The sequence below is a fragment of the Phasianus colchicus genome, chromosome 35 (assembly GCF_987193195.1).
Source record: "Phasianus colchicus chromosome 35, bPhaCol1.hap1.1, whole genome shotgun sequence".
NCBI lineage: Eukaryota > Metazoa > Chordata > Aves > Galliformes > Phasianidae > Phasianus > Phasianus colchicus.
The window spans coordinates 2029107-2235529 of record NC_143470.1 but is presented as its reverse complement, the minus strand read 5'-3'; the positions used below and the strand labels follow the sequence as shown (position 1 = coordinate 2235529).

Below are 206423 nucleotides of genomic sequence, written 5' to 3'. Positions count from 1 at the left end.
CACTGGGAGGCACTGGGGGTCTCAGTGTGTGGTCAATGGGGGAAACTGGGGGGCATTGGGGGGCACTGGGGGATACTGGAGTCCCAGTGTTTGGTTAATGGGGGTCACTGGGGGGCACTGGGAGACACTGGGGGGGCACTGGGGTCCCAATGTTTGGTCAGTGGGGGACACTGGGGCTGGGGGCACTGGGGGGCACTGGGGGTCCCAGTGTGTGGTTAATGAGGGTCACTGGGGGGCACTGGGAGGCACTGGGTGTCCCAATATTTGGTGAGTGGGGGATAGTGGGGGGCACTGGGGGGCACTGGGGGATACTGGGGTCCCAATGTTTGGTGAATGGGAGGCACTGGGGGGTACTGGGGGCACTGGGGGTCCCAATGTTTGGTTAATGGGGGTCACTGGGGGGCACTGGGGTCCCAATGTGTGGTCAATAGGGGGCACTGGGAGGCACTGGGAGGCACTGGGAGGCACTGGGAGGTACTGGGGATCCCAATGTTTGGTCTGTGGGGGGCACTGGGAAATACTGGGGGATACTGGGGATCCCAGTGTGTGGTTAATGGGGGTCACTGGGAGACACTGGGAGGCACTGGGAGGCACTGGGGGTCCCAATAGTTGGTCAATAGGGGGCACTGGGGGGCACTGGGAGACACTGGGGGGCACTGGGAGTCCAAGTGTTTGGTTAATGGGAGGCACTGGGGGGCACTGGGGGGCACTGGGGGTCCCAATGTTTGGTCAGTGGGGGAAACTGGGGGGCATTGGGAGGCACTGGGAGGCACTGGGAGGCACTGGGAGGCACTGGGGTCCCAATGTTTGGTTAATGGGGGTCACTGGGGGGCACTGGGAGACCCTGGGAGGATACTGGGGGTCCCAGTGTTTGGTTAATGGGAGGCACTGGGGGGCACTGGGAGGCACTGGGAGACACTTGGTGTCCCAGTGTTTGGTCAGTGGGGGATACTGGGGGGCACTGGGGGGCACTGGGGGATACTGGAGTCCCAGTGTTTGGTTAATGGGAGGCACTGGGGGGTACTGGGGGGTCCTGGGGGTCCCAATGTTTGGTCAGTGGGGGGCACTGGGAAATACCGGGGGATACTGGGAATCCCAGTGTGTGGTCAATGGGGGGCACTGGGGGGCACTGGGAAATACTGGGGGGAGGGGATGGGCAATGGGAACAGTGGGGACATCGTGGTGTCCCACAAACCCCCCTGACCCCCCTCATCCCCTCCCCTCCCCCAGCATGACGGAGCCGCGCCCCCCCAAACCGGACCCCCCACCCGAACCCCCCACACCCCCCCACCCCGATGACCCCAACCCACCCGGAATCCCTGTGGCCCCGTGGCCCCCCCTGCCCGAATGGGACGAGGATGGGGACAGTGGGGACAAGGACAAGGATGGGGACAAACCTCCCCCCGATGCTGGGGGACATGGGGGGACATCGGGGACACTCAGCGGACGCTGACCCCAAAAGAGCCACCACAGACCCCATAGATGTCCCCAAGAAGATCCACCACCGTTCTGATCCCAATGACCCCATAGATGTCCCCAAGAAGATCCATCAAAATCCCAGTCCCAATGTCCCCATGGATGTCCCCAAGAAGATCCACCACCATTCTGATCCCAATGACCCCATAGATGTCCCCAAGAAGATCCACCACCATTTTGATCCCAATGACCCCATGGATGTCCCCAAGAAGATCCATCAAAATCCCGGTCCCAATGACCCCATAGATGTCCCCAAGAAGATCCACCACCGTTCTGATCCCAATGACCCCATAGATGTCCCCAAGAAGATCCATCAAAATCCCAGTCCCAATGTCCCCATAGATGTCCCCAAGAAGATCCACCACCATTCTGACCCCAATGACCCCATAGATGTCCCCAAGAAGATCCACCACCATTCTGACCCCAATGACCCCATGGATGTCCCCAAGAAGATCCACCACCATTCTGACCCCAATGACCCCATAGATGTCCCAAGAAGATCCACCACCATTCTCATCCCAAAGACCCCATAGATGTCCCCAAGAAGATCCACCACCATTCTGACCCCAAAGACCCCATGGATGTCTCCAAGAAGATCCACCTCCATTCTGATCCCAGTGACCCCATAGATGTCCCCAAGAAGATCCACCACCATTCTGACCCCAATGACCCCATAGATGTCCCCAAGAAGATCCATCACCATTCTGATCCCAATGACCCCATGGATGTTCCCGAGAAGATCCACCACCATTCTGACCCCAATGACCCCATAGATGTCCCCAAGAAGATCCACCACCATTCTGACCCCAATGACCCCATAGATGTCCCCAAATAAAGGCTTTCCCCACCTCCTTCTCTTGTGGCACGGTGAGGTGGGGACAGAAAGTGACGCTGCTTCCAATTTAATGGGGACATGGGGACAGCGGTGGGGACGTGGGGTGGGGACATGGAGGTGGGGACATGGAGATGGATGGGGACACGGGGACGTGGAGGTGGGGACATGGAGATGGATGGGGACACGGAGATGGGGACATGGGGACATGGAGATGGATGGGGACAGGGGACATGGAGGTGGGGACATGGAGATGGATGGGGACACGGGGACATGGAGGTGGGGACATGGAGATGGATGGGGACACGGGGACATGGAGGTGGGGACGTGGAGGTGGGGACATGGAGATGGATGGGGACATGGAGATGGGGACATGGGGACATGGAGGTGGGGACATGGAGATGGATGGGGACATGGAGGTGGGGACATGGAGATGGATGGGGACACGGGGACATGGAGGTGGGGACATGGAGGTGGGGACATGGAGGTGGATGGGGACATGGGGACATGGAGGTGGGGACACGGAGATGGATGGGGACATGGGGACATGGAGGTGGGGACATGGAGATGGATGGGGACATGGAGGTGGGGACATGGAGATGGATGGGGACACGGGGACATGGAGGTGGGGACGTGGAGGTGGGGACGTGGAGATGGATGGGGACACGGAGATGGGGACATGGGGACATGGAGGTGGGGACATGGAGATGGATGGGGACACGGAGATGGGGACGCGATGATGTGATGGATCCCAGCACTACGGTTCCTCCTCCGATTGTCACCAACCTGGAGAGAGGGGACACAATGAGGGACAGCCCCACGTGCCACGTCCCCCCACTGCCCCCCCATCGCCCCCCATCGGCCCCCATCGCCCCCCATCGCCCCCCATCGCCCCCCATACCCTGTTGGCTGCTGTCCTTCTCATCACCATCATCCTCCGAGCTCGAGCTCTCGTCCCTTCCCCGCGGACGCTTCCTCATCTCACGGAGGTGGCCTTCAGTCGACGTCCCTTCACCTCGTTGTCCCACCTTTTGTCCCCTTTCTCCTGACCCATCTCCTCGGGGTGGTGACATCCCCAACCCGTGGTGTCCCCTCTCTTGCTCTCGGGTCTCACATCCTCCAAGTTTTGTCCCCAACCCACGGTGACCCGTCCTTTGTCCCCGCATCCCTTGCCCTCCTTGACCCAACCATGGACTCGGGTGCAAAATCTCACACCTTCCGTGTCTCAAGCTTTGGTGAGCTCCTCCTTGGCCGCAGGGCAACGTCCCATGTTGACACCGTAGGTATCTCCATGGAGATCCACCACCACCTTCACCTCCTGACCGACGTCTTTCTTCAACTTTCCCATGCCCTCCTTCACTTGGCCGATGTCCTCCTTGATGTCCTGGTTGTCTTCCTGAAGATCCACCATCTTCATTGTCTTTCCCATGCCCTCCTTCACTTGGTCGATGCCCTCCTTGACGTCCTGCTTTTCTTCCTGAAGATCCACCATCTTCACCCTTTTTCCCACGTCCTCTTTGACCTTGCTCAGGTTCTTCATCTGAACTACGTCCTCCTTGACCTCCTGCTTTTCTTCCTGAAGATCCACCATCTTCACCCTTTTTCCCACGTCCTCTTTGACCTTGCTCAAGTTCTTCATCTGAACTACGTCCTCCTTGACCTCCTGCTTTTTTCCCTGAAGATCCACCATCTGCACCGTCTTTTCCACGTTCTTTTTGACCTTGCTCAGGTTCTACATCTGGACTATGTCCTCCTTGACCTCCTGCTTTTTTCCCTGAAGATCCACCATCTGCACCGTCTTTTCCACGTTCTTTTTGACCTTGCTCAGGTTCTACATCTGGACTATGTCCTCCTTGACCTCCTGCTTTTCTTCCTGAAGATCCACCATCTTCACCCTTTTTCCCATGTCCTCTTTGACCTTGCTCAAGTTCATCTGGACTATGTTCTCCTTGACGTCCTGGTTGTGTTCCTGAAGATCCACCATCTTCACGGTCTTTTCCATGTCCTTCTTGACCTCGCTCAGGTTCTACATCTGGACTATGTTCTCCTTGACCTCCTGCTTTTTTCCCTGAAGATCCACCATCTGCACTGTCTTTTCCACGTTCTTTTTGACCTTGCTCAAGTTCTTCGTCTTTTCCATGTCCTCCTTGACCTCCTGCTTTTTTCCCTGAAGATCCACCATCTTCATGGCCTTTTCCACGTCCTTCCTGACCTTGCTCAGGTTCTACATCTGGACTACGTCCTTCTTGATCTCCTGTTTTTTTCCCTGAAGATCCACCATCTTCACTGTCTTTTCCACGTCCTCCTTGACCTCCTGCTTTTTTCCCCGAAGATCCACCATCTTCATGGCCTTTTCCACGTCCTTCTTGACCTTGCTCAGGTTCTACATCTGGACTATGTTCTCCTTGACCTCCTGCTTTTTTCCCTGAAGATCCACCATCTGCACTGTCTTTTCCACGTTCTTTTTGACCTTGCTCAAGTTCTTCGTCTTTTCCATGTCCTCCTTGACCTCCTGCTTTTTTCCCTGAAGATCCACCATCTTCACCGTCTTTTCCACGTCCTTCTTGACCTCGCTCAGGTTCTACATCTGGACTATGTTCTCCTTGACCTCCTGCTTTTTTCCCTGAAGATCCACCATCTTCACCCTTTTTCCCATGTTCTCCTTGATGTCCTGGTTGTGTTCCTGAAGATCCACCATCTTCACGGTCTTTTCCATGTCCTCCTTGACCTCCTGCTTTTTTCCCTGAAGACCCACCATCTTCACGGCCTTTTCCACGTCCTTCTTGACCTTGCTCAGGTTCTACATCTGGACTATGTCCTTCTTGATCTCCTGTTTTTTTCCCTGAAGATCCACCATCTTCACCCTTTTTTCCATGTCCTTCTTGACCTCGCTCAGGTTCTCCATCTGGACTATGTTCTCCTTGACCTCCTGCTTTTTTCCCCGAAGATCCACCATCTTCATGGCCTTTTCCACGTCCTTCTTGACCTCGCTCAGGTTCTCCATCTGGACTATGTCCTTCTTGATCTCCTGTTTTTTTCCCTGAAGATCCACCATCTTCACGGTCTTTTCCATGTCCTTCTTGACCTTGCTCAGGTTCTACATCTGGACTACGTCCTTCTTGACCTCCTGTTTTTTTCCCTGAAGATCCACCATCTTCACCGTCTTTTCCACGTTCTTTTTGACCTTGCTCAAGTTCTTCGCCTTTTCCACGTCCTCCTTGACCTCCTGTTTTTTTCCCTGAAGATCCACCATCTTCACCCTTTTTTCCATGTCCTCGACCTTGCTCAGGTTCTACATCTGGACTACGTCCTTCTTGATCTCCTGTTTTTTTCCCTGAAGATCCACCATCTTCACCCTTTTTCCCATGTTCTCCTTGATGTCCTGGTTGTCTTCCTGAAGATCCACCATCTTCACCGTCTTTTCCACGTCCTCCTTGACCTGTCCCCAACTCCTCATGACCTGTCCCTTGTCCAAGTCCTCCTTGACCCGTCCCCAACTCCTCGTCACCTGTCCCTTGTCCAAGTCCTCCTTGACCCGTCCCCAACTCCTCGTCACCTGTCCCTTGTCCATGTCCTCCTTGACCCGTCCCCAACTCCTCATGACCTGTCCCCTGTCCATGTCCTCCTTGACTTGTCCCCAACTCCTGGTGACCCATCCCCAACCCCTGGTGACCTGTCCCTTGTCCATGTCCTCCTTGACCCGTCCCCAACTCCTCGTCACCTGTCCCCTGTCCATGTCCTCGGTGACCCGTCCCCAACTCCTCATGACCCATCCCTTGTTCCCACTGCCCCATCCCCACCCCATAATGCCACTTCTCCTCTCCCTCTGCTTGTCCTCCCCCATATCCTTCAGGCCACAACCCAGATTCTTGAGGTTTATCCTTCTCTTCTTCGGGAGCCGTCATCGATCCGGGTCTTGTCCCCATTTTTGCTGGTGTCCCCAACCCTGTGGATGTCACCGACCCATGGGGTTTCCCCAATTTGGGGTCCTCTTTTGCTGTCCCCGTGGTGTTGTGGGGGTTCATTAAATGATTGAGGAGGGGGCCAAAGAAGTTCATCCAGGACTTCTCGTGGGTGGAGATGGGTGCAGGGGACGCTGTGGGGAGGTGACAATGACAACGGGAGGGGGAGGACACGGGGACAGGACCCCACATCCCACTGTGCTCACACACCATCCCAAAAGACCCCACGTCCTCCATACACCCCCATGTCCCTCTCTGTCCTCCCCACGTCCCCCAATGTCCCCAAATGTTCCCCCAATGTCCCCAACGTCCCCCATTGTCCCCCAGTGTCCACAAATGTTCCCCCAATGTCCCCCAATGTCCCCCAATGTCCCCAAATGTTCCCCCAATGTCCCCAACGTCCCCCATTGTCCCCCAGTGTCCACAAATGTTCCCCCAATGTCCCCCAATGTCCCCAAGTGTCCACAAATGTTCTCCCAATGTCCCCATTGTCCCCAAGTGTCCACAAATGTTCCCCCAATGTCCCCCATTGTCCCCAATGTTCCTAATGTCCCCAAGTGTCCCCCAATGTCTCCAATGTCCCCCCATTGTCCCCAAGTGTCCCCAAATGTTCCCCCAATGTCCCCAATGTCCTCCCCACATCCCCCATTGTCCCCAAATGTCCCCCCATGCCCCCCGAATGTCCCCATATCGCCCCACATCCTCATGTCCCCATATGTCCCCAAATGTCCCCCCCAAATCCCCTTGCCCCCAATGTCCCCCCATGTCCCCCTAGTGTCCCCATATGTCCCCAATGTCCCCAAATGTCCCCCCACTATCCCCCAATGTCCCCATATCCCCCCACATCCCCACATCCCCAAATGTCCCCAAATGTCCCCCCCAAATCCCCTTGCCCCCAATGTCCCCCCCATGCCCCCCAATGTCCCCATATCCCCGATGTCCCCAAATGTCCCCCCATGCCCCCCAATGTCCCCATATCCCCCCACATCCCCACGTCCCCAAATGTCCCCCCAAATCCCCTTGCCCCCATTGTCCCCTCCATGTCTCCCCAATGTCCCCAAGTGTCCCCCCCAAGACCCCTTGCCCCCAATGTCCCTCCCATGCCCCCCCAATGTCCCCAAATGTCCCCCCATGCCCCCCCAAATGTCCCCATATCGCCCCACATCCTCACGCCCCCTTAATGTCCCCAAATGTCCCCCAATTGTCCCCCCCACGCCCCCAACAACATCACCCCAAATATCCCCACGTTCCCCCCGTGTCCCCTCACCCCCCAGCAGCAGCAGTGTCCCCACTGTCACCACGAGTGTCACCTCCATGGCTCTGCCTGGATTTCACCCCCCCCCTACCCCACCCTCGTTGTCCCCACTTATAGGCAGGGCTTGGGGACGTCCCCTGGGAGGGGACACGGCTGTGCCATGGGGTGGGGACGTGGCACCCTGGTGACGGTGGCTGTGTCCCCATTGTCCCCATATCCCCCAATGTCCCCCAGTGCTCCCCATTGTCCCCCAATGTCCCCATATCCCCCAATTTCCCAGTGTCCCCAATGTCCCCATTATCCCCCATTATTCCCCATTGTCCTCAATGTCCCCCAAAGTCCCCTAATGTCCCCATATCCTCCAATGTCCCCAGTGTCCCCATTGTCCCCCAATGTCCCCAATTGTCCCCCAATGTCCCCCAATGTCGCCTAATGTCCCCAGTGACCCCGTATCCCCAATGGCCCCCAATGCCCCCTAATATCCCCCAATGTCTCCCAATGTCCCCCATTGTCACCCAATGTTCCCATATCCCCCAATTTCCCAGTGTCCCAATGTCCCCCAATGTCCCCAATGTCCCCCAATGTCCCCATATCCCCCAATGTTCCCACTGTCTCCAATGTCTCCAATGTCCTCAATGTCCTAGGTGTCCCCCAATGCCCCCCATATCCCCAATGTCCCCCAATGTTGTAAGTGTCCCCAATGTCCCCTAATGTCCCCCAATGTCCTAAGTGTCCCCAATGTCCTCCAATGTCCCCAATGTCCCTATATCCCCCACTCCCCCCCCACGTCCCTATATCCTTCCACTGTCCCCAATGTCCCCCATTATCCCCCATGTCCCCATATCCCCCCACTGCCCTCAGTGTCCCCAATGTCCCCATAATTCCCCATTGCCCCCCCATGTCCCCATATCCCCCAATGTCCCCAATGCCTCCATAAGCCCCCTTTGCCCCCCCCACGTCCCCATATGCCTCAATGTCCCCAATGTCCCCATAATTCCCCATTGCCCCTCCACGTCCCCATAACCCTCAACGTCCCCAATGTCCCCATTCCCCCCCCATGTTGCCATATCCCCCCACTGCCCCCACTGCCCTCAATGTCCCCAATGTCCCCATATCCCCCATTGCCCCCCCGTGTGTCCCCATATCCCCCAATGTCCCCATATCCCTCAATCTCCCCATATCCCCCATTCCCCCCCCCAATGTCCCCATATCTCCCCACTGCCCTCAGTGTCCCCATATCCCCCATAATCCCCCATTGTCCCCCCATATCCCCATATCCCCCAATGTCCCCATATCCCCCCACTGTCCCCAATGTCCCCTATTACCCCCATGTCCCCATATCCCCCCACTGCCCTCAGTGTCCCCAATCTCCCCATATCCCCCATTGCCACCCCATGTCCCCATATCCCCCAATATCCCCATATCCCCCATTGTCCCCCCATGTCCCCATATCCCCCAATGTCCCCAATGTCCCCATATCCCCCACTGCCCCCCCATGTCCCCATTCCCCCCCCAATATCCCCATATCCCCCCACTGCCCTCAGTGTCCCCAAAGTCCCCATATCCCCCATTGCCACCCCATGTCCCCATATCCCCCAATGTCCCCCTATCCCCCATTCCCCCCCCATGTCCCCATATCCCCCAATGTCCCCCTATCCCCCATATCCCCCCCCATGTCCCCATATCCCCCAATGTCCCCATATCCCCCATTGCCCCCCCATGTCCCCATATCCCCCAATGTCCCCATATCCCCCATATCCCCCCCATGTCCCCATATCCCCCAATGTCCCCAATGTCCCCACTGCCCTCAATGTCCCCAGTGTCCCCATAACCCTCAACGTCCCCAATGCCCCCCCAACCCCCCATTGCCTGCAATATCCCCCCCCTCCCCCCTCTCTCCTTCCCCCCCCCCCATTGTCCCCCCCTCCCCCCCCACCTCACCCCACACGACGGTGGTGGCACCGTTGGGGACAATGCGCCATTGTCCAGGTGCCACCATCCCAGTGCCACCAACAAGCCTAGGCAAGCCACCCATTAAACGTCCCCCCCCCCCCCCCCGTCCCCCCCCCTCCTCGGTGACAAAGCGACACAGAGCAGAGCAGCTTCACTGATTTATTGGGGGGGGGGAGGGGGTCAGATATGGGGACATTGTTGTCGTGTGTGTGTCCCCCCCCCCCCCACTCCAGGGTGACATCGGTGTCCCCCCCCCCCCCCCACCTCCCATAAAGGCTCAAGGGAAGGATTCGGCCATTGGAACGGAGCTGATGAGGAACACTTTGACGTAATGCACCGCCTGGGAGGGGGAAAGAACACGGGGGGGGGGGGGGGGTCCTCAATGTGCCCCCCCCCCTCTTCCCCTCTCCCCCCCCCCCCCATTATAACAAAACGCACGATTTCTCTTTAAAAAATTGAGAAATCCACCCAAAAAAAAGGCATCCAGGACAAACCCCCCCCCCCCCCATCCCCCTCTCCCCCACCCCCCCCCCGTATCACATCCCATTATTTAGGACCCCCCCATTCCATCGTGTTCCCCCCCACTCCCCCCCAAAATAGGATTCAGGACTCCCCCCCCACCCCCTCCAAAAAAAATCATCTCGGACCCTTCTCTCATTTTGCCCCCCCGAAAAGGACTCCTGTTTCCCCCCCCTCCAAAAAATTCACCAAAAGCCCCATAAGCCACCCCAAAATTAACCAACGCCACTGATTGGTCTGAGCCTCCCTCACCGCCCCCCCAAAAAAAATTAACCAGGACCCCCCCTATTTCCCACCAAAAGGGTTTGGGACCCCGATTATTTTCACCCCCCCCCCCCCCCAAATTAACCATATGTCCCCCCCCAACCCCCCCCCCCAAAATTTCCCCATATGCCCCCACCCCCACCCCCCCTATTTCCCACCAAAAGGGTTTGGGACCCCAATTATTTTCACCCCCCCAAATTAACCATATGTCCCCCCCCCCCCCAAAAAAAATTCCCCATGTGACCCCCCCCGCCCCCCCCCCCCCATACCGCAAAGACACCGGCGAGGAGGAGGAGGATGAGGAGGAGGCAGAGGAGGCCGAGGAAGACCAAGGGGCAGCCGGGGGGGGTCGTCTGGGGCTGGGGGGGGGCTGCGGGGGGAGATGGGGTGGGGGGAAATCAGTGAAAAGCCACGCCCCCAACATTAAGCCACGCCCCCACCACAAAAAGCCACGCCCTCATCATTAAGCCACACCCCTAGTGGCTCAGAGCCACGCCCCCATAAGCTTAGCCCCGCCCACTTAACATTGGCCACGCCCCCAACGTGTCGCGCACGGCATCGGCCCCGCCCACAAATCGGTGGCCACGCCCCTCACGTCATTTGCCCCGCCCGCTCCGTCGAAGCCACGCCCCCACGCCATATTCACCGCCTTAGCCCCGCCCACTTAGTCTAGGCCACACCCCATAGGCTGAGTGTGTGTTTAGCCCCGCCCACAAATATGTGGCCACGCCCCCAAGCCCTTAGCCCCGCCCACATCCCCGTGACCACGCCCCCTTGCCATTTGCCCCGCCCACTCAACCACAACCACGCCAAATGTCGACCACGCCCCCATATACGTTAGCCCCGCCCACAAATCGGTGGCCACGCCCCCCCTTCCCATTAGCCCCGCCCACTCAGCCACAAACACGCCCCCCTATATGTTAGTCCCGCCCATTTTACCACTGGCCCCGCCCCCCCACCTGCCTTGGCCCCGCCCCTACCTGTAGCCCCGCCCCTCCTGGGGGCGGTGCGGGCGATGACGTCATCGATGACGTCACCACGCGGGCACAGCGGCTGCTCCTCCGCGGGGCTGATGGTGTCGCTGATGACGTCATACTTCGAGGTGACGTCACCGCCTTCGGGTGTGACGTCACCTCCGGGGTCGCCTCCGTCGGTGACGTCATCGATGAGGTCACTTCCGGGGATGATGTCATCATCGCTCGTCTCCTCGCGGGATGGAGAGATGGTTTCGTCCGTGATGACGTCATCGGAGAGGTCGGCCAGGTGGGGGGTGACGTCATCAGTGAGGTCGTAGCCGTGGCCATCACCCATCGTGACGTCAGCAGTGATGTCACGACCAGGGATGACGTCATCATGGTGGACGTCCCCGAGGAAAGAAGCGATGGTTTCGCCCATCATGACGTCACCAGTGATGTCACGACCAGGGATGACGTCATCAGTGACATCATACCCAGTGATGACGTCATCTGTGTGGACCTCCCCATGGAAAGAAGCAATGGTTTCGCCCGTCATGACATCATCAGTGATGTCACGACCAGGGATGATGTCATCATGGTGGACGTCCCCGAGGAAAGAAGCGATTGTTTCGCCTGTCATGACATCATCAGTGATGTCATGACCAAGTATGATGTCATCGGTGATGTCATGACCAGTGATGATGTCATCAGTTTGGACCTCCCCATGGAAAGAAGCGATGGTTTCGCCTGTCGTGACGTCATCAGTGATGTCACGACCACGGATGACGTCATGATGGTGGATGTCCCCGAGGAAAGAAGTGAAGGTTTCACCCATTGTGACGTCATCAGTGATGTCACGACCAGGGATGACGTCATCATGGTGGACGTCCCCGAGGAAAGAAGCGATGGTTTCTCCTGTCGTGACATCATCAGTGATGTCACGACCAGTGGTGACGTCATCAGTGTGGACCTCCCCATGGAAAGAAGCGATGGCTTCGCCCATCATGACATCATCAGTGACATCACGACCAGGGATGACATCATCAGTGACGTCATACCCAGTGATGACGTCATCAGTGTTGGCCTCCCCACAGAAAGAAGCGATGGTTTTGCCTGTCGTGACGTCATCAGTGACGTCACGACTGGGGATGACGTCAACAGTGCAGACTTCCCCATGTAACGAAGCGATGGTTTCACCCACGGTGACGTCACCAGCGTTGTCACCTCCAGGGACGACGCCGTCACCTCCACCGATGACGTCATCAGGCGTGTCACCCACGCCTTCACCCTCGGGGAGGCAGGAAGTGACGTCATCCCTGGACGTGACGTCAGCGGGAAGCAGAGCCGTGACATCATCATCGTCATCGTCACCGGGGGTTTCCTCCGGCGGCGGCGCCGTCACCGTGATGGTGATGCCACCACAAGTGTCCCCAACCTCGTCCCCTTCCACGTCCCCAACGCCCCCCGGGATGGGGACACCCGCGTCCCCCGTCTCCCCTTCCCTGGAGGTTGACACGTCCTCATCTTTTTTGTCCCCAAACCCTGGAATGTCCCCAACGTCCCTCAGGATGGTGACGTCCCCAACCACGTCCCCAAGGCCACCTTCGTCCCCAGTGCCCCATAGAGTCGGGAATTCCTTGGTGTCCCCAAGCGTGGGGACGTCCCTGCCCCCATGGGGAACGTCGCCAACGTCTCTTGGGGTGGTGACATTCCTGTCCCCAGTGTCCCCAATGTCCCCAACACCTCGTAGCAGAAAGGCTGCGTCCTCCTCCCCAGTGTCCCCTTGGGTTGGGACATCCCTGCCCCCAAAGTCCTTTGGGGCTGAGATGTCTTTGTCCCCAAAATCTTTGTCCCCAGAGTCTTTGTCCCCAAACTCCTTGTCCCCAAACTCTTTGTCCCCAAAGTCCCTCAGGGTTGGGACCTGGATGTCCCTAACTTTCTCATCCCAAACATCTCCTGGGGTTGGGACATCCCCATCTCTTGCGATGATCGAAGTTGGGACAACCATGTTCCCAATGTCCCCAAAGTCCATGAGGGATGGGATGTCCTTGTCCCCGTTGTCCTTGTCCCCTATGTCCTTGTCCCCAAAACCCACGAAGGGTGGGACCTCCTTGTCCCCAGCGTCCTTGTCCCCAGCATCATTGCCCCCAAAGCCCACGACAGATGGGACCTCCTTGTCCCCAATGTCCTTGTCCCCAAAGCCTATAGGGGATGGGACATCCTTGTCCCCAACATCCTTGTCCCCAAAGCCTATAGGGGATGGGACATCCTTGTCCCAAATGTCCTTGTCCCCAAAGCTTATAGGGGATGGGACATCCTTGTCCCCAACATCCTTGTCCCCAAAGCCCATGAGAGATGGGACATCCTTGTCCCCAATGTCCTTGTCCCCAAAGCCTATAGGGGATGGGACATCCTTGTCCCAAATGTCCTTGTCCCCAAAGCTTATAGGGGATGGGACATCCTTGTCCCCAACATCCTTGTCCCCAAAGCCTATAGGGGATGGGACATCCTTGTCCCAAATGTCCTTGTCCCCAAAGCTTATAGGGGATGGGACATCCTTGTCCCCAACATCCTTGTCCCCAAAGCCCATGAGAGATGGGACATCTTTGTCCCGAATGTCCTTGTCCCCAAAGCCTATAGGGGATGGGACCTCCTTGTCCCCAACATCCTTGTCCCCAAAGCTTATAGGGGATGGGACATCCTTGTCCCCAACATCCTTGTCCCCAAAGCCTATAGGGGATGGGACATCCTTGTCCCCAACATCCTTGTCCCCAAAGCTTATAGGGGATGGGACATCCTTGTCCCAAATGTCCTTGTCCCCAAAGCTTATAGGGGATGGGACATCCTTGTCCCCAACATCTTTGTCCCCAAAGCCCATGAGAGATGGGACATCTTTGTCCCGAATGTCCTTGTCCCCAAAGCCTATAGGGGATGGGACATCCTTGTCCCCAATGTCCTTGTCCCCAAAGCTTATAGGGGATGGGACATCCTTGTCCCCAATGTCCTTGTCCCCAGAGTCCATGACAGATGGGATCTCCTCCCCAAACTCAACGTCCCCAATGTCCTTGTCGCCAAAGCCCATGAAGGATGGGACCTCTGTGTCCCCAACGTCCCCAAGGTCCATGAGGGATGGGACCTCCTTGTCCCCAACGTCCTTGTCCCCAGTGTCCCCAAAGCTCATGAGGGATGGGACCTCCTTGTCCCCAACGTCCTTGTCCCCAACGTCCCCAAAGCTCATGAGAGATGGGGTTTCCTTGTCCCCACCATCCTTGTCCCCAAGGTCCTCATCCCCCATGGTTGGGACACTTTTTTCCTTGGTGTCCTCGTCCTTAGGGGCTGTGACATCCTTGTCCCCAATGTCCCGTAGGGTTGGGATGTCCCCAAAGTCCCTTAGGGTTGGGTTGTCCCCAAAGTCCTTATCTCCATGAACCAGGACATCCCCATTCCCAGTGTCCTTCTCCAGATTGGGAACGGGGACATCCCAAACCTTGTCCCTTAGGCTGGTGACATTCCTGTCCCCAAAGCCCTTGTCCCCATCGTCCCACACACCGATGACATCCCTGTCCCCATCACTCTTGTCCCCATGGACATCCTTGTCCTCATAGACTGGGACATCCCTGTCCCCCATGTCCCCAAGGGTTGGGACACCCCTGTCCCCAGCATCCTTTAGTGTCACCCCCTCTGTCATCTCAGTGTCCCTTAGGGCTGTGACACCGATGCCACCATCCCCATCCCCAACATCCTTCAAAGTTGGGACATCTCTGTCCCCGGCATCTTTGTCACACGGAACAGGGATGTCCCCAAGCTCCACGTCCCCATCCCCAATGTCCTCAGCAGTGATGTTTGGGGCATCATCCCTGTCCCCAATGTCCCCAATGTCCCAAATGTCCCCGACGTCCTCATCCGCCGGTGCCACCGTGACAGTGATGGTGATGCCGCTGGCCCAAGGAGTGACGGTGACCTCGGGGACATCAATGTCCCCTTTGGGGACACCGCTGTCCCCCTCTGTCACCTCCCCAGGGAGGGCACACCCCTCAGCCATGGAACCTGGGGGGGGGAGGGAGGAAAAATGGGGACAGCGATGTCACTGCTGGTGATATGGAAACATGGAGGGGAATGGGGGGGATGTGGGGGGATGGTGGTACCTGGGTCCTGGGTTTGGGGTCCAAGTGCCGGAATTTGGGGTCTTTGATGCTGATTTTTGGGTTCAAGAGCTGGAATTTGGGGTCTCCAATGCTGATCTTAGGTCCCAGTCCTGGGTTTGGGGTCCAAGTGCTGGAATTTGGGGTCCCAGTGCCGGAATTTGGGGTCTTCGATGCTGATTTTTGGGTTCAAGAGCTGGAATTTGGGGTCTCCAATGCTGATCTTAGGTCCCAGTGCTGGAATTTGGGGTCTCCAAAGCTGATTTTAGGTCCCAGTCCTGGGTTTGGGGTCCAAGTGCTGGAATTTGGGGTCCCAGTGCCGGAATTTGGGGTCTCCAATGCTGATGTTTTGGTTCAAGTGCTGGAATTCAGGGTCTCAGTGCCAGAATTTGGGGTTTCCAATGCTGATTTTAGGTCCCAGTCCTGGGTTTGGGGTCCAAGTGCTGGAATTTGGGATCCCAGTGCCGGAATTTGGGGTCTCCAATGCTGATTTTTGGGTTCAAGTGCTGAAATTTGGGGTCCTAGTGCTGGAATTTAGGGTCTCCAAGGCCGATTTTTGGGTCTGAGTGCCGAAATTTGGGGTCCCAGTGCCAGAATCTGGGGTCTCCAATGCCGATGTTTTGGTTCAAGTGCTGGAATTCAGGGTCTCAGTGCCAGAATTTGGGGTTTCCAATGCTGATTTTAGGTCCCAGTCCTGGGTTTGGGGTCCAAGTGCTGGAATTTGGGGTCCCAGTGCCGGAATTTGGGGTCTCCAATGCCGGTTTTTGGGTTCAAGTGCTTGAATTCAGAGTCCCAGTGCTGGAATTTGGGGTCTCCAAAGCTAATTTTAGGTCCCAGTGCTGGAATTTAGGGTCTCCAGTGCTGATTTTTGGGTCTGAGTGCCAAAATTAGGGGTCCCAGTGCCAGAATTTGGGGTCTCCGATGCTGATTTTTGGGTCTGAGTGCTGGAATTTGAGGTCCTAGTGCTAGAAGTTGGGGTCTTGGCGTTGGGTTTGGAGTCCAAGTGCAGGAATTTGGGGTCCTTGATGCTGATTACATCATCACAGGGCTGCTTTTGGGATCTCAGGGATTTTGGGGTTTCGGTTTCAAGGTCCTGGTCTCAGATTGTGCCGATTTTGGGGTCCAATTCCAAGATCCTGGTGCTGGTTTTGGGATCCCAGGGCAGATTTGGGGGGATCCCAGTTCTGGGGTCCCGGTGCTGTTTTTTGGGGTCTCACTTCCAAGGTCCCAATTTCAGTTTTGGGATCCAATTCCAAGATCCTGTTGCTGTTTTTGGGGTCCCGCCTTCAGTTTTGGGGTCCCAGCCTCAAGGCGTTGATTTTAGGGTCCCCATTCCTGGTGCCGACTGGGGGTGTGAGGGGGGGGGTCCTGGTTCCAGTTTAGAGCTCCCAATTTCAGGGTTCTGCTTCTGGGGTCCAAATTTCAGCCTTCTGCACCCTTTTCAGGATCCCCACCCCCAAAATTTTGCTCCCCCATCCCCCACTTTTCATCCCCCACCCCCCAGTTTTGGACACCCATCCCTAAATTTTATCGCCCCCCCTCCCCCCTTCCCACCCACCTCAGTTTTTGCTCCCCAACCCCCCCCCCCCCCCCAAATTCGGGGCTCTCACCTCAGCCTCTGTTGTCAGCTCTGTTTTGGGGTGGGGGCAGCGCCGCCCGCTCCCATCATCCCCTGCACGTCCCCATTATTTCGGGGACCTCGGGGACCAATGGCCCAAATTAATGACCCTCCTGAGATCCCTCCCCCCACCTGCGAGCTGAGGCCACAAACCAACCCCCCCCCCCAACAAATAATTAGGGCAGGGCTCGTTAAGAGCTTTTCCTATGGGGGTTTTTATTGGCATTATCCATCCTGGGGGGGTCGTCCTTCCTCCTGGGGGGGTCCCAAAGCTTCCAGTGCCAGGGTGAGGAGGGCGAGCTCAGAACGGAGGCTGCAAACCTGGAGGGAGGGGGGGAGGGAGGAAGGGGGGGAAGGAAAAAAGAAAACCTGGCGTTAATGAGAGCAGCGTGAATAAAGAGCCCTCCCCCGCCAACAAATAAGGTTAACGGGTTAATTGGCTATGTTAATTAGTTAATGAGAGCCCCCTACCTGGCGTTGGTGGGGGGAGGAGGATGTGGGGTCCTCCCCCCTGGGGGTGAGGGCACGGAGGCGGCGCTGGAGGCTGAGGCTGCGGGCGTGGAGCCGGGCACGTTCAGAGTGGGGGTCCACCAGGTCCTGTGGGGGGCAGAGGCATCCCATAATGGCACCGGACCCTCACCTGGGTCCTCCAACATCCCATGATGCACTGGGGCCTGCCAACATCCCATAATGCCTCAAGGTCCTCCAAAATCCAATGATGATATGGGATCCCCACCTGAGTCCTCCGACATCCCATAATGCCCTACGATCCTCTAAAATCCCATGATGATATGGGACCCCCACCTGGGTCCTCCAATATCCCATGATGCACTGGGGCCTGCCAACATCCCATAATGCCTCAAGGTCCTCCAAAATCCAATGATGATATGGGATCCCCACCTGAGTCCTCCGACATCCCATAATGCCCTATGGTCCTCTAAAATCCCATGATGATATGGGACCCCCACCTGGGTCCTCCAATGTCCCATGATGCACTGGGGTCTGCCAACATCCCATAATGCCCCATGTTCCTCTAAAATCCTAATAATGCCATGGGACCCTCACCTGGGTCCTCCAACATCCCATGATGCACTGGGGTCCTCCAATATCCCATAATGCCCTGTGGCCCTCCCAAATCCCATAATGCCATGGGACCTCCACCTGGGTCTTCCAACATCCCATAATGCCCCAAGGTCCTCTAAAATCCGATGATAATATGGGAACCCCCACCTGAGTCCTCCAACATCCCATCATGCACCGGGGTCCTCCAACATCCCATAATACCCCCATGAACCCCTATCATCCCACAATGCATCGGGGTCCACCCACTCCTGGGTCCTCCACCATCCCACAATGCGTTGCAGCCCTCCCATCCCAAGTCCTCCAGCATCCCACAATGCATTGGTATCTCCCAATATCCCACAATGCATTGGGGTCCTCCCACGGCAGGTCCTCCAGCATCCCACAATTCCATGGGATTCCTCCCATGGCAGGTCCTCCAGCATCCCACAATTCCATGGGGTCCGCCCACCTGAGTCCTCCAGCATCCCACAAAACATTGTGATCCACTCCGGGTCCTCCAGCATCCCACAATCCCATGGGGTTCCTCCCACCCCAGGTCCTCCAGCATCCCACAATGCATTGCGGTCCTCCCATCCCCCTGGGTCCTCCAGCATCCCACAGTGCATTGCGGTCCTCCCACCCTGGGTCCTCCAGTATCCCACAATGCATTGGGGTCCTCCCATCACCCTGGGTCCTCCAGCATCCCACAATGCACTGCGGTCCTCCCACCCCAGGTCCTCCAGTATCCCACAATCCCATGAGCCCCCCCCCCCAATGTTGCTCACCTGCAGACAGATGTAGACATGGATGCCGGTCCCTGCGGGAGCCCCCACCCATCCAGGCCCCACTTCCGGCCCCACTTCCGGCCCCGCCCCCTGGGGGAGGAGCTCCACGGGCCCCGCCTGTGCCAGGGCCTGGAGCGTGGGGCTCAAATCCAACATGGCGTCCTGCAGCGCTGCTGGGCATCGCACTGCCACTATGGGGGACAGTGGGAAAGACTCAATATTCCCACTTCCGGTGGCCATTTTGGACCCTGATACCCCACTTCCGGTGGCCATTTTGAACCCTGATACCCCACTTCCGGTGGCTGTCTTGGGCTTTCATACCCCCATTTCTGGTGGCTGTCTCGGGCCCTGGTACCCCCACTTCCGGTGGCCACTTTGGCCAGATATCTTGACTTCCAGCGGCCATCTTGGTCCCCGATCCCCCCCATTTCTGGCGGCCATCTTGAGCTCTGATACTCCACTTCTGGTGGCCACATTGGGCCCTGATAACCCCACTTCCGGTGGCCATTTTGGCCCCTGATACCTTGACTTTCAGTGGCCACCTTGGGCTTCAACACCCTCCACCCTGTCAGCCATCTTGGGCCTCAATACCACCCCTTTGGGCAGCCATCTTGGGCCTCAAAACCTCCACTTCTGGCCGCCATATTTGGTCCCAACATTCCCACTTCCATCGGCCATCTTGGGCCTCAACGCTTCCTCTCCTGTCGGCCATCTTGGGCCTCGAAGCCTTGACTTAACATCAGCTATCTTGGACTCTGACACTCCAACTCCAGTCAGCCATCTTGGGCCTCAACTCCCCCAATTCCAATGGCTGCCTGGAGCCTTGACCCCACCCCGTGTCCCCCCCGTCGGCCATCTTGGCTACTCACCACGCGGCCGCGCAGCACCGAGGCGGAACACATCCCTCAGAGCCCTCACAGTCCTCACCACCTCCCTCATGGTTTCCACCTCCGCCTCCACTTCCGGGCAGAGCCAATGGGCCTGGAAAAGGTGGGGAAACTGAGGCACGAGATGGCGAGGACGGCACCCGACAGCCCCACAGGGCCACGTGTGGCACCCACCAACATGGCGGCGGAGGGGAACGGAGCGAGGCAGAGGGTGGGGGGTGCTGGGGGGGCACGGGGGAGGCGGTGCCACAATTCTTCGGCCAAAAAGGGGGAGAGGGGAGCGAGGAGGCGGAGGCCCAACTCGGCGCAGCTCAGCAGCGTCTGTAGCGTGGTGGGGTCCGGGTCAGGGCGGCGGAGAGAGGGTTTGATGGCTTCCTGGGGGACAGAAGGATGAGGTGAGGCTGTGGGGATGGACAGACGGACACTGAGGTGGGGAAGGTTTGAGGGGACGCAAGGAGAGGACATACGGACAGATGGAAGTTGAAGGGGGGAAGGATGGAGGAGAACTGGTTGGGTCGGATGGACAGATGGATATGTGATCAGTGGCAGACAAAGGTCAACAATGAGTGGGATGGACAGACGGACGAATGGACGGGCACTGAGGCGGGGAAGGTTTGAGGAGACGCAAGGAGAGGACATACGGACAGATGGAAGTTGAAGGGGGGAAGGATGGAGGAGATTTGGTTGGGTTGGATGGACAGATGGATACGTGATCAGTGGTAGACAAAGGTCAACGATGAGTGGGATGGACAGACGGACGCGGTCAAGGAGGGTCGACATCAAGGAGATGCAATGGTTGGGTTGGATGGACAGACGGACATGGTCAAGGAGGGTCAACATCAAGGAGATGCAATGGTTGGGTTGGATGGACAGATGGACACTATCAAGGACGATCAACGTCAAGGAGATGCAGTGGTTGGGTGGGATGGACAGACGGACACTATCAAGGACGATCAATGTCAAGGAGATGCAGTGGTTGGGTGGGATGGACAGACGGACACTATCAAGGACGATCAATGTCAAGGAGATGCAGTGGTTGGGTGGGATGGACAGACGGACACTATCAAGGACGATCAACGTCAAGGAGATGCAGTGGTTGGGTGGGATGGACAGACGGACAGAGTCAACAATAGAAAAAGGCCAACAACGAGTGGGATGGAGAGATGGACACAGTCAAGGAGATGAGAGAGGTTGGGTAGGACGGACAGACGGACGCGGTCGGTGGTAGATAAGAGTCAGCAATGAGTGGGATGGACAGACGGACGCGATCAACGGGGTTCAACACCAACGAGATGCAAGAGAGTGGAAATGGATGGACACACAACACCGGGGCAGAACAGAGACGAACGCAGGACAGACGGACGGACAGACAGACGCGCCACCAACCAAATAGACGTCGCAGAAGGACCTGAGCCAGAAATGCTGCGCAGCAGCTGTGGCTCCGTGCACCTCCAGAGCTTCCATCCTCCTCCCAAATTCACCCACCGCCCGCGCCAGGCGGCTCAAAACCCACCGGTCCATGGGAGCGCGTGGGACCGTCTGCCAACAACGGGGAAAAAAATTGGAAATTTGGGATTTTGGGAGGGGGGAGGAAGGAAAGGAGGGGGATGGAGACCCCCAACCTCACAACCACCACCCTACCCTGCTACCTCCTCGGGGGGTCGAGGGATGAAGTGGGGACCGACGGAGGCGAGGACGAACTTGACGGCGTTCCAGACTTTGTTGCAGAAATGGCGTTGGTTCAGCACGGCGGCCACGTCCAGGCGGATGTCATCACCTTTTTTTTTTTTGAGGGGGAAGGGAAGGAGGGACAACGGGTGGTGTTTGGGAGGTGGGGGATGTTAGGGACCCCCCCCCCCAGGTCCCCTTCTTTAAGTCCTCACCGTGAGCGTTGTGGGAGCACAGAGCCAAGCGAAGGGCGTCGGTGCCGCATTCGGGGATGCCGTGGGGGAATTGGCGCTTCTGGGGGGGGGATGTGGAATTTTGAGGGGGACACGAAGGGTTTGGGGTGACTTAGAGGGGTCTGGGGGGGACATAGGGGTCCCACCTGCCCCTCTGAAGCCACTGCCAGCTCATGGGGGTCGAGGACGGTGCGGCGCAGCTTCTCCTGCAGCTCCTGCAAGACAGGAGAGCCTACAATAACAAAGGGGTTGTTGTGGGGTGGGGGAGACCCTACAATAACAAAGGGGCTGATGTGGGGTGGGGGAGAGCCTACAATAACAAAGGGGCTGATGTGGGGTGGGGGAGAGCCTACAATAACAAAGGGGTTGTTGTGGGGTGGGGGAGAGCCTACAATAACAAAGGGATTGGTGGTGTGGGGTACGGGAGACCCTACAACAACAAAAGGGTCACGTGGAGTAGGGGAGAGCCTACAATAACAAAGGGGCTGATGTGGGGTGGGGGAGAGCCTACAATAACAAAGGGGCTGATGTGGGGTGGGGGAGAGCCTACAATAACAAAGGGGTTGTTGTGGGGTGGGGGAGAGCCTACAATAACAAAGGGGCTGATGTGGGGTGGAGAAGACCCTACAATAACAAAGGGATTGGTGGTGTGGGGTACGGGAGACCCTACAACAACAAAAGGGTCACGTGGAGTAGGGGAGAGCCTACAATAACAAAGGGGTTGGTGGTATGGGGTGGGGGAAACCCTACAATAACAAAGGGGTTGGTGGTGTGGGGTAGGGGAGACCCTACAATCACAAAGGGGTCGTTGTGGGGTGGGGGAGACCCTACAAAAACAAAAGGTTATCACAACGATCATCGTTATTATTGCGTCTGTACGGGATCTGTTAGTTATTATAGGGTCCCCCAAAGCAAAAATTGTTACTGTAGGGTCTGCCCAAAACCACGTTTGTTATTGTAGGACCTACCTGAAGCGATGCCCCACCAATAACATCCCGGGGGTCAATGACGTTCCCCAGTGATTTGCTCATCTTCCGCCCCGCTGCGTCGCGCACCAGCGAGTGCAGCAGCACCTGGAAGCAATGGGGTATGGGGGGAGGGGGATATAGGGACATCGACCCCTCCCTGGGGGACATTTTAGGGAGAATTTGGGATATTTTGGGTACCTGGGAGAAGGGCAGGTGCCCGGTGAGCTGCTGTCCCAACATCACCATGCGTGCGACCCAGAAGAAGAGCAGATCGCTGCCTGTCTCTAGTAGGGTTGTGGGGTAGAAGCGACGCAGATCGGGGGTCTGGGGGGGTCGTGGGGGGGTTATAGGGTGTCCCCATGTTGTCCCCACGTTGTCCCCACGGTGTCCTCACCTCCTCGGGCCACCCCAGGGCGGCGAAGGGGAAGAGAGCAGAAGAGAACCACGTGTCGAGGACGTCAGGGTCTGGGGGAGATGAGGGTGGGGGTCGTAAAAAATGGGGTTGGTTCCTAAAGGGGGAAATGAGTGGGGGGTCCTAAATGGGGAAAAAAAAAGGGGGTCTGGAAGGGAATTGGGGGTTCGTGGGGGGATTTTGAGGGGAAGAAAGGAGAATTTGTGAGTAGAAGAGATGATCTGAGGGATGAATGAGAATTTGAGGTTCATAAGAAGATTTTTTTGGGGGTGAAATAGGAATTTCAGGGTTCATAGGGGGATTTGGGGAGGAGAAATGAAAATTTGGGGGTTCAAGGGAAGATCTGAGGGGAGAATGGGAATTTGGGGTTCATATGAGGATTCTGGGGTGGGCAGAAAATGAGAATTTGCGGGTTCAAGGGAGGATTTGAGGGAAGAATGAGAATTTGGGGTTCACAGGGGGATTTTGGGATTCACTGGGGGTGTTTGGGGGGGGAATTCAGAATCTGGGGGTTCAAGAGGGGAATTGAGGAGGAAATGAGAATCTGGGGTTTGTAGGGGGATTCTGGGGGGGGGGAATGGGAATTTGGGGGCTCGTAGGGGGATTCTAGGAAGGGGAAATGGGAATTTGGGGGCTCGTAAGGGGATTCTGGGGGGGGGAAATGGGAATTTGGGGGCTCGTAGGGGGATTTCAGGAGGAGAAATGGGAATCTGGGGGCTCATAGGAGGATTTTGGGGAGGAGAAATGGAAATTTGGGGGCTCAAGGGGGGATTTGAGGGGGAAACAGGAATTTAGGGCTTCACGGGGAGATGCTGGGGGGGGGTGAAATGAGGATTTTGGACCCCCCACCCACCTTGCTGCAGCTCTATGTCCCTGGGGGGGGCATGGCAGAGGCGGGCAGCCTCATCCCGAGCTTCGTCCTCGCTGCGTGCCACCACCCAGAGCCCCCTGTCGGGGGGGTCACTGCCAGGGGGGGACACCCCCACTTTGTAAGCAGGCACCCTGTGCCCCCACCACAGCTGTCGAGAGAGGCACCAATCCCTGGGGGTGGGGGGATGGTAGGGTCAGCGGGGGGGAAGGGACCCCCACCCATCCCCCAAGGGCATTTCGGGGGCATCTCCCATAAATTTTGGGGACGTTGCCTCAGATTTTTAGACATTCGTGGGAGCCCTGAAGATTTTTTAAGGACCTCTCTCCCACCTCCCCTCAAAAATGCATTGGGGTCCTCCAGCATCCCACAATGCATTGGGGCCTTCCCACCCCAGGTCCTCCAGCATCCCACAATCCCACGGGGTCCTCCAGCATCCCACAATCCCACGGGGTCCTCCCACCCCAGGTCCTCCAGCATCCCACATTGCATTGTGGTCCTCCCACCCCAGGTCCTCCAGCATCCCACAACGCATTGGGGTCTTCCCACCTCAAGTCCTCCAGCATCCCACAATCCCATGGGGTCCTCCCACCCCAGGTCCTCCAGCATCCCACAATGCATTGGTGACCTCCCACCCCAGATCCTCCAGCATCCCACAGTGCATTGTGGTCCTCCAGCATCCCACAGTGCATTGAGGTCCTCCAGCATCCCACAATCCCATGGGGTCCTCCCACCCCAGGTCCTCCAACATCCCACAACGCATTGCGGTCCTCCCACCCCAGGTCCTCCAGCATCCCACAATCCCACGGGCTCCTCCCCACCTCACCCCACGTTGTCCATCCACGTCTTCCAGTTCTTCTCATGAAACTTGGGGACGAGCTGAAGACGCCCCGATACCACCGCCTTGTGGGGGAGTAGAGGGGGGGAAAAAAGGTCAAAAGGTCACCCCCCTCCCCAAATAATGTCCCCCCCCCCAAAAAAAAATGTCCCCAACTGACCTCACGGGCACGCTGTGCCATCTCCTGACACTGCAGGAACCACTGGTCCTTAAGGAGGTACTCAATGACATCCCCCGAGCGGCTGTAGGGACGTTGGGGACATCTCAGGGACGTGTCCCCCCACGAGTGGGGGGGGAAAGGGGGGGGGACATGTCCCCAAAGTGGGACAGGGGGGGTTACCTGCACATGGGCAGTGTCATGGCGTGGTCCTGGGTGCCCCGGTACAGCCCGCGCTGGGACAGAGCTGTCACCACTTTGTCCCTCGCCACGAAACGGTGGACGCCCTGGGGATGGGGTTGGGGATGTTGTTGGGGACAGCAGGGGACAGAGGGATGGGGTTGGGGACAGGAGGGGACATGAGGGGACACGGGGACATAGGGATGGGGTTGGGGACAGGAGGGGATGGAGATGGGGACGTGGGGTTGGGGACAGCAAGAGTCATAGAGACGGGGTTGGGGACATGGGGGACGTGGAGATGGGGTTGGGGACACGGAAATGGGGACATGAGGGGACAGCAAGAGACATAGAGATGGGGCTGGGGACAGGAGGGGATGTGGGGACAGGGTTGGGGACATGGGGGACATGGGGGACATGGGGATGGGGTTAGGGACAGGAGGGGACATAGGGATGGGATTGGGGACAGGAGGGGATGGAGATGGGGACGTGGGGTTGGGGACATGGGGATGGGGGCAGCATGAGACACAGAGATGGGTTTGGGGACGTGGGGATGGGGTTGGGGGCATGGGGGGATGTGGGGATGGAAATGGGGACATGGGGTTGGGGACAGCAAGAGACATAGAGATGGGGTTGGGGACAGGAGGGGACGTGGGGACGGGGTTGGGGACATGGGGGACTTGGGGATGGGGTAGGGGACATTGTTGGAAACAGGAGGGGACATGGGAATGGGGTTAGGGACAGGAGCAGACGTGGGGATGGGGTTAGGGACATGGGATCCTGAGGGGATGTGGGGACAGGGTTGGGGACATGGGGATTTTGTTGGGGACAGCAGGGGACACGGGGATGGGGACATGGAGATGGGGACATGGAGATGGGAACAGGAGGGCAAAGGGACAGAAGAGGACATGGATGGGGACAGGAGGGGACATGGGGATGGGGAAACGGACATGGGGACACGAAGGGACATGGGGTTGTGGTTGGGGACATGGGGACAGGAGGGGACATGGGGAGGGAGATGGGGACACGGATGGGGACAGGAGTGGGACAAATGTGGGGACTGGAAATGGAAGGAAAATCAGGAGGTGACAAGGGACGCGGTTTTGAGACACAATCTGGGGACGTGAGGACAGGGAGGACAACAGGAGATGGCAGCCAGACACGCAGACGAGGGACAAAAGCAAAGAGGACAGAGGTGGGCATGAGGTGACACTGAGGGGACAGCAAAGGGGACATGGTACCTGGAGCCACCCCCCCCCGGGGGGACACATGGTGCCATCATCCCCGATGACGGAGAGCAGAGGCAGCCCGTGGGCACGTGCCAGGGCCAGGTCGGGGTGACTGTGTCCTGGTGTCACCTTCACCGCCCCTGGAGGAGGGGACAGGAGATGTGGTGACACACCCATGGCTGCCACATCACCCCCAGGGCCACCTCCTGTCACCCCCATCCCATTGTCAACCATCATCCCGTTGTCAAACCACCCCATTGTCACCACCACCCCATTGTCACTACTCCGCTGTCACCATCACCTCGTTGTCACCATCACCATCCCACTGTCACCCCCACCCTACTGTCAACCACTCCATTGTCACCATCACCCCATTGTCATCCCACTGTCAACCACCCCATTGTCAACCACCCCATCATCACCCCACTGTCAACCACCACCCCACTGTCAACCACCACCCCACTGTCAACCACCATCCCACTGTCAACCACCCCACTGTCTCCACCACCTCGTTGTCACCACCATCCCAATGTCAGCACTCCATTGCCAACCACCCCACTGTCACCACCATCCCATTGTCAACCACCCCATCATCACCCCACTGTCAACCACCCCATCATCACCACCACCCCACTGTCACCATCACCTCATTGTCACCACCATCCCACTGTCACCACTTCATTGCCAACCACCCCACTGTCACCATCCCATTGTCAACCACGCCATCATCACCCCACTATCAACCACCCCACTGTCACCACTTCATTGCCAACCACCCCACTGTCACCACCACCCCACTATCACCACCACCCCACTGTCACCACCACCCCACTGTCACCACTTCATTGCCAACCACCCCACTGTCACCACCACCCCATCGTCACCACTTCACTGAGAACCACCCCATTGTCACCATGACCCATTGTCACCCCCACCCCACTGTCCCCATACCGGTGCCCCTCGTGGGCTCCACCGTGGGGTCGGTGACAACAGGCAGCAGCTGCCCAGTGAAAGGATGACGGAGATGGCGGCCATGGAGGTGCTGGAGGGGAGGGTGGGATCAGCACAAGCCCCGCCCCCTAAAAAAAGAGCCACACCCACCCTATAGGCTCCTCCCACCCTATAGGCTCCTCCCACCCCATACCTGGTATCGGGGGTCCATGGGGTGCACGGCCACGGCCACGTCCCCCAGCATTGTCTCGGGACGTGTGGTGGCCACCGGGAGCTCCAGGCCTGGGGACAACCAGGGGTGATGGTGGGGAAACAAAGGAAGAGGTGAGGGAGGGGGGTGGGACATCGTTGGGGACACGTTGGGGACACCAAGGGACATGCTGAGGATGTGAAGGAGGAGGTGGGTGTGTGTAGGGCACCAGGGGACACCAAAAATGACACCTCAAGAGATGGGGACATCAAAAGACCCCAGTTGGACATCTCAAGAGGTGGGGACACAAATGGGGACACAAAGGGACACCGAAGGACACAATAGGGATGTGTAGGAGGAGGTGGGTGCGTGTAGGACACCAGGGGACACCAAAAAAGACATCTCAAGAGATGGGGACACCACAGGGGACAGCAAAGGACCCCCAGTTGGACACCTCAGGAGGTGGGGACACCAAAGGACACAAATAGGGACATGAAAGGACCACAAAGGGACACATTGAGGACACAGTGGGGATGTGTATGAGGAGGTGGGTGCATGTAGGACAGCAGGGGACACCAAAGAGGACATCTCAAGAGATGGGGACACCAAAGGGGACACCTCAAGAGCTGGGGACACAAATGGGGACACCTCTCACCATCATCCCCCTCCACAGGGTAGGCGAAAGTGACGAGGACACCAAAGGTGACAGCATGGGGACAGCCAGGGACATGCAGCTCCGTGGGGCCAGCCAGGGGTCGTGGTTCCACCTGTTGCCACATAGACGTTAGGGACACGTCCTGGGACACGTTGGGGACACTTTGGGGACAAGGTCACCTCCACATCAGCCACAGCAGAGCGCAGGGCGCACGACCAGTTGACCAAACGCCGATCGCGTCGCACCAACCCAGCGCGGTGCAGCCGCACAAACGCCTCCGTCACCGCCCTGGAGAAGCCCTGGGGACACCGTGGGGACACCATGGGGACAAATGCCACCACCGCTGGTGGCCCCGTGGGGATAGGGAAGGGACACGAGGACTCACGGGGTCCATGGTGAAGGCGCAGCGGCTCCAGTCCAGTGAGGCCCCCAGGGTGCGCAGCTGGCGTAGGATTTCGTCACCGTGCCTGGGGGTGACGAGTCCCCAAGGTGTCCCCAACCCATGTTTCGTGTCCCCAATCCACTTTTTGGGTCCCCAACTCCTTCCTAACACCCTTCTGCTGTCCCCAACCCATGTCTTTGTCTCCAACTCCCTCCCAACGTCTTGCTGGTGGCCCCAACCCATGTCTCGTGTCCCCAACCCCTTCCCAATCTCCTTCCAGTGTCCCCAACTCATGTCTCGTGTCCCCAACCCATGCCTTCTGTCCCCAGTCCCTTCCTAACATCTTTCTGCTGTCCCCAAACCACGTTTTGTGTCCCTAACTCCTTCCTAACACCCTTCTGCTGTCCCCAACCCACGTCTTTGTCTCCAACTCCCTCCCAACGTCTTGCTGGTGGCCTCAACCCACGTCTCGTGTCCCCAACCCCTTCCCAATGTCCTTCCAGTGTCCCCAACCCATGTCTCATGTCCCCAACTCCTTCCTAATATTTTTCTGATGCCCCCAACCCCTTCCTAACATCTTTCTGGCGTTCCCAACCCATGTCTCATATCCCCAATTCCTTCCCAACGTCCTTCTGGTGTCCCCAACCCTTTCCTAACATCCGTCTGCTGTCCCCAACCCCTCCCAACATCCTTTCAGTGCCCCCAACCCACATTCCCAATCCCTTCCCAAGACCTTCCAATGTCCCCAACCCATGGTCCACGTCCCACGTCCCTTCCTAACACCCTTTTGTTGTTCCCAACCCACGTCCCATGTCCCCAATCCCTTCCTACTGCCCTTCCAACGTCCCCAACCCGTGCCCCCAACCCCTTCCCACACCTTTTAAATGTCCCCAACCCTCACCTATGTCCCTCCCTTCTTCCTTGTGTCCCCAACTGTGTCCCCACCATGTCCCCGCATCCTCACCTCTCCTTCCAAGCCCAGACCTCATCCAAAAACTCAGAACGGGACAGATCCTGACGTCGCAAACCCCGCTGTTGCCACAGCCACCTTTCCACCACCACCTGGGGACATTTAGGGGACATTTGGGGATGTCACAGCCATCGTTTAGCCACCACTCGGGGACATTTGGGGACACAATGCTCACCTGAGTGGCAATACCTGCGTGGTCGGTGCCTGGCACCCACAGCACAGCCCAGCCCTGCATGCGTCGCCTGCACGGCCCCAAAAGTGTCAAAAAAAGGGGGGGGGATGACAGCCCAGGACCCCCCCAACAACCCACGGGGGTCCCACAGCCCCACAGAATCCCAAAATCTGCACTGTGTGCCCCCAAACGGCCCCAAAATCTGCTCTTTGTGCCCCCAAATGGCCCCCAAACCACCCCCAGATCCCTCAAATATCCCTAATCTGCCCCCAAGATCACCCCAAAACCCCCCAAAGGTGCCCAGTACCCCCACCCCCCTATGGGATCCAAACCACCCCCCCCAAGCCTCCATATGGCTTCCAATCTGCCTCCAGAACCCCCAAAAAACCGAATCTACCCCCCCTCCCTCCCTCAGATCCCCCAAATACCCCCAATGCATCTGATCTAACCCCAACAACCCCCCTCCATTCCCCCCCAGATCCCCCTAAAGGGACCAAACCTGCCCCAAACACCCCCCAAAATGACCCCCGGGGGTCCCAATCAATCCCCAAATTCCCTCTACAGCCTCCAATCTGCCCTCAACAACCAACACCCCCTCCTGAAGCCCCCCCACTTCCCCCTCTCCCCGACCCCAAATCATTCAAATATCCCTTATGTGCCCCAATCTGCCCCCAAGACCCCCCCCAAAGGTGCCCAAGATCCCCTCCCCACCCCCTTATAGGATCCAAACCACCCCCCAAGCCTCCATATGGCTTCCAATCTGCCTCCAGAACCCCCAAAAAACCGAATCTACCCCCCCTCCCTCCCTCAGATCCCCCAAATACCCCCAATGCATCTGATCTAACCCCAACAACCCCCCTCCATTCCCCCCCAGATCCCCCTAAAGGGACCAAACCTGCCCCAAACACCCCCCAAAATGACCCCCGGGGGTCCCAATCAATTCCCAAATTCCCCCTACAGCCTCCAATCTGCCCCAAATAACCCCCAAACCCCTTCCCCCCCCCCCCCCACATTTCCTTCTCCCCCCCATCCCCTACCATCGCACGAGGGCATCCTGCAGGGCAACGGTGAGAGCGTGGCCAACGTGCAGCGATCCGGTAACGTTGGGGGGGGGCAACACCAAGCTGAGCACTCCCCCCTTCATCCTAACCCCCCCGTCGACGTTTTGGGGGTCTTCATTTTCACGGGGTGGGGGGGTGAAAGCCTTCAGCTTCTCCCACCAACCGTACCACTCCGCTTCCACATAACGGGGGCTGTAGGAGGGGGGCAGGGCCACCCCTGTAGCTGGGGGACAAAAATGGCACTTGAGGGGGGGGGGGGGGTGACTGTGTGCATCCCCCCCCCCCCATATATAACATCATTACGCCCTTCCCCACCCCCTTTTTGCCCCCCCCCAACAGGACCTCCATACCTTTCTTGCCATCGGGCTCCAGGGGGTGGTTGTACTCCACGATGGGTTTGGGAGCCCAGGATTTTGGGGGGGGGGTGGACACCTTGAGGTGGGAGAGAGGGGGGGGGGGCAAAAAAATAAACAGGTATAAATTAATACAAACCACTACTTCTCCTTTCAAAGCCTCCCATACCTCCCAGTCCCCCCCCCCCAAGTTGCTCCATTATCCTTTATAACTGCCCCCCATAGGACCCCACCTCCTCCCACTACCTCCCTCCAAAGCCTCTGATGCCCCCCCAGCCCCCCCCCCCCCCCCCAAATTGCTCCATTATCCCCTATAACTGCCCCAATCCCCCTCCCTTAGCTCCAACCCCATCGCAGGCCTCCTGTAACAACCCTAAGCCCCTCCTAATTGCCCCCAACTCCCCCCTTTTTGTCCCCTATAAACCCCCCCATCTCTCCTCTATTGCCCCCTACAACTGCCCCATTACCCCCTTATTGCCTCAAACCCCATTAATTGCCCCCCCAAGCCCTCATAACTGCCACCAACCTCTCCTACAGCCCCCTATAGGGCTCCATTACCCCCCTATAACAGCCCCAACATCCTCTATTGCCCCCTATAGGGCCCCTAATGCCCCCTATAACTGCCCCAACCCCCCATTATTGCCCCCAACCCCCCCTCTTGTTACCCCAAATCCCCCTCATTGCTCCCTATATGGCCCCATTCCCCCCCTATAACAGCCCCAACCACCTCTACTGCCTTCCATAGGGTCCCATTGCCCCCAGACTCCCCTATAACCACCCCATCCTCCCCTACTGCCCCCTATGTGTCCCCCAAAGCCCCCTATAACTGCCCCAAATCCTCATTATTGCCCCCAACCCCCCTCTTGTTACCCCAAATCCCCCTCATTGTCCCCCCTATAGGCCCCAATGCTCCACCACTACCCCTCCTCAAAGCCCCCCATGCATCCCAGCACCCCCCAACTGCCCCAAGCCCCCCAATTACTGCCTCAAACCCCACTAATTGCCCCTCCAATGTCCCCCAACCCCCCCAATGCCCTCATAATTGCCCCCAACCTCCCCTACAGCCCCTTATATGACCCCATTACCCCCCTATAACCACCCCAACCTCCCCTACAGCCCCCCATAGGGCCCCATTACCCCCCTATAACCACCCCAACCCCCCCTATTGCCCCCCATAGGGCCTCATTACCCCCCCATAACCACCCCAACCTCCCCTACTGCCCCCCATAGGGCCCCATTACCCCCCCATAACCACCCCAACCTCCCCTATTACCCACTATGGGTCCCCAATTGCCCCCCATAACTCCCCCAACCCCTCATTATTGCCCCCCCCCCCCCATTACCCCTCATTGCCCCCACCTCAGGCCCAGCCCCCCCCAAGGCCTCCCTCTCCCTCTTCAGCCGCTGCCTCCTCTCTTTGTGTTCCCGAGCCCTCAGCCGGATCCTTTCAGCGTTATCCGGTTGGGTAACAGCGGAACCGGGCGGTGTGACCCCCCCGCTACACCGCGTTCGACCCCCGGTGGGGAACCGGAGGGTCCTGAGAGAGCGGGGTAGAGTGGGGGCCGCCATGTTGGGGCGGGAAGAGGCGCCGCCGTCACGTGACGGCGCGGGATTGGTCGACCGGCGTCACGTGACGGCGCGTCCCTTACTTGTGATTGGGTGGCCACTTACACGTGACCCGCAAGCGTGGGGTGGCTTTCGGTGCGGAGAGCGGTGAGGGATATGGGGGGCGATGGGGGAAGGGGGGGGCGTTATGGGGTCTATAGGGACCCATAGAAACAGTGAGCGGGGGGCAATGCGGCCCTATGGGGGGGCAATAGGGATGGTTATAGGGAACAATGGGGCCCTACAGGGGGCAATAGGGGAGGTTGGGGTTGTTATAGGGGAGCAATGGGGCCCTATAGGGGCAGTAGGGGAGGTTGGGGTGGTTGTAGGGAGCAATGGGGCCCTATAGGGGGCAGTAGGGGAGGTTGGGGCTGTTATAGGGGATCAATGGGGCCCTATAGGGGCAGTAGGGGAGGTTGGGGTGGTTGTAGGGAGCAATGGGGCCCTATAGGGGGCAATAGGGGAGGTTGGAGTGGTTATAGGGAGCAATGGGGCCCTATAGGGGCAGTAGGGGAGGTTGGGGTGGTTATAGGGATCAATGGGGCCCTATAGGGGGCAGTAGGGGAGGTTGGGGGCAGCTATGGGGTATTGGGGGGGGGGAGGGCTGGGTGATATTGGGGGGCTTGGGGCAGTTATGGGGGTGGGACAGTTATGGGCATAATAGGGTGATGGAGGGGGGGTCCCTGGGGGGGGGGTATCAGGGGCTTTTGGGGCATAAATGGGGCTGTAGGGGTGGGATTGGGGCAGTTGTGGGGGTAATGGGGTGATGGGGGTGGTCCTGGGGGGGCATCAGGAGTTTTGGGGGTATAAAGGGGGCAATAAGGGGGGGGGTTGGGGCAGTTATGGGGGTGATGTGGTGAGGGTCCTGGGGGGGGGGCATTAGGAGCTTTGGGGGGGGATTTGGGAGCATAAAAGGGACAATAAGGGGGGGGCAGTTATAGGGGTAATGGGGTCTTGGAGGGGGGGGGGGGCTGGAGGTGTTGGAGGGGGGCAATGTGGGGATATTTAGGACCAATGGGGATCAAAGAGGGGGGGGGGTGGAGGAGAGATATTATGGGGTTGTGGCACTGTGTAATGTGTGTGTCCCCCCCCCTTTTCTTTTATGCCCAGCGGAGTTGGGGACCCCCCCCCACTGTTGAAGGGTAGGGAAGGGGGGGGTGGGGGGGGGGGAGCGTCTAGAAGGAGGAAATGGAGACGGCCCCCCGGCTGCAGAGGGGGGGGCAGCTGCAGTGTAAAAACCTGCACGAATTCCTACGGGGTCTCAGCCCCCCCCTCCTCGATCGCCTCTATGGGCACCCAGCCACCTGCCTGGCTGTGTTTCGGTGAGTTTAACCCCCCCAGAACCCCCCCCAAATCCCCTACAGACCCCCCCCAAAGCCCCCAGACCCTCTATATCCCCTATGCCCCCTCTAAGCCCCCTCAAATCCCCTACAGACCCCCCCCCAAAGCCCCCACACCCTCTATACCCCCTATACCCCCCCAGACCCCCCCCAAATCCCTTACAGCCCCCCACCCAAAGCCCCCAGACCCTCTATACCCCCTATGCCCCCTACAGACCCCCCCAAAGCCCCCAGACCCTCTATATCCCCTATACCCCCCCAAACCCCCCCCAAATCCCTTACAGCCCCCCCCCAAAACCCCCAGACCCTCTATATCCCCTATGCCCCCCCAGACCCCCCCAAATCCCCTATAGACCCCCCCAAAGCCCCCAGACCCTCTATATCCCCTATGCCCCCCAAGACCCCCCCCCAAATCCCCTATATACCCCCCCCAAAGCCCCCAGACCCTCTATATCCCCTATGCCCCCTCTAAGCCCCCTCAAATCCCCTACAGACCCCCCCCAAAGCCCCCAGACCCTCTATACCCCCTATACCCCCCCAGACCCCCCCCAAATCCCTTACAGCCCCCCACCCAAAGCCCCCAGACCCTCTATACCCCCTATGCCCCCCCAAAATCCCCCCCAAATCCCCTATATAGCCCCCCAAAGCCCCCAGACCCTCTATATCCCCTATGCCCCCCAAGACCCCCCCCCAAATCCCCTATATACCCCCCCCAAAGCCCCCAGACCCTCTATATCCCCTATGCCCCCTCTAAGCCCCCTCAAATCCCCTACAGACCCCCCCCAAAGCCCCCAGACCCTCTATACCCCCTATACCCCCCCAGACCCCCCCCAAATCCCTTACAGCCCCCCACCCAAAGCCCCCAGACCCTCTATACCCCCTATGCCCCCCCAAAATCCCCCCCAAATCCCCTATATAGCCCCCCAAAGCCCCCAGACCCTCTATATCCCCTATGCCCCCCAAGACCCCCCCCCAAATCCCCTATATACCCCCCCCAAAGCCCCCAGACCCTCTATATCCCCTATACCCCCCCAGACCCCCCCAAAAATCCCCTACAGCCCCCCCCCAAAGACCCCACACCCTCTATATCCACTATGCCCCCCCAAAAACCCCAGACTCCCCCAAATCCCCTACAGAGCCCCCCCAAAGCCCCCAGACCCTCTATACCCCCTATGCCCCCCCAGAACCCCCCCCAAATCCCTTACAGCCCCCCACCCAAAGCCCACAGACCCTCTATACCCCCTATGCCCCCCAAGACCCCCCCCAAATCCCCTATATACCCCCCCTATGCCCCCCCAGATCCCCTACAGACCCCCCCAAAGCCCCCAGACCCTTTATATCCTCTATGCCCCCCCAGACCCCCCCCCAAATCCCCTACAAACCCCCCCCCAAAGCCCCCGAACCCCATATTTCCTCTATATTGCTTCATTTTGGGGTTATTAATCCTTAATAATAGAGCAATAATTAGAAATGGAAAACAAATAATCGCTAATAATGGGAAATAAATGCAAATAAGAGCGGAATAAACTCTATTGTTGTTGATTAGGAGCTAATAATTAATGAATTAATGGGTAATGGTGGGAAAATAATTGTTAATAATTGGGAAATAAGTGTAAGTAGCAGTGAGATAGGTGCTGATGTTGTGGTTAGGAGCTAATAATTAATGAATTATTAGGGAAATAATTGTTAATAGTGGGGATGTGGTTGCAAATAATGGGATGCAAAAAAATGAAGGTTAGAAAATAATTGTTAATTATGGGGAAATTGCTGCTAATGAGAGTTTATGTAGATTAATAGCAGGTAAATAATGGCTAATAGCCATAAAATAATTCTTAATAGGGGAATAAGTGGCAAAATATTAGGAAATAGCAATTAATAAGAGGGACGTAATTAGAAATAATGGGGGACTCGTTGCTAATGATGGCGTATGGAGATTAACAGTGAGAAAATAATTCCTAATAATGGCAAATTAAGCCTTAATAGCGACGAAATAACTGCTAATTATGGAACAGAGAGGATGATATTAGGGAAATTATTATTAATAAGGGGAAATTAATTATAAATAGTGGAGGAACTGTAGGTAATAATGGTTGATGATAGGGAATAAAGCTTTAACAATAGAGGGAAAGCAGAATAACGAGGGGGAATTGCTAATAACGGGGAATAACCACAAATGATGAGGAATATGGGGGAATAAGGGGGAAATAATCACTAATAGCGTGCTAATAATTACTAATAACGGCAAACAAAAGGGAATAAATGGGGAAGGAGAGGTGATAGCAGGAAGAAAAGGAGGAACAGTGGGGGAATAGGGATTAATAGCGACGGATTAAGTGCTGATAGCGGGGAATGGGGGCTAATAATGAGGAATGGGAGCTAATAATGGTTATTAAGTGGGTGTCCCCCCCCCCCAGGGAGCTGCCAGGGCTGGCGCAGGTGGGGGTGATGCGGATGCTGTTCCTGGAGCAGCCCCTGCCCCAGGCTGCTGTGGGGCTGTGGGTGAAGAAGGAGTACAGCAAGTAGGTGGGGGGGGGGGGCAAGGGGGGGGGTCATATGGGGGGGGGGGGAAGGGGGGTCAAATGGGGGGGAGGGGGGAGAGGGGGGGTCAAATGGGGGGAGGGAAGGGGGTGGGAAGGGGGCGTCAAATGGGGGGGAAGGGGGGGGGTCAAATGGAGGGAGGGGGGGGAAGGGGAGTCAAATGGGGGGAGGGGGGGAAGGGAGGGGGAGTGGGGGTCAAATGGGGGGGAAGGGGGGAAGAGGGTTAAATGGGGGGGGCAAGGGGGGGTCATATGGGGGGGTCATATGGGGGGGAAGGGAGGGGAAGGGGGGGTCAAATGGGGGGGAAGGGGGGAAGGCAGGGGGGTCGCATGGGGGGGGAAGGGGGGGTCAAATGGGGGGGAAGAGGGGGTTAAATGGGGGGGGTCATATGGGGGGGGAAGGGAGGGGAAGGGGGGGTCAAATGGGGGGGAGGGGGGGAAGGGAGGGGAAGGGGGGGGAAGAGGGGGTTAAATGGGGGGGGTCATATGGGGGGGAAGGGAGGGGGGTCACATGGGGGGGGAAGGGGGGGTCAAATGGGGGGAGGGGGGGAAGGGAGGGGAAGGGAAGGGGGGGTCAAATAGGGGGGGTCACATGGGGGGGGAAGGGGGGTCAAATGGGGGGCAAGGGGGGGGGGGTCGCATGGGGGGGTTGCATGGGGGGAGGGGAAGGGGGGGGTCACCTGGGGGGAAGGGAGACGGGGGCGGGTCTTAAGGGGTGGGGTGGGTAGGGGATTGGGGGGGGGTCTTGGTGGGGGGGGTAGGGGACTGGGGGGGGGGGGGTCTTGTGGGGGGGGTAAGGGACTGGGGGGGGGCGGTCTTGTGGGGGGGGTTGGGGACTTGGGGGGGGAGTCTTATAGGGTGGGGGGGGGGTAGGGGACTCAGGTCTGGGGGGTCTTGTGGGGTGGGGGAGGAGAGGGTAAGGGACTCGGGGTGTGGGGGGGGTCTTATGGGGTGGGAGGGGGGTCCCTGGAGGACTGAGGGGGTCCCTGGAGGACTGAGGTGTGACGCTGTTGCCTGTGCGGCTGTAGGGAACAGGCAGACAGCCAGGAGATGCTGTTGGCGGTCTGGGGGGGTCTTGTGGGGTGGGGGAGGAAGGGATAACGGACTCAGGGGGGGTCTTATGGGATGGGAGGGGGGTCCCTGGAGGACTGAGGGGGTCCCTGGACGACTGAGGTGTGACGCTGTTGCCTGTGCGGCTGTAGGGAACAGGCAGACAGCCAGGAGATGCTGTTGGCGCTGAGGCTGTGGCACCCCCACACGCTGCCGGGGGGGCTCCCGGGGGTGGTCCTGCACCCCCAATTTCGACAGAACCTCCGCATTGCTCTGCTGGGGGGGTGAGAAGGGGCTGGGGGGGATGGGGGGGGGGGCAATGAGGGCAAGGGGGGGCATGGGGTGATGGGGGGGCAGTGGGGTGATGGGGGGGGCATGGGGTGATGAGGGTATGGGGGGGATATGGGGGGGTAATGGGGTTATGGGGGGGTGATGGGGACATGGGGGGGGCAGTGAGGGCATGGGGGCGCATGGGGTGATGGGGATATGGGGGGGTGGTGGGGATATGGGGGGCATGGGGTGATGGGGGGTGATGGGGGTATGGGGAAGCAATGGGGACATGGGGGGGGGCATGGGGTAATGGGGACTTGGGGGGGCAACGTGGACATGGGGGGGCAATGGGATGATGGGGGGGCGATGGGGGAGAAATGGGGACTTGAGGGGATATGGGGGGGCAATGGGGTGATGGGGGGGCGATGGGGGGGAAATGGGGACTTGGGGGGATATGGGGGGGCAATGGGGTGATGGGGGGGCAATGGGATGATGGGGTTATGGGGGGGTGATGGGGACATGGGGGGGCAATGAGGGCATGGGGGGGGCATGGGGTGATGGGAATATGGGGGGGCGGTGGGGATATGGGGGGGCATGGGATAATGGGGACATGGGGGGGCAATGGGGGGCAATAGGGTGATGGGGGTATGGGGGGGCAATAGGGGTATGGGGGGGCAGTGGGATGATGGGGTTATGGGGGGTGATGGGGACATGGGGGGGCAGTGGGGATATGGGGGGGCAATGGGGATATGGGGGGGCATGGGGTGATGGGAATATGGGGGGGCGGTGGGGATATGGGGGGGCAATGGGGTAATGGGGACTTGGGGGGGCGATGTGGACATGGGGGGATATGGGGGGCAATGGGGTGAGGGGGGGGAATGGGGACATGGGGGGGCATGGGGACATGGGGGAGCAACGTGGATATGGGGGGGCAATGGGATGATGGGGGGGCGATGGGGGGGAAATGGGGACTTGAGGGGATATGGGGGGGCAATGGGGTGATGGGGGGTGATGGGGGTATGGGGGGGTAATGGGATGATGGGGATATGGGGGGGGCAGTGGGGATAAGGGGGGGCAATGAGGACATGGGGGGGCAATGGGAATATGGGGGGCAATGAGGACCTGGGGGGGGGGGCATGATGTTATGGGAATATGGGGAGGCAATGGGGATAAGGGGGGGGGCGATGGGGGTATGGGGGGGTGATGGGGACATGGGGGGGGGGGGGGGGGGCATGGGGTGATGGGGGGCAGTGAGGACATGGGGGGGCAGTGGGGTGTTGGGCAGATGGGGGGGCCATGGGGTGATGGGGATGGGGGGGGGTCGTGGAAATAAGGGGAGGCAATGAGGACATGGGGGGGCAATGGGAATATGGGGGGCACTGGGGGTATGGGGGGGGCAATGAGGACCTGGGGGGGGGCATGGGGTGATGGGAATATGGGGAGGCAATGGGGATAACGGGGGGGGGCAATGGGGTGATGGGGGGGCATGGGGTGATGCGGGTATGGGGGGGCCAATGAGGATGTGGGGGGGGGGTATGGGGGGGCAATGGGAATAAGGGGGGGGGCAATGAGGATGTGGGGGGGGCAATGAGGATGTGGGGGGAATATGGGGGGGCAATGGAGATATGGGGGGGCAATGAGGATGTGGGGGGGAATATGGGGAGGCAATGGGGATGGGGGGGGGGGAAGTAGGCATGGGGGGGGTATGGGATGATGGCGATATGGGGAGGGGAATGGGGTTATGGGGGGGGCCGTGGAGGGGGGCAGTGGGGAGGGGGGGGTAATGGGGGGTCAATTGGAGGCGATGGGGGGGATAAAGGGGGGGGTAATGGGGTGATGGGGGGGCATGGGGTGATGGGGGTATGGGGGGGCCGTGGGGGGGGGACATGGGGGGGCAATGGGAATAAGGAGGGGCAGTGGGGATGCTTGGGGGGGCAGTGAGGATGTGGGGGGGGGATATGGGGGGGGCAATGAGGACGTGGGGGGGGATATGGGGGGGCAATGGGGATGCATGGGGGGCAATGGGGTTATGGGGGGGGGAAATAGGCATGGGGGGGGTATGGGATGATGGAGATATGGGGAGGGGAATGGGGTTGTGGGGGAGGGCAATGGGGAGGGGGGGGCAATGGGGGTCAATTGGAGGCAATGGGGGGGGGATAAAGGGGGGGGGCATTGGGGGTTATGGGGGGCAACGGGGGGTGAATGGGGTTGGGGAGGGGGGCAGTGAGGCATGGCAATGGAAGCAATGGGATTTTAGGGTGTCTGTGGGGGGGGGACGGACCAGGGGATCTTTTATGGCCCCCCCCCCGCCTTGTTTATAATATTGGGGGGGGGGTCTTTCTTAAAGGGGCAGCGCGTGGTCGGACGACACCGCCCCGCTGGGACCCGACAAACACGCCCGTGCTGTGCCTGCATTGGATAAATATGCTGAAGAACGATGGGAGGTAAGGAGATGGGGGGGGCGGGGGGGCGTGGGGGGGGGTCTTATGGTCCTAAATACCCGCTGGGGGGGGGTCTTTTTTATTTTCCTATTTCTCTCTACAGGTGATTTTGCATTTTATGGTGGGGTCTCCCAGCGCGGCGGTGAGTCAGGACCTGGCTCAGCTTTTGGTGCAGGCGGGGCTGATGAAAAGGTTGGGGTTTTTTTTTTGGGGGGGGGAGAGGGGAGGTCCTGGGGGGGGGCACGGTGGGGTTTTTGGGGGGGTCTGGGGGGTGGTGGGGGGTGTGGGGTGGGATTCAGAGGGGGTTGGGGGGGTTGAAGGGGATGGAGGGTGGAGGGGGGTGTGGGAAGGGGGGGTTGGAGGGGGTGGGGGGGTCTTAGAGATTGGGTTGGGGGGGTCTTTGTGGGGTTTTTGGGGGGGTCTGGGGGGTGATGGGGGGTGTGGGGTGGGATTCGGTGGGGGTTGGGGGGGTTGAAGGGGATGGGGGGTGGAGGGGGTGTGTGGGAAAGGGGGGGATGGAGGGGGTGGGGGGTGGAGGGGGTGTGTGGGAAAGGGGGGTTGGAGGGGGTGGGGGGGCACTTAAGGTTTGGGGAGGGGTCTGGGGGGGTCTTTGTGGGGTTTTTTGGGGGGGCGTGGGGGTGATGGGGGGTGTGGGGTGGGATTTGGAGGGGGTTGGGGGGGTTGAAGGGGATGGGGGGTGGAGGGGGTGTGTGGGAAAGGGGGGGATGGAGGGGGTGGGGGGGTCTTAGGGATGGGGTTGGGGGGGTCTTAGTGGTTTTGGGGGGTCTGGGGGCTATTTGGGGGGATCCCAAGAGTGGGTTTGGGAGGGGTCCCTCGGTTTCAGGGGTCTGGGGGCTATTTGGGGGGGTCCCAAGAGTGGGTTTGGGGGGGATCCTTGGGTTTTGGGGGTTCTGAGGGCTCCTGGGGGGGTCCCAGGAGTGGGTTTAGGGGGGGGTCCTTTGGGTTTTGGGGGGTCTGGTGGCTATTTTGGGGGGTCCCAGGAGTGGGTTTGGGGGGGGTCCCTCGGTTTCAGGGGTCTGGGGGCTATTTGGGGGGGTCCCAGGAGTGGGTTTGGGGGGGGTCCTTGGGTTTTGGGGGGTCAGGGGGCTATTTGGGGGGGTCCCAGGAGTGGGTTTTGGGGGGGTCCCTCGTTTTTGGGGGTCTGGGGGCTACTAGGGGGTCCCAGGAGTGGGTTTTGGGGGGGGTCCCTCGGTTTTGGGGGTCTGGGGGCTATTTGGGGGGGTCCCAGGAGTGGGTTTGGGGGGGGTCCTTGGATTTTGGGGGGTCTGGAGGCTATTGGGGGGGTCCCAGGAGTGAGTTTGGGGGGGTCCTTTGGGTTTTGGGGGTCTGGAGGCTGTTTTGGGGGGTCCCAAGAGTGGGTTTGGGGGGGTCCTTGGATTCTGGGGTGTCTGGAGGCTACTGGAGGGGTCCCAGGAGTGGATTTGGGGGGGGGTCCTCTGGGTTTTGGGGGGTCTGGGGGCTACTAGGGGGTCCCAGGAGTGGGTCTGGGGGGGATCCTTGGGTTTTGGGGGTTCTGAGGGCTCCTGGGGGGGGTCCCAGGAATGGGTTTTGGGGGGGTCCCTCGGTTTCAGGGGTCTGGGGGCTATTTGGGGGGGTCTCTGGAGTGGATTTGGGGGGGTCCTTTGGGTTTTGGGGGGTCTGGGGGCTACTGGGGGGGTCCCAGGAGTGGGTTTAGGGGGGGGTCCTTTGGGTTTTGGGGGGTCTGGGGGCTATTTGGGGGGGGTCCCAAGAGTGGGTTTGGGGGGGGTCCTTGGATTTTGGGGGGTCTGGAGGCTATTTGAAGGGTATGGGGGGGGTTTTAGGATTTGGAAGAGGAGGGGGGGGGGGGGTCTGATCTCAAGGGTCCCTACAGTGAGGGGGGGGAAGCCCCCTGCATCACATCAGCTGGGTTTCAATTCCTACTGCTGGACACCCCTGCCCAGCTCTGGTACTTCGTGCTGCAGTACCTGCGGGGTGCTGAGGTGAGGGGGGGGGGGGGAACCCCCAGAGACCCCCCCCCCAGATCCCCCAAAGACCCCCCCCCCCCCCCGTGGCTCCAGTATCTACTAAGCCACCCCTCTTCCCCCCCCCCAAAAAACCCCAATATCCTCCCAAATTTCCCCATAGGACTCCAATAGACCCCCAGTGCCCCCCCCCCCAGGAGCTCAATTTACCCCCCCAGAGACCCCCCCCCCAAAATCCTTATCCAGAATCTCCATATCTCCCCATGTCCACCCCCATAGACACCCACAGGACCCCCCCCTCCTCAAGGATCCTCCCAAATTTTACCATAGGACTTCAATAGACCCCCAGTGCCCCCCCCCCAGGAGCTCAATTTACCCCCCCAGAGACCCCCCCCCAAAATCCTTATCCAGAATCTCCATATCTCCCCATGTCCCCCCCCCTCAAAGACCCCAATATCCTCCCAGATTTCCCCATAGAACTCCAATAGACCCCCAGTGCCCCCCCCCAGGAGCTCAATATACCCCCCCAGAGACCCCCCCCCCCCAAAATCCTTATCCAGAATCTCCATATCTCCCCCTGTCCCCCCCCATAGACATCCACAGGACCCCCCCCCCCTCAAGGATCTGGGACCCCTAAATCCCCCCCCCCCCCCCAGGAGCCCCAAATGCCTCCATGGAATCCTAGAACCCCCTTCCCCCCCCCCCCCCCAGTAGCCCCAAATATCTCCACGGGACCACAGAGCCCCCCCCCCCAACCCTGGACCCCCCCAAATCCTTTTTTGGGATCCCATTATTGTCCAGGATTCCCCCCCCCCCACACAAATTCCTCCTCTGAACCCCAATATTCCCCCAGACCCCCCCCCCCTCCATCCCTGTAGATCCTCCCCACGTTCCCCCAAATTCCAATTTGGGATCCCAATGTCCCCCCCCCTCCCAGGAGCTCAATATACCCCCCAGGACCCCCCCAAAATCCTTATCCAGGACCCCCATATCTCCCCCTGCCCCCCCCCAGAACCCCACAGGACCCCCCCCCCATCCTCCCCAAATTCCTCCCTGTGGCCCCAATATCTACTTAGCCCCCCCCCCCCAAATATCCTCCCAAATTTCTCCATGGGGCTCCAACAGATCCTCAGTACCCCAAGGACCCCCCCCCCCCCCCCCAGGACCCCCATATCCCTTTCTGGAACCCCAGGACCCCCCCCCCCCCCAAAATCACCCCCCCCCCTCCTCCCATCCAGGACCCCAAAATTTTCTTCTTGGGATGATCGTCCCCTTTAGAACCCCCCCATAAAATTCACCTTTAGGACCCCCCCCAGCCCCCCCACTTTCTCCAGAACCCCCAAATTCCTCAATAGACCCCCAGGACCACCTTCAACCCCCCCTATTTTTTGCTCCCCCCCAGGCACGTGGCATGGATCTGGTGGAGATTCTCTCCTTTCTCTTCCAGCTGAGCTTCAGCACCCTGGGAAAGGTGGGGGGGGGGGGAAATTTGGGGAGAATTGGGAAAATTGGGGGAGAATTGGGGGGAAAGTGGTAAAGTTGGGGGGGAAATTGGGAAAATTGGGGGGAAAGTGGGAAAGTTGGGGTGAAATTGGGAAAATTGGGGGGAAATTGGGAGGTTGGGGGGAAATTGGGAAAATTGGGGGGAAAGGGGGAAGGTTAGGGGGGGAAATTGGGAAAATTGGGGGGAAAGTGGAAAAAATGGGGGGGAATTTGAGGGAAAGTGGGAAAATAGGGGGAGAATTGGGAAAATAGGGGGAGAATTGGGGGGAAAAGTGGGAAAGTTGGGGGGGGAAATTGGGAAAATTGGGGGAGAATTGGGGGAAAATGGGAAAATTGGGGGAGAACTGGGGGAGAATTGGGAAAGTTGGGGGGTGGTGGGGAGAAATGAGGGGAATTGAGGGGAGAAATGGGAAAATTGGGGGAAAATTGGGGGAGAAGTGGGAAAATTGGGGGGAAAAGTGGGAAAACTGGGGAAAAGTTGAGAGGAAAGTGGGAAAATGGGGGCAAATTGGGGGAGAATTGGGGGGGGAATTGGGGGGAAAATGGGGAAATGTAGGAAGAACTGGAAAGAATTGGGGGAAATGGGGGGAAAGTGGGGAGGATAGGGAAAATGGGGGGTGAATGGTTGTTGTGGGCTGTTGTTGGGTGTTGTGGGGTGTTGCTGGGGGGTGAATGGTTGTGGGTGGGTTGTTGGTGGGTTGTTGTGGGTTGTTGGGTGTTGTGGGGTGTCGGTGGGTTGTTGCTGGGGGTGAATGGTTGTTGGTGGGTTGTTGGTGGGTTGTTGCTGGATGTTGTGGGGTGTCGGTGGGTTGGTGTTGGGTGTCGGTGGGCTGTTGTGGGTTGTTGTTGGGTTTTGTGGGGTGTTGGTGGGGGTGAATGGTTGTTGGTGGGTTCTTGTGGGTTGTTGGGTTGGTGTTGGGTGTTGGTGGGTTGGTGTTGGGTGTTGGTGGGTTGGTGTTGGGTGTCAGTGGGTTGTTGCTGGGGATGAATGGTTGTTGTTGGGTTTTTGGGTGTTGTGGGGTGTCGGTGGGTTGTTGCTGGGGGTGAATGGTTGTTGGTGGGTTGCTGTGGGATGTTGTTGGTTGTTGTGGGGTGTCGGTGGGTTGGTGTTGGGTGCCGGTGGGTTGTTGCTGGGGGTGAATGGTTGTTGATGGGTTGTTGTGGGTTGTTGTTGAGTTTTCTGGGGTGTCTGTGGGTTGTTGGGTGTCGGTGGGTTGTTGTTGGGTGTTGGTGGGTTGTTGCTGGGGGTGAATGGTTGTTGGTGGGTTGTTGGGTGTTGTGGGGTGTCGGTGGGTTGGTGTTGGGTATCATTGGGTTGTTGTGGGTTGTTATTGGGTTTTGTGGGTTGTTGCTGGGGATGAACGGTTTTTGTGGGTCGCTGTTGGGTGTTGTTGGGTTGTTGTGGGTTGGTGTTGGGTGTTGTTGTGGGGTGTAAATCACACACACAGGATTATTCCCCAGGATTATTCGGTGGAGGGGATGAGTGATTCCTTGCTGACCTTCCTGCAGCACCTGAGGGAGTTCGGGTTGGTGTTCCAGAGGAAGGTGGGCGTTTTGGGGCAGCGTGGGGACACTGTGGGGACGTTGTGGGGACACTGTGGGGCACAGGGACGTCGTGAGGACGTGGGGACATCGGAGGGAAATTGTGGGGCCAAGGGGACGTCATGGGGACGTGGGGACATCGTAGGGAAATTGTGGGGCCAAGGGGACATCATGGGGACGTGGGGACATCGTAGGGAAATTGTGGGGCCAAGGGGACGTCATGGGGACGTGGGGACATCATGGGGACATTGTGGGGTCAAGGGGACGTCATGGGGACGTGGGGACATCGTAGGGAAATTGTGGGGCCAAGGGGACGTCATGGGGACGTGGGGACATCATGGGGACATTGTGGGGTCAAGGGGATGTCATGGGGACGTCATGGAGATGTGGGGATGTTGTGGGGTCAAGGGAGCATCATTATGGGGACGTTATGGGGTCAAGAGGACATCATGGAGATGTGAGGACATCATGGGGACATTGTGGGGTCAAGGGGACATCATGGGGACATCATGGAGACTTGGGGACATCATGGGGACATTGTGAGGCCGAGGGGACGTCATGGGAACATCATGGGGACGTTGTAGGGTCAAGGGGACGTCATGGGGACATCATGGAGATGTGGGGATGTTGTGGGGTCAAGGGAGCATCATTATGGGGACGTTATGGGGTCAAGAGGACATCATGGAGATGTGAGGACATCATGGGGACATTGTGGGGTCAAGGGGACATCATGGGGACATCATGGAGACTTGGGGACATCATGGGGACATTGTGGGGCCGAGGGGACGTCATGGGAACATCATGGGGACGTTGTGGGGCCAAGGGGACATCATGGGGGCATCATGGAGATGTGGGGACATTGTGGGGCCAAGGGGACCTCATGGGGACATTGTGGGGCCAAGGGGACATCGTGGGGGCATCATGTAGATGTGGGGACATTATGGGGCCAAGGGGACATCATGGGGACATTGTGGGGCCAAGGGGACCTCATGGGGACATTGTGGGGCCAAGGGGACATCGTGGGGGCATCATGGAGATGTGGGGACATTATGGGGCCAAGGGGACATCATGGGGACATCATGGAGACTTAGGGACATCATGGGGACATTATGGGGTCAAGGGGACATCATGGGAACATCGTGTAGATGTGGGGTCATCATGGGGACATTATGGGGCCAAGGGGACATCATGGGGACATCATGGAGACTTGGGGACATCATGGAGACATTGTGGGGTCAAGGGGACATCATGGGGACATCATGGGGACGTTGTGGGGTCAAGAGGACATCATGGGGTCATTATGGGGCCAAGGGGACATCATGGGGACATCACAGAGATGTAGGGACATTATGGGATCAAGGAGACATCACGGAGGCATCATGTAGATGTGGGGACATCGTGGGGACACCTGGGGACCCACGTCCACCCCACAGCGCAAGTCCCGTCGCTTCTACCCCACACGTTTGGCCATCGCTTTGGCCTCGGGGACATCGGGGACACCTCCGGAGCCCGACACCCGTGGCTTCATCGTGGTGGAGACCAACTACCGCATCTACGCCTACACCGGTGGGTGTCCCCATCGTGTCCCCATCGTGTCCCCATCGTGTCCCCATCGTGTCCCCATGTCACCATTCCCCTTGTCTCATGTACCCATGGTGTCCCCATATCCCCATCACCCATGTCCTTATGTCCCCATGGTGTCCTCATGGTGTTCCCATTCCCCATGTCCCCATTCCCCAACGTCTCATGTCCCCATCGTGTCCCCATGTCCCCATTTCCCAATGTCTCATGTCCCCATCGTGTCCCCATGTCCCCATTCCCCAATGTCTCATGTCCCCATGGTGTCCCCATGTCCCCATTCCCCATGTCTCATGTCCCCATGGTGTCCCCATGGTGTTCCCATTCCCCAATGTCTCATGTCCCCATCATGTCCCCATCGTGTCCCCATGTCACCATCACCCATGTCCTTATGTCCCCATGGTGCCCTCATGGTGTTCCCATTCCCCATGTCCCCATTCCCCATGTCTCATGTCCCCATGGTGTCCACATGTCCCCATTCCCCAACGTCTCATGTCCCCATGGTGTCCACATGTCCCCATTCCCCAATGTCTCATGTCCCCATTCCCCATGTCTCATGTCCTCATGTCCCCATTCCCCAGTGTCCCCATCACGTCCCCATGGTGTCCCCATGTCCCTATTCCCCATGTCCCTATGGTGTCCCTATGTCCCCATCATGTCCCCATGTCCCCATGATGTCCCCATGTACCCATTCCCCTTGTCTCATAACCTCATGGTGTCCCCATGTCCCCATTCCCCAATGTCTCATGTCCCCATCATGTCCCCATTCCCCATGTCCCCATTGCCCAATGTCCCCATGTCCCCATGGTGTCCTCATGTCCCCATGGTGTCCCCATGTCCCCATCGTGTCCCCATGTCCCCATTGCTCAGTGTCTCATGTCTCCATCGTGTCCTCATGTCCCCATCCCCACGATGTCCCCCACGATGTCCCCCACGATGTCCCCCCGTCCCTGGGATGCCCCCATACCCCCCCATCCCCACGATGTCCCCATAATGTCCCCTATCCCTGCGATGTCCCCATACCCCCCATCCCCACCATGTCCCCATAATGTCCCCTATCCCTGCGATGTCCCCATACCCCCCATCCCCATGATGTCCCCCTATCCCTGCGATGTCCCCATACCCCCCCATCCCCACCATGTCCCCACCATGTCCCCCTTGTCCCCAGACTCAGAGCTGCAGATCGCTCTCATCGCTCTCTTCTCGGAGCTGCTGTACCGTTTCCCCAACCTGGTGGTGGCCCAGGTGACAAGGGACAGCGTGCAGGCAGCCATCGCCAATGGGATCACGGCCGACCAGGTGGGGACACTGGGGGGACATGGGGACAGTGGGGGGGTCCGGCGCAGTCAGAGGGGTGGCATTGGGGCTGGAGGTGCCTTATGGGGTAAGCCATGGGGTGTCGGGGTGCCCTATGGGGTGTTGGGGTGCCCTACCCCTATAGGGTAAGCCATAGAGTGTCAGGGTGCTCTATGGGGTGATGGGGTGCCCTATAGGGTAAGCCATGGGGTGTCGAGGTGCCCTATGGGGTAAGCCATGGGGTCTTGTGGTGCTCTATGGGGTGTTGGGGTGTCATATGGGGTAAGCCGTGGGGTGTCGAGGTGCCCTATGGGGTGTTGGGGTGCCCTATGGGGTGTTGGGGTGCTCTATGGGGTAAGCCATGGGGTCTTGGGGTGCTCTATGGGGTGTTGGGGTGCCCTACTAGGTAAGCCATGGGGTCTTGGGGTGTTATAGGGTAATCCATGGGGTGTTGAAGTGCCCTATGGGATGTTGGGGTGCCCTACCCCTATAGGGTAAGCCATAGAGCATCAGGGTGCTCTATGGGGTGATGGGGTGCCCTATAGGGTAAGCCATGAGGTGTCAAGGTGCCCTATGGGGTGTTGGGGTGCCCTATGGGGTAAGCCATGGGGTGTTGGGGTGCCCTATAGGGTAAGCCATGGGGTGTCGAGGTGCCCTATAGGGTGTTGGGATGCCCTATAGGGTAAGCCATGGGGTGTTGAAGTGCCCTATGGGGTGTTGGGGTGTTCTATAGGGTATGCCATGGGGTCCTGGGGTGCCCTATGGGGTGTTGGGTGCCATATGGGGTAAGCCATGGGGTGTCGAGGTGCCTTATAGGGTGTTGGGGTACCCTATAGGGTAAGCTATGGGGTCTTGGGGTGCTCTATGGGGTGTTGGGGTGCCCTACTGGGTAAGCCATGGGGTCTTGGGGTGCTCTATGGGGTGTTGGGGTGCCCTATAGAGTAAACCATAGTGTCTGGGTGCCCCATGGGGTGTTAGGGTGCCCTACGGGGTAAGCCATGGGGTGTTGAGGTTCCTTATGGGGTGTTGGGGTGCCCTATGGGGTAAGCCATGGGGTTCTGTCGTGCCCTATGGGGTGTTGGGGTGCACTGTAGGGTTTTGGGGTGACCTATGGGTACGCCATGCGGTGTTGGGATGCCCTTTGGGGGTGTTGGGGTGCCCTATGGGGTAAGCCATGGGGTATTGGGGTGCTCTATGGTGCACTGGGGCACCCCATAGCAGTGCTGAGGACCTTGGGGTGCACTATGGGATATCAGGGTGCCCCACGGGGATTCTGATTGGCCCCATAGGGTGTTGGGTTGATCTATGGGGCACTGGGGTGACCCGTGGAGTATTGGGGTGACCCATGGGGTATTGGGGTCTCCCATTAAAACCCCCCTTTCTCCCCCCCCCACCCCAGATTATCCACTTCCTGCGCACGCGGGCGCATCCAATCATGGCCAAGCAGGTGAGCATTGGGAGGGGAGGGGACCCCAAAATGTGGGGAGGACCCCCCAAAGGACCCCTCCCCACACTGTCCCTGTACCCCATAACCCCACAGAGCCCGGTGTTGCCCCCCACCATCACCGACCAGATCCGCCTCTGGGAGCTGGAGAGGGACCGACTGCGCTTCTCCGAGGGTGAGGAGGGGGGACAGTGGTGTCCCCAAGGGTTGGTGGCCTCCATGGAGGTGTCCCCAAGGGTTGGTGGCATCCTTGGGGACGTCTCCAAGGGTTGGTGGCATCATTGGGGACGTCTCAAGGGTTGGTGCCATCACTGGGGACATTTCCAAGGGTTGGTGCCATCATTGGGGACATCTCCATGGGTTGCTGCCATCATTGGGGACATTTCCAAGGGTTGGTGCCATCATTGGGGACATCTCCATGGGTTGGTGGCATCATTGCGGACATTTCCAAGGGTTGGTGGCATCTTTGGGGACATCTCCAAGGGTTGGTGCCATCATTGGGGACGTCTCAAGGGTTGGTGCCATCACTGGGGACATCTCCATGGGTTGGTGGCATCTTTGGGGACATCCCCATTGGTTGGTGGCATCTTTGGGTCCATCTCCACGCGTCGATGCCACCATTGGTGCCATCTCCATGGGTTGGTGGCATCTTTGGGGCCATCTCCAATGGTTGGTGGCATCTTTGGTTCCATCTCCATGCGTCAATGCCACCATTGATTGGTGGCATCTTTGGTTCCATCTCCATTGGTTGATGCCAACATTGGTGCCATCTCCAAGGGTTGGTGGCATCTTTGGGGCCATCTCCAAGGGTTGGTGGCATCTTTGGAGCCATCTCCATGGGTTGGTGGCATCTTTGGGTCCATCTCCATGGGTTGGTGGCATCTTTGGGGCCATCTCCAAGGGTTGGTGGCATCTTTGGAGCCATCTCCAAGGGTTGGTGGCATCTTTGGGACCATCTCCATGGGTTGGTGGCATCTTTGGGACCATCTCCACGCATCGACGCCACCACTGGTGCCATCACCATTGGTTGGTGGCATCTTTTGGGCCATCTCCAAGGGTTGGTGGCATCTTTGGGTCCATCTCCAAGGGTTGGTGGCATCTTTGATTCCATCTCCATTGGTTGGTGGCATCTTTTGGGCCCATCTCCATGGGTTGGTGGCATCTTTGGGTCCATCTCCATTGGTTGGTGGCATCTTTGGCACCATCTCCACGCGTCGACGCCACCATTGGTGCCATCTCCAAGGGTTGGTGGCATCATTGGGGCCATCTCCAAGGATTGGTGGCATCTTTGGGTCCATCTCCATTGATTGGTGGCATCTTTGGGTCCATCTCCAAGGGTTGGTGGCATCTTTGATTCCATCTCCATTGGTTGGTGGCATCTTTGGGGCCATCTCCATGGGTTGGTGGCATCTTTGGGAACATCTCCAAGGGTTGGTGACACCTTTGTGTCCATCACCACGCATCGACGCCACCATTGGTGCCATCACCACTTGTTGGTGGCATCATTGGGTCCATCTCCATGGGTTGGTGGCATCTTTGATTCCATCTCCAAGGGTTGGTGGCATCTTTGATTCCATCTCCAAGGGTTGGTGGCATCTTTGGGAACATCTCCAAGGGTTGGTGACATCTTTGTGTCCATCTCCACGCGTCGACGCCACCATTGGTGCCATCTCCATTGGTTGGTGGCATCTTTGGGTCCATCACCACGCATCGACGCCACCATTGGTGCCATCACCACTTGTTGGTGGCATCATTGGGTCCATCTCCATGGGTTGGTGGCATCTTTGGGGCCATCTCCAAGGGTTGGTGGCATCTTTGATTCCATCTCCAAGGGTTGGTGGCATCTTTGGGAACATCTCCAAGGGTTGGTGACATCTTTGTGTCCATCTCCACGCGTCGACGCCACCATTGGTGCCATCTCCATTGGTTGGTGGCATCTTTGGGTCCATCACCACGCATCGACGCCACCATTGGTGCCATCACCACTTGTTGGTGGCATCATTGGGTCCATCTCCATGGGTTGGTGGCATCTTTGGGGCCATCTCCAAGGGTTGGTGGCATCTTTGGGTCCATCTCCATTGGTTGGTGGCATCTTTGGTTCCATCTCCATGGGTTGGTGGCATCTTTGGGTCCATCTCCATTGGTTGGTGGCATCTTTGGTTCCATCTCCAAGGGTTGGTGACACCTTTGTGTCCATCTCCACGCGTCGACGCCACCATTGGTGCCATCACCACTGGTTGGTGGCATCATTGGGTCCATCTCCAAGGGTTGGTGGCATCTTTGGGTCCATCTCCAAGGGTTGGTGGCATCTTTGTGTCCATCTCCACGCATCGACGCCACCACCAAGCCTTGATGCCACCCGCTCTCTAAAAAAAATCCTCATCGTCCCCCCATCTTTTTTCTCTTCCCCCCACCCCCCCCAAATTTTTAGGAGTGCTCTACAACCAATTCCTATCCCAGGTGGACTTTGAGGTTCTTCGTGACCACGCCAGGTCTTTGGGGGTGTTGATGTTCGAAAACCCCACGCGACGTCTCATGGTGGTGACCCCAGGAGGTCACCCCGACGTCAAACGTTTTTGGAAGAGGCAGAAGCACAGCACGTAGGGATCCCCCTCCCCATTTATTTTTTAAATCTAGATACCAAATGTGGGTTTGTTTGCTTTTTTTTTTACCATAAGAATAAAAAAATGAGAATTTTGGAGGAGTTCCGTCCTCGTTTTCCCGTGAAATGGCCACGTTTTACATCCACGTCACCTCCATATAACCATATAATGCCCCTCCCCCCCCCAAAAAATAATAATATTTCCCCCAAATAACACATTTTCCCCCCCCCTTGCCCCCCAAAATTTCCAAACTTGACCAAAATAACCCAATTTTCCCCCCTAAGAACCCAATTTTCCCCCAAAGGAACGCAATTTCCCCCCAAATAACCCATTTTCGCCTCAAAATACCCCATTTTTCCCTAAAATATCCATTATTTTCACCCAAAATAACCCCAGTTCTCCCCCCCCAGAAATATTTTTCCCCAAATAACCCAATTTCCCCCCCAAATAACCCAAATTTTCAAGAAAATCACCCAATTTGTCAACAAAAGAACCCGATTTTCCCCCAGAATAACTCATTTTCCACCCAAAATACCCCCAATTTTCCCTAAAATATCCATTATTTTCACCCAAAATAACTTCAGTTCTCCCCCCTCAGAACTATTTTCCCACAAATAACCCGATTTCCCCCCAAATAACCCAAATTTTCAACAAAATAACCCAATTTTCCCCCAAAACAACACAATTTTTCCCCAAAATAACATTTTCCCCCCAAAATAACCCAATTTTTCCCCAAAATAACTCATTTTCTACCAAAATAACCCAATTTTCTCCCAAAACAACCCAATTTCCCCCAAAATAACTCATTTTCCACCCAAAATAACCCAATTTTCCCCAAAATAACCCAATTTTGAGCCATTTTCTGGGGTTGAAAAGTCTTTATTGCCACCTCCACCCCATCCCAATGCCACCATTTTGTCCCCATCCCAGTGCCACCATTTTGTCCCCATTTATGTCCCCATTTTGTCCCCCATCTCAATGCCACCATTTTGTCCCCATCCCAATGTCCCCATTTCGTCACCCATTTTGTCCCCAATTTCAATGTCCCCACTTTGTCCTCCATTTTAATGTCACCATTTTGTCCCCATCCCAATGTCCCCATTTTGTCCCCAATTCCAATGTCACCATTTTGTCCCCATTTATGTCCCCATTTTGTCTCCATTTCAATGCCACCATTTTGTCCCCATCCCAATGTCCCCATTTCGTCACCCATTTTGTCCCCAATTCCAATGTCACCATTTTGTCCCCCATTTTGTCTTCCATTTTAGTGCCACCATTTTGTCCCCATCCATGTCCCCATTTTGTCACCCATTTTGTCCCCCATCCCAATGTCACCACTTTGTCCCCCATCCATGTCCCCATTTTGTCCCCCATTTTGTCCCCAATTCCAATGTCCCCATCCCAATGTCACCATTTTGTCCCCAATTTCAATGCCACCATTTCGTCACCAATTCCAATGTCCCCACTTTGTCTCCCATTTTGTCCCCATCCCAATGTCCCCATTTTGTCTCCCATTTTAGTGCCACCATTTTGTCCCCATCCCAATGTCACCATTTCATCCCCCATTTTGTCCCTAAATCCAATGTCCCCATTTTGTCCTCCATTTTAAAGTCACCATTTTGTCCCCAATTTCAATTTCACCACTTTGTCCCCCATCCATGTCCCCATTTTGTCACCATTTCAATGCCACCACTTTGTCCCCATCCATGTCCCCATTTCGTCCCCCATTTTGTCCCCAATTTCAATGTCCCCACTTTGTCCTCCATTTTGTCCCCAATTCCAATGTCACCATTTTGTCCCCCATTCCAATGTCCCCATTATTGTCACCATTTCAATGCCACCATTTTTTCCCCAATTTCAATGTCCCCACTTTGTCCTCCATTTCAATGCCACCATTTTGTCCCCATCCCAATGTCCCCATTTCGTCACCCATTTTGTCCCCAATTCCAATGTCACCATTTTGTCCCCCATTGTGTCTTCCATTTTAGTGCCACCATTTTGTCCCCATCCATGTCCCCATTTCGTCATCCATTTTGTCCCCATTTCAATGCCACCATTTTGTCCCCCATCCATGTCCCCATTTTGTCCCCATTTTGTCCCCATTTTGTCCCCCATTTTGTCCCCATCCCTACGTCCCCACTTTGTCCCCATCCCAATGCCACCTTTCTGTCCCCATTTTGTCCCCATCCTGTCGTCCCCACGCCGCCACCTGCAAGAAAACCACGCACAGACCTCAGCCATGACCCCAAATCCCCCATTTCTGACCCCAAAACGTTGGGGGCCCCGTGTCGGAGCAGCACCCGGGGGGACATTGTGACACTTCTGTCCCCCCCCCCTGGGGCCGTCCCCATGTCCTTCTCCCTCCAGTTCTTACGTGGGGGGGCACCGACGGCCGCCCACGCCTTTGTGGGAGGGGTGTCCCCCCACCCCCCCCATTAAACCCCCCCATATCCCACTGTCACCCCCCCCCCCCATTTTAACTCCCCAATGTCCCTCCTGGTGACTTCCCCCCCCCCTTCCCCCCCAAATTGTCCCCATTTTCCCCATGGCCCCCCATCCCCATCCCTGGTGCCCCCATGTCCCCACCCCAGGTCCCTATTATCCCCCCCCAATGTCCCTATTATCCCCCCCCTCAATGTCCCTATTATCTCCCCCCCCCAGGTCCCTATTATCCCCCCCATATCCCCCCAACGTCCCTATTATCCCCCCCCATATCCCCCCCCCAATGTCCCTATTATCCCCCCTCCATACCCCCCCCCAACGTCCCTATTATCCCCCCCCATATCCCCCCCCCAACGTCCCTATTATCCCCCCCCATATCCCCCCCCCCAACATCCCTGTTATCCCCCCCCATATCCCCCTCCCCAACGTTCCTGTTATCCCCCTCCATACCCCCCCCAACGTCCCTATTATCCTCCCCATATCCCCCCCCCCAACGTTCCTATTATCTCCCCCCATATCCCCCCCCTCAATGTCCCTATTATCTCCCCCCCCCCCAGGTCCCTATTATCCCCCCCATATCCCCCCCCCCCAATGTCCCTATTATCCCCCCCCATATCCCCCCCCCCAACGTTCCTGTTATCCCCCCCCATACCCCCCCAATGTTCCTATTATCCTCCCCATATCCCCCCCCCCCAATGTTCCTATTATCTCCCCCCATATCCCCCCCCCCAATGTCCCTATTATCCCCACCCATATCCCCCCCTTCAATGCCCCTATTATCTCCCCCCCCCCAGGTCCCTATTATCCCCCCCATATCCCCCCCCAACGTCCCTATTATCCCCCCCATATCCACCCAACGTCCCTACTATCTCCCCCCATATCCCCCCGATGTCCCCCCCACGTCCCAATATCACCTCCCCCCCCATATCCCAGTGTCCCTCCTGGTGCCCCCAAGCCCCCCATATCCCCCCACTGACCCTATTATCTCCCCCCATACCCCCCCCCAAAACCCCATTTCGCCCCCCACACCCCCCCTATGTCCCCATATCCCCCCAGTGTCCCCCCCCACATCCCAATATCACCCCCCCCATATCCCAGTGTCCCTCCTGGTGCCCCCAAGCCCCCCATATCCCCCCACTGACCCTATTATCTCCCCCCATACCCCCCCCCCCAAACCCCATTTCGCCCCCCACACCCCCCCTATGTCCCCATATCCCCCCAATGTTCCCCCCACATCCCAATATCACCCCCCCCCCCCATATCCCAGTGTCCCTCCTGGTGCCCCCAAGCCCCCCATATCCCCCCACTGACCCTATTATCTCCCCCCATACCCCCCCCCAAACCCCATTTTGCCCCCCACACCCCCCCTATGTCCCCATATCCCCCCAGTGTCCCCCCCCCCCTCCCCCACATCCCAGTGTCCCTCCTGGTGCCCCCAAGCCCCCCATATCCCCCCACTGACCCTATTATCTCCCCCCATACCCCCCCCCCAAAACCCCATTTCGCCCCCCACACCCCCCCTATGTCCCCATATCCCCCCATTCTTCCCCCCCTCCCCCCACAACCCCCCCCCCCCAAAATACCTACCGTAGCCATTCCTCTTCCTCCACCCCAACACTTATAGGGTAGGGCTCTATAGGATCCATAGGATATGTTCCTTCCCCTATAGGGTTTGTGGGGGCTGCTGTATACCGACGGCTCAGATTTTTTAAAGGGGGGGTTGGGGGGGGGGGAGGGATATTAAGAGCCGCCGGCCGTAGGTTTGCCCCCTCCTCACTCTGGGGCCCGACCCCAGAGGGGAGAAACGCATGGGGTCAGCGATTCCTCAAGAGGGGGCCGGGCCCTATAACATTCCCTATAGGATTTATAACCCCACAACCCCTATAGGACCCCACCCATACCCCTATATACCCCCCCCCAAGTGCCCCCAAATAACCATATTTATCCCTATACCCCAATAACCCCAATATACCCCCCCCAATAACCATATTTACCCCCCCCCTACCCCATATATATCCCTGTATCCCATATATGCCCCTCCAGACGCCCCCAAAATGCCCCCAAATAGCCATATTTACCCCTATATCCCATATGTACTCCTCCAGACCCCCCCCCAGATGCCCCCAAATAACCATTTTTACCCCATACCCCATATATGCCCCTCCAGACCCCCCCAAAATGCCCCCAAATCACCATATTTACCCCTATACCCCATATATGCCCCTCCAGACCCCCCCCAAAATGCCCCCAAATAGCCATATTTACCCCTATACCCCATATATGCCCCTCCAGACCCCCCCAAAATGCCCCCAAATAACCATTTTTTGGGGGTATACCCCATATATACCCCCATACACCCCCCCAAAATGCCCCCAAATAACCATTTTTGGGGGTATACCCCATATATACCCCCATACACCCCCCCAAAATCACCATATTTACCCTTATACCCCATATATTCCCCTATACATCCCCCCCAAAATGCCCGCAAATAACCATTTTTGGGGGTATACCCCATATATACCCCCATACACCCCCCCAAATAGCCATATTTACCCCTATACCCCATATATGCCCCTCCAGACCCCCCCAAAATGCCCCCAAATAACCATTTTTTGGGGGTATACCCCATATATACCCCCATACACCCCCCCAAAATGCCCCCAAATAGCCATATTTACCCTTATACCCCATATATTCCCCTATACATCCCCCCCAAAATGCCCCCAAATAGCCATATTTACCCTTATACCCCATATATTCCCCTATACATCCCCCCCAAAATGCCCCCAAATAGCCATATTTACCCCTATACCCCATATATGTCCCTCCAGACCCCCCCAAAATGCCCCCAAATAGCCATATTTACCCCATACCCCATATATGCCCCCATATAACCCCCCAGATGCCCCCAAATAGCCCCTATACCCCATATGTACCCCTCCAGAACCCCCCCCCAACACAGCAATAAACCCACAATTCCCCCCCCCCCACAAAACCCCTATAAACCCCCCCCCCATGCACTCTGATCCCCTACAGATCCCATAAATCCCTCCAGACACCCCCATATATCCCTCAATTTCCCCCCATATATACCCCCTTAGGCCCCCTATATATATCCTCCACCCCCATAAATCCCCTATACTCCCTCCAATCCCCTATAGATCCCCCATAAACCCCTCCAGACCCCAATCCCCCCCTCCAACCCCTACAGATCCCCTATACTCCCTCTGATCCCCTATAGACCCCCCACAGACCCCTCCAGACCCCCAAACCCCCACTCCCAACCCCTATAGATCCCCTATACTCCCTCCGATCCCCTATAGATCCCCCACAGACCCCCTATTCCCCCCTCCCAACCCCTATAGATCCCCTATACTCCCTCAGTTCCCCTATAGACCCCCACAGAGCCCTCCAGACCCCAATCCCCCCTCCCAACCCCTATAGATCCCCTATACTCCCTCCGATCCCCTATAGACCCCCCATACACCCCTCCAGACCCCAATCCCCCCCCAAACCCCTACAGATCCCCTATACTCCCTCAGTTCCCCTATAGACCCCCACAGAGCCCTCCAGACCCCAATCCCCCTTCCCAACCCCTATAGATCCCCTATACTCCCTCCGATCCCCTATAGACCCCCCATACACCCCTCCAAACTCCAATCCCCCCCTCCCAACCCCTATAGATCCCCTATACTCCCTCAGTTCCCCTATAGATCCCCCATAGACCCCTCCAGACCCCTATTCCCCCCTCCCAACCCCTATAGATCCCCTATACTTCCTCCGATCCCCTATAGACCCCCCATAGACCCCTCCAGACCCCCAATCCCCCCCTCCAACCCCTACAGATCCCCTATACTCCCTCCGATCCCCTATAGATCCCCCATACACCCCTCCAGACCCCAATCCCCCCCAAACCCCTACAGATCCCCTATACTCCCTCAGTTCCCCTATAGACCCCCCATACACCCCTCCAAACCCCAATCCCCCCCTCCCAACCCCTATAGATCCCCTATACTCCCTCCAATCCCCTATAGACCCCCCATAAACCCCTCCAGACCCCAATCCCCCCCCAAACCCCTACAGATCCCCTATACTCCCTCAGTTCCCCTATAGACCCCCCATAGACCCCTCCAGACCCCCAATCCCCCCTTCCCAACCCCTATAGATCCCCTATACTCCCTCAGTTCCCCTATAGATCCCCCATAGACCCCTCCAGACCCCTATTCCCCCCTCCCAACCCCTATAGATCCCCTATACTTCCTCCGATCCCCTATAGACCCCCCATACACCCCTCCAGACCCCCAATCCCCCCCTCCAACCCCTACAGATCCCCTATACTCCCTCCGATCCCCTATAGATCCCCCATACACCCCTCCAGACCCCAATCCCCCCCAAACCCCTACAGATCCCCTATACTCCCTCAGTTCCCCTATAGATCCCCCATACACCCCTCCAGACCCCAATCCCCCCTCCCAACCCCTATAGATCCCCTATACTCCCTCCAATCCCCTATAGATCCCCCATAAACCCCTCCAGACCCCAATCCCCCCCCAAACCCCTACAGATCCCCTATACTCCCTCAGTTCCCCTATAGACCCCCCATAGACCCCTCCAGACCCCCAATCCCCCCTTCCCAACCCCTATAGATCCCCTATACTCCCTCCGATCCCCTATAGACCCCCCATACACCCCTCCAGACCCCAATCCCCCCCTCCCAACCCCTATAGATCCCCTATACTCCCTCCGTTCCCCTATAGACCCCCCATAGACCCCTCCAGACCCCAATCCCCCCCAAACCCCTACAGATCCCCTATACTCCCTCCGATCCCCTATAGATCCCCCATAGATCCCTCTGGATACACCAATATACCCCCCCCCCCCTTCCAAACCCTATATACTCCCCAATCCCTTATGGATCCCATAAATATCCCCTTCAGACTCCCCCGACACCCCCACACCCCCCTCCCCATCTCCCCCCCCCAACATATAACCCCAATATACACCCCTATACCCCCATATACCCCCCCATCCCCTATAAATCCCCTATAGATCCCCTACAGATCCCCTACAGATCCCATAGATCCCACCCAGATCCCTCCAGAAACCCCTACAGACCCCCCCCCACGCCCCCATATCCCTCATACCCCGATCTGACCCCATAAACCGCCCCCCCATCCCCCATAGATCCCCCCCTATAGCCCCTATAGGGCCGCCCTTCACCTCCCACCCCGCTCCCATCATGGCGCCCACCGCGAGGGGGGCGTGGCCACGCCCTCCGCCTCTCATTGGCTGCGGAGGGGAAGGGGCGGGGCTGAGGGTGTGGGTGGGGCTTGTGATTGGGCGGGGAGTGGTGAAGGGGCGGGGCTGAGCGGAGTAGCCGGGGCTCGGTGAAGGGGCGGGGCTGAGGGTGTAGGCGGGGTTTGTGATTGGATGGGGCCGGGGGAAGGGGCGGGGCTGAGCGTGTGGATGGGGGTCGTGATTGGACGGAGCTTAGGGAAGAGGCGGGGTTGAGGGGTGGAGGCGGGGCTAGGTGAAGGGGCGGGGCTGAGGGTGTAGGCCGGGCTTGTGATTGGACAGGCTGGAGGAAGGGGCGGGACTGAAGGCGAGAATGGGGCTTGTGATTGGATGAGGCTTGGGCAAGGGGCGGGGCTTGGAAATGGAGCGGAAATGGGGGAAGGGTGGCTAATAGTGGCTAATAATGGCTAATAAATACTAATAATAGGGAAGTGAGTGGTAATGATGGGAGATAATGTCTAATAATGGGGGAACTGCTGCTGATAACGGGGAAATAGGTGCTAATAATAGGTAATTATTTGCTAATAATGGGGAAATTAATGCTAATAATGGGTAATTATTTGCTAATAATGGGGAAATCAATGCTAATAATGGGTAATTATTTGCTAATAATGGGGAAATAGGTGCTAATAATGGGAAATAAAGGGTAATAATGGGGACATGAATGCTAATGATGGCTAATAATGGCTAATAATTGGGAAATAAAGGGTAATAATGGGGACACGAGTGCTAATGATGGCTAATAATTGGTTAATAATGGCTAATAATGGGAAATTATTACTAATAGTGGCCAATAATTGGGATATAGGAAATGAAGTTGAAAAATGACGGCTAATAACGAGGAATATGGGGTTAATAATCGGGAAATAATCGCTAATAATGGGAAATAAAGGATAATAACGGGAAATAAGTGCTAATAATAAGGAAAATAATTGATAATAATGGGGAAATAGCGGGTAATTAATCGCTAATGATGAGGAAGAACCGCAATTAATAGCAGAATAGTTCCTAATAATGACAATTAGGAGCTAATAGTCGTGAAACAGCAGATGATAACGAGGGAATAATTGCTAATAATGAAAATGGAAGAGCAAATAACGGGAAATAGGGAGTAAGAAACGGGGAAGGGTAATTAATAATGCTAATAATGAGAAAATAACTCCTAATAATGGGACCCGGAGGGTTGTATTGGGGAAATAATAATTAATAGTAGGGGTATAATTGCTAATAATGCAGGAATAAGTGTAAGTAATGGGGAATATCAGCTAATAATGGGGAAATAGCAGCTAATAATGGGGAATTATTGCTAATAATGGGGAAATAGCTGCTAATAATGGGGAAATAACTGTTAATAATGGGGAATAATTGCTAATAATATGGGAATAGCTGCTAATAATGGGGAAATAGCTGCTAATAATGGGGAATAATTGCTAATAATATGGGAATAGCTGCTAATAATGGGGAAATAGCTGCTAATAATGGGGAATAATTGCTAATAATACGGGAATAGCTGCTAATAATGGGGAAATAGCTGCTAATAATGGGGAATAATTGCTAATAATATGGGAATAGCTGCTAATAATGGGGAAATAGCTGCTAATAATGGGGAATAATTGCTAATAATACGGGAATAGCTGCTAATAATGGGGAATAATTGCTAATAATATGGGAATAGCTGCTAATAATGGGGAATAATTGCTAATAATGTGGAAATAGCTGCTAATAATGGCGAAATAACTGCAAATATTGGGGAAATAACTGCTAATAATGTGAAAATAACTGGAAATAATGGGGAAATAACCACTATTAATCGGGAAATAGCTGCTAATAATGGGGAATAACTGCTAATAATGTGGAAATAGCTGCTAATAATGGGGAAATAACCCCTAATAATGGGGAAATAACTGCTAATAATGGGGAATATCAGCTAATAATGGGGAAATAACTGCTAATAATGGGGAATAACTGCAAATATTGGGGAAATAACTGCAAATAATGGGGAATAACTGTAAATAATGGGGATATTATCTCTAATAATGGGGAAATAACAGCAAATAATGTAGAAATAATAGCTAATAATGTGAAAATAGCTGCTAATAATGTGGGAAAAGCTGGAAATAATGGGGAATAACCGCTAATAATGGGGAAATAACTGCAAATAATGTGGAAATAATTGCTAATAATGTGAAAATAACTGCTAATAATGGGGTATATCAGCTAATAATGGGGAAATACCCGCTACTAATGTGGAAATAATTGCTAATAATGGGGAAATAACTGCTAATAATGGGGAATATCAGCTAATAATGTGGAAATAACTGCTAATAATGCAAAAATAACTGCTAATAACGGGGGGGAAACACCAAACATTGCAAAAATTAGAACCAAATCTTCTGTACCCGGGGGATGGGGGGGGGGGAAGATGACACCAAACACCGGAATTCCCCCCACCCCACAGCTGTTCCCACCCCACAGCTGTTCCCCTCCCCCGACAGCTGTGGGGGAACAAAGGGGCGACCCCCCCCCCCGTCTCCCACCCCATGTATTTATAGGGTCGAGACGTGCGCTCATCCTACAGCCATTTGGGGGGAGGGCACAATGGGGACCCTCTGAGGGGGACCCCCGGTATTTGGGACCCCCCCCTTAGGGGGGGTTGGGGGGGGAGGAGGAGCACATAAGGGGCAGTTTTGGGGTTTTCTGCCCCAAAAAAGTGGTTTCAAGGGACCCCAAAAAGGGCAGTTTTGGGATTTCCCCAAAAAATTCGTTTCAAGGGACCCCAAAAAGGGACATTTTGGGGTTTTCTTCCCCAAAAAAGTGGTTTCAAGGGACACCAAAAAAGGACATTTTGGGGTTTTCTTCCCCAAAAAAGTCGTTTCAAGGGGCTCCTAAAAGGGCATTTTGTGGGGGATTCATCCCAAAAAAGTGGTTTCAAGGGACCCCAGAAAGGGCAGTTTTGGGATTTCCCCAAAAAAGTGGTTTCAAGGCACCCCAAAAAGGGCAGTTTTTGGGGTTTTCTCCCCCAAAAAAGTGGTTTCAAGGGACCCCAAAAAGGGCATTTGGGATATTTCTCCAAAAAGTTCATTTCAAGGCACCCCAAAAAGGGCAGTTTTGGGGTTTTCTTCCCAAAAAAGTGGTTTCAAGGGGCTCTAAAAAGGGCATTTTTGGGATTTCCCAAAAAAATTGGTTTCAAGGGACTCCAAAAAGGGTAGTTTTGGGGTTTTCTTCCCCCAAAAAAGTGGTTTCAAGGGACACCAAAAAGGGCATTTTGGAGGAGATTCCATAAAAAATTAGTTTCAAGGGACCCCAAAAAGGGCATTTTTGGGATTTCCCCCCAAAAATTTGTTTCAAGGCACCAGAAAAAGGTCAATCTTGGGGGGATTCCATTGAAAATTAGTTTCAAGGGATCCCAAAAAGGGCCATTTTGGGGGATTCATCCCAAAAAAGTGGTTTCAAGGCAACCTAAAAAGGACATTTTTGGGGTTTCCCCAAAAAAGTGGTTTCAAGGGACCCCAAAAAGGGCAATTTTGGGGGGATTCCCTAAAAAAATAGTTTCAAGGAACCTCAAAAAAGGCAATTTTGGGGGATTCATTCAAAAAAAGTGGTTTCAAGGGACCCCAAAAAGGGCATTTTGGAGGGGATTCAAAAAAACATTTATTTCAGGGCACCCCAAAAAGGACATTTTTGGGGTTTCCCCAAAAAATTAGTTTCAAGGGACCCCAAAAAGGGCAATTTTGGGGAATTCATCCCAAAAGAGTGGTTTCAGGGGACTCCAAAAAGGGCAATTCTGGGGTTTACCCCCCAAAAAATGGTTTCAAGGGACCCCAAAAAGGGCAGTTTTGGGGTTTCCCCCAAAAAGTGGTTTCAAGGGACCCCAAAAAGGGCATATTTGGGGGGGGTTCCCCAAAAAATTGGTTTCAATGGATCCCAAAAGGGCAATTTTGGCGTTTCCCCCAAAAAAGTTTGTCAAGGGACCCCAAAAAGAACATTTTTAGGGTTTCCCCAAAAAAAGTGGTTTTAAGGGACCCCAAAAAGTGTAATTTTGGGGGATTCATCCCAAAAAAGTGGTGTCAAGTGGCCCCAAAAAGGGCAGTTTTAGGATTTCCCCCCAAAAAAGTGGTTTCAAGGGACCCCAAAAGGCCAATTTTGGGGGGATTCATCCCAAAAAAGTGGTTTTAAGGGACCCCAAAAGGCCAATTTTGGGGGGATTCATCCCAAAAAAGTGGTTTCAAGGGACCCCAAAAAGGGTATTTTGGGGAATTCCCATAAAAATGGTTTCAAGCATCCCTAAAAAACTCAATTTTGGTGATTCCCCCCCAAAACTGATCTCAAGGTTCCCTAAAAAGTGCAATTTTTAGTATTCCCCCCAAAAAAATCGTTTCGAGGGGCCCCCAAAATCGACATTTTTGGGGATTCCCCCTAAAAAATTCTTTTCAAGTCTCCCCCCAATGAGAATTTTGGGGGGATTCCCCCAAAATTTTGGTGTTCCCTACAAAAGGTGGGGGGGGGGATGCCAAAAAAAGGCCATTTTTGAGGAATCGTTGTTTTGGGGTTTCCCATTTTTGGGGCGTTTTCCACTCTTTTTGGGATTTTCCCATTCTTTTAGGGTTTTCCCCATTCTTTTTGGGATTTCCCCATTCTTTTGGGGTTCCCCCCCCCGTTCGGGGCTCCCGACCCCCCCTTCGGTCCCCCCACCCCATTGAAGGGGGAGGGGGGAGAGGGAGGGGATGGGGGGGGGGTGAGGGGGGGAACCCAGAGGAGTGGAGAGGGAGAGGAGCGAGGTGGGAACTGGGGGAAACTGGGAGCTTACTGGGAGGCGCTGGGGGGCACTGGGGGGAAACTGGGAGGGACTGGGGAGGGTATTGAGGGGCAACTGGTGGGCTACTGGGAGGGAAGTGGGAGATAATGGGGGGCAATGGGGGGAACTGGGAGGGACTGGGGGGAACTGGTGGGCTACTGGGAGGGAAGTGGGAGATAATGGGGGGCACTGGGGGGAACTGGGAGGGACTGGGGGGGAACTGGGAGATAATGGGAGGGAACTGGGGGATAATGGGAAGCAATGGGGGGAACTGGGGTGAACTGGGGGGAACTGGGAGATAATGGGAGGGAACTGGGGGATAATGGGAAGCAATGGGGGGGACTGGGAGGGACTGGGGGGCAACTGGGACGGAAGTGGGAGATAATGGGGGGCAGTGGGGGGAACTGGGAGGGACAGGGGGCAACTGGGAGATAAGGGGAGGGAACTGGGAGATAATGGGGAGCAATGGGGGGAACTGGGAGGAACTGGGGGGGGAACTGGGAGATAATGGGAGGGAACTGGGAGATTATGGGAGGGAACTGGGGGATAATGGGAAGCAATGGGGGGAACTGGGAGGAACTGGGGGGGGAACTGGGAGATAATGGGAGGGAACTGGGGGATAATGGGAAGCAATGGGGGGAACTGGGAGGGACTGGGGGGGGAACTGGGAGATAATGGGAGGGAACTGGGAGATAATGGAAGCAATGGGGAACTGGGAGGGAACTGGTGGGCTACTGGGAGGGAAGTGGGAGATAATGGGGGGCACTGGGGGGAACTGGGAGGGACTGGGGGGGAACTGGGAGATAATGGGTGGGAACTGGGGGATAATGGGAAGCAATGGGGGAACTGGGAGGAACTGGGGGGGAACTGGGAGATAATGGGAGGGAACTGGGAGATAATGGGAAGCAATGGGGGAACTGGGAGGGACTGGGGGGAACTGGTGGGCTACTGGGAGGGAAGTGGGAGATAATGGGGGGCCCTGGGGGGAACTGGGAGGGACTGGGGGGGGAGTTGAGTGGCAACTGGTGGGCTACTGGGGGGGAACTGGGGGATAATGGGAAGCAATGGGGGGAACTGGGAGGGACTGGGGGGAACTGGGAGATAATGGGAGGGAACTGGGGGATAATGGGAAGCAATGGGGGAACTGGGAGGGACTGGGGGGGAACTGGGAGATAATGGGAGGGAACTGGGAGATAATGGGGAGGACTGGGGGGTACTGGGAGGGACTGGGGGGGGAACTGGGAGATAATGGGAGGGAACTGGGTGATAATGGAAGCAATGGGTGAACTGGGGAGAACTGGGAAGCAATGGGGGGAACTGGGAGGGACTGGGGGGGAACTGGGAGATAATGGGAGGGAACTGGGGGATAATGGAAGCAATGGGGGAACTGGGAGGGACTGGGAGGACTGGTGGGCTACTGGGAGGGAACTGGGGGATAATGGGAAGCAATGGGGAACTGGGAGGAACTGGGGGGGAACTGGGAGATAATGGGAGGGAACTGGGGGATAATGGGAAGCAATGGGTGAACTGGGGGGAACTGGGAAGCAATGGGGGGAACTGGGAGGGACTGGGGGGGAACTGGGAGATAATGGGAGGGAACTGGGGGATAATGGAAGCAATGGGGGAACTGGGGGGAACTGGTGGGCTACTGGGAGGGAACTGGGGGATAATGGGAAGCAATGGGGGGAACTGGGAGGGACTGGGGGGAACTGGGAGATAATGGGAGGGAACTGGGATATAATGGGAGGGAACTGGTGGGATAATGGAAGCAATGGGGGGGAACTGGGAGGAACTGGGGGGGGAACTGGGAGATAATGGGAGGGAACTGGGGGATAAGGGAAGCAATGGGGGAACTGGGAGGAACTGGGGGGGAACTGGGAGATAATGGGAGGGAACTGGGGGATAATGGGAAGCAATGGGGGGATCTGGGAGGGACTGGGGGGAACTGGTGGGCTACTGGGAGGGAAGTGGGAGATAATGGGGGGCACTGGGGGAACTGGGAGGAACTGGGGGGGAACTGGGAGATAATGGGAGGGAACTGGGGGATAATGGGAAGCAATGGGGGGGAACTGGGAGGAACTGGGGGGGGAACTGGGAGATAATGGGAGGGAACTGGGAGATAATGGGAGGGAACTGGGGGATAATGGGAAGCAATGGGGGGAACTGGGAGGGACTGGGGGGAACTGGTGGGCTACTGGGAGGGAAGTGGGAGATAATGGGGGACACTGGGGGAACTGGGAGGAACTGGGGGGGAACTGGGAGATAATGGGAGGGAACTGGGTGATAATGGGAAGCAATGGGGGGGAACTGGGAGGAACTGGGGGGGGGAACTGGGAGATAATGGGAGGGAACTGGGAGATAATGGGAGGGAACTGGGAGATAATGGGAAGCAATGGGGGAACTGGGAGGGACTTGGGGGGGAACTGGGAGATAATGGGAGGGAACTGGGGGATAATGGGAAGCAATGGGGGGAACTGGGAGGGACTGGGGGGGGAACTGGGAGATAATGGGAGGGAACTGGGGGATAATGGAAGCAATGGGGGAACTGGGGGGAACTGGGGGGAACTGGTGGGCTACTGGGAGGGAACTGGGAGATAATGGGGGGCACTGGGGGGAACTGGGAGGGACTGGGGGGAACTGGTGGGCTACTGGGAGGGAACTGGGGGATAATGGGGAGCAATGGGGAACTGGGAGGGACTGGGGGGAACTGGGAGATAATGGGAGGGAACTGGGGGATAATGGGAAGCAATGGGGGAACTGGGAGGGACTGGGGGGGAACTGGGAGATTATGGGAGGGAACTGGGAGATAATGGAAGCAATGGGTGAACTGGGGAGAACTGTGAAGCAATGGGGGGAACTGGGAGGAACTGGGGGGCACTGGGGATTCACCCAGTGACCCCCCCCCCCCTTTTATTACTCTCTGCAGATCCGGGGGGGGGCGATGATGGGGGTCCCGCTGCCCCTCCCCCTCCTGGTGTTGCTGCCTGCGGTGGGGGTGGGGCTGAACCTGGACCTGGGTGAGACCTATGGGGGGGGGTTTAAAAGGGGGGGGGGGGATCTATGGATCCTATAGGGGATGTAAAAGGTGGGAAAGGGGGGGCGTATTGGGGATCTGTAGGGCCCATAGGGTTGATAAGGGATCATAAGGGACCTATGGGGTCCATATGGGACCGGTAAGATCCATAGGGGGCTATGGGGATGCTATGGGGTCTATAGGGTTGATAAGGGGCCATAAGGGACGTATGGGGGCCATAAAGGGCTCTGGGGGTCTGTATGGGACCAATAGGATCCACAGGGGGCTATGGGGATGCTATGGGGTCTATAGGGTTGATAAGGGACCATAATGACCTATGGGGACCATAAAGGGCTCTGGGGGTCTGTATGGGACTGGTAAGATCCATAGGGGGCTATGGGGATGCTATGGGGTCCATAGGGTTGATAAGGGACCATAAGGGACCTATGGGGGCCATAGGGTTCATAGGAGACTACAAAGGACCTATATGGACCATAGAGGGCTCTGGGGGTCCATATGGGACCAATAGGATCCATAGGGGGCTATGGGGACGCTATGGGGTCCATAGGGTTGATAAGGGGCCATAATGACCTATGGGGGCCGTAAAGGGCTCTGGGGTCTATATGGGACCAATAAGATCCATAGGGGGCTATGGGGATGCTATGGGGTCCATAGGGTTGATAAGGGACCATAAGGGACCTATGGGGGCCATAGGGTTCATAGGAGACTACAAAGGACCTATATGGACCATAGAGGGCTCTGGGGGTCCATATGGGACCAATAGGATCCATAGGGGGCTATGGGGACGCTATGGGGTCCATAGGGTTGATAAGGGGCCATAATGACCTATGGGGGCCGTAAAGGGCTCTGGGGTCTATATGGGACCAATAAGATCCATAGGGGGCTATGGGGATGCTATGGGGTCTATAGGGTTGATAAGGGGCCATAAGGGACCTATGGGGGCCATAGGGTCCATAGAAGACTACAAAGGACCTATAGGGACCATAGAGGGCTCTGGGGGTCCATATGGGACCGGTAAGATCCATAGGAGGCTATGGGGACGCTATGGGGTCCATAGGATTGATAAGGGACCATAAGGGTCCTATGGGGGCCATAGGGTCCATAGGAGACTACAAAGGACCTATAGGGACCATAGAGGGCTCTGGGGGTCCATATGGGACCAATAGGATCCATAGGGGGCTATGGGGATGCTATGGGGTCTATAGGGTTGATAAGGGGCCATAAGGGTCCTATGGGGGCCATAGGGTTCATAGAGGCTACACAGGACCTATAGGGGCCATAGAGGGCTCTGGGGGTCCATATGGGACCGGTAAGATCCATAGGGGGCTATGGGGATGCTATGGGGTCCATAGGATTGATAAGGGACCATAAGGGTCCTATGGGGGCCATAGGGTCCATAGGAGACTACAAAGGACCTATAGGGGCCATAGAAGGCTCTGGTGGTCCACATGGGGAATATAGGGGATCCACAGGGGGCTATGGGGATGCTATGGGGTCCATAGGGTTGATAAGGGACCATAAGGGTCCTATGGGGGCCATAGGGTCCATAGAAGACTACAAAGGACCTATAGGGACCATAGAGGGCTCTGGGGGTCCATATGGGACCAATAGGATCCATAGGGGGCTATGGGGATGCTATGGGGTCTATAGGGTTGATAAGGGGCCATAAGGGACCTATGGGGACCATAGAGGGCTCTGGGGGTCCATATGGGACCGGTAAGATCCATAGGGGGCTATGGGGATGCTATGGGGTCTATAGGGTTGATAAGGGGCCATAAGGGACCTATAGGGTCCATAGGGTTCATAGAAGGTTTCCAGGGACCTATAGGGGCCATAGGGTGCTCTGGGGGTCCATATGGGACCTATGGTGATCCCCACCGATGTCCCCACCAATGATGTCCCCATTGATGTCCCCACGATGTCCCCTGATGTCCCTATTGATGTCCCCACTGATGATGTCCCCACTGATGTCCCCCTGATGTCTCCACAATGTCCCCACTGAGGTCCCCACTGATGTCCCCACGATGTCCCCACCCCCGTGATGATGTCCTCACTGATGATGTCCCCATTGATGTCCCCACCGATGATGTCCCCATTGATGTCCCCATGATGTTCCCACTAATGTCCCTATTGATGTCCCCACTGATGTCCCCCTGATGTCTCCACAATGTCCCCACTGATGTCCCCATGATGTCCCCATCCCCATGACGATGTCCCCACCAATGATGTCCCTACAATGTCCCCATTGATGTCCCCCCATTGTCCCCTGATGTCCCCCTGATATCCCTTCATGTCCCCATGATGTCCCCATCCCCATGACGATGTCCCCACCATTGATGTCCCCACGATGTCCCCATTGATGTCCCCCGATGTCCCTTCACATCCCCATGATGTCCCCATCCCCATGACGATGTCCCCACCAATGATGTCCCCACAATGTCCCCATTGATGTCCCCCTGATGTCCCTATTAATGTCCTCCTGATGTCCCTTGATGTCCCCATAGTGTCCCCATCCCCATGATGATGTCCCCACTAATGATGTCCCCCGATGTCCCTTCACATCCCCATGATGTCCCCATCCCCATGACGATGTCCCCACCATTGATGTCCCCACCATTGATGTCCCCATTGATGTCCCCCCACTGTCCCCTGATGTCCCCCTGATGTCCTCTTGACGTCCCCACCCCCCATGATGATGTCCCCATGCTGTCCCCATGCTGTCCCCTGATGCCATCCCCTGATGTCCCCCCATTGTCCCCTGATGTCCCCCTGATGTCCCTTCATGTCCCCGTGATGTCCCCATCCCCATGACGATGTCCCCACCATTGATGTCCCCACGATGTCCCCATTGATGTCCCCCCAATGTCCCCTGATGTCCCCCTGATGTCCTCTTGACGTCCCCACCCCCCATGATGACGTCCCCATGCTGTCCCCACGCTCTCCCATGATGTCCCCATGCTGTCCCCTGATGTCCCCTGCTGTCCCCCAGCCCGCTGTCGCTTTGCCCTGGGCATGCAGGACGGTTCCATCCCCGACAGCCACCTCTCAGCCTCCAGCTCCTGGTCCGACTCCACCGCTGCACAGCACGGCCGGTAGGACCAGTATAAACCAGTATAGACCAGTATAAACCAGTATAAACCACTATAGACCAGTATAAACCACTATAGACCAGTATAGGCCACTGCACACCAGTACAGACCAATACAAACCAATTCAGCCCATCACGACCCCAAGATGTCCCCATGCCCCCCAGGGATGACCCCAAGATGTCCCCAAGTTGTCCCCCCAGGATTTGCATCCCCCAAATGTCCCCATGTCCCCAAGGTGTCCCCAAGATACTCCCAGGATGTTCCCATGTCCCCACGATGTCCCCAAGATGTTCTCAGTCCCCACGTCCCCACGATGTCCCCAAGGTGTCCCCAAGGTATCCCCATGCCCCCAGTGGTGACCCCAGGTGTCCCCATGTCCCCAACATGTCCCCATAGGATTCACATCCCCCAAGATGTCCCCAAGATGTCCCCATGTCCCCCCAGGACTCACTTCTCCCCCAAATGTCCCCACGTCCCCAAGATGTCCCCCTAAGTTTCTCATCCCCCAAGATGTCCCCAAGGTGTCCCCATGTCCCCCTATGAATCACTACTCCCCCAAATGTCCCCACGTCCCCAAGATGTCCCCCTAAATTTCACATCCCCCAAATGTCCCCACGTCCCCAAGATGTCCCCCTAAATTTCACATCCCCCAAATGTCCCCATGTCCCCAAGATGTCCCCAAGATGTCCCCCCAGGACTCACTTGTCCCCCAAATGTCCCCATGTCCCCAAGTTGTCCTCCTAAGTTTCTCATCCCCCAAATGTCCCCAAGATGTCCCCATGTCCCCCCAGGACTCACTTCTCCCCCAAACATCCCCATGTCCCCAAGTTGTCCTCCTAAGTTTCTCATCCCCCAAGATGTCCCCAAGATGTCCCCATGTCCCCCCAGGACTCACTTCTCCCCCAAATGTCCCCATGTCCCCAAGTTGTCCTCCTAAGTTTCTCATCCCCCAAGTTGTCCCCAAGATGTCCCCATGTCCCCCCAGGACTCACTTCTTCCCCAAATGTCCCCATGTCACCAAGATGTCCCCCCAGGATTTGCATCCCCCAAATGTCCCCAAGATGTCCCCATGTCCCCCCAGGACTCACTTCTTCTCCAAATGTCCCCACGTCCCCAATCTGTCCCCCTAAATTTCACATCCCCCAAACATCCCCATGTCCCCAAGATGTCCCCTTACATTTCACATCCCCCAAATGTCCCCACGTCCCCAAGATGTCCCCCTAAGTTTCTCATCCCCCAAGATGTCCCCAAGATGTCCCCATGTCCCCCCAGGTCTCACTTCTCCCCCAAATGTCCCCATGTCCCCAAGAAGTCCCCCTAAATTTCACATCCCCCAAACATCCCCATGTCCCCACAATGTCCCCCTAAGTTTCTCATCCCCCAAGATGTCCCCAAGATGTCCCCATGTCCCCCCAGGACTCACTTCTCCCCCAAATGTCCCCACGTCCCCAATCTGTCCCCCTAAATTTCACATCCCCCAAACGTCCCCATGTCCCCAAGATGTCCCCATGTCCCCCCAGGTCTCACTTCTTCCCCAAATGTCCCCACGTCCCCAATCTGTCCCCCTAAATTTCACATCCCCCAAACATCCCCACGTCCCCAAGATGTCCCCCTAAGTTTCACATCCCCCAAGATGTCCCCAAGATGTCCCCATGTCCTCCCAGGTCTCACTTCTCCCCCAAATGTCCCCATGTCCCCAAGAAGTCCCCCTAAATTTCACATCCCCCAAACATCCCCACGTCCCCACGATGTCCCCCTAAGTTTCACATCCCCCAAATGTCCCCAAGATGTCCCCATGTCCCCCCAGGACTCACTTCTTCCCCAAATGTCCCCACGTCCCCAATCTGTCCCCCTAAATTTCACATCCCCCAAATGTCCCCACGTCCCCAATCTGTCCCCCTAAATTTCACATCCCCCAAACGTCCCCACGTCCCCAAGATGTCCTCCTAAGTTTCTCATCCCCCAAGTTGTCCCCAAGATGTCCCCATGTCCCCCCAGGTCTCACTTCTCCCCCAAATGTCCCCATGTCCCCAAGTTGTCCTCCTAAGTTTCTCATCCCCCAAGATGTCCCCAAGATGTCCCCATGTCCCCCCAGGACTCACTTCTCCCCCAAATGTCCCCATGTCCCCAAGTTGTCCTCCTAAGTTTCTCATCCCCCAAGATGTCCCCAAGGTGTCCCCATGTCCCCCTATGAATCACTACTCCCCCAAATGTCCCCACGTCCCCAAGACGTCCCCCTAAATTTCACATCCCCCAAACATCCCCATGTCCCCAAGATGTCCCCCTAAGTTTCTCATCCCCCAAGATGTCCCCAAGATGTCCCCATGTCCCCCCAGGACTCACTTCTTCCCGAAATGTCCCCACGTCCCCAATCTGTCCCCCTAAATTTCACATCCCCCAAACATCCCCATGTCCCCACAATGTCCCCCTAAGTTTCTCATCCCCCAAGATGTCCCCAAGATGTCCCCAAGATGTCCCCATGTCCCCCCAGGACTCACTTCTCCCCCAAATGTCCCCACGTCTCCAAGATGTCCCCCTAAATTTCACACCCCCCAAATGTCCCCATGTCCCCAAGATGTCCCCTTACATTTCACATCCCCCAAGATGTCCCCAAGATGTCCCCATGTCCCCCCAGGTCTCACTTCTCCCCCAAATGTCCCCATGTCCCCAAGTTGTCCTCCTAAGTTTCTCATCCCCCAAGTTGTCCCCAAGGTGTCCCCATGTCCCCCTATGAATCACTACTCCCCCAAATGTCCCCACGTCCCCAAGATGTCCCCCTAAATTTCACATCCCCCAAATGTCCCCACGTCCCCAAGATGTCCCCCTAAATTTCACATCCCCTAAATGTCCCCACGTCCCCAAGATGTTCCCAAGATGTCCCCCCAGGACTCACTTCTCCCCCAAATGTCCCCATGTCCCCAAGTTGTCCTCCTAAGTTTCTCATCCCCCAAGATGTCCCCAAGATGTCCCCATGTCCCCCCAGGACTCACTTCTCCCCCAAATGTCCCCACGTCCCCAAGATGTCCCCCTAAGTTTCTCATCCCCCAAGATGTCCCCAAGGTGTCCCCATGTCCCCCCAGGACTCACTTCTCCCCCAAATGTCCCCATGTCCCCAAGATGTCCCCATAGGATTCACATCCCCCAAATGTCCCCAAGGTGTCCCCATGTCCCCCCAGGTCTCACTTCTCCCCCAAATGTCCCCACATCCCCAAGATGTCCTCCTAAATTTCACATCCCCCAAACATCCCCACGTCCCCAAGATGTCCCCTTACATTTCACATCACCCAAATGTCCCCACGTCCTCAAGATGTCCCCCTAAGTTTCTCATCCCCCAAGATGTCCCCAAGATGTCCCCATGTCCCCCCAGGAATCACTTCTCCCCCAAACATCCCCACGTCCCTACGATGTCCCCCTAAATTTCACACCCCCCAGATGTCACCACGTCCCCAAGATGTCCCCAATCTGTCCCCCCCACCCCCTGTCCCCCAGATTAGGTCGCAATGACGGGGACGGCGCTTGGTGTCCCGCCGGCCCGGTGTTCCCGGATGAAGAAGAATTCCTGCAGGTGGACCTGGGTCACCTTCACTTGGTGACATTGGTGGGGACACAGGGACGACACGCCGGTGGCCACGGCAAAGAATTTGCCCAAACTTACCGCCTCCGTTACAGCCGCGACCGGAACCGTTGGCTACCATGGAAAGATCGATGGGGAACCGAGGTGACAAGGAGGGGACGTGGGGACGACACGGGGACACTTTGGGGACAACCGTGCTGAGGGTCTCCGTGGGTGGGGGGAACTTTGGGGACGCTTTGGGCACGTGGGGGTTTGGAGGTGGCATTGGGGGTGTTGGGGTGTTGGGGTGGATGATGTGGGAGATGTTGGGGACACTTTGGGGACATTGGGTGGCCAAGGTGACGTGAGGGACTTTGGGGACACTTTGAGGACACTTTGGGGACACCTTGGGGACGCTTTGGGCACGTGGGGGTTTGGAGGTGGCACTGGGGCCTTGGGGGTGTTGGGGTGGTGGGATGATGTGGGAGATGTTGGGGACACTTTGGGGACATCGGGGTGCTGGGATGATGTGGGGGACCTTGAGGACCTTGGGGACAGCTTGGGGACACCTTGGGGACACTTTGAGGACACTTTGGGCACGTGGGGATGTGGAGGTGGCATTGGGACTTTGGGGTCACCTTGGGAGGTGTTGGGGTGGTGGGATGATGTGGGAGATGTTGGGGACACTTTGGGGACATCGGGGTGCTGGGATGATGTGGGGGACCTTGAGGACCTTGGGGACACCTTGGGGACACTTTGGGCACGTGGGGATTTGGAGGTGGCATTGGGACTTTGGGGTCACCTTAAGAGGTGTTGGGGTGGTGGGATGATGTGGGAGATGTTGGGGACACTTTGGGGACATCGGGGTGCTGGGATGATGTGGGGGACCTTGAGGACCTTGGGGACACCTTGGGGACACTTTGGGCACGTGGGGATTTGGAGGTGGCATTGGGACTTTGGGGTCACCTTGAGAGGTGTTGGGGTGGTGGGATGATGTGGGAGATGTTGGGGACACTTTGGGGACATCGGGGTGGTGAGATGACATGGGGGAGATCTTGGGGACACTTTGGGGACATTGGGGTTGTGGGATGACATGGGGGGATCTTGGGGACACTTTGGGGACATTGGGCTGGTGAGATGACATGGGGGGATCTTGGGGACACCTTGGGGACATTGGGGTGGTGAGATGACATGGGGGGATCTTGGGGACACTTTGGGGACATTGGGGTTGTGGGATGACATGGGGGGATCTTGGGGGCACTTTGGGGACATTGGGGTTGTGGGATGACATGGGGGGATCTTGGGGACACTTTGGGGACATTGGGCTGGTGAGATGACATGGGGGGATCTTGGGGACACCTTGGGGACATTGGGGTGGTGAGATGACATGGGGGGATCTTGGGGACACTTTGGGGACATTGGGGTTGTGGGATGACATGGGGGGATCTTGGGGGCACTTTGGGGACATTGGGGTGGTGAGATGACATGGGGGGGTGTTGGGGACACTTTGGGGACATTGGGGTGGTGAGATGACATGGGGGGGATCTTGGGGACACTTTGGGGACATTGGGGTTGTGGGATGACATGGGGGGATCTTGGGGACACTTTGGGGACATTGGGGTGGTGAGATGACATGGGGGGGTGTTGGGGACACTTTGGGGACATTGGGGTGGTGAGATGACATGGGGGGGATCTTGGGGACACTTTGGGGACATTGGGGTTGTGGGATGACATGGGGGGATCTTGGGGACACTTTGGGGACATTGGGGTGGTGAGATGACATGGGGGGATCTTGGGGACACTTTGGGGACATTGGGGTTGTGAGATGACACGGGGGGATCTTGGGGACACTTTGGGGACATTGGGGTGGTGAGATGACATGGGGGACCTTGGGGACAACTTGGGGACCTTGAGAACTTTGGGGTGGTGAGACGCCACGGGAGTCCTTGGGGACATCCTGGGGACTTTGGGGTGGTGAAGTGACATCAGGTGACCTTGGGGACACCTCGGGTGACTCCGCAGGTGATCGGTGGCAATGAGGACCCGCAGGGGGTGGTGCTGAAGGATCTGTCCCCCCCCCTGGTGGCGGTGGCACTGCGGGTTCACCCCCGCGCCCCCCGAGCGATGAGCGTCTGCCTGAGGCTGGAGCTCTACGGATGTCCCTGGGATGGTCGGTGTCACCCGTTGTCACCCGATGTCACCCAATGTCACCCTGGGTCACCTCTTGTCGCCCTGTGTCAACCAACGTCAACCAACATCAACCAACGTCAACCAATGTCACCCCGTGTCATCCCATGTCACCCTGCGCCACATCTCCTGTCACCCCATGTCAACCAGTGTCACCTGATGTCACCCCATGTCACCCCTGTCACCCTGTGTCATCTCCTGATGTCACCCGATGTCACCCGATGTCACCCCGAGTCACCTCTTGTCGCCCTGTGTCAACCAACGTCAACCAATGTCAACCAATGTCACCCCGTGTCATCCCATGTCACCCTGCGCCACGTCTCCTGTCACCCCATGTCACCCGATGTCACCCCATGTCACCCCATGTCACCCAACGTCACCCCTGTCACGCTGTGTCATCTCCTGATGTCACCCCGTGTCACCTCTTGTCGCCCTGTGTCAACCAACGTCAACCAATGTCAACCAATGTCACCCCATGTCATCCCATGTCACCTTGTGCCACATCTCCTGTCACCCCATGTCACCTTGTGTCACCCGATGCCACCCCATGTCACCCAGCGTCACCCCTGTCACCCTGTGTCATCTCCTGATGTCACCCGATGTGACCCCGTGTCACCTCTTGTCATCCTGTGTCACCCAATGTCAACCAATGTCACCCAGTGTCACCCCGTGTCATCCCATGTCACCCTGCGCCACATCTCCTGTCACCCCATGTCACCCACTGTCACCTGATGTCACCCCATGTCACCCAACGTCACCCCTGTCACCCTGTGGCATCTCCTGTCACCCCATGCTACCCAATGTCACCCCATGTCATCCTATGTCACCCTATGCCATCTCCTGTCACCCTGTGTCATCTCCTGTCACCCCATGTCACCCAGTGTCACCTCGTGACACCCCATGTCACCCTGTGCCATCTCCTGTCACCTTGTGTCATCCCGTGTCACCTTGTGTCACCCCAGGTCACCCCATGTCACCCCATGTCACCTTGTGCCATCTCCTGTCACCCAGTGTCACCCCGTGTCACCCCATGTCACCTTGTGTCACCCCATGTTACCCATGTCACCTCGTGTCACTTTGTCTCACCCCGTGTCACCCAATGTCACCCCATGTCACCCTGTGCCATCCCTGTGCCATCTCCTGTCACCCCACGACACCCCGTGTCACCTTGTGTCACCCCATGTCACCCATGTCACCTCGTGTCACCTCCTGTCCCCTCCTGTCACCCCATCTCACCCGATACCACTCCATCTCACCCCACGTCACCCCACGTCACCCCATACCGCCCCCCACCCCTCCCGTTGTCACCCTGTGTCACCTCGGGGGTGGTCCCCACGGTGGCCCCCATGGTGACACATCCTTGTCCCCAGCCGGGCTGCTGTCCTACACCGCGCCAAGGGGACACACGATGTCCCTTCACCCCACAACCATCGTCCTCAATGACTCCACCTATGATGGTGACAGCGCCGGCCCGTGAGTCCCCAAATGTCCCCAAGTTGTCCCCAAACTGTCCCCATTCAGCTTTGACCGTCCTCGCCTACCCACAAACCATCCCTCAGTGTCCCCAGATTGTCACCAAATTGTCCCCAAACCATCATGTGGTGACCCCAAATTGTTCCCAAGTGTCTCCAACCTCTTTGGTCACCCTCAGGTGTTCTCAAATTGTCCCCAGGTTGTCCCCAAACCACCCCTAAATGTCCCCAAACTGTCCCCAAATGTCCCCAGCCAGGGATGGCCATCCCCAGGTGTCCCCAAACCACCCCAAATTGTCCCCAAACTGTCCCCAAGCGTCCCCAACCAGCAATAGCCATCCCCAGGTGTTCCCAAATTGTCCCCAAACCGTCCCCAAATTGTCCCCAAATTGTTCCCAAACCATCCCTAAGTGTCCCAAACTGTCCCCAGATGTCCCCAGCCAGGGATAGCCATCACCAGCTGTCCCCAAACCACCCCAAATTGTCCCCAAACCACCCCTAAATGTCCCCAAACTGTCCCCAAGCGTCCCCAACCAGCGATGACCATCCCCAAGCATCCCCAGACCTTCTCAAAGTGCCCCCCCAAACTGTCCCCAACCTCCTCCAAACGTCCCCAACCCATCCCCAGGTGTCACAAGTGTGACCCAGGTGAGCGGGGAGGGGTCCCTGTGGGTGACAGGACCCCCTGCTGTCCCCAGGTTGCTCTATGGGGGTCTGGGCCAGCTGGCAGATGGAGTTTTGGGGTTGGATGATTTCACACGGAGCCGAGAGCGAAGGCTCTGGCCTGGCTACGACTACGTGGGCTGGCGGAGACCCCCCGGCCCCCAGCCCCATGTGGAGCTGGAGTTTGGGTTTGAGCAGCTGCGGATGTTCCGTGCCATGCAGGTGTGGGGTTTGGTGGTTGGGTGGTTGGGTGGGTGATGGGGTCAGTGGTTGGGTGATGTGGTGGTTTGTTGGGTGATGGGGTCTGTGGTTGGGTGATGGGGTCCGTGGTTGGGTGATGGGGTCCATGGTTGGGTGATGGGGTGGTTGGTTGGGTGATGGGGTGGTTTGTTGGGTGATGGGGTCTGTGGTTGTGTGATGGGGTCCGTGGTTGGGTGATGGGGTCTGTGGTTGGGTAATGGGGTCCATGGTTGGGTGATGGGGTCCGTGGTTGGGTGATGGGGTGGTTGGTTGGGTGATGGGGTCTGTGGTTGCGTGATGGGGTCCGTGGTTGGGTGATGGGGTCCATGGTTGGGTGATGGAGTGGTTGGTTGGGTGATGGGGTCTGTGGTAGGGTGATGGGGTGGTTTGTTGGGTAATGGGGTCTGTGGTTGGGTGATGGGGTCAGTGGTTGGGTGATGGGGTGGTTTGTTGAGTAATGGGGTCTGTGGTTGGGTGGTGGGGTCCGTGGTTGGGTGATGGGGTCTGTGGTTGGGTAATGGGGTGGTTGGTTGGGTGATGGGGTCTGTGGTTGGGTGGTGGGGTCCGTGGTTGGGTAATGGGGTGGTTGGTTGGGTGATGGTGTGGTTGGTTGGGTGATGGGGTCAGTGGTTGGGTAATGGGGTCTGTGGTTGTGTGATGGGGTCCGTGGTTGGGTAATGGGGTCCATGGTTGGGTGATGGGGTCAGTGGTTGGGTAATGGGGTGGTTTGTTGGGTGATGGGGTCTGCGGTTGCGTGATGGGGTCCGTGGTTGGGTGATGGGGTGAATAGTTGGGTGATGGGGTCTGTGGTTGGGTGATGGGGTGGTTTGTTGGGTGATGGGATCTGTGGTTGGGTGATGGGGTGGTTTGTTGGGTAATGGGGTGAATAGTTGGGTGATGGGGTCTGTGGTTGGGTGATGGGGTCCGTGGTTGGGTGATGGGGTCAGTGGTTGGGTAATGGGGTCAATGATTGGGTAATGGGGTGGCTGGTTGGGTGATGAGGTCAATGGTTGGGTTGTGGTGTCAATGGTTGGGTTATGGGGTCAATGGTTGCATTATGGGATGGCTGGTTGTGTTATGGGGTGGCTGGCTGGGTTATGAAATCAATGGTTGGGTAATGGGGTCAATGGTTGGGTTATGGGGTCAATGGTTGGGTAATGGGGTCAAAAAATCACATTATGGGATGGCTGGTTGTGTTATGGGATGGCAGGCTGGGTAATGGGGTCAATGGTTATGTTATGGCCTGGCTGGCTGGGTAATGGGGTCAATGGTTGGGTAATGGGGTCAATGGTTGGTAATGGGTTCAATGGTTGGGTAATGGGGTCAAAAAATCACATTATGGGATGGCTGGTTGTGTTATGGGATGGCAGGCTGGGTAATGGGGTCAATGGTTGTGTTATGGGCTGGCTGGCTGGGTAATGGGGTCAATGGTTGGGTAATGGGGTCAATGGTCGGGTAATGGGGTCAATGGTTGGTAATGGGGTCAATGGTTGGTAATGGGTTCAATGGTTGGGTAATGGGGTCAATGGTTGGGTAATGGGGTCAATGGTTGGTAATGGGTTCAATGGTTGGGTAATGGGGTCAATGGCGGGGTAATGGGGTCAATGGTCAGGTAATGGGGTCAATGGCTGGGTAATGGGGTCAATGGCTGGGTAATAGGGTCAATGGTTGGGTAATGGGGTCAATGGCTGCGTAATGGGGTCAATGGTTGGTAATGGGTTCAATGGTTGGGTAATGGGGTCAAATAATCACATTATGACAAGGCTGATTGTATTATGGGATGGCAGGCTGGGTAATGGGGTCAATGGTTGGTAATGGGTTCAATGGTTGGGTAATGGGGTCAATGGTTGGTAATGGGGTCAATGGTTGGTAATGGGTTCAATGGTTGGTAATGGGGTCAATGGTTGGTAATGGGGTCAATGGTTGGGTAATGGGGTCAATGGTTGGTAATGGGTTCAATGGTTGGGTAATGGGGTCAATGGTTGGTAATGGGTTCAATGGTTGGTAATGGGTTCAATGGTTGGGTAATGGGGTCAATGGTTGGGTAATGGGGTCAATGGTTGGTAATGGGTTCAATGGCTGGGTAATGGGGTCAATGGCTGGGTAATAGGGTCAATGGTTGGTAATGGGTTCAATGGTTGAGTAATGGGGTCAATGGTTGGGTAATGGGGTCAAATAATCACATTATGGGATGGCTGGTTGTGTTATGGGATGGCAGGCTGGGTAATGGGGTCAATGGTTGTGTTATGGGCTGGCTGGCTGGGTAATGGGGTCAATGGTTGGGTAATGGGGTCAATGGTCGGGTAATGGGGTCAATGGTTGGTAATGGGTTCAATGGTTGGTAATGGGGTCAATGGTTGTGTTATGGGCTGGCTGGCTGGGTAATGGGGTCAATGGTTGGGTAATGGGGTCAGTGGTCGGGTAATGGGGTCAATGGTTCGGTAATGGGGTCAATGGTTGGGTAATGGGGTCAATGGTTGGTAATGGGGTCAATGGTTGGGTAATGGGGTCAATGGTTGGTAATGGGGTCAAATAATCACATTATGGCAAGGCTGGTTGTATTATGGGATGGCAGGCTGGGTAATGGGGTCAATGGTTGGTAATGGGGTCAATGGTTGGGTAATGGGGTCAATGGTTGGTAATGGGGTCAATGGTTGGGTAATGGGGTCAATGGCTGGTAATGGGGTCAATGGTTGGTAATGGGGTCAATGGTTGGGTAATGGGTTCGATGGTTGGGTAATGGGGTCAAATAATCACATTATGACAAGGCTGGTTGTATTATGGGATGGCAGGCTGGGTAATGGGGTCAATGGTTGTGTTATGGGCTGGCTGGCTGGGTAATGGGGTCAATGGTTGGGTAATGGGGTCAATGGTCGGGTAATGGGGTCAATGGTTGGTAATGGGTTCAATGGTTGGTAATGGGGTCAATGGTTGTGTTATGGGCTGGCTGGCTGGGTAATGGGGTCAATGGTTGGGTAATGGGGTCAGTGGTCGGGTAATGGGGTCAATGGTTCGGTAATGGGGTCAATGGTTGGGTAATGGGGTCAATGGTTGGTAATGGGGTCAATGGTTGGGTAATGGGGTCAATGGTTGGTAATGGGGTCAAATAATCACATTATGGCAAGGCTGGTTGTATTATGGGATGGCAGGCTGGGTAATGGGGTCAATGGTTGGTAATGGGGTCAATGGTTGGGTAATGGGGTCAATGGTTGGTAATGGGGTCAATGGTTGGGTAATGGGGTCAATGGTTGGTAATGGGGTCAATGGTTGGTAATGGGGTCAATGGTTGGGTAATGGGTTCGATGGTTGGGTAATGGGGTCAAATAATCACATTATGACAAGGCTGGTTGTATTATGGGATGGCAGGCTGGGTAATGGGGTCAATGGTTGTGTTATGGGCTGGCTGGCTGGGTAATGGGGTCAATGGTTGGGTAATGGGGTCAATGGTCGGGTAATGGGGTCAATGGTTGGTAATGGGTTCAATGGTTGGTAATGGGGTCAATGGTTGTGTTATGGGCTGGCTGGCTGGGTAATGGGGTCAATGGTTGGGTAATGGGGTCAGTGGTCGGGTAATGGGGTCAATGGTTCGGTAATGGGGTCAATGGTTGGGTAATGGGGTCAATGGTTGGTAATGGGGTCAATGGTTGGGTAATGGGGTCAATGGTTGGTAATGGGGTCAAATAATCACATTATGGCAAGGCTGGTTGTATTATGGGATGGCAGGCTGGGTAATGGGGTCAATGGTTGGTAATGGGGTCAATGGTTGGGTAATGGGGTCAGTGGTCGGGTAATGGGGTCTATGGTTCGGTAATGGGGTCAATGGTTGGGTAATGGGGTCAATGGTTGGTAATGGGGTCAATGGTTGGGTAATGGGGTCAATGGTTGGTAATGGGGTCAATGGTTGGTAATGGGGTCAATGGTTGGGTAATGGGTTCGATGGTTGGGTAATGGGGTCAAATAATCACATTATGACAAGGCTGGTTGTATTATGGGATGGCAGGCTGGGTAATGGGGTCAATGGTTGGTAATGGGGTCAATGGTTGGTAATGGGTTCAATGGTTGGTAATGGGGTCAATGGTTGGGTAATGGGGTCAATGGTTGGTAATGGGTTCAATGGTTGGTAATGGGTTCGATGGTTGGGTAATGGGGTCAAATAATCACATTATGGCAAGGCTGATTGTATTATGGGATGGCAGGCTGGGTAATGGGGTCAATGGTTGGGCAATGGGGTCAATGGTTGGTAATGGGTTCAATGGTTGGTAATGGGTTCAATGGTTGGGTAATGGGGTCAATGGTTGGTAATGGGTTCAATGGCTGGGTAATGGGGTCAATGGTTGGGTTATGGGTTCAATGGTTGGGTAATGGGGTCAAATAATCACATTATGACAAGGCTGGTTGTATTATGGGATGGCAGGCTGGGTAATGGGGTCAATGGTTGGGTAATGGGGTCAATGGTTGGTAATGGGGTCAATGGTTGGGTAATGGGTTCGATGGTTGGGTAATGGGGTCAAATAATCACATTATGGCAAGGCTGATTGTATTATGGGATGGCAGGATGGCAGGCTGGGTTATGGGGCTGTTAATCAGGTTACGGGGTCCATCATTTACACCGGAGAAGATGAACCATGGCGGGTGGTGGAGGGGAGAGACCCCCCCCAGGACCACCCAGGACAGCCCCCTATCGCCCCCCAGGTTCACTGCAACAACATGCGCACGCGGGGGGTGAGCATCTTCACGGCGGTGGAGTGCAGCTTCAAACACAGCCTGGATGCCCCCTGGGAGCCCCCCGACGCCCCCCACCACCCCGAGGGGACAATTGGGGACCCCCGAGCTCGTTGGGTCACCGTGCCGTTAGGGGGACGCAGGGGACGCTTCGTTAGGTGTCGGTTCTTCTTTGCGGGTGAATGGATGCTTTTCAGCGAGGTCAACTTCGTGTCCGGTGGGTGGCGTCGTTAATTAAGTGGTGGGGTGATTAATTGGGTGATGGATGGATTGGTAGGTTGGGTGGAGGGGTTGTTAATTGGGTGGTGGGGTTATTAGTCTGGTGGTGGGGTCATTAATTGGGTGGTGAGGTCATTGGTCTGGTGGTGGGGTCATTAATTAAGTGATGGGGTCATTGGTCTGGTGGTGGGGTCATTAATTAAGTGATGGGGTCATTATTTAGGTGGTGGGGTCATTAATTAAGTGATGGGGTCATTGGTCTGGTGGTGGGGTCATTAATTAAGTGATGGGGTGATTAGTTGGGTGATGGATTGATTGGTTGGGTGGAGGGGTCATTAATTAAGTGATGGGGTCATTGGTCTGGTGGTGGGGTCATTAATGTAGTGATGGGGTCATTAATTGGGTGATGGATTGATTGGTTGGGTGGAGGGGTCATTAATTAAGTGATGGGGTCATTGGTCTGGTGGTGGGGTCATTAATTAAGAGATGGGGTCATTATTTAGGTGGTGGATGGATTGGTCGGTTGGGTGGAGGGGTTGTTAATTGGGTGGTGGGGTCATTAGTCTGGTGGTGGTGTCATTAATTAAGTGATGGGGTCATTAACTGGGTGATGGATGGATTGATTGGTTGGGTGGAGGGGTTGTTAATTGGGTGGTGGGTTCATTAAGTGATGGGGTCATTAATTGGGAAATAGATGGATTGGTCGGTTGGGTGGAGGGGTCGTTAATTGGGTGGTGGGGTCATTAATTAAGTGATGCGGTCATTAGTCTGGTGGTGGGGACATTAATTAAGTGATGGGGTCATTAATTGGGTGATGGATTGATTGGTCGGTTGGGTGGAGGGGTTATTAATTGGGTGGTGGGGTCATTAATTAAGTGATGCGGTCGTTAGTCTGGTGGTGGGGTCATTAATTAAGTGATGGGGTTATTAGTCTGGTGGTGGGGTCATTAATTAAGTGATAGGGTCATTAATTGGGTAATGAGTTGACTGGTTGGGTGGAGGGGTCATTAATTAAGCAGTGGGGTCATTAATTAAGTGATGGGGTCATTAGTTGGGTCGCCAGGTCATTAACTAGCAACAAAATCACTAATTGGCCGATGAGCTCGTTAATTAGACGACAGCCCCAACCAACCCACAGCCCATTGACCGCTGCACTAATTAGTTAACGAGCTGGGGATCCTGGCTCCTCCCCTCCCCTCGTTACCCGCTTCATTAAGGCTCTTCCTATGCAGATGTGGTGGAAGAATCAATGGCTGCCAGCGGGGGGGGGCCGGCAGCCCCCCCAGAGACCCCCCAGGAAGCGACCAATCACAGCACCTCGGGTGGGTGGGGCTTAAAGGAGGGGGCGGGGCTTAAAGGGGCGGGGCTTAAAAGGGGCAGGGTGAAAATGAATTGGCTATCAGGGGGCGGGGCTTAACGAAAGGGGAGGGGCTTAAAGAGGGCGGGGCTCTGATTGGTGGGGCTGAAAGGGGCGGGGCTTAAAGGGAGGGGATGGGCTTAAAGGGGGCGGGGCTCTGATTGGTGGGGTTTAAATGGGTGGGGCTTTAAGGGGGCGGGGTTAAAATGAACTGGCCTTAATGGGGCGGAGCTTAATGGGAGGGGAGGGGCTTAAAGAGGCGGGGCTCTGATTGGTGGGGCGTAAAGGGCGCGGGGCTCTGATTGGTGGAGCTTTAAGGGGAGGGGCTTAAAGGGGGCGGGGTTAAAATGAATGGGCCTTAAAGGGGCGGGGCTTAAAAGGGTGGGCCTTAAAGGGGGGAGGGGCTTAAAGGGGCGTGGTTCAATGGGGAGGGGCTTAAAGGGGAGGGGCTCTGTAGGTGGAGCTCAATAGGGGTGGTGTCCCCTCCCCCCCCCCATGGCAGCCCCCTGGGAGCCCAAGGCTGGGCAACCGGTGGCCAAAGAGGATCACAGCCACACGTCCATCCTGATTGGCTGCCTGGTGGCCATCATCCTGCTCCTATTGGCCGTCATCGTCCTCATCCTCTGGCGGCATCACTGGAGGAAGATCTTGGGGAAGGTGAGTGGGGGGGGTCCGAGTGTGGGGAGATGGGGCGATTGGTTGGGTAATGAGGTCGTTAATTGGGGTGATGGGGTGGTTGGATAGGTGGTGGGGTCATTAATTAGGTAACGGGGGTCACTGGTTAGGTGATGAGGTCATTAGTTGAGTGATGAGGTGGTTCGTTGGGTGACGGGGTTGTTAAATGGGTAACGTGGTCATTAATTGGGTGATGGGGTCATTAATTGGGTGATGGGGTCATTAATTGGATGGTGAGGTCATTAGCTGTGTGAAGGGGTTGTTGGTTGGGTAATGAGGTCATTACTTGTGTGATGAGATGGTTAGTTGGCTGATGGGGTCGTTAATTGGGTAATGGGGTTGTTAATTTGGTGGTGGGGTCATTAATTGGGCAGTGGGGTGGTCAGTTGGGAGATGGGGCCATTAATTGGGTAATGGGGTCATTAATTAAGCAGTGGGGTTATTGGTTGGGTGATGGGGCCATTAATGGTGTGGTGGGGTCACTGGTTGGGCGATGGGGTCATTAATTGGGTGATGGGGTTGTTAATTGGGTTATAGGGTCATCCATTGTGTAGTGGGGTCATTAACTGAACAATGGGATGGTTGGCTGGGAAATGGGGTCTTTAATTGGATAGTGGGGTCGTTAGTTGAGTAATAGGGTCATCCATTGGGTAATGGGGTCATTAATTGAGCAGTGGGATGGTTGGTTGGGTGATGGGGGCCATTAATGGGGTGGTGGGGCCATTGGTTGGGAGATGGGGTCTTTAATTGGGTAGTGGGGTCGTTAATTGGGTAATAGGGTCATCTATTGGGTAGTGGAGTCATTAATTGAACAATGGGATGGTTGGTTGGGTGGTGGGGCCATTAATGTGCTGGTGGGGTCATTGGTTGAGTGATGGGGTCTTTAATTGGGTAGTAGGGTTGTTAATTGGGTGATGGGGGCCATTAATAGGCTGGTGGGACCATTGGTTGGGCGATGGGGTCTTTAATTGGGTAATGGGGTCATTAATTGGGTAATAGGGTCATCCATTTAGTAATGGGGTCATTAACTGAACAATGGGATGGTTGGTTGGGAAATGGGGTCTTTAATTGGGTAGTGGGGTCATTAATTGAGCAGTGGGATGGTTGGTTGGGTGATGGGGGCCATTAATGGTGTGGTGGGGCCGTTGGTTGGGCGATGGGGTCGTTAATTGGGTTCTGGGGTCCTTAATTGGGTTCTGGGGTCATCCATTGCCGTGTCCCCACAACAGGCACAGCGCCGGCCGTCAGAGGAGGAGCTGAGGGTGCAGCTGTCGGTGCCGGGTGACACCGTTGTCATCAACAACACCACGGGGGTGGGCTGGGGGCCGCCGCGCTATGAGAGGATCCCACCCGGCCTGGGGGAGTACCAGGAGCCCACCCGGCCCCCACTGCCCCCCGTGCCACCCCTGCCTGGTGAGGGGGGTGGGGGAGTGGGGTGGATATGGGGAGGGGATGGGGATGGGGATGGGGAGGGGGAGGGGAAGGGGAAGGGAAGGGAAGGGAAGGGAAGGGAAGGGAAGGGAAGGGAAGGGAAGGGAAGGGAAGGGAAGGGAAGGGAAGGGAAGGGAAGGGAAGGGAAGGGAAGGGAAGGGAAGGGAAGGGAAGGGAAGGGAAGGGAAGGGAAGGGAAGGGAAGGGAAGGAGTGTATGGTTGGAACGATGGACGGATGGATGGACAGATGGGTGGATGAATAGATGGATGGATGGACGGACGGACAGATGGATGGACGGATGGATGGACGGATGGGTGGATGGATGAATGGACGGACGGACAGATGGATGGATGGATGGATGGAAGGAAGGATAGATAGGTGGATGGATAGATGGATGGATGGATGGATGGATGGATGGATGGATGGATGGATGGATGGATAGATGGGTGGATGGACAGACGGATGGATGGATGGACGGACAGATGGACGGATGGATGGACAGATGGGTGGATGGATAGGTGGATGAATGGACGGACAGACTGGTGGACAGATGAATGGGTGGATGGACAAATGGACGGATGGACGGACAGACAGATGGACAGGTAGACAAATGGACGGACAGATGGACAGACGTATGGAAGAAGGGTTCCAACCTCAACCCCCCCATCCCCCACCCCCACCCTGAAACCCACCTGAGTCTGGTGGGAGTGGGCGGAGCCTAATCGTTAGCCCCGCCCCTTACCCAGGCCCCGCCCCCCCAACGTCACCCTTCGCCAACCCAGCCTATCGCCTGCTGCTGGCCACCTACGCTCAGCCAATGGGAGGGCACGCCCGCGACCCGCCCGACGGAGCCAAGCCAATCAACACCGACGGTGAGGCCACGCCCACTTCTCACCCCTCCCAACCTCTGCCCATAAGCCACGCCCCTTTCTGACCCCCCCCCCAATTTCCACCCCATAGGTGTAATGGAACCCGAGGTGGGGGCGGGGGCCTATGCTGAAGCTGACGTCACCGGAGGCTCCGCCTACGCCCTCGCTGGCCCCGCCCACTGCCATGGCCACGCCCCCAGCCCCGCCCTCCCAGCATTCCCACGTGGCCGCCTCCGCTTCCGGGAGAAGTTGGGGGAGGGGCAATTCGGAGAGGTGAGGGAAGCCCACCCCCAAGCCACGCCCACTCGGGAAAAGCCACGCCCCCTAAGTTGAGACCACGCCCTGATATCGGAAAGCCACGCCCCCAATCCCGAAGCCACGCCCACCGTTGAAGCCACGCCCCAATCGACGAGCACACTCTTTACATGGGCACACCCACATTGAGACCACGCCCTCCGACCCGTGGCCACGCCCCCTTCCATAAAACCACGCCCTCTTCCGGAAAGCCACGCCCACCAACAAAGAGCCGCAACTCCTGAGCGAGGCCACGCCCCCTTTCGCAAAGCCACGCCCACAAAACAACATAACGACGCCCTCTTCCTCTAAGTCACACCCCAAAGCAAAGCCACGCCCTCCTTCCGAGACCACGCCCCCTTTCAAGAAGCCACGCCCACTGACCCAAACCACGCCCTCAATTCTGAGCCACGCCCAATTGAAACGAATCCACGCCCACTATCTCAAGCCACGCCCCCGTCTCGGAAGCCACGCCTTATGACAAAAGCCCCGCCCACAAGACCAAGCCACGCCCCCTTCCACGTAGCCACATCCCCTTCCTCCTAGCCACGCCCCCATCGCAGTGGCCACGCCCCCTGCAACAAAAGCCCCGCCCACAAGCTCAAATCACTCCTCCTTGTAGCCCCGCCCTCAAGTCCAAGCCACGCCCCCTCCTTCATAGCCACGCCCCCAAACAGAGCAGCACCCACTGGCCCGGACCACGCCCCCTTTCATAAAGCCCCGCCCACAGAATGAAACCACGCCCACCGTCTCCAACCACGCCCCCAAACGCAAGCCACGCCCACTGCCCCAAACCACGCCCTTTCTGTGAAGCCACGCCCACAAAACTAAGCCACGCCCATTGGCTCAGACCACTCCCCCTTTCGCAAAGCCCCGCCCATCCATCAAAGCCACGCCCCCTCCCATACCCAAACCCCGCCCATTGCTCCAAGCCACGCCCTTTCTCTAAAACCACGCCCACTGACACACAGCCACGCCCCCTTCCTCGTAGCCACGCCCAGCAAAAGCCTCACCCGCTTCCCCAGGCCACGCCCCCTTCCGCGAAGCCACGCCCCCAACACCAAGCCACGCCCCCAACGACAAGCCACGCCCCCCAGTCCAGACCACTCCCCTTCCTCTTTCCCGAAGCCACGCCCCCCCCTTTTGCCCGTGGCCCCGCCCCTCCCCGCAGGTTCTGCTGTGCGAAGTCGAGGACCCGCAGGAGCTGCCCCCCCCCTCCCGCCCCCCGGCGCTGCCTCAAGGGCGCCCCCTGTTGGTGGCCGTCAAAGTGCTGCGACCCGACGCCAGCAAAAACGCCAGGTGGGGCCCAAAAATCTGCATTATTTGGGGGGGTGGGGGGGGGCTTGCAGCGATGCAATGGGGTCTGCAATGCTGCAGAGGGGTTTGCAATGTTGCAGTGGGGTTTGCAGCGATGCAATGGGATTTGTAATGTTGCAATGGGGTTTGCAGTCATGCAATGGGACTTGCAATGCTGCAGTGGGGTTTGCAATGTTGCAATGGGGTTTGCAGTGCTGCAGTGGGGTTTGCAATGTTGCAATGGGGTTTGCAATGTTGCAATGGGGTTTGCAGTGCTGCAGTGGGGTTTGCAATGTTGCAATGGGGTTTGCAATGTTGCAATGGGGTTTGCAGTGCTGCAGTGGGGTTTGCAATGTTGCAATGGGGCTTGCAGTGCTGCAGTGGGGTTTGCAATGTTGCAATGGGGTTTGCAATGTTGCAATGGGGTTTGGAGTGTTGCAGTAGGGTTTGCAATGGTGCAGTGGGGTTTGCAATGTTGCAATAGGGTTTGCAGTGATGCAGTGGGTTTACAGTGATGCAATGGGGTTTGTAATGTTGCAGTGGGGTTTGCAATGTTGCAATGGGGTTTGCAGCGATGCAATGGGGTTTGCAATGTTGCAGTGGGGTTTGCAGAGATGCATTAGGGTTTGCAATGCTGCAAAGGGGTTTGCAATGTTGCAGTGGGGTTTGCAATGTTGCAATGGGGTTTGCAATGTTGCAGTGGGGTTTGCAGTGATGCAATGGGGTTTGCAATGTTGCAGTGGGGTTTGCAGTGTTGCAGTGGGGTTTGCAATGATGCAATAGGGTTTGCATTGATGCAACGGGGTTTACAGTGATGCAATCGCACTTGCAATGCTGCAGTGGGGATTGCAACGTTGCAATGGGTTTTGCAATGTTGCAATGCCTCCATGCAATGCAGTGGGGTTTGCAATGTTGCAATGGGGTTTGCAGTGTTGCAGTGGGGTTTGCAGTGATGCAATGGGGTTTGCAGCGATGCAATGGGGCTTGCAATGTTGCAGTGGGGTTTGCAGTGATGCAATGGGGTTTGCAGTGATGCAATCGGGTTTGCAGCGATGCAATGGGGTTTGCAGTGATGCAATGGGGTTTGCAATGTTGCAATGGGGTTTGCAGTGATACAATGGGGTCTGCAGTAATGCAATGGAGTTTGCAATGTTGCAGTGGGGTTTGCAGTCATGCAATGGGACTTGCAATGCTGCAATGGGGTTTGCAATGTTGCAATGGGGTTTGCAGTGATACAGTGGGGTTTGCAGTGATGCAATGGGGTTTGCAGTGATGCAGTGGGGTTTGCAATGTTGCAGTGCCTCCATGCGATGCAGTGGGGTTTGCAATGTTGCAATGGGGTTTGCAGTGATGCAATGGGGTTTGCAATGATGCAATGGGGTTTGCAATGTTGCAATGGGGTTTGCAGTGATACAATGGGGTCTGCAGTAATGCAATGGGGTTTGCAATGTTGCAGTGGGGTTTGCAGTCATGCAATGGGACTTGCAATGCTGCAGTGGGGTTTGCAGCGATGCAATGGGGCTTGCAATGCTGCAGTGGGGTTTGCAATGTTGCAGTGGGGTTTGCAATGTTGCAGTGGGGTTTGCAGTGATGCAATGGGGTTTGCAGTGATGCAATGGGGTTTGCAGAGATGCAATGAGGTTTGCAGCGATGCAATGGGGTTTGCAGTGATGCAATGGGGTTTGCAGTAATGCAATGGGGTTTGCAGTAATGCAATGGGGTTTGCAGCGATGCAATGGGGCCTGCAGTGATGCAGTGGGGTTTGCAGCCCTCCCTACAATCCAACGGGATCCTGCAATGCCCCATTCCTCCCTCCAGGAGGGATTTCCTGCAGGAGGCACGAACCCTGGGCCGCCTACGGGACCCCAACATCATCAGGCTGCTGGGGGTTTGCTCGGGGGAGGGGGGGCCCCTCTGCATCATCACGGAGTACATGGAGCACGGCGACCTGCACCGCTTCTTGGGGGGGCCCTGCGGACCCACCCTCAGGTAGGGCTGCATCCCATCCCATCACCCCCCCCCCAACCCCATTACCCACCCCCAAACCCCCCCACCTCCACCCTAATCCCATTATACACCCCCCCATCCCCACCCCAATCCCATTACCCACCCCCAAACCCCCCCACCTCCATCCTAAACCCATTACCCACCCTCCAACCCCCATAATTCCATCCTAACCCCATTACCCACCCCCAAATCCCCCCACCTCCATCCTAACCCCATTACCCACCCCCAAAGCCCCCCCACCTCCATCCCAACCCCATTACCCACCCCCAACCCCCCCCACCTCCATCCTAACCCCATTACCCACCCCCCCCCCCACCCCAATCCCATTACCCACCTTTAAACCCCCATCACAAACCCATTACCCACCCCCCCAAATCCCCCCACTTCCATCCTAATCCCATTATACACCCCCCAACCCCCAGCCCAATCCCATTACTCACCCCCAAACCCCCCCACCTCCATCCTAACCCCAGTACCCACCCCCCAACCCCCATCCCAAACCCATTACCCACCCCTCAACCCCCCCACCTCCATCCTAAACCCATTACCCACCCTCCAACCCCCATAATTCCATCCTAACCCATTACCCACCCCCAAATCCCCCCACCTCCATCCTAACCCCATTACCCACCCCCAAAGCCCCATCCCAACCCCATTACTCACCCCACAACCCCCCCACCTCCATCCCAACCCCATTACCCACCCCCAGACCCCCATCCCAACCCCATTACCCACCCCCAAACCCCCCCACCTCCATCCTAACCCCATTACCCACCCCCAAACCCCCATCACAAACCCATTACCCACCCCCAAATCCCCCCACCTCCATCCTAACCCAATTAACCACCCCCAACCGCCACCCCAAACCCATTACCCACCCCCAAACCCCCCCACCTCCATCCTAATCCCATTATACACCCTCCAAACCCCCACCCCAATCCCATTACCCACCCCTCAACCCCCCCACCTCCACACTAATCCCATTATACACCCCCCAACCCCCAGCCCAATCCCATTACTCACCCCCAAGCCCCCACCCCAAACCCATTACCCACCCCTCCAACCGCCCCACCTCCATCCCAACCCCATTACGAACCCCCAATCTCCACCCCAATCCCATTACCCACCCCACAACACCCATAACTCCATCCTAACCCCATTACCCACCCCCAACCGCCACCCCAAACCCATTATCCACCCCCAAATCCCCCCACCTCCACCCTAATCCCATTATACACCCCCCAACCCCCAGCCCAATCCCATTACCCACCCCCAAACCCCCCCACCTCCACCCTAATCCCATTATACACCCCCCAACCCCCAGCCCAATCCCATTACCCACCCCCAAATCCCCCCACCTCCATCCTAACCCAATTACCCACCCCCAAACCCCCACCCCAAACCCATTACTCACCCCCAAACCCCCCCACCTCCATCCTAACCCCATTACCCACCCCCCAACCCCCATCCCAAACCCATTACCCACCCCTCAACCCCCCCACCTCCATCCTAACCCCATTACCCACCCCCCAACCCCCATCCCAAACCCATTACCCACCCCTCAACCCCCCCACCTCCATCCTAAACCCATTACCCACTCTCCAACCCCCATAATTCCATCCTAACCCCATTACCCACCCCCAAAGCCCCATCCCAACCCCATTACTCACCCCCAAACCCCCCCACCTCCATCCTAACCCCATTACCCACCCCCAGACCCCCATCCCAACCCCATTACCCACCCCCAAACCCCCCCACCTCCATCCTAACCCCATTACCCACCCCCAAACCCCCATCACAAACCCATTACCCACCCCCCCAACTGCCCCACCTCCATCCCAATCCCATTACCCACCCCCAAACCCCCATCCCAACCCCATTACCCACCCCCAAATCCCCCCACCTCCATCCTAACCCAATTAACCACCCCCAACCGCCACCCCAAACCCATTACCAACCCCCAAACCCCCCCACCTCCATCCTAATCCCATTATACACCCTCCAAACCCCCACCCCAATCCCATTACCCACCCCTCAACCCCCCCACCTCCACCCTAATCCCATTATACACCCCCCAACCCCCAGCCCAATCCCATTACTCACCCCCAAGCCCCCACCCCAAACCCATTACCCACCCCTCCAACTGCCCCACCTCCATCCCAACCCCATTACCAACCCCCAATCTCCACCCCAATCCCATTACCCACCCCCAAACCCCCATAATTCCATCCTAACCCCATTACCCACCCCACAACACCCATAACTCCATCCTAACCCCATTACCCACCCCCCAACCCCCATCCCAAACCCATTACCCACCCCCAACCCCCCCCCACCTCCATCCTAAACCCGTTACCCACCCTCCAACCCCCATAATTCCATCCTAACCCCATTACCCATCCCCAAATCCCCCCACCTCCATCCTAACCCCATTACCCACCCCCAAAGCCCCCCCACCTCCATCCTAACCCCATTACCCACCCCCCCCCACCCCAATCCCATTACCCACCTTTAAACCCCCATCACAAACCCATTACCCACCCCCCCAAATCCCCCCACTTCCATCCTAATCCCATTATACACCCCCCATCCCCACCCCAACACCATTACCCGCCCCCAAACCCCCATCCCAACCCCATTACTCACCCCACAACCCCCCCACCTCCATCCTAACCCAATTACCCACCCCCCAACCCCCATCCCAAACCCATTACCCACCCCTCAACCCCCCCACCTCCATCCTAAACCCATTACCCACCCTCCAACCCCCATAATTCCATCCCAAACCCATTACCCACCCCCAAATCCCCCCACCTCCATCCTAAACCCATTACCCACCCTCCAACCCCCATAATTCCATCCTAACCCCATTACCCACCCCCAAATCCCCCCACCTCCATCCTAAACCCATTACCCACCCTCCAACCCCCATAATTCCATCCCAAACCCATTACCCACCCCCCCAAATCCCCCCACCTCCATCCTAACCCCATTACCCACCCCCAAACCCCCATCCCAAACCCATTACCCACCCCCCCCTCGTTCAGCCCCGCCCTCATCTCCCAACCAATCCGCGCCCGCTCCCCGAAGCCCCGCCCCCAGCCCTTCTAAGCTCCGCCCCGTCTCACCACGCCCCCTCTTCGAAGCCACGCCCCCTCCTTACCTAACCAATCCGCGCCCGCTCCCCGAAGCCCCGCCCCATCCCACCTAAGCCCCGCCCCCGCCCCTCCACGCCCCTTCCCCGAAGCCACGCCCCGCTGCTTACCCAACCAATCCCCGAAGCCCCTTTCCCCCTTTAGCCCCGCCCACCTCCTTACCCAACCAACCTGCGCCCGCTCCCCGAAGCCCCGCCCCAGCCCTGTCTAAGCCCCGCCCCCTCCTTACCCAACCAATCCCCGAAGCCCTGCCCCTCCTTCAGCCCCGCCCTCCTCACCCAAACAACCCGCGCCCGCTCCCCGAAGCCCCGCCTCCGTCTCACCACGCCTCCTCCCCGAAGCCCCGCCTCCCTCCATATCCAACCAATCCGCGCCTGCTCCCCGAAGCCACGCCCCCATCCCTCCCCTCCCTCTCCCCGAAGCCACGCCCCTTCCTTACCCAACCAATCCCCGAAGCCCCTTTCCCGCTTTAGCCCCGCCCACCTCCTTACCCAACCAACCCGCGCCCGCTCCCCGAAGCCCCGCCCCCAGCCCACTGTAAGCCCTGCCCCCAGCCTGCGGACGCTGCTCCACGTGGGAGCTCAGATCGCTTCCGGGATGCGTTTCCTGGCCCGCCTCAATTTTGTCCACCGTGACCTGGCGACCCGGAACTGTTTGGTGGGCGACGGTTTCACCGTTAAAGTGGCCGATTTCGGTATGAGCCGGCACCTGTACGGAGCTCATTATTACCGGGTGAGGGGCAGAGCCCTGCTGCCCATCCGTTGGATGGCCTGGGAGTGCATCCTGCTGGTAAATGGGGGGGTACTGGGGGGGTATTGGGGTCATGCTGGAAGCAATGGGGCCATAATGGGAGCACTGGGGGCATATTGGGACCATATTGGAGCCATACTGGGAGCACTGGGGCCATACTGGGGCCTTACTGGGAGCAATGGGGCCGTATTGGGGCCATACTGGGTGCAATGGGGCCCTATTAGGGCCATATGGGGAGCACTGGGACCATATTGGGACCATATTGGAGCCATACTGGGAGCACTGGGGCCATACTGGGAGGGATTGGGGCCATACTGGGGCCATACTGGGAGCACTGGGGCCATACTGGGAGCACTGGGGCCATATTGGGGCCATACTGGGAGCAATGGGGCCGTATTGGGGCCATACTGGGGTCATATTGGGGCCATACTGGGAGCAATGGGGATGTATTAGGGCCATACTGGGAGCACTGGGGGCATATTGGGAGGGATTGGGGCCATACTGGCACCATACTGGACCATACTGGGAGCACTGGGGCCATACTGGGGCCTTACTGGGAGCACTGGGACCATATTGAGACCATATTGGAGCCATACTGGGAGCACTGGGGCCATACTGGGAGGAATTGGGGCCATATTGGGACCATATTGGAGCCATACTGGGAGCACTGGGGCCATACTGGGAGGGATTGGGGCCATATTGGGGCCATACTGGGAGCACTGGAGCCATACTGGGAGGGATTGGGGCCATATTGGGACCATACTGGGAGCACTGGGGCCATACTGGGAGGGATTGGGGACATATTGGGGCCATACTGGGAGCACTGTGGTCATATTGGGGCCATACTGGGAGCACTGGGGGCATATTGGGAGGGATTGGGGCCATATTGGGACCATACTGGGAGCACTGGGGCCATACTGGGAGGAATTGGGGCCATATTGGGACCATATTGGAGCCATACTGGGAGCACTGGGGCCATACTGGGGCCATACTGGGAGCACTGGGGCCATACTGGGAGGGATTGGGGCCATATTGGGGCCATACTGGGAGCACTGGGGGTATATTGGGGCCATACTGGGAGCACTGGGGCCATATTGGGGCCATACTGGGGCCATACTGGGAGCACTGGGGCCATACTGGGACCATACTGGGAGCACTGGGGCCATGTTAGGGCCATACTGGGACCATACTGGGAGCACTGGGGCCATATTAGGGCCATACTGGGACCATACTGGGGTCATACTGGGGTCATACTGGGACCGTATTGGGAGCACTGGGGCCATATTGGGGCCATACTGGGAGCACTGGGGCCATACTGGGAGGGATTGGGGCCATACTGGGGCCATACTGGGAGCACTGGGGCCATACTGGGGCCATACTGGGAGGGATTGGGGCCATATTGGGGCCATACTGGGAGCACTGGGGCCATACTGGGAGGGATTGGGGCCATATTGGAGCCATACTGGGAGCACTGGGGCCATATTGGGGCCTTACTGGGGCCATACTGGACCATACTGGGAGCACTGGGGCCATACTGGCACCATACTGGCACCTTAGTGGGAGCACTGGGGCCATACTGGGGCCTTACTGGGAGCACTGGGACCATATTGAGACCATATTGGAGCCATACTGGGAGCACTGGGGCCATACTGGGAGGGATTGGGGCCATACTGGGGCCATACTGGGAGCACTGGGGCCATACTGGGAGCACTGGGGGCATATTGGGGCCATACTGGGAGCAATGGGGCCGTATTGGGGCCGTACTGGGGTCATATTGGGGCCATACTGGGAGCAATGGGGATGTATTAGGGCCATACTGGGAGCACTGGGGGCATATTGGGAGGGATTGGGGCCATACTGGCACCATACTGGACCATACTGGGAGCACTGGGGCCATACTGGGGCCTTACTGGGAGCACTGGGACCATATTGAGACCATATTGGAGCCATACTGGGAGCACTGGGGCCATACTGGGAGGAATTGGGGCCATATTGGGACCATATTGGAGCCATACTGGGAGCACTGGGGCCATATTGGGGCCATACTGGGGCCATACTGGACCATACTGGGAGCACTGGGGCCATACTGGCACCATACTGGCACCTTAGTGGGAGCACTGGGGCCTTACTGGGAGCACTGGGAGCATGCTGGGAGCACTGGAACTGTATTAGGGCCATACTGGGGCCATACTGGGAACATACTGGAAGCAATGGGGCCATACTGGGAGGGATTGGGGCCATATTGGGACCATACTGGGAGCACTGGGGCCATATTGGGGCCATACTGGGAGGATTGGGGACATACTGGGAGGGATTGGGGCCATACTGGGGCCATACTGGGAGCACTGGGGCCATACTGGGAGCACTGGGGGCATATTGGGGCCATACTGGGAGCAATGGGGCCGTATTGGGGCCATACTGGGGTCATATTGGGGCCATACTGGGAACACTGGGGCCATATTGGGACCATACTGGGAGCAATGGGGATGTATTAGAGCCATACTGGGAGCACTGGGGCCGTATTGGGGCTATACTGGGGCCATACTGGGGCCATACTGGGACCATACTGGGAGCACTGGGGCCATACTAGGGCCATACTGGGAGCATAGGGGCCATACTGGGACCATACTGGGAGCACTGGGGCCATACTGGGAGGGATTGGGGCCATATTGAAGACATACTGGGAGCACTGGGGCCATATTGGGACCATACTGGGAGCACTGGGGCCCTATTAGGGCCATATGGGGAGCACTGGGACCATATTGGGACCATATTGGAGCCATACTGGGAGCACTGGGGCCATACTGGGAGGGATTGGGGCCATACTGGGGCCATACTGGGAGCACTGGGGCCATACTGGGAGCACTGGGGCCATTAGGGTGGAGTTGAGGGGTTTATAGGATGGGTAATGGGGTCAGGGTGGGGATTGTGGGGTTGTGGGGTGGGTAATGGGGTGAGGGTGGAGTTGGGGGGGTTATGGGGTGGATAATGGGGTGAGGGTGGGGGTTGTGGGGTTGTGGGGTGGGTAATGGGGTGAGGGTGGGGGGTTGTGGGGTGGGTAATGGGGTTATGGCAGATTTTGGGGGGGTTATGGGGTGGGTAATGGGGTGAGGGTGGAGTTGGGGGGGTTATGGGATGGGTAATGGGGTGAGGGTGGGGGTTGTGGGGTTGTGGGGTAGGTAATGGGGTCAGGATGGAGTTGAGGGAGTTATGGGGTGGGTAATGGGGTGAGGGTGGGGGTTGTGGGGTTGGGGTGGAGTTGGGGGGGTTGTGGGGTGGGTAATGGGGTCAGGGTGGAGTTGATGGGGTTATGGGGTGGGTAATGGGGTGAGGGTAGCGTTAGGGGGGTTAGGGGGTGGTTTATGGGATGAGGGTGGGGGTTGTGGGGTGGATAATGGGGTCAGGGTGGGGGTTGTGGGGTGGGTAATGGGGTCAGGGTGGAGTTGGGGGGGTTATGGGGTGGGTAATGGGGTGAGGGTGGAGTTGAGGGGTTGTGGGGTGGGTAATGGGGTTATGGCAGAGTTTGGGTGGGTTATGGGGTGGGTAATGGGGTGAGGGTGGCGTTAGGGGGGTTGTGGGGTGGCTAATGGGGTCAGGGTGGGGATTGTGGGGTTGTGGGGTGGCTAATGGGGTCAGGGTGGGGGTTGTGGGGTTGTGGGGTGGGTAATGGGGTCAGGGTGGGGGTTGTGGGGTTGTGGGGTGGGTAATGGGGTTAGGGTGGGGATTGTGGTGTTGTGGGGTGGGTAACGGGGTGAGGGTGGGGATTATGGAGTTATGGGGTGGGTAATGGGATTTTCGGGTCAGGGTGGGGGTTGTAGGGTTGTGGGCTGGGTAATGGGGTGAGGGTGGGGATTGTGGGGTTATGAGGTGGGTAATGGGGTCAGGATGGAGTTGAGGGGTTGTGGGGTGGGTAATGGGGTGAGAGTGGCATTTGGGGGGTTGTGGTGTGGGTAATGGGGTGAGGGTGAAGATTATGGTGTTATAGGGTGGGTAATGGGGTGAGGGTAGTGTTAGGGGGATTAGGGGGTGGTTTATGGGGTGAGGATGGGGGTTGTGGGGTGGGTAATGGGGTGAGGGTGGGGGTTGTGGGGTTGGGGTGGAGTTGGGGGGGTTATGGGGTGGGTAATGGGGTCAGGGTGGAGTTGATGGGGTTATGGGGTGAGTAATGGGGTGAGGGTGGCATTAGGGGGGTTGTGGGCTGGGTAATGGGGTGAGGGTGGGGGTTGTGGGGTTGTGGGGTGGGTAATGGGGTCAGGATGGAGTTGAGGGAGTTATTGGATGGGTAATGGGGTGAGGGTGGGGGTTGTGGGGTTGGGGTGGAGTTGGGGGGGTTATGGGGTGGGTAATGGGGTCAGGGTGGAGTTGATGGGGTTATGGGGTGAGTAATGGGGTGAGGGTGGCATTAGGGGGGTTGTGGGGTGGGTAATGGGGTCAGGGTTGGGGTTGTGGGGTGGGTAACGGGGTGAGGGTGGGGATTATGGGGTTATGGGGTGGGTAATGGGATTTTGGGGTCAGGGTGGGGGTTGTAGGGTTGTGGGCTGCGTAATGGGGTGAGGGTGTGGATTGTGGGGTTATAGGGTGGGTAATGGGGTTATGGCAGAGTTTGGGGGGGTTTTGGGGTTATGGGGTAATGGGATGAGGGTGGGGGTTGTGGGGTGGCTAATGGGGTCAGGGTGGAGTTGGGGGGGTTATGGGGTGGGTAATGGGGTGAGGGTGGGGATTATGGGGTTATGGGGTGGGTAATGGGATTTTGGGGTCAGGGTGGGGGTTGTAGGGTTGTGGGCTGGGTAATGGGGTGAGGGTGGGGATTGTGGGGTTATGAGGTGGGTAATGGGGTCAGGATGGAGTTGAGGGGTTGTGGGGTGGGTAATGGGGTTAGGGTGGGGGATTATGGGGTAGTGGGGTGGGTAATGGGGTGAGAGTGGCATTTGGGGGGTTGTGGTGTGGGTAATGGGGTGAGGGTGAAGATTATGGTGTTATAGGGTGGGTAATGGGGTGAGGGTAGTGTTAGGGGGATTAGGGGGTGGTTTATGGGGTGAGGATGGGGGTTGTGGGGTGGGTAATGGGGTGAGGGTGGGGGTTGTGGGGTTGTGGGGTGGGTAATGGGGTCAGGATGGAGTTGAGGGAGTTATTGGATGGGTAATGGGGTGAGGGTGGGGGTTGTGGGGTTGGGGTGGAGTTGGGGGGGTTATGGGGTGGGTAATGGGGTCAGGGTGGAGTTGATGGGGTTATGGGGTGAGTAATGGGGTGAGGGTGGCATTAGGGGGGTTGTGGGGTGGGTAATGGGGTCAGGGTTGGGGTTGTGGGGTGGGTAATGGGGTGAGGGTTGGGATTATGGGGTTATGGGGTGGGTAACGGGATTTTGGGGTCAGGGTGGGGGTTGTAGGGTTGTGGGCTGCGTAACGGGGTGAGGGTGGGGATTGTGGGGTTATGGGGTGGGTAATGGGGTCAGGATGGAGTTGAGGGGTTGTGGGGTGGGTAATGGGGTGAGGGTGGGGGATTATGGGGTAGTGGGGTGGGTAATGGGGTGAGGGTGGGGGTTGTGGGGTTGGGGTGGAGTTGGGGGGGTTGTGGGGTGGCTAATGGGGTCAGGGTGGGGATTGTGGGGTTGTGGGGTGGCTAATGGGGTCAGGGTGGGGGTTGTGGGGTTGTGGGGTGGGTAATGGGGTTAGGGTGGCGATTGTGGTGTTGTGGGGTGGGTAACGGGGTGAGGGTGGGGATTATGGAGTTATGGGGTGGGTAATGGGATTTTGGGGTCAGGGTGGGGGTTGTGGTGTTGTGGGCTGGGTAATGGGGTGAGGGTGGGGATTATGGGGTTATGGGGTGGGTAATGGGATTTTGGGGTCAGGGTGGGGGTTGTAGGGTTGTGGGCTGCGTAATGGGGTGAGGGTGGGGATTGTGGGGTTATGGGGTGGGTAATGGGGTCAGGATGGAGTTGAGGGGTTGTGGGGTGGGTAATGGGGTCAGGGTTGGGGTTGTGGGGTGGGTAATGGGGTCAGGATGGAGTTGAGGGCGTTATGGGGTGGGTAATGGGGTCAGGGTGGGGATTGTGGGGTTGGGGTGGAGTTGGGGGGGTTATGGGGTGGGTAATGGGGTGAGGGTGGGGATTGTGGGGTTATGGGATGGGTAATGGGGTCAGGGTGGAGTTGGGGGGGTTATGGGGTAGGTAATGGGGTCAGGGTGGAGTTGGGGGGGTTATGGGATGGGTAATGGGGTGAGGGTGGGGGGTTGTGGGGTTGTGGGGTTGTGGGGTGGGTAATGGGGTCAGGGTGGGGATTGTGGGGTTGTGGGGTGGGTAATGGGGTGAGGGTGGGGGTTGTGGTGTTGTGGGCTGGGTAATGGGGTGAGGGTGGGGATTGTGGGGTTATGAGGTGGGTAATGGGATTTTGGGGTCAGGGTGGGGGTAGTAGGGTTGTGGGCTGGGTAATGGGGTGAGGGTGGGGATTATGGAGTTATGGGGTGGATAATGGGATTATGGGGTCTTCTCTCCCCTCTCCCCCTTTCCCTATAGGGCACCTTCACCCCTGCCAGCGACGCGTGGGCTTTTGGGGTGACGCTGTGGGAGGTGCTGACCCGGTGCAGGGAGCAGCCCTACGGGGAGCTGAGTGATGAGCAGGTGATCGCCAACGCGGGCCGGCACTGCCGAGGCCACGGGGAGGTGAGAACTGGGACAAACTGGGATCAACTGGGAGGGGTTGGGGTCGTATTGGGGCCGTACTGGGAGAATTGGGGTTGTATTGGGGCCGTATTGGGAGTAATGGGGCCATACTGGGGTCGTATTGGGGCCATACTGGGAGCACTGGGGCCATATTGGGGCCATACTGGGAGAACTGGGGCCATACTGGGGCCATACTGGGGCCATACTGGGAGCACTGGGGCTGTACTGGGGCCGTACTGGGAGCACTGGGGCTGTATTGGGGCTGTATTGGGAGCACTGGGGCCATACTGGGAGCACTGGGGCCATATTGGGGCCATACTGAGAGAACTGGGGCTGTATTGGGGCCATACTGGGAGAACTGGGGCCATACTGGGGCCGTACTGGGAGCACTGGGGCTGTATTGGGGCTGTATTAGGAGCAGTGGGCCATACTGGGGTCATATTAGGGCCATACTGGGAGCACTGGGGCCATATTGGGGCTGTATTGGGAGCAATGGGGCCATACTGGGGTCATATTAGGGCCATACTGGGAGAACTGGGGCTGTACTGGGGCCGTATTGGGAGCAATGGGGCCATACTGGGGTTGTATTGGGACCATACTGGGAGCACTGGGGCCATATTGGGGCTGTATTGGGGCCGTATCGGGGCCATACTGGGAGCACTGGGGGCATATTGCGGCCATACTGGGAGCAATGGGGCTGTATTGGGGCTGTACTGGGAGCACTGGGGCCGTACTGGGAGCACTGGGGCCATACTGGGGCCATACTGGGAGCACTGGGGCCATACTGGGGCCATACTGGGAGCACTGGGACTGTATTGGGGCCGTACTGGGAGCACTGGGGCTGTATTGGGGCCGTATCGGGGCCATACTGGGAGAACTGGGGCCATACTGGGAGCACTGGGGCTGTATTGGGGCCATACTGGGAGCACTGGGGCCACACTGGGGCCATACTGAGAGAACTGGGACTGTATTGGGGCCATACTGGGAGCACTGGGGCTGTACTGGGGCCGTACTGGGAGCATTGGGGCTGTATTGGGGCTGTATTGGGAGGAATGGGCCATACTGGGATCATATTGGGGGCATACTGGGAGCACTGGGGCCATACTGGGAGCACTGGGGCTGTATTGGGACCATACTGGGAGCACTGGGGCCATACTGGGAGCACTTGGGCCATACAGGGGCCGTACTGGGAGCACTGGGACTGTATTGGGGCTGTACTGGGAGCACTGGGGCTGTATTGGGGCCGTACTGGGAGCACTGGGGCTGTATTGGGGCCATACTGGGAGCACTGGGGCTGTATTGGGGCTGTATTGGGAGCACTGGGGCCATACTGGGAGCACTGGGGCCATATTGGGGCCATACTGGGAGCACTGGGGCTGTATTGGGGCCATACTGGGAGCACTGGGGCTGTATTGGGGCCGTATTGGGAGGAATGGGTCATATTGGAGCCATACTGGGGTCATACTGGGGCCATACTGGGAGCACTGGGGCTGTATTGGGGCTGTATTGGGAGCAATGGGCCATACTGGGGTCATATTAGGGCCATACTGGGAGCACTGGGGCCATACTGGGAGCACTGGGGTCATATTGGGGCCGTACTGGGAGCACTGGGGCTGTATTGGGGCCGTACTGGGAGCACTGGAGCTGTATTGGGGCCATACTGGGAGCACTGGGGCCATACTGGGAGCACTGGGGCTGTATTGGGGCCGTACTGGGAGCACTGGGAGCATATTGGGGCCATACTGGTAGCGCTGGGGCTGTATTGGGGCCATACTGGGAGCACTGGGGCCATACTGGGAGCACTGGGAGCATATTGGGGCCGTACTGGGAGCACTGGGGCTGTATTGGGGCCATACTGGGAGCACTGGGGCTGTACTGGGGCCGTACTGGGAGCTCTGGGGCTGTATTGGGGCCATACTGGGAGCACTGGGGCCATACTGGGAGGGACTGGGTTGGAAAATGGGGGGGTACCAGGAGGGACTGGGAGCACTGGGACAAACTGGGAGGGACTGGGATGGAAAATGGGGGGGACTGGGAGGGACTGGAATGGCAATTGGGGGGAGCACTGGGAGCACTGGGACAAACTGGGAGGGACTGGGATGACAAATGGGGGGGACTGGGAGCGGTGGGAGGGACTGGGATGACAAATGAGGGGGGGGCACTGGGAGGGACTGGGACAAACTGGGAGGGACTGGGATGGAGAATGGGGGGGACTGGGAGCGTTGGGAGGGACTGGGATGACAAATGAGGGGGGGGTACTGGGAGGGACTGGGAGCACTGGGACAAACTGGGAGGGACTGGGATGGAGAATGAAGGGGGGGGTACTGGGAGGGACTGGGAGCACTGGGACAAACTGGGAGGGACTGGGATGACAAATGAGCGGCACTGGGGGTACTGGGAGCACTGGGACAAACTGGGAGGGACTGGGATGGAGAATGGGGGGGCACTGGGAGCACTGGGACAAACTGGGAAGGACTGGGATGGAGAATGAAGGGGGGGTACTGGGACAAACTGGGAGCACTGGGACAAACTGGGAGGGACTGGGATGGAGAATGGGGGGGGACTGGGAGGGACTGGGACAAACTGGGAGGGACTGGGATGGAGAATGGGGGGGTACTGGGAGGGATTGGGAGAGACTGGGAGAAACTGGGAGGGACTGGGATGGCAATTGGGGGGAGCACTGGGAGCACTGGGACAAACTGGGAGGGACTGGGATGGAGAATGAAGGGGGCGGTACTGGGAGGGACTGGGAGCACTGGGACAAACTGGGAGGGACTGGGATGGCGAATGGGGGGCACTGGGGGTACTGGGAGCACTGGGACAAACTGGGGGGGACTGGGATGGCGAATGGGGGGAGCACTGGGAGGGACTGGGACAAACTGGGACAAACTGGGATGGAGAATGAAGGGGGGGTACTGGGAGGGACTGGGAGCACTGGGACAAACTGGGAGGGACTGGGATGGCGAATGGGGGGCACTGGGGGTACTGGGAGCACTGGGACAAACTGGGGGGGACTGGGATGGCGAATGGGGGGAGCACTGGGAGGGACTGGGACAAACTGGGACAAACTGGGATGGAGAATGAAGGGGGGGTACTGGGAGGGACTGGGAGCACTGGGACAAACTGGGAGGGACTGGGATGGCGAATGGGGGGCACTGGGGGTACTGGGAGCACTGGGACAAACTGGGGGGGACTGGGATGGCGAATGGGGGGCACTGGGGGTACTGGGAGCACTGGGACAAACTGGGGGGGACTGGGATGGCGAATGGGGGGCACTGGGAGCACTGGGACAAACTGGGAGGGACTGGGATGACAAATGAGGGGGGGGCACTGGGAGCACTGGAACAAACTGGTGGGGACTGCAAGAAATGAGACCGGGAGAGGAACGGTGTTGGGGGGGAAGGGGAGCACCAGTAGGCACCGGGGCCATACTGGGAGGCACTGGGCTGAACTGGGCCATACTGGTGGGCCTCTTTTCCCCCCTCCCCCCCCCAAAATCAGTTCCTGCCCTGCCCCCCCGGCTGCCCCCCGGCGCTGCACGCGGTGATGCGGCGCTGCTGGGCGCGGGATGCGGCGGAACGGCCGACCTTCGGCGTCCTGCACCGCCTGCTGAGGGAGCTGGGATGAGCCTTCGGCCTCACAGAGCTTCCTCTTCCTCCTCCGCTTCCTCCTCCGCTTCCTCTTCTTCCTCCCCCCTCTTCTTCCTCCCCTTCCTCAGCCTCTTCTGCTTCTCCCTCCTTTCCTCCTCCCCTTCCTCATCTTCCTCTTCTTCTTTCTGCTCTTCCTCCTTGCCTTCCTCTTCCTCCTCTTCCTCCTTCCCTTCTTCCTCCTCTTCCTCCTTCCCTTCTTCCTCCTCTTCCTCCTTCCCTTCTTCCTCCTCTTCCTCCTTCCCTTCTTCCTCCTCTTCCTCTTCCACTTCCTCCTCTTCCTCCTCTTCTTTCTCCCCTTCTTCCACTTCCTCCACCTCTTTCTCTTCCATTTCTCCCTCCTTTCCTCCTCTCCTTCCTCATCTTCCTCTCCTTCTTTCTCCTCTTCCTCCTTGCCTTCCTCCTCCTCCGCTTCCTCATCTTCTTCTTCTTCCTCCTCTTCCACTTCCTCCTCCAATTCCTCCCCTTCCTCCCCCTCCTCCAATTCCTCCTCTTCCTCCTCTTCCTCCGGCTTCAACCTCAACTTCTCTTCCTCCTCTTTCAACTTCAGCTTCCTCTTCCTCCTTTCTCTTCTTTCTCCTTCTTCCTCTTCCTCCTACTTCAGCTTCCTCTTCCTCCTTTCTCTTCCTCTTCCTTCTTCCTCCTCTTCCCCCTCCTTCAACCTCACCTTCCTCTTCCTCCTTCCTCCTCCTCTTCCCCCTCCTTCAACCTCACCTTCCTCTTCCTCCTCCTTCCTCTTTTTCCTCTTCCTCCTCCTTCCTCTTTTTCCTCTTCCTCCTCCTTCCTCCTCTTCCTCCAGCTTCAACCTCAGCTTCTCTTCCTCCTCTTTCAACTTCAGCTTCCTCTTCCTCCTTCCTCCTCTTCCTCCTTCCTCCTCTTCCTCCTTCCTCCTCTTCCTCCTTCCTCCTCTTCCTCCTTCCTCCTCTTCCTCCTTCCTCCTCTTCCTCCTTCCTCCTCTTCCTCCTTCCTCCTCTTCCTCCTTCCTCCTCTTCCTCCTTCCTCCTCTTCCTCCTTCCTCCTCTTCTTCTCTTCTTTCTCCTTCCTCTTCTTCCTCCTTCAACCTGAGCTTCCTCTTCCTCCTTCTTCCTCCTCTTCCTCCTCCTTCCTCTTTTTTCTCTTCCTCTTCCTCCTTCTTCCTTCTCTTCCCCCTCCCTCAACCTCAACTTCCTCTTCCTCCTCCCATTTCCTCCTCCTCGCCCAACACCTCCCCCCCCCCCCCCCCCCACCCCACCGTTACCCCATGTGGGAGGGGGGAGGTTGGCATTAATTAGCGCGGCCTCGTTAACGAAGGCCCTGTTCGTGGGAGGGGAGGGGCTGTAAATATTGCGCTGCCAAAATGGAGATTTTTTTTACACTGCTGTCGCTGCGTTGTTTTTGGGGTCGTTTGGGGGACATTTGGGGGGACATTGGGGGACAATGGGGGAAATTTGGGATATTATGGGATGTTATGGGACATTGGGGACATTTTGGGGGGACAGTGGGGGATATTTGGGATATTATGGGACATTGGGGGAGAATGGGGGGACAATGGGAATATAATGGGACAATGGGGACAAGTGGGGGACAGTGGGGGATATTATGGGACAATGGGGGACATCGGGGGAGAATGGGGGACATTATGGGACGTTATGGGACATTATGGGACAATGGGGGATATTTGGGATATTGTGGGACATCGGGGGAGAATGGGGGACATTATGGGATGTTATGGGACAATTAGGGGACAATGGGGGATATTGGGGACATTTTGGGGGACAGTGGGGGGACAGTGGGGGATATTATGGGACATTTTGGGGGACATTGGGGACATTTTGGGGGGACAGTGGGGACATTGGGGATATTTGGGATATTATGGGAGAATGGGGGGACAATGGGGATATAATGGGACAATGGGGACAATTGGGGGACAGTGGGGGATATTGGGGGATATTATGGGACAATGGGGGACAGTGGGGGATATTTGGGGGGACTTTGGGGACAATGGGGGATATTTGGGACATTATGGGACAATGGGGGATATTTGGGATATTGTGGGACATCGGGGGAGAATGGGGGACATTATGGGACGTTATGGGACATTATGGGACAATGGGGGATATTTGGGATGTTATGGGACTTTGGGGACATTTTGGGGGGACAGTGGGGGATATTTGGGATATTATGGGACATTGGGGGAGAATGGGGGAACAATGGGGATATAATGGGACAATTAGGGGACATTGGGGGACATTGAGGGATATTATGGGACAATGGGGACAGTGGGGGATATTTGGGGGGACAATGGGGGATATTTGGGATATTATGGGACATTGGGGACTTTGGGGGACAGTAGGGGGACAATGGGGATATTGAGGGATATTATGGGACATTGGGGGACATTGGGGACATTTTGGGGGGACAGTGGGGGATATTTGGGATATTATGGGACATTGGGGACTTTGGGGGACAGTAGGTGGACAATGGGGATATTTGGGATATTATGGGACATTGGGGGAGAATGGGGGGAGAATGGGGATATAATGGGACAATGGGGACAATTGGGGGACAGTGGGGGACAGTGGGGACATTGGGGGACAGGGGAGGGACAGTGGGGGGATAATAGGGGATAATGGGGGACATTGGGTGATATTATGGGACTTTGGGGGACAATGGGAGATATTGGGGGACATTATGGGATATTATGGGACTTTGGGGGACAATGGGGGACATTGGGGGACGTTATGGGACAATGGGGGACAATGGGGATATTGTGGGACATTGGGGACATTGGGGGACAGGGGAGGGACAGTGGGGGATAATGGGTGACAATGGGGGATATTATGGGACTTTGGGGGACAATGGGGGATATTGGGAGACATTATGGGACATTGGGGGACAATGGGGGACAGTGGGGGACAATGGGGGATATTATGGGACATTGGGGACATTGGGGGACAGGGGAGGGACAGTGGGGGACAATGGGGGATACTGGGGGATATTATGGGACGTTGGGGGACAGGGGAGGGACAGTGGGGGGATAATAGGGGATAATGGGGGACATTGGGGATATTATGGGACATTGGGGGACAATGGGGGACATTGGGTGATATTATGGGACTTTGGGGACAATGGGGGATATTGGGGGACATTATGGGACATTGGGGGATATTGGGGATATTATGGGACATTGGGGACATTGGGGGACAGGGGAGGGACAGTGGGGGATAATGGGTGACATTGGGGGATATTGGGTGATAGTATGGGACTTTGGGGGACAATGGGGAGACAGTGAGGATACTGGGGGACAATGGGGACAATGGGGGACAATGGGGACAATGGGGGACCAAAGGTCATGGTGCCATGGGGGGGGGGAAGGGGGGGGAGGCGACTCTGATGACGTCACACCCCCTCCCCCCACCTCCCTGCGTGACTCAAAGCACTGGAAATTTTCCCTCCCCTCCCCTCCCCCCCCCCCCCAGGGTTGTGCAATGTGGGGAAATCCCATAAAAATGAAGGGGGGAGGAAATGGGGGGGGGGAGGGGCAGGTGGAAAGGGGGGCTGTGGGGTCTATGGAGGGGTCTATAGGGGGGATATGGGGGGGGCTGTACCCTCCCATAGACCCCAATGCATCCCCAAATCCCCCTCCCCTGATGTTGGTCCTATAAACCCCTATAGGCTCACATATAGAGCCCTATATAGACCCCCGTGGAACCCTATACATCCCCTACAGACCCCGTATAGAACCCTATAGACCCCCATGGATCCCTATACAACCCCTACAGACCCCTCATAGAACCCTATAGACCCCCATGGACCCCTATATGTCCCCTACAGACCCCTCATAGAACCCTATAGACCCCTACAGACCCCCTATGCAACCCCTACAGACCCCTCATAGAACCCTATAGACCCCTACAGACCCCATATACAACCCCTTTAGACCCCTCATAGAACCATATAGACCCCTACACACCCCTATACCACCCCTATAGCCCCCCCCCCCCACCATGGACCCCTATATGTCCTCTACTGATCCCTCGTAGAACCCTATAGACCCTAACATGGACCTCTATATGTCCCCTACAGACCCCTCATAGAACCCTATAGACCGCCATGGACCCCTATATGTCCCCTATAGACACCTCATAGAACCCTATAGACCCCCATGGACCCCTATAAAACCCCTATAGACCCCTCATAGAACCCTATAGACCCCCATGGAACCATATACATCCCCTACAGACCCCTCATAGAACCCTATAGACCCCCATGGACCCCTATATGCCCCCTACAGACCCCTCATAGAACCCTATAGACCCCCATGGAACCCTATACATCCCCTACAGACCCCTCATAGAACCCTATAGACCCACATGGACCCCTATATGCCCCCTACAGACCCCTCATAGAACCCTATAGACCCCTACAGACCCCCTATACAACCCCTACATACCCCTCATAGAACCCTTTGAGGTCCCCCTATAGGCTGGAAAAGACCCCTTATAGAATCCTCTAGCTTCCCTATACAGCTCCTATAGAACCCTATAGACCCCCATAGTCCCCTATAGCCCCCTATATCTCCCTCTATATCTCCCCATAGCCCCCTATAGATCCCCTATAGCCCCCTATATCTCCCCATAGCCCCTTATAGATCCCCTATAGCCCCCTATATCTCCCCATAGCCCCTTATAGATCCCCTATAGCCCCCTATATCTCCCCATAGCCCCTTATAGACCCCCTATATCCCCCCTATATCTCCCCATAGCCCCTTATAGATCCCCTATAGCCCCCTATATCTCCCCATAGCCCCTTATAGACCCCCTATATCCCCCCTATATCTTCCCATAGCCCCTTATAGACCCCCTATATCCCCCCTATATCTCCCCATAGCCCCCTATAGATCCCCTATAGCCCCCCTATATCTCCCCATAGCCCCTTATAGACCCCCTATATCCCCCCCATATCTCCCCATAGCCCCTTACAGACCCCCTATAGCCCCCCATATCTCCCCATAGCCCCTTATAGACCCCCTATATCCCCCCTATATCTCCCCATAGCCCCTTATAGACCCCCTATATCCCCCCTATATCTCCCCATAGCCCCTTATAGACCCCCTATATCCCCCCCCCATATCTCCTCATAGCCCCTTATAGACCCCCTATAGCCCCCCTATATCTCCCCATAGCCACTTACAGAGTCCCTATAGACCCCCTATATCCCCCCTATATTGCCTCATAACCTCTTATGGGGCCCCTATATCCCCCCTATATCTCCCCATAGCCCCTTATAGACTCCCTATATCTCCCTATAGCAACTTATAGAGCCCCTAAAGACCCCTATATCCCCTATATCACCCCATAGCCCCTTATAGACCCCCCTATATCTCCCCATAGCAACTTATAGAGCCCCTAAAGACCCCTATATCCCCTATATCACCCCATAGCCCCTTATAGACCCCCTATAGCCCCCCCATATCTCCCCATAGCCCCTTACAGACCCCCTGTAGCCCCCCTATATCTCCCCATAGCCCCTTATAGACCCCCTATATCCCCCATAGGCCCCTATAAGGAATGGAAAATCCCCCGCCAGGCCACGCCCCTCTCCCGATCAAGCCCCGCCCACATCACGCTCAGCCCCGCCCCTCCACGCCCAAGGCCACGCCCCCCCTCCCCAGCTCGCCCCGCTCTCAGCCAATAGGAAGCCGCTGCGCCCACCCGCTCGCTACACTCTCAGCCAATAGGAAGCCGCGGTGGGCGGGCCCGCCGCCTCCGGATATAAAAGCACCGCTCTGAGGCGCGGGCGCCATTTTATTTCAGAGCCGCGAAGGTGTTGTGATGGCGGCGACGACAGCAGCGGCGGCTCCTGGCGGTGTCTGTGGGGGTCCCGGCGGCCTCACCCCATCCCCGCCGCGCTATTTCACCTTCGACATCCCCCCGAACCCCAGCGGGACCCCACGGCCGCGTCGTCGCCACCGCAGGGTCCTGTATCCACCCGTGGTAAGCATTTACCCCCCCCCCCCCCCCCCCCCGCCTCAGGACCCCCGTTTCTGTGAGGGAATTGGGGATGGAAGACCCCCCCCCCCAGAACCCCCACTTCTGTGAGGGAATTGGGGATGGAAGACCCCCCCAGGACCCCCATTTCTGTGAGGGAATTGGGGATGGAAGACCCCCCCAGGACCCCCATTTCTATGAGGGAATTGGGGATGGAAGACACCCCCCCCCCCCCCCCCCCCAGAACTCCCATTTCTGTGAGGAAATTGGGGTGGAGGACCCCTCCCCCATCCCTCCACCTAGGACCCCTGTTTCTGTGAGGAAATTGGGGATGGAAGACCCCCCCCTACCCTCCCCCAAAACCCCCATATCTGTGAGGAAACTGGGGTGGTGGAGGACCCCCCCGCCCCCCCCCCCCAGGACCTCCATTTCTGTGAGGAAATTGGGGTGGAGACCCCCCCCTCCAGGACCCCCATTTCTGTGAGGAAATTGGGGTGGAGATCCCTCCCCCATCCCCCCCCCCTCCACCTAGGACCCCCCCCAGGAGCCCCTTTTCTGTGAGGAAATTGGGGGTGGAAGACCCCCCCAGAATCCCCATTTCTGTGAGGAAATTGGGGATGGAGACCCCCCCCCAGGACCCCCATTTTCATTAGGAGATGGAGGACCCCTCCCCCACCTCAGGACCCCCGTTTCTGTGAGGAAATTGGGGATGGAGACCCCCCAGAACCCCTATTTTTGTCAGGAGATGGAGGACCCCTCCCCTACCTCAGGACCCCCCCTCTGAGCCCCCCCAGGACCCCCCATTTCTGTGAGGAAATTGGGATGGAGGACCCCCCCCCCTTCAAGACTCCCTCTGCCCCCCACCCAGGACCCTCTTTTCTATCAGGAAATGGGGTTAGAGACCCCTCTCCCCCCCCAGGACCCCCATTTCTGTAAGGAAATTGGGATGGAAGACCCCTCCCTCACCTCAGGATCCCCTCTGCCCCCTTCCCCCCCCCTCATGGACCCCCATTTCTATGAGGAAATTGGGATGGAGACCCCTCTCCCTCCAGGACCCCCCCCCCTGCTCAGCACCCCATTTCCTTGAGGAGATTGGGATAGAGGACCCCCCCTAGGACCCCCATTTCTGTCAGAAATTGGGGATGGAGGATTCCTCCCCCACCTCAGAACCCCCCTGCCCCTCCCTCCCCCCGGGGCCTATGTGAAAATTGGGATGGAACCCCCATTTCTGTGAAGAAATAGGGATGGTGGACCCCCCCCTTCCCCCATGACCCCCATTTCTGTCAGGAAATATCCCCCTACTTCTGTGTGGCCCCTATTTCTGGGGGACCCCACATAGGACCCCCCCCCTCAACCCCCATTTTTGTCCCGTTTTCCATGGGACCCCCTCTAAACCCCCCCCATCTTCACAAAGCCCCCATTTTGGGGGGGGGGAGGAGACAGGAAGGGACGCATTTCCTGGGGGAGGGGGGGGGATGAAGGGGAGAGTGTTGAGTCACAACCCTACATGAGTCACAGCCCCACGTATGGCACTGGGGGGGAGGAGGGGGGGGGGGAAGGAGGGAATTTCCCCTACCTAGTCAGATTTTTTCCTTGTTTTAGGTGTTTTAACTCAAATCTGGGGTGGTATTTTCCCCTTTGAATGACATTTTTCCTCTTCTTAGGACTTCTTACCCCCGAACTAGAGCAGGATATCCCCGTCTGTATTCTGTTTGCTTATAATTTATGCTTTTTTAACCCAAAATTAGGGCAGTATTCACCCCACCCCACCTTCAAGTAATATTTTCTCCCGTTTTAGGGTTTTCGTAACTAAAACTGGAGCTGCGTTTCCCCCTAGAATTACATTTTCCCTCATTTTAGGGCTTTTAACCCCAAATTGAAGCAGCGTTTAGGGGGAAAATAACGGGCATTTCGTGAGCCCTCCTAAGGACCCTATAAGGACCCCATAAGATCCCATAGAACCCCTGAAGCTAGAACCTGAAATGAGGGAATTTCCCCTTAAAATTACGTTTTGTCACTCAGGGATTGATAGTTACCCACAATTTGGGTTTTTTTAACCCAAAATTAAAGCAATAATTCCCCTCAGTGTTTTATTAACCCATTAAACCTCACGGAAGCAACCCAAAATCGAGGGATTTCCCACCAGACGATTGCATTCATCCCCTCAAGGATTACGTTTTCCTTCGTTTCAGGAGTTTTTAACCCAAAATTCAGACAGCGTTGCCCCTGCAGGAGCGGGGTTATTAACCCATTAACCCCAGCAGCTAATTAGGATCGGGTTGGCTTTGCTCTCAGCTGGGTCCCCTCTACACAAACACCGAGAACGTCGCCTAAAATGGGGGGAATCCTCCTTGATAACGCTGTTTATCTTCATTTTAAGGCTTTTCACCCCCCGAAAAATTGTATATTAACCCTTTTTTGTCCCCCCTTCAGGTACGACGGCCGCCCCCAACGGAAGAAGTCAGCCTGGCCACGCGGCTCCTCCTGGTGTTGTTGGCAGTGGTCGGCGTTCAGGTTTACAGCGCGCCGGTGGAGACGGTGACAACACAACCTGGGGAATTGGTGGTGGTGGTGACATCTGAGGTGGTTGAGGTGACGACACAACCAGGAGAGGTGGCCGTGACACCCAAGATGGTGGTCATGACACCCAAGATGGTGGCCGTGACACCCAAAGTGGTTGGGAAGACGACACAACTGGGAGAGGTGGTGGTGACACCCAACGAGGTTGGGAAGACAACACAACCAGGAGAGGTGGTGGTGACACCTGAAGCGGTCACGGTGACAACACAACCAGGAGAGGTGGTGGTGACACCCGGGGTGGTCGCGGTGACGCTCAACGTGTCATCGTTACCACCTCACTTGTCACCACAACCAACACAACCCAAGGAGACGGTCGTGGGGACGTCACAACCTGAAGAAGTGGTGACACCGGAGATGGTCGTGGTGACAGCGCGACTTGGGACGACTGTGACACCACCGGTGACAACGTGCCCACCCCATGGGGGACAGGTGACACCCGTGGGCACCTCCTGCCCACGGTTGTTGCCGTCACCGACCCTGCGGGCCTACAACATCACTGCACACTGACAACTCAGACGGTCACCCTGTTGTCCGGGTGACACCGTACGATTGTCACCTCCACCTGGAGGTGACACCTGGTGCCATGCTGTGCCTGTTGCTGTGTCATTGGTGGTGACACCCGATGGATTTGGAGATGCTTTGGGGGACCGACACCGCGGTAACGATGCTGCGGTGGCACCGAGCACCCGTGGGTGCCTCTACCTCACCCTCAGAGCCCCAGTTCTTTGTGGGTCACACCGTTATTTATTGGGTCGTCGTTTGTATTTATTTAAGGGGTTATTTAATTGTAGGGTATTTAATATTTAACACTATTTATTTCAGAGCTGTTTAACCCCCATTTGGGGTTATTTATTACAGAAACTGTTGTTTACAACGTGTGTTGTCGCTGTGTCGTCATTGGAGCACTGCATCTGGGGGGGGGGGAGGTTCAAACTTAAGGATTTTGTGTTTTTGTGACCCAATTTGTAAGGCTTTGTCGTGGAATGCTGAAAGAAAACGCCATGTTTGGGTCCAGAAGTCCCGTTTTGGGGTCAGCAAAAGGTTTTGGGTGGAAAAAATGACTTGGAGGGGGAAAAAACACCATTTTTTAGTTAGAAGAAAAGGCCACTTTGAGGTGGGGAAACATTAATTTTAGGTAGAAAGCATGGATTTGGAGTTAAAAAATGAGTCCCTTTAAGTAGAAAAATCCAACTTTTAGGTAGGAAAGGATCGGTTTTTAGGTAGAAAGGACCATTTTTGGATTGGACAGAAAACGAAGTGGACTCAAGGAGACAGTTCTTAGGTGCAAAAGTCCATTTTTTACATAGAAAACGCCATTTTTGGGTCGAAAAACTCAAGTTTTCACTTTTTAGTGTTCTTGATTAGAACATCATTCTTTTTCAGGTGGAAAATGACAAGTTTTTAAGGTAGGAAAAGCTTTTTGTGTCAGAAAACATATGATGGGATGATTTTTAGGTAGAAAAGGCCGTATTTGAGTAGGAAAAAGGTTTTTTTAGGTGAGTGAAAACCATTTTGGGTGGAAAAAGATTGGTTTTGGGTAGAGAACTGGCATTTGTAAGCTGAGAATCACCACTTCAAGGTAGAAAACTCAATTTCTGTGTAAATTTTACGTTGAAGATGAGTCTTCTCAAGCCAAAGGCTGCTATATTTTAGGTAGAAAATGGGTCTTTTGGGGTGGGAAATGCCATTTTTTGAGGTGGAAAACGGTAAGTTTAGGTGAAAAAACATTTTTACATGGAAAACTTTTTTCATCCTGATTTGGGCCCCAATTCTGAGGCTGCTCTGAAATAAACCATCACACCACAACTAACAACAAAAATCTATATTTTTTTTTTTTCTTAAAAAAAAGAACAAACCCAGACAACTGAAAAAGGCCCATTTTTTTTTTTTTTTTTTTCTCCCGTTTTGGGTACAGAAATGGGGAATTGGGTAAACCCAGCGTGAGCGGCTGCAGCTCCGTGTGGAGTGATGAGTCCACGTTGTTCAGTTCCAACGTCCTGTGCAGCTGACCCAAATCTGGGTGTTTTCTCCCCATTTTGTGCACCCACAGGAGGACCCCCCACGCGTTGAGAAATCACAGAGACACAAAACAGTAAAAAATAATAATAATTAAAAAAAAAAAAAAACAATACTGTCCGTTGATACCGTTCAACTGAACCTGCCCCGAAACCACCCTTGATAATTCATGTGTTTCAGCAGAAATAGGTGAAAATAACCCCAAAATTACCCATTTTTCTGCTTCAGTTTGTAAGTTTTCTCGGGGACGGCCCGAGGAGATTTGGTAAATCTTAGGGGAAATAGGGCGGGATGAGGAAATGGGGTGGGGAATTGGGGTAAAAAAAGGGTAATTAAGTGGGGAAAAGGATTTAAAAATAGAAACAAAGTAGGGAATTGATTGAATTTGCAGCTGCAGCACCAAAATGGGATTGGAGCGATCCCAAAGGACACAGAGGTGTTGGGATGGATCCCCATGGGATTGGGGTGATCCCAATGGACACAGAGGTGTTGGGATGGATCCCCATGGGATCGGGGAGATCCCAAAGTGTTGGGATAGATCATGATAGGACTGGAGAGATCCCAATGGGCACAAAGGCATTGAGATGGATCCCAGTGGGATCTGAGAGATCCCAAAGGACACAAAGTGTTGGGATGGATCCCAGTGGGATTGGAATGATCCCAATGGGTGCAGAGGTGTTGGGATGGATCCCCATGGGATCGGAGAGATCCCAAAGTGTTGGGATAGATCATGATAGGACTGGAGAGATCCCAATGGGATTGGAGAGATCCCAATGGGCACAAAGGCATTGAGATGGATCCCAGTGGGATCTGAGAGATCCCAAAGGACACGAAGTGTTGGGATGGATCCCAGTGGGATTGGAATGATCCCAATGGGCGCAGAGGTGTTGGGATGGACTCCAATGGAGTCATGGTGATCCCAAATGACATGGAAGTACTGGGATGAATCCCAATGGGATCTGAGTGATCCCAAATGACATGAAGGTACTGGGATGAATCCCAATGGGATCTGAGTGATCCCAAATGACATGAAGGTACTGGGATGAATCCCAATGGGATCTGAGTGATCCCAAATGGACATGGAAGCGTTGGGATGAATCCCAATGGGATCCCTGTGGGATTGGGGAGATCCCAAAGCGTTGGGATGGATCCCAATGGGATTGGAGTGATCTCAGTGGGCACAGAGTTTTTGGGATGGATGAATCATCCCGATGGGACTGGGGAGATCCCAAAGGATGCAGAGGTGTTGGGATGGATGGATCCTGATGGGATCGTGGTGATCCCAAATGGATATAGAGATATTAGGATGGATTCCAGTGGGATTGCAGTGAGCCCAATAGGCAAAGAAGTGTTGGGATGGATCCCGATGTGGCTGGAAATGGGAACGGATGGATCCCTACTATCAGCTGTCCCACAGTGGGACTGGAGCTGGGGACAGGCATGTCCCAGTGGGTGGATGTCCCCAAAGGGATGTGAAGGGAGAAAATGATGGATCCCAAATGATCAGCATCCTCAAAGAGACCAGGAAATGGGAACTGATGGATCCTAATGGATGGATGTTCCCAAACAGACCTGGAAATGGGAACTGATGAATCCCAGTGGGTGGATGTCCCCACATAGACATGGAAATGGGAACTGATGGATCCCAATGCATGGATGTCCCCAGTATAGACGTGGAAGTGGGAACTGACAGATCCTAATGGATGGATGACCCCATATAGACCCAAAAATGGGAACTGATGAATCCCAGCAGGTCAATGTCCCCAGACAGACCCAAAAATGGGAACTGACAGATCCCAATGGGTCAGTGTCCTCAAACAGACATGGAAATGGGAACTGATGGATCCCAACAGGTCAAAGTCCTCATATAGACATGGAAATGGGAACTGACGGATCCCAGTGGGTCAGTGTCCCCAAACAGACCCCAAAATGGGAACTGACAGATTCCAGTGGGTCAATGTCTCCAAACAGATCCAAAAATGGGAACTGACAGATCCCAATGGATGGATGTCCCCAAACAGACCCGGAAATGGGAACTGACGAATCCCAATGGATGGATGTCCCCAAACAGACCCGGAAATGGGAACTGACGGATCCCAATGGGTCGGTGTCCTCACATAGACATGAAAATGGGAACTGACGGATCCCACCAGCCATCATTCCCCCAACACAGTGACCTGCAGCTCCCCGTGCCGCGCTCACTCGGCCAGGGACGACGCTGGAGCTCCGGGTGCCGCAGCGGCAGGCGGTGGGAACCCAGGGGGCACAAAGGCTCGGGCGGGGAAGGAGAGAGCCCAGGGCAGCTCCAGGGGGGACAACGGCAGGGGGGGTCCGGTGGAGGGGAAGGGTGGGGGTCCAACGTCGGCTCGGAGGTCAGCGGGGGGCGGCGCGGGGGTCTTTTCCCCGGCGTGGGTGCGCCGGTGCCGGTTGAGATGGGAGCTCCGGCTGAAGCATTTGCCACAGGCTGGGCAGGCGTAGGGCTTCTCTCCAGTGTGCACACGGCGATGGATGGTGAGCTCAGAGCGTTGGATGAAGCTCTTGCCACATTCAGGGCAGCCGTAGGGCTTCTCTCCGAGGTGGGTACGCCGATGGGTGAGGAGATTGGAGGAGACACTGAAGCACTTCCCACACTCCCCGCAGCGGTACGGCTTCTCTCCGGTGTGCATCCGTCGGTGGATGGTCAGATCTGACTTTTGGATGAAACCCTTCCCGCAATCCCCGCAGGCGTACGGCTTCTCCCCGGTGTGGATCCTCCGGTGTTTCACCAAGGCCGAACGCTGCCCGAAGCCCTTCCCGCAATCCCCACACTTGTAGGGCTTCTCCGGAGGCGCCGGCGTCGCCGTGCCATCCCCGTCCCCATCGCTTTGATGGGAGCACTGATGGGGTGGTGGGCGCCCACCGGCGTGAGCCCGCTGGTGCTTCAGCAACGCGGCCCCTTGGCCAAAGCAGCGCCCGCACTCCCCACATTTATAAGCCCGGCCGTGTCGGTGCGCAGCCAAAAACTCCTCCACGTGCTCATGGCACCGCTCGGCCACGTGGATCTTCCGGTGCCTCTCCAGATGTGAGCTGACACTGAAACTCTTCCCGCACTCCCCACACTGATACGGCCTCTCTCCGGTGTGCACGCGGCGGTGCCTCTCCAGATCAGAGCGTTGGATGAAACCTTTGCCGCAATCACCGCAAGCAAACGGCCTCTCTCCGGTATGGATACGCCGGTGTTGGGTCAGGTTAGAACCGCGGCTGAAACTCTTGCCACAATCCCCACATCGATGAGGCCGTTCACCTCCGTGCGTCTTACGGTGTTTGGAAAGAGCCGAGCGTTGGCCAAATCCTTTGCCACACTCCGGGCACCGATGCGACGCCGACGAACCGACGTCATTCACCGGCACCGGGCGATGCGTGCTACGGCTACCCACCACGGTTCCTGCATGCGTCCGGCGGTGCCGATCCAGATGTGAGCTGACACTGAAGCTCTTCCCACAATCCCCGCAAGGATACGGCCTCTCTCCGGTGTGCACGCGGCGGTGCCTCTCCAGATCGGAGCGTTGGATGAAACCTTTGCCGCAATCGCCGCAACGGTGCGGCCGTTCTCCGGTGTGGATGCGTCGGTGTTGGGTCAAGTTGGAACCACGGCTGAAGCCTTTGCCACACTCGACGCAACGGTGTGGTTTTTCGGCGGCGACGACGGCGGCGCGGCAACGCCGGGAGCAGCCCAGGCAACAGCGTGGTTTGGAGGCGGCACTGCGGGCGCATTCGGCGCACGGCGCCGGCGTTGGGTCGCTCTTCTTGGTGCTGCGGCGTTGGGTTTTGGCAACGGGTTCTGGTTGAGATGGAGATGGGGATGGATCCGCTCCGTTTGGGGATGGGTCCTCGGCGCCGGCACCTGTGCCGTGGGAGCAACATTAGCACCCGTAGGTGTCCCTGAACCGTGTGCTCTGAATACACCCCTGTTTCCATCCCAAAATTGGAGGTTCCGTGCCCAAATTTGGGGTCCTTTGCCAATACTGGGGGTCCCCATGCCGATGCTGGGAAGCTTGTGCCGTAATTGGGCATCTTGTGCCAAAATTGGAGGTTCTGTAACCAAAGTTGGGTTCCTGTGCCAAAATTGGGGGTCCTATGCCAAAATTGAGGGTCCTATGCCAGAACTGAGGGTCCCGTGCCCAAAGTTTGGTTCCTGTGCCAAAATTTGGGGTCCCATGCCCTTATTTGTGGTCCTGTGCCAAAACTGGGAGTCCCCAGCCCTAATTTGTGGTCCTGTGCTAAAATTGGGAGTCCCGTCCCCAAAGTTGGGTTCCTATGTCAAAATTGGAAATCCTATGCCAAAATCGAGGGTTCCGTGCCATAATTTGTGGTCCTATGCCAAAACTGGGGGTCCTGTGCCCAAAGTTGGGTTCCTGTGCCAAAACTGGGGGTCCTGTGTCCAAAGTTGGGGTTTTGTGCCCGTAGTGGGGCTCCCAATACCAAATCTGGGGGTCCCACTCCCACATTTTCACTCCCAGTCCAAATCTGGGGCTCCCACCCCCAAATTCTCAGTTCCTCCTCCCAAATTTTGTCCTCCTGATGCCAAACTTGGGGTTCCCAACCCTAAGTTTTGGGTCACCAGTCCCCAAGTTTGGGTCCCCACCCCCAGATTTGCAGTCCCACCCCCCTAATTTGGGGCTCCCAGTGCCAAATTTGGAGCTCCCACCCCCACATTCTCAATCCCACCCTCCAAAATTTGGGGCTTCAGACGCCAAATTTACATCTCCCAACCCCAAATCTCACATTCCAGCCCCAAATCTGGGACTCCCACCCCCAAATTCTCAGTCCCACCCCCCTAATTTGCAGCTCCCAATGCCAAATTTGGAGCTCCCACCCCCACATTTTCAATCCCACTCCAAATTTGGGGCTCCCACCCCCACATTCTCAATCCCACCCTCCAAAACTTGGGGCTTCAGACGCCAAATTTACATCTCCCAACCCCAAATCTCACATTCCAGCCCCAAATCTGGGACTCCCACCCCCAAATTCTCAGTCCCACCCCCCTAATTTGCAGCTCCCAATGCCAAATTTGGAGCTCCCACCCCCACATTTTCAATCCCACTCCAAATTTGGGGCTCCCACCCCCACATTCTCAATCCCACCCTCCAAAACTTGGGGCTTCAGACGCCAAATTTACATCTCCCAACCCCAAATCTCACATTCCAGCCCCAAATCTGGGACTCCCACCCCCAAATTCTCAGTCCCACCCCCCTAATTTGCAGCTCCCAATGCCAAATTTGGAGCTCCCACCCCCACATTTTCAATCCCACTCCAAATTTGGGGCTCCCACCCCCACATTCTCAATCCCACCCTCCAAAATCTGGGGCTTCAGACGCCAAATTTACATCTCCCAACCCCAAATCTCACATTCCAACCCCCAGATTTGAGGCTCCCAATCCCCAATTTTTGCCCCCACCTCCATCCCTGGGGTTTCGTGCCGCTCTCCTCCTCCCACGTCGGGTCCCCCCCGGGCCCTGTTCCCGCACCAGCTCCCGCAGCATCCTTTCCACCTGACAGCGCCCCGCAGTCTGCAGCAGCAACCCCAACTGCCTCCTCAAATCGGGGGTCCCCCCAACCCCAGACCCAGACCCCGGTGGCGCTGGGGGGGCGGCTTCTGTGGGGTGGGGGTCACAGTCGGCGTCGGTGCCTGGATGGCAAGAGTTCATCCCAAAATCCCGAGGGTACGGGGTGAAATAGCGAGGTCTGGCCCCAAAATCCCAAGATTTAACCCCAAATCCCAAGATTTCATCCCAAAAACCCACGATTTTCATCCCAAATCCCAAGATTTTCACCCTAAATCCAATGAATTTGCCCCCAAACCCAAGATTTCACCCCCAAACACAAGATTTCACCCCCAAATCCCAAGATCAAGATTATCACCCAAAATAAAAAATTTACCCCAAATCCCAAGATTACATCCCAAATCCCAAGATTTTCATCCCAAATCCCAAGATTTTCACCCTAAATCCAATTAATTTGCCCCCAAACCCAAGATTTCACCCCCAAATCCCAAAATGATTACCCAAAATAAAAAAATTTACCCCAAATCCCAAGATTACATCCCAAAGTCCCAAGATTTTCATCCCAAATCCCAAGATTTTCACCCTAAATCCAACGAATTTGCCCCAAAACCAAAGATTTCACCCCCAAATCCCAATATTTATACCCCAAATCCCAAGATTTTACCCCAAATCCCAAGATTTCTTCCCAAATCCCAAGACTTCAATCCCAAAATTCCAGTATTTTCATCCCAAATCCCTGGATTTTCACCCTCAATCCCAAGATTTTACCCCCAAATCCCACAAATTCACCCCAATATCCCATGAATTCACCCCAAAATCCCATGAATTCACCTCATATCCCAATCAATCCCCAAAGTCCCCCAGAAATCGCACCCAAAACCACCTAAATTTGCCCTGAATTTGCCCCAAATCCCCCAAATTCACCCCAAATCCTCAAATCTCCCAAATCCGCCCCAAATTTGCCCCAAATCCCACAAATTCACCCCAAAATCCCATGAATTCAACCCAAAATGCCATGAATTCACCCCATATCCCAATCAATCCCCAAAGTCCCCAGAAATCGCCCCCAAAAACGCCCGATTTCGCCCTGAATTTGCCCAAAATCCCACAAATTCACCCCCAAATCCCAAATCCCCCAAATTCGCCCCAAATTTGCCCCCAAATACCACAAATTCATCCCAAAATCCCATGAATTCACCCCCAAATCCCACAAATTCACCCCATATCCCAATCAATCCCCAAAGTCCCCAGAAATCACCCCCAAAACCACCTGAATTCACCATGAATTTGCCCAAAATCCCACAAACTCACCCCAAAATCCCCAAATCCCCCAAATTCACCCCAAATTTGCCCAAAATCCCATGAATTTGACCCAAAATCCCACAAATTCACCCCCAAATCCCAAATCCCCCAAATTCGCCCCAGATTTCAACCCATATCCCAATCAATCCCCAAAATCCCTCAGAAATCACCCCCAAAACCGCCCGAATTCGCCCTCAATTTGCCCAAAATCCCACAAATTCACCCCAAAATCCCAGATCTCCCAAATTCGTCCCAAATTTGCCCCAAATCCCACAAATTCACCCGAATATCCCACAAATTCACCCCATATCCCAGTCAATCCCCAAAGTCCCCAGAAATCACCCCCAAAACCACCTGAACTCACCATGAATTTGCCCAAAATCCCACAAACTCACCCCAAAATCCCCTAATCCCCCAAATTCGCCCCAAATTTGCCCAAAATCCCATGAATTTGACCCAAAATCCCACAAATTCACCCCCAAATCCCAAATCCCCCAAATTCGCCCCAGATTTCAACCCATATCCCAATCAATCCCCCAAATCCCTCAGAAATCACCCCCAAAACCGCCCGAATTCGCCCTGAATTTGCCCAAAATCCCACAAATTCATCCCAAAATCCCCAAATCTCCCGAATTCGCCCCAAATTTGCCCAAAATCCCACAAATTCACCCCCAAATCCCACAAATTCACCCCATATCCCAATCAATCCCCAAAGTCCCCAGAAATCACCCCCAAAACCACCTGAATTCACCATGAATTTGCCCCAAATCCCACAAACTCACCCCAAAATCCCGAAATCCCCCAAATTCGCCCCAAATTTGCCCAAAATCCCATGAATTTGACCCAAAATCCCACAAATTCACCCCCAAATCCCAAATCCCCCAAATTCACCCCAGATTTCAACCCATATTCCAATCAATCCCCAAAATCCCTCAGAAATCACCCCCAAAACCGCCCGAATTCGCCCTAAATCCCACAAATTCATCCCAAAATCCCCAAATCTCTCGAATTCGCCCCAAATTTGCCCCAAGTCCCACAAATTCACCCCAAAATGGGGTCTTTTTGGGGTTCCTCACCCTGCACCATCCCGCGGCGCCGCTGCGATTCGGCGAAGGCCGTTATCCGGGGCCAGCTGATGGCGATCTCCTCAGCTGAGGGATTTTGGGGTGAAAAACGGCGATTTTGGGCAAAAAGGGGAAATAATGGGGGGGATGTGGTCAGTATATGGGATTTTGGGGTTTTTTGGAGGGGATTTGGGACTTTTTGGGGTCATCCTGTGAGGGAAATGGGGATTACTGGGAAGGGATGGGAATAAATGGGAACCAATCCAATTTTGGGGTGAAAAATGACAATTTTGGGCAAAAAGGGGAAATAATGGGAAATAATGGGGGGGGATGTGGTCAATTTATGGGATTTTGGGGTTTTTTGGAGGGGATTTGGGACATTTTGGGGTTTTTTTTGTTGGGGAAATGAGGGTTAATGGGAGGGGATGGGAATAAATGGGAACCTGCTTTAATTTTGGGGTGAAAAATGACAATTTTGGGCAAAAAAAGAGAAATAAAGGGAAATATAGGAGAGGGGGTCAATCAATTTATGGGATTTTGGGGTTTTTTTGGGTGGGGATTTGGGGCATTTTGGGGTCATTTTGTGAGGGAAATGGGGATTAATGGGGGTTAATTGGGAACGAATGGGGACCCACTATGATTTTGGGGTGAAAAACGTTGATTTTGGGCAAAAAGGGGAAATAGTAGGAAATAATGGGGGGGATGTGGTCAATTTATGGGATTTTGGGGTTTTTTGGAGGGGATTTGGGACATTTTGGGGTTTTTTTTGTTGGGGAAATGAGGGTTAATGGGAGGGGATGGGAATAAATGGGAAGCAATCCAATTTTGGGGTGAAAAATGACAATTTTGGGCAAAAAAAGAGAAATATGGGGGGGGGGTCAATCAATTTATGGGATTTTGGGGTTTTTTTGGGTGGGGATTTGGGACATTTTGGGGTCATTTTGTGAGGGAAATGGGGATTAATGGGAACGAATGGGGACCCATTCTGATTTTGGGGTGAAAAAGGGCGATTTTGGGCAAAAAAAAAAAGGTTATTTTTCCTCACCCAAAGAAATGACATTCTCGTAGTTCTCCTGCATGGCACCGGGGGGGGGCGGGGGGTCGTCCAAGCCCTAAAAAGACCCCCAAAAAATGGGTCAAAAAAGCCAAATTTTGGGTCATTTGGGGAGAAGGGGGGGGGAATATTTCATTTTTATTGCCATTTTTGGGGCGAATTCCTGCATTTTTGGGTCATTTCTGCCCTACGGTTGGGTCATTTCTCTCCATTCTGATGCCCCCCCCCCTCCCCCCCCAGCCCCCACCTTCCAAATTTCTCCATTTTGGGCCAAATTCCTCCAAATTTGGGGTCATTTCCCCCAATTTTGGGTCATTTCTGACCATTTTGGGGTCATTTTTGCCCATTTTGGGGCTTTTCCCCAATTTTTGGGGTCAATCTCCCCAGTTTTGGGTCATTTCTCCCCTACTTTGTCCCCCCCCCAAATTTCCCCCAAGTTTGGGCCGATTTCCCCCAAATTTGGGGTCATTTCCCCCAATTTTGGGTCATTTTTGCCCATTTTGGGGTCATTTTTGCCCTTTTTGGTGTTTATTTCCCTTTTTTGGGATCAATTTCCCCATTTTTGGGTCATTTCTCCCCATTTTGTTTCACCCCCCCTCCAAATTTCCCCATTTTGGGCCAAATTCCTCCAAATTTGGGGTCATTTCCCCCAATTTTGGGTCATTTTTGCCCATTTTGGGGTCATTTTTGCCCTTTTTGGTGTTTATTTCCCATTTTTGGGATCAATTTCCCCATTTTTGGGTCATTTCTCCCCATTTTGTTTCACCCCCCTCCAAATTTCCCCATTTTGGGCCAAATTCCTCCAAATTTGGGGTCATTTCCCCCAATTTTGGGTCATTTTTGCCCATTTTGGGGTCATTTCTGCCCATTTTGGTGTTTATCCCCCATTTTTGGGATCAATTTCCCCATTTTTGGGTCATTTCTCCCCATTTTGTTTCACCCCCCCTCCAAATTTCCCCCAATTTTGGGTCATTTTCCCCAATTTTGGGTCATTTCTGCCCATTTTGGTGTTTTTCCCCCATTTTTTGGGATCAATTTCCCCATTTTTGGGTCATTTCTCCCCATTTTGATCCTCCCGCCCTCCAAATTCCCCCATTTTGGGCCAATTTCCCCCAATTTTGGGTCATTTCCCCCAATTTTGGGTCATTTCCCCCATTTTTTGGGTCAATTTCCCCATTTTTGGGTCATTTCTCCCCTATTTTGTCCACCCCCCCTCCAAATTTCCCCATTTTAGTCCAATTTTGCCCAATTTTGGATCATTTCTCCCCTCTTCTCCCCCTCCCCCCCCCGAATTTCCCCATTTTGGGGCCATTTCCCCCCATTTTGGGGCCATTTCCCCCCATTTTGGTTCATTTCTCCCCTATTCCCCCCCCCCCCCCATCCCTCCTCCCTCCAAATTTCCCCATTTTGGGGTCATTTCTCCCCATTTTGTTTCACCCCCCCTCCAAATTTCCCCCAATTTTGGGTCATTTTCCCCAATTTTGGGTCATTTCTGCCCATTTTGGTGTTTTTCCCCCATTTTTTGGGATCAATTTCCCCATTTTTGGGTCATTTCTCCCCATTTTGATCCTCCTGCCCTCCAAATTTCCCCATTTTGGGCCAATTTCCCCCAATTTTGGGTCATTTCCCCCAATTTTGGGTCATTTCCCCCATTTTTTGGGTCAATTTCCCCATTTCTGGGGCATTTCTCCTCATTTTGATCCCCCCCCCCCCCTCCAAATTTCCCCGTTTTGGTCCAATTTTGCCCAATTTTGTCCAATTTTGGATCATTTCTCCCCTCTTCTCCCCCTCCCCCCCCCCGAATTTCCCCATTTTGGGGCCATTTCCCCCAATTTTGGGGCAATTTCCCCCCATTTTGGTTCATTTCTCCCCTCTTCCCCCCCCCCTCCTTCCGAATTTCCCCATTTTGGGGCCATTTCCCCCAATTTTGGATCATTTCTCCCCTCTCCCCCCCCCCTCCTTCCATATTTCCCCATTTTGGGGCCATTTCCCCCAATTTTGGATCATTTCTCCCCTCTCCCCCCCCCCTCCTTCCGAATTTCCCCATTTTAGGGCAATTTCCCCCAATTTTGGGGCCATTTCCCCCTTTTTGGGGCCATTTCCCCCATCCTCCCCCCCCCCTCCTCTCCCTTCCCCTATTACCGACCCCACATTTTGGGGCCATTTCCCATTATTTCGTTACCATCCCCTCCCCCTCCCCAATCCCCCCCATAACCCCATAACCACCCCATAACCCCATAATCACCCCATAACCCCATAACCACCCCCATAACCCCATAATTACCTTCACCCTCGCTTAGGGTTTGGGGTCTGGGGGAAGGAGAGGGGGGGGGTCGTTTTTTGGGGCCGTTTTTTAGGGTCGGGGAGGCCCCAAAGACCCCCAAAAAAGCACCGCCCCGGATATAGGGCCGAGCGTCTCCTTCCTCCCCCGCCCCATTATCCTCCTCTTCCTCCGCCGCCCCCTGGCGGTGTGGGGCGGCCCTATAAGGGCGGGGATATGGGGCGGTCCTATAGGGGCGGGGATATGGGGCGGCCCTATAAGGGCGGGGATACGGGGCGGTCCTATAGGGGCGGGGATATGTAGGCGGTCCTATAAGGGAAGGGATATGGGTCGGTCCTATAAGGGCGGCCCTATAGGGGCGGGGATGCTATGGGGCGGCCCTATAGGGGCAGGGATGCTATGGGGGATGCATTTATGGGGTCTGCTATGGGGCAGCTCTATAGGGATGTGGATATGGGGCGGCCCTATAGGGGCAGGGATGAGGGATGCATTTATGGGGTCTGCTATGGGGCGGTCCTATAGGGATGTGGATATGGGGCGGCCCTATAGGGGCAGGGATGAGGGATGCATTTATGGGGTCTGCTATGGGGCGGCCCTATAGGGGCAGGGATGCTATGGGGGATGCATTTATGGGGTCTGCTATGGGGCGGCTCTATAGGGATGTGGATATGGGGCGGCCCTATAGGGGCAGGGATGAGGGATGCATTTATGGGGTCTGCTATGGGGCGGCCTTATAGGGGCAGGGATGCTATGGGGGATGCATTTATGGGGTCTGCTATGGGGCGGCTCTATAGGGATGTGGATATGGGGCGGCCCTATAGGGGCAGGGATGAGGGATGCATTTATGGGGTCTGCTATGGGGCGGCCCTATAGGGGCAGGGATGCTATGGGGGATGCATTTATGGGGTCTGCTATGGGGCGGCTCTATAGGGATGTGGATATGGGGCGGCCCTATAGGGGCAGGGATGAGGGATGCATTTATGGGGTCTGCTATGGGGCGGCTCTATAGGGGTGTGGATATGGGGCTGTTCTATAGGGGCGGGGATGCTATGGGGCGGCCCTATAAGGGTGATGATGCTATGGGGTGCTTTTATAGGGCCGAGGATGCTATGGGGGATGCATTTCTGGGGTCTGCTATGGGGTGGCCCTATAGGAGTGGGGAGAGATGTGCTTATGGGGTGAATATGTGGGTTATTATGGGGGGGGGGACGCATTTATGGGGTGAGATATGGGGTCTGCTATGGGGCAGCCCTATAAGGGTGGGGATATGGGGTGGCCCTATAGAGGTGGGGATGTATGGGGTGGCCCTATAGAGGTGGGGATGTATGGGGTGGCCCTATAGGGGCAGGGACGTGGTTATGGGGTGGATGTGTGGGTTATTATGGGGAGGACGTATTTATGGGGTGAGATATGGGGTCTGCTATGGGGCAGGGATATGGGGTGGCCCTATATGGGTGGGGATATGGGGGGGGATGTGCTTATGGGGTGAGATATGGGGTCTGTTATGGGGCAGGGATATGGGGTGGCCCTATATGGGTAGGGAAATGGGGAGGGGAAGCATTTATGGGGTGAGATATGGGATCTGTTATGGGGCAGCCCTATAGGATTGGGGATATAGGGGCTATAGTGCCCTTTATAGGGACCCCAAAACCACCCTTTTTCACCCCAAAAAACCACGGAGGCCGGACGTGGCTACGCTCTATTTTATTCACCAAACAAACACAGTCCCAAAATCGCTCCGATCGGCCCCAAAAAGAGGTGCCCACCCCCCCCCCCCCCACCAACCCCACACGTGGTTTTAACTAAAAATCGATGAATTCTACCCAAAAAAAAGGGGGGTGGGGGGGCAGTGGAAACCCCAAAACTGTTCCTTTTGTCCCCGAAATGATGTTTTATCCTGTATTCAGTGCATAAGACCCTATGAGACCCTATAAGGCTCCACAGAACCCTATAATGTCCCATAGGACCCTATAAGACCCTATAAGGCCCCACAGAACCCTATAAGGCCCCACAGAACCCTATAAGGTCCCATAGGATTCCATAAGACCCCATAGGACCCTATAAGACCCCACTGGACCCCAAAGGACCCCATAAGGCCCCATAGAACCCTATAAGGCCTCACAGGACGCCAGAGGTCCTCATAGAACCCCATAAGACTCCACTGGACCCCATAGGGCTCCATAGGACCCCATGGGATGCACTGGACTCCATAGGACCCTATAAGGCCCCACAGAACCCCTTGGTCCCCACAGGACCCTATAAGACCCCATAAGGTCCCATAGAACCCTATAAAGCCTCACAGGTCCCTATAGGACCCCATAAGACCCCCCTGGACCCCATAAGACCCTATAAAAGACCCCATAAACCCCATTGGACCTCATAAGACTGCACTGGACCTTATAAGACCCCATAAGACCCCACAAAAGACCCCATTGGATCCAATAAAAGCCCCCATAGGACCCCATAAAAGACCCCATTGGACACACTGGACCCCGTAAGACCCCATAAAAGCCCCATAGGATCCCATAGGACCCCATAAAACACACTGGACCCCATAAGACCCCACTGAATACACTGGACCCAATAGGACCCCATAGGACCCCATAAAAGACCCCATTGAACACACTGGACCCCATAAAACCCTACAGTACCTCAGACGACCCCATAAGACCGCACTGAACACACTGAACCCCATAAGGTGCCATAAGACCCCATAAAAGACCATATCACCCTAATAGGACTCACTGAACACACTGGACCCCATAAGACCCCACAAAAGACCCCATAAGGCCCCATTGAACACACTGGATCAATAGGACCCCATAGGACCCCATAAAAGACCCCATAGGACCCCATATGACACAATGTACTACATGAGACCCCATAAGACCCCACAAAAGACCACATTTGACCCCATAAGACCCCACTGAATGCACTGGACCCCATAAACCCCCATAGGACCCCATAAAAGACCCCACTGAACGCACTGGACCCCATAAAACCCCACTGAACACATTGAACCCCATAAGACCCCACAAAAGACCCCATAGGACCCCATAAGATCCCATTGAACACACTGGACCCCATAAAACCCCACTGAACACATTGAACCCCATAAGACCCCACAAAAGACCCCATAGGACCCCATAAGACCCCACTGAACACACTGGACCCAATAAGACCCCATATGACCCCATAAGACCCCACTGAACACACTGAACCCCATAAGACCCCACAAAAGACCCCATAGGGCCCCATAAAACCCCACAAGACCCCACTGTACACACTGAACCCCATAAAACCCCACTGAACACATTCAACCCCATAAGACCCCACAAAAGACCCCATAGGGCCCCATAAAACCCCACAAGACCCCACTGTACACACTGAACCCCATAAAGCCCCACTGAACACATTCAACCCCATAAGACCCCACAAAAGACCCCATAGGGCCCCATAAAACCCCACAAGACCCCACTGTACACACTGAACCCCATAAAACCCCACTGAACACATTCAACCCCATAAGACCCCACAAAAGACCCCATAGGGCCCCATAAAACCCCACAAGACCCCACTGTACACACTGGACCCCATAAAATACCCCATAAAATACCCCATAAGACCCCTCCCCCCCACCCTCCCCCATCCATCCATCCATCCATCCATCACTCCTCCTCCGGTGCTTCCGCCATCACCGCCGCCCGCCGTCGCGGCTTCGCCGTGTTTTGCCGGTGCCCCTTTTGGTGCCGTAGGAAATGAAGGGTGCTGTTAAAGCTCCTCCCGCAAACCCCACAAATATGGGGTCGACCCCCTTGGTGGCTCCTTTGGTGCCTGTAGAGGTGTGAGGTACGACCAAAACTTTTGCCGCAATCGCCGCATCGGTACGGCCTCTCGCCGGTGTGGATGCGTTGGTGACGTTCCCAATGGGAGCTCCAAGAAAAGGATTTGCCACAGTCGGCGCAACGGTAGGGTTTGGTGGAGTTGGTGATGCCAATGGGGTCGTTGGTGACACCAATGGGGTCACTGGTGATGCTAATAGGGTCGTTGGTGATGCCAACAGGGTCATCGGCGATGGAGGTTCCACCGTTGGTGATGGCGGCGGCATGGGTGCACCGGTGCCGTTCCCAATGGGAGCTCCAAGAAAAGGATTTGCCACAGTCGGCGCAACGGTAGGGTTTGGTGGAGTTGGTGACGCCAATGGGGTCGTTGGTGACACCAATGAGGTCGCTGGTGATGCCATTGGGGTCATCGGTGATGCCAACAGGGTCATCGGCGATGGAGGTTCCACCATTGGTGATGGCGGCGGTGTTGGTGCACCGGTGCCGTTCCCAATGGGAGCTCCAAGAAAAGGATTTGCCACAGTCGGCACAACGGTAGGGTTTGGTGGAGTTGGTGATGCCAATGGGGTCAACAGTGATGGAGGTCCCATCGTTGGCGATGGCGGCGACGTCGGTGCACCGGCAATGGGAGCTCCATGAGAACATCACCCCACAATCGCCACAACGCCGGGGTTTGGTGGCACTGGGGGCGTCGTTGGTGATGCCATTGGGGTCGTTGGTGACGCCAACGGGGTCATCGGCGACGGAGGTCCCACCATTGGTGACGGAGATCCCATCATCGGCCATGGAGGTCCCATCTTTGGTGATGGAGGTCCCATCTTTGGTGATGGAGGTCCCACCATCTTTGGTGACGGAGGTCCCACCATCTTTGGTGACGGAGGTCCCACCATCTTTGGTGATGGAACTTCCACCATTGGTGATGGAGGTCCCGCCATTGGAGATCCCACCGTTGGTGATGGAGGTTCTACCATCGGTGATGGAGGTTCTACCACTGGAGACAGAACTTCCACCACTGGTGATGGAGATGCCACCACTGGAGATCCCACCGTTGGTGATGGAGGTTCTACCATTGGCCGTGGAGGTTCCACCATTGGAGATGGAGGTCCAATCGTTGGAGATCCCACCATTGGCCGTGGAGATCCCACCATTGGCCGTGGAGATCTCACCATTGGCCATGGAGGTTCTACCATTGGAGATCCCACCACTGGAGATCCCACCATTGGAGATGGAAGTCCTACCATTGGCCATGGAGGTTCCACCGTTGGCTGTGGAGGTTCTACCACTGGAGATGGAGCATCCACCATTGGAGATCCCACGATTGGAGATCCCACCATTGGAGATCCCACCATTGGCCATGGAGCTTCCACCGTTTGCCATGGAGATCCCACAAGTGGAGATGGAGGTTCTACCATCGGTGATGGAGGTTCCACCACTGGAGATCCCACCATTGGTCATGGAGATCCCAATATTGGCCGTGGAGGTTCCACCATTGGTCGTGGAGGTTCTATCGTTGGAGATCCCACCATTGGAGATCCCACCACTGGAGATGGAGGTTCTACCAATGGAGATCCCACCACTGGTGATGGAGATCCCACCATTGGTCATCCCACCATTGGAGATGGAGGTTCCACCATTGGAGATCCCACCATTGGAGATGGAGATCCCACCATTGGAGACCCCGCCGTTGGAGACGGAGGTTCTACCATCGATCTTGGAGGTTCCACCATTGGACATCCCACCATTGGAGACCCCACCACTGGAGATGGAGGTTCTACCATTGATCTTGGAGGTTCCACCATTGGACATCCCACCATTGGAGACCCCACCGTTGGAGATGGAGGTTCTACCATTGATCTTGGAGGTTCCACCATTGGACATCCCACCATTGGAGACCCCACCGTTGGAGATGGAGGTTCTACCATCGATCTTGGAGGTTCCACCATTGGACATCCCACCATTGGAGACCCCACCATGGGAGATGGAGGTTCTACCATCAGCCATGGAGCTTCCACCGTTGCTCCCACCCCCACCATCACCCCCATCCCCGCACCAATGCCATTCCCAGTGGGAGCTCCACGAGAACACCGTCCCACAATCCCCACACCTCCTCCCTTTTCCCCCCACCCCACGGCCACACCACGACGACCCTTCCACCAAATGTCCCCTTTGATGCCGAACCAACGCCGGCGCGTCGCCGAAACTCTTCCGGCACCTCGTACATTTATAAGGCCTCCTCCCAACGTGGGTTTTTTGATGCCTTTCGAAATGAGTGGTGCTACCAAAACTTCTCCCACAATAGGTACAGATGTAGGAACGACCACCGGCGTGGCCTCGTTGATGCCGGTAAAGGTGTGAGCTTCTACCAAAGCTTTTACCGCATTCGGCGCATCGGTAAGGTCGCTCGCCGGTGTGGGTCCGTCGGTGTCGTTCCCAATGGGAGCTCCAGGTGAAGGTTTTGCCACAGTGGGAACATTGGAATGGGGAAAGGCCGGTGTGAGCCCGGCGGTGAGTGGCCAATTCTTTGGCACGGCGAAAGGTTCGCTGGCAATCGGCGCATTGGTAAGGAGAGGTGGGGTTGGGGTTTGGCGACATGGTGGGGGGTTTTGGTGACGGGGTGGTGGGTTTTGGTGATGTGGTGGTGGTGGTGGTGGGTTTTGGTGACGGGGTGGGTGGTTTTGGTGATGCTGTGGATCTGGTGGTGGTGGTGGTTGGTTTTGGTGATGGCGCGGATCCATTGGTGGTGCTGGTGGTGGTGGGTTTTGGCGATGCTGACGTGGTGGTGGTGGGTTTTGGTGATGGGGTGGAGGGTTTTGGTAATGGGGTGGAGGGTTTCGGTGATGCCATGGATCTGGTGGTGGTGGATGGTTTCGGTGACGTGGTGTTGCGTTTCAGTGATGCTGATGTGGTGGTGTTGGGTTTTGGTGATGGGGTGGTGGTTTTTGGTGACGTGGTAGATCCACTGGTGGTGGTGGTTGGTTTTGGTGATGGGGTGGTGGCTTTTGGTGATGCGTTGCTGGGGTTTGGTGATGCGGTGGTGGTGGTGGTGGGTTTTGGTGGTGCCATGGATCCGTTGCTACTGATGGCGTTGGGTTTTGGTGAAGTGTTGGTGGGTTTCAGTGACGCTGTGGATCCAGCGTTGGCTTTTGGTGACACGGCGTCGGGTTTTGGTGACGTGGTGTTGGATTTTGGTGACGCACTGTTGGCGGTGTTGGGTTTTGGTGAAGAGTTGTTGGGTTTTGGTGAAGAGTTGTTGGGTTTCGGTGAAGAGTTGTTGGGTTTTGGTGACGAGTTGTTGAGTTTCGGTGAAGAGTTGTTGGGTTTTGGTGACGTGTTGTTGGGTTTCAGTGAAGAGCTTTTGCTGCTGTTGGGTTTTGGTGGCACGGCGGTGGGTTTTGGTGAAACGGCGACCGGTTTTGGTGACGTCCTGGTGCGTTTTGGTGATCTGGTGGTGGGTTTTGGTGATGTGTCGGTGGGTTTCGGCCACGCCGTGGATCCAGCGTTGGGTTTTGGTGACGTGGCGGTGGCCGCGGTGGGTTTTGGCGAAGTCTTGGTGGTCGTGGTGGTCTCCAGGTGGGCTCGGTAGAGGTTGGAGGTGCCAGTGATGGTTCTGCCACGGTGCCAGCAGCCGTAAGGTCGTTGTTTGGTGCGGCCGCGCCGGTGTTTGCCGAAGTGGGAACGGCAACCAAAGGTTTTGCCACAGTCAGGGCAAGGGAAAAGGGGTTGGAGGACCAGGAGATTATGGGATGGGTGGGGGGAGGAGGGGAGTGGGACCCCCACGGTGACGTCGGCGGGTTCCGGTTGTTGGATGACCGTCCAATGGAAGGTGAGGGGGGAAGGGGGGTCCAGAGGGGGGGGGCTGACGGGGTGGGGGGCTGTGGGGGGAGAAAAAGGGGGGTTAGGGGGTGGGGGGTGAGAACTGGAGACCCTCCCCACTGTGGTTGGTGGGGAGATTGGAGGGGGGGGGATACACAGATGTCCTATAGATCGCAATGGTGGGAGGGGGGAGGAGACCCCATAGACCCCAATTGTGGGGGGGGGGGGGAAGAGAGGAGAACCCGTAGACCCCAATCCTGGGGGGAGACCCTGTAGACCCCATTGGGGTGGGGGGGGGGGGAGAGAACCCATAGACCCCAAAGGTGGGGGGGGAGACCCCACCCCACCCCATAGAGGATCCCCCCAGCCCCATAAAGGACCCCAACCCCATAGAGGACCCCCAGCCCCATAAATGACCCCCCCAACCTCATAGAGGACCCCCAGCCCCATAGATGATCTCCTCCAACCCCACAGATGACCCCCCCAACCCCATAGGGAACCCCCAGCCCCACAAATGAGCCCCCCAACCCCATAGAGGCCCCCCAGCCCCACAGATGACGCCCCCAACCCCATAGAGGACCCCCAGCCCCATAGAGGACCCCTAGCCCCACAGATGACTCCCTCAACCCCATAGAGAACCCCCAACCCCATAGATGACCCCCCCAACCCCATAGAGGACCCCCAGCCCCATAGAGAACCCCCAGCCCTACACTTCTCCCCCCCACCCCATAGAGGACCCCGAGCCCCATAGAGGACCCCCCCAACCCCATAGATGACCCCCAGCCCCATAGGGAACCCCCAGTCCCATAGATGACCCCCCCAACCCCATAGCAGACCCCTACCCCATAGAGAACCCCCAGCCCTACACGTCTCCCCCCCAACCCCATAGAGGACCCCCAGCCCCACAGATGACTCCCTCAACCCCACAGAGAACCCCCAACCCCATAGATGACCCCCCCCAACCCCACAGAGAACCCCCAACCCCATAGAGGACCCCCCCCACCCCCATAGAGGACCCCCAGCCCCATGGAGAACCCCCAGCCCTACACGTCTCCCCCCCAACCCCATAGAGGACCACCAGCCCCATAGAGGACCCCCAGCCCCACAGATGACTCCCTCAACCCCATAGCAGCCCCCCACCCCATAGAGGACCCCCAACCCCTACCCTTCATCCCTGCGCCGTCCTCCTCCTCCTCCTCGCTGCCCCCCAGCGGTTCCTGCTCCCCATCCGCCTCGTCCCACAGCTCCATGGGGTCGGGGGGTTGGGGGGGGGGGTCCGGGGGGGTGGGTTTGGTGCCGTTCTGCATCCCAAAATGTGACACTGGGGTCACGGGATCCGGTCCCTTCCCAGTTCCATCCCATCCCATTCCCAATTCCATCCCACTCCCAGTCCCATCCCACTCCATTCCCAGTCCCATTTCCACTCCATCCCATTCCCAGTCCAAACCCATTCCCATCCCATCCCATCCCATTTCCATCCCATCCCATTCCATTCCCAGTTCCATCTCACTCCCAATCCCATCCCATCCCATTCCCAGTCCCATTCCCACCCCACCCCATTCCCAGTCCCAGCCCATCCCATTTCTTTCCAATTCCCAGTCCCATCTCAGTCCCATTCCCAGTCCCATCCCACCCCACTCCCAGTCCCATCCCACTCCCATTCCCAATCCCATCCCGTTCCCACCCCATTCCATTCCCAGTTCCATCCCACTCCCATTCCTATCCTAATCCCACTCCCATTCCCATCCCCATCCCATTCTGTGTCCAATCCCGTTCCCACCTCATTCCATTCCCAGTCCAAACCCATTCCCACCCCACCCCATTTCCATCCCATTCCCAGTTCCATCCCACTCCCAGTCCCATCCCATGCCATTCCCAGTCCCATTCCCACCTCATCCCATTCCCACCCCATCCCACTCCCAGTCCAAACCCATTCCCAGTCCCATCCCATCCCATTCCCAGTCCCAGTTCCATCCCATTCCATCCCCCGTTCCATCCCATTCCCAGTTCCATCCCACTCCCAGTCCCATCCCATCCCATTCCCAGTCCCATTCCTACCTCATCCCATTCCCACCCCATCCCACTCCCAGTCCAAACCCATTCCCATTCCCATCCCATCCCATCCCCATTCCATTCCCATCCCATCCCATTCTTATCCCAATCCCATCCCATTCCATTCCCAATTCAAACCCATTCCCACTCCATCCCATTCCCATCCCATTCCCATCCCAGTCCCAGTCCCATCCCATCCCATTCCATTCCCAATTCAAACCCATTCCCACTCCATCCCATCCCATTCCCAGTCCCATTCCCACCCCACCCCATTCCCAGTTCAAACGCATTCCCACCCCATCCCATTTCCATCCCATTCAGTTCCCAGTTCCATCCCACTCCCAGTCCCATCCCACTCCATTCCCAGTCCCATTTCCACCCCATCCCATTCCCAGTCCAAACCCATTCCCATCCCATCCCATTTCCATTCCATCCCATTCCATTCCCAGTTCCATCCCATCCCAGTCCCATCCCACTCCATTCCCAGTCCCATTCCCACCCCACCCCATTCCCAGTCCCAATCCCATTCCCAGCCCGTCCCATTTCTATCCCACTCCCAGTCCCTTCCCACCCCATTCCCAATCCCAATCCCATTCCGACCCCATCCCATTCCCAGTCCAAACCCATTCCCACCCAATTCCATTTCCATCCCATTCTCAGTCCCATCCCATCCCACTCTATTCCCATCCCATTCCCAGTTCCATCCCACTCCCAGTCCCATCCCATCCCATTCCCAGTCCCATTCCCACCCCACCCCACCCCATTCCCAGTTCAAACGCATTCCCACCCCATCCCATTTCCATCCCATTCTGTTCCCAGTTCCATCCCACTCCCAGTCCCATCCCATCCCATTCCCATTCCCAACCCCCCATTCCCACCCTCCCCATTCCCACCCCCCCCAATTCCCAGTACCCCCCCATTCCATTCCCAGTCCCAGCCCCCCCTTCCAGTCCCCCCCGCCAATCCCAATCCCATTCCCACCCCCCCATTCCCAATACCCTCCCAATTCCCAGTACCCCCCCATTCCATTCCCATTCTCATCCCCCCCCACCATTCCCACCCCCCCCATTCCCAATCCCTACCACCATTCCCAGCCCCCCCGTTCCCATTCCCAGCCCCACCCCCAATTCCCAGTACCCCCCCATTCCATTCCCATTCCCAGCCCCCCCTATTCCCATCCTCATTCCCATTCCCAGTCTCATTCCCATCCCCCCGCCAATTCCCAGTACCCCCCCATTCCATTCCCATTCCCATCCCCCCCTCATTCCCAGCCCCCCATTCCCAGTACCCCCCCATTCAATTCCCATCCCCACCCCCCCCCATTCCCACCCCACCATTCCCATCCCCCCCCATTCCCAGTACCCCCCCATTCCACTCCCATTCCCACCCCCCCATTCCCATCCTTATTCCCATTCCCAATCCCCCCCCAATTCCCAGTACCCCCCCATTCCATTCCCATTCCCAATCCCCCCCAATCCCAATTCCCCCCTCATTCCCAGTACCCCCCCATTCCACTCCCATTCCCACCCCCCCATTCCCATCCTTATTCCCATTCCCAATCCCCCCCCCATTCCCAGTACCCCCCCATTCAATTCCCATCCCCACCCCATTCCCATTCCCACCCCACCATTCCCATCCCCCCCCCATTCCCAGTACCCCCCCATTCCATTCCCATTCCCACCCCCCCATTCCCATCCTTATTCCCATTCCCAATCCCCCCCCAATTCCCAGTACCCCCCCATTCCATTCCCATTCCCATCCCCCCCTCATTCCCAGCCCCCCATTCCCAGTACCCCCCCATTCCATTCCCATCCCCCCCCACCATTCCCATCCCCCCCCCATTCCCAGTACCCCCCCATTCCATTCCCATCCCCCCCCATTCCCAGTACCCCCCCATTCCATTCCCATCCCCCCATTCCCAATCTCCCCCCCATTCCCATTCCCCCCCCAATTCCCAGTACCCCCCCCCATTCCACTCCCATTCCCATCCCCCCCATTCCCATCCTTATTCCCATTCCCAATCCCCCCCCAATTCCCAGTACCCCCCCATTCCATTCCCATTCCCATCCCCCCCCCCATTCCCAGCCCCCCATTCCCAATCCCCCCCCAATTCCCAGTACCCCCCCCATTCCATTCCCATCCCCCCCCCATTCCCACTCTCCCCATTCCCAATCCCCCCCCAATTCCCAGTACCCCCCCCATTCCATTCCCATTCCCATCCCCCCCCACCATTCCCACCCCCCCATTCCCAGTACCCCCCCAATTCCCAGTACCCCCCCATTCCATTCCCATCCCCCCCCATTCCCAGTACCCCCCCATTCCATTCTCATTCCCATCCCCCCCCCCATTCCCAGCCCCCCATTCCATTCCCACCGCCCCCTCCCCCCAATTCCAACCCCCATTCCCACCGCCCCCCCCATCCATCCCCACCCCACCCCCCCCCAAATTCCCATTCCCCCCATCCCCATCATTTCCCCCCCGTTACCTCCCGACCCTTTTCCCGATTCCCGTTGTATTTCCGCCAACCCCCCCCCCCCCCCCCCCCACCTCCAATCAACCCAAAGCTCCGCCTCCCCCCCCCCCCCCACCGGGTCCGGCCCCTTCCTGTGCCCCCCCCCCTCTCCTCTCCCGGAGCCGCGCGCACCGCAGGTACCCCCACCCCAAACCCACCGGACCCCCCCCCTCTTCCCCCCCCCACCCCTCCACGACCCCATCCCATAATATCCCCTTCCCCCCCCCCCCCCCCTCGATGAACCCCCCCTTCCCCATCCTCCCGCCATCCCATAATACACCAAACCCTCCGGAACCACTCCCCCCCCCCCCCACCCCCCCCTCCTCCATCCCACGACCCCATCCCATAATACCCCTCCCCACCACCCCCCCACCACCCTAGAACTCCTTTTTCCACCCCATAGACGACCCTGCGCCATCCCATAATACCCCAAACCCACCGGACCCCCCCCTCCTCCCCTCACGACCCCATCCCATAATACCCCTTTCCCCCCCTCTCCCCCCTATGGGCCCCCATCCCATAATACTCCCCCTTCTCCCTCTACAGACCCCCCCCCACCATCCCATAATACCCCAAACCCTCCGGACCCCCCCTCCACCCCATAATACCCCCAACCCCCCCCACTCTATGGCCCCCCACCCCCTATAGACTCCCCCCAGCCATCCCATAATACCCCAAACCCTCCGCCCCCCCCCCCCCCCCCACGACCCCATCCCATAATACCCCTCTTCCCCCTATGGACCCCCTGTCCCCCATAGACCCCCCCCCGCCATCCCATAATACCCCTCTTCCCCCCATGGACCCCTCATCCCCCATAGACCCCCTCCCATCCATCCCATAATACCACAAACCCTCCGGACCCCCCCACCCCATCCCATAATACCCCCCCCTCCCACCCTATCGACTCTCCTTCCCCCTATAGACCCCCCCACCCCATCCCATAATACCCCAAACCCTCTGCCCCCCCCAACCCCCCCACGACCCCATCCCATAATACTTCTCTTCCCCTTATGGACCCCCTGTCCCCCATAGACCCCCCCCCGCCATCCCATAATACCCCAAACCCTCCGGACCCCCCCTCCACCCCATAATACCCCCAACCCCCCCCACTCTATGGCCCCCCACCCCCTATAGACTCCCCCCAGCCATCCCATAATACCCCAAACCCTCTGCCCCCCCACCACCCCACGCCCCCACCCCATAATACTCCTCCCCCCTCCAACCCCCCATGGACCCCCACCCCCTATAGACCCCCCCCCCATCCCATAATACCCTCTGCCTCCCCCCCCCCCGCACCCCCCCCCATCCCATAATACTCCTCTCCTCTCTCCTCCCCCCCCCCATGGACCCCCTCCCTATAGACCTCCCCCCCACCATCCCATAATACCCTCTGCCCCCCCCCCCCGCACCCCCATCCCATAATACTCTTCTCCTCCCCCCCCCCATTGACCCCCACCCCGTACAGACCCCCCCCGCCATCCCATAATACCCCTCTCCCCCCCACCCCCCCCATAGACCCCACTTCCCCCTATAGACCCCCCCCCCGCCATCCCATAATACCCCAAACCTTCCCCTCCCCCTCACCCCCCCATCCCATAATACCCTCTGCCCCCCCCCATGGACCCCCACCCCCTATAGACCCCCCCCCGCCATCCCATAATACCCTCCGCCCCACCCCCGTCCCATAATACCCTCTGCCCCCCCCCCCCACGCCCCCATCCCATAATACTCCCCCCCCCCCCCCATCATTAGGACCCCCCCCATTAATTCATGATCCCCAATTAATTACGCCCCCCGCCCCCAATTAATTAGGACCCCCCCCCCATTAATGAACGAGCCCAATTAATTAGGAGCGCCCCCCCCTCCCCCCCCCCATTATTTTGGGACCCCCCAATTAATTTGGGACCCCAATTAATTAAGATCTCATTATTAGGACTCTTCTCTTCCTCGTTAATGAATGATCCCAATTAATTAGGACCCCCCCCCCCCCATCATTAGGATGCTCCCCCAATTAATTTAGGATCCCAATTAGTTGGGACCCCCCCCCCCCTTAATTAGGACCCCCCAATTAATTTGGGATCCCCCATTAATTAGGATCTTCCTCAACATTAGGAATCCCCCCCCTCATTAATTAACGATCCTAATTAATTAGGCCCCCCCCACCATTAAGACCCCCCCCCAATTAAGATCCCAATCCCCCCCCATTTCCCCCTTCACTTATTTCTCTCCCCCCCCCCCCCCATTAATTAACCATCCCAATTAACTTAGAATCCCCTCATTAGGACCCCCCCCCGTTAATTAATTACCCCAATTAATTACAGACCCCCCCCCATCATTAAGACCCCCCCAATTAAGATCCCAATTCCCCCCCATTTTCCCTTTCACATCCCTCCTCATCTTTAAGACCCCCCCCTCATTAATTAGTGATCCCAATTAATTGAGAACCCCATTATTAGGCCCCCCCCTTCATTAATTAACGATCCTAATTAATTAGGACCCCCCCCATCATTAACACCCCCCCCAATTAACTTTAGATCCCAATCCCCCCCCATTTCCCCCTTCACTTATTTCTCCCCCCCCACCTCATTAATTAACCATCCCAATTAACTTAGAACCCCCTCATTAGGACCCCCCCCCGTTAATTAATTACCCCAATTAATTGCAGCCCCCCCTTCATTAATACCCCCCAATTAAGATCCCAATTCCCCCCCATTTTCCCTTTCACATCCCCCCGTCATCTTTAAGACCCCCCCCCTCATTAATTAGTGATCCCAATTAATTGAGAACCCCATCATTAAAACCCCCCCTCATTAATTAACGATCCTAATTAATTAGGACCCCCCCCCACCATTTAGCCCCCCCCGCAATTAACTTAAGATCCCAATCCCCCCCCATTTCCCCCTTCACTTATTTCTCCCCCCCCCCACCTCATTAATTAACCATCCCAATTAACTTAGAACCCCATCATTAGGAACCCCCCCCCTCATTAATTAACGAACCTAATTAATTAGGACCCCCCCATCATTAAGACCCCCCCCAATTAACTTAAGATCCCAATCCCCCCCCATTTCCCCCTTCACTTACTTCTCCCCCCCCCCATTAATTAACCATCCCAATTAACTTAGAACCCCCTCATTAGGACCCCCCCCCGTTAATTAATTACCCCAATTAATTGCAGCCCCCCCTTCATTAATACCCCCCAATTAAGATCCCAATTCCCCCCCATTTTCCCTTTCACATCCCCCCGTCATCTTTAAGACCCCCCCCCTCATTAATTAGTGATCCCAATTAATTGAGAACCCCATCATTAAAACCCCCCCTCATTAATTAACGATCCTAATTAATTAGGACCCCCCCCCACCATTTAGCCCCCCCCGCAATTAACTTAAGATCCCAATCCCCCCCCATTTCCCCCTTCACTTATTTCTCCCCCCCCCCACCTCATTAATTAACCATCCCAATTAACTTAGAACCCCATCATTAGGAACCCCCCCCCTCATTAATTAACGAACCTAATTAATTAGGACCCCCCCATCATTAAGACCCCCCCCAATTAACTTAAGATCCCAATCCCCCCCCATTTCCCCCTTCACTTACTTCTCCCCCCCCCCCATTAATTAACCATCCCAACTAACTTAGAACGCCCTCATTAGGACCCCCCCCCCGTTAATTAATTACCCCAATTAATTGCAGACCCCCCCCATCATTAAGACCCCCCCAATTAAGATCCCAATTCCCCCCCATTTTCCCTTTCACATCCCCCCCTCATCTTTAAGACCCCCCCCTCATTAATTAGTGATCCCAATTAATCGAGAACCCCATCATTAAGACCCCCCCTCATTAATTAACGATCCTAATTAATTAGGCCCCCCCCCCATTAAGCCCCCCCCGCAATTAACTTAAGATCCCAATCCCCCCCCATTTCCCCCTTCACTTACTTCTCCCCCCCCCCCCATTAATTAACCATCCCAATTAACTTAGAACCCCCTCATTAGGACCCCCCCCCTGTTAATTAATTACCCCAATTAATTGCAGCCCCCCCCATCATTAATACCCCCCAATTAAGATCCCAATCCCCCCCCATTTTCCCTTTCACATCCCCCCCTCATCTTTAAGACCCCCCCCTCATTAATTAGTGATCCCAATTAATCGAGAACCCCATCATTAAGACCCCCCCCTCATTAATTAACGACCCTAATTAATTAGGACACCCCCCCACCATTAAGACCCCCCCAATTTACTTAAGATCCCAACCCCCCCCCATTTCCCCCTTCACTTACTTCTCCCCCCCCCCCCCATTAATTAACCATCCCAATTAACTTAGAACCCCCTCATTAGGACCCCCCCCCGTTAATTAATTACCCCAATTAATTGCAGACCCCCCCATCATTAAGTCCCCCCAATTAAGATCCCAATTCCCCCCCATTTTCCCTTTCACATCCCCCCCTCATCTTTAAGACCCCCCCCTCATTAATTAGTGATCCCAATTAATCGAGAACCCCATCATTAAGACCCCCCTTCATTAATTAACGATCCTAATTAATTAGGCCCCCCCCCCCATTAAGCCCCCCCCGCAATTAACTTAAGATCCCAATCCCCCCCCATTTCCCCCTTCACTTACTTCTCCCCCCCCCCCATTAATTAACCATCCCAATTAACTTAGAACCCCCTCATTAGGACCCCCCCCCGTTAATTAATTACCCCAATTAATTGCAGACCCCCCCCCCCCGTTTCCTTTTCAGCTCCACATCCCATAATATTCGCCCCCCCCCCCCCCCCAAAAGGCCGCCATGCAGGAGAGCTACGAGAACGTCATCTCATTGGGTGAGGGGGCTTTGGGGGGGGGGGGGGACCCAAAATTGGGGTTTTTTACCCCAAAAAATGGGATGGGGGGAAGGGGGGGAAAAATTGGTCGTTTGGGGGGGGGGGAAGGACAAAAATCAAGGGGTTTTGACCCAAAATTCAGCCCCGAAATTGAAGGGTTTTGATCGAAAGTTGGGTTCAAAAATGGGAGGTTTTGAGCCAAAATTGGAGGTTTTGACCCAAAATTGAGGAGTTTTGAGCCAAAATTGGGCCCCAAAATTGGAGGTTTTGACTCAAAATTGGAGGTTTTGACACAAAATTGGGCCCCAAAATTGGAGGTTTTGACCCAAAATTGGAGGTTTTGACCCAAATTTTGAGCCAAAATTGAGGCGTTTTGACCCAAAATGGGAGGTTTTGACCCAAAGTTCAGCCCAAAAATTGAAGGTTTTGACCCTAAATTGGGCCCCAAAATTGGAGGTTTTGACCCAAAATTGAAGAGTTTTGACCCAAAATTGGGCCCCAAAATTGAGGAGTTTTGAGCCAAAATTGGAGGTTTTGACCCAAAATTGGAGGTTTTGACTCAAAATTGGAGGTTTTGACCCAAAATTGAGGCGTTTTGACCCAAAATTGAGGGGTTTTGACCCAAAATTGAGCGGTTTTCACCCAAAATTGGGCCCCAAAATTGGAGGTTTTGACCCAAAATTGGAGGTTTTGACCCAAATTTTGAGCCAAAATTGAGGCGTTTTGACCCAAAATTGGAGGTTTTGACCCAGAATTGGAGGTTTTGACCCAAAATTGAAGGGTTTTGACCCAAAATTGGGCCCCAAAATTGGAGGTTTTGACCCAAAATTGGAGGTTTTGACCTAAATTTTGACCCAAAATTGAGGCGTTTTAACCCAAAATTGGAGGTTTTGACCCAAAATTGAAGGGTTTTGACCCAAAATTGGGCCCCAAAATTGGAGGTTTTGACTCAAAATTGGAGGTTTTGACCCAAAATTGAGGAGTTTTGACCCAAAATTGGGCCCAAAAGTTTGAGGTTTTGACCCAGAATTGAGCATTTTTGACCCAAAATTAGAGGTTTTGAGCCAAAATTGAGGGGTTTTGACCCAAAATTGGGCCCCAAAATTGAGCATTTTTGACCCAAAATTGAGAAATTTGGGCCCAAAGTTGGACCCCAAAATTGGAGATTTTGACCTAAAGTTGGGTCCAAAAATTGGGGCACCAAAAATGGGAGGTTTTGACCCAAATTTGGTGGTTTTGACCCAAAATTTAGTCCCAAAATTGAAAGGTTTGGACCCAAATTTCACCATAAAAACGACCATTTTTGACCCAAATTTATCTAAATCATCGAATTTTTAACCCAAACTTATCCCTAAAATTGAGCATTTTTGACCCAAAATTGAGCGCCAAATTTGGAGGTTTTGAGCAAAATTGGAGTTTTTGACCCAAAGTTGGGTCCAAAAATTGAGATTTTTGACCCAAATTTCACCAGAAAAATGACCATTTTTGACCCCAAATTATGCAAACATCGGATTTTTGACCCAAATTTCTCCCTAAAATTGAGGAATTTTGACCCAAAGTTGGCTCCAAAAATTGAGATTTTTGACGCAAAAATTTGACCCTTAAAAATTGAGATTTTTGACCCAAATTTCTCCCTAAAATTGAACATTTTTGACCCAAAGTTGGGCCTCAAAAATTGAGATTTTTGACCGAAATTTATCCCTAAATTTACCTTTTTGGACCCAAAATTGAGGAATTTTGACCCAAAATTTGCCAACCCCCCCAAATTGAGATTTTTTACCCCAATTTTTTCCCTAAAATTGACCATTTTTGACCCAAAGTTGGGTCCCAAAATTGAGGGATTTTGACCCAAAGTTGGGCCTCAAAAATTGAGATTTTTGACCCAAATTTTTCACTACAATTGAGTGGTTTTGACCCAAATTGGACCCAAAAATTGGAGGTTTTCACCCAAAATTTGGCCCCTAAAAATTGAGATGTTTGACCTGAATTTCTCCCCAAATTTGAGTATTTTGGACCCAAAATTGGACCCAAAAATTGAAGGTTTTGACCCAAAATTTGACCCCAAATAATTGAGATTTTTGACCCACATTTTTACCTAAAATTGTCCATTTTTGACCCAAAGTTGGGTCCCAAAATTGAGGAATTTTGACCCAAAATTTGCCAACCCCCTTAAAATTGAGATTTTTGACCCAAATTTTTCCCTAAAATTGATCATTTTTGACCCAAAATTGGGCCTAAAAATCGGAGGTTTTCCCCCAAAATTTGACCCCCAAGAATTGAGATTTTTGACCCAAATTTTTCACTAAAATTGAGCATTTTTGACCAAGATTGGACCCCAAAATTGGAGGTTTTCACCCCAAATTTCACCCCTAAGAATTGAGATTTTTGGCCCACATTTTTCCCTAAAATTGTCCGTTTTTGCCCCAAAGTTGGGTCCCAAAATTGAGGAATTTTGACCCAAAATTTGCCAACCCCCTTAAAATTGAGATTTTTGACCCAAGTTTTTCCCTAAAATTGACCGTTTTTGACCCAAATTCACACCAAAAAAACCCCAAAAAACACCAATTTGGGGTTGAACAAAAATCTGCATTTTTCTCGGTGTCGTTTTGGGGTAAAATCAGGGGATTTTGGTGCTTCCCACAGCGGAGGAAATCGCCATCAGTTGGCCCCGAATCACCGCCTTCGCCGAGTCGCATCGACGCCGTGGGATGGGGGGGGGTAGGTGGGGATTTTGGGGTGAAAAATGGGGATTTTGGGGCTCTTGGGGTGAAAAATGGGGATTTTGGGACAAAAGTGGGGATTTTGGGGTGAAAAGTGGGGATTTGGGGGCTTTTTGGGGGGGATTTTGGGGTGAAAATTGGGGGTTTTGGGGGCGTTTGCTGAGTCGCATCGACGCCGCGGGATGGGGGGTGGTGAGTTTGGATTTTGGGGTGAAAATGGGGATTTGGGGGGTTTTGGGGTGAAAAATGAGGATTTTGGGTCAAAAGTGGGGATTTTGGGGTGAAAAGTGGGGATTTTGGGGCTTTTTGGGGGGGATTTTGGGGTGAAAAATGGGGGTTTTGGGGGCGTTTGCTGAGTCGCGTCGACGCCGCGGGATGGGGGGTGGTGAGTGGGGATTTTGGGGTGAAAAATGGGGATTTTGGGGCTCTTGGGGTGAAAAATGAGGATTTTGGGACAAAAGTGGGGATTTTGGGGTGAAAAGTGGGGATTTTGGGGCTTTTTGGGGTGGATTTTGGGGTGAAAATTGGGGGTTTTGGGGGCGTTTGCTGAGTCGCATCGACGCCGCGGGATGGGGGGTGGTGAGTTTGGATTTTGGGGTGAAAATGGGGATTTGGGGGGTTTTGGGGTGAAAAATGAGGATTTTGGGTCAAAAGTGGGGATTTTGGGGTGAAAAGTGGGGATTTTGGGGCTTTTTGGGGGGGATTTTGGGGTGAAAAATGGGGTTTGGGGGGCGTTTGCTGAGTCGCGTCGACGCCGCGGGATGGGGGGTGGTGAGTGGGGATTTTGGGGTGAAAAATGGGGATTTTGGGGCTCTTGGGGTGAAAAATGAGGATTTTGGGACAAAAGTGGGGATTTTGGGGTGAAAAGTGGGGATTTTGGGGCTTTTTGGGGTGGATTTTGGGGTGAAAATTGGGGTTTGGGGGGCGTTTGCTGAGTCGCATTGATGCCACGGGAGGGGGGGTGGTAAGTTTGGATTTTGGGGTGAAAAATGGGGATTTTGGGGCTCTTGGGGTGAAAAATGGGGATTTTGGGACAAAAGTGGGGATTTTGGGGTGAAAAGTGGGGATTTGGGGGCTTTTGGGGGGGGATTTTGGGGTGAAAAATGGGGGTTTTGGGGGCGTTTGCTGAGTCGCATCGACGCCGCGGGATGGGAGGTGGTGAGTTTGGATTTTGGGGTGAAAAATGGGGATTTTGGGGCTCTTGGGGTGAAAAATGGGGATTTTGGGGACAAAAGTGGGGATTTGGGGGTGAAAAGTGGGGATTTGGGGGCTTTTTGGGGCGGATTTTGGGGTGAAAATTGGGGTTTTGGGGACTTTGCTGAGTCGCATCGACGCCGCGGGATGAGGGGTGGTGAGTTTGGATTTTGGGGTGAAAAATGGGGATTTTGGGACAAAAGTGGGGATTTTGGGGTGAAAAGTGGGGATTTGGGGGCTTTTTGGGGGGGATTTTGGGGTGAAAAATGGGGGTTTTGGGGGCGTTTGCTGAGTCGCATTGATGCCGCGGGATGGGGGGTGGTGAGTGGGGATTTTGGGGTGAAAAATGGGGATTTTGGGGCTCTTGGGGTGAAAAATGGGGATTTTGGGACAAAAGTGGGGATTTGGGGGTGAAAAGTGGGGATTTGGGGGCTTTTTGGGGCGGATTTTGGGGTGAAAAATGGGGGTTTTGTGGACTTTGCTGAGTCGCATCGACGCCGCGGGATGGGGGGTGGTGAGTTTGGATTTTGGGGTGTAAATGGGGATTTGGGGGGTTTTGGGGTGAAAAATGAGGATTTTGGGTCAAAAGTGGGGATTTTGGGGTGAAAAGTGGGGATTTTGGGTCTTTTTGGGGCTGATTTGGGGGTGAAAATCAGGGTTTTGGGGGCGTTTGCTGAGTTGCATTGATGCCGCGGGATGGGGGGTGGTGAGTTTGGATTTTGGGGTGAAAAATGGGGATTTGGGTGCTTTTGGGGTGAAAAATGGGGATTTTGGGTCAAAAGTGGAGATTTGGGGGTTAAAAGTTGGGATTTTGGGGCTTTTTGGGGGGGATTTTGGGGTGAAAGCCGGGGTTCTTGGGGTTTTGGGGGCATTTGCTGAGTTGCATCGACGCTGCGGGATGAGGGTCAATGAGTGGCAATTTTGGGGTGAAAAATGGGGATTTGGGGGCTTTTGGGGGGGCATTTCGGGGGGACCCATCCCAACCCATCCCAACCCAATGTAACCAACCCATCCCAACCCAACTCAACCAACCCATCCCATCCCAATTCTTCCCAACCCAACCAATCCCAACATAACCGACCCATCCCAACCCAACATAACCAACCCATCCCAACCCAATATAACCAACCCATCCCAACCCAACATAACCAACCCATCCCAACCCAACTCAACCAACCCATCCCATCTCAATTCTTCCCAACCCAACCAATCCCAACATAACCAACCCATCCCAACCCATCATAACCAACCCATCCCAACCCATCATAACCAACCCATCCCAACCCATCCCAACCCAACATAACCAACCCAACCCAACCCATCATAACCAACCCATCCCAACCCATCCCAACCCATCCCAACCGAATGTAACCAACCCATCCCAACCCACCATAACCAACCCAACCCACCATAACCAACCCAACCCAACATAACCAACCCAACCCATCATAACCAACCCATCCCAACCCAACCCATCATAACCAACCCATCCCAACCCAACTCAACCAACCCATCCTATCTCAATTCTTCCCAACCCAACCAATCCCAACATAACCAACCCATCCCAACCCATCATAAGCAACCCATCCCAACCCAACATAACCAACCCATCCCAACCCATCATAACCAACCCATCCCAACCCATCATAACCAATCCATCCCAGCCCAACATAACCAACCCATCCCAACCCAATATAACCAACCCATCCCAACCCATCCCAACCCAACATAACCAACCCATCCCAACCCAACATAACCAACCCATCCCAACCCAACATAAACAACCTCTCCCAACCCAACCCAACATAACCAACCCATCCCAACCCAACCCAACATAACCAACCCATCCCAGCCCAACATAACCAACCCATCCCAACCCAACATAACCAACCCAACCCAACATAACCAACCCAACCCACCATAACCAACCCAACCCAACATAACCAACCCAACCCATCATAACCAACCCATCCCAACCCATCCCAACCCAACATAACCAACCCATCCCAACCCAACATAACCAACCCATCCCAACCCAACATAACCAACCCAACCCAACCCATCATAACCAACCCATCCCAACCCAATATAACCAACCCATCCCAACCCATCCCAACCCAACATAACCAACCCATCCCAACCCAACCCAACCCATCCCAACCCAACATAACCAACCCATCCCAACCCATTCCAACCCAACATAACCAACCCATCCCAGCCCAACATAACCAACCCAGCCCAACATAACCAACCCAACCCACCATAACCAACCCAACCCATCATAACCAACCCATCCCAACCCATCCCAACCCAACATAACCAACCCATCCCAACCCAACATAACCAACCCAACCCAACCCATCATAACCAACCCATCCCAACCCACCATAACCAACCCAACCAACCCAACCCACGGGGTCCCTTTATGCCCCCCATCTCCTTTTCCTCCCAGAACCACCCGCTCCTCCCGCAGACCCGGCGCTGCAGAGCGACCCAGAAGAGGAAGAGGAAGAGGAGGAAGAGGAAGACGAACCACCACCACCACCACCACCACCACCGCCTCCTCACCCCGAATCCGGTGACCCCGAAACCACCCCGGCCCCCAAAACCAAACCCCCCAACCCACCCACAACCGAAGGGCCGACGCCGGCACCGGGAGAACCCCCTAAAGCCGAAGATCCGCCCCGCGTCGGCAAAAGGGGAGGAGGTGGCAAAACGGGGCATCGTGGCTTTAAGAAATTCCCCCAAAAGAGCCTTTTGGGGCACGGGAGGTGCCACGATTGTGGCAAAGCTTTGGCCTTTGGTTCTGCTTTCCCCAAACGTCGGCGAGGGGCCGAGAAACCCTATAAGTGCCCCGAATGTGGGAAATGCTTTCGGTTGAGCTCGACGCTCATCACCCATCAACAAAGGCACAACGGTGAGAAACCCTATAAGTGCCCCGAATGCGGGAAAACCTTCAGCGTGGGTTCAGCCTTCATCCAACACCAACGGGTTCACGGTGGCACCGCGACGTCTCCGACCCCTTGCCAATGTGGGGTTTGTGGGAAAACCTTCCCGGCGAGCTCCGGTTTGGTTAAACACCAAAAACAACACCTGGAAGAGAAACCTTACAAATGCGGGGACTGCGGGAAAGGATTCAATTGGAATTCTCACTTGGAAAGGCATCGACGTATCCATACTGGAGAAAAACCTTACGCCTGTCCCGAATGTGGGAAAAGCTTTAGTTGGAGTTCACATCTGGACCGGCACCGGCGAACTCACGGTTCCGATTCGGCTCAATGCGGTGAATGCTGTGGGAAAAGCTTTGGCAAAAGTTTGGCGGTGGGGATGGCGACGCCGCCGGGCAAACAACGCCGTCGGGGCACCGTGGGTGAGAAACCCTACAAATGCGTGGAGTGTGGGAAGGGATTCGGGTTGAGCGCGGCGTTGGCGCAGCACCAACGCGGGCACGGTGCCGGCAAACCTTATCAATGTGGGGATTGTGGGAAGAGTTTTGCTTGGAGTTCTCACCTGGACAGACACCGGCGTATCCACGCCGGTGATAAACCCTATAAATGCGGGGATTGCGGGAAGAGCTTCTCTCAAAGTTCCCATTTGGAGAGGCACCGGAGGATCCACGCCGAAGGATGCGGTAAAGAAAAAGGGAGGAGGTGGAAATCGGATGGAGGGAAGTGCAGCGAGTGTGGGAAGAGCGTGGCGAGCAGAGCTGAGAGCGTGAAACATCAAGGGACCCAAACTGGAGAGAAACCCTACGTCTGCCCCGAATGCGGAAAAGGATTCGGGCAAAACTCGGCGCTGGTGAAGCACCGGCGGATGCACACTGGGGAAAAACCCTACAAATGCGGGGATTGCGGGAAGAGTTTCGGGGTCCGTTCCAACCTCATCAAACACCAACGCACCCACCTGGGTGAAAAACCCTACAAATGCCCCGATTGCGGGAAAGGTTTCATCCAAAAATCAGACCTGACCAAACACCGGCGGATGCACACCGGGGAAAAACCCTATTCTTGCAACGTCTGCGGGAAATGCTTCAGCGTCTCCTCCAACCTCATCAAACACCAACGGATCCACCTGGGAGAGAAGCCCTACGGCTGCCCCGAATGTGGCAAGAGCTTCATCCAACGCTCTGAGCTCACCATCCATCGCCGTGTGCACACTGGAGAGAAGCCCTACGCCTGCCCAGCCTGTGGCAAATGCTTCAGCCGGAGCTCCCATCTCAACCGGCACCGGCGCACCCACGCCGGGGAAAAGACCCCCGCGCCGCCCCCCGCTGACCTCCGAGCCGACGTTGGACCCCCACCCTTCCCTTCCACCGGACCCCCCCTGCCGTTGTCCCCCCTGGAGCTGCCCTGGGCTCTCTCCTTCCCCGCCCGAGCCTTTGTGCCCCCTGGGTTCCCACCGCCTGCCGCTGCGGCACCCGGAGCTCCGGCGTCGTCCCTGGCCGAGTGAGCGCGGCACGGGGAGCTGCAGGTCACTGTGTTGGGGGAATGATGGCTGCTGGGATCCGTCAGTTCCCGTTTCCATGTCTTTGTGAGGACACCGACCCGTTGGGATCCGTCAGTTCCCATTTCCGGGTCTGTTTGGGGACATCCATCCATTGGGATCCGTCAGTTCCCATTTCCGGGTCTGTTTGGAGACATCCATCCATTGGGATCCGTCAGTTCCCATTTTGGGATCTGTTTGGAGACATTGACCCACTGGAATCTGTCAGTTCCCATTTTGGGGTCTGTTTGGGGACACTGACCTGCTGGGATCCGTCAGTTCCCGTTTCCATGTCTATATGAGGACACCGACCCGTTGGGATCCATCAGTTCCCATTTCCGGGTCTGTTTGGGGACATCCATCCGTTGGGATCCGTCAGTTCCCATTTTGGGGTCTGTTTGGAGACGCTGACCTACTGGAATCTGTCAGTTCCCATTTTGGGATCTGTTTGGAGACGCTGACCTACTGGAATCTGTCAGTTCCCATTTTGGGGTCTGTTTGGGGACACTGACCTGCTGGGATCCGTCAGTTCCCGTTTCCATGTCTATATGAGGACACCGACCCGTTGGGATCCATCAGTTCCCATTTCCAGGTCTGTTTGGGGACATCCATCCGTTGGGATCCGTCAGTTCCCATTTTGGGATCTGCTTGGAGATGCTGACCCACTGGAATCTGTCAGTTCCCATTTTGGGGTCTGTTTGGGGACACTGACCCACTGGGATCCGTCAGTTCCCGTTTCCATGTCTATATGAGGACACCGACCCATTGGGATCTGTCAGTTCCCATTTCCGGGTCTGTTTGGGGACATCCATCCATTGGGATCCGTCAGTTCCCATTTTGGGATCTGTTTGGAGATGCTGACCCGCTGGAATCTGTCAGCTCCCATTTTGGGGTCTGTTTGGAGATGCTGACCCACTGGGATCTGTCAGTTCCCATTTTGGGGTCTGTTTGGAGACATCCATCCATTGGGATCCGTCAGTTCCCATGTTTGGGTCTGTTTGGGGACATCCATCTGTTGGGATCCGTCAGTTCCCATTTTTGGGGTCTGTTTGGGGACACTGACCTGCTGGGATCCATCCGTTCCCATTTTCAGATCTGTTTGGAGATGCTGATCCACTGGAATCTGTCAGCTCCCATTTTGGGGTCTGTTTGGGGACATCCACCCACTGGGATCCGTCAGTTCCCATTTCTGGGTTTGTTTGGGGACACTGACCTGCTGGGATCCGTCAGTTCCCGTTTCCATGTCTATATGAGGACACCGACCCGTTGGGATCCATCAGTTCCCATTTCCGGGTCTGTTTGGGGACATCCATCCATTGGGATCCGTCAGTTCCCATTTCCGGGTCTGTTTGGGGACATCCATCCGTTGGGATTTGTCAGTTCCCATTTTTGGATCTGTTTGGAGATGCTGACCCGCTGGAATCTGTCAGTTCCCATTTTGGGGTCTGTTTGGAGACGCTGACCTACTGGAATCTGTCAGTTCCCATTTTGGGGTCTGTTTGGGGACACTGACCCACTGGGATCTGTCAGTTCCCATTTTGGGGTCTGTTTGGGGACACTGACCTGCTGGGATCCATCCGTTCCCATTTTGGGGTCTGTTTGGGGACACTGACCCACTGGGATCTGTCAGTTCCCATTTTGGGGTCTGTTTGGGGACACTGACCTGCTGGGATCCATCCGTTCCCATTTTGGGGTCTGTTTGGGGACACTGACCCACTGGGATCTGTCAGTTCCCATTTTGGGGTCTGTTTGGGGACACTGACCTGCTGGGATCCATCCGTTCCCATTTTGGGGTCTGTTTGGAGATGCTGATCCACAGGAATCCATCAGTTCCCATTCCAGGTCTGTTTGGGGACACTGACCCACTGGGATCCATCAGTTCCCATTTTTGGGGTCTGTTTGGGGACATTGACCTGCTGGGATCCATCAGCTCCCATTTTTGGATCTGTTTGGAGACGTTGACCCAATGGAATCCGTCAGTTTCCATTTCCAGGTCTATAGGAGGATTTCGACGCGTTGGGATCCATCAGTTCCCATTTCCAGGTCTTTATGAGGACACCGACCTGTTGGGATCCGTCAGTTCCCATTTTGGGGTCTGTATGAGGATGTTGACCCTTTGGGATCCATCAGTTCCCATTTCTGGGTCTTTATGAGGACACCGACCTGTTGGGATCCGTCAGTTCCCATTTTGGGGTCTGTTTGGAGACATTGACTCAATGGAATTCATCAGTTCCCATTTCCAGGTTTTTATGGGGTCATCCATCCATTGACATCCATCAGTTCCCGTTTCCAGGTCTATATGAGGACGTTGACCCACAGTCGTTTCCCATTTTGGGGTCTATTGGGGACATTGACCCATTGGGATCCGTCAGTTACCATTTTGGGGTCTTTTTGTGGACATTGATCCATCGGGATCCATTCGTTCCCATTTCTGTGTCTGTATGGGATCAGTTGAACCATTGGGATCCGTCAGTTCCCATTTTCAGGTCTGTTTGGGGTCATCCATCCATTGGGATCCATCAGTTCCCATTTCTGGGTCCATATGGGGTCACCCATCCATTGGGATCCATCAGTTCCCATTTCTGGGTCCATTTGGGGTCATCCATGTATTGGGATCCATCAGTTCCCATTTCTGGGTCCATTTGGGGTCATCCATGTATTGGGATCCATCAGTTCCCATTTCTGGGTCCATATGGGGTCACCCATCCATTGGGATCCATCAGTTCCCATTTCTGGGTCCATATGGGGTCATCCATGTATTGGGATCCATCAGTTCCCATTTCTGGGTCCATATGGGGTCATCCATCCATTGGGATCCATCAGTTCCCATTTCTGGGTCCATATGGGGTCACCCATCCATTGGGATCCATCAGTTCCCATTTCTGGGTCCATTTGGGGTCATCCATGTATTGGGATCCATCAGTTCCCATTTCTGGGTCCATTTGGGGTCATCCATGTATTGGGATCCATCAGTTCCCATTTCTGGGTCCATATGGGGTCACCCATCCATTGGGATCCATCAGTTCCCATTTCTGGGTCCATATGGGGTCATCCATGTATTGGGATCCATCAGTTCCCATTTCTGGGTCCATATGGGGTCATCCATCCATTGGGATCCATCAGTTCCCATTTCTGGGTCCATATGGGGTCACCCATCCATTGGGATCCATCAGTTCCCATTTCTGGGTCCATTTGGGGTCATCCATGTATTGGGATCCATCAGTTCCCATTTCTGGGTCCATTTGGGGTCACCCATCCATTGGGATCCATCAGTTCCCATTTCTGGGTCCATATGGGGTCACCCATCCATTGGGATCCATCAGTTCCCATTTCTGGGTCCATTTGGGGTCATCCATGTATTGGGATCCATCAGTTCCCATTTCTGGGTCCATATGGGGTCACCCATCCATTGGGATCCATCAGTTCCCATTTCTGGGTCCATATGGGGTCACCCATCCATTGGGATCCATCAGTTCCCATTTCTGGGTCCATTTGGGGTCATCCATGTATTGGGATCCATCAGTTCCCATTTCTGGGTCCATATGGGGTCATCCATGTATTGGGATCCATCAGTTCCCATTTCTGGGTCCATATGGGGTCATCCATCCATTGGGATCCATCAGTTCCCATTTCTGGGTCCATTTGGGGTCATCCATGTATTGGGATCCATCAGTTCCCATTTCTGGGTCCATATGGGGTCATCCATGTATTGGGATCCATCAGTTCCCATTTCTGGGTCCATATGGGGTCACCCATCCATTGGGATCCATCAGTTCCCATTTCTGGGTCCATTTGGGGTCATTCATCCATTGGGATCCATCAGTTCCCATTTCTGGGTCCATATGGGGTCATCCATCCATTGGGATCCATCCATTCCCATTTCCAGTGCCACTCCAATCCCATTGGGATCCCCCAAAACCCCATTGGGATCCCTCCAGTCCCACTGGGATCCTCCAAAACCCCATTGGGATCCCTCCAGTCCCACTGGGATCCACCAAAACCCATTGGGATCCCTCCAATCCCATTGGGATCCCCCAAAATCCACTGGGTTGCCCCCAACCCCATTGGGATCTCCCCAGTCCCATTGGAATCCCCCAAAACCCATTGGGATCCCTCCAGTCCCATTGAGAACCCTCCAACCCCATTGGGATCCCCCAAAACCCCGTTTGGATCCCCCAAACCCCATTGGAATCCCCCCAATCCCCATTGGGATTCATCCCAACACCTCTCTGCCCATTTGGGGTCACTGCAACCCCATTGGGAGCGCTCCGATCCCATTGGGATCCATCTCAACCCCATAGGGATCCCCCCAACCCCATTGGAATCCCCAAAACCCCATTGGGATCCCCAAAACCCCATTGGAATCCCCAAAACCCCATTGGGATCCCTCCAACCCGATTGGGATCCCCCAAAATCCATTGGGATCCCTTCAGTCCCATTGCAATCCATCCCAACCCCATAGGGATCCCCCCAACCCCAATGGGATCCCCAAAACCCCATTTGGATCCCTCCAATACCATTGGAATCCCCCAAAATCCACTGGGATCCCTCCAACCCTATTTGGATCCCCTAAAAGCCATTGGGATCCCCCAAAACTCCATTGGAATCCCCCCAAGTCCCTTTGGGATCCCCCCTAACCCCAATGGGATCCCTACAAAACCCATTGGGATCCCTCCAATCCCATTGGGATCCCCCAAAACCCATTGGGATCCCCCAAAACCCCATTGGGATCCCTCCAATCCCATTCGGATCCCCCTAACCCCAATGGGATCCCCCAAAACCCATTGGGATCCCCCAATCCTATTGGGTTCCCCCAAAACCCATTGGGATCCCTCCAATCCCATTGGGATCCCCCTAACCCCAATGGGATCCCCCAAAACCCATTGGGATCCCTCCAACCCCATTGCAACCCCCCTGAACCCATTGGGATCCCTTCAATCCCATTGGAATCCCCTAAAACCCCATTGAATCCCCTAAAACCCTATCAGGATCCCAAAACCCCATACGGGTCCCAAAACCCTATTAGGATCCCCCAAAACCCCATAAGGATCCCAAAACCCCATAGGGATCCCAAAACCCCATTAGGATCCCTCCAAAACCCCATAGGGATCCCCAAAACCCCATTAGGATCCCAGAACCCCATTGGAATCCCCCAAAACCCCATTGGGATCCCAAAACCCCATAGGGATCCCCAAAACCCCATTAGGATCCCCAAAACCCCATTGGGATCCCCTAAAACCCCATAGGGATCCCAAAACCCGATAGGAATCCCTCCAACCCCATTGGAATCCCCCAAAACCCCATAGGGATCCCGAAACCCCATAGGAATCCCCTAAAACCTCATTGGAATCCCCCAAAACCCCATTGGGATCCCCAAAACCCCATTAGGATGCCCCCAAAAACCCATAAGGATCCCAAAACCCCATTAGGATCCCTCCAACCCCATAGGGATCCCCATTGGGATCCCAAAACCCCATAGGAAATCCCAAAAACCCCATCGGGATCCCCAAAAACCCATTGGAATCCCCAAAAACCCCATAGGGATCCCAAAACCCCATTAGGATCCTAAAAACCCGATTGGAATCCCCTAAAACCCCATAGGAATCCCCCCAAACCCCATAGGGATCCCCAAAAACCCCATAAGGATCCCAAAATCCCATTGGAATCCCCTAAAACCCCATTAGGATGCCCCCAAAACCCCATAAGGATTCCAAAACCCCATTAGGATCCCTCCAACCCCATAGGGACCCCCATTGGGATCCCAAAACCCCACAGGAGTCCCCCCAAAACCCCATAGGGATCCCCTAAAACCCCATAGGGATCCCAAAACCCCATTAGGATCCCCCCAAAACCCCATAGGGATCCCCTAAAACCCCATAGGGATCCCAAAACCCCATTAGGATCCCCCCAAAACCCCATAGGGATCCCCAAAACCCCATTAGGATCCCAAATCCCTATGGGGTTTTTGGGGATCCCTATGGGGTTTTAGGGGATCCTAATGGGGTTTTGGGATCCTGATGGGGTTTTAGGGGGATCCCTATGGGGTTTTGGGATCCCTATGGGCTTTTGGGGGATCCCTATGGGGTTTTGGGGGATTCCTATGGGGTTTTGGGATACTGATGGGGTTTGGGGATCCTTATGGGGTTTCGGGGGATCCCAATGGGGTTTTTGTGGATCCCTATGGGGTTTGGAGGGATCCCTATGGGGTTTTGGGATCCCTATGGGGTTTTGGGGGATTCCAATGGGGTTTTAGGGGATCCTAATTGGGTTTTGGGATCCCTATGGGGTTTTGGGGATCCCTATGGGGTTTTGGGATCCTTATGGGGTTTTAGGGTTTTCCTATGGGGTTTGGGGGATTCCAATGGGGTTTTTGGGGATCCCAATGGGGTTTTAGGGGATTCCAATGGGGTTTTAGGGGATCCTAATGGGGTTTTGGGATCCCTATGGGGTTTTGGGATCCTGATGGGGTTTGGGGATCCCTATGGGGTTTTGGGGGATTCCAATGGGGTATTAGGGGATCCTAATGGGGTTTTGGGATCCTTATGGGGTTTTGGGATCCCTATGGGGTTTTGGGATCCCTATGGGGTTTTTGGGGATTCCAATGGGGTTTTAGGGGATCCCTATGGGGTTTTGGGGATCCCTATGGGGCTTTGGGATCCTGATGGTGTTTTAGGGGGATTCCTATGGGGTTTTGGGATCCCTATGGGGTTTTGGGGGATTCCAATGGGGTTTTAGGGGATCCCTATGGGGTTTTGGGGTCCTAATGGGGGGAAATGGAGAATTTCCGTTGTCGGTTTTGGGGGAAAAAAGGCCGTTTTTGGGGTCGGTGCGTTCGCTGTTTTTTGTCGCTGTGTTGTGTAGGAATAAATGGAGCCTGGAGTGGTGCGTGCTCGTTTTTGGGGTGGAAATGGGGGATTTGGGGTCGATTTGGGGTGAGAAATTGGGATTTGGGGTGAAAAATGGGGGTTTGGGGGAGGGAAATGGGGGATTTGGGGTGAAAAATGGGGGTTTTGGGGCTTTAAAATGGGGGATTTGGGGTCATTTTGGGGTGAAAAATGGGGGTTTTGGGGTAGGGAAATAAAGGGTTGGGGGATTTGGGGTGAAAAATGGGGGATTTGGGGTGAAAAATGGGGGTTTTGGGGTCGTTTTGGGGTGAAAAATGGGGGGTTTGGGGTGAAAAATGGGGGTTTTGTGGGGTTTTTGGGGTGAAAAATGGGGGATTTTGGGGTGAAAATGGGGGATTTGGGGTCAATTGGGGTGAAAAATGGGGGATTTGGGGGATTTTGGGGTGAAAAATGGGGGTATGGGGTCGTTTTGGGGTGAAAAATGGGGGGTTTGGGGTGAAAAATGGGGGATTTGGGGGAGGGAAAAGGGGGGATTGGGGGATTTGGGGGTGAAAAATGGGGGTTTGGGGGTCGTTTTGGGGTGAGAAATGGGGGATTTCTGGGATTTTGGGGTGAAAAATGGGGGGGTTGGGGTCGTTTTGGGGTGAAAAATGGGGGTTTTGGGGCATTAAAATGGGGGATTTGGGGTCGATTTGGGGTAAAAATGGGGGATTTGGGGTCGTTTTGGGGTGAAAAATGGGGGATTTCTGGGATTTTGGGGTGAAAAATGGGGGATTTGGGGCATTTTTGGGTGAAAATGGGGGGTTTGGGGTGAAAAATGGGGGATTTGGGGTCGTTTTGGGGTGAAAAATGGGGATTTTGGAGTGAAAATGGGGGATTTGAGGTTTTGGGGTGAAAAATGGGGGATTTTGGGGTGAAAATGGGGGGTTTGGGGTCGATTTGGGGTGAAAAATGGGGGATTTGGGGGTGAAAAATGGGGATTTGGGGCATTAAAATGGGGGATTTGGGGTCGTTTTGGGGTGAAAAATGGGGGGTTTTGGGTAGGCAAATGGGGTTTTGTGGGGTTTTTGGGTTGAAAAATGGGGGATTTTGGGGTGAAAATGGGGGATTTGGGGTGAAAAATGGGGGTTTTGGGGCATTAAAATGGGGGATTTGGGGTCGATTTGGGGTGAAAAATGGGGGATTTGGGGGAGGGAAATGGGGGTTTGGGGGATTTTGGGGTGAAAAATGGGCGATTTGGGGCATTTTGGGGTGAAAATGGGGGGTTTGGGGTCGATTTGGGGTGAAAAATGGGGGGTTTGGGGTGAAAAATGGGGATTTGGGGCATTAAAATGGGGGATTTGGGGTCGTTTTGGGGAGAAAAATGGGGGGTTTTGGGTAGGCAAATGGGGTTTTGTGGGGTTTTTGGGTTGAAAAATGGGGGATTTGGGGGCGAAAAATGGGGGATTTGGGGTCATTTGGGGGTGAAAAATGGGGGTTTGGGGGATTTTGGGGTGAAAAATGGGGGTTTTGGGGTCGTTTTGGGGTGAAAAATGGGGGTTTGGGGGTGAAAAATGGGGGATTTGGGGGAGGGAAATGGGGGATTTGGGGGATTTGGGGGTGAAAAATGGGGGTTTTGGGGTAGGGAAATAAAGGGTTGGGGGATTTGGGGTGAAAAATGGGGGATTTGGGGTGAAAAATGGGGGTTTTGGGGTGAAAAATGGGGGTTTTGGGGTCGTTTTGGGGTGAAAAATGGGGGATTTGGGGGATTTTGGGGTGAAAATGGGGGATTTGGGGTCGTTTTGGGGTGAAAAATGGGGGGTTTGGGGTGAAAAATGGGGGTTTTGGGGTGAAAAATGGGGGGTTTGGGGGTGAAAAATGGGGATTTGGGGCATTAAAATGGGGGATTTGGGGTCGTTTTGGGGTGAAAAATGGGGGGTTTGGGGTAGGGAAATGGGGTTTTGTGGGGTTTTTGCGGTGAAAAATGGGGGATTTTGGGGTGAAAATGGGGGATTTGGGGTCATTTGGGGTGAAAAATGGGGGATTCGGGGTGAAAAATGGGGGTTTTGGGGTCGTTTTGGGGTGAAAAATGGGGGTTTGGGGTAGGGAAATGGGGTTTTGTGGGGTTTTTGGGGTGAAAAATGGGGGATTTTGGGGTGAAAATGGGGGATTTGGGGTCATTTGGGGTGAAAAATGGGGGATTTGGGGGATTTTGGGGTGAAAATGGGGGGTTTGGGGTCGTTTTGGGGTGAAAAATGGGGGTTTTGGGGTGAAAAATGGGGGATTTGGGGTCGTTTTGGGGTGAAAAATGGGGATTTTGGGGTGAAAATGGGGGATTTGAGGTTTTGGGGTGAAAAATGGGGGATTTGGGGGAGGGAAATGGGGGATTTGGGGTCATTTTGGGGTGAAAAATGGGGTTTTTGGGGTAGGGAAATAAAGGGTTGGGGGATTTGGGGTGAAAAATGGGGGATTTGGGGTGAAAAATGGGGGTTTTGGGGTCGTTTTGGGGTGAAAAATGGGGGGTTTGGGGTAGGGAAATGAGGTATTGTGGGGTTTTTGGGGTGAAAAATGGGGGATTTTGGGGTGAAAATGGGGGATTTGGGGTCATTTGGGGGTGAAAAATGGGGGATTTGGGGGATTTTGGGGTGAAAAATGGGGGTTTTGGGGTCGTTTTGGGGTGTAAAATGGGGGGGTTGGGGTGAAAAATGGGGGATTTGAGGGATTTTGGGGTGAAAAATGGGGGATTTGGGGCATTAAAAAGGGAGGATTTGAGGTTTTGGGGGGAAAAATGGGGGGATTTGGGGGCGAAAAATGGGGGTTTTCTTGGATTTGGGGGGATTTTGGGGTGGATTTGGGGGCTTTATGGGGATTTTGGGGTGAAAAATGGGGCTTTGGGGTCATTTTGGGGTGAAAAATGGGGGATTTGGGGCATTAAAATGGGAGGATTTGGGGCTTTTGTGGGGATTTGGGGGGATTTTAGGGTGAAAAATGGTGGTTTTGGGGGCAGGAAAATGGTGGATTTGGGGTTTTTTTTATGGGGATTCGGGTGATTTTGGGGTGAAAACTTGTGATTTGGGGAATCATTGATCCAAAAAAAAAATAACACCACCACTTTTCAATCTCAGAAATGGGTTAAAAAAAGGCAAATTTGGGGCTGGGAAGAACCAAGAATTCATTAAATTCATTTTTATTTCTTATCCTCACTTCATTCCGGGGCAGAAAAACCTCGAAATTCTCCCAAAATACCCCAAAAATCGTCTCAGTTTTGGGTTGGGGTGGATATAGGGGAAATATTTGGGGTTGGGGGGGGGGGACAGAATTGAGACCCCCACCCCAAAAATGGAAATGAATGGGGCTGCTCGAATCCAACAGGTTCTCATGGCCGCCCCAAATGGGGAGGATTTGGGGGGGAATAAACCTCAAAAGTGCCCGATTTTGGGGTTTTTTGACCCATTTTGGTCAATGGGAAGAAGGGAGACCCAACCAGTGCTTTTTTGGGGGATAAATCACCTCAAAAGTGCCCGATTTGGGGGTTTTTTGACCCATTTTGGCCAACGAAAAGATGGGAGGCCCAACTGGGGAGCGTTGGGGGGAAACACACCTCAAAAGTGCCCGATTTTGGGGTTTTTTGACCCATTTTGGGCAACGAGAAGATGGGAGGCCCAACTGGTAGTAGTGGGAGATCCAACGAGTGGGATTTGGGGGGAAAATACACCTCAAAAGTGCCCGATTTTGGGGTTTTTTGACCCATTTTGGGCAATGAGAAGATGGGAGGCCCAACTGGTAGTAGTGGGAGATCCAAAAGTGGGATTTTGGGGGGAAAATACACCTCAAAAATGCCCGATTTTGGGGTTTTTTGACCCATTTTGGTCAATGGGAAGAAGGGAGATCCAACCAGTGCTTTTTTGGGGGATAAAACACCTCAAAAGTGCCCGATTTTGGGGTTTTTTGACCCATTTTGGGCAATGAGAAGATGGGAGGCCCAACTGGGGGGGTTTGGGGGAAAAATACACCTCAAAAGTGCCCGATTTTGGGTTTTTTTGAGCCATTTTCGACAATGAGAAGATGGGAGACCCAACTGTTAGTAGTGGGAGATCCAACGAGTGGGATTTTGGGGGGAAACACACCTCAAAAGTGCCCGATTTTGGGGTTTTTTGCCCCATTTTGGCCAACGAAAAGATGGGAGATCCAACGAGTCTGATTTTGGGGAGAAACACACTTCAGAAGTGCCCGATTTTGGGGTTTTTTGACCCATTTTGGACAACGAGAAGATGGGAGGCCCAACTGGGGGAGTTTGGGGGGAAACACACCTCAAAAGTGCCCGATTTTGGGGTTTTTTGACCCATTTTGGCCAATGAGAAGATGGGAGGCCCAACTGGTAGTAGTGGGAGATCCAACGAGTGGGATTTGGGGGGGAAACACACCTCAAAAGTGCCCGATTTTGGGGTTTTTTGCCCCATTTTGACCAACGAGAAGATGGGAGACCCAAGTAATGTTGGGAGATCCAACGAGTGGGGTTTGGTGGGAAAACACACCTCAAAAGTGCCCAATTTTGGGGTTTTTTGCCCCATTTTGCCCAACCAGAAGACGGGAGAGCCAACCAGTGGCGTTCTGGGGAAAAACCACATTTTAGGATCGCCCGATTTTGGGGTTTTTTACCCATTTTTGGCCAATGAGAAGACGGGAGACCCAACCAGTGGCGTTCTGGGGAAAAAACACATTTTAGGAGTGCCTGATTTGGGGGTTTTTTGCCCCATTTTGACCAACGAGAAGATGGGAGACCCATGTAATGTTGGGAGATCCAACGAGTGGGGTTTGGTGGGAAAACATACCTCAAAAGTGCCCAATTTTGGGTTTTTTCACCCTTTTTTGCCCAACGAGAAGATGGGAAACCCAACTGGTAGCATTTGGGGGAAAACTACATTTTAGGATCGCCCGATTTTGGGGTTTTTTGCCCCATTTTGACCAACGAGAAGATGGGAGACCCAAGTAATGTTGGGACATCCAACGAGTGGGGTTTGGTGGGAAAACACACCTCAAAAGTGCCCAATTTTGGGTTTTTTCACTGTTTTTGCCCAACAAGAAGATGGGAGACCCAACCAGTGGCGTTCTGGGGAAAAACCACATTTTAGGATCGCCCGATTTTGGGGTTTTTTGCCCCATTTTGCCCAACCAGAAGACGGGAGACCCAACCAGTGGCGTTCTGGGGAAAAACCACATTTTAGGAGTGCCCGATTTTGGGTTTTTTGCCCCATTTTGACCAACGAGAGGATGGGAGACCCAAGTAATGTTGGCAGATCCAGCAAGTGGGGTTTGGTAGGAAAACACACCTCAAAAGTGCCCCATTTTGGGGTTTTTTACCCATTTTTGGCCAATGAGAAGATGGGAGACCCAACCAGTGGCGTTCTGGGGAAAAAACATATTTTAGGAGTGCCCAATTTGGGGGTTTTTTGCCCCATTTTGACCAATGAGAAGATGGGAGACACAAATAATGTTGGGAGATCCAACGAGTGGGGTTTGGTGGGAAAACACACCTCAAAAGTGCCCGATTTTGGGTTTTTTTGACCCATTTTGCCCAACCAGAAGACAGGAGACCCAACCAGTGATGTTCTGGGGAAAAACCACATTTTAGGATCGCCCGATTTTGACGTTTTTTGGCCCATTTTGACCAACGAGAAGATGGGAGACCCAAGTAATGTTGGGAGATCCAACGAGTGGGGTTTGGTGGGAAAACACACCTCAAAAGTGCCCGATTTTGGGTTTTTTTGACCCATTTTGCCCAACCAGAAGACGGGAGACCCAACCAGTGGCGTTCTGGGGAAAAACCACATTTTAGGATCGCCCGATTTTGGGGTTTTTTGCCCCATTTTGCCCAACCAGAAGACGGGAGACCCAACCAGTGGTGTTCTGGGGAAAAACCACATTTTAGGATCGCCCGATTTTGGGGTTTTTTTCACCCCATTTTTGGCCACTCAAGAGCCAGCACCTCCGGTAGAACGTTGACCAACCCAACCTCAACCCAACCAACGTTGGGTTCACCATCAAACCAAAGCCAGGCCCACCCATCTCCCTCATTGGCAGCACCGAGGGCCGCGTGTCCGTCCGTCCGTCCGTCCGTCCGGAAAAAGAAGGAAAAAGAAGGAAGAGCTGCTGATTAAAGGCTGATGCTTCGATGATGCCGGAATCGTCCTTTCCCACCCCGACTCCTCGCCGTCGTCGTTTCTTCCATCTCCTCACCTTGGAGGCTGCTGGAATCCGAAAGGCCGAGCAAATGTTCGACCGAATCGAATTTCTGAAGGTCGGAAGCGATGGTTTGAAGGCTCAAAACTGAAACTGAATCGGATGGGGGTCCTTCGGAGGCACCCCGGTGTGAGGATTCGGCGCCGACCGGCGAAGCGCGGCGGAGGACGAGGCGGTGGAGGCGACGGGCGTGGATCTGTTCACTGATTTGCTCCAAATTCCGGAGGGCTACGGAGTAACGGGTTTTGGCTTGGGCCACGCGATGCTCCAGGGCTGTCACCTTGGATTTGTGTTCCTTGGGAAGGATGGGATGGAGGGAGGTTAGAGGGGGGAGGAGAGGGGGATGGGGTTGGATGAGGTTGGGTGTGGTTAAAAATGGGGAAATTGGGGACATTCCAGCATTGGGGTTGGGCAAAGTTGGGTTGGGTCGGTTCCATCCTATGGGATGGGGTTAAAAATGGGGAAATTGGGGACATTCCATCCTTGGGGTTGGCCAACGTTGGGTTGGGTCGGTTCCATCCTATGGGATGGGGTTAAAAATGGGGAAATTGGGGACATTCCAGCATTGGGGTTGGAGGAATTTGGGTTGGGTTGGTTCCTTCCTATGGGATGGGGTCAAAAATGGGGAAATTGGGGATGTCCAAAGGTTGGGGTTGGACAAAGTTGGGTTGGGTCGGTTCCATCCTATGGGATGGGGTTAAAAATGGGGAAATTGGGGACATTCCATCATTGGGGTTGGGCAAAGTTGGGTTGGGTCGGTTCCATCCTATGGGATGGGGTTAAAAATGGGGAAATTGGGGACATTCCATCCTTGGGGTTGGGCAAAGTTGGGTTGGGTCGGTTCCATCCTATGGGATGGGGTTAAAAATGGGGAAATTGGGGACATTCCATCCTTGGGGTTGGCCAACGTTGGGTTGGGTCGGTTCCATCCTATGGGATGGGGTTAAAAATGGGGAAATTGGGGACATTCCAGCATTGGGGTTGGAGGAATTTGGGTTGGGTTGGTTCCTTCCTATGGGATGGGGTCAAAAATGGGGAAATTGGGGATGTCCAAAGGTTGGGGTTGGACAAAGTTGGGTTGGGTCGGTTCCATCCTATGGGATGGGGTTAAAAATGGGGAAATTGGGGACATTCCATCCTTGGGGTTGGGCAAAGTTGGGTTGGGTCGGTTCCATCCTATGGGATGGGGTTAAAAATGGGGAAATTGGGGACATTCCATCATTGGGGTTGGCCAACGTTGGGTTGGGTCGGTTCCATCCTATGGGATGGGGTTAAAAATGGGGAAATTGGGGACATTCCAGCATTGGGGTTGGAGGAATTTGGGTTGGGTTGGTTCCATCCTATGGGATGGGGTTAAAAATGGGGAAATTGGGGACATTCCATCATTGGGGTTGGTGTAATTTGGGTTGGGTTGGTTCCATCCTATGGGATGGGGTTAAAAATGGGGAAATTGGGGACATTCCATCATTGGGGTTGGTGGAATTTGGGTTGGGTTGGTTCCTTCCTATGGGATGGGGTCAAAAATGGGGAAATTGGGGACATTCCATCATTGGGGTTGGGCAAAGTTGGGTTGGGTCGATCCAATCCTATTGGATGGGGTTAAAAATGGGAAAACTGGGGACATTCCAGCATTGGGGTTGGCCAACGTTGGGTTGGGTCGATCCCATCCTATGGGATGGGGTTAAAAATGGGAAAACTGGGGACATTCCAGCATTGGGGTTGGTGGAATTTGGGTTGGGTCGGTTCCATCCCATGGGATGGGCTTAAAAATGGAGAAATTGGGGACATTCCATCATTGGGGTTGGACAAAGTTGGGTTGGGTCGATCCAATCCTATGGGATGGGGTTAAAAATGGGGAAATTGGGGACATTCCAGCATTGGGGTTGGAGGAATTTGGGTTGGGTTGGTTCCATCCATTGGGATGGGGTCAAAAATGGGGAAATTGGGGATGTCCAAAGGTTGGGGTTGGGCAAAGCTGGGTTGGGTCGGTTCCATCCCATGGGATGGGGTTAAAAATGGGGAAATTGGGGACATTCCATCATTGGGGTTGGTGGAATTTGGGTTGGGTTGGTTCCATCCATTGGGATGGGGTTAAAAAACACAAAATTGGGGACATTCCATCATTGGGGTTGGACAAAGTTGGGTTGGGTCGATCCCATCCATTGGGATGGGGTTAAAAATGGGGAAATTGGGGACATTCCATCATTGGGGTTGGACAAAGTTGGGTTGGGTCGATCCCATCCATTGGGATGGGGTTAAAAATGGGGAAATTGGGGACATTCCATCATTGGGGTCGGTGGAATTTGGGTTGGGTCAGTTCCATCCCATGGGATGGGGTCAGAAATGACAAAATTGGGGCCGTTGTCCCATCGGGATTGCACAAAATTCCGTAGAAAATCCCCATCCCAAAACTAAATGCATGAATCCCAAAGCGCCCCAGCCCCAAAAAGCACCAAAATCCCCCCAAATTACCCCAAAACCACCCTAATTTACACCCCAAAAACAAATCCACGAATCCCAGCCCCAAAAAAGCACCGAAATCCCCCCGAAATTACCCCAAAACCACCTGAATTTACCCCAAAACCACCTGAATTCACCCCAAAACCCAAACCCACGAAAACCAGCCCCAAAAAAGCACCGAAATCCCCCCAAAATTACCCCAAAACCACCCGAATTTCCCCCAAAACCCGAATCCACGAATCCCAACGTCTCCCAACCCCAAATCAGCCCCCAATCCCTCCCAAAATTGCCCAAAACCACCCGAATTTCCCCCAAAACCCAAACCCACAAATCCCAGCCCCAAAAAAGCACCGAAATCCCCCGAAATTACACCAAAACCACCCGAATTCCACCCAAAAATCAAATCCAGGAATCTCAGCCCAAAATCTGCCCCCAAACTCCCCAGAATTTCCCCCAAAACCCAAACCCACGAATCCCAACGTCTCCCAACCCCAAATCTGCCCCCAAACCCTCCCAAAATTACCCAAATCCTCCCGAATTTCCCCCAAAACCCAAACCCACGAATCCCAGCCCCAAAAAAGCACCGAAATCCCCCCAAATTACCCCAAAACCACCCGAATTCACCCCAAAAACGAAATCCATGAATCCCAACGTCTCCCAACCCCAAATCAGCCCCCAAACCCTCCCAAAATTAACCAAAACCACCCGAATTTCCCCCAAAGCCCAAACCCACGAAACCCAGACCCAAAAGAGCACCGAAATCCCCCCAAAATTACCCCAAAACCACCCGAATTTCCCCCAAAACCCAAACCCACGAATCCCAACGTCTCCCAACCCCAAATCAGCCCCCAAACCCTCCCAAAAGTGTCCCAAAACCACCCGAATTTTCCCCAAAACCCAAACCCACGAATCCCAGCCCCAAAAAAGCACCGAAATCCCCCAGAATTACCCCAAAACCACATGAATTTACCCCAAAAAAGAAATCCATGAATCCCAGTCCCAAAAAAGCACCGAAATCCCCCCAAAATTACCCCAAATCCACCCGAATTTCCCCCAAAACCCAAACCCACGAATCCCAGCCCCAAGAAAGCACTGAAATCCCCCAGAATTGCCCCAAATCCACCCGAATTTCCCCCAAAACCCAAAGGTCTCACCTCGAGGATTTGGTTGAACTGAGCCTTGAGCTCGAAGTAGGGTTTGCTTTTGACGATGACCCGTTTGAGGGTTTTTTGCAGGCCCTGCACTTTGGCCTCCGCCTGCTGGCACAGCCTGGTGACGCGGTGATGCTCGCGTTCGCTGCGCAGCCGTTCCTCTTCCGCCTCGTTCACCTGGTGGCCAACGGGATGGGTTTGGTGGCCACGGGGGGGGGTTAAATAAGGTCACCAGGTCATCTTCATGGCTATCAGGTCATCCTCATGGCCAACATCGCATCCCTATGGCCACCGTGAGGTCCTCATGGCCACCATCGCATCCCCATGGCCACCATCGCATCCTCATGGCCACCATCGCATCCCCATGGCCACCATCATATCCTCAGGGCCACCAGATCATCTTCATGGCCACCATCATATTCTCACGGCCACCATCACATCCCCATGGCCACCCTGAGGTCCTCATGGCCACCATCGCATCCCCATGGCCACCATCACGTCCCCATGGCCAACATCACGTCCCCATGGCCACCATTTCACTCCCATGGCCAGCAGGTCATCCTCATGGCCACCATCACATCCCCATGGCCACCATCACATTCCCATGGCCACCCTGAGGTCCTCATGGCCACCATCGCATCCCCATGGCCACCATCACATCCCCATGGCCACCATCGCATCCCCATGGCCACCAGGTCATCCTCATGGCCACCATCACATCCCCATGGCCACCATCACATCCCTATGGCCACCCTGAGGTCCTCATGACCACCATCACATTCCCATGGCCACCATCACGTCCCCATGGCCACCCTGAGGTCCTCATGGCCACCCTGAGGTCCTCATGGCCACCATCGCATCCCCATGGCCACCATCACATCCCCATGGCCACCGTGAGGTCCTCATGGCCACCATCGCATCCCCATGGCCACCATCGCATCCCCATGGCCACTATCGCATCCTCAGGGCCACCATCACATCCCCATGGCCACCATCACATCCCTATGGCCACCCTGAGGTCCCCATGGCCACCATTTCACTCCCATGGCCACCAGGTCATCCTCATGGCCAACATCGCATCCCCATGGCCACCAGGTCATCCTCATGGCCACCATCATATCCTCACGGCCACCATCACATCCCCATGGCCACCCTGAGGTCCTCATGGCCACCATCGCATCCCCATGGCCACCATCACATCCTCATGGCCACCCTGAGGTCCTCATGGCCACCATCACATCCTCAGGGCCACCAGGTCATCTTCATGGCCACCATCATATCCTGATGGCCAACATCACATCCCTATGGCCGCCACTTCACTCCTCAAGGCCACCATCACATCCTCAGGGCCACCAGCTCATCCTCATGGCCACCATCACATCCCCATGGCCACCATCACATCCCCATGGCCACCATCACATCCCCATGGCCACCATCACATCCTCATGGCCAACATCACATCCCCATGGCCACCATCTTGTCCCCACGGCCACCACCTCATCCCCATGGCCGCCATCTTGACCCCATGGCCACCACCTCATCCCCACGGCCACCACCTCATCCCCATGGCTGCCACCTCAATCCCATGGCCGCCATCTTGACCCCATGGCCACCACCTCATCCCCACAGCCACCATCTTGTCCCCATGGCCACCACCTCAGCCCCATGGCCGCCATCTTGACCCCACGGCCACCACCTCATCCCCACAGCCACCATCTTGTCCCCATGGCCACCACCTCATCCCCACGGCCGCCATCTTGACCCCATGGCCACCACCTCATCCCCACGGCTGCCATCTTGTCCCCATGGCCACCACCACATCCCCATGGCCGCCACCTCAATCCCATGGCCGCCATCTTGACCCCACGGCCGCCATCTTGACCCCACGGCCGCCATCTTGACCCCATGGCCACCACCTCAATCCCATGGCCGCCATCTTGACCCCATGGCCGCCATCTTGTCCCCATGGCCACCACCTCATCCCCACGGCCACCACCTCATCCCCACGGCCGCCATCTTGACCCCACGGCCGCCATCTTGACCCCACGGCCACCATCTTGACCCCATGGCCACCACCTCAATCCCATGGCCGCCATCTTGACCCCATGGCCACCACCTCATCCCCACGGCCACCACCTCATCCCCACGGCTGCCATCTTGACCCCACGGCCGCCATCTTGACCCCATGGCCACCACCTCAATCCCATGGCCGCCATCTTGTCCCCATGGCTACCAACTCATCCCGATGCCCACCATCTTGTCCCCACGGCCACCACCTCATCCCCACGGCCACCATCCTGTCCCCATGGCCACCACCTCATCCCCACGGCCACCACCTCATCCCCACAGCCACCATCTTGTCTCCATGGCCACCACCTCATCCCCATGGCCACCACCTCATCCCCATGGCCGCCATCTTGACCCCATGGCCACCACCTCAACCCCACGGCCGCCATCTTGACCCCATGGCCACCACCACATCCCCACGGCCGCCATCTTGACCCCACGGCCACCATCTTGACCCCATGGCCACCACCTCAATCCCATGGCCGCCATCTTGACCCCATGGCCACCACCTCATCCCCACGGCCACCACCTCATCCCCACGGCTGCCATCTTGACCCCACGGCCGCCATCTTGACCCCATGGCCACCACCTCAATCCCATGGCCGCCATCTTGTCCCCATGGCTACCAACTCATCCCGATGCCCACCATCTTGTCCCCACGGCCACCACCTCATCCCCACGGCCACCATCCTGTCCCCATGGCCACCACCTCATCCCCACGGCCACCACCTCATCCCCACAGCCACCATCTTGTCTCCATGGCCACCACCTCATCCCCATGGCCACCACCTCATCCCCATGGCCGCCATCTTGACCCCATGGCCACCACCTCAACCCCACGGCCGCCATCTTGACCCCATGGCCACCACCACATCCCCACGGCCGCCATCTTGACCCCACGGCCGCCATCTTGACCCCATGGCCACCACCTCAATCCCATGGCCGCCATCTTGACCCCATGGCCGCCATCTTGTCCCCATGGCCACCACCTCATCCCCACGGCCACCACCTCATCCCCACGGCCGCCATCTTGACCCCACGGCCGCCATCTTGACCCCACGGCCACCATCTTGACCCCATGGCCACCACCTCATCCCCACGGCTGCCATCTTGTCCCCATGGCCACCACCACATCCCCACGGCCGCCATCTTGACCCCATGGCCACCACCTCAACCCCATGGCCGCCATCTTGACCCCATGGCAACCACCTCATCCCGATGCCCACCATCTTGTCCCCACAGCCACCACCTCATCCCCACGGCCGCCATCTTGACCCCACGGCCGCCATCTTGACCCCATGGCCACCACCTCAATCCCATGGCCGCCATCTTGACCCCATGGCCGCCATCTTGACCCCATGGCCACCACCTCAATCCCATGGCCGCCATCTTGACCCCACGGCCGCCATCTTGACCCCATGGCCACCACCTCAATCCCATGGCCGCCATCTTGACCCCATGGCCGCCATCTTGACCCCATGGCCACCACCTCATCCCCATGGCCACCACCTCCCCCCCAGCGGCCACCCCCAAACCCCAACCCCATACCCCCCACCCCCAATCCCCCCATCCCCCCCCACCTTGGCGGTGGCGTGGTTGAGCATCTCCTGCCACGTTGGGTCCAGGCGGTTTCGGTCGGCCATGACGCCCTGCTCGGCCACGAAAACCATTTCCCTGGCGGCGTTGTGCATGCTGACCGCCCGCTCGTACCTCAGAGCAGCCCTCTGCGTCTCCTGCTGGGCCTGTGGGGTCGAGCCCAACCCCATAGGGTCAACCCCGGCCCTATAGGATCAACCCCAGCCCCATAAGATTGACCCCGGCCCCATAGGGTCGACCCCGGCCCCATAAAGTCATCCCCGGCCCCATAGGGTCGACCCCAGTCCCATAGGATCAACCCCGGCCCTATAGGGTCATCCCCAGTCCCATAGGATCAACCCCAGCCCCATAAAGTCATCCCCGGCCCCATAGGGTCGACCCCAGTCCCATAGGGTCGACTACGGCCCCATAGGGTCGTCCCCAACCCTGTAGAGTCAACCCCAGTCCCATAGGGTCAACCCCGTCCCCGTAGGGTCGTCCCCAACCCTGTAGAGTCAACCCCAGTCCCATAGGGTCAACCCAGGCCCCATAGGGTCAACCCCGGCCCTATAGGATTGACCCCGGCCCCATAGGGTCGACCTCACCCCATACAATCATCCACATCCCATAGGATCATCCCCATTCCATAGGGTCGCCTCTCAATCCCATAGGGTCATCCCCAGCCCTATAGGGTCATCCCCAGTCCCATAGGGTCAACCCCAGCCCCATAAAGTCATCCCCGGCCCCATAGGGTCGACCCCAGCCCCATAGGGTCGACTACGGCCCCGTAGGGTCGTCCCCAACCCCGTAGGGTCGACCCCAGTCCCACAGGGTCAACCCCGGCCCCATAGGATCAACCCAGGCCCTATAGGATTGACCCCGGCCTCATAGGGCCGACCTTACCCCATACGATCGCCTCCCAACCCCATAGGGTCATCCCCAGCCTCATAGGGTCGACCCCGGCTCCGTAGGGTCAACCCCGGCCCCATAGGGTCAACCCCGGCCCTATAGGATCGACCCCGGCCCCATATGGTCGACCTCACCCCATACAATCATAAACATCCCATAGGATCATCCCCATTCCATAGAATCGCCTCTCAACCCCATAGGGTCATCCCCAGCCCCATAGGGTCGACCCCAGTCCCATAGGATCAACCCCGGCCCTATAGGGTCATCCCCAGTCCCATAGGGTCAACCCCAGCCCCATAAATTCATCCCCGGCCCCATAGGGTCGACCCCAGCCCCATAGAGTCAACCCCAGTCCCATAGGGTCAACCCTGGCCCCATAGGGTCGTCCCCAACCCTGCAGAGTCAACCCCAGTCCCATAGGATCAACCCCAGCCCTATAGGATCGACCCCGGCCCCATAGGGTCGACCTCACCCCATACAATCATCCACATCCCATAGGATCATGCCCATTCCATAGAATCGCCTCTCAACCCCATAGGGTCACCCCCAGCCCCATAGGGTCGACCCCGGCCCCGTAGGGTCGTCCCCAACCCCGTAGAGTCAACCCCAGTCCCATAGGGTCAACCCCAGTCCCATAGGATCAACCCCGGCCCTATAGGATCAGCCCCGGCCCCATAGGGTCGACCTCACCCCATACAATCATCCACATCCCATAGGATCATGCCCATTCCATAGGACCGCCTCACAACACTATAGCATTGTCCCCAACCCCATAGGATTGACCCTGGCCCTATAGGATCGACCCCAGTCCCATAGGGTCGACCCCGGCCCTATAGGATCGACCCCGGCCCCATAGGGTCGACCTCACCCCATACGATCGCCTCCCAACCCCATAGGGTCATCCCCAACCCCATAGGGTCAACCCCAACCCCATAGGGTCGATCCCAACCCCATAGGGTCATCCATACCCCATAAGAACATCTCCCAACCCCATACAATCTCCCCCACCCCATAGGATCATCCCTCCCCCATAGGATCATCCCTCCCCCATAGGATCACCCCCCAACCCCACAGAATCACCCTATAGGGACTCCCCACCCCATAGGACGACCCCAAAACCACTCACCTCCTTGGCCAGGCGCCATGCCCTCGATTCCCCGGCCATATAGGGTCATCCCCGGCCCCATAGGATGGTCCCCAAACCCATAGGTTTGACCCCGGCCCCATAGGGTCATCCCCAGCCCCATAGGGTTGATCTCAATCCCATAGGGTCGACCCCAACCCCATAGGGTCGACCGCAACCCCATAGGGTCAACTTCCAATCCCATAGGGTCATCCCCACCCCATAAGATCGTCTCCCAACCCCATACAATCTCCCCCACCCCATAGGATCATCCCTACCCCATAGGATCATCCCTCCCCCATAGGATCACCCCCCAACCCCACAGAATCACCCTATAGGGACTCCCCACCCCATAGGATGACCCCAAAACCCCTCACCTCCTTGGCCAGGCGCCGTGCCCTCGATTCCTGGCCCCATAGGGTCATCCCTGGCCCCATAGGGTCGTCCCCAACCCCATAGGGTCAACCCCGGCCCCGTAGGGTCGATCCCAGTCCCATAGGGTCAACCCCAACCCCATAGGGTCATCCCCACCCCATAAGATCGTCTCCCAACCCCATACAATCTCCCCCACCCCATAGAATCATCCCTACCCCATAGGATCATCCCTCCCCCATAGGATCACCCCCCAACCCCACAGAATCACCCTATAGGGACTCCCCACCCCATAGGACGACCCCAAAACCCCTCACCTCCTTGGCCAGGCGCCGTGCCCTCGATTCCCCGGCCCCATAGGGTCATCCCTGGCCCCATAGGATCTACCCCAGCCCCATAGGGTCGACCCCGGCCCTATAGGGTCTACCCCAACCCCATAGGAACTACCCCAGCCCCATAGGGTCGACCCCAGCCCCATAGGGTCGACCCCAGCCCCATAAGAACGTCTCCCACCCCATAAGATCATCTCCCAAACCCATACAATCTCCCCCACCCCATAGGATCATCCCTACTGCATAGGATCATCCCTACCCCATAGGATCATCCCTACCCCATAGGATCATCCGCATCGCATAGGATCACCCCCCAACCCCACAGAATCACCCTATAGGGACTCCCCACCCCATAGGACGACCCCAAAACCCCTCACCTCCTTGGCCAGGCGCCGTGCCCTCGATTCCTGGCCCCATAGGGTCATCCCTGGCCCCATAGGGTCGTCCCCAACCCCATAGGGTCAACCCCGGCCCCGTAGGGTCGATCCCAGTCCCATAGGGTCGACCCCAACCCCATAGGGTCATCCATACCCCATAAGAACATCTCCCAACCCCATACAATCTCCCCCACCCCATAGAATCATCCCTACCCCATAGAATCATCCCTACCCCATAGGATAACCCCCCAACCCCACAGAATCACCCTATAGGGACTCCCCACCCCATAGGGTGACCCTAAAACCCCTCACCTCCTTGGCCAGGCGCAGTGCCCTCGATTCCCCGGCCCTATAGGGTCATCCCTGGCCCCATAGGGTCGTCCCCAACCCCATAGGGTCGACCCCGGCCCCGTAGGGTCGATCCCAGTCCCATAGGGTCGACCCCAACCCCATAGGGTCATCCTCACCCCATAAGAACGTCTCCCACCCCATAAGATCGTCTCCCAACCCCATACAATCTCCCCCACCCCATAGAATCATCCCTACCCCATAGGATCACCCCCCAACCCCACAGAATCACCCTATAGGGACTCCCCACCCCATAGGGTGACCCCAAAACCCCTCACCTCCTTGGCCAGGCACCGTGCCCTCGATTCCTGGCCCCATAGGGTCATCCCCAGCCCCATAGGGTCGTCCCCAACCCCATAGGGTCAACCCCGGCCCCGTAGGGTCGATCCCAGCCCCATAGGGTCGTCCCCAACCCCATAGGGTCAACCCCGGCCCCGTAGGGTCATCCCCAGCCCCATAGGGTCGACCCCGGCCCCGTAGGGTCATCCCCAGCCCCATAGGGTCGATCTCAATCCCATAGGGTCGACCCCAACCCCATAGGGTCGACCGCAACCCCATAGGGTCAACTTCCAACCCCATAGGGTCATCCCCACCCCATAAGATCGTCTCCCAACCCCATACAATCTCCCCCACCCCATAGGATCATCCCTACCCCATAGGATCACCCCCCAACCCCACAGAATCACCCTATAGGGACTCCCCACCCCATAGGATGACCCCAAAAACCCCTCACCTCCTTGGCCAGGCGCCGTGCCCTCGATTCCCCGGCCCCATAGGGTCATCCCTGGCCCCATAGGATGGTCCCCAAACCCATAGGGTCGACCCCAGCCCTATAAGGTCGACCCCAGCCCCATAGGAACTACCCCAGCCCCATAGGGTCGACCCCAGCCCCATAGGGTCGACCGCAACCCCATAGGGTCAACTTCCAACCCCATAGGGTCATCCCCACCCCATAAGATCGTCTCCCAACCCCATACAATCTCCCCCACCCCATAGGATCATCCCTACCCCATAGGATCATCCGCATCGCATAGGATCATCCCTACCCCATAGGATCATCTCCCAACCCCACAAAGTCACCCTATAGGGACTCCCCACCCCATAGGACGACCCCAAAACCCCTCACCTCCTTGGCCAGGCGCCGTGCCTCGTAATAGGGCCGCGCTTTTTCGATGCAGGCGCCCAGCTGAGATCCCTGAGCGTTCAGCTTCCGGGCCGACTCCGATAGGATCCGCCGGTACGCCGTGCGGGCGTCCTATGGGGTGGCCAAAAAAAGACCCCAAAAAGAATTTATAGGGTCCTGGTACCACAAAGCGGGGTTTGGGGGGTTCTCGGAAACAATAGGATGGGATTTGGGGTCTTTGTTCCCAACTGGAAGGGATTTGGGGTCTTTGTTCCCAACTGGAAGGGATTTGGGGTCAACTTTTCTCAACTGGAGGGGATTTGGGGTCTTCGTTCCCAACAAGAAGGGATTTGGGGTCAACTTTTCCCAACTGGAAGGGATTTGGGGTCTTCATTCCAAACTGGAAGGGATTTGGGGTCAACAATTCCCAGCTGGAAGGGATTTGGGGTCAACATTTCCCTACTAGAAGGGATTTGGGGTGTTTGTTTCAAACTAGAAAGGATTTGGGGTCAATGTTTCAAAATGGAAGGGATTTGGGGTCAATGTTTCCCAACTGGAAGGGATTTGGGGTCTTCATTCCAAACTGGAAGGGATTTGGGGTCAACTTTTCCCAACTGGAAGGGATTTGGGGTCAACGTTTCCAGCTGGAAGGGATTTGGGGTCTCTGTTCCCAACTGGAAGGGATTTGGGGTCTTCGTTCCCAATAAGAAGGGATTTGGGGTCAACTTTTTTCAATTGGAAGGGATTTGGGGTCAACATTTCCCTACTAGAAGGGATTTGGGGTCTTTGCTTCCCAACTGGAAGGGATTTGGGGTCATCGTTGCCAACGGGGGATCTTTCGGGCCTCTGTTCCCAAATAAAAATATGGGGTGGCCAACGAGGACCCCAAAAAGAACTTATGGGGTCCCGGTACCACAAAGGGGTTGTTTTGGGGGTTAAGGTAACAATAGGATGGGATTTGGGGTCATTGTTGCCAACTGGAAGGGATTTGGGGTCAACTTTTCTCAACTGGAAGGGATTTGGGGTCTTCATTCCAAACTAGAAAGGATTTGGGGTCAACATTTCCCTACTAGAAGGGATTTGGGGAGTTTGTTTCAAAGTAGAAAGGATTTGGGGTCAATGTTTCAAAATGGAAGGGATTTGGGGTCAATGTTTCCCAACTGGAAGGGATTTGGGGTCAACATTTCCCTACTGGAAGGGATTTGGGGTCAACGTTTTCCTACTGGAAGGGATTTGGGGTCTTCATTTCCCAACTGGAAGGGATTTGGGGTCTCTGTTCCCAACTGGAAGGGATTTGGGGTCTTCGTTCCCAACAAGAAGGGATTTGGGGTCAACTTTTCTCAACTGGAAGGGATTTGGGGTCAACGTTCCCAACTGGAAGGGATTTGGGGTCTTCACTCCCAACAAGAAGGGATTTGGGGTCTTCGTTCCCAACAAGAAAGGATTTGGGGTCTTTGTTTCCCAACTGGAAGGGATTTGGGGTCTTCATTCCCTACTGGAAGGGATTTGGGGTCAACAATTCCCAGCTGGAAGGGATTTGGGGTCAACAATTCCCAGCTGGAAGGGATTTGGGGTCAACGTTTCCCAACTGGAAGGGATTTGGGGTCTTTGCTTCCCAACTGGAAGGGATTTGGGGTCATTGTTGCCAACTGGAAGGGATTTGGGGTCTTCCTTCCCAGATGGGGGATCTTTGGGGTCTCTGTTCCCAAATAAAAATATGGGGTGGCCAACGAGGACCCCAAAAAGAACTTATGGGGTCCTGGTACCACAAAGGGGGGTTTGGGGGGTTCTCGGAAACAATAGGATGGGATTTGGGGTCTTCGTTCCCAACTGGAAGGGATTTGGGGTCAACTTTTCTCAACTGGAAGGGATTTGGGGTCTTCGTTCCCAACTGGAAGGGATTTGGGGTCTTCGTTCCCAACTGGAAGGGATTTGGGGTCAACTTTTCTCAACTGGAAGGGATTTGGGGTCTTCGTTCCCAACTGGAAGGGATTTGGGGTCAACTTTTCTCAACTGGAAGGGATTTGGGGTCAATGTTTCCCTACTGGAAGGGATTTGGGGTCAACGTTTCCAGCTGGAAGGGATTTGGGGTCAACGTTTCCCTACTGGAAGGGATTTGGGGTCTTCATTCCCAACTGGAGGGGATTTGGGGTCAACATTTCCCTAATGAAAAGGATTTGGGGTTTTCATTCCCAACTGGAATGAGATTGGGGTCAACGTTTCTCAATGCGGGATTTGAGGTCAACGTTTCCCAACTGTGGGGTTTTGGGGTCCCTATGGGGGAATTTTTGGGGTCTCTCCCAAAGCTGAGGAGTTTTGGGGTCTCTATGGGGGAATTTTGGGGTCCCTATGGGGGAATTTTTGCGGTCCCCTCAAGCTATGGGGTTTTGCGGTCCTATAGTAGCATTTTGGGGTCTCTATGGGGGAATTTTGGGGTCCCTATGGGGGAATCTTTAGGGTCTCCCTCAGCTGTGGGGTTTTGCGGTCCCTATGGTAGAATTTTGGGGTCCCTATGGGGAAATTTTTGGGGTCTCCCCCAGCTGTGGGGTTTTGGGGTCCCTATGGTGGAGTTTTTGGGGTCCCCTCCCATCTGTGGGGTTTTTTTTGGGGTCCCCACTCACATCCAGCTGCAGCTCTACGCGGTTGATTTCGGCGTTGGCCTCATTCAGGTGTTCCAACTCCTCCTGAAGACCCCAAAAAGGCCCCAAATGACCCCAAAAATGAGAGGGGTCACCCCCCCCCCCAACCCCAAATCCAAACGTACAACGAAGGACCCCAAACGCAGCCCCCAAAAAACCCAAATAAGAGACCCTAAAATGCCTCAAAACGCCCCCAAAAAGATCCCAAATCCCCCCCCATTAAAAAACCCAAATTATGGACCCCAAAACCCCTCAAAATGATCTAAAATCCCCTAAATTTTCCCCCAAAATCCTCCAAATTCACCTCAAAATCCCCCAAATTTGCCCCAAATTCACCTCAAAATCCCCTAAATTTCCCCTAAATCTGTAATAAAGGACACCAAGATGCCCCAAAATCCCCCAAATTTACCCCAAAATGCCACAAATTTGACCCCAAAACACCTCAAAATGCCCCAATTCACCCCAAATCTGCAACAAGTGACCCCCAAATCCCCTAATTCCCCCCCAAAAAATCCCAAATCCCACAAATTCATCCCAAAATCCCCCAAATTCACTCCATATCCACAACAAAAGACTCCAAAATCCCCCCAAATCCCCCAAATTTCACCTGAAATCCCCCAAAATGCCCCCAAATTCACAACAAAATCCCCCAAATTTTACCCTAATGCCCCAAAATCCCCCAAATTCACCCAAAAATCCCACAAATCCACCCCAAATTCACCCCAAAATCCCCCAAATCCACCCCCAAATCCCCCAAATTTCACCCTAAAATGCCCCCAAATCCCCCAAATTCACCCCAAAATCCCCCAAATTCACCCCCAAATCCACCCCAAAATCCCCCAAATTTTCACCCTAAAATGCCCCCAAATCCCCCAAATTTCAACCCAAATCCCCCAAATTTGACCCCAAAATGCCCCAAAATTTCCCCCCAAATGCCCCAAATTTGACCCCAAAATGCCCCAAAATGCCCCAAATTCACCCCAAAATCCCCCAAATTCACCCCAAATCCTTCAAATCCTCCCCAAAATCCCCAAAATTTCACCCTAAAATGCCCCAAATTCCCCCAATTTGACCCCAAAATCCCCCAAATTCACAAAATCCCCCAAATTCACCCCCAAATCCACCCCAAAATCCCCCAAATTTCTCCCTAAAATGCCCCAAAATCCCCCAAATTCACCCCAAAATCCCCCCAAATCCCCCAAATTCACCCAAAATCCCCAATTCACCTCCAAATCCCCCCCAAAATCCCCCAAATTTCACCCTAAAATGCCCCCAAATCCACAAAATCCCCCAAATTTCACCCTAAAATGCCCAAAAATCCCCCAAATTCACCCCAAAATCCCCCAAATTCCCCCCAAATCCACCCCAAAATCCCTCAAATTCACCCCAAAATCCCCCAAATTCCCCCCAAATCCACCCCAAAATCCCCCAAATCCACCCCAAAATCCCTCACCTGGATCCTGGGGTCCAACTCTTCCTCCTCCTCTTCTTCCTCTTCTTCCTCCCCCTCCCCTTTCGGGGGGGTTTTGGGTTCTTCCCCCCCCCCTTTTTGTTCCACGTCCCCCATTGACCCCCACCCCCCCCACCCACCCCCCCCCCAAGAAAAAAATTCAGCTCAAATTTTGCCCAAAAATCCAAGAATTGGACCCAAAAATCTCATAGAGGGGAGGGGGGGGGGAGGGAGGAGAGGGGGACATTTTTGGTTGGGGGGCTGCACAAAAAAAAAAGGGGGGGATTAGAGCAAAAAATTCCCCAAAATGACCCAAAATTCCATAAATTTCCCCCAAAATGACCCAAAATGTGCCCCAAATTCCCCCCAAAAGATCCAAAATGACCCAAATTTCACCCCAAAATGACCCAAATTTCACCTGAAATGACCCAAAATCCCACAAATTCCCCCCAAAATGACTCAAAATCCAATGAATCCCCTCCAAAATGACCCAAAACCCCAGAAATTCCCCCCAAAAAGACCCAAAATGACCCAAATTTCGTCCCAAAATGACTCAAAATACCACAAGTTCCCCCCAAAATGACCCAAATTTCACCCCAAATGACCCAAAATCCCCCAAATTCCCCCCAAAATGACCCAAAATGTGCCCCAAATTCCCCCCAAAAGACCCAAAATGACCCAAATTTCACCCCAAAATGACCCAAAATCCCCCAAAGTCCCCCCAAAATGACCCAAATTCCCCACTTTTCTCACAAAAATGCCCCAAATTCCCCCAAAAAGACCCAAAGTGACCCAAATTTCACCCCAAAATGACCCCAAATCCCACAAATTCCCCCCAAAATGACCCAAAATCCAATGAATCCCCTCCAAAATGACCCAAAACCCCAGAAATTCAACCCCAAATGACCCCAAATGACCCAAAACCCCTCAAATTCCCCCCAAAATGAACCCATAATGTGCCAAATTTCCCCCCAAAATGACCCAAAATCCCACAAATTCCCCCCAAATGACCCCAAATCCCACAAATTCCCCCCAGATTTCACCCCAAAATGACCCAAATTTGACCCCAAAATGACCCAAACTCCCCCAAACTCCCCCCAAAATGATCCAAATTCCCCACTTTTCTCCCCAAAATGCCCCAAATTTCCCCCCAAAAGACACAAAAAGACCCAAATTTCACCCCAAAATGACACAAAACCCCAGAAATTCAACCCCAAATGACCCCAAATAGCCCCAAATCCCCCAAAATTCCCCCCAAAAAATCCAAAAATACACAAATTTGACCCAAAATGACCCAAAATTCCCCAATTTTCTCCACAAAATGATCCTAAATCCCACAAATTCCAGCCAAAATGACCCCAAATTCCCCAAATGACCCAAAATCCACGAAAATTTCCCCAAAAAATCCGCCCCAATGTCCCAAAATTCCCAATTTTCACCCCAAAATGGCCCCAAATCCCCCCAAAATCCCCAAATTTCACCAAAATCCCCCAAATTTCAACCAAAATGACCCAAAATCCCCAATTTTTTCCCCAAAATGGCCCCAAATCCCACAATTTTACCCCAAATTTCCCCCCACATGTCCCCCAAATTTCCCAATTCTTCTCCCCCAAAAGGCCCAAAATCCCCAAATTTTCCCCCAAAATCCCCAAATTCTCCCCCAAAATCCCCAAATCCCCCCCAAAATCCCCAAATTACCCCTAAAATCCCCAAATTTCACCTCAAAATCCCACAAATTTCTCCCAAAATGACCCAAAATCCCCAACTTTTCCCGCAAAATGGCCCCAAATCCCACAATTTTACCCCAAATGTCCCCTTAAAATGTCCCCAAATTCCCTGATTTTCTCCCCCAAAACCCCCAAATCCCCCCCAAAATCCCCAAATTTTCCCCCAAAATCCCCAAATTCCATCAAAATCCCCCAAATTTCCCCCAAAATGACCCAAAATCCCCAAATTTCATCAAAATCCCCCAAATTTCCCCCACAATGACCCAAAATCCCCAAATTTCCCCCAAAATGACCCCAAATCCCCCAATTTTACCCCAAATTTCCCCCTAAAATGTCCCCAAATTCCCTGATTTTCTCCCCAAAAACCCCAAAATCCCCCCCAAAATCCCCAAATTTCACCAAAATTCCCCAAATTTCCCCCAAAATGACCCAAAATCCCCAATTTTTCCCCCAAAATGGCCCCAAATCCCCCAATTTACCCCCAAATTTCCCCCTAAAATGTCCCCAAATTCCCTGATTTTCTCCCCAAAAACCCCAAAATCCCCCCTAAAATCCCCAAATTTTCCCCCAAAATCCCCAAATTTCACCAAAATCCCCAATTTTTCCCCCAAAATGACCCCAAATCCCCAATTTTTTCCCCAAAATAGCCCCAAATCAACTATTTTACCCCCCCAAATTTTCCCCTAAAATGTCCCCAAATTCCCTGATTTTCTCCCCAAAAAGCCCCAAAATCCCCCCCAAAATCCCCAAATTTTCCCCCAAAATCCCCAAATTTCACCAAAATCCCCAAAATTTCCCCCAAAATGACCCAAAATCCCCAATTTTTCCCCCAAAATGGCCCCAAATCCCACAATTTTACCCCAAATTTCCCCCCACATGTCCCCCAAATTTCCCAATTCTTCTCCCCCAAAAGGCCCAAAATCCCCAAATTCTCCCCCAAAATCCCCAAATCCCCCCCAAAATCCCCAAATTTTCCCCCAAAATCCCCCAATCCCCCCCCAAAATCCCCAAATTACCCCTAAAATCCCCAAATTTCACCTCAAAATCCCACAAATTTCTCCCAAAATGACCCAAAATCCCCAATTTTTCCCGCAAAATGGCCCCAAATCCCACAATTTTACCCCAAATGTCACCTTATAATGTCCCCAAATTCCCTGATTTTCTCCCCAAAAAGCCCCAAAATCCCCCGAAAATCCCCAAATTTTCCCCCAAAATCCCCAAATTTCACCAAAACCCCCAAATTTCCCCCAAAATGACCCAAAATCCCCAAATTTCCCCCAAAATGACCCCAAATCCCCCAATTTACCCCCAAATTTGACCCCTAAAATGTCCCCAAATTCCCTGATTTTCTCCCCCAAAACCCCAAAATCCCCCCCAAAATCCCCAAATTTTCCCCCCAAATCCCCAAATTTCACCAAAATCCCCCAAATTTCCCCCAAATTCCCCCCAAAATGACCCAAAATTCCCCCAAATCCCCAATTTTCTCCCCCAAAATGAACCAAAATGACCCCAAATCCCACAATTTTACCCCCCAAATTTCTCCTCAAAATGTCCCCAAATTTCCCAATTTTTCTCCCCCAAAAGCCCCAAAATCCCCAAATTTCCCCCAAAATCCACAAATTTCACCAAAATCCCCCAAATTTCCCCCAAAATGACCCAAAATCCCCAATTTTCTCCGCCAAAATGACCCCAAATCCCACAATTTTACTCCCCGAATTTTCCCCTAAAATGCCCCCAAATTCCCCAGGTTTTCTCCCCCAAAATCCCAAAAAGCCCCAAAATCCCCACATTTTCCCCCAAAATCCCCAAATTTCACCAAAATCCCCCAAAATCCCCCCCAAAAAAACCCCAAATCCCCCAATTTTCCCCCCAAAAGCCCCAAAATCCCCCAAATTTCCCCCCAAACCGCTCAACTTTCTTCCCCCCAAACCCCTTAACCCCCCCAAACCCCTCAAATCCCCCCAAACCCCCCAAATTTACCCAAATTTCCCTTTTTTTACCCCATTTTCCCCCCCTCCCCCCCCCCCCCCTTCTGTTTACCTCCGCCACTGCGCCTCCGCTTCCCCCCACTCCTCCCACATCCGCCGGAAGCGGATGTGCCTCTCTCACCCGTCACTTCCGTTCCGTACAACATGGCGGCACCCACCTCCTCCTTATCACCGCCGCTTCTACGGACTTTCCGCCTTCCGGTTCGGCCTCGCCGCGGCACCGAGACCCCAAACCGACCCTCGCCCTCCCCCCCCCAACAGAAAAGACCCCCCCCGTTACCCCCGGAAGCTCCCCCCGTTTTCCCGTTGCCCTCAGGGAGCGCTGAGAGCGGAGCGGAAGTGGATCCGTGGGCGCCGCCATTTTGTCGGAGGCCGCCATCTTGCGCGGCCTGCTTCCAGTTCTGAGGGATTTTGGAGCATTTTGGGGCGATTTGGGGCATTTTGGGGGATTTTTAAGGGCGAGAAACGAGGGAGGTTGGGGTAACTGCGTGGATTATCGCGGAGTTCAACACAAACACGTGATTTATGGTGTTTTTTTTTTACTATTTTTACTATTTTTATTAAAAATGTCCATTGTTTATCATTTTTACCATTTTTTTCGTCATTTTTATCTTTTTTTCCCCATTTTTAATACATTTTCCCTTCTTTTCTTCTTTACTTTCCTTCCACTTCACTTTTTTTCCACTTTCTTTACCCGTTTTTTTTTCATTTATTTGTTTTCCCCATCCTGTTTTTAATGCATTTTCCCTTTTTTAGCATTTCTCATTTTTTGTTAGTTTTTCTTTTTTTTCTCATTTTCAATCTTTTTCCTCCTTTTTTCCTCCTTTTTTCCTCATTTTTTCCTCATTTTTCCTCCTTTTTCCTCCTTTTCCCTCCTTTTTCCCTCCTTTTTTCCTCATTTTTTCCTCTTTTTTTCCTCTTTTTTCCTCTTTTTTCCTCTTTTTTCCTCTTTTTTTCCTCTTTTTTTCCCTCTTTTTTCCGCTTTTTTTCCTCTTTTTTTCCTCTTTTTTTCCTCTTTCCCCCCCCCCCTTTTCCTCTTTTTTCCTCCTTTCTCCACTTTTTTCCTCCTTTCTCCACTTTTTTCCTCCTTTTTTACTTTTTTCCTCCTTTTCTCCCCTTTTCCTCCATTTTTCCTCCTTTTTTCCTTCCTTTTCCCCCTTTTCCCCCTTTTCCCCCTTTTTCCCCCCTTTTCCCCCCTTTTCCCCCTTTTTCCCCCTTTTCCCCCCGTTTTCCTTTTTCCCCCTTTTCCCCCTTTTTTCCTCCTTTTTTTCCTCCCCTTTTCCCCCTTTTTCCATTTCCCCCCTTTTCCCCCCTTTCCCCCTTTTTCCCCCTTTTGCCCTTTTCCCCCTTTTCCCCCTTTTTCCCCCTTTTTCCCTCTTTTTCCCCCTTTTTCCCTTTTTCCCCCTTTTATCCCCCTTTTATCCCCCCTTTTTCCCCCCTTTTTCCCCCTTTTTACATTTTTCCCCCTTTTCCCCCCTTTTCCCCTTTTTTTCCCCCCATTTTCCCCCTTTCCCCCCCTTTTTTCCCCCTATTTTCCCCCTTTTTTCCTCCTTTTTCCCTCCTTTCCCCCCCCCAATTCCTCCTTATTTGACCATCGCCAATGCAAAAACTCACCATTTCACCCCAAAATTGACCAAAAATGGGATCTTTTGGGGCTCAGAATGGACAATTTCGATCATTTCTGATGTTATTTGATGCCTTACATCCATTGTGACCCCAACCAACCCCCAAAGCTCCAGCAACAAAACCCCAACCTCAACCGCTCTACCGTTGACCATCGCCATCACAAAAACTCAACATTTCACCCCCAAATTGACCCCAAAACTCCATTTTTTCACCCCAAAAACCCCGACATCCCCCTCCCCTACCCCATATGCACCCTCTGATGCCTCCTCAACGCAGCACCCCCAGCGAATCCCTTCCCACACGTGGCACAGCAGTGAGAGTTGACCATCGTCATCGCAAAAACTCAACAATTCAACCCAAAATTGACCAAAAATGGTTTATTTTTGGGGTCAGAATGGGACTTTTTGATCATTTCTGACTCAACTCTGATCGGAAACTCAATGTTTGGTGCCTTACATCAACTGTGACCCCAACCAACCCCCAAAGCTCCAGCAACAAAACCCCAACCTCAACCGCTCTACTGTTGACCATCGCCATCCCAAAAACTCAACATTTCACCCCAAAATTGACCAAAAATGGGATCTTTTGGGGTCAGAATGGGACTTTTTGATCATTTCTGATGTTATTTGATGCCTTGCATCCATTGTGACCCCAACCAACCCCCAAAGCTCCAGCACCAAAACCTCAACCTCAACCGCTCTACCGTTGACCATCGCCATCGCAAAAACTCAACATTTCACCCCAAAATTGACCAAAAATGGGATCTTTTGGGGTCAGAATGGGACTTTTTGATCATTTCTGATGTTATTTGATGCCTTGCATCCATTGTGACCCCAACCAACCCCCAAAGCTCCAGCAACAAAACCTCAACCTCAACCGCTCAACCGTTGACCAACTTCTTCATCAAAACTCCACTTTTCACCCCCAAATTGACCCCAAAACTCCATTTTTTCACCCCAAAAACCCCCGCCTCCCCCTCCCCTACCCCATATACACCCTCTGATGCCTCCTCAACGCAGCACCCCCAGCGAATCCCTTCCCACCCGTGGCACAGCAGTGAGAGTTGGCCATCGTCATCGCAAAAACTCAACAATTCTAGCCCGAATCGACCAAAAATGGTTTATTTTTGGGGTCAGAATGGGACTTTTTGATCATTTCTGACTCAACTCTGATCGGAAACTCAATGTTTGGTGCCTTACATCAACTGTGACCCCAACCAACCCCCAAAGCTCCAGCACCAAAACCCCAACCTCAACCGCTCTACTGTTGACCATCGCCATCCCAAAAACTCAACATTTCACCCCAAAATTGACCAAAAATGGGATCTTTTGGGGTCAGAATGGGACTTTTTGATCATTTCTGATGTTATTTGATGCCTTGCATCCATTGTGACCCCAACCAACCCCCAAAGCTCCAGCACCAAAACCTCAACCTCAACCGCTCTACCGTTGACCATCGCCATCGCAAAAACTCAACATTTCACCCCAAAATTGACCAAAAATGGGATCTTTTGGGGTCAGAATGGGACTTTTTGATCATTTCTGATGTTATTTGATGCCTTACATCCATTGTGACCCCAACCAACCCCCAAAGCTCCAGCAACAAAACCTCAACCTCAACCGCTCAACCGTTGACCAACTTCTTCATCAAAACTCCACTTTTCACCCCCAAATTGACCCCAAAACTCCATTTTTTCACCCCAAAAACCCCCGCCTCCCCCTCCCCTACCCCATATGCACCCTCTGATGCCTCCTCAACGCAGCACCCCCAGCGAATCCCTTCCCACCCGTGGCACAGCAGTGAGAGTTGGCCATCGTCATCGCAAAAACTCAACAATTCTAGCCCGAATCGACCAAAAATGGTTTATTTTTGGGGTCAGAATGGGACTTTTTGATCATTTCTGACTCAACTCTGATCGGAAACTCAATGTTTGGTGCCTTACATCAACTGTGACCCCAACCAACCCCCAAAGCTCCAGCAACAAAACCCCAACCTCAACCGCTCTACTGTTGACCATCGCCATCCCAAAAACTCAACATTTCACCCCAAAATTGACCAAAAATGGGATCTTTTGGGGTCAGAATGGGACTTTTTGATCATTTCTGATGTTATTTGATGCCTTGCATCCATTGTGACCCCAACCAACCCCCAAAGCTCCAGCACCAAAACCTCAACCTCAACCGCTCTACCGTTGACCATCGCCATCGCAAAAACTCAACATTTCACCCCAAAATTGACCAAAAATGGGATCTTTTGGGGTCAGAATGGGACTTTTTGATCATTTCTGATGTTATTTGATGCCTTACATCCATTGTGACCCCAACCAACCCCCAAAGCTCCAGCAACAAAACCTCAACCTCAACCGCTCAACCGTTGACCAACTTCTTCATCAAAACTCCACTTTTCACCCCCAAATTGACCCCAAAACTCCATTTTTTCACCCCAAAAACCCCGACATCCCCCTCCCCTACCCCATATGCACCCTCTGATGCCTCCTCAACGCAGCACCCCCAGCGAATCCCTTCCCACACGTGGCACAGCAGTGAGAGTTGACCATCGTCATCGCAAAAACTCAACAATTCAACCCAAAATTGACCAAAAATGGTTTATTTTTGGGGTCAGAATGGGACTTTTTGATCATTTCTGTCTCAACTCTGATAGGAAACTCAATGTTTGGTGCCTTACATCCATTGTGACCCCAACCAACCCCCAAAGCTCCAGCACCAAAACCCCAACCTCAACCGCTCTACCGTTGACCATCGCCATCGCAAAAACTCAACATTTCACCCCAAAATTGACCAAAAATGGGATCTTTTGTGGGTCAGAATGGGACTTTTTGATCATTTCTGATGTTATTTGATGCCTTACATCCATTGTGACCCCAACCAACCCCCAAAGGTCAAGCAGCAAAACCCCAACCTCAACCGCTCAACCGTTGACCAACTTCTTCATCAAAACTCCACTTTTCACCCCCAAATTGACCCCAAAACTCCATTTTTTCACCCCAAAAACCCCCACATCCCCCTCCCCTACCCCATATGCACCCTCTGATGCCTCCTCAACGCAGCACCCCCAGCGAATCCCTTCCCACACGTGGCACAGCAGTGAGAGTTGAGTTGCTGGACGTCGCCGTGAGCTCGGCGATGTTTGATGTAGGCTGAGCTGTAACTGAAACCCTTCCCGCATTCGGGACAGTTGTAGGGTCTGGTTGTGACCCTATTGGTGGTTCTGTAGGGTCTGGTCGTTGCCGTATTGGTGTGGGAGGACCTTTTGGGTTTGGGGTTGGTTGAACGTCGGGGGTTTTCTTGCGGGTGGTTGCGTTGGTGGGCGTTGAGGTTGGAGCTGCGGGTGAAAGCTTTGCCACACTGCTGGCATTGGTGGGGTTTTTTTGGGGGGGGGTGAGGGGTTATCGGGGTCGGGGGGGGGGTCGGGGTGGAGGGGGGGGGGTGGTGGAGATCCAGGGGTTGGGGGTCGGCGTCGTCGGCGTCGCTGGCGTCGTCTGCAGGGGGGGGGGGGGAAAGGAGGAGGGTTTTTAGGGGGGGGGGTTAAGGGGGGGGGGGTTTGAGGGGGTGAATGGGGGTGTTGGGGGGGGTGGGGGGGGATTTGGGGGGATATGGGGGGGATATGGGGGGATTTGGGGGGCATATGGGGGGGATATGGGGGGATTTGGGGGGATAGAAGGGGTATTTGGGGGGATATGGGGGATATGGGGGGATTTGGGGGGATATGGGGGGGGTTTGGGGGGACATGGGGGGATATGGGGGGATTTGGGGGGATATGGGGGGATATGGGGGGATTTGGGGGGATTTGGGGGAATAGAAGGGGTATTTGGGGGGATATGGGGGATTTGGGGGGATTTGGGGGGGATATGGGGGGGATATGGGGGATATGGGGGGGATAGAAGGGGTATTTGGGGGGATATGGGGGATATGGGGGGATTTGGGGGGATATGGGGGGGATATGGGGGGATTTGGGGGGATAGAAGGGGTATTTGGGGGCTTATGGGGGGGATTTGGGGGGATTTGGGGGGATTTGGGGGGATATGGGGTTATTAATGGGGGGTTATGGGGGGATTTAGGGGGATTTGGGGGGGACTTGGGGGGGATTTGGGGGAATATGGGGGGGATATGGGGGGATTTGGGGGGATAGAAGGGGTATTTGGGGGGATATGGGGGATATGGGGGGATTTGGGGGGTCATGGGGGGATTTAGGGGGTGTTTGGGGGGGATTTGGGGGAATAGAAGGGGAATTTGGGGGTTATGGGGGGATTTGGGGGGTGTTTGGGGGGGTCAGAGGGGGATATGGAGGGATTTGGGGGGATATGGGGTTATTAATGGGGGCTTTGGGGGGATTTGGGGGGTGTTTGGGGGGGGCAGAGGGGGAGATGGGGGGATTTGGGGGGGATATGGGGGAGATATGGGGGAATTTGGGGGGATATGGGGGAGATATGGGGGATTTGGGGGCGTATTGGGGGGTTTGGGGGGATTTGGGGGGGAATATGGGGGATATGGGAGGATATGGGGGGCTTTGGGGGGGCATTGGGGGGCTTATGGGGTGATATGGGGGAATATGGGGGGGATTTGGGGGCGTTTGGGGGTTTTGGGGGGGGCTTGGGGGATTTGGGGGGGGGATATGGGGTGTGTTGGGGGGTTATGGGGGGGGTATTGGGGGGGATTTGGGGGGGATATGGGAAGATTTGGGGGGGTTTGGGGGGGTAGGGGGGGATTTGGGGGATTTAGGGGGGTATTGGGGGGGTATATGGGGGCATATGGGGGTTTTAGGGGATTTGGGGGGGAAGATGGGGGGATATGGGGGGGATATGGGGGTTAGGGGGGGGGTTGGGGGGGTTGGTGGGATTTGGGGTTATTTGGGGGGGGGTTGAGGGTTTATGGGGGGATTTGGGGGGGATATGGGGGAATAGGGTGGGATTTGGGGGGGATATGGGGGTTATGGGGGGATATGGGGGGGATATAGGGGGATTTGGGGGGGATTTGGGGGGGATTTGGGAGTTATGGGGGGGGGCGTTGGGGGGGTCGGTGGGATTTGGGGTTATTTGGGGGGGGTTGAGGGTTTATGGGGGGATATGGGGGGGATATGGGGGGGATATGGGGGAATAGGGTGGGATTTGGGGGGATATGGGGGGTTATGGGGGGGATTTGGGGGGGATATGGGGGAATATGGGGGTCAGGGAGGGCAGGGGGGCTCCCACCCCCAATTCCCCCAAATCCCCCCCACTGCCCCCCATTATCCCCAGTGTCCCCAATGTCCCCACTGTCCCCATTCCCCCCCATGCCCCCCATCGTCCCCATTGTCCCCCATTCACCCCACTGCCCCCCATGTCCCCCATTGCCCCCCATTGTCCCCACTGCCCCCCATTGTCCCCATTACCCCCCCGTGTCCCCATTGTCCCCCATCGTCCCCATTTGCCCCATTGTTCCCATGGTCACCAATGTCCCCATTGCCCCCCATTATCCCCAATGTCCCCCAATTTCCCCATTGTCACCAATGTCCCCCAAATCCCCCATTGCCCCCCATGTCCCCATTATCCCCCATTGTCCCCACTGTCCCCATTGCCCCCCATTGTCCCCAATGTCCCCATTGTCCACATTACCCCCCCATGTCCCCATTGACCCCCATCGTCCCCATTTGCCCCATTGCCCCCCATTGTCCCCCATTATCCCCCATTGTCCCCAATGTCCCCCAAATCCCCCATTGCCCCCCTTGACCCCATTGTCCCCCCAATGTCCCCCATTGCCCCCCAATGTCCCCCATTGTCCCCATTCCCCCCCATGTCCCCCATTGTCCCCCATTGTCCCCATTACCCCCCGTGTCCCCAAATGTCCCCAATGTCCCCATTGCCCCCAATGTCCCCCAATGTCCCCCAATGTCCCCATTCCCCCCCATGTCCCCCATTGCCCCCCAATGTCCCCCATTGTCCCCACTGTCCCCATTGCCCCCCATGTCCCCATTGCCCCCAATGTCCCCCAATGTCCCCATTGCCCCCCATGTCCCCAATGTCCCCCATTGTCCCCTTTGCCCCCCATTGTCCCCAATGTCCCCCAAATCCCCCATTGCCCCCCATTGTCCCCCATCGTCCCCATTTACCCCATTGTCCCCATTGTCACCAATGTCCCCATTGCCCCCCATTGTCCCCCATTGCCCCCAATGTCCCCCAAATCCCCCATGCCCCCCATTGTCCCCGTTGTCCCCATTCACCCCACTGCCCCCCATGTCCCCCATTGCCCCCCAATGTCCCCCAAATCCCCCATTGTCCCCATTGTCCCCGATTGTCCCCCATTCACCCCATTGCCCCCCATGTCCCCATTGCCCCCCTTGACCCCATTGTCCCCCAATGTCCCCCATTGTCCCCATTGCCCCCCATGTCCCCACTGTCCCCCAAATCCCCCATTGTCCCCACTGTCCCCAATGTCCCCCAAATCCCCCATTGCCCCCATTGTCCCCACTGTCCCAAATGTCCCCCAAATCCCCCATTGCCCCCAATGTCCCCCATTGCCCCCCAATGTCCCCCATTGTCCCATTATCCCCCATTGTCCCCATTGTCCCCCAAATCCCCCATTGCCCCCCATTGTCCCCATTGCCCCCCATGTCCCCATTGTCCCCCATTCACCCCATTGCTCCCGATGTCCCCATTGCCCCCCTTGACCCCATTGTCCCCCAATGTCCCCCATTGCCCCCAATGTCCCCCAAATCCCCCATTGCCCCCCACTATCCCCACTGCCCCCAATGTCCCCAATGTCCCCATTGCCCCCCATTGCCCCCAATGTCCCCCAAATCCCCCATTGCCCCCCATTATCCCCAGTGTCCCCAATGTCCCCATTGCCCCCCATTGTCCCTCAATGCCCCCCATGTCCTCCATTGTCCCCCATTGTCCCCAATGTCCCCATTGTCCCCACTGCCCCCCAAATCCCCCATTGCCCCCCATTGTCCCCACTGCCCCCAATGCCCCCCATGTCCTCCATTGTCCCCCATTGTCCCCAATGTCCCCATTGTCCCCACTGCCCCCCATGTCCCCAATGTCCCCATTGCCCCCCATTGCCCCCAATGTCCCCCATTGTCCCCATTGCCCCCCATTGCCCCCAATGTCCCCCATTGCCCCCAATGTCCCCCATGTCCCCAATGTCCCCATTGCCCCCCATGTCCCCCATTGCCCCCCGTGTCCCAATTGCCCCCCATGTCCCCATTGTCCCCACTGTCCCCCAAATCCCCCATTACCCCCAATGTCCCCCAAATCCCCCATTGCCCCCCATTGTCCCCACTGTCCCCATTGCCCCCAATGCCCCCCATTGTCCCCACTGCCCCCCATGTCCCCAATGTCCCCATTGCCCCCCATTGCCCCCAATGTCCCCCAAATCCCCCATTGCCCCCCATTGTCCCTATTGCCCCCCATTGTCCCCATTTTCCCCCAAATCCCCCATTGTCCCCATTGCCCCCAATGTCCCCCAAATCCCCCATTGCCCCCCATTGTCCCCATTGCCCCCCATGTCCCCATTGTCCCCCATTCACCCCATTGCTCCCCATGTCCCCATAGACCCCAATGTCCCCCATTGCCCCCATTGCCCCCCATTGTCCCCATTGCCCCCCATGTCCCCCATTTTCCCCCAAATCCCCCATTGTCCCCACTGTCCCCATTGCCCCCAATGCCCCCTATTGTCCCCATTGTCCCCCATGTCCCCATTGTCCCCATTGTCCCCCAAATCCCCCATTGCCCCCCATTGTCCCCATTCCCCCCCATGTCCCCCATCGCCCCCTTTGTCCCCATTACCCCCAATGTCCCCCAAATCCCCCATTGCCCCCCATTGTCCCCATTGCCCCCCATGTCCCCATTGTCCCCCATTCACCCCATTGCTCCCCATGTCCCCATTGCCCCCCTTGACCCCATTGTCCCCCAATGTCCCCCAAATCCCCCATTGCCCCCCATTGTCCCCATTGCCCCCATGTCCCCAATGTCCCCATTGTCCCCATTGTCCCCCATTCACCCCATTGCCCCCCATTGCCCCCAATGTCCCCCATTGTCCCCATTCCCCCCCATGTCCCCCATCGCCCCCTTTGTCCCCATTACCCCCAATGTCCCCATTGCCCCCCATTGTCCCCAATGTCCCCCAAATCCCCCATTGCCCCCAATGTCCCCCATTGCCCCCCATTGTCCCCATTGCCCCCCATGTCCCCCATTGTCCCCATTGCCCCCCATTGCCCCCAATGTCCCCCATTGTCCCCACTGTCCCCCAAATCCCCCATTGCCCCCCAATGTCCCCCATTGCCCCCCAAATCCCCCATTGCCCCCCATGTCCCCACTGCCCCCAATGTCCCCAATGTCCCCATTGCCCCCCATTGCCCCCAATGTCCCCCATTGCCCCCCATTGTCCCCCATTGTCCCCATTGCCCCCAATGTCCCCCATTGCCCCCCATTGTCCCCCATAGTCCCCAATGTCCCCCAATGTCCCCCAAATCCCCCATTGCCCCCCATGTCCCCATTGCCCCCCATGTCCCCAATGTCCCCATTGTCCCCAATGTCCCCAATGTCCCCCAAATCCCCCATTGCCCCCCATTATCCCCACTGCCCCCAATGTCCCCATTGCCCCCATTGTCCCCATTGCCCCCAATGTCCCCCATTTTCCCCATTGCCCCCCATTATCCCCAGTGTCCCCAATGTCCCCATTGACCCCATTGCCCCCCATGTCCCCATTGTCACCAATGTCCCCCAAATCCCCCATTGCCCCCCATTGTCCCCACTGTCCCCATTGCCCCCAATGCCCCCCAATGTCCCCATTGACCCCATTGCCCCCCATGTCCCCATTGTCACCAATGTCCCCCAAATCCCCCATTGCCCCCATTGCCCCCATTGTCCCCAGTGTCCCCAATGTCCCCATTGCCCCCCATGTCCCCATTGTCCCCATTGTCCCCCAAATCCCCCATTGCCCCCCATTGTCCCCATTCCCCCCCATGTCCCCATTGCCCCCCATTGTCCCCAATGTCCCCCAAATCCCCCATTGTCCCCATTGCCCCCATGTCCCCAATGTCCCCATTGCCCCCCATTGCCCCCAATGTCCCCCATTGTCCCCAATGTCCCCCAAATCCCCCATTGCCCCCCATTGTTCCCATTCCCCCCCATGTCCCCCATTGTCCCCATTATCCCCCATTGTCCCCACTGTCCCCAATGTCCCCCTTGACCCCATTGTCCCCCAATGTCCCCCATTGCCCCCCGTGTCCCCAATGTCCCCATTGCCCCCATTGTCCCCATTGCCCCCCATGTCCCCATTGTCCCCATTGTCCCCATTCCCCCCCATGTCCCCCATCGCCCCCTTTGTCCCCATTACCCCCAATGTCCCCCAAATCCCCCATTGCCCCCCATTGTCCCCACTGTCCCCATTGCCCCCAATGCCCCCCATTGTCCCCATTCCCCCCCATGTCCCCCATTGCCCCCTTTGTCCCCATTGTCCCCATTGCCCCCAATGTCCCCCATTGTCCCCCATTGCCCCCATTCCCCCCCAAATCCCCCATTGCCCCCTATTGTCCCCACTGCCCCCAATGTCCCCAATGTCCCCATTGCCCCCCATTGCCCCCATTGTCCCCCAAATCCCCCATTGCTCCCCATTATCCCCACTGCCCACCATGTCCCCCAATGTCCCCCAAATCCCCCATTGCCCCCCATTGTCCCCACTGCCCCCCCATGTCCCCCCTGTCCCCACTGTCCCCGCCGTCCCCTCACCAGCGGGGGCCACCCTGAGGGTCTCCCACTCCTTGCATTCGTTGGGCTCGGGCCCCCCCAGCTCCTCCTCCACCTCCAGCCGAGAGACCACCACGGGTTTGGGGACGGGGAAGTCTGGGGGGGGTGGGGGGGCCTCAGTTTGGGGCCACTTCCCCCAGTTTTGGGGTCACTTCCCCTCCATTTAGGGCCATTTCCCCCAATTTTGGGGGCATTTCCCCTCCATTTAGGGCCATTTCCCCCAATTTTGGGGTCATTTCCCGTCCATTCGGGGCCATTTCCCCAATTTTGGGGTCATTTCCCCCCTATTTAGGGCCATTTCCCCCAATTTTGGGGTCATTTCCCCTCCATTTGGGGCCATTTCCCCCAATTTTGGGGTCATTTCCCCTCCCATCTGGGACATTTCCCCCAATTTTGGGGTCATTTCCCCTCCATTTAGGGCCATTTCCCCCAATTTTGGGGGCATTTCCCCTCCATTTAGGGCCATTTCCCCCAATTTTGGGGTCATTTCCCGTCCATTCGGGGCCATTTCCCCAATTTTGGGGTCATTTCCTCCCAATTTGGGGCCATTTCTCCCAATTTTGGGGTCATTTCCCCTCCCATCTTGGACATTTCCCCCAATTTTGGGGCCATTTCCCGTCCATTCAGGGCCATTTCCCCCAATTTTGGGGTCATTTCCCCTCCATTTGGGGCCATTTCCCCCAATTTTGGGGTCACTTCCTCCCAATTTGGGACCATTTCCGCCAATTTTGGGGTCACTTCCCCTCCCATTTGGGGCCGTTTCCCCAATTCTGGGATCATTTCCCCTCCTTTCAGGGCCATTTCCCCCAATTTTGGGGTCACTTCCCCTCCATTAGGGCCATTTCCCCCAATTTTGGGGTCACTTCCCCTCCTTTCAGGGCCATTTCCCCCAATTTTGGGGTCATTTCCCCCCTATTTAGGGCCATTTCCCCCAATTTTGGGGTCATTTCCCCTCCATTTGGGGCCATTTCCCCCAATTTTGGGGTCATTTCCCCTCCTTTTAGGGCCACTTCCCCCCCACTTTGGGGTCATTTCCCCTCCTTTCAGGGCCACTTCCCCCAATTTTGGGGTCATTTCCCCCCTATTTAGGGCCACTTCCCCCAATTTTGGGGTCATTTCCCCTCCATTCAGGGCCATTTCCCCCAATTCTGGGGTCATTTCCCCTCCTTTCAGGGCCACTTCCCCCAATTTTGGGGTCATTTCCCCTCCCATCTGGGACATTTCCCCCAATTTTCGGGGCATTTCCCCTCCATTTAGGGCCATTTCCCCCAATTTTGGGGTCACTTCCCTCCATTTAGGGCCATTTCCCCCAATTTTGGGGTCATTTCCACTCCATTCAGGGCCATTTCCCCCAATTTTGGCGTCACTTCCCCTCCCATTCGGGGTCATTTCCCCTCCTTTTAGGGCCATTTCCCCCAATTTTGGGGTCATTTCCCCTCCTTTCAGGGCCATTTCCCCCAATTTTGGGGTCATTTCCCCTCCCATTTAGGGCCATTTCCACAATTTTGGGGTCATTTCCCCTCCATTTAGGGCCATTTCCCCCAATTTTGGGGTCATTTCCACTCCATTTTGGGGCCACTTCCCCCCAGTTTGGGGTCATTTCCCATGGCGACAATTGGGGACAACAATGGGGACAACGATGGAGGATCCTTTTGGGGAACATTGGGGACAAGGATGGGGGACCTTTTTGGGGTCCCATTTTGGGGGACATTTGGGACAATAATGGGGACAATGATGGGGGACATTGGGGTCAACGATGGGGACAATAATGGGGTCCCATTTTGGGGGATATTGGGGACAATAATGGGGACAACGATGGGGGACATTGGGGTCGACGATGGGGACAACGATGGGGGACCTTTTTGGGGTCCCATTTTGGAGGACGTTGGGGACAATAATGGGGACAATGATGGGGACAATGATGGGGGACTTTGGGGTCGACAATGGGGGAACATTTTGGGGGACATTGGGGACAATAATGGGGACAATAATGGGGACAAGGATGGGGACAAGGATGGGGGACCTTTTTGGGGTCCCATTTTGGGGGACGTTGGGGACAATGATGGGGACAACAATGGGGAACTTTGGGGTCGACAATGGGGGAACATTTTGGGGGACGTTGGGGACAATAATGGGGACAATAATGGGGGACCTTTTTGGGGTCCCATTTGGGGGACGTTGGGGACAATAATGGGGACAACGATGGGGGACATTGGGGTCGACGATGGGGACAATAATGGGGTCCCATTTTGGGGGATATTGGGGACAATGATGGGGACAACGATGGGGGAGTTTGGGAACAACGATGGGGGAACATTTTGGGGGCATTGGGGACAATAATGGGGACAATGATGGGGACAACGATGGGGGACAATAATGGGGTCCCATTTTGGGGGGACGTTGGTGACAATAATGGGGACAATGATGGGGGACTTTGGGGACAACAATGGGGACAAGGATGGGGGACGTTTTTGGGGTCCCATCTTGGGGGACATTGGGGACAATAATGGGGACAAGGATGGGGGACCTTTTTGGGGTCCCATTTTGGGGGACGTTGGGGACAATAATGGGGACAACGATGGGGGACATTGGGGTCGACGATGGGGACAATAATGGGATCCCATTTGGGGGACGTTGGGGACAATGACGGGGACAATGGTGGGGGACACTGGGGTCGATGATGGGGACAATGATGGGGGACCTTTTTGGGGTCCCATTTTGGAGGACGTTGGGATCAATAATGGGGACAATGATGGGGACAATGATGGGGGACTTTGGGGACAACAATGGGGGAACATTTTGGGGACATTGGGGACAATAATGGGGACAATAATGGGGACAAGGATGGGGACAATGATGGGGGAGCTTTTTAGGGTCCCATTTTGGGGGACGTTGGGGACAATAATGGGGAAAACGATGGGGGACGTTGGGGTCGACAATGGGGGAACATTTTGGGGGACGTTGGGGTCGACGATGGGGACAATGATGGGGACAATGATGGGGACAATGATGGGGGACAATAATGGGGTCCCATTTTGGGGGATATTGGGGACAATGATGGGGACAACGATGGGGGAGTTTGGGAACAACGATGGGGGAACATTTTGGGGGACGTTGGGGACAATAATGGGGACAATAATGGGGACAATGATGGGGACAATGATGGGGTCCCGTTTTGGGGGATGTTGGGACCAATAATAGGGACAACAATGGGGACAATGATGGGGGACCTTTTGGGGGACGTTGGGGACAATGATGGGGACAACAATGGGGGATTTTGGGGAGCACGATGGGGACGATGATGGGGGACCTTTTTGGGGTCCCATATTGGGGGACGTTGGGGACAATAATGGAGACAATGATGGGGACAATGATGGGGGACTTTGGGGTCGACAATGGGGGAACATTTTGGGGGACATTGGGGACAAGGATGGGGACAATAATGGGGGAACATTTTGGGGGACGTTGGGGACAAGGATGGGGACAACGATGGGGTCCCATTTTGGGGGACGTTGGGGACAACGATGTGGGACTTTGGGGACCACGATGGGGACGATGACGGGGGACCGTTTTAGGGGGGTCCGATTTTGGGGGACGTTTTGGGGACAATCGTGGGGGGGGAAAAATGTGGGGGTCCCCGATGGGGTCAAAACCCCGCTCACCCATCAGGATCAGCGCCTCGAAACTTTCCTGCATGATGCGACCCCACAGCGCCTGCAAGAGATTTTGGGGGGGGGTTGAGGTGGGGGGGGGGGGGGGGGTCAGACCCCAATTTTGGGGCGATTTGGGGGTAGGATGTTGGGAGGGGGAGGGGGGGATGATTTTGGGGTGATTTTGGGGTGATATTGGGGTGATTGTTCCTCATTTTTCCATCTCTTTCCCTCCCCCCCCCCAAATCCTGGTACCTGGGGGCTGTTGCCCCACAGCGCTGCTGGCACCGTTTTGGGCCCGGTGTTGTTGGTTCTGGTGTCGGTTCTGGTCCAGTTGTTGGTTCTGGTCCCGGTGTTGTGGGTTCTGGTGTCAGTTCTGGGCCAATTGTTGGTTCTGGTCACGGTGTTGTGGGTTCTGGTGTCGGATCTGGTCCAGTTGTTGGTTCTGGTCACGGTGTTGTGGGTTCTGGTGTCGGATCTGGTCCAGTTGTTGGTTCTGGTCACGGTGTTGTGGGTTCTGGTGTCAGTTCTGGTCCAATTGTTGGTTCTGGTCACGGTGTTGTGGGTTCTGGTGTCGGTTCTGGTCCAGTTGTTGGTTCTGGTCACGGTGTTGTCAGTTGTGGTGTTGGTCCTGGTCCAACTGTTGGTTCTGGTCCTGGTGTTGGTTCTGGTGTTGGTCCTGGTTCTGGTGTTGGTTCAATTGTTGGTCCTGGTCCAATTGTTGGTTCTGGTCCCAGTGTTGGTTCAGGTGCTGGTCCTGGTTCTGGTGTCAGTTCTGGTCCCAGGGTTGGTCCGGGTGTTTTTCCTGGTCCTGGTGTTGGTCCTGGTTCTGGTGTTGGTCCAGGTTTTGTCCTGGTTCTGGTATCAGTTCTGTCCCCAGTGTTGATCTCAGCGTTGGTCCTGGTTCTGGTGTTGGTCCAGGTGTTTTTCCTGGTCCCGGTGTCGGTCCTGGTTCTGGTGTTGGTCCAGGTTTTGGTCCTGGTCCTGGTGTCAGTTCCGGTCCCAGTATTGGTCCAGGTGTTGGTCCTGGTGTCAGTCCCGGTTCCGGTGTCGGTTCTGGTTCTGGTGTTGATGACAGTCCCAGTGTCAGCCCCTGGTCCCGTTGTTGGACCGGTGTCGGTTCTGGTCCCAGTGTTGTTCTGGTCCTGATGCCGGTTCTGGTTCTGGTGTCGGTTCTGGTCCCGGTGTTGTTCCGGTCCTGGTGTACCTTATGGTCCTGGTGTTGGTCCCGGTGTCGGTTCTGGTTCTGGTGTCAGTTCTGGTCCTGGTGTTGTTCCTGGTCCCGGTGTTGGTTCTGGTTCTGGTGTCGGTTCTGGTCCCAGTGTTGGTTCTGGTTCTGGTGTCGGTTCTGGTCCTGGTGTTGTTCCTGGTCCTGGTGTTGGTTCTGATCCTGGTGTCGTTCCTGGTCCCGGTGTTGGTTCTGGTTCTGGTGCCGGTTCTGGTCCCGGTGTTGTTCCCAGTCCTGGTGTCCCTTACAGTCCCACTGTTGGTCCCAGTGTCGGTTCTGGTCCCGGTGTTGTTCCTGGTCCAGGTGTTGTTCCTGGTCCCGGTGTCGGTTCTGGTCCTGGTGTCGGTTCTGGTCCCAGTGTTGGTTCTGGTCCCAGTGTTGTTCCGGTTCTGGTGTCAGTTCTGGTCCTGGTGTTGTTCCTGGTCCTGGTGTCGGTTCTGGTCCCGGTGTCAGACCCAGTATTGCTGTCAGTCCCACTGTTGGTTCCGGTTCTGGTGGTACTGCTGGTTCCGGTGTCGCTCCCGGTCCAAATTTTAATCCAGTCCAGGCTTTATTCCCAGCCCAGCTCTTGCTCTCAACTCCAGTCCAGGTTTTACCGGTTCCAGTCCAGGTGTTGCTCCCAACTCCAGTCCGGGTTTTATTCCCACTCCGGTTTTGCTTCCAACTCCAGTCCAGCTCCCAACTCCAGTCCGGGTTTTACCGTCTGCTCCAGTCCGGGTTTTATTCCCAGTCCAGGTTTTGCTCCCAACTCCAGTCCGGGTTTTATTCCCAGTCCGGGTTTTGCTCCCAACTCCAGTCCGGGTTTTATTCCCACTCCGGGTTTTGCTTCCACTCCACCTGTTGCTCCCAACTCCAGTCCAGGTCTCACCGCCAGCTCCAGTCCGGGTTTTATTCCCACTCCGGGTTTTATTCCCACTCCAGTACAGGTCTTACTGCCAGCTCCAGTCCGGGTTTTATTCCCACTCCAGGTTTTGCTTCCAACTCCAGTCCAGGTCTCACCGTCAGCTCCAGTCCAGGTTTTATTCCCACTCCGGGTTTTGCTTCCAACTCCAGTCCAGCTCCCAACTCCAGTCCGGTTTTTACCGTCAGCTCCAGTCCGGTTTTTATTCCCACTCCACCTGTTGCTCTCAACTCCAATCCGGGTTTTACCGTCAGCTCCAGTCCGGGTTTTATTCCCACTCCGGGTTTTATTCCCACTCCAGTCCAGGTCTCACCATCAGCTCCAGTCCGGGTTTTATTCCCAGTCCAGTCCAGCTCCCAACTTCAATCCGGGTTTTACCATCAGCTGCAGTCCGGGTTTTATTCCCAGTCCAGATCCCAAATCCAATCCGGGTTTTACCTTCAGCTCCAGTCCGGGTTTTATTCCCAGTCCAGCTCCCAACTCCAGTCCGGGTTTTACCGTCAGCTCCACTCCGGGTTTTATTCCCACCCCACCTGTTGCTCCCAACTCCAGTCCGGGTTCCAGCTCCGGATCGGCTGCTATTGGTCCCGGTTCCGCCGTTCCAGCCCCGGTTCGGTCGTTCCCGGTCCCGGCCCGGCTGCTATTGGTTCCGGTTCTGCCGTTCCCGGTCCCGGTTCTGCCGTTCCAGCCCCGGTTCTGCCGGTCCCGGTCCCGGTTCGGCTGTTGCTGGCTCCGGTTCCGCCGTTCCCGGTCCGGTTCTGCCGTTGCCGGTCCCGGTCCGGCTGTTGTCAGCCCCGGTCCGGCTACTCTTGGTCCCGGTTCCGCCGTTCCCGGCCCCGGTTCTGCCGTTCCCGGTCCCGGTTCGGCTGTTATTGATCCCGGTTCGGCTGCTATTGGTCCCGGTCCCGCCGTTCCCGGTCCGGTTCTACCGTTGCCGGTCCCGGTTCCGCCGTTCCCAGCCCCGGTTCTGCCGTTCCAGCCCCGGTTCTGCCGGTCCCGGTCCCGGTTCTGCTGTTGCCGGTCCCGGTTCTGCCGTTCCTGGTCCCGGTTCTGCCGTTCCAGCCCCGGTTCGGCCGTTCCCGGTCCCGGTTCGGCTGCTATTGGTCCCGGTCCGGCCGTTGTCAGCCTCGGTCCGGCTGCTATCGGTCCCGGTTCTGCCGCTCTTGGTCCCGGTTCGGCCGTTTCCGGTCCGGTTCGGCTGCTGTTGGTCCCGGTTCGGCCGTTTCCGGTCCGGTTCGGCAGTTTTCGCTCCAGCCGCCCGGTTGGTTTCCGGCGCAGCCCCGCAATGGAGGCGCCGGCGGTGACCCCGGAAGTGCCGCCTTCATCCCCTCCTCATCCTCCTCCTCTTCCCCCCCCCCCCCCCCCCCCCCCTCCAACCTCCCCCTCCTCATCCTCATCTTCATCCCCTCCTCTTCCTCTCCTCCTCATCTTCATCCCATCCTCATCTTCCTCCCATCTTCATCTTCCTCCCCTCCTCATCCTCATCTTCCTCCCACCCTCCTCTTCCTCTCCTCCTCCTCCTCATCTTCATCCCCTCCTCCTCCTCCTCCTCCTCCTCCTCCTCCCCTCCTCCTCCTCATCTTCCTCCCACCCTCCTCTTCCTCTCCTCCTCCTCCTCATCTTCATCCCCTCCTCATCTTCCTCCCATCCTCCTGATCTTCATCCCCTCCTCATCCTCCTCCTCTTCCTCCTCCCCTCCTCCTCCTGATCTTCATCCCCTCCTCCTCTTCCTCCCCCCCTCCCACCTCCCCCTCCTGATCCTCATCTTCCTCCCATCCTCCTCTTCCTCCCCTCTTCCTCCCCCTCCTCCTCCTCATCTTCCTCCCCTCCTCATCTTCATCCTCATCTTCATCCCCTCCTCCTCTTCCTCCCCCCCTCCCTCCTCCAACCTCCCCCTCCTCCTCCTCATCTTCATCCCACCCTCATCTTCCTCCTCTTCCTCCCCCCGTCCTCCAACCTCCCCCTCCTCCTCCTCATCTTCATCCCCTCCTCCTCTTCCTCCCCTCTTCCTCCTCCCACCCCCATCCTCATCCTCATCTCCTCCTCATCCTCATCCTCCTCTTCCTCTTCCTCCTCCTCCTCCTCCTCCTCCTCCTCCTCCCCTCCTCATCCTCACCTTCCTCCCATCTTCATCTTCATCCCCATTTTGGGGCCAGTTCCCCTCATTTTGGGGCCATTTCCCCCAATTTTGGGGCCACTTCCGGCAATTTTGGGGCCACTTCCCCCATTTTGGGGCCATTTCCCCCAATTTTGGGGCCATTTCCCCCATTTTAGGACCATTTCCCCCAATTTTGGGGCCACTTCCCCCATTTTGGGGCCATTTCCCCCAATTTTGGGGTCATTTCACTCAATTTGGGGCCACTTCTGGCCATTTTGGGGCCACTTCCCCCATTTTAGGACCATTTCCCTCAATTTTGGGGCCACTTCCCCCATTTTGGGGCCATTTCCTCCAATTTTGGGGCCACTTCCCTCAATTTTGGGGCCACTTCCCCCATTTTAGGACCATTTCCTCCAATTTTGGGGTCATTTCCCCCAATTTGGGGCCATTTCCCCCACTTTTGGGGCCATTTCCCCACATTTTGGGGCCATTTCCTCCAATTTGGAGCCATTTCCCCCAATTTTGGGGCCACTTCCCCCAATTTGGGGCCACTTCCCCCATTTTAGGACCATTTCCTCCAATTTTGGGGCCATTTCCCCCATTTTGGGGCCATTTCCCTCAATTTTGGGGCCACTTCCCTCCATTTTAGGACCATTTCCCCCAATTTTGGGGCCATTTCCCCCAATTTGGGGCCATTTCCTCAAATTTTGGGGCCAGTTCCCTCAATTTTGGGGCCACTTCCCCCAATTTGGAGCCATTTCCCCCAATTTTGGGGTCATTTCCCTCAATTTTGGTTCCACTTCCCCTCATTTTGGGGTCATTTCCCCCAATTTTGGGGTCATTTTCCTCAATTTTGGGGCCACTTCCCTCCAATTTGGGGCCATTTCCTCAAATTTTGGGGTCATTTCCCCCAATTTTGGGGCCACTTCCCTCCAATTTGGGGCCATTTCCTCAAATTTTGGGGCCACTTCCCTCAATTTTGGGGCCACTTCCCCCAATTTGGGGCCATTTCCTCCAATTTTGGGGCCACTTCCCTCAATTTTGGGGCCACTTCCCCCATTTTAGGACCATTTCCTCCAATTCCAATTTGGAGCCATTTCCCCCAATTTTGGGGTCATTTCCCTCAATTTTGGGGCCACTTCCCCCAATTTGGAGCCATTTCCTCCAATTTTGGGGTCATTTCCCTCAATTTTGGGGTCA

At 55.5% G+C, this 206423-nt stretch overlaps 11 protein-coding genes, 1 long non-coding RNA gene and 3 pseudogenes across 22 annotated transcripts; 5 read left to right on the top strand and 10 right to left on the bottom strand.

The window, feature by feature from the left end:
- Positions 1-2792: 2792 nt before the first annotated feature.
- On the bottom strand, positions 2793-9543 carry LOC149913763 (uncharacterized). 2 transcript variants are annotated; one of them, XM_090129067.1, is made up of 3 exons: positions 9467-9543; positions 3210-6404; positions 2793-3094 (listed from the first exon to the last, which is right to left on the bottom strand). In XM_090129067.1, the coding sequence occupies exons 1-3, from the start codon at positions 9522-9524 to the stop codon at positions 3087-3089; spliced, it is 3261 nt and encodes a 1086-aa protein (XP_089985193.1). In that variant the 5' UTR covers positions 9525-9543; the 3' UTR covers positions 2793-3086. The 2 variants fall into 2 exon arrangements, with proteins under 2 accessions (XP_089985193.1, XP_089985194.1); XM_090129068.1 differs by lacking the exon at positions 9467-9543 and adding an exon at positions 7538-7769.
- LOC149913764 (uncharacterized) lies at positions 6428-7074 on the top strand (annotated as a pseudogene).
- Positions 9544-11140: 1597 nt separating the features above from the next.
- LOC149913762 (uncharacterized) lies at positions 11141-15892 on the bottom strand. Its single transcript, XM_090129001.1, has 2 exons — positions 15363-15892; positions 11141-15264 (listed from the first exon to the last, which is right to left on the bottom strand). Exon 2 carries the CDS (start codon positions 15257-15259, stop codon positions 11141-11143), a length of 4119 nt encoding a protein of 1372 aa, XP_089985127.1. The 5' UTR covers positions 15260-15264; positions 15363-15892.
- Positions 15893-17155: 1263 nt separating this feature from the next.
- VARS2 (valyl-tRNA synthetase 2, mitochondrial) lies at positions 17156-32603 on the bottom strand. Of its 4 annotated transcripts, XM_090129069.1 has the most exons (27): positions 32355-32602; positions 30993-31074; positions 30619-30865; positions 29585-29651; positions 29404-29501; positions 28443-28524; positions 28237-28356; positions 28058-28169; positions 27406-27494; positions 27213-27303; positions 26274-26401; positions 25039-25142; positions 24859-24940; positions 24687-24763; positions 23846-24033; positions 22975-23045; positions 22779-22904; positions 22581-22685; positions 21759-21827; positions 21595-21673; positions 21361-21488; positions 21098-21250; positions 19886-20086; positions 19694-19805; positions 18825-19015; positions 17449-17574; positions 17156-17298 (listed from the first exon to the last, which is right to left on the bottom strand). In XM_090129069.1, exons 1-27 carry the CDS (start codon positions 32562-32564, stop codon positions 17203-17205), a joined length of 3234 nt encoding a protein of 1077 aa, XP_089985195.1. In that variant the 5' UTR covers positions 32565-32602; the 3' UTR covers positions 17156-17202. The 4 variants fall into 4 exon arrangements, with proteins under 4 accessions (XP_089985195.1, XP_089985196.1, XP_089985198.1 ...); XM_090129070.1 differs by lacking the exons at positions 29404-29501; positions 29585-29651; XM_090129072.1 differs by lacking the exons at positions 29585-29651; positions 30619-30865; positions 30993-31074; positions 32355-32602 and having other exon boundaries at positions 28443-28499.
- A 1132-nt stretch (positions 32604-33735) lies between these two features.
- On the top strand, positions 33736-52339 carry GTF2H4 (general transcription factor IIH subunit 4). 2 transcript variants are annotated; one of them, XM_090129145.1, is made up of 13 exons: positions 33736-33922; positions 36355-36459; positions 37680-37811; positions 40145-40241; positions 40342-40430; positions 42112-42220; positions 43605-43673; positions 45167-45250; positions 46681-46813; positions 47994-48124; positions 49521-49568; positions 49662-49740; positions 51997-52339. In XM_090129145.1, exons 1-13 carry the CDS (start codon positions 33789-33791, stop codon positions 52167-52169), a joined length of 1383 nt encoding a protein of 460 aa, XP_089985271.1. In that variant the 5' UTR covers positions 33736-33788; the 3' UTR covers positions 52170-52339. The 2 variants fall into 2 exon arrangements, with proteins under 2 accessions (XP_089985271.1, XP_089985273.1); XM_090129147.1 differs by lacking the exon at positions 37680-37811 and having other exon boundaries at positions 33742-33922; positions 51997-52287.
- A 1249-nt stretch (positions 52340-53588) lies between these two features.
- Positions 53589-59937, bottom strand: LOC149913761 (uncharacterized). The gene is made up of 2 exons (XR_016461010.1): positions 56198-59937; positions 53589-54377 (listed from the first exon to the last, which is right to left on the bottom strand). It is a non-coding gene; the product is annotated as an uncharacterized LOC149913761 (long non-coding RNA).
- A 327-nt stretch (positions 59938-60264) lies between these two features.
- Positions 60265-106005, top strand: DDR1 (discoidin domain receptor tyrosine kinase 1). The gene is made up of 18 exons (XM_090129000.1): positions 60265-60418; positions 67630-67720; positions 70727-70829; positions 74316-74544; positions 76402-76549; positions 77937-78039; positions 78737-78923; positions 83634-83880; positions 85115-85204; positions 85742-85896; positions 87144-87327; positions 88093-88218; positions 88307-88488; positions 89681-89808; positions 91624-91794; positions 95522-95756; positions 102229-102375; positions 105877-106005. The coding sequence occupies exons 2-18, from the start codon at positions 67645-67647 to the stop codon at positions 106000-106002; spliced, it is 2637 nt and encodes an 878-aa protein (XP_089985126.1). The 5' UTR covers positions 60265-60418; positions 67630-67644; the 3' UTR covers positions 106003-106005.
- A 2015-nt stretch (positions 106006-108020) lies between these two features.
- LOC149913760 (uncharacterized) lies at positions 108021-109416 on the bottom strand (annotated as a pseudogene).
- Positions 109417-116177: 6761 nt separating this feature from the next.
- LOC116240075 (uncharacterized) lies at positions 116178-128098 on the bottom strand. Of its 3 annotated transcripts, none has more exons than XM_090129123.1 (5): positions 127835-128098; positions 125542-125608; positions 124509-124583; positions 122025-122222; positions 116178-120470 (listed from the first exon to the last, which is right to left on the bottom strand). In XM_090129123.1, exons 2-5 carry the CDS (start codon positions 125573-125575, stop codon positions 118786-118788), a joined length of 1992 nt encoding a protein of 663 aa, XP_089985249.1. In that variant the 5' UTR covers positions 125576-125608; positions 127835-128098; the 3' UTR covers positions 116178-118785. The 3 variants fall into 3 exon arrangements, with proteins under 3 accessions (XP_089985249.1, XP_089985248.1, XP_089985247.1); XM_090129122.1 differs by having other exon boundaries at positions 122025-122255; positions 127835-128097; XM_090129121.1 differs by lacking the exon at positions 127835-128098 and having other exon boundaries at positions 122025-124583; positions 125542-125590.
- Positions 128099-129532: 1434 nt separating this feature from the next.
- On the bottom strand, positions 129533-136736 carry LOC149913759 (uncharacterized). The gene is made up of 2 exons (XM_090128999.1): positions 136652-136736; positions 129533-135545 (listed from the first exon to the last, which is right to left on the bottom strand). Exons 1-2 carry the CDS (start codon positions 136734-136736, stop codon positions 131500-131502), a joined length of 4131 nt encoding a protein of 1376 aa, XP_089985125.1. The 3' UTR covers positions 129533-131499.
- An 8080-nt stretch (positions 136737-144816) lies between these two features.
- On the top strand, positions 144817-155715 carry LOC116237969 (uncharacterized). Of its 4 annotated transcripts, none has more exons than XM_090129110.1 (3): positions 144817-144874; positions 147518-147592; positions 151262-155715. In XM_090129110.1, the coding sequence occupies exons 1-3, from the start codon at positions 144841-144843 to the stop codon at positions 153235-153237; spliced, it is 2085 nt and encodes a 694-aa protein (XP_089985236.1). In that variant the 5' UTR covers positions 144817-144840; the 3' UTR covers positions 153238-155715. The 4 variants fall into 4 exon arrangements, with proteins under 4 accessions (XP_089985236.1, XP_089985235.1, XP_089985237.1 ...); XM_090129109.1 differs by having other exon boundaries at positions 151241-155715; XM_090129111.1 differs by lacking the exons at positions 144817-144874; positions 147518-147592 and adding an exon at positions 149249-149302 and having other exon boundaries at positions 151241-155715.
- A 947-nt stretch (positions 155716-156662) lies between these two features.
- On the top strand, positions 156663-159070 carry LOC149913758 (uncharacterized). The gene has a single exon (XM_090129174.1). The coding sequence runs from the start codon at positions 156663-156665 to the stop codon at positions 157569-157571; it is 909 nt and encodes a 302-aa protein (XP_089985300.1). The 3' UTR covers positions 157572-159070.
- Positions 159071-162931: 3861 nt separating this feature from the next.
- On the bottom strand, positions 162932-166047 carry LOC149913757 (uncharacterized; annotated as a pseudogene).
- Positions 166000-182411, bottom strand: SH3BP5L (SH3 binding domain protein 5 like). Its single transcript, XM_090129170.1, has 6 exons — positions 182264-182411; positions 180793-180855; positions 178175-178303; positions 173593-173754; positions 169949-170122; positions 166000-166629 (listed from the first exon to the last, which is right to left on the bottom strand). Exons 1-6 carry the CDS (start codon positions 182375-182377, stop codon positions 166249-166251), a joined length of 1023 nt encoding a protein of 340 aa, XP_089985296.1. The 5' UTR covers positions 182378-182411; the 3' UTR covers positions 166000-166248.
- Positions 182412-191031: 8620 nt separating this feature from the next.
- Positions 191032-205497, bottom strand: LOC149913755 (uncharacterized). Its single transcript, XM_090128998.1, has 5 exons — positions 205473-205497; positions 201252-204453; positions 201009-201060; positions 197329-197442; positions 191032-191100 (listed from the first exon to the last, which is right to left on the bottom strand). Exons 1-2 carry the CDS (start codon positions 205495-205497, stop codon positions 203459-203461), a joined length of 1020 nt encoding a protein of 339 aa, XP_089985124.1. The 3' UTR covers positions 191032-191100; positions 197329-197442; positions 201009-201060; positions 201252-203458.
- Between the last annotated feature and the right edge of the window lie 926 nt (positions 205498-206423).

What these genes read in the sequence shown, in the direction of transcription:
- LOC149913759 (XM_090128999.1), bottom strand. Translation starts at nt 136,736, where the DNA reads ATGGAGCTGTGGGACGAGGCGGATGGGGAGCAGGAACCGCTGGGGGGC. An exon ending in GGACGGCGCAGGGATGAAGG is followed by an intron (nt 135,546 to 136,651) that starts GTAGGGGTTGGG and finishes CTCCCCCCACAG; the next exon opens with CCCCCCACCCCGTCAGCCCC.
- LOC149913758 (XM_090129174.1), top strand. Translation starts at nt 156,663, where the DNA reads ATGGGGTCACCCATCCATTGGGATCCATCAGTTCCCATTTCTGGGTCC.
- LOC116240075 (XM_090129121.1), bottom strand. Translation starts at nt 122,379, where the DNA reads ATGAAAATCGTGGGTTTTTGGGATGAAATCTTGGGATTTGGGGTTAAA. An exon ending in ACGAAACCCCAGGGATGGAG is followed by an intron (nt 120,471 to 122,024) that starts GTGGGGGCAAAA and finishes CCCACGGCACAG; the next exon opens with GTGCCGGCGCCGAGGACCCA.
- LOC149913762 (XM_090129001.1), bottom strand. Translation starts at nt 15,259, where the DNA reads ATGGCTGAGGGGTGTGCCCTCCCTGGGGAGGTGACAGAGGGGGACAGC.
- DDR1 (XM_090129000.1), top strand. Translation starts at nt 67,645, where the DNA reads ATGATGGGGGTCCCGCTGCCCCTCCCCCTCCTGGTGTTGCTGCCTGCG. An exon ending in GATGGTGACAGCGCCGGCCC is followed by an intron (nt 78,040 to 78,736) that starts GTGAGTCCCCAA and finishes TGCTGTCCCCAG; the next exon opens with GTTGCTCTATGGGGGTCTGG. An exon ending in CAAGCCAATCAACACCGACG is followed by an intron (nt 88,219 to 88,306) that starts GTGAGGCCACGC and finishes TCCACCCCATAG; the next exon opens with GTGTAATGGAACCCGAGGTG.
- GTF2H4 (XM_090129145.1), top strand. Translation starts at nt 33,789, where the DNA reads ATGGAGACGGCCCCCCGGCTGCAGAGGGGGGGGCAGCTGCAGTGTAAA. An exon ending in ATGGGATCACGGCCGACCAG is followed by an intron (nt 48,125 to 49,520) that starts GTGGGGACACTG and finishes CCCCCACCCCAG; the next exon opens with ATTATCCACTTCCTGCGCAC. An exon ending in CCGACTGCGCTTCTCCGAGG is followed by an intron (nt 49,741 to 51,996) that starts GTGAGGAGGGGG and finishes CCAAATTTTTAG; the next exon opens with GAGTGCTCTACAACCAATTC.
- LOC149913755 (XM_090128998.1), bottom strand. Translation starts at nt 205,497, where the DNA reads ATGGCCAGAAGTGGCCCCAAATTGA. An exon ending in CAGAAGTGGCCCCAAATTGA is followed by an intron (nt 204,454 to 205,472) that starts GTGAAATGACCC and finishes GAGGATGAGGAG; the next exon opens with GGGATGAAGGCGGCACTTCC.
- SH3BP5L (XM_090129170.1), bottom strand. Translation starts at nt 182,377, where the DNA reads ATGGGGGACGTGGAACAAAAAGGGGGGGGGGAAGAACCCAAAACCCCC. An exon ending in AGTTGGACCCCAGGATCCAG is followed by an intron (nt 180,856 to 182,263) that starts GTGAGGGATTTT and finishes TGGGGTCTTCAG; the next exon opens with GAGGAGTTGGAACACCTGAA. An exon ending in AGTTCAACCAAATCCTCGAG is followed by an intron (nt 166,630 to 169,948) that starts GTGAGACCTTTG and finishes ATCCTTCCCAAG; the next exon opens with GAACACAAATCCAAGGTGAC.
- VARS2 (XM_090129069.1), bottom strand. Translation starts at nt 32,564, where the DNA reads ATGGCGGCCCCCACTCTACCCCGCTCTCTCAGGACCCTCCGGTTCCCC. An exon ending in CAGTGGCTTCAGAGGGGCAG is followed by an intron (nt 21,674 to 21,758) that starts GTGGGACCCCTA and finishes TCCCCCCCCCAG; the next exon opens with AAGCGCCAATTCCCCCACGG. An exon ending in CGGTGCTGCGCGGCCGCGTG is followed by an intron (nt 19,016 to 19,693) that starts GTGAGTAGCCAA and finishes TGTCCCCCATAG; the next exon opens with TGGCAGTGCGATGCCCAGCA.
- LOC116237969 (XM_090129109.1), top strand. Translation starts at nt 144,841, where the DNA reads ATGCAGGAGAGCTACGAGAACGTCATCTCATTGG. An exon ending in CGAGAACGTCATCTCATTGG is followed by an intron (nt 144,875 to 147,517) that starts GTGAGGGGGCTT and finishes TGCTTCCCACAG; the next exon opens with CGGAGGAAATCGCCATCAGT. An exon ending in ACGCCGTGGGATGGGGGGGG is followed by an intron (nt 147,593 to 151,240) that starts GTAGGTGGGGAT and finishes TTTTCCTCCCAG; the next exon opens with AACCACCCGCTCCTCCCGCA.
- LOC149913763 (XM_090129067.1), bottom strand. Translation starts at nt 9,524, where the DNA reads ATGGTGGCACCTGGACAATGGCGCATTGTCCCCAACGGTGCCACCACC. An exon ending in TGCCACCACCGTCGTGTGGG is followed by an intron (nt 6,405 to 9,466) that starts GTGAGGTGGGGG and finishes ACCTCCCCACAG; the next exon opens with CGTCCCCTGCACCCATCTCC.